The 219,764-nt window shown below is 39.9% G+C and overlaps 11 protein-coding genes across 15 annotated transcripts; 6 read left to right on the top strand and 5 right to left on the bottom strand.

Moving 5' to 3' along the window:
* Positions 1-580: 580 nt before the first annotated feature.
* On the bottom strand, positions 581-12,305 carry LOC148346225 (sterile alpha motif domain-containing protein 12-like). Its single transcript, XM_088325347.1, has 4 exons — positions 12,169-12,305; positions 2,878-3,006; positions 2,652-2,792; positions 581-1,261 (listed from the first exon to the last, which is right to left on the bottom strand). The coding sequence occupies exons 2-4, from the start codon at positions 2,996-2,998 to the stop codon at positions 1,242-1,244; spliced, it is 282 nt and encodes a 93-aa protein (XP_088181473.1). The 5' UTR covers positions 2,999-3,006; positions 12,169-12,305; the 3' UTR covers positions 581-1,241.
* A 2,184-nt stretch (positions 12,306-14,489) lies between these two features.
* Positions 14,490-95,658, top strand: scara5 (scavenger receptor class A, member 5 (putative)). Of its 3 annotated transcripts, none has more exons than XR_015848317.1 (13): positions 14,490-14,696; positions 22,463-22,581; positions 30,188-30,316; positions 58,769-58,968; positions 59,059-59,237; positions 59,314-59,440; positions 62,884-63,052; positions 64,558-64,638; positions 73,394-73,501; positions 78,104-78,160; positions 85,320-85,508; positions 88,715-90,078; positions 95,563-95,658. XR_015848317.1 is itself a non-coding variant. In XM_088325445.1 (12 exons), exons 1-12 carry the CDS (start codon positions 14,692-14,694, stop codon positions 88,846-88,848), a joined length of 1,497 nt encoding a protein of 498 aa, XP_088181571.1. In that variant the 5' UTR covers positions 14,490-14,691; the 3' UTR covers positions 88,849-92,054. The 3 variants fall into 3 exon arrangements, 1 of the variants encoding a protein (XP_088181571.1); XR_015848316.1 differs by having other exon boundaries at positions 95,525-95,643; XM_088325445.1 differs by lacking the exon at positions 95,563-95,658 and having other exon boundaries at positions 88,715-92,054.
* Positions 95,659-98,710: 3,052 nt separating this feature from the next.
* On the top strand, positions 98,711-107,532 carry pbk (PDZ binding kinase). Its single transcript, XM_088325378.1, has 7 exons — positions 98,711-98,929; positions 99,923-100,063; positions 100,121-100,260; positions 102,769-102,938; positions 104,844-104,973; positions 105,045-105,230; positions 107,170-107,532. Exons 2-7 carry the CDS (start codon positions 99,924-99,926, stop codon positions 107,385-107,387), a joined length of 984 nt encoding a protein of 327 aa, XP_088181504.1. The 5' UTR covers positions 98,711-98,929; position 99,923; the 3' UTR covers positions 107,388-107,532.
* Positions 107,533-107,910: 378 nt separating this feature from the next.
* esco2 (establishment of sister chromatid cohesion N-acetyltransferase 2) lies at positions 107,911-121,178 on the bottom strand. The gene is made up of 15 exons (XM_088325377.1): positions 121,032-121,178; positions 118,555-118,623; positions 118,354-118,481; positions 118,019-118,292; positions 116,542-116,791; positions 116,368-116,471; positions 116,154-116,259; positions 115,997-116,069; positions 114,767-114,809; positions 114,133-114,232; positions 113,927-114,058; positions 113,751-113,840; positions 111,117-111,260; positions 109,632-109,816; positions 107,911-108,328 (listed from the first exon to the last, which is right to left on the bottom strand). The coding sequence occupies exons 2-15, from the start codon at positions 118,617-118,619 to the stop codon at positions 108,196-108,198; spliced, it is 1,827 nt and encodes a 608-aa protein (XP_088181503.1). The 5' UTR covers positions 118,620-118,623; positions 121,032-121,178; the 3' UTR covers positions 107,911-108,195.
* A 369-nt stretch (positions 121,179-121,547) lies between these two features.
* Positions 121,548-130,097, top strand: ccdc25 (coiled-coil domain containing 25). The gene is made up of 9 exons (XM_088325452.1): positions 121,548-121,720; positions 121,795-121,842; positions 121,912-121,951; positions 123,284-123,335; positions 123,409-123,484; positions 124,617-124,720; positions 124,807-125,009; positions 129,768-129,813; positions 129,881-130,097. Exons 1-9 carry the CDS (start codon positions 121,696-121,698, stop codon positions 129,908-129,910), a joined length of 624 nt encoding a protein of 207 aa, XP_088181578.1. The 5' UTR covers positions 121,548-121,695; the 3' UTR covers positions 129,911-130,097.
* Positions 130,098-132,530: 2,433 nt separating this feature from the next.
* On the top strand, positions 132,531-146,302 carry LOC148346220 (cholesterol 24-hydroxylase-like). The gene is made up of 15 exons (XM_088324763.1): positions 132,531-132,739; positions 132,846-132,923; positions 132,982-133,063; positions 133,140-133,213; positions 133,285-133,371; positions 134,462-134,600; positions 134,686-134,793; positions 138,540-138,702; positions 138,771-138,836; positions 140,280-140,352; positions 140,422-140,506; positions 142,393-142,503; positions 142,574-142,662; positions 144,352-144,418; positions 145,973-146,302. Exons 1-15 carry the CDS (start codon positions 132,591-132,593, stop codon positions 146,114-146,116), a joined length of 1,515 nt encoding a protein of 504 aa, XP_088180889.1. The 5' UTR covers positions 132,531-132,590; the 3' UTR covers positions 146,117-146,302.
* A 4,043-nt stretch (positions 146,303-150,345) lies between these two features.
* LOC148346219 (cholesterol 24-hydroxylase-like) lies at positions 150,346-162,462 on the top strand. Of its 2 annotated transcripts, none has more exons than XM_088324785.1 (15): positions 150,346-150,521; positions 150,585-150,662; positions 150,737-150,818; positions 151,189-151,262; positions 153,005-153,091; positions 154,925-155,063; positions 155,130-155,219; positions 156,395-156,557; positions 156,617-156,682; positions 158,558-158,630; positions 158,707-158,791; positions 159,848-159,958; positions 160,043-160,131; positions 161,919-161,985; positions 162,057-162,462. In XM_088324785.1, the coding sequence occupies exons 1-15, from the start codon at positions 150,379-150,381 to the stop codon at positions 162,207-162,209; spliced, it is 1,500 nt and encodes a 499-aa protein (XP_088180911.1). In that variant the 5' UTR covers positions 150,346-150,378; the 3' UTR covers positions 162,210-162,462. The 2 variants fall into 2 exon arrangements, with proteins under 2 accessions (XP_088180911.1, XP_088180910.1); XM_088324784.1 differs by having other exon boundaries at positions 155,130-155,240.
* Positions 162,463-169,097: 6,635 nt separating this feature from the next.
* On the top strand, positions 169,098-185,353 carry LOC148346218 (cholesterol 24-hydroxylase-like). The gene is made up of 15 exons (XM_088324639.1): positions 169,098-169,323; positions 169,388-169,465; positions 169,537-169,618; positions 172,641-172,714; positions 172,795-172,881; positions 174,694-174,832; positions 174,904-175,017; positions 177,011-177,173; positions 177,230-177,295; positions 180,743-180,815; positions 180,876-180,960; positions 181,028-181,138; positions 181,219-181,307; positions 182,114-182,180; positions 184,357-185,353. The coding sequence occupies exons 1-15, from the start codon at positions 169,175-169,177 to the stop codon at positions 184,507-184,509; spliced, it is 1,530 nt and encodes a 509-aa protein (XP_088180765.1). The 5' UTR covers positions 169,098-169,174; the 3' UTR covers positions 184,510-185,353.
* Positions 185,354-186,335: 982 nt separating this feature from the next.
* LOC148346217 (gap junction Cx32.2 protein-like) lies at positions 186,336-195,347 on the bottom strand. Its single transcript, XM_088324529.1, has 3 exons — positions 195,245-195,347; positions 192,066-192,215; positions 186,336-189,954 (listed from the first exon to the last, which is right to left on the bottom strand). Exons 2-3 carry the CDS (start codon positions 192,192-192,194, stop codon positions 189,349-189,351), a joined length of 735 nt encoding a protein of 244 aa, XP_088180655.1. The 5' UTR covers positions 192,195-192,215; positions 195,245-195,347; the 3' UTR covers positions 186,336-189,348.
* A 3,005-nt stretch (positions 195,348-198,352) lies between these two features.
* Positions 198,353-203,599, bottom strand: gja13.1 (gap junction protein alpha 13.1). The gene is made up of 2 exons (XM_088324588.1): positions 203,383-203,599; positions 198,353-199,771 (listed from the first exon to the last, which is right to left on the bottom strand). The coding sequence occupies exon 2, from the start codon at positions 199,748-199,750 to the stop codon at positions 198,875-198,877; it is 876 nt and encodes a 291-aa protein (XP_088180714.1). The 5' UTR covers positions 199,751-199,771; positions 203,383-203,599; the 3' UTR covers positions 198,353-198,874.
* Positions 203,600-205,576: 1,977 nt separating this feature from the next.
* gja11 (gap junction protein, alpha 11) lies at positions 205,577-218,071 on the bottom strand. 2 transcript variants are annotated; one of them, XM_088324922.1, is made up of 5 exons: positions 217,924-218,071; positions 216,552-216,713; positions 213,959-214,144; positions 210,934-211,035; positions 205,577-206,145 (listed from the first exon to the last, which is right to left on the bottom strand). In XM_088324922.1, the coding sequence occupies exons 2-5, from the start codon at positions 216,678-216,680 to the stop codon at positions 205,642-205,644; spliced, it is 921 nt and encodes a 306-aa protein (XP_088181048.1). In that variant the 5' UTR covers positions 216,681-216,713; positions 217,924-218,071; the 3' UTR covers positions 205,577-205,641. The 2 variants fall into 2 exon arrangements, with proteins under 2 accessions (XP_088181048.1, XP_088181047.1); XM_088324921.1 differs by having other exon boundaries at positions 216,552-216,708; positions 217,924-217,944.
* Positions 218,072-219,764: the final 1,693 nt, after the last annotated feature.

Here is a 219,764-nt window from a genome sequence, read left to right as displayed (position 1 = left end):
TTTTGTACTTACAGAAGCCGCACCTGTATATAATCCGCATGCGCCCACATTTAAACACGTAACAAAAACACAAAATTAACCCAAACCCGACTTGAAGTCCCGCGATTGAAACTAAATGTCCTTCATTAAAGTACACAGTCCAAAAATCACAGCCGGCAAAATGAACGGAAAATGATACCGGTACTTAAGGTTTGATGCAGACCTGCAGAGTCCGGGTCCCGTTGAAAGTAATCCAAGGAAAAAAGTGTATATTTCCAAAGGTAAGGGTGGGAAAAATATATATATCCACTATTGTCCGCCGCGTCCACAAACAGGTCTCACCTTTACCCCTCTTCCCGTCACCCCGCGTTTGTTCCGCCCCTTCTTTTTCATTCGCCCGTGCAAAACATATCAGAATAAGTGTCTAAAATAAATACAAATAAATACATTACAAAAATATACAGTTGCAAACACATATCATACATGGTTACACATATTTACAAAGAAGGACGGTACACCGAGAGAGTTTTCAAAGCTTTAATAATAATAATGTGACTTTCATCCCAAACAGTGCCTGTGACAGGGCAGTTAATGGTAGCAACACGCTCGCAACACAGTAAACGGGTCTGTTAAAAAAACATACCGTACTTGTAAAAATCACGGTAAACCGTCCTCATCTTCCTCATGTGCTGCGTCATGTGCCTTTCTTTTTGTATTTTGCATGATGAGGGTATGTTTACGCGAATTTAATTTATGCACAAGCCAAGAAGTTGCAGTCTTCCTCGGCGCATATATTTCACCGGTCTAAATCTTACCTTTTGTACTCGAGCGCCGCTGGCGGCCGTTAGAAAAAATTACATAAATTGGCCGCATCACTGAATAAGCCGCAGGGTTGAAAGTTAGGGAAAAAAGTAGCGGCTTATGGTCCGAAATTTACGGTAATTCTCCTATTAAGCCTTTGACATTAAAATATAATCAGGAGTTCAAAATATTAAACATGATATTAAGTATCTCCAAAAAACAAATCTCAGTTTACTCAAAAACGTGACATTGGAAATGTTCGTGACCACTTCCAACAAAGGAAGATATCAAATAATTTTGATAACATCTATCTGCCGGGCTTGTGTTTCAGAGAGGAAATTACATCCCCCCCCTTGTCATTGATTCTTTTTCTCTAGCTAAAATGTCCAGCACACCCCCACCTTGTCAGCTGATGGATGAAAAATGGAAGGATGGGTCTGAACCTCATATAAAAATGAACATCAATTCACCGGGAAGCATTCTGCAAAAGAAAACAGGAAAGAAGGACTTAAACACAATATCATGTTCCGAAGTCCAGGTACGGTGGAACCTCGGTTTTCGAACGCCTCTCGGTTCGAACAAATCGGAGTCCGACCAAAAATTTCGGTTCGTTCTGTTATCGAGTGCGGACGTGCTTCGTTTTGCTTTCGCTTTTAATATAGGTGTATGAAGTGTTTTAGCCCCTAATTATGCCTCCGAAGAAAGTCAGTGCAAGCAGCAAAGTTGCTACAGGTGAAAAAAGAAAAGTAGTGCGTACAACTATTGCATTTAAGAAAGAAATAATAGCAAAATATGAAGGAGGTGTGCGAGTGTCTGATCCTCTCCCCACCGTCCACCTGCGCCTTCTGCTGACCACCACAAAGGTAAGAAATCCTATTCATAATTCTTTTCTTTATCCTTTTTTTTTATTTTTACACGTTCATGTTAGCGTAATCTTTCGTGCGGAAGATTACGATGACGCGAACGTACGATTAGCCAGGGTTAGCTTTATGTTTACGTTGAACATTCAAGGTAAACATTCAGGGTGTTGGAACGGATTAAAACGATTTACATTATTTTTAATGGGAAAAATGATTTCGGTGATTGAACAAATCGGTTTTCGAACAGGGTTCTGGAACGGTTTATGGTCGAGAACCGAGGTTCAACTGTACGAATTTCTGAATTTCAAAAGGGGAGAAGTTCTGCATGTTTTGTAGAAGTTTCCCTTTCTGCACACATGAGATTTTTAGCAAGCTCTCCAGAAACAACAATCTTGTGGATGTGATTCACCTACGTTTTACGAGGAAACCTTAAGATCTCCGGCCCATCAGGGCTGGATTCTATGCACCTACACTGGACTAAAGCCCCACACACATTCGACATCATTAGCATGAAACATTTGGCGATTGACACCAAGGCTGAAGAATCCCCCGCACACTCTAATGCTGTATTCAGCTCTACTCCAAGTTGTCTAGGTCACGTGTTTTCTCATCATGGCGACTTCCACGATGTCAGATGGAAATTACGAACACGAGCATATACCGTAAATTCCGGACTATACGCCGCTACTTTTTTCCTGAATGTTCAGCCCTGCGGCTTATTCAGTGAAGCGGCCAATTTATGGAATTTTTCGGGATTCGAACTCCAATCTCTTGATCCCAAAACAAGCGCTCTACCTCCTGAGCCACTGCCGCCCCTCATGAGTTTTTAATTAAGTTTAAAGCTGGAAATGGGCCTCAGGACCACCAGGAAGACATAAACCCACCCCAATACATGGTATTGGTCTCTTCTCAACCCCCAAAAACATCCCTCACCATCTTTCAAACCTTATTGTTATCGACAGATAGAATCTCATCAAACTCAGTCATATTTAGTGTCAGAGCTGATCTCACCTGAGGAGATATCATCCAGTTCTCCCACCTCCTCTTGTATTCTGAGGAGGAGCAGGTCCTGCAACATCTCCTGCTGCTGCTCCACAGAGTCCACACCGAGCACATGCAGGTGGTGCTCCCGCAACCTTAGCAGAGCGCGACCTACAGTGCATCACGGCAATAACCACGATCATTACGCTGACAATATAAACACGATCCCTCGGATATTCGATTGTCCATCGGTTACCTGAGATAGCATGTTTCATCACGGCTTTTTGGAGTACGCCCAGAAGGTCGGGATAGCATTTTTCGATCCACTCCAGCACATCCTGGACCGACCACGACGACACCCGCTTGGACGCTGCCATCGCCGAAACTATAGCATTTAGTGGGGGAAATGATTTGAACTTGGTAATCTGAAAATCCTTTATTTAGTTTGAGATGTTTATCAATGAAAACAAATGAGATACTCTATTTGCTGACGACACAACAATATTAAACCCGGGTACAAATCTGCAGGAGAAGCAGGCAGAAATGACCAGAACACTCCAAAAAGTAAAATACACAAAATAATGGTTGAATTTAGATGGTGGTGGACTTCAGGAGAACCAGAACTCACCGGGTTCCTGTAACCATCAAGGGAGAATGTGTAGAATTTGTCCAGACCTACAAATACCTGGGTGTGCAGCTGGACAACAAACTGGACTGGACTGCCAACACAGAAGCTCTATGTAGGAAAGGGCAAAGCCGACTTTACTTCCTCAGAAGGCTGGCCTCCTTCAACATCTGCAAAAAGCTCCTGAAAATATTCTATGAGACAGTAGTGGCAAGCGCCCTCTTCTATGCGGCAGCGTGTTGGGGAGGCAGCGTCAAGAAGAAGGATGCCTCTCGTCTCAATAAACTGGCTAGGAAAGCGAGCTCTGTTGTGGGCAAAGAGCCGGACAGCCTAACAACAGTAGCTGAGAGACGCGCACTGAAAAAGCTGCGGTCAATCATGGACAATCCATCGCATCCACTACTCAGCATTATCTCCAGACAGAAGAGCAGTTTCAGCGACAGACTGCTGTCACTGTCTTGTACTACGGACAGACTGAAGAGATCTTTTCTTCCTCATGCCATGAGGCTCTTTAACTCCACCCGGCAGAGTAAAGGCCCACATTAAACCACACCAAGCACTATTTAGTTACTCTATATAACACGCTACAGTGGGCATTTGCACGTCACACTGGGTATTTGTATATTGTATTCTTTTGGCTTTATTATTGTACTGTTCTCAGCTCAGGGATACTGCTGGAAATGTGAATTTCCCTTCGGGGATGAATAAAGTATCTATCTATCTATCTAAAGACATTAAAATACAAATTAAGATGTAAATGTTCCAATAGAAAAAGTTAAAGAGTCTTAAAGTGATGATAGTAGCTGGAGACCAGCGCAAAGAACATTGCAGTAATGGGTAGATAAAGACACATATGGCAAACAAACCCCTACAAATAATGTACAATTCATTAATTTAGCCTTTCTTAGGTGATTGTAGAGCGATTTCGCGAATAAAGAATGGCTTTTTCGGTTACAGAAGAAAGCTATTGGCATTGTGCACAGCTCTGAATATAAAGAACATACAAACTAATAGGTTATGAAATCCAATACTCAATTAAGAAATGATATACAATACATACGCCTAGTAATCATGCTAAAGAGATTCATATCAAAAGTTTCTTTGGGTATTATATGTTATAGGAGCTGCTAGCGGTAAAATTGGTGGTCTGAAAATGTATTTTTTTCATGAATTTTCCCTTTTGTTTGATAGGGTTCCGTTTTCTTGATTGATTTTGAAAATGTCTTGCCTGTAGGGAAAAAAAGAATGGTTTAAAAACTGCTGTTTCAGGCCCACTCCCTACGGTAACATGTTTATTTATCACATTATTATTACTATAACAATGTTTTGCACAGCTGTTTTTGGGGAAATATTTCCTTTGGTCAATACATAGTCATCCTTCTCTGTCATGAACCGGAACAGGATCAGGACCCAATTGCGTGACTTTTTTCACACAAGCCTTTTATTTTACGGGAAATGGGGAGTCATGCATGTTAGGCAGCAGTCTGGCGTGGAATGATAAGAAGCCAGAGGCCGACGAGATAGATACCCATTGCCCGAGCAGATATCGGACAGGTGGGGTCTAAACCGGACAGGACGGGACAGACAAGATTGATATCAAAACAGGATATTGAAAATAAACAGGACAAACTAGATGGGATTGAAACATGAAACCGATATTAAACACCGGGACAGACAGGATATCAAAAATAAACAGAACAAACTAGACGGGAACGAAACTGGGAACCGATATTAAACAGGACAAAATAAACGGGAACAAAACCGGACAGGAAATTACCAACAGGAAACAGGACCGAGTCAAAACCCAGTTCTTGCGGGGCAGTGGTTCGTTGACGGACTGACACAGGAAGAGTGAGAGCACTGAGCCTAAATAGACGGAAAGGCAACGAGCCCCAGCTGGCGCCACGCGGGCGGGGCCAATTGGGCGCCATGGCAACCGTGACATTCTCAAGGTTTCTTATTTTCCTTGCGCTGAGGTTTTGAGTTTTTCCTTGCCCGCATGTTGGTTTAAGATCAGGGGATAGTGTCATTGTAATCCTGTGCAGTCCTTTGAGACATCTTGTGATTAAGGGTGTCACAAATAAATGTGACTTGACTTCTTATGTAAAAAGACGGACTCTAACATACCGTATTTTCACGACTATAAGGCGCACCGGAGTTTCATTTCCTAACCAATGTGTCAATCATCATTTGAATCGGTCACTATTGGCTAAAGTTATTGGGAGGTAAAGGAGGCGGGTCCTTTTTAGCATTTACCGGCTCGCATAGGCTAAAGCGGGGGAAAACAAAGCCTGCGATTGGCCGAAAAACATGTGAATCAAAAGTTAGGTTGCTCTACGGCCTGGAGAAAATATTTTTTACGAGTCTGTATTTGTAAACAGGAATTATGGGGCTAGACAGAGAGCTAGCAACTAGCAACGTCCATTGATGCAGATGCCTCTCTGCAGATTTTTTCTTTTAATCGTCAACATTATTGCGTGGAGTGTAAATATTTGACACGGTTGGATTTACTACACTCATGGATGTAAGAGGACCATGGTTGCATATCATTATTGAGCCTGATGGCTGCGTGGTGATCTACCCAGGCTTTATATTTTCCCAGTATCTTGTTTCAGACTGATCTTGATGTTTCTGTGATGAGTCTATTTTTCAATTCAATTCGAAGTGTTTCTTCCATCTTCGTAACATTGCTAAAATCCGTTCAATACTGTCTCAGTCGGATGCGGAAATTATAATTCATGCGTTTGTTACCTCCCGTCTCGATTACTGTAATGCACTACTCTCTGGTCTCCCGAAGTCTAGAATCAAGTCTCTTCAGCTGCTACAAAATGCCGCAGCGAGGCTTTTAACTAGGACAAAAAAGTACGATCACATAACACCGATTTTGGCTAACCTGCATTGGCTCCCAGTTAGCCTTAGATGTGATTTCAAGGTTCTCTTAGTATTATACAAAATCATACATGGACTTGCTCCCTCTTCCCTCTTATCTTTCAGATCTGATTTGCCCCTATGTCCCGGTCCGAAGCCTACGATCTGAGAGTGCCGGTCTTCTGGTGATCCCAAGAGCAAAGGAGTGTTCTGCTGGTTCGAGAGCATTCTCCATCCGGGCACCGGTGCTGTGGAATGCTCTTACCCCTAAGATCCGATCTGCAACCTCAGTGGAAATGTTTAAATCTAAGCTTAAAACTCACTTCTACTCCATAGCATATGAATAACCTACTCTTCTCGTCGGCTGAAAAATAGTCTGTGTAATATAGTGTAATAATCTGTGAAGCCCTTTGAGACTCTTTGTGATTTATACAAATAAAAATGACTTGACTTGACTTGATTGTCATATGCACAGTAAAGAACCACGTTTCCCTGCAAAACGAAATTCTTACTTTGCTGTCCACACAGTTGACAGCGGAAAAGAAAATAGAAATTAAGGAATGGTTGGCATTTCTTGAATCCCAAGACCTTCCTAATTATATGTGGAATGACGCATTTGAGTGATTGGTTGACATCGTACAGACACAGTGTCGGGACGTGTCTGAGACACGTATTTGCTTCTTTGGGAGCCGTCGGAATGTTAAGGGGTTTGACTGACTGCTTTGTTTACTTTCCCACTGTGGCGCCTTATAGTCCGGTGCGCCTTATGTATGAAAAATATACGACAAAAAATATTTTTGGGGGGGTGCGCCTTATAACCAGGTGCGCCTTATAGTTGTGAAAATACGGTACTCCGTGTTTCTTGAGATGCAATCAAATAAATGAAAAGGGTTGTTTTTTTTTGCAGTTTGGATTTGTAATGCATTTTAAATTTACCAGACACATTTCACAGTGCATCTCCATCAGACCAGCAACTCCATCCCAGGAGATGACCAGAAAGGAAACAAGTGATATTGACTACAGTGGAAATCATTTTAAACATTTACGGCATTTCCAGGCTACTATTATTACTGCGTGTCACAGCAAGACGTGTATCGATTTTGAAGGAGATCCAACTCTGCAATTTGAGGAAGTCGAGGTGAGGGGTCAAGAAGGAATAAAGATAGGAGTACAGCGCACGCTCCTTGTCAGCACTCTATTTTCATCTAGGAAACCGATTGATTTCGAATATATTACACCAGAGCACGTGTGTCCAATTCCCGGCCCGCGGGCCACGTCCGGCCCGCCGAGTAATCATATCCGGCCCGCAAGACCATTTCACACTATTGTTATTAATGGCCCGTCGATATGAACAACGCCGTCTCATCCCTGGATGTCATCTTCGGACGTTTTAGTCACTGCACCTATTCCTTCATATACGACGTATACTATACTATATACCAGGGGTCGGGAACCTATGGCTCGCGAGCCAGATATGGCTCTTTCTATGCAAATTTTCTCCATCTCGTTCAAAACTTGAGCCATTGATCCTGTTCAGATACACTCAAAGCCAAACCAAAGCTAAATTAGCAGTACTTTTCAGAATACATAGGGCACGTTTTCACTACAATTTACAGTCAAGGTGTCACACACAAAAAAATCTCGTTTTGGCTGTACAACGCTAAAGAATCCTTTATATAAAAGCTCACTATATAATCTGTGTTCAGTGTTTTTGATGAATCCACGGAACAAATTGTAAATACACCAAAACACCGGAAGAGAACTTAAAGTTATTTGATTGGGTGAGTGGGAGGGATGGGTGGAGCTATGCAAAAAGTGCAAGAACTCCCTCCCATCTCTCGCCCTACTCCGTCTGCGCCAAAGGTAAGCACATCAGGCTCCCTGTTCTCAGAATGTTGTGAGGTTTTTACAAAATAATTTGTCTAACATTTTTATATTTCTATTTTTGACAGGAGATATATTAAGGAGAGCAAAATCTTTTGGGATATTTAATTTTTTTTAACATAAACATTGACATAGGAGCAAAGGAATTTGAATGTTGTTTTAATGTTAAGTTCTAAGTTGTATAATTTAACAAGATATTTTTATTGACAGCAAAATAATAAATACTGTATAAGTGATTTAAGGTTTGAATGTAATATTCTTGTCTGTTTTTATTCATATTTATGTTCCAAAAACATTCAGTTTAAGTGTGTTCAATAAATGTTTATCCTGGTTGGCCCGCCACCTTAAGTGTGTTTTGAATTTTGGCCCCTTGTGCAAATGAATTTGACATCCCTGCACCAGAGTGTAAAGACCTTTCGTAGACTGGATCAAACCCCAGGATCCGGTTCTTAAAATACCTAAGCAACACTAAAGAGTATAGAAGATATTTCAAAATATTATTTTCATCATCATAATTATTGTAAATATTACTCCTAAAAATGTATCGGACAAACAAAAACCGAGGACCGTAGTTCGCCGATTATCAGCATCTCCATTAATAGTAGCAAACACGACTGCAAAATCTGCCAAAATGGGAAAACGCTGAGAAAAACGAAGTAAAATCCTAAAAAAATAAAGTAGCCTTTGCGATATGAACTCCTCCTGAGGGTGAGGGGAAAAAAACTGGAATTGTTGATGTGACCTTTTCAGTTAAGTTTAAGAATGTTATTTCCTGTGTCAATTAGCGGAGACTCCACAGTAAACTGGGCTCATTGGGATTGAGTGAAAACATATTTAAGGACTTTAAAAGTCAAGATGTTTCTTTTTTCCTTTTTTTTATGCAGGACAATTCAAAGTTTGTCACAAGACTTAAAACCTGCCATGTAAAAAATAAACTGACTTTTTTATTATTTAATTAAAAAAAACGTCACAAATGTTGGGGGGTTGTCCAATATGGCTCTTTCAACATTTTAGATTGCAAGTCCCTACTCTAATCTAAGTCAAGTCAAGTTTATTTGTGACGCCCTTAATCACAAGGAGTCTCAAGGTGCTGCACAGAGCACAGACGATTGCAAACTACAGACTATTATGACACCATCCCCTGATCTAAAACCTACATGAGGGCAAGAAAAAACTCAAAAACCTCAGTCAGGTCAGTTCAAGTCAAGTTTATTTGTGACGCCCTTGATCACAAGGAGTCTCAAAGGGCTGCACAGACCAAAGATGATTGCAAACTGCAGACTATTATGACACCATCCCCTGATCTAAAACCTACATAAGGGCAAGGAAAAACTCAAAAACCTCAGTCAAGTCATGTTTATTTGTGACGCCCTTGATCACAAGGAGTCTCAAAGGGCTGCACAGACCACAGACTATTGCAAACTACCGACTTTTATTACAGCGTCCCCTGATCAAAGACCTACATGAGGGCAAGGAAAAACTCAAAAACCTCAGTAAAGTCATATTCATTTGTGATGCCCTTAATCACAAGTGGTCTCAAAGTGCAGCACAGACCACAGACTATTACAGACTTGGTTGGTTCATTGGTTGGATCCCTTAACCACTAGGGTCGTAGGGAGCACCGTTTCCTGTGGGCAAGTCCAGGCTGGTGGCACCCATCCCTTTCACTGACTATTATGACACCATCCCCTAATCTAAAACCTACATGAGGGCAAGGAAAAGCTCAAACTCAGCGAGAAGAAAAAACAAAGAAACCTTGAGAATGGACCGCACATGAGGTAATCCTCCACAAGAAGTCTCAAAGAGCTGCACAGACCACAGACTATTGCAAACTACAGACTATTATTAAACCATCCCCTGATCTAAAACCTACATGAGGGCAAGGAAAAACTCAAAAACATGAAGAAAATGAAGAAACCTTGAGAAAGTACCACACATGAGGTAATCCCCTTTGGAATTACATTTTTGAAGACCAGAAGTGAACACGTGAAACATTTTGGCAAAAATCAAATAAATGTGTCACTATTTAATTGTTCAATTTCCTGATACGGGTTTTGAAGAAGCAACAAAAATAAAACACATGAATAGAATTAATTTACACTAGACCATTAAATAGATACATGTAGCTATAATTGAATAAATACAAAAACAATTCATGTTATTTGATATTTTATTAATTTGTATTACGTTGATTGGAATGTCACATTTATTTATTTAATTTTCGGTTCTCCACAGGATCAAGCCCATAGGATTTCATAGAATTATTCGTGTTACCATCACATGCATTTCCTTCCCCCCTCTTTCCTCACATGGTTAGCCTGTGCCTCACCATAAAATGTATTTAATCATCATCATTATTATCATTATTATTTGTTTTGTTTTAACCATTGTTTGTCTATGGTACTAAATGTTTCTATAAAACACGTTGGGCTGCAATCCATTGCCTTAAAAGTTCTTTATAAATCAATTTTGATTTGACTACCGATTAATAATACCGATAATTACAGTATTTCCCGATGACAAATAGCATTTATTTACAAACCAATCACGTTTCCTTTGCGTAGTCTTTTTATAATCATACAATGGCGCTCTCTTGTGGTAAAAAAATAACACAGAAACGTTTGCTCATCTAATCGATTTAATATGTGTAATTTTTGTTAATAATATTGATAATAATAACAATAAAAAAATAATAATACATCGCTTTATTTTTTATTTTTTTTCGAAACAGGTACATTTAACGAAACAAAGCACACGTATTTGACAACATTCTGTAAGTGCAGTGGTTCTCAAAGTAGGCACCAATTGTTCGGATTAGATAGATAGATAGATAGATAGATAGATACTTTATTCATCCCCCAAGGGAAATTCACTTTTCCAGCAGCATCCCTAAGCTGAGAACAATCGAAAATAACTGAGAACAATCGAAAATAACACGGGAGCTGCTGGAGTGGCTGCCATTCGTGACGGCGCCGGAGAAACGATTCAATTTGAATCATGTACAAACAAACAAACAATTGAATCATGTACAAGAAACGATTCAATCTGAATCATGTACAAACAAACAAACAATTGAATCATGTACAACAAACAAACAAAATATTTATGTTTCAATAAGTGGAGTGTTAATAAAATGGGGGGAAAATAATTTCTGATACTGATATAACCAGGTAAAACTAATTTTAAGTTACCTGTCCAAATGAATGTTGTGCCATCTCACCTTTCCCACTCTCTCTGCTCGCTCCTGAAACTTTTTCAAATAGTCCAAAATTTTACCTCATCTTCTCCGCTCACCTCGTCGTCCTCTTCTCCTTCCACACAGTTTTTTGTGCTTTGTTTAGAGTTATGTAGCCTCATCTAGGACTCTCAAAGCATTTGAGATTCCATAAACTACACTAAATCAAAACCAGAGTATGTTTCACGGACAGCAACAATACAAGAATTGATTTACTTGACTCAATTATTGAAAGACATGGGCCACAATATTGAGAAAACATCAGGGGGGAATACGTCTTGCAAAAAAAAATCCTGTAATTGGTAAAGAAAATACCATTTGATCTGAGAAAATGTTTTGCAGGAAAAGGTCGTTCGGTGTGTTGTCCAACTGAAAAAAATGATTGCAAACGCATTTATAAAACCTGCTAAAAATAACTGATTATAGAAATGTGGGTGTCATCATCAAGTGGGGCTGTAATAAGTGATGTTGCAAACTTGCCATACACATTAATGTTATGTAAAGTATACAGTACTATTTGTCTGGGCAGAGATTTTATAGACCAAAGACAAAGGCAGTTACTCCCCAGAAAACAGTTGGTGACAGCTTTTCTATAATTCAGAAGAGGTCACCAACAGCACCATTAATAATCAACTCAATAAAGACGATACACTTGCATAACACTAGCCAACTGTCGTCACCTGTATGTTTGTGGTCACTGGGTGACATTTACAACAAGTGAGAAAATATTTGCCATTAAGATCATGTACTTACTTTAATGTCACATTAGAGACTTTTAAAATAATGACACCCGAAATAAGCTCATTTTAAGGAATCCGGTGACAGAATTGACCAACAAAGGATCACACAAGCTGCATGTTACCTACAGCCATAAAGGTAACATTGACTCTTCTCGTCCACTTAATGCTACAAAGACATAAAAAGCTTTTTTTTACCTGTTGATTCAATCAAGTAATGTGTTCTTCTTGTTGTTGTTTTTTTCCAAAATATGTTGTTCGTGAAAAAAAGAATAGCGAAGTTGCTAGAGTTTTGCCTTAACTTGTCAAAGAGGAAGGCAGCCACCTGGTCGTGGCCGCACCTCCATCAGGTATGTTCACGAATACTCGGAATTTCTAAAAACGACTAGCACCGAACAAACACAACCAGAACATTATCCCATCCATTTTCTGCAGCGTACTGCACGTGTGTTTTTTTTTTGGGGAGTTGTATTTTTACAGTATTTATGTTCTCATACTTCAGTAGTGATCCATCTGCATGAATATTTCTCTAGTAGTGTTTTGTATATAATAGTATTAGGTAGTATTTTTGAAGTATTTCCAAATCTGTATTTTCATAGTAGTGTTTTTGTCATGTTTCTTTAATATTTTTGTAATGTTACTGAGTTTGTATTTTCGTAGTATTTCGGGGGTAATATTTCTGTATAGTATTTTAGCAGTATTTCTGGACAGTTTTGTAGTATTTCTAGAGTAGCGTTTTTTTCATGTTTCTTTAGTATTTTTGGAATGTTACTGTGGTTGTATTTTCGTAGTATTTCTGTGGTAATATTTCTGTTGTAGTATTATGTATTATAATATTTCTGTATAGTATTTTAGCAGTATTTTCGGACGGTTTTTGTAGTATTTCCATAAAAGTGTTTTTGTCATGTTTCTTTACTATTTTTGGAATGTTAATGTGGTTGTATTTTCGTAGTATTTCTGTGGTAATATTTCTGTAGTAGTATTATGTATTATAATATTTCTGTGTAGTATTTTAGTAGTATTTCTGTATAGTTTTTGTAGTATTTCCATAGTAGTGTTTTTGTCACATTTCTTTAGTATTTTTGTAATGTTACTGTGTTTGAATTTTCGTAGTATTTCTGGGGTAATATTTCTGTAGTAGTATTATGTATTATAATATTTCTGTATAGTATTTTAGTAGTATTTCTGCAGTTTTTGTAGTATTTCCATAGTAGTGTTTTTGTCATGTTTCTTTAGTATTTTTGTAATGTTACCGTGTTTGTATTTTCACATTATTTCTGAGGTAATATTTCTGTAGTAGTATTATGCATTGTAATATTTCTGTATAGTATTTTAGTAGTATTTCTGTACAGTTTTTGTAGTATTTCCATAGAAGTGTTTTTGTCATGTTTCTTTACTATTTTTGGAATGTTAATGTGGTTGTATTTTCGTAGTATTTCTGTGGTAATATTTCTGTAGTAGTATTATGTATTATTATATTTCTGTATAGTATTTTAGTAGTATTTCTGGACAGTTTTTGAAGTATTTCCATAGAAGTGTTTTTGTCATGTTTCTTTAGCATTTTTTGTAATGTTACTCTGTTTGTATTTTCGTAGTGTTTCTGTGGTAATATTTCTGTAGTAGTATTTTGTATTATAATATTTCTGTAGTTGTATTTTCGTAGTATTTCTGTACAGTTTTTGTAGTATTTCCATAGTAGTGTTTTTGTCATGTTTCTTTAGTATTTTTGGAATGTTACTGTGTTTGCATTTTTTTTAGTATTTCTGGGGTAAATTTTCTGTAGTAGTATTATGTATTATGATAGTTCTGTGTAGTATTTTAGCAGTAGTTTTGCACAGTTTTTGTAGTATTTCCATAGTAGTGTTTTTTCATGTTTCCTATGTATTTTTGTGTTGTTACTGTGTTTGTATTTTCGTAGTATTTCTGTGGTAATATTTCTGTTGTAGTATTTTGCATTATAATATTTATGTAGTTGTATTTTTGTAGTATTTCTATACTATTTTTTCAGAATGGAAGCAAAATAATATATGAGGTCCCTGCTTTTGAATACTGTATTTGATATTTATTTTTGTAGTTATTTTGTGGTAGTTTTGTTTTTCTGTAGAAGTATTTTTGTTGGAGAGTAATCATCACTAACACACGAACAGGGTTACTTTAACTGGATTACTTTCAATTACTTTTGGATTACTCCAATACCAAATATGCTAATAAAAGACAAAAGAAACTAAATGTGAATAAAATGACTCTCAACACGTGGTAATCTTTCTTTCTTAGCTTTGATCTCTTTGATCTCCGGCAAAACGAACATAAAATGCCACAGAAGCAAAATGAAAATCAATCCAAACAGCTTGCCAACATCATTTTTGCCGTTCCATGTATTCCGTTACTCCCTGCACGTAACATTGCCGACCACAAGATGTCGCATGCGCATAGCGCACGATGGAGGCGCTCTCCTCCTCCGATTGAAGAGCTCCAGCTGGACTTTGCTTGACTTTTTGGGATCACATGCTGATGTTTTTGTGGAGCTTGCACATTTTACTCGATTTAGTCCGACTGTCTGTTGTTGTTTTTGAAGACGGAGGAGGAGAGAACGCGCACGGTGCGTCTTTGAGCCGCAGCTGTAGTTTTCGCTTAGTGGCGCAGTACGCGAAAGGATGAGCGTCTTGGACCTGTGCTATCTTTGATTTTTATGGCCATTTGCCGTCTCCCAGTTGACTGCTGATGAGGTGAGTGGATAGAGTTTTCATTTGATGGAATAGGTGAGAACCACCAGGTGAGAACCACCAGGAAAAGTATGTGTGTGTCTGTGTGTGGTGTCAAGCTCTGGAACAATTTACAAGACGAGATCAAACAATGTCCAACTATTCACGTGTTTAAATTTAAATACAAAAAAACATTCCTGGCGGAATGCAAGGGATGAAGAAAATCGGGTATGAGTGATACGAGTGCGTCTAGATCACAGGTGTGAAAGAGGCGGCCCGCGGGCCAGATCAGGCCCGCTAAGGGATTGAATCCGTACCGCGATACCATACTGAGAGAAGCGCAAGAGAAAAACAAGCTGCAGGTTGAAATATGTCAACTTGATGTTGCTAAAGCCAGGTGCCTCGAACAAAGACACTGTACTTGTATTTATTTCTCTCTCTCTCTCTCTCTCGCTTTCTCACTCTCTTGCTCTCTCTTTCCCATGGGGCGGCATTAGCTCAGGAGGGAGAGTGCTCGTCATGCGATCAAGGGATCGCAGTTCGATTCCCGGCTCCTCCGTGTTACATGTCAAAGTGTCCTTGGGTAAGACACTGAACCCCTAATACTCCCAATAAGCAGGTTAGCACCTTACATTGCTGCACGGCTGCTATTGGGAAATGTGAAGCACACTGTAAAGCGCTTTGGGAAGTCTTGACTTGAAAAGCGCTATATAAATGCAGATCATTTCATTTCATTTCATTTCTCTCTCTCTCTCTCTCTCTCTCTCTCTCTCTCTCTCTCTCTCTCTCTCTATTTCTTTTCCACCCCTTTCTCCCACTGTCTCTGTCTTTTTCACTCTCTGTGTCTCTCTTTTTCTCTTCCTTTGTTGCTCTTTCTCCCTCTGTGTCTTTTAACCTCTTTTGCTCTAACTTCCTTTTTTCCTTTTCTCTCTTTTTACCCTTCGCGCTTTCTTTTCTCTTTTCTCTCCTTCTGTCTTTCTATTTCTCTTTTGATTTATTCCTTCCTCTCCTTTTCTTTTCCCCCTCTCTCACGACTTTTTATCTTTTGTTTCCCACACTCTCTCCCTCTCTCTCTTTTTCTTATATCGCATCGCATCGCATCAGCCGTACCGCTTATCCTCATTAGGGTCGCGGGGGGGCTGGAGCCCATCCCAGCCATCTCCGGGCAGTGGGCAGGGGACACCCTGAACTGGTTGCCAGCCAATCGCAGGGCACACATGGACAGACAACTCATTCGCTCATTCACACCTAGGGACAATTTGGACCGGCCAATTCACCTGAAATGCATGTTTTTGGAACGTGGGAGGAAACCGGAGTGCCCGGAGGAAACCCACGCAAGCACGGGGAGAACATACAAACTCCGCACAGGATGTCTGGAGCTGGATTTGAACCCACGACAGGTTCCCATGACATGAACTGTGCCGCACAAGCGCTAACCACTGCGCCGCCGTGCTGCCTTTTCTTATATATATATATATATATATAAATTTTTTTTTTTTTTTTTTTTTTCCTTTTGTGTGGCAACTAAGTCATTATCAAACATGTCCAAAACTTGACATCACGTTACATTTTGCTGAGTTTCCGGCAATGCAATATTCTTTTTCACTTTTGAATGAATTGACTCATGTATTCTTGCAAAGGTTGTATGGCCTACAAACATCATTTGTATTTACAACAATTCTTTCACAAGATTTCCATTTCTTTTTTTTCCTGGTGTCTTTTGTCGCGTACTATTAACATTTTGGGGGGCTTATTTAGTCAGTTGCACGATACACAACTGTATTAATTCACATTTTTAGTGGAAGTAAAATGTTGGCAACAAGATTGACTTGGTGTAATTGGAAATTATTTGAATGCAACACAAACTTTTTCTTCTTTTTCCCTGTTTTTTTCCATTTTTAAAAAATTCCTTTAAAAAAAATCTCATTGTGTTTATTTTTTCCTAGCTGTTACTTTTTTTCTTTTTGTCCCCTATTTACTTTTTTCCTTTGTTTGTTTCTTTTCTTTTTTTCTGGCTTTTTTCTGATTTTTTCTCTTCCTTTTGTTTCTTTTTATCTCAGCTTTTCACTACTTTTTCATTTTGCTTCTAAATGCGGTATTTGGAAGTCAAGGTCGAAGTAGAACGAAGCCAGTAGAGTTTTTCGAGAACCGGCTTCTTCGGCTCGGCTCACTAAAAGGAACCGGCTCTTTCGGGTCCTAAACGGCTCTTCAGGTTGTTTTTGCTTCTTTCATCCCTATGTGGCCAAATATTATGGAAAATTATGCACAAAATGACTTAAAGGAGGGTGAAAGAGGACAAAAAAGAAGAAAAATACCAAACACAATGAGATTATTTTTTTTACAGGAATTTAAAAAAAAGTAGAAAAAACAGAGAAATAGAATTAAAAGTTTGTGTTGCATTCAAATAATTTCCAATTATACCAAGTCAATCTTGTTGCCAACATTTCACTTCCACTAAAAATGTGATTAAATACAGTTGTGTATCATGCAATCGACTAAATAAGCCCCCAAAAATGTTAGTATTATGCGAGAAAAGATACCAGGAAAAAAAAAATGGAAATCTAGTGAAAGAATTGTTGTAAAAACAAATGACGTTTGTAGGCCTTACGACTTTTTCAATAATACATGAGTCAATTCATTCAAAAGTGATTTTTTTTTTGCTTTGCAGGAAACTCAGCAAAATGTACATGATGTCAAGTTTTGGACATGTTTGATAATGACTTAGTTACCACACTTGAGATTGCTGTTGCTCACTGTTCTTTCAAGCGTTGCTCACCGACTTTGTGTGAACGCTCAGACCCGTGGGGAAAATTACAGGGAACATTGGTAGGGAGCCTATTCAGGCATCTTAAGGTAATGGGCAGGAGGCACACAGAGATATGCAACAATCCTGTCTTTGGAATGGAGTGCCCGGCGCAAATTCACGTAAGCATGGGAAGAACATGCAAACTCTGCACAGAGTGGCCAGTCGCTGGATTTGAACTTGGGACCGCTGAACAGTGGGACTGATGTGCTCACCGCACAACCAAAACAATCTTCCTTTTTTGATACAGTTTGGTTTAGGGCAGGGCTGTTCAAACTTTAAGCTCTAGTTTCTTCAGATATTAAAACGAAACCCTTGATTTGTAAATAACTATAACGTGTATTTAACGACGAATCGTTTTTCTCAGTCAAAGGAAACTGCAGTGTTCTATATGGAAGTAAATCTTTGCTTTCCCACCCTCTTTTAACACACACATAGATACACGAGGTATGCAAACACTCATGCAGGAACTATCTGAGAGGGTTTGAGTGTGATGAGAGGCGGAGGGGAGTTGGAATCCCCTAGCAGCCTTAATAGTTTCAGTCCAAATGTCATTCTGTTAGCCTTAATGAGAAAGTCAAGACCGAGTGCTTTGAATGGCTTTGTTGAACTCTTGCTCACCCAGACAAACCCACTGTGGTTTCCTCATGGGAATTTTTGCACTCACCGGCGTTGTTCGAATCATAAAGAAATTGTTTTTTCTACCGAAAATGAAATATGGAAGTGATCCATGTGTATATTAGACATGGCACAGTCAGCTGTACGGATAAATGGACATACATTGTATTCATCATTTGATTGTCAAAAGAGGAAAACAATATCTAAGCTGGGTGAGACATATACAGTGGAACCTGGGTTCTCGACCATAATCCTTTCCAGAACCCTGTTCGATAACCGATTTGTTCAATCACCGAAATCATTTTTCCCATTAAAAATAATGTAAATTGTTTTAATCCGTTCCAACACCCTGAATGTTTACCTTGAATGTTTAACGTAAACAAAGCTAACCCAGGCTAATCGTACGTTCGCGCTATCGTAAACTTCCGTACGAAAGATGACGCTAACATGAACGTGTAAAAATAAAAAAATCAGGTCGTTTACAAGTCATTTAGCACCCGGGTCTCCATAACAAGTGGTGAGCGGTTCATTGGAAAACGGGCTCCGTTCCAACACCCTGAATGTTTACCTTGAATGTTTAACGTAAACACAAAGCTAACCCAGGCTAATCGTACGTTTGCGTTGTCGTAATCTTCCGTACGAAAGATTACGCTAACATGAATGTGTAAAAATAAAATAAAAAGATAAAGAAAAGAATTATGAATGGATTTCTTACCTTTGTGGTGGTCAGCAGAAGGCGCTCGCACACCTCCTTCATATTTTGCTATTATTTCTTTCTTAAATGCAATAGTTGTACGCACTACTTTTCTTTTTTTTCACCTGTAGCAACTTTGCTGCTTGCACTGACTTTCTTCGGAGGCATAATTAGGGGCTAAAACACTTCGTACACTTATATTAAAAGCGAAAGCAAAACGAAGCACGTCCGCACGCGATAACAGTCGGTCACGAAAAGAGCGATCTACACCCGTACGCCGCTCAGCATCGCACCCTAGCGTACGCACTCACGCATTGCCGGCGTTCGAACTCCGATTTTTTGACCGAACAGCGAAGCAAGAATTTCTCGAAATTTTTGCTCGGACTCCGATTTGTTCGAACTGAGAGGCGTTCGAAAACCGAGGTTCCACTGTATGGTTCTTTTCCTGAGTACATTTGGCTCAGCGATAAAATTGTGCTAAATACAAATTTCCTCGACAACATTTCAACAAGTGCAGAGTAGGATCTTATGTCGCAAATACAGCACCATTCGTCTGAAAAGTTCTGTCAATTATATAAAAAGCATACTCCCCACGACAGTTTACTGTCAAAGTGTCACACCAACAGACCCAATTTTGGCTGCACGTCGCTAAGGAATCTATTATATAGAAGCTCATTAAACAATCTATAAGGAAAACCCATATACAAACTTTAAACAGCCAGAAACACCAGCCAAACACAGTGCAATTCGATTGTGTGAGCGGTAGGGATGGGTGTAACAATGCACACAGGGCACTTCTCTGCCCTGCGCCGTCTGCACTGAAGGTAAATACGTCAGTATAATCGTTTTCAGTATTTTGTGACATTTTTACAAAAGAACCCTGCTTGCACCTTGTTTAAAAACACTTATTTATGAGAAAAAATGAAGGTCGAACTTAGCCTCATCGATTTTAAAGTGGTATATTCGTTTGTATGGGAAACAGGCTCTGGCATTATTCTGATTTTATTAATTCTATCAAATAATCTAACGTCACACAGTCAAATAAATAAAGGTGAGTTTAACTTACTTTTGGAAGATGCGCTTCAAAAGGTCCTCCTTGGTGGTAAAAAGTGACTGAAAAATAGCATTCCGACCATTTTCTCAATCAAGCTTTCTTGTTCCACTTTCATTTCAAAAGATATGGCTCGCCTTTTCTTTACACTTTACACCAACTTTATTGAATGGATGCACAAGATAAAAATGTCAAAGTTCTTAGCGCACTGAATAATGGGTCAAAATACCAGCAAGAGTGTGTGAAAGCCTTGTAAAGATAAGAAAATCATTTCACGGCTGCCATTGCCAACAAAGGTGATATAGCAAAGTATCGAGAACTTTAAACTTTAAAGGGACACTGCGTATTATTTGACCACTAGATGTCAGTGTACTGGATAATACAACCGAAATCAAGTACTACCAAACTCAAGGAAGAATACAAACTGCGAAGACTCTATTTTACTTCCATATTTTTGGGCCAAGCCTTTTGCAAGGTTTTTGGGCATACGTAGCAGCACGATGGTGGACAATGATGTCAGCTCTCTAGGTGAGGCTTATGATAAACAAAACCAATGCAAATTTCTCAACCTAGCAGTATTTTTAAAAATGTACGTCCATTTAATAATGTTCACAATTTTTTGCTGATTAATTGAAAAGGTTTGAGAGCTGCTTTTTGTTCCTGATTTGCCTGATTCTAATTGCATTTATAATATAGAAAAGTATGTTATTACTATGTTGTTACAGTGTTATTATTATGTTAATACCAGGTAGTGCAGTGGTTAGCACATTCACCTAACACGATAAAGGTCCCCGATTCGAGACCAGGTGAAAACGGCCTGGACAGGGATGGGCGCCACCAGGCTGTACTTGCCAAAGACACACCCACAGGAAATGGTGCCCCTACGACCGTCGTGGTTAAGGAAGCCAACCAACTAATTATTAGAAGACAGATACTAAAATAAACACAACCACTAAAACATTGTTTTGTAAGATACTCATCAGGTCAATGATTTTTCATACCAGCTAGAAATCAAAATCCCTAGAAAATCACAATGACCCATCACGTGTTATTTTCAGAACCAGGCAGCAAGCTACTGAGGTCAGGCACTACATTGACAACCCATGATTTAAATCAATATCCATCCATCCATTCATTATCTGTACCGCTTATCCTCGGTAGGGTCGCGGGGGTGCTGGAGCCCATCCCAGCTATCTTCGGGCAGTGGGTAGGGGACACCCTGAACTGGTTGCCAGCCAATCGCTGGGCACACAGGGACAGACAGGTCACTCGCTCATTCACACCTAAGGACAGTTTGGACCGACCAATTAACCTGACATGCATGTTTTTGGAATGTGGGAGTGCCCGGAGGAAACCCACACAAGCACGGGGAGAACATGCAAACTCCACACAGGAAGGTCCGATACCATGACCTCAGAACTGTGCCGCGGACGTGCTAACCACCTATCCGCCGTGCTGCCGTAAATCAATATCGTTTCATGTAATGAATGAAGTTTTTTAAATACGAGAAATCGTTATGTAATACACACTGTCCCTTTAATTTTTGTCCAAATAGCTTTCTATCCACCATAACTTTCAAATAAATTCCCTGAAAATCAGACAATGTGATTTTCTGCTTTATTTACTCATTTTGTCTCCACTGTTTGTGTATACATATATTGTGTGCAGGGTTGGGTAGGGTTACTTTAACTGGATTACTTTCAATTACTTTTGGATTACTCCAATACCAGATATGCTAATAAAAGACAAAATAAACTAAATATGAATAAAATGACTCCATTTTGTGCAGGCTTGGGGAGTAGCGGAACACATGGCACGGCAAAAATGATGTTGGCAAGCTGTTTGGATTTATTTTCATTTTGTTTCTGTGGCATTTGATGTTTGTTTTGCCGGAGATCAAAGAGATCAAAGCCAGGAGAGAAAGCTTACCACGTGTTGTGAGTCATCAATTAATTCATATTTAGTTTCTTTTGTCTTTTATTGGCATATTTGGTATTGGAGTCATCCAAAAGTCATTGAAAGTAATCCAGTTTAAGTAACCCTACCCAACCCTGCGCACAATATATGTATACACAAACAGTGGAGACAAAATGAGTAACCACTATCTCCACCGCTTATCCTCAGTAGGGTCGCGGGGGTGCTGGAGCCCATCCCAGCTATCTTCGGGCAGTGGGCAGGGGGACACTGGTTGCCAGCCAATCGCAGGCCACACAAGGACAGACAGGTCACCGACCAATTAACCTGACATGCATGTTTTTGGAATGTGGGAGGAAACCGGAGTGCCCGGGGGAAACCCACGCAAGCACGGGGAGAACATGCAAACTCCACACAGGAGGTTCGATCTCATGACCTCAGAACTGTTCCGCACACGCGCTAACCACTGCGCCGCCGCCATATTGTCTTTTCTCATGAAGTAACCTTCTATATTCAAACATATATTATGCGTTTCTAAATTCCGAGGGATATATTTCTCGAAGACCACCAAACGGAGGCCAGGTTAAGCACACAAATCCGACCCATCTCCGCCTAGACGTCCCGCGTTTTGTTTTGCTTGGACCTTCATCCGAATTCTATGCGACTTTAATCAAAGCGTCATGGTGTGTTTGTGTGCATTTGCATCCCAGCCAGGAGATGGAGAACAAGGCCATGTACTTGAGTACCTACGAAGAGAGGGAGAGCGTGTCCATGTACGAGGACGCCTACGAGGGACATAATTTGTCCAAGCTTAACCTGTGCGATGAAGGTAAGGAAGAAAAAGGAGAAGAACCCTTAGATCAGGGGTGTCAAACTCATTTGAACTCGGGGGCCACGCGATAGAACAAACATTCTGTTGGGGGCCGGACTTGCAGATTAAAGAGAAAGAAAAAGAGAGGTAAAGAAATAAAGAAAGAGGGAGGGAAAAGGAGAGAGGGCGGGACAAAGAGAAAGAGGGAGAGAGTGTGAGAAACAAAAGAGATAAAAACTGAAGTCGTGAGAGAGGGGGAAAGTAAGGGAGAGGAAGAAAGAAATCCAAAGAGTAATAGAGAGACAGAAGGAGAGAAAAGAGAAAAAGCGCGAAGGGTATGAGGAGAGAATGAGAAAAGAGACAAAAGGAAAAAAGGGAGAGAGAGAAAGAGAGAGAGAGAGAGAGAGAGACAAAGAGAGAGAGAGACACAGAGACAAAGGGACAAAGATGAGAGAGAGAGACAAAGATGAGAGAGAGAGACAAAGATGAGAGAGAGAGAGAGAGAGACAGAGAGAGAGAGAGAGAGAGAGAGAGAGAGAGAGAGAGAGAGAGAAATACAAGTACAGTGTCTTTGTTCGAGGCACCTGGCTTTGGCAACATCAAGTGGACAATTTTCAACATGCAGCGTGTTTTTCTCTTGCGCTTCTCTGAGTGTTGTCTCGCCGGCCGGATCCAATCCCTTAGCGGGCCTGATCTGGCCCGCGGGCCGCCTCTTTGACACCTGTGCCTTAGATGATATTTCTGAAAAAGGCCAGAGATAAAGGGGAAGTTTGTAAGCAAATGAACCCTTGCAAAGTGCAGTTTATGCAGAAGTGGCTTCGCTTCTGCTGTGCGTAAACATTTTCTGGGTTAAATGAGGCCGAGACTGCGATACGTAAACCTAACTTTTCATAAATCAAGCAGAGGATGCGGAGATCTCCAATTTTTACCCCAGGCATATAATCATTAAAGGGACAGTGTGTATTGTTTTAGCATATTACCGTATTCGCGCGATGACTTATCAGTCGAAAATATCGTTGACCACAATCGCAAAACATTGGATGAAACGGGAATCGAACTCGGGTCAAGGTGCAGAGAGCGCAGAATCCTAACCACTGAAACCCCGGTTATATAGATAACCTTCGAAAAGGCATGAGCTATGATCTTATTATTACAGGGGACCAGGGTTGTGTAGGGTTACTTTAACTGGATTACTTTCAATTACTTTTGGATTACCCAGATACCAATTATGCTAATAAAAGACAAAAGAAACTAAATATAACTAAAATTATGACTCACAGCACGTGGTAAGCTTTCTCTCCTGGCTTTGATGCATTAGTAGAATACTAGAATTGGAAAAGGTGCATAGAATACAAACTACAGAGACTCAAAATGACCAAATTGCACTTTTTATTATACCTATACTGTCAGGAACCAGAACAGGATCAGGACCCAAACGCGTGACGTTCTCACACAAGCCTTTTATTTTACGGGGAAAGGGGAGTCATGCACGTTAGACAGCGGTCTAGCGTGGTAAGACAGAAAGCCAGAGATCGACGAGATCGATTCCAATTGCCTGAGTTGATATCGGACGGATGGGATCGATACTGGACAGGATGGGACAAACAGACAGGAAAGATAATGAAACAAGATATTGAAAATAAACAGGATAAACAAGACGGGAACGAACACTGGAGAGAATAATAAACAGGACAAAAATAGACGGGAATAAAACTGGAAACCGATATTAAACAGGACAAAAATAAACGGGACTGTAAATACCAACAGGAAAACAGGACCGAGACAGAACCCACGTCTTGCGGGGCAGAGGTTCGTTGAAAGACTGATAAAGTTCTCGTCCTGACAGTGGCTTTCTTATCTTAAAAGCACATCATGTGTTATTTAGCACGACCTAGTGGTAACAACTTCATTTATTTAAAATAAACAATATTGATTTGAATAGTCAAGTCATGTTTATTTGTATAACCCTTTATCACAAGGAGTCTCAAATGACTACAGCATCCCCTGATCTAAAACCTACATGTGTCAGAACCAGAACAGGAGGAAGTCCCAGATGCCTAACGTTTTCACACAAGTTTTGTTTTAAGGGAATGGGGCTGTCATGAGCGTGAACAAAAATGCCAGTGATTCGGCGATCGCTGGGCGGAAGAAGTAAGACAGAAGTCCGGCGTGGAAAAACAGGAAGCCAGAGGCCGACAAGATCGATACTATACTGTATACCGGACAGATGAAGTCGATGCCAGGATCGATACCAGATACACGAGCAGATACCGGACAGACGGGATCGATACCTGGCAGGACCGGACAGACAGGATCAATACCAGACCCTGGAGAATGGAGTCAGATATCAGACAATACCGGATACTGAAGACTGGTGCAGGATAGCGGACAGGATGAGACAGACGGAATCTATCCCGGATACCGGAAACTGTAGCAAGATATCAGACAGGACGAGACAGACGGGATCGATACCGGACAGGATGGGATAGACAGGATCAATACCAGATACTGGAGACTGGATTCAGATATCAGACAGAAAGGGACAGACGGTATCGATACTGGATACTGGAGACTGGCGCAGGATATCGGACAGGATGAGACAGGCAGAATCGATACCGGATACTAGAGACTGTAGCAAGATATCAGACAGGACGAGACAGACGGGATCGATACTGAACAGGACGGGACAGACAGGATCAATACCAGATACTGGAGACTGGAGTCAGATATCAGACAGAATGAGACAGACGGTATGGATACCGGATACTGGAGACTGTAGCAAGATATCAGACAGGACGAGACAGACAGGATCGATACCAAACACTGGAGACTGGGGTCAGGTATCAAACAGGACGAGATAGACGGGATAGATACCCGATACTGGAGACTGGAGACAGGTATCAAACAGGACGAGAAAGACAGGACAGAGACAAAACACACGTCTTGCGGGTGCAGAGGTTTGTTGACGGACTGACAAAGGGTGAGTGAGAGCACTGAGCTTAAACAGGAGGGAAGCCAATCAGGCAACGAGCCGCAGTTGGTAAAATCTCGAAGAGGGCAATGGGCAACCGTGACAACATGAGGGCAAGGAAAAACTCAAAACCTCAACATGAGGTAAATGAAGAAATAGAAATAAAAAATCCGTGAACTTTTATATAAACATGCTTTTTTTAAAACTCTCCCAGGTCGAAAAGTTTCTGTTTATTTTTTATATCAAAGTATTACACAATACAGTGACATCTAGTGGTTATATAATACACACTGTCCCCTTAAAGCTCAAGTAAAATTCTTAGCTCCATAATTAATCAAAGTCAAACGAGTTCTAGTTGTGTAGTGAAAGTCCGTCTCTTTTTAGAGAACCGGCTTTTTCGGCTCAACTCATCAAAGAGAGCCGCTTCTCAAACGGCTCACTTGCTTTGATGCATTATATTACGAATTATTATGTTGTATAAAGAAGTTAAGAAAAAAAGGATGTATAAAAGGAGAAAATGAAAAAAACAGGTCTGAGGTTATCCCTTTAATCAGTATATTACCAAAAATAATTTAATAATAAAAATGAATTCATAATTTGAATAAGAAAATGTATTATTCTACACGTGTGTTGAAGCGAACGATTCGACAAAAGAAAATAAGCAAAAGAGTATAGAATAATAAGGTTATTTCAGCAATATTATTTTGTGTAATAATGTTATAGTGCGGTGGTTCACACAAACGTTGTTGTGAACTAAAAAATCTGAAGTGATAACTGATTTTTATTACCAATAAACTGTGATGATTAAAACTGAATGAAAATATAGATTTATATTATATATTTGTCACCGATTTACGATTTCAACCTCGATAAGACTAAATTTTGGGGACCCATAGATCTCTGTTGGGACCCATAGATTTTTGAGCATGCGACCCGTCACTTTTCACAGGTAAAATGAACACTGAAATCATGTTCTAAATCAGGGGTGTCAAACTCATTTCAACTCGGGGGCCACACAATAGAACAAACATTGTGTCGGGGGCCGGACTAGTAGATTAAAGAGAAAGAAAAAGAGAGATAAAGAAATAAGACAAAGAGGGAGGGAAAAGGAGAGACGGCGGGACAAAGAAAGAAAAAGAGAGAGAGAGGGAGAAACAAAGGAGATAAAAAGTCGTAAGAGAGGGGGAAAAGAAAGGGAGAGGAATAAAGAAAACCAAAGAGAAATAGAAAGACAGGAGGAGAGAAAAAAGAAAAGAAAGCACGAAGGGTAGGAAGAGAGAAAGAGAAAAGGAAAAAAGGAAGTTAGAGCAAAAGAAGTTAAAAAGATACAGAGAGAGAAAGAGACAAAGAGCAACAAAGGAAGAGAAAAAGAGACACAGAGAGTGAAAGACAGAGACAGAGAGTGGGAGAAAAGGGGTGGAAAAGAGAGAGAGAGAGAGAAAGAGAGAGAGAGAGAGAGAGAGAGAGAGAGAGAGAGAGAGAGAGAGAGAGAGAGAGAGAGAGAAAGAAATACAAGTACAGTGTCTTTGTCCGAGGCACCTGGCTTTGGCAACATCAAGTTGACATATTTCAACCTGCCGCTTGTTTTTCTCTTGCGCTTCTCTGAGTGCTGTCTCGCGGGCCGGATTCAATCCCTTGGCGGGCCTGACCTGGCCCGTGGGCCGCCTGTTTGACACCTGTGTTCAAAATCTTAGAAAATGTGTTTTTTAAAGTACTCATTTTACCAAACGGGTTAGTCTATGCTAGCCTCCATTAACCCACAGACAATTTACATTAGGAGGAAGTGAAGCTCTTTTGCCTTAAAAGTGAACTTCCTTTAAATGTTTGCGTGATGCCAAGTTGTCGTGTCATCTTGCCGACTTGCCGAGCTCAGCGTTTTTTGCTACGCTATACGTTCAAGTTTTTGGGACGCATGCACGCAAAAAACCACAGCTGTGTTTGCCTTGCACCACGTGAGCGTATTCTGGGATTTGTGTGTGCGTGGGTTAAAGTTCAAAAGGAATTGAGGCTTTTGGAGGTCATGTTAGATTTTGGGGGGTTTTTGGGTCACGGGAGGGAAATCCTGGAAGTCCGAATTGGACGCCCACAGGGGAAAGTTTGATGTCTCATCTCTCATTAGCTGCACCGTTTATCCTCAGTAGGGTCGCGGGGGTGCTGGAGCCCATCCCAGCCATCTCCGGGCAGTGGGCAGGGGACACCCTGAACTGGTTGCCAGCCAATCGCAGGGCACACAGGGACAGACAACTCGCTCGCTCATTCAGACCTAGGGCCAATTTGGACCGGCCAATCCACCTGAAAATGTGGGAGGAAACCGGAGTGCCCGGAGGAAACCCACGCAAGCACGGGGAGAACATACAAACTCCGCACGGTAAGTCCAGTAGCTGGATTTGAACCCACACAGGAGGTTCCCAAGCCCTTAGAACTGTGCCGCACACGCGCTAACTACTGCGCTGCTCAAAGTTTTATGTATTTTTAATGATTCAATCATGTCACGGTTGTTATCTATGGTGGACCGATCCCGACATCCATCCATCTATTATTTGTACCACTTATCCCCAGTAGGGTCGCGGGGGTGCTGGAGCCCATCCCAGCTATCTTCGGGCAGTGGGCAGGGGACACTCTGAACTGGTTGCCAGCCACTCCCAGGGCACACAGACAACCATCCACTCGCTCATTCACACCTAAAGACAATTTGGACCGTCCATTTAACCTGATATGAATTTTTTTAGAATGTGGGAAACCGGAGTGCCTGGAGGAAACCCACGCAAACATAGGGAGAACATGCAAACTCCACACAGGATGGCTGCTAGCAGGATTTGATGTCAGGAACAGAACGGAAACAGGACCCAATTGCGCTTCTCACAAGTTTTATTAAAGGAAAGAGGAAGGGCTGCGCCCACGGTCTGGCGTTCGCTAGGCACGGGAAGCGAGTCGAACTCAGTTTGTAATCCGAACATGGAAGTGAATCTTCCGTAGCGAGCGATGGTGTCAAGGCCGGAAAACCAGGTCGATGGCCGGGACAGTAAAGCAAAAACGTGGTCAGGGTCAGAAATGGGTTGTAAGCCGGGACGGGAGAGCAGACGTGGTCGGGATCAAAACGGGTCGTAGCCGGAGACGGACTGGAGCAAAACTGGGACAGGTTGGAGTCAGGGTCGAAAAAGGCTTGCCTAGGTATACACTGGTTCGCAGATGGACTGACAACAGGGGACTGACAGGACAGGGTTCAAATAGTGAGTTGGCGCCAAATGAGCAGGCACAGCTGAGTCACATCAGTAATCATGACATTTGATCACATGACCTCAGAACTGTGCCGCGGACGCGCTAACCCTTCATCCACCGTGCCGCCCCAATACCGACATACAGGAGAGTAGACGTGGTCAGGATAAAAAACGAGTCGAAGCCGGGGGACAGACGGGAGCCAAAAGAGGTGGGAGTCAGGGTCGAATTAAGGCTTGCCTAGTGTTAACTGAGGTTCGCAGACGGACTCACAAAAGGGGACGGATAGGAGTGGGTTTAAATAGGGACAGGGAGCCAATCAGAGTCCGAGGCAGTTGGTGCCAATGGAGCGGGCACAAGTGAAGCATTTCGGTAATCATGACATTGACATTAATAATCGGAAGATATTATCTTGCACTCTGTTATTACGTGCGAAACACAATTGATCTCCAGAATGTATATAAAATTACGTGTTTTTTTTAAACCGGAAGTGATAAACTTTTACATAAACAGAAACCCAATGCTATCGTTCGAGCGGTTTATTCACGAACAAAGTGTCACGAGGAGACCGGACCAGAACGGAAGCAGGAGGCAGGAAGGGAGAACTCGTTTGCGTTGACAATCAAAACTTTTATTTAGCAAAATAAAAGGCGTCCAAAACTCAGGCACAAAACAGAACAAAAACAGGCTTTTACTCAAAACGTGAAAACACAGGTTTCCTCCGAATCAAACAAAACAGGACAGAGCAAAACAGAACGGAAAATGCAGACAGAAAATGCAAATGAACCAGCACCCGCAATACCCACAACCCACCCTTAAGTAGCACACACGCAATTAGCTGATCTACTACAGCCGGTGCCCAGGGGGCGGTGCCAGCCGGTCGCCACGGCGACCATGCTCGACACGACACAAAGAGTTTTGAGCTTTAAAATAAAGCACTGGAAGACTTAAATGCTAGTCTCGAGTCAAGTTTTTTGTTGTTTAAATTTGCAAAAGCGGTAGATTATTTGGAAAAATCATTAAAAATTTTTAAGAAGAGAAAAGCGGTAAACCGGCGGCATAGTTGGTGAGTCCAGTATGCATATGACAAGTGTCAACAGTGTGTTAAATTTAGACTTATTTGTTTCTTTTTCCACTTAATGGGACTTGGCCCGATGAGGAAGAAACAGGAAACAAGATTACATTTTTCTTCTATTGAACACATAGATCAAACTCTTTTCAAATTTGTTCCCTGAAGAAACTAATCTCATGTTTTTAATATGCATAGCATTCTTGAGGGCAGACAAAAACAGGCCAACATCCAAAGCAAACTTCTAACGTTCTGCATTTGATCGCCAAACATCTCATTGTATTGGCTGTTAGCTGTTAGCCTGTGGCGCTAAAAATGTATGGATTGACTGTTGTTTTGCTTTTTTGGGGTTGGTGGGACCTGATCAGGTTCTGGAAAGCGACGCAGGAAACAAGATCAGTGTTGCACTCAACTGAATACTTTGGCGGCTATCAAGTACGCCATCGTTTCACTCTATGTGCTGGTGCTGCTCACTATCTTTGGACTTTGCCTGGCAGGTAAGGTGTTTTTTTTTCATTTTTGCTTGCACCACAATGAGAAAAAAACAGACTTTAAAACTGAGTCAATCCAAATCACACTGTTACAACTGTTCAATAGCAGTGTTACAACCGTACCCTGTACTTGGTACGGCTGTAACGTTTTGTATCTCTCTGTTTGAGAGACCGTCACATGAAGCTACTTAGCACTCGAACATTGATGTCTACTTGTGAAAGACAAATAAAGGTACAATGTATAAAAGTTTGAGAGCAATAGATTAGAAAATGAGAAGGAATAAAGGAAAATATGTTAGAACTGTACCCGGTCTCCCCTATATGCAAACTATGTAAATGGTCTGCATTAATATAGCGCTTTTCAAGTCGATGAAGACCTCGCAAAGCACTTTACAATGTGCTTCACACTTACCCATTCACACATACCGATAGCAGCCTCAGCTTATCGGGGACATTAGGGATTCATTTTCTTGCCCAAGGACTCTTCAACATAAAATACAGAGGTGCCGCCCCGGAACTATGTTGGAATTAGACTCATTACCTTAACTGTTCCAGGGCATATTACCAGGGTTGGGTAGGGTTACTTTAACTGGATTACTTTCAATTACTTTTGGATTACTCCAATACCAAATATGCTAATACAAGACTAAAGAAACTAAATATGAATCAAATGATGACTCGCAACACGTGGTAAGCTTTCTCTCCTGGCTTTGATCTCTTTGATCTCCGGCAAAACGAACATCAAATGCAACAGAAACAAAATGAAAATAAATCCAAACAGCTTGCCAACATCATTTTTGCCGTTCCATGTATTCCGTTACTCCCCAAGCCTGCACAAGATTTTGTCATTTTTTGAAATCCTTTTAAAAAAAATCTCATTGTGTTTATTTTTTCCAAACTGTTACTTTTTCTTTTTTGCTCTCTATTAAAATTTTTCCTTTGTTTCTTTCTTTTCTTTTTTTCTGGCTTTTTCTGAATTTTTCCTTCTTTTTTTCTTCCTTTTTTTTTTTCTCAGCTTTACACTACTTTTTCATTTTGGTATTTTTTTTCTCTTTTGTTCTATTCCCCCTTCATTTAAGTCATTTTCTGCATAATTTTACATAGTATTTGGTCATATAGGGATGAAAGAAGCAAAAACAGCCTGAAGAGCCATTTAGGACCCGAAAGAGCCGGTTCCTTTTAGTGAGCCGAGCCAAAGAAGCCGGTTCTCAAAAAACTTTAAAAACTCACACGCGCAGCTTAGAGGGAACATTGCGCTGGATAGATTTTCTTATGCGCTGAGAATGTGCAGGCAGTGCGCAGTTTAGAGGGAACACTGGTTATGACCGAAAAAACCCGATCCCGGATACAAGTGGCTGAAATCAGTTTCCTCCGCAAAAACATTTATTTTGAGAGATGTTAAACATGATGCTACAAAATACATACGAAAGAATGTCCAGGGACATCCATTCTGGTTTTCTGACTTTTCTACAACCTCACATTAGCCTTGGACCCCCAGAAGATTCTTGGATTTCTTTTCTCCCATATGTCTGCGATCAATAAGTTTACACATGGAAATAGTTTCATGTCCATCTCTAGTTTCTGTGAACATGAGATCAGCCCGATCTAGCAACTAAGGACTTCTACACACAAATCGCACGCACATGCAAAAGGTGCACCTGAAAATAGGGGTTCATGGTGGTAAGCTCATTTCCGTGATACTGAACCCGTGTGCTGTGCTATAGCGTGAAGAACACACACATAGAATAAACAAGTCATGTACAGTGTAAAGTGAAATGCTAACAATTTAAAGAAGCCCGTGCTTCAATAGTGGGGCCACACTTTGGAATGTGAAGCCTCTCCACCACCCACATATTTTGTAAGTTCTACATAACACTACATTTTCACATGATGTACAGTCTGTAACATTCTACTTTCATAACGCTCGTTTGGGGTTGAGTTCCTCAGGGAAATGTTTGAGGCCCACTGTAGTTCTCTAAATCCACACATCCTCCCTAATTCCTTAAGTGGGTGTCTCCTCCCTCACCTCTGTTAGCAACCGCTGACTTCTTCCATAGTGAGTGCTCATAATGAACTCGCATTGTATTTTGTGTATTTGTATGTTTTTAATTACAATTTGAATGTGTTTTAGTGATCAGGAAGATGTTTTTTTATAGATACTGTATACAGGGTTAACTAAGACGATTTAGAGCAGGGGTGGCGAACACGCGGCTCTTTGCCTCATCATTTTTTCTATATACTGTGGCTCTTTGCCTCGTTTCCTGTTTAGTTTTTGAAATCAACACAAGAATAATACTTGTTGTATTGTAAGGAGAGGAGTGTGTTATGGGAAATAATTTTGTTTTTAATTGTGTGTGTTTGTGTGTGTCTGTCTGTCATGGCAGGTCAGTGCCTGGTGTGGCTCTTTGACTCTTACAGTTAAAAATTTCGGCTCTTTGTGTCAAACTTGTTCGCCACCCCTAATTTGGAGTGTCCGGGAACAGATTACCGTAAATTCCGGACTATAAGACGCTACTTTTTTCTCAAAAGTTCAACCTTGCGGCTTATTCAGTGATGCGGCCAATTTATGTCATTTTTCTAACAGCCGCCAGCGGCGCTTGAGTACAAAAGGTAAGATTTAGACCGGTGGAATATATGCGCCGAGGAAGACTGCGACTTCTTAGCTTGTGCACAAATTAAATTAGCGTAGACATATCCTCATCATACAAATTGCAAAAGAAAGTCACATGACGCAGCTTTCAGGCTAAACGCAATCGAGCAGTTCGATAAAGAAGGAAACAGAGCTACTGCACGTAAATTTTACTTTGCGTGCGTGAAGCTAGCGTGTTTTTAAATAAAGAAGCGTGGGACGACATCTATATGACAAAGTCTCTTTCCCATACTGAAGGAAGACGACTTTGATGATGTCAAGTATAAGGCGGAAGATGAGGATTATGATTTCTACACGGTATGTTTTTTTTAACAGCCTCGTTTACTGTGTTGCGAGCGTGTTGCTAGTAGCGTTTTGCTACCCTTCACAGGCACGGTTTGGGATGAAAGTTATAATATTATTATTAAAGCTTTGAAAGCTCTCTCGTTGTATCGTCTTTCTTTGTCAATATGTGTAACCATGTATAATATGTATTTGCAACTGTATATTTTTGTAATGTATTTATTTTAGAGACTTACTCTGACATGTTTTCCACGGGCAAATCAAAAACAAGGGACGAAAACAACGGGGGCTGACGGGAAGTAGAGTAAAGGTGAGACGTGTTTGTGGACGCAGCGGACAATAGTGGATATATATTTTTCCCACCCTTACCTTTGGAAATATACATTTTTATTCCTTGGATTATTTTCAACGGGACCCGGACTCTGCACGTCTGCATCAAACCTTAACTACCGGTATCATTTTCAGTTCATTTTGCCGACTGTGGTTTTTGGACTGTGTACTTTATATTCATTTACAATCGCAGGACTCAAAGTCGGGTTTGAATTAGTTTGGTGATTGTGTTACATGTTTTAATGTGGGTGCATGCGGCTTATATACAGGTGTGGCTTGTGTAAGTACAAAAGTGGTTGTCCTCCTAAAATGTGGTGGGTGCGGCTTATGATCAGGTGCGCTCTATAGTTCGGAATTTACGGTAATTCGTTTTCAGTTATTCCTTATGGGGCAGCTTTGTTTGAGATAGAAAAAATCCTAGCCTCGAGCTCAATCTAGGAATTAAATCGATACTTTGTTCATTGGGTGAGCGAGATAAATGAAACCATACTTTAATTAATGTCGAGCTAAATATGGAAACTACGTCTCCTTTATGTAATTGCTTTGCTCGGGCTTGTGAAAAGAATGTTTTTTTTTTTTTTACTGTTCATGTGAACAATTCATTTTGATTGATCCAAGCAGCAAACGTGTAATAGAATGCAGTTCTCCGATTGGTGTGAGTGTACAACGCTCTTAAAGTGACGTCAACATTTTGCAATTTACACAAAAATCCTCAGAGCTATCCATTCATTTTCTGCACCGCTTATCCTCACAAAGGTCACAGGGACCCTGGAGCCCATCCCAGCTATCTGTGGGCAGGGGAGACTCTGAACTGGTTGCCATCCAGCCACATGGCAGACAACCATTCACACACTCACTCATATCTAGTGACAATTTGGACCCCGGCAATCAACCAGCCATTTTTGTTTTTGGTATATAGGAGGATCTTTTTTATCATTTACAGGCTCGCATAGGCTAAAGGGGCGAAACAAAGCCTGCAATTGGCCGAAAAAGATGAATGTGAATCACACGTTGGGTTGCACTACGGCATAGAGAAAACATTTTTTACTAAATATTTTACTCTCCTGGATTTACTACACTCACGGTTGTAAGAAGACCATGGTTACGTATCATTATTGAACGTGATGGCTGCAAGAGAACTTAGGTGAGCTATGCGGCTTTATATTTTCCCAGTATCTTGTTTCAGAACGATCTTGATGTTTCTGTGATGAGTCTATTTTTAAACTCAATTCAATTCAAAGTGTTTATTGTCATATGCACAGTAAAGAACCCCGTTTCCCTGCACAATAAAATTCTTACTTTGCTGTCCACACAGTTGCCAGCAAAAAATAAAATGGAAATTAAGAAATGTTTGGCATTTCTTGAATTCCAAGACTTTAACCTTCCGAATGATATTTGGAACGATGCATTTGAGTGATTGGTGACATGGTACAGACACTGTTTCCGTACATGTCTGAGACACGTATTTGTTTCTTTGCAAGCTTTCGGAATGTTAAAGTGGTAAGAAGTTGGACTGAACTATCTGACTGTTTTGTTGATGTTCCCATTGTAGCGCCTTATAATCCAGTGCGCCTTATGTATGGAAAATATAGGACCAAATACTATTTTTTGGGGGGTGCACCCTATAACCCGGTGCGCCTTATAGTGCGGAAAATACGGTAATAGAAAAAGGACAGAGGCCGCTAAAGTCTTACCACGATCATGGCGAATGAACACTGTATCACATATCCAGGATTTGATCCAAAAAGGATCCAATATTTATTTATTCGGTTGACATAGTTTCCGTGGAGCACCTCAGGCAACCTTTTTCTGGAATTGTCGCAATGTTTTTATCCACTTATGCGATGTATATGAAGTTACATGTTATATTACTCCTGCTGTGTGTACATAAGGATTCTGTGATGTGATTAGGATGGAAAACCCCGGCTTGGTGTCTATACTTCCTCGTAGCCAGATCTTGAATGTATGTGTGTGACTTGATGGCTTTTCACCTTGAGCGAGGGGCCTCCTTGCAAATGTCAAGGGAAGCCAAGACGATGGAGACATTGCGGACAAAGTGTGTGTGCGTTTCCGTCCGTGAGTCTACGTGTGTAGTCCAAAGGTATTTTCTTATTTAGGACTTTTAGATGAGCTGCCTGTAGAACAAACAATCAAAGCAGCTTATTGTGTGCCAAGTGGCTGCAGCACTGCTCCCAGAACCCCCCTACTTCCAAGCCCCCTTGTATGCACACTCATGTAAAAAAATGCCCTTGTCCGTTTGCCAGTTTTCCCCCCCCACGGACTCTTGTTTGCTTTTGGATTGAATTCTCACTTGACTTATCGGGGTGCTGCAGTATACAAGCCCCGAAGCCTGACCCTCCCTGAATTGGCCCCTTCAGGACATGTCTTTTTTAGAATCAAAGTTAAGTGTTGCTTGGAGTGATGCAAAGCAGACATGCCAGATAACAGTGAGGTCTGATCAAGAGTAGCAACCCCAACAAATGTATTTGTCGTAACGTCAAAGGTCAGATTACCAAAGGTGAGGCAGGATCTCCCTGGCCGCTCTTGATTCTGGCTTAAATTTACTGTAGAAACACTAAAATAGATACAAATCCAACCCTACTACCTTGCCATGCTACGTGTCATAATTCTGTTAGAGGAAGAAAAAGAAACCAAAATGTGTTGTCCAAAAAATAAAATAAGACATACCGTAAAATCCGGACTATAGAGCGCACCGATTATAAGCTGCAACCACCACTTTTTAAGTGATTTGCCACTTTTGTACTCACACAAGCCGCACCTCTATACAAGCCGTGTGCGCATGCATTAAAAATTCTCACACAATCACAAGTTTAACCCAAACCGGGCTGTAAGTTCCACAATTGTAACTGAATAAATAGTAGACTATCTCAAAACCACAATCGGCATCATGAATGGAAAATGATACCCGTAATTAACGTATGATGCAGACTTGTAAAGTCCGGGTCCCATTGAAAGTAATCCAGGGAAACAAAATGTATATTTCCAAAGTTAAGGGTGGGAAAATATAAAATATTTATCCACTATTGTCCGCTGCGACAACAGACAGATCTACCGGTTACTCAGCTTTACCCCACTTCCCATCAGCCCGCGTTTGCTCCGCCCCTTCTTTTTTATTCGCTCGTAGAACACATAACAGAATAAATCTCCAAAATAAATACATTACAAAAATATACAGTTGCAAATACATATTACACATATTTATGAAGAAAGACGGTACACCGAGAGAGTTTTCAAAGCTTTAATAATAATAATATAACTTTCATCCCAAACCGTTCCTTTGACACGCTAGTAGGATCACGCTCGCAATGCATCAAACGTGTCTGTCAAAAGAAAGCATCCCGTAATTGTGAAATTCACGGTAGATCGTCCTTAACTTCCTCCTCATAACTATCGCCATCAAGGGCGTCTTCCTCATTATCGGAACGTACCTTTCCTTTACAGACAATGTATGTATGAACTTAGAGGTTGCAGTCTTTCTTGGCGCACATATTCTACTGGTCTTAATCTTACCTTTTAAACTCCAACGCCGCTGTTGGCCGTTTGAAAAATTACATAAATTGGCCGCTTCACTGAATAAGCTGCAGGGTTTAAAGTTTGGGAAAAAAGTAACGGCTTATAGTCCGGAATTTACGGTACTTCGCTGCCAGTTCTAAGATGATCAGATAGACATTTACTAGGCCGCCTTAGCGTATTCCCATATAAGGGGATGTAGGCCACATGAGGCAAAAACAGCTTTTAATGACTTTTAGAGGGATTTTACAAATAGTTTCTCTAGCGGGGTACTTATTTTAAAAATGGTGTAGTCCACAAATTTGCTTGCTTTGAGTTTTTATTTGAAATGAGGACTCCAAAATATAAAAATCAGTAGATGTTTCACAGTAAATTGACATAAAGTCACAAGCATTTAGCACAGTAAGTATCCAGAACAGTGACTGAAGATAACAATGAACAATTCAAACATGCATGGTTCAAGTTCTCCATTTATTTAAAACCATTAATTACTTGTTTAATGTTGGCAGAATCGTAGGTCTCGCTATCACCCTCTGCTGTGTTTTCATAGTCTGTATGATCTGTTTCATCCGTAAACAACCTTCCTCCCTCTAAAGTTGAATATGGTCACGTGACGAGGCTGCAACATTTGATTGGTTAAACATGGAAGAGCCTGGGATAGTTCTGCATCAAAATAAATGTGCCTTAGCGGAGACAGACAAACATGTACTTAGGTAGGGAGGATTTACCCTAAATTCCGGACTATAAGGCGCACCTAATTATAAGCCGCACCCACCGCATTTCGGGAGGAAATCCGACTTAGTATATACACAAGCCTCCAATACCAAATATGCTAATAAAAGACAAAAGAAACTAAATATGAAAAAAATTACTAAATTTTGTGCAGGCTCGGGGAGTAAAGGAATACATGGAACGACAAAAATGATGTTGGCAAGCTGTTTGGATTTATTTGTATTTTGTTTCCGTCGCATTTTATGTTCGTTTTGCCGGAGATCAAAGAGATCAAAGCCAGGAGAGAAAGCTTACCACGTGTTGTGGGTCATCATTTGATTCATATTTAGTTTCTTTCGTCTTTTATTAGCATATTTGCTATTGGAGTCATCCAAAGGTAATTGAAAGTAATCAAGTTAAAGTAACCCTACCCAACCCTGCCTGGAAATAACTGCTTTGGTGATTGACTCTGCAGCAGGACTGAGTAAGGCAATGCGATGTTCGAGATGTCGTGATATAGGTAGATTAGAGATTTTGTTGAATGGTGTAAAGTTGCAGGAGGTAGATGTTTTTAAGTACTTGGGATCGTATTTGGCACCAGGTGGTGGTTCGGAGTAAGAAAAGGGTGGGTGAATGGTGCAAGGCAACGGGTGTGCTGAACCGATTGTTCAAACAAAGACATCTGCGAATGGATGCAAAGCGAGGATTTGTTGAAGGTGTGGTGGTACCCACAATGATGTATGGCACAGAGGCATGGGGTTTGAGAGTAAATGAGCGTAATAGGTTGAATGTCACGAAACGGAGCGGGAAACAGGAAAAAAGGACCCATTCGCGTAGACGTACTCACAATTTATTGGGGGAAGGATGAGGAGGGTGCACACACTCGATCCGGGGATCGATTGTCGCGGAGTGGATTAGAAATCCAAACAAAAGACGAGTTGTCAAAAACAAACAAACGGATCAGACCAAAAACAAAACAGGATCGAATACGGGCAGATTCACAGAACTAGGCATTTAACAGGTTTTAACAGAAGTCTCACGGAGTTTAACCAGGTTACCAGGTTTAACAAACGTTCCAGCAATGCACAGTACAAAGGAGCGCGCTTAAGTACTCCAAGAGCAACCAGTCCAATGCGTCTCAGCCAGTGTCAAGGGGCGGGGCCAGCTGGGCGCCATGACAACCGTGCAGGACATGACAATGCATGTCTTTGAACTATGATGTTTGCGTAGTATGTGTGGAGTGACACGACTGGATAGGTTAGGGAATGAGGAAATAAGGAGATCAACTGGTGGTGAAAGAGCTTGCTGAGAGGGTTGATAAAAATGTTCTAAGATCACTCTCTAGTTCTCATGTTGGGCAGTCAATCGAGACCAGGGTGGGAAAACTACGGCCCAAAGCAAGAATCTCCAAAATTTAATAATAATATGTATAATGGTAAAACAAAAAGTACTTCTAATAAAAATGTGTTGATATCGTGCCACTCTTCTCCCCCGTGTCATGATTACTGATTCGGGGCACCTGCAGCTGCCCCGTTGGCGCCAACAGCCCTGGTCGCTGATTGGCTCCTTGCCACTTTTTAAACCCCCTGGCTCCCAGTTACCAGCGTCAGACCGTCCTGCGAACCTACGCTTTTGCTAGGCAAGCACCGAACCCTCCGACAATCTCCTGCTCTGTTTTCTACTGCCTGTTACCTGTTGCCGACCTGTTTCTGGACCCGTTTCTGCCGTGCTCTTCTGTCCCGGCCATCGACCTGTTTTGCCCTGTTTACTGCCTGATACTTGTTGCCGACCTTGTTTCTGGACGCGATTACCACCATTGGTCCCCTGTCCCGGCTAATGACCAGCTTTCCTGCCACCCACGACTATCCCCGCTCGACACAGAAACGCCACTTCTGCGTTCCTGCCAACAGCTACCCGTGTCCGACGATCATCGGATCATGGAAGCAAGCACTGCTCTCGTTTTCAATAAAACTGAGTTAAACGAACGCTATAGGGTCCTGTCCCCGTTCCTGGCTTGTGTCACCCCGTGTGCCCAAAGTTCAAAAAGCTTGCTTTCTTTTCCTCTACTCGCCATTTTTGTCATGTATTTCTATTAATTATCAATATATTCATCAAATTTTATAAAAAAAATTGCATTTGATCTAGCTGTACTGCATAAAGAGGATTCCAATGCATATTATTCTATTAAGTCCTTAAAAAGGGATATAATTGATTACTTTGCTTTAATTCTAAGTGTTTGAAATATTAGATGGAATAGTCTATTTATAGACAAAACATAAATATAAAATATACATGTTAATGTATGACCGGTTCGGTGGCCTTGGGGGTAGGGCGGCCGCCCCGGGACTGGGAGGTCGTTGGTTCGAAATTTGGCAGACTCATACTTTGGTGCATGTTGCCTTGACACTAGGGGTTAATATTGGGAATTAAGTCACTTAATGGTTCCCAGAGACAGGTATTGCGATACATGGGTTGGCCGATGGGGCTGGGAATCCCCCGCTTTGTATCCCTCCCAGAAAACGGTCAAGAATGCAAAAATACTTCTTAATTTGTGCATGTTATACTATTCATAAATGCATTTCATTGCTGCTATTCGAAAAAGACTTTTCTCCATTTTTTATCATTTTTTATTTTTGTCTGAATGGAATATGCAAAAAATATTTTACAAAATTCCAGAAAAGAAAGAATGGTATACATCATGGGTTTTCCAACATGGAACCTCCGGCACCAGGTAGCCCCAAAAGGACACCTAAGTGCCCTGGAGACAGGTTCTGTAAATACTGTAGCTCAGCTGTCAAAAGCCAGAAACGGAGACAGGACCCAATAGCGTTCGTTAACTCAGTTTTATTGATAAAGAGAGAGAGAGCAGTGCTTGCTTCCACGATCAGATGGTCGACGGACACGGGTAGCAGGTGTCAGGAACGCGGAATTGGCACTTCCGTGTCGAGCGAGGATAATCATAAGCAGCAGAGATACTGGTCGATAGCCGGGACGGGAGAGCAAGAGCGGTATCGATTCCAGAAAAGAGGTCGGCAACAGGTATCAGGCAGAAAACAGGGCAAAACAGGTCGATGGTCGGGATGGAAGAGCAGGGCAGAAACTGGTCCAGAAACAGGTCGGCAACAGGTTTCAGGCAGGAGAAAACAGGGCAGGAAAATGTCGGAAGGTATGGAGCTTGCCTAGCTAGGAGCATATGTTAGCAAACGGTCTGACAGCTTCCTCTTGGAAGCCGGGGGTTTAAAAAGAGTCTTTGAACCAATCAGCGCTCAGGGCTGTGGCAGTCACAGGTGCCCTGAATCCGCAATCATGACATCAGCAGTGATGAGTCATTGTGATTTTCCAGAATTTGATTTCTAAATGACCTGACGTTTTAGTGGTTGACTGAGTCAATTTTAACCCAAACCATCTATTACAACATGGTAATTACATTATAACACTATAGTAATGCATTGAGTGCGTGTGTGGGTCGATTAATTCCCTTAATCACTAGGGTCGTGGGGGCACCATTACCTGTTGTGTGTCTTGGGCAATACAGCCTGGTGACACCCATTCCTCACCAGGCCAACAAATGTTTCCATTCGCTTTCGAACCGGGAACCTTTTGCGTGTTAGGCGAATTAGCTAGTTACTGCATTACTAAAAGTAACTTTCAGTTTCAAAAAGATTAGTCTACACTATCTTTTTCCCTCAAGTATTGCCCAAGTATCTGATTTGAAACTGTATGGGTACATACAAAACAATATTTTTTTCCTTCCCAGCCTCTTCAAGCCAATGTATCCCATGATCCGAAAGGTTTGCCCACCCCTGATCTAGATCCTCCTTATTTTCCCCTTTCTTTTTTTAATATGTAAACACTCACACTCTTAATTGAGGCACTCCAAAGAGTTTACACATGTTTAAACATGGTCCATATTTTGGAGTCAGGTATTTTTTGTAGAAATAATTTACATGTCCTTACACTTTTAGCAATGTAACCATTCCATGCGTGTACTCATAGCCAGGGTTGGGTAGGGCTACTTTAACTGGATTACTTTCAATTACTTTTGGATTACTCCAATACAAAATATGCTAATAAAAGACAAAAGAAACTAAATATGAATAAAATTATGACTCACAACACATGGTAAGCTTTCTCTCCTGGCTTTGCTCTCTTTGATCTCCGGCAAAACGGAGTAAATGTATTCATCTGATATATTTTTCCCACCCTTACCTTTGGAAATATACACTTTTTTCCTCGGATTACTTTCAACGGGACCTGGACTCTGCAGGTCTGCATCATACCTTAAGTACCGGTATCATTTTCCGTTTATTCTGCCGGCTCTGATTTTTGGTCTGTGGACTTTAATGAAGGACATTTAGTTTCAATCGCGGGACTTGAAGTCAGGTTTGGGTTAATTTTGTGTTTAGTTACATGTTTAAATGTGGGCGCATGCGGCTTATATACAGGTGCGGCTTGTGTATGTACAAAAACGGTTTTCCTCTTAAAATGTGGTGGGTGCGGCTTATAATCATGTGCGCTCTATAGTCCGGAATTTACGGTACTTTCAATTACTTCTGGATTACTCCAATACCAAATATGCTAATAAAAGACAAAAGAAACTAAATATGAATCAAATTATGACTCACAACACGTTGTAAGCTTTCTCTCCTGGCTTTGATCTCTTTGATCTCCGGCAAAACGACCATAAAATGCGACAGAAACAAAATGAAAATAAATCCTAACAGCTTGCCAACATCATTTTTGCCGTTCCATGTATTCCGTTACTTCCCAAGCCTGCACAAAATTTAGTCATTTTATTCATTGTCATGAGACCGGACCAGAACGGAGGCAGGGGGCAGGAAGGGAGAACTCATTTGCGTTGACCATCAGAACTTTTATTTAGCAAAATAAAAGTCGTCCAACTCTCAGGGACAAAAAAAAAAAAAAACAGGCTTACAGGCAAACAGGAACTTAGACTAGGAATACTAACAAAACAAGGTTTTACTCAAAACGTGCAAACACAGGTTTCCTCCGACTCAAACAAAACAGGACAGAGCAAAACAGAACAGAAAATGTAATGAGCCAGCACCCGCAATACCCACAACCCACCCTTAAGTAGCACACACGCAAATTAGCTGATCTACTACAGCCGGTGCCCAAGGGGCGGGGCCAGCCGGTCGCCACGGCGACCATGCTGGACACAACATTCGTATTTAGTTTCTTTTGTCTTTTATTAGCATATTTGGTATTGGAGTAATCCAAAAGTAATTGAAAGTAATGAAGTTAAAGTAACTCTACCCAACCCTGCTCATAGCTGACAACTAAGAGCTTTAGCGGTCATGTCAGTCACTTGAAAAAAGATACATTTCCCATGTCTGGCGTGGTCTCTAAGTATAAAACAGAAAAGGTGAAAAAGGGAAAAACAGGTTAGCGCTAACTCTCCACCATTTTAGTAACATGATAATGTGGTTTGAGGTTTTGAGAAATCATTGGAATCAAAACAGCGAAGCTGTAAGTAAGCAGCTGCCAAAAACAAAAGCCTTAAGCAAAGGACGGCCATAGTTAGGAATCCAATTAGTCATTTTAACCTTGATGATTTGTGATTGATGGCCTGAGAGAAGTTTGGCTCGGAGTCGTCCGTATTTTCACAAAATGAGAGTGTGTCTGTGTGTGATTGTGCGTGTGCATCTAAATGTGTTGTGTACCTTCCACTTGTGCAGCACTCCCACTGCAGAACCTTTGGACGTTCTCCAGGACCTTTTGTTGAGCAAAAAACTCGGCAGACATTACTGGAGGTTTTATGTTCTCAGAGTCAATTTAAAAAAAAAGTGTGCACTGCACGTACTTAACATGATGTTTTTTTCCGCCCCAGATTTGTACGTTACAGTGTATGTTTTCCCCAGATAGAGAAAATAAATTTATCATGAACACTCTACTGACTACAATACTGGGCAGCACGGCGGCGCAGTGGTTAGCGCGTGTGCGGCACAGTTCTGAGGTCGTGGGAACCTCCTGCGTGGGTTCAAAACCAGCTCCCGGCCTTGCTGGGCGGAGTTTGTATGTTCTCCCCGTGCTTGCGTGGGTTTCCTCCGGGCACTCCGGTTTCCTCCCACATTCCAAAGACTTGCATTTTAGGTGGATTGGCCGGTCCAAATTGTCCCTAGGTGTGACTGAGGGAGTGAGTTGTCTGTCCCCGTGTGCCCTGCGATTGGCTGGCAACCAGTTCAGCCCGATGATTGCTGGGATGGGCTCCATCACCCCCGCGACCCTACAGAGGATAAGCGGTCAACTATAACACGCACCCTTCACAGTGTTCATTTTACCTCTGAATAGTGATGGGTCCCAGGGACTCGCATGCTCAAAAATCTATGGGTCCCAACAGAAATCTATGGGTCCCCAAAATTTAGTGTTATCGAGGTTGAAATCGTAAATCGGTGAAAAATATATAATATAAATCTATATATCTATTCAGTTTTAATCATCATGGTTTATTGGTAATACCAATCAGTTATCACTTCAAGATTTTTCAGTTCACAACAATATTGTACATTATACAAAATATTATTGCTGAAATAATTATATGAATCTATATTTTCATTCAGTTTTAATCATCACAGTTAATTGGCAATTGTCACGGGACCGGACCAGATCGGAGGCAGGAGGCAGGAAGGGTGAACTCATTTGCGTTAACGATCATCAGTTACTTTTATTAAGGAAATAAAAGTCGTCCAACACTCAGGGACAAAAACAAAAACAGGCTTACAGGCAAACAGGAACTCAGACTAGGAATACTCACAAAACAGGCTTTTACTCAGAACGGGCAAGTACAGGTTTCCTCAAGTCAAACAGAACAGAATAATGCAAAGTAATGCAATGAACCCGCCACCGGCAATCCCCAAAACCCACCCTTAAGAAGCACACACGCAAATTAGAAAATCTGCTACAGCCGGTGACAAGGGGGCGGGGCCAGCCGGTCGCCACGGCGACCATCCTGGACAGCAGTTATCACTTCAGATTTTTCAGTTCACAATATTGTACACTATAAAAAATTATATTGCTGGAATATTTATAGATTCATGCAGTTTTAATCATCACAGTTAATTGGTAATACAAAGCAGTTATCACTTCAAATTTTTCAGTTCATATAGTCTTCGTGGTTTGCTGTCCCACCATAGTTGTAATGCCTTCTCAAGGTCCAATCCATTATCATCCTCCTCATAGCGTCACCAGGAATATAATTTAGTCCATTTTGGCAGAAAAGTCCTTTTCTTGCTAGTATTCTTTTGTTTATTTTCTTTCGTCGAATCGTTCGCTTCAAAACACGTGTTTTCCTTGCCTCCGCGATCTTCTGAAGAATTTCTCCGGCGTTTTTTCGTGCCGGAATTATTGCCATTGTTACCACTTTCTGTATTATGTTTCGACCTATTACCGACACTTTTTTGTTGATTTGCACCTAATACTAACTGTTTTTTCGGAGGCATACTTCTCTTTTACTCGACAACCGCCACAACAATGACGTCATCTCGAAGCGACAAGATCTCGTTTGCCAAAACAACAATGGCGGATCTGCCTAACGAAAAGTTTGGAGTGCGGTTAATCTTTGTTAAAAAAACAAAAAAAAAGTAATCGGGTAATAATGACAATTTGGTGTCAAAAAAGTTGCGTCCCGGGCACGCACGTTGATTTGGCCCAATGCGTCCCCAGCAAAAATGATGCGTCTAGGACGCAGGGACGCGGGCAAACGAGAACACTGGTTTAAGTTTTCATTGAAGGCGCTGTCCGGAATTTGAAAATATTCTACTTTCTGATGCCATCTTCTGGCTTAAATCATAATTGCAGCCTCTGTCAAGCTGCTTGTGTGGCGCCTACAAGTATGTGCATTTTTAAGATGCACTCAACTCCATCCATCCATCCATTATCTGCACCGCTTATCATCACTAGGGTTGCGGGAGCGCTGGAGCCCATCCCAGCTATCTTCGGGCAGTGGGCAGGGGACATAAATTCATCTTTTTTCATTGTTTTGGGGTTTTGGTTGGCGTTTGGACTGAATTTGAAAAAACTGTGAGCACTAGTATGAAATCACTCTCCAACCCACCTCCCTCGCTTCCCCCTTTCTTGCTTCCCAGTCCCGAACAGCTCTGATAAAAGTAAGATAACAGCAGATTGGCACAGTGAGAAAGAAATGAGGCTTTTCAAACTCAGTTGGGCATTGTTAACACATATTTTTTAGATAAAATATTGTGCTTTCAACTTTTTAAGGACACCTCGAACGACGCATCCCACCCTTAAAAATCAGCACAAAATCTTGTTTTACTTTTTCTCGTTTTTGAGCAACAAGAGTATGAGTATGGATGTTAGGAGGGGATTGTATGTGACTGTGATTGTGCCGACTGTGTTGTATAGTGCAGAGACTTGGAGCCTGAACGCAGATTTGAGAAGGAAATTAAATGTTTTTGAGATGAAGTGTTTGAGGAGTATGTTAGGAGTGACAAGATTGGATAGATTGAGAAATGAAATTGTGAGAGGCAGAACTGGAGTAGTAGTGGAAGTGAGCAAGTGTGTGCATAAGAGAGTACTCGGTTGGTTTTGACACATGGAGAGGTTGGATGAGGAGCGAATGTTGAAGAGGATCTACGGAGCAGAAGTACATGGAAAGAGACCAAGAGGAAGTCCGCGATTGACATGGATGGATGTTGTTATTAGTGCACTATAGGAAAGAAGTCTAAATATAGTGGAAGCTAGAGCTCTTGTTGGTGATAAGAATGAGTGGAGAGGTAAACGGATAGTGGGAGAGGTAAATGGATAGTGGGATGTTTAGATATGTTACCTGTATGATACGGCAGGGGTAAACCAGCGAAAGCTGTCGGACCCTGTTGTTGAACAGAAGAGTGTGTTTTGTCACCCTGACCCAAGTGACATGGCCGCTTTCTTGTGTCCCGTTTCATCTGGAGGGACGAAAGCACAACCAACTTGGATGCCGAGGTGCTTAACTAGTTTGGGTGTTTGGGCATTTGGGTTGGCCATGGTCCCCAAAAATGTTAGTTTGTGTGTTTTTTGTTACTTTTTCCCTTTTTTCATTTTCTTTGTTTTTGTGTTTGTGTTTGTCTTGCTGTCGGTCACCTCTCTCGAGGGATATGAACAGGGTAGATGGATAGACTTTTTCTCGGTTCAAACTAGATATTGTAAGTGACAAACGTTGAATACGTGCAGACGTAATCTATGACCACAATACCAACATAAAATTTGCAGTAGCTCAGGAGGTAGAGCACTCGTCTTGGGATCAAGAGATCGCGGTTCGAATCCCGGCTCCTCCGTGTTACATGTCGAAGTGTCCTTGGGTAAGACATTGAACCCCTAATGCCCCTAATAAGCAGGTTGGCGCCTTGCATGGCTGCACGGCCGCTATTGGTGTGTGAGTGTGTGTGAATGGGTAAATGTGAAGTACATTGTAAAGCGCTTTGGGAAGTCCTCATTGACTTGAAAAGCAGTATATAAATGCAGATCATTTCATAAATAGAAAGCCACCTAGCTAAGTTTTTATTTTGGAAACTCTTATCAAACTGCCCTTTGTGCTAACAAAAAGTAGCTCGACCCTTGAAAAAGGTTGGAGACCCCAGGCTGTCCTCAGTATGTCTTCTTCCTTTTGTTTTATAGCACTTTTCGTTGCACTGCACAATACGGCAACATCTAGTGGTCAAATATGAAACAGTGTCCCTTTAAGCCTTGGTGGAGGTGTTCTTTCATAATACAGAGAGAATTGCACTTTTGCCCGGACTGCAGAACATCCACACATGTTGCAATTTGCACGCTGCCTGATGGTGTTGCAGTCATGCCTTAGTGCCCCGCCAACCCGCACCAAGTTTTAATAGAAACAAGCTGCACCGTTCACCGTGCTATCAAAGCCGTGCGTCGCTGTTTGCTCTGTCCATTTGCTTGTGGTTTCATGGTATAAATAGTTTAGAGCCAACATGTGCCACAAGTGCAGTGTAATAATGCAAAACAGCACATGGAAGTAAAGCAAAACACCCTGTTACATGCCTATGAGATTACATTCAGGAACAAAGTGGATGTAAATAAGAAAAAACAGCAATGTGGCTTTATGGCAGTGATTTAAATCATGTGGAGTGTGTGATGCCAGAATGAGTCCTATAAAAACACGTTTTTCCCTATAGGAAATATTGTAAAGTTAATTCCTCATAAAGTCTTTATTAAGAATTCAGTTGTGCTTTGGGCCAACTCGGGGCAGTATAATAAAAGCATCCTTCTAGACACAAAAATTCTGGATGAGTCATTGTAATTGAAGTTGTTCTTCTAGAAGAAAAAGAACATACACCTGTTTTTATCTCTTCATCTTGCTAAAACACGACGTTGTTGCTATTCGTTGAACCATTGAAAGGTGTTAGCATTCAGTTAAATTAACAGAAATGAAGCAAAGCTATGTGATCGCTTTGAGACACAGTATGTAGCAGTGACGTTCAGTCAGGTGAGTCATGGAAATACAGTATACATTAAGAAATGTATTTGATGGTTATATTTTTTCTTATTTAACTTCACAATTTTGGGATTTTCTCTTTTAAAAGTTCCGCATTACATCGTAAAGAATGTCAATTCAATTAGTATGTAATGATTACTGTGCTACTATCACAATCATCCAGATCAGGAACACCTGTGCTCAGGATTTGGCGCCAACAGCCAGGACAGCTGATTGGCGCACCCTGTCCATTTAAATCCTCAGCTTCCGGAAACAAGCTGTCTGATTGTACTATGCTACCTGTTGCCATCTGCTCAGAAAGCCCGTACCTCCGACTTTTTGCCTGCCTCCTGTTTTTCTACTTGATCTCTGTTGCCGACCCATTTCCGAATTTGCCTACGACCTGCCCTGCCCGTCTGATTCCTGATCACATTTCCGAACACTACGACGTCCTTCTTCTCCAGCCCCGAGCAACAACAAGACGATTCCGCCTGTCCGCGACCATTCCCGCCAAGCCTTCGCCCGCTTGTCAAGCTTCATCAATCCGTCAAACAACGATCGAAGAATCACATCTTGTCATTCCTTCCTTCCAATAAAAACCAAGAAACGAGTGCAAGGGATCTCAGTTTTCCTTCTGTCCCGCCTGACAGCTATGTGTCTGCAAGTATGCAATTCTCCTGCCTCATAGCAGAGGGCGATATCATGATCAAGTCAAGTCATGTTTAATTGTATAGCCCTGAATCACAAGAAGTCTCAAAGGGCTGCACAGACCACACACTACTACAGACTACAGACTATTATTACACCATCCCCTGATCTAAAACCTACATGAGGATAGGGAAAAGCTCAAAACCTCAGCAGAAGGGACCGCACAAGATGTCATCCTGCTTCCAGGATGACATGGCTGGGATGGATGTTGTAATCCACAGATATCGTCAACATGAAATACAGGTCATTCATAAGCTGTTGAATAAGCATGGGTTTCCTTTGGGCACTCCGGTCTCCTCCCACATTGCAAAAACATGGATGCCAGGATAATCCATGTTAACTATCATATAGATAGGGTCAACCAATAAAACAATAATTCTTCTAGAAAATCACAATGACCAAAGATTCTGAACTGGTGCACACCTCAGCCCAAAACAAAAGAATGCATGGTAGTATTAGCAAACTAAAAGCAATTCAAGCCATCCAGTATGTTTCTTTTTCTCATTGCATTGACTCTTTTTCATAGTCAAAGATTACCTATCTATTGCTGCTTTTTCGCCCCAAAAGGAGCAGCACATAATTGTTATTTATTGGTTATGATAAGACAAAAAAAGGAAAAGTTTATAATGTGTTTTTGCTCTGCCAATTAAATGATGAATAAAAATACAGGTTTATTTATTTAAAATTCTAACTCTGCTTCACCAGACACAAACCTCACTGCACATCACTGGTACAGACGCTCCTCTACTTGTCTCCTGCTACGACCCGTTTTTTGACCTCGACCACATTCTGATCTCCCGTCCCGACTAACAACCTGTTTTTCCGTCTAGAGACAAACAAGAACAATGACAGGTTGGTTATAAAAAGGGCAGCGAGAGAGAATTAGTCTTGCCAGATAAAGTATGAAAAACGGTTCAGGGGTCTGCACTGAAAAAATCGAAAAAGATATCCTACAAACGTAGGGCCTTATATATCTAGCACGGCACTTTCTGGATGAACTACCTTCCACAATACCTTCACTCTCTAAATGTATTTCAGAATCTCATGTGTTTCGTAAAGACTTATGAACGAGATACGTTCTGGACGATCGTTCGTAAGTTGAATTTGTTCGTAAGTTGCTCCAGTGCTATATTTGATATGGATTTTATGTTTTAGGTTTAAAGAAGTATGTTTCAGGCTTGTATAAGTAACCTGTATTGTTTTAAAACCGAAAAAGTAACATTTAATAAAATAATATGCTCTATAAAGATAATTAAAGTTAAGTTTAACTTACTTTTGCCGACTTCCTCCTCCGTGGTAGAAAGTGGATGTAAAAAAGCGATCCAACCATTTTCTCAACCGCATCAAGCTTTCTTACTCCACTTTCACTTCAAAAGAAACGGCTCACATCTTCTTTACCCTTCACACCAACCATATTGAATGAATGCACGAGATATTAAACAATAAAACTGTTAAAGTTCTTGGCGCGCTGGAGATACAGTATACTATGTTTATTCATGAAACAGTAAGAGGAAGCCGGATTTCTTCTTCTGCTGGGTGAGCTCTCACAGTGCCACATGCTGGTAGCGACGGAAAGAACCACTACAGTTCTGTCCTGTACTCGGAAAAAGAGGCACACAATACAAAATCTAACTTACAACAATGTCCAAGTATTTTTCGACATCCCGGAAAAAATTCTTAGTATCTACCGTTTTTCGTAACCCGAATGGTCGTAAATAGGGGAACGTCTGTATGTAGTTTTTCTGTTGTGATGGCTTTGTCTTCCTTAATAATAATGTAGTTGTCATGGTTGCCGTGGTGATCGGTCTGCCCCGCCCCCTGGGCACCAGCTGAAGCAGATCAGCTAATTGCGTGGCTGCTATTTAAGGTTGGGCTTGTGGGTATTGCGGGTGTTGGCTCATTATACCTTTTCTGTTTTGTTATGCCTTGTCCTGTTTAGTTTAAGTCAGAGGAAACCTGTACCTGACCATTCTGAGTGTAAGAATGTTTTTGTTCTGTTTTGTCCCGGAGTTTTTGGACAACTTTTATTTTGGTAAATAAAAGCTTTGATCGTACGCAATTGAGTTCTCCCTTCCTGCCTTCGTTCTGGTCCGGTCACCCCTTCCACCTCGTGACAGTAGTACCTCAAAACCATCAATTTTATTTGTGCCAATGTCAATACTATGAAATGTCCTTTTTTGCAGAAATACAGTACCAACATCACGTGTAGAGTTATTATTGTCCTTTTACCTTGAGCCAATGTTCTCAAAAAATCTTAACACTTTTGTCATACCTGTAATGTTGGGAAAATACCACAAGATTTATGTATATTGAGTTCACCCCCGGCAGCACGGCGGTGCGGTGGTTAGCGCATGTGCGGCACAGTTCTGAGGTCATGGGTTCAAATCCAGCTATCAACATTCCTGTGCGGAGTTTGCATGTTCTCCCCGTGCTTGCGTGGGTTTCCTCCGGGCACTCCAGTTACCTCCCACATTCCAAAACCGTGCATGTCAGGTTAATTGGCCGGTCCAAATTGTCCCTAGGTGTGAATGAGTGGGCAGGTGTCTGTCCCTGTGTGCCCTGCAACTGGCTGGCAACCAGTTCAGGGTGTCCCCTGCCCACTGCCCGGAGATGGGTGGGATGATCTCCACCACCCCCGCGACCCTACTGAGGATAAGCGGTGCAGATAATGGATGGGATGGATAGATGGATGGAGTTCACCCCCATTCAACTTGAGAACAAGGCATACCCTAAAAAGTCCTTTTTACCTGTTTCTGAATGGCTAAAATTATTTTAAAATGGGTTTTCTTTCATCTCAGGCTGAAGGAATAAAGGATCTCAATGTATGGACATAGAATGAGTTTTTCCAAATAAACCACAAGCCGTGAGGCACTTAAAGTAAGAGCTTAGTAACCATGGTCGCTGATCCAGCAGCTGTTGCTCCAAAGGACATTTGAATGTAACGCGGATGTGGCGAGGCCTTCAGGATCCAACGATCTCTGACTGTTCTTTACATTACGATTCAAACAGAACAAATGATTTCGGGTCAAGTTGTTTCGGTGGATACATATGATCTAAGTCATTTTAAGCGCTGGGAAAGTTTTGAGAGTATCATTTATCAGGGGACATCACGGGAGTTGAGATGACGACAGACTGTGACCGATCCATTCGTTTTTGCGATTTTGCTGTTGAAAAGTGACCTAAGCGGCAACAACATGCACCATTGTCACTCACAATAGGCCCACAGCACAAAAATTACAAACAGGAGCAGCAGCTGTCCTTTTAGTCTCAGAGAGCAACAGGAAATATTTAGTTTTTGTGGGAGATTCCTTAATAATCTGTGACAGAGATTTTTCGAGTATTTACTTGATAAATGCTCGTAAAAAATTGCTAAGAACTGGCAAAGTATGAGATTTACCCTTTGGAAAGGTTGTTGGCATTGCTGCTTAAGACAGCCTAGTTGCGAGCAGATGTAGAGTAAAGGAATGACGGAAGTCGCTTGAGTGTAAATCGTGTATGCCGTATAACAATTTTATGCTGTTATTATTTTTTTTTTCAAGACCGATCTAATTTTGCTCATTTTGGCTCTAATCAATAGTCTCTGTCACTGGTAGCAAGCAACATCATCGTAGATTGCTAATATTGTCGCGATATTCTGCATATTCTGGCTTGCCATGAGTAAATAGGTGCCGCATTGAATGAATACCGAGCAGAAATTGATTCACTTTCCACCTGGTGTCATGAGAGTAATCTGTTATTGAATGTAGGCAAAACTCAGGAGATGAAAATAGATTTCCGGACTAAGCCTCCCCCGCATGTGCCACTGTCTATTAATGGTAGTGAGGTGGAACTGGTCCATTCATTCAAGTGTCTGGGTACTTACTTGTCAGCTGACCTCACATGGACTGTCAATGCTACTAATATTCTAAAGTCAGCCAGACAAAGGCTCTACTTCCTTCGTCAACTCAAATCATTCGGAGTCCGTCAATCCATTCTAGTCAATCTTTTTCTTGCTATCATTGAATCCGTTTTAACTAGGTCAATCAAAGTTTGGTTTGGTCGCATCAATCAGAAAGAATTTTTAAAGATGGAATCAGAAGTGAGGTCGACAGAGGAAATAATAGTTACTGGCCTCCCGTCCCTGCAAAGTATATACATCGATCAAACTAGAAAACGGACACTAAAAATTATAGACGATCCCAGTCACCCTGCTCGTAGGTACTTTGATTACCTGCCGTCAGGTCGCCGTCTTCGCTCCATTACGAGCAAGACTTCACGTCTTAAAGATAGTTTTTACCCTTCCGCTATCCGTATGTTCAACGGGAATTAATTTAGGGTATTATGTGTAGTATTATTATGCCAACAGCGTTCCTCCCACCTATTCTACTCTAGTCTTGTTATTTACATATTCTTTCTTTTTAAACTATTCTATATAATAATCTTGTATTATACACTACGATATCTTATTTACTCTATTCTTTTTATTCTTTTAAATCTATTATTTAATCATTATTGAGTGTTGGCGTGTCAAATGATTTCTTGTATAGATCATGTTTATAGTTTATACTGGCTGAATAAATAAAGACAATACAAGCATTATGTTTGTAAGTTTTACAAACAATTGCAACCATTAATACGGGGGTGTCGGGACCAGAACGGAAACAGAACCCAATATCGTTACGTTTCTCACAAGTTTTATTGAAGGAAAGAGGAAGGGCTGCTCCCACGTTCCGGTGTTCGCTGGACACGGGAAACAAGTCGCTCTCGTACTCGGGTTGTGATCCGAACACGGAAGTGGATCTTCTGTAGCTTGTGATGGTGGTGTCAGGGACTGAAAAACGGGTCAGCAAGGTGTGATTGGGGTCGTAAACAAGTCGTAACCCATAACGGGAGAGAAAACGTGGTCGGGGACAAAAAGAGGTTGTAAGCCGGGACGGGAGAGCAGACGTGGTCAGGATCAAAACAGGTCGTAGCCGGAGACAGACAGGGGCAGAAACGGGACGGGTGAGAGTCAGGGTCACTAAGCCGGGACGGGAGAGCAGACGGGGTCGGAATCAAAAATGGGACGTAAGTCAGGACGGGAGAGCAGACGTGGTCAGAATCAAAACGGGTCGTAGCCGGAGACAGACGGGAGCAAAAACAGGACAGGTTAGAGTCAGGGTCGAAAAAGGCTTGCCTAGTATACTCTGAGGTTTGCAGACAGACTGACAACAGGGGAATGACAGGATTGGGTTGAAATAGTGATGGGGGACCAATCAGAACCAGCGGCGGTTGGCGCCAAATGAACGGGCACAGGTGAGTCACATCAGTAATCATGAAAGGGGAGCAATTGGCTGAAGTTGACTGGTATGAGATCGAGAGACTGTTGATGATACCGCGTGTTGTCAGTCATAATTTTATTCATATTTAGTTTCTTTTGTCTTTTATTAGCATATTTGGTATCGGAGTAATCCAAAAGTAATTGAAAGTAATCCGGTTAAAGTAACCCTACCAAACCCTGCCTCCAAGTATGTGAGTACCTGCCTTATTTTCCGCTACATACGGCGCACTGGATTATAAGGGGAGTCAGATTCGGCATGGGAGTCGAATTTAGGCACAACAGGCTTCCGTCATCCACTTCCAAGAGTCGGCTCATAAAACCTTTTCGTTCTTGAACGACACAAATTTGTTGACAACAGTACTGTTTCAATAGGGCTCACATTTATTTGCGACCAGGGTTGGGTAGTGTTACTTTAACTGGATTACTTTAAATTACTTTTGGATTACTCCATTACCAAATATGCTAATAAAAGACAAAAGAAATGAAATATGAATAAAATGACTACATTTTGTGCAGGCTTGGGGAGTAACAGATTTATTCGGCAAAAATAATGTCGGCAAGCTGTTTGGATTTATTTTCATTTTGTTTCTGTCGCATTTTATGTTAGTTCTGCCGGAGATCAAAGAGATCAAAGCCAGGAGAGAAAGCTTACCACGTGTTGTGAGTCATCATTTTATTCATATTTAGTTTATTTTGTCTTTTATTAGCATATTTGGTGTTGGAGTAATCCAAAAGTAATTGAAAGTAATCAAGTTAAAGTAACCCTACCCAACCCTGGTGTAGTAGCAGGTGTGTTTGTGTTTGTGTGCCTGGCCTAGCACCGGTGGGATGCGGCGTAGACAGACCATCATTTAGCAATTAGCCTCATCGGTCTTGGGTCACTTGGAGTAAAACTAACACGTATAACAAGCTGCAATTTGTTTGTTCTCTTGGGGAGGTCCCCTGCATGTTATTAAACCTCTTTTGGGGATTTGACACCCCCGGGGAACGATCCCCTCCCTGTGTTTTTAATAACTTGTTCTGCGTGGAGTGGAAGATGTCATCCCAACGTCACGCCGTGAAACATCTGCGCAGTAGGAAATAGTTGCTGTGGAACATGCCCACAATATAAGCTTTTCAGCGGCAGCAGCCAAGCACAAGCAGAAAAGGGTAATGGATGCTTGAATTGGGGGTTTTGCAGCTAAATCAATAATCAAAGTTTCTTTTCTCCAGTATTTCTGTTATTCTTTACGGCTGCAGTAACATCAAACCATTACCTCCAGCTGATGATTTTTTTTACCCTGAATGTTTTAAAAGTGGAGCAAAACTCTCGACATGAGAGCACAGTTTCTCGGTGTAAAGAAATAATCCATTATCCATCCATTATCTGCTCCGCTTATCCTCAGTAGGGTTGTGGGGGTGCTGGAGCCCATCACAGCTATCTTCAGGCAGTAGGCAGGGGACACCCTGAACTGGATGCCAACCAGTCGCAGGGCACGGAGAGACAGACAGTTCACATGCTCATTCACACCTAGGGACAAATTGAACAGGCCAATCAACCTGACATGCATGTTTTTGAAATGTGGGAGGAAACCGGAGTGCCCAGAGTAAACCCACGCAAGCACGGGGAGAACATGCAAACTACTCATGGAGAGGTTGCATTAGCTGGACATTAACCCTAAACCTCTTTGCCGTGGGGCTGCACGCTGACCACCCAGCCCCCCCATCAGATTTTGGGTGTACTTTTTTACTTATTTTGCTTCATTTTATTTGTCACCAGCCTGTTGAATAATTGGGTTGTGTTTTATGTCAAGCCTTTAAAAGTATGAATGATTGTTTAGTATAGAGCAGGGGTCGGCAACCTATGACACGCGTGCCAGCACGACAAAATAATAATGATTTTTTTTTTAAATGCGCACTTTTACCTGAAATGTTGACATTTTCAGTTGCGAGCCGTGTTTAGCGCCCTTCCTTTTCTGTTTCGTGTGTGAGTGCGTGACGCACTACTTGTGCGAAAACATCTCGTTCTTTCCAGCCAGCATGGACAGACAAATGAGGCTTGGTGCAAAAAATGACCGTGCTGTTTTGTGCATTATGCCTCGAGAGCGTTGTACCTCGCACAGCAAGTGTTAAACGTCATCACGAGACGAAACATTAACATGAATTCAAGGATGAGTCTGACAAAGCGCAGACATTAAAACGCGCTGTGTCCAAGTACGGCCAACAAACACAGACCTTGAAAACCCTTGTCACTGCTAAAAACACTATCACATTGCTCACTGCGTAGCAAAGCACAGAAAACCATTTACTGATGGCGATTATTTTTATGAAACATGTGTATGCGCGCGTGCCTTCTGCTTTGCTGCTGTTATTTCAAGTTTTGATATTTTCTGCAACAAGATATTATTGATGAATGGTATGGTAGCTGTCCATAGCACTTGTTTTTTGATTGTAGTTCATTGTTAATGAAGAATGGTTAATTCTTGTGGCAAAAAGTTGAAGTCATGCATGGCTACAGGCCTTTCCACTTGTTATTCACATTCATTTTTAGTTGATTGATGAACAAGAATAGTGGAAGATAAATTGGTCAGTTAAACCAGTGTTTTTCAACCAGTGTGCCGGGGCACACTAGTGTGCCGTGAGACCTTGTTTAGTGTGCCGCTGGAATTTGCCCAATTTTATCTTTTAAAAAAATCAGGCCGTTGTTCAGTATTTTTGCAATCTTCAGACGAGGAACTGTAATAGTCATCCATATCAGTAGGTGGTAGTAGATTTTTATATACTTTTTATGTACTAATTATCTGCTCTTGATGTAGAAGAGTACATTTAATGACTTAATTTGTTTAACAAAGCAGTTTAAGATTGCACTGTAAAATTTAAAAAAAAAAACATTCTTTTTTTAGTTGAAGTATTATTTTCTTCTTTTTATATACTAATTATGTGCTTATGAGGTAGTACAGTGATATATTTGACATAACTTCATTCTAGAATCGTTCATGACGTTTTTGACAGCCGGTGTGCCTTTATTTTTATAAATAAAAGTGTACCTTGCTTCAAAAAGGGTTGAAAAACACTGAGTTATGGGATTAAAATGTATATCCATGTTGTATATTTGGACTGGTGTAAAATTACAGCTCTGTTGAATATTAAAAAAAATGTTGTGCAATTCATTAATCTTGGTGTGGCACACTGATTTACAAGGACATTTGAAAGTGGCACTCCACACCAAAATGGTTGCTGACCCCTGGTATAGAGTGTCAAAGTTAGCATATATTACTGTATTTTTATTAACTACGGGATTTTACAAGAAATAGTAATCCAGTAGTCAATCTTGTGAGGAATACTAAGGAATACAATAACTAACTTGATATACTGTAGATTTACAGCATTAGACTGATGTCACTAACCTTAGGGGTGGTGCAGAAACACAGTGCAGTACATAGGTTAGAACAGTAATGGTGGCTTTTTATCCGGTCAGTGTTTGGTACACGGGAGGTCAGGTAACAAGGCAACAATTTTGGTCCAAGAGCCAGGCGAGGGTTTGGTGTTCCAGTAAACCCAAGCAGCGAAGGCAGCAGTGATTCAAAAGGGCAAGCAAACGTTTGGTACACAGGGAAGACAAGCAACTAGCACAGAGCCAAGGGGTAGAGAGTGTTTAAATAGTGACGAGGGAGAGTAGTTGTAGGAGGGAGAGAGAGAGACCGAGAGAGGGAGACAGAGAGAAGGAGAAATAGGCTGAGAGAGACCGAGAGAGACCTGAGTGAAGTAACGTAACAAATACAGTTGTATACCATACGTAAATGGTAAATGGTCTGCATTTATATCGTGCTTTTCAAGTCACTAAAGACCTCCAAAAAGGGCTTTACAATGTGCTTCACACTTACCCATTCACACACACACTGAAGCACCAATAGGGAGTCAGCCATGCAAGGCACCTACCTGTAATACGTAATTATTATGATTTCAATTGAGTTCCATCATCATTTGGAGTATGTCGTATATTATGTTCCAGAAGTCTGGAGCACTCTGGGAAAAGTTTGAGGAATAGGTTTTGGATCTTTGAGTTCTAGGGAATGTAGATAGCCAAAAAAATAGTCTCAGACAATGATACGTGTTTGTACCTAAGGAATTTGTCACAATCCAATAGGAAGATCTTTAAATCAGAACCCATGCAACAGGAACTAAAACTTACAAAAATATACCGTATCTGATGAGATTCCTTTGGTTTGCTTTCGTACTCCCTGGAATGAAATCCTATCCTAGAAAGTTCTGAAGTTCTGAAAGACAATTGTTGGGAGTACCAAGAACTTTCCTTGAGCTTTAGGTGCAAATGCGATCATAAAAATCAGATCACTTTCAATGGAGCGCAACATCTGCTCTCTATTACACACAACTGGGTTATCCCACTTGAGTAATTTATGCTCAGTAACTGACTGATCCCCTTAAATTTGGGGACTTTTTCCTCCGTTGCTGAGAGATGTTCAACAACAACTGCGCCGTGTTTTGTTCCTCCCGCAGTATCTCGCTCCCAAGCATGGTCGCAGCGGCAGCAGGTGCTGATGGAGAACGTCACCCAGATGTCAGAGCGCTCCCGGCTGCTCCAGCAAACGCTGGGCGAGACGCCCGATCGGGACGACTTCCTGGAGAACATCTGGAAGCTGGAGAATCTCTTCCAGAACCATAGTGACAGGCTGCAGAAGCTCGAGATTCTCATCAAGGTGCTTTGATTTTTGGGTGACATTAGTTTTTAATCTTGCTTTTGAAGACAATTTCTCTGGAATGTCATCTTCTCTTTCGGATGCTCCCAGGGTCTCGAGGCCGAGCTCAGGACCATGCAAGCTCACTCCCTGCATTCCGAAGGGTACTTGGTGCAGCTAGATGAACGGCTGTCAACATTCAGCAGTTCTACCGGGAGGAATCTAACCGGGCTGACTGATGAAGTGACGCGTACCTCCACCTGGCTTCACGACCAGACTTTGCTGCTCAGGTTATCCAAGTTAGCTTAGTGCGGCTAACCGTGACGTCTTTAGAATTGCTAATGACCTTTTGTGTTTTTTCTAAAGGGAGGCAACAGTTCAAGTGACCGGGCTAAGAGATAAGCTGGAGGAGGTCAACTGGACTGTGGGAGCTGTCAATCACACCGTCAGCAACGATATAAATATTCACCATTTGAAAATACACGATTTGCAGGTAGAATTTCAAATTTAGGTTTTTCTTACTTATATAATTCCATCCACTCAAGTGTTTTGGTCACCATAAACGTTGTATTTAATCGATACGTTGTGAGTCCTAGCTTGAAATAGGTTGTTTGGAACCCACTTATTTACACTCTGGAAATGTTTTTTGGGACTGCCTGAATAATCCAATAAAACATGGTAGGAGAAGTGTTCATCTCAAAACAGGTCAACAGTGCCCATATTCTCTATTGCGGGGCTCTCCAACCTTTTACAAGCTGAGAGATACTTTTTGTTACTACAGTAATCCCTCGGTTTTTGCGGTTAACGGGGACCAAGACCACCCGCGAAAACTGAAAATCCGCGGTGAGCGAAGCGGCAATGACTCCCCCTCCCCTTCACAATAAGAGTGTCCACACCGTGTCCTCAGTTGACATAAGCTCGCGCTCAATGGCGTAAAGTCAATAAATGCTTTTATCGAGAAGGTAAGGTATATTTTTTAGACCCGCGAAACTCTGAACCCGCAAAAGTGGAACCGCGAACTAGCGAGGTTCCCCTGTAATTAGCGCAAGGGGCACCTAGTTTGATAAGAGTTTCTAAAATAGCAACTTGGCTTGATGGCTTGCTAAATGGCTAAAATAGTAGCTTGTTAGTTGGCTAGAAAGGTAAACAGGTAAAAAACTAAAAGGAAGCTATATAGCTAGGTAAAAGAGTAAAACACCATCCAAATAGTCAAGTCAAGTCATGTTTATTTGTATAGTTCTTCATCACAAGGAGTCTCAAAGGGCTGCACAGACCACAGACTATTGCAAACTACAGACTATTATCACACCATCCCATCTAAAACCTGCATGAGGGCAAGGAAAAACTCCAAAACCTCAGCATGAGGAAAATGAAGAAACCTTGAGAAGGGACTGCACATGGAAAAAAGTAGAAAAGAAACCTGTGCGAGCACAGGGACAGCATGCACACTCAACACAGGAAGGCTGGTAGCTGGATTTGAACCCATGACCTCAGAACTGTGCCGTGGACACGCTAACCACTCAGCTACCATGCCGCCCGCTGAAAATACAATTTCAGTTCATTTAGCGAATCCAACCAGAGAGACATGTCGATGTGCAGGACCCCGCCATTTAATCTAAAAAAGCTAAAAACAAGGCTCGGTAGCTAGCTATGATGGAGGCAAAAATTTAGCTTGATAACTGGCAAAAAAGGAAAAATGATAGCTAGAGATCATACAAAATGTAAAAAGTTAGCTAGATAGCTTGCTAAATAGCTAAAGAGGTAGGATTATAACTACCCTCAAAGCTTGAAAAGGTGGCCAGAGATCTAACTGCACATTTTTTGGACATAAATGTGTTTAATACACGTGTAAATTATCATTGCTCTCTCTTAATTAGTTGCATACATGTTAAGTTTCAGAAATGGGAAATCGGGAGTATTTTTTTTTCAACGCTATTATTATTATTATTTGAAAAGACAACAATAAAATTCGTTTTTCAATCTACCTTATTGTTATTTTATGTTTACATGTGATTCTTACAATGTTTAATTATTCCAAATTTTCTCGTGTTCTTTAACATAGTCATATGTAGCACTCTTATTCGTCTGCTGCTCTCGAAAGAATGAAACGTGGAGTTCGAGATTATGATTGTCGAGTCTCGATCAAAGCTTTTTCCGGTGCAGTACGGCGAAAAAGACGATGATAAAGACTATGGATAATTAGGCTACATTTTAATCGGCAAAACTTTGTTTACCGTATTTCCCGCACTATAGGGCGCACCGGGTTATAGGGCGCACCCCCAATGTTAAATTTCTTGTGCATTCATTCAATATGGTTGGTGTAAAGAGGAGGCGAGCCGTTTCTTTTGAAATGAAAGTGGAATAAGAAAGCTTGATGTGGTTGAGAAAATGGTTATCACTTTTTTTTCGTCCACTCTCGAACATGGAGGAGTACCTCTTGAAGCCCATCTTCCAAAAGTACCGTATTTTCCGCACTATAGGGCGCACCGGGTTATAGGGCGCACCCCCAAAAAATAGTTTTTGGTCCTATATCTTCCATAAATAAGGCGCACCGGATTATAAGGCGCTACAATGGGAACGTCGACAAAACAGTCAGATAGTTCAGTCCAACTTATTACCCCCTTAACATTCCCAAAGCTTGCAAAGAAGCAAATACGTGTCGTAGACACGTGCGGATGCGTTGTCCGTACGATGTCACTCAAATGCATCGTTCCAAATATCATTCGGAAGGTTAAAGTCTTGGGATTCAAGAAATGCCAACCATTCCTTAGTTTTTATTTTCTTTTTCGCTCTCAACTTTACTGTGCATATGACAATAAACACTTGGAATTGAGTTTAATTTAAAAAAAGACCTATCACAGAAACATCGTTATCACTCTGAAAAAAGATACTGGGAAAATATATAGCCAGAGTAGCTCAGCGAAGTCGTTGTGTTCAATAATAATGTGCAACTATGGTCCTCTCAAATCCGTGAGTGTAGTAAATCCAGGAGAATAAAATATTTACAAATACAGAATAGTAAAACATGCTTTCTCTATGCCGTAGACAACCAACCAAACTTGCTATTCACATCTTTTTCGGCCAATTGCAGGCTTTGTTTTGTCCCTTTAGCCTATGCAAGCCCGTAAATGATCAAAAGGATCCGCCCCCTTTACCTCCGAATAACTTTAGCCAATAGTGATCGATTCAACTGATGATTGACACATCTTTTTCGGCCAATTGCAGGGTTTGCTTTGCCCCTTTAGCCTATCCGAGCCTGTAAATGATAAAAAGGATCCGCCCCCTTTACCACCGAATAACTTTAGCCAATAGTGATCGATTCAAATGATGATTGACACATTGGTTAGCCAATAAAACGCCGGTATATAAATCCCATCATACACCGCGGACTACTTCACGTTCGGGGGAAAATCGAGTCGGCGGCTGTTGCATTAGTTGCAAGACTTTGCGACACACCATTGATCCATATATAAGGCGCACTGTATTATAAGGCGCATGGTCAGCTTTTGAAAAAAATTAAGACTTTTAGGTGCGCCTTATAGTGCGGAAAATTTCGGCGACCAAAAAAAAAAAAAGGAAATATTTAGAAATCGGTAGATGTTGCTCTCATATCGGTAGGCAAGAGAATCGTAGCCGAAGACTTAACAAGTGTGTAGTTGCCTAAAAATAGTTATTAGTACTTGATTTTTTTTGTCCATGAAGCCCATTAACTGGAATTCATGTATTTGAATATTTAAAATCCAAACTGTGTTAATACCATGTTATTACCAGGTTTTCCTATTAAGAATGAGGTTAAACAGACTCAATACCAATAATCCAATAAAAAAACAAAAAACTGGTGAGCTATCTTTAGAAACAGTCAGCGAGAAATCTCAACTGTCTTTAGGAGGCACCATGTTGGAGACCCTTGCTCTGTTACATTTTTCTCTCCAATAGATTCAGATCAGCAACATCACAGAAGACACCTCAAGTCTGTGGGTTACCCACGTCCACACAGAGGCACAACTTCGAAACGAGATGGAGATCTTGAACACCATCACAGAGGACCTGCGTCTCAGGGACTGGGAACACTCTTTGGCCCTGAAAAACATCAGCTTCATTGAAGGTCCTCTTCAATTTCTCTGTCTTTTCGGAGTGTTTGCTAAACCTAGCCTTTCCACCCTGCAACAATGAGGCCCTCTAAAGCAATGTTCCCTGTAATTTTCCTTACGGGTCTGAGCGTTCACACAAAGTCGGTGAGCAACGCTTGAAACAACAGTGAGCAACCATAATCCCAAGTGTGGCAAGATAATTAATGATCAAACATGTCCAAAACTTGACATCAAGTTACATTTTGCTGAGTTTCCGGCAATGCAAAATTATTATTCTCTTTTGAATGAATTGACTCATGTACTATTGCAAAGGTTGTACGGTCTACAAACGTCGTTTGTTCTTACAATTCTTTCACAAGATATCCATTTCTTTTTTTTTCCTGGTATATTTTGTCGCATAATATTAACATTATTGGGGGCTTTTTCAGTCGGTTGTAAGATACAGAACTGTTCTTAATCACATTTTTTAGTGGAAGTACAATGTTGGCAACAAGATTCACTTGATATAATTGGAAATTATTTGAATGCAACACAAACTTTTTCTTCTTTTTTCCGTGTTTTTTTTTCCTACTTTTTTTTTTAAATTCCTTTAAAAAAATGTATATGTTTATTTTTTCCGAGCTTTTATTTTTTTCTTTTTGTTCTCTGTTTACTTTTTTCCTAAATTTCTTTCTTTTCTTTTTTTCTGGCTTTTTTCTAAATTTTTCCTTCTTTTTTTCTCTTCCTTTTGTTTCTTTTTTTCTCAGCTTTTTACTACTTTTTCATTTTGGTATTTTTTTCTTTTTTGTTCCTTCCTTTAAGTCATTTTGTGCATAATTTTACATAATATTTGGTCATGTTGGGATTAAAGAAGCAAAAACAACCTGAAGAGCCGTTTAAGACCCAAAAGAGCCGGTTCCTTTTAGTGAGCCGAGCCGAAGAAGCCGGTTCTCGAAAAACTCTATTAACTTTACTCAACTTCGTGCTACTTCGACTCGACTTCAAAATACTGCATTTAGGACACAACGTCAGGGGAACCCGTGTATTTTTACCTTCATGCAATGTAACTTTGACTTAGGTCGCTTCTTAATTAGTAATTTTGAACCCTCATTTTAGTGCGCTGGCTAGATTTTCTTGTGTGCTGAGAATGGGCGAGCAGTGCGCAATTGCGCACGCGCGCAGCTTAGATGGAACACTGCTCTAAAGTAGTCATACTGAATAGTGTTTAATAAATCGCATTTCTGGGTGGAGGAGCTGTCCGGAGCCAAGAGATATTTCCTCAGTGACTCGTGAGCATAATTCTCTTAGCATGCCAATACTTCAGACTTATGTGGACTAAATATTAGGTGATACTCTCTCGGCGCTGGGCAACCAAATGTCTTCCCGGCATGGCGTGAAACGAGCCAAACTCAGGAAAATAATAATTGCAATGTTCCGGTGAAACTAATGAAGTTTCTGGGTCTTGTATATTTGATTGTATTACAAAGATATTGTGTCATTAGCAGGTTACTCATATATATTTGTGGTTTTACGATTGCAGGACCTCCAGGGCCGAAAGGAGAAAAGGGCGACACTGGGCCACTGGGGCACACTGGAGCGCCTGGATTAACCGGTTTAAGAGGTTTGTTTAACGTGAAAAAAAAAATCACACTTTAAATTTTAGACTAGTGTTAAATCGGACATTTGTTACAATACCATGTGGGCTACTTACTGTTCTAGAAATAAACCCCACAAAACACTACACATAAAAATTTTGGAATTTACTGTTTTACATGGCCCGCATTGAGTAAAATTTTGGACTTTCTCCCGCTAAGAAAATATGCGATGTTGCAATCCAACTGCAGATGTGTTGCTATGTCAAAAAATGAAAAATACAACAAAGGATTTTTTCCACCCTAACCCTATCTGAGAATTCCAGGTTTAACCATGCAATGCACCTGAGCTTATCTTTGAAGGACTACATCAACTCAATACAGACGCTGCCCTACTTACGAGCGAGATCTTGATCATAATGGGACTGTTTATCATATACAAAGATTCAACCCAAAAAACAAATTTGTTGACCAAATTTATAAAAGTGGGTTTACATGATTGATATTTTTTGTGGATAAAGAATTTTGTTACAAATGTGATGAAAGGTATTGCTCTTTTTTCTTACCTCTCAGATAGGACGCACTGTTAAATATGGTGAAATGACATCTGAGGCCTTTAGTGGTACCTGTGGTGTTCCGCAGGGTTCAGTACTTGGCCCCCTTCTTTTCAGCATTTACATGCTTCCATTAGGTGATATTATTCGAAAGTATAATATCAGTTTCCATTACAACGCAGATGACACTCAACTATATCTTCCGATGGAGGAATCTGCCACACTAAACTGTGGAAATTTGGAGGCCAGCCTCACGGAGATAAAAGAATGGATGTCACCAACTTTTTGCGCCTTAACTCTGAAAAGACCGAAATGTTAGTTATTGACTTGACTTTTGTATGATACGTCCAAATATGATATGATCTTTGGATAAGGTGGTATTTGTATGTATTTCATGAGTTAATTGGCAAAATTTGGATTTTTATTTATTTGGGTTTTTTTAACTTTATTTTTTAGTTTGTTTTGAAGTTCTGTGCTTTCTCATTCGGCATACTCAAGGGATCTTTTCCAAACACAACACATTTATTGACAAACAATGGAGGAGTGTTAATGTTTGCAATTGAATGTGCTAACTGGTATTTTTGAACAGTTTGTCACAGACCAGAACGGACACAGGACTCAATTGCATGCGTTTCTCAGATTTTATTGAAAGAGAGTGAGAGTAAGGCTTGATTGCTGGATCCGAGGACTGGCGGAGAGCGGGAACGAGCAAGGCGGGAGCGACACTTTCGTGTCGGAAGAAGACAGGCGGGAACGGCAAGTCGTTTGACCAGGGCTGGAGATCAGAGGCGATGTAAAGTTCGTAATAGTGGTCGTAGACAGGCGGCAGGCAAAACCGGCGTAGTCAGTTTGGAAACGGGTCGAAAAACGGGAATCAGGCAGGAAACAGGTTTTAACATGGACAGACGGGAACTCTCACTGAGTGAAACACAACAGCTCGCAACGATCTGACAAAGTTTGAACTGAAGTCGGGGCTTAAGAAGGGTGTGGGCACCAATCAGCTTGTCCGGGCTGTTGGCGCCAATCAAGCTACCACAGGTGTTCCAAATAGGGCAATCATGACACAGTTGAGTAATTGTAGTTTTTACACCTGAACCAACTCGTCACGCTATATAAACTAAACACTGCTCTCTTGGCAGGCTGAGAGAGTATTTTGTTTGCATTCATCTAAAAAAAATCATAACTTTTGATAAAAACGACATAAAGACTCTCTTGTTATTTCGACATACTCGCAAAGTAATAGCAGGCCGGAATAAATCATGCAACATGTCAGATATGCCTTGCCTGTTATAGAGTCTTAAAACACAACACACTGTTGCAGTTTTACCATTGCAACATGCCAGCGTGCTGTAGGGGCACTTGCCAAACCCAGTTTGACCTTGAAGTGTATTCACACCAGAGAATTGCGACTGGAGTGGCATCAAAGTCCCCTTTTGCTCTCTAAACTCAGCACATCTGCTCCACTGGCGTCGTCACGCTGTCTTACGGTAAAGGTGACGCCAGCACACACAATTACACAGTGGAAAAAAGGGATTTGGTTCTTTAGGGTGAGTGTGTGAAGCAACTGGTCATCCTTCTTAAGTTGTTGGAGATAATCCCGAAATGGAAAAAGAAAAAACGTGTGAAAGTTCATTTTCTTGGGAGAGTCACAACTGCCTTTGCAGAAATTTGATGTATATCAGCTAGTACTCATTATAATGCCTCCAGGTGGCTAAAACGTGTATGGCAAGTTATGAATAATTAACTCTCTTTTTGTGATGTGATCACTCTAGGAGTGTCTGAAACAGTGTTCGCGCGTGCGCAATCGCACTGCCTGCACATTCTCAGCACACAAGAAAATCTATCCAGCGCAATGTTCCCTCTAAACTGCGTGTGTATGAGTCTTTAGTTTTTCGAGAACCGGCTTCTTCGGCTCGGCTCACTAGAAGGAACCGGCTCTTTCGGGTCCTAAACGGCTCTTCAGGTTGTTTTTGCTTCTTTCATCCCTATATGACCAAATATTATGTAAAACTATGCACAAAATGACTTAAAGGAAGGGGTAATAGAACAAAAAATGAAAAAGTAGTGAAAAGCTGAGAAAAAAAGAAATAAAAGGAAGAGAAAAAAGAAGGAAAATAACAGAAAAAAACAGAAAAAAAAAGAAAAGATAGGAACAAATGAAAAAAAGGAAATAGAGAACAAAAAGAAAAAAGTAACAGCTAGGAAAAAATAAACACATTGGGATTTTTTTAAAGGGATTAAAAGTCTTTTAGAAAAAACAGGGAAAAAGAAGAAAAAGTTTGTGTAGCATTCAAATAATTTCCAATCGTACCAAGTCAATCTTGTTGCCAACATTGTACTTCCTCTAAAAACTGTGATTAAATACAGTTGTGTATCGTGCAACCGACTGAATAAGCCCCCAAAAATGTTAGTATTATGCAACAAAAGATACCAGGAAAAAAACAAATGGAAATCTTGTGAAAGAATTGTTGTAAAAACAAATGACGTTTGTAAGCCGTACAACCTTTGCAATAATACATTAGTCAATTCATTCAAAAGTGAAAATTTGCATTGCGGGAAACTCAGCAAAATGTAAGGTGATGTCAAGTTTTGGACATATTTGATAATGACTTAGTTGCCACACTTGGGATTGCTGTTGCTCACTGTTGTTTCAAGCGTTGCTCACCGGCTTTGTGTGAACGCTCAGACCCGTGGAAAATTACAGGGAACATAGGTCTGAAAAGCTATGAAAAACCTACATCATATCTTTGCTTTTACAACTTATTATTATGTTATGTCATTATTATATTTTAATACCTCATTCCAGTGTTTTTCAACTAGTGTGCCGGGGAACACAAGTGTCCTGCGAGACCTTATCTGTTGCGCTGCAGAAAATTGCCTAATATTATTTTCAGAAAAAAGCATGCCATTGCTGCTTGATAGCGTTGCTTTCTTTCATTGATCAGCAGAGTAACTGTAACATTCATCCATATCAGTAGGTGGCAGCGGATTACTTTTTTCTTTTTCTTTGTCTATACTGCTCATGAGGTAGCACATTATATTCTACAACTTATTTTGTATAATTAAGCTATGCAACATTGCACTGCAAAAAAATATGATATATAACATATAGTTTGCATCTTGCACATAATTTTGCTGATTTTGATTATTATTTTTACCCCAAAAACGTTATTAAAACAAATTTGTTTGACTGGCAGATATGTTTTGCTCATTTTAAGTGTTCAAGAAAAACGAGAATAAAAACATATGTAGTTAAACTTAAAAAACAGGTTACAAATATTGTAAAATCCAAAATAACAGGAAGAATAAACTAAAATAAATTACCAGTTCAGCCACTGTGGTCACAAATTATTAAATAAAATAACGGTATACTGTCAATTTGGACAACAGAATCACTTAAGATTTTAAAAAATCGCATGAAATTTGTGCTGGGAATTAATTTTGAAACACTATTGATGGATGGTGTGCCTTGAAAATTTTATGATAAAATGTGTTCATTGGATTTAAATAAAGTTGGGAAACACTTGTTCAATATGGATAATTTATTTGTCCATTGAGTTTAACCGTGGCCTGCGATTGGCTGGCAACCAGTCCCGGTTTCCCCTGCCCACTGCCTATAGTCAGGTGGGATGGGCTCCAGCTCCCCCGCAACCCATCTCATCTCATCTCATCTCATTAGCTACACCGCTTATCCTCAGTAGGGTCGCGGGGGTGCTGGAGCCCATCCCAGCAATCATCGGGCAGTGGGCAGGGGACACCCTGAACTGGTTGCCAGCCAATCGCAGGGCTCACAGGGACAGACATTTCGCTTGCTCATTCACACCTAGGGACAATTTGGGCCGGCCAATCCACCTGAAATGCATGTCTTTGGAATGTGGGAGGAAACCGGAGTGCCCGGAGGAAACCCACGCAAGCACGGGGAGAACATACAAACTCCGCACAGGAAGTCTGGTAGCTGGATTTGAACACACAACAGAAGGTTCCCAAGACCTTAGAACTGTGCCGCACACGCGCTAACCACTGCGCCGCCGTGCTGCCCTCCCCCGCAAACCTTAATGAACAATTTCAAAGATTAATGTTAGGACGCAAGAATAAATACGCGCTAGGACGTAAAACTAACAAAAGTTTCACATTAGAAAACCATCTCAGTCAATACGTTTTTGTATGCCGCATCACAATTTTAGTGTTGGGGGGGGGGGAAGACAAAAAAAGTTTTTTTTAAAATGATCTTGTCTTGCCCATTTAAGGTCTAATCCGGATTTTCTCAGTTACTTATAGCAGACGACAACAGTATCGTAGATTGCTAATACAGTATTATCACGGTATTCTACATAGATTGTCCTGGTGTGAGTAAAAATGGGCTGCTGTTCTGTTATGAAAGTATTGACGATGAACCCATGTGGGGGACACAGGCAGATGATCTCAAAAATAGGACGGTATTTATTAAGTAAAATCAGGACCAAAGTACCAACAAACAAGTGGGTACTAAACAACTAACAAAATCTCCAAACAAGAAACTAGAAACAAAAAAACGACTTGACAAAGTTCAAACTAGAAACACCGACCGAAACAGGAAATGGAAAATGCGAGGATCAAAGTAACAAAGAAACCATAAAACAAACAAACTTGGCATGTAAGTGAAAATGACACAAGAAGGATGAAAGGAGAACTCCGAATGACCTGACAGTGTGATGGACAACAATTCCATTTTAGAACGTTGAGGAATTATTGGGCACAAGTGTGCCCAGTTCAAAATGCGATTTGAGGCCCTCTGGTGGTGGGAGGTCTGCCAGACCCCATCAGCCACATTGCGTTTGTAAGCTTCATCAACGTTTAATAAGGGGAATTGCAATCGTTATTAAAGGGAGCAATTGGGTGAGGTTGACAGGTATTAAACGTTTCCATGCTAACCAGAAACATTATATCAATGTCCCTTTTATGTCCCGATGACCTTTGATTTAAATTTTTATTACTGCAGTCTAATTTAACTACAGGTTTTATAGACTTTTCCCAATTTTCCCAATCAGTATCTTACTTTCAAACTGAGCCAACAAACGTACCGTCTCTTGAGTCTATTAGTACAGATAAATGTCTGCGACTTGTTGCTGTGGAGCAGTCACAACATGGGAGCAAACATATGTTCCTCATTAGCGTGTTAGCTCGGAGTAGTTCTCGCGTGCTTATTGTAAACACACATGCACAAATGCATGTGCACGCACATATACTCATTACAGCGGGGTAATAGATTTTATTTCCTAGAGTTAAGGGAGAAGGAATCTTACTGTTTTTCTGCATTTTTTTTGGCCGTGGGAGTAGCTTTGGATCATTTATCCGGCGATGTCGTCCATCAATGATGTCATGGTGTCGCCCAGGGAAAGTTGGGAATGGATCAGTTCAATTTGAGAGAACATGTTGGAAGATTGTGCGCGTCCAGATTTTGTGGGAACAGTTTTAGGGAAGTTCCTTTTTCTTGTTCCCAGAGTGCAATGAACCATCGGTGAAGATTAACTTGGAAGAACACAATGAGCGAGTCAGGACTTTGTTTGTTTGATTTGTAAAAGAATGTCCACGTTACAAGGCATTTGGACAACGATAAGATGATAGAAAACTAGTTTAAACCTGTAAGACAAAAATATCCAGTCAATTTGGAGCTTTTAAACAACATGCCAAACCTATGCTAAAACCTGCTTACTGCTCTGGAACACTGCGAGCATGTCTGAATGTTAACCATACCCTTTTAGAGGTTGGCGAATTTTATTATCAATCAGATCCATGTAATCCAATAATCCAATACAGTGGAACCTCGGTTCTCGACCAAAATCCATTCCAGAACCCTGTTCGAAAAGCGATTTGTTCGAACACCGAAATCGTTTTTCCCATTACAAATTATGTAAATCGTTTTAATCCGTTCCAACACCCTGAATGTTTACCTTTGTTTACCTTTAAGACACAAATAACATAAACATAAATGTAACCCAGGCTAATCGTACGTTCGCGTTATCGTAATCTTCCGTACGAAAGATTACGCTAACATGAACGTGTACAAATTTTTAAAAAGGATAAAGAAAAGAATTATGAATAGGATTTTTTACCTTTGTGGTGGTCAGCAGAAGGCGCAGGTGGACGGTGGAGAGGGATGGAGGAGGAAGGAAAATTATTGTTTGGAAGGAGAGTCCCCTTCCATAAAAACTTCGGGGAGCTCTTCTGTCTAAGGGGTGCTCACACGTTCAAATCTCTTTGCTACGGATGACTTGCTACAGGATGTTCTCTTAAAATATCTATCCAATGACACTTGCTTCTGCCTTCTTTTTAGCACTTTTCGGAAGTGGTTCATAACAGTGTCGTTAAAGTCATTGATGACTCTGGTGGCTGCAGCTTCATCGGGGTGGTGGAGTTCGACGAAATTCTGTAACTCGGCCCATTTGCTACACATTTGTTTGATCTCGGACGTCCCCTAGTGTATTGGAGGGGCAATTGCACCTGAGAAAATTAAAAGGAGTAAAAAAATGTGATGTGAAACATCCACCCCTAGATGGTACCACTGCATTACAGTTAGCCATAGCTGTCGTACCGGCGTTCGAACTTGATTTTTGTTCGAACTACGAAGCAAGAATTTCTCAAATTTTTTGTTCGGACTCCGATTTGTTCGAACTGTGAGTCGTTCGAAAACCGAGGTTCCACTGTAATTGAAGCCTCGCCCGTTGACCTTGTTTATAATTATGATAAACACAGCACGAAAACTGTAAGAACTGAAAATGTTTCCGTTTTTATACATGGCAAAATTTAACAGTACAGACGCTGCCCTACTTACGAACGAGACGATCGTTTGTATGTTAAATTTGTTCGCAAGTTGTATGTTTAAGGTTTATATAAGTATGTGTAAGGATTGCATACGTAACATGTATTGCTTTGTACTAAAAATATAAACATTTTATAAAAAAAATAAGCTCTATAAAGGTAGACAAAGTTTAGTTTAACTTAATTTTGAGGGATGCGCTTCAAGAGGTCCTCTGTGGTAAAGAGTGGCCCAAAAAAAGCATTCCGACCATTTTCTCAACCGCATCAAGCTTCCTTATTCCACTTTAATTTCAAAAGAAACGGCTCGCCTCTTCTTTACACTTTACACCAACCATATTGAATGGATGCATGAGATATTAAACAATAAAAATGTCAAAGTTCTTAGCCATTGGAGATACAGTATAGAATGTTTACTCACAAAGAAGCACTACAGTAATGTCCTGTACTCGGAAAAGGTGCACACAATACAAAATCTAACTCACCGCAATGTCCGGATATTTTTCGACATCCCGAAAAGAATGTTCGTATCTACTGTTTTACGTAAGTCGAATTGTCGTAAGGAGGGGAGGGTCTGTATACAAACTTACTAGAAATGATTCTATTAAAACATTTTAGGAAAAAAGGCAAAAGAGTCAAACCCAATAAGCTTCTATGTAACAAAAAAGAAATACTGTATTACAATGTCAACTAGGGAACTAAATATCTTTCATTGCACAATATTTTGTGACGCAAATAATAAGTCAACTGTCTCTCAGAGGCTTTGTTGTTACACTGACAACAAATTCACAGGTTTATGTTCAGCAACAGTAAAGTATGTTTGCATCTTATAACTCTCTGCAGATATATGTGTTTATTTAATTGTGAGGTGTTGTCGCAGTAACAGACTACTTTACCACAAAAAATAAACCTGGCATTCACCTTCTCTGTAGTTGAAAACAAGTCCACATCAAGCTGCGCTTTCAGTTTGCCTCTGTCGTTTTTAGGTTCGGGTAGGGGTTGGCACGTAGATTTGGCCCTCTATTCTGCCTGGCAGGCTTGATGCAGCAGCAGGCCAGGTAGGCAGGGTTGCTAGACGTATGCATGTCAGTCACTCACTTAAACATAAACTTAGAGAGTAGCCAAGGATGCTGGGTTAGAGAGAGAAGGACTGCGCTATTTACATGTAGAAGCGGCGTTTTGAGGAAGTTAATGGAAGGGACATCGATCCCAGGACAATAGTATTGAACAGATCCAAGAACTTGCTTAGTATCAATAATATCGATATTTGGATCAGTCTTCCTTCCCCTAGCAACAAAACACTAAGAATTAAACCTGTACATACCGGTAAATATCAAACAGCCTTTGCCCAAAGGCTCTTTCGAAGTATTGAATTTCCTGTATTATATGTAGGAATAACTTACACAAGCACCATGTGTGTTTATGCCTTTTTAAGGATTTTCTGGAGAAAAAGGAATCCAGGGACTTCGCGGTATCAAGGGAACCACTGGTGACGATGGCAGTCGAGGAGAAAAAGGAGACATTGGACCCGTCGGGCCAAAAGGTGGGTCCAAAAAACGGGCCAAAAACTGGAGGCTTCAAACAAGGCGATAAAGGGACTCGGTCAATAGAGTTGGTCATCAGAGTAGGGTTTAGTCCAATAGAATAGAATAGAATAGAATAGAATAGTCTTCACTGTCATTGACGTCTTGAACATTGTTTGCCACAAGAATAAACATGGCAATTTAGGACAAACAAGAACCCGTAATAAAGACTTTAAAGAGAAAAACTACATGAAAGGATGTCAGAATAAATAGGCAAAAAAATTGACACGGTACTGCCCCAATTCGTAAGTTGAATTTCTTTTGTAATTATAATGCAAGGAAGAATAGTGAATCCTAACAATAGTGCAATGAAAAGTAGTGCAGAAACAAAATACCAATGTTTCTATGCTAGACTAAATTTTTCAATACTACATATACATTTCTAACAGCTTTGCGCACTTGTTTAGGATGGTGATGGCCCTGAGGAAGAAAGCCTGTTTCAGATCCTGTTAGCCCTTGTTTTAACAGTCCTGTAGCTTCCAACAGAGGGAAACAGGTCAAGAGGTGGTGGCCAGGGTTAGAGGACTCTTTTATAGTGTTGTTGGCTCTTTTGCATTATTGACTAGGCAGAGAGCAGCCGATGATTTTCTTTGATAAGGGGTAGGAGTAGTCCTTGAGTTTTTTGAGGGAACACTAAGGGGTACATGTGATTTCAAAAATTTTCTTTGAGGACTTAGGGCATGGATATACCGTCCGCAGATTTTTTATTTTTTTTAAATTTGGTAAATTTGGCAATTTTAAGGGATTTTTTTTTCAATACTCCTCCAAATTTTACCAAAATAAAACACAATTAATCAAAATAAACATAGGTAAATTCACTAGATGATCAAATAATGTTGCTAAGTATATGATTTTTTTTCTGAATGTTAAGTAATTCTTATAAAATACACAATTTTGTTATGACTTTTCTTTTTTTGATGGAGAAAACAATTACAGATATACTAAAATAAAGAAAAACAATTTATATTTTATTTGCATTTAACTTACTTTTTACCATATGAATAAAAATATTTTCGAATATTTTTTCTTATTTTACTGCATTTTTAAGTATTTTTTTCTAATAGAAAAATCATTAATATACATATAGAATAGAGTTGAATTTACGTTTATTGTCATTCTTTGTAACCATGCACACAGAACGAAATGTGGATACACCTCACCCGTACAGTTAAACTGTAGCAAGCCGATGCAGCCGCAGCCAAACAGGGCGCAGCCATTTTAGACCCAACTGCTGTGTTAGGTGACCAAACCCCCCAATTCCAACCCTTAATGCCGAGCGCCAAGCAGGGGGGCAATGGGTACCAATGATGTAAGTCTTAGGTATGACTCGGCCGAGGCTTGAACCAGCGACCTCCCAGTCTCAGAGCGGGCGCCCTACCATCTAGGCCACAGGTGTCAAACAGGCGGCCCGCGGGCCAAATCAGGCCCGCTAAGGGATTGAATCCGGCCCGCGAGACAACACTCAGAGAAGCGCAAGAGAAAAACAAGCTGCGGGTTGAAATATGTCAACTTGATGTTGCCAAAGCCAGGTGCCTCGAACAAACACTGTACTTGTATATATCACTCTCTCTCTCTCGCCCTCTCTCTCTCTCTCTATATTCCACCCCTTTTCTCCCACTCTGTCTCTTTCACTCTCTGTGTCTCTCATTTTCTCTTCCTTTGTTGCTCTTTGTCTCTTTCTCTCTCTTTGTCTTTTTAACTTCTTTTGCTCTAACTTCCTTTTTTCCTTTTATCTCTTTTTTTCTTTCTCTCTTCCTACCCTTCGCGCTTTATTTTCTCTTTTCTCTCCTTCTGTCTTTCTATTTCTCTTTGGATTTCTTTCTTCCTCTCCCTTTCTTTTCCCCCCTCTCTCACGATTTTTTATCTCTTTTGTTTCTCACGCTCTCTCCCTCTCTCTCTTTCTTCGTCCCACCCTCTCTCCTTTTCCCTCTCTCTTTCTCTTATTTCTTTATCTCTCTTTTTCTTTCTCTTTAATCTACTAGTCCGGCCCCCGACAGAATGTTTGTTCTATCGTGTGGCCCCCGAGTTCAAATGAGTTTGACACCCCTGATCTAGGCTATATATAGTAAACAATGGTAAAAGATAGTACAGCCCTTTGAGACTTCTTGGCAGTGGTTAGCGCTTGTGCGGCACAGTTCATGTCATGGGAACCTGTCGTGGGTTCAAATCCAGCTCCAGACTTCCTGTGCGGAGTTTGTATGTTCTCCCCGTGCTTGCGTGGGTTTCCTCCGGGCACTCCGGTTTCCTCCCACGTTCCAAAAACATGCATTTCAGGTGAATTGCCCGGTCCAAATTGTCCCTAGGTGTGAATGAGCGAATGAGTTGTCTGTCCCAGTGTGCCCTGCGATTGGCTGGCAACCAGTTCAGGGTGTCCCCTGCCTACTGCCCGGAGATGGCTGGGATGGGCTCCAGCCCCCCTGCGACCCTAATGAGGATAAGCGGTACGGCTAATGAGATGAGATGAGATGAGATAGTTAGACGTACAATGAGCAGAGTTAGAGTAGTCGTAAAACTCAAAGTTCATGATTCAGATTGATGTCATCACTGTCAATGGGTTATGTTGACATGATTTGGCGGAACAAATTTGGTAGAGAAATTCTTCCCTGCACGCCACAGAGTTCCGGAACCCAATTCAGTGTTTTTTGTGGTGACTCTGGAAGCCATGACCACATGGTGGATGTGGCAATATTGTCTCCAAGCTAAAAATCAAATGAAAGCCTCCTGTTTGCCAAATAAAAACAAAAAGGACTACCCGCTCTGGTGAAAACAAACAACAAATGGCACCCCGACAGTTTCGAAAGTCGGGCCCTGCGGTTATTGGATCGCACGCTTATCCTTTGAGCGAGCAAAGGAGTTGAACTTAGCTGCAAATAGAGGCTGAAACCACAAATCAGAAGAAATTTCTTTTACAACCGTTTGACACTTTGATTCTATTGAGACAGGATGGTAGATTTATGTTTGACTTACATTGAGGTTTTAATGGCCCGAAAAAAAACTTCAATTCATGTCCTCCGAAACTAGTTAAACAACGAAGGTTGATGAAAATAATGGTCGCAAAGTACCTTATTTTTTGTCATTTTTTGAATTATTATTACAAAAATATTTTCGGTGGGAGTGTGCCTGATGCGACCATTGTTTTCACCAAACCTACATTGTTTAACATGGTTTAAGTTTTGGAGCAAATGTGTTGTTGTATGATGGAAATAGATAGATAGATAGATAGATAGATAGATAGATAGAGAGAGAGAGAGAGAGAGAGAGAGAGAGAGAGAGAGAGAAAGAGAGAGAGATTAATAGACTGATGGATGGATGGACTGATGGATAAATGGATGGATGGACGGATGGATGGATAGATGGATAGATCTCATCTCTCATCTCATCTCATCAGCCATACCGCTTATCCTCATTAGGGTCGCGGGGGGGCTGGAGCCCATCCCAGCTGTCTTTGGGCTGTGGGCAGGGGACACCCTGAGCCGGTTGCCAGCCAGTCGCAAGGCACACAGGGACAGACAAGTCACTCGTTCATTCACAACTAGGGACAATTTGGATCGGCCGGTTAACCTGACATGTATGTTTTTGGAATGTGGGAGGAAACCGGAGTGCCCGAAGGAAAACCACGCAAGCATGGGGAGAACATGCAAACTCCACACAGGAAGGTTCGATCCCATGACCTCACAACTGTGCCGCACGCGGGCTAACCACTGCGCCGCCGTGCTGCCCATATTACAAACAAGAGTTCTTCATTTTGTACATAATCCTACCCTAAATAAAAATGAAGGTAGGTTTTATATTTACGGACAATTTTTGTCTAAACCAACAACAAAATGAGCTTTCGAAAGTTGGCGCCTGAGCTGCCATCGAAGTTCTGTGCCTCTTTGTTTCCTTTTGGCAATTAACATGTTAACCACACGAGGGCATTTGTTTCTCAAAGGCAGAACACTTAGTATGATTTCATTGTAACTATGCATTTCAAATGTATTCACTGTGTTTTCCAATATATCAGGCGCACAGGGTTGGGTAGGGTTACTTTAACTGGATTACTTTCAATTACTTTTGGATTACTCCAATACCAAATATGCTAATCAAAGACAAAAGAAACTAAATATGAATACATTTTGTGCAGGCTTGGGGAGTAACGGAATACATGGCACGGCAAAAATGATGTTGGCAAGCTGTTTGGATGTATTTTCATTCTGTTTCTGTCGCATTTGATGTTAGTTTTGCCGGAGATCAAAGAGATCAAAGCCAGGAGAGAAAGCTTACCACGTGTTGTGAGTTATCATTTGATTCATATTTAGTTTCTTTTGTCTTTTATTAGCATATTTGGCATTGGAGTAATCCAAAAGTAATTGAAAGTAATCCAGTTAAAGTAACCCTACCCAACCCTGCAGGCACACCGGATTATAAGGCACACATTTACATTTCAGGCCAATCTGGGGTTTTTAGGTCTGGCAAATACGCCACAACCAGAATCCAGAATCTGTTCAAATGAAATGAAAAAAGCGACAATAAATAGAAGGGAATTTTGCCATAAACAACGTTGTTTTGTGTTGTGTCTCCAGGGGAGCGAGGAGAACGAGGAATGAAAGGAGATAAAGGTGACACCGGAGTAAAAACAGGTGAGGTTTAGACCTTCATAGGCCTACCAACTTATACAAGGTTGTTTTTGTTCGTTTTGGCCGATGCAATTAATCAGTAGACCAGTTGCCATTTGTCTGACATGAAGGCGAGTCTTTGGAAACCTGTCACTCGCTAACCTGTCGCTTTTTCCTGATCGCTTTCTTACGTAGAGGCCTGGCTTTTCCCTGGCCGGCTGCCATGTAGGCAAAACAAATCCAGATGAGGCTCCAAGGTCCACAGAAGTGCTGATAAAGACTGTCCTGTTTTAGCTCAAAGCTGAGGAGTTGGACTTGCATTTGTTTTACCTAAGCTAAAAAACATGTTTTTGAAAACAAGGTACCAGTGCTAATTTTTAGTCCAGATTTCCAGTGATTAATGGAGTACCTATGGCTCTAACTATTGAAAATATCTCTGTGGCATTAGAAGTCAAGAAATGTCCTCCCAAGTTTGGTATATGCAAAGCCAAAGCAACAATAACCAGATTCCTGGTCCAGTCCAGTATATATAGGGCACTTTCTCAACTACAGTTTACAGTCAGGGTGTCACATCAACATACCCTGTTTTAACAGTAGGTTGCTACGCTCATTAAACTATCCCTGTTGAGATATTGTGTGATGAAAACCCACAGATCAAACTGTGAATTAAAATAAACACCAGAAAACTCATCTCATCTCATCTCATTAGCTGCACCGCTTATCCTCAGTAGGGTCGCGGGGGTGCTGGAGCCCATCCCAGCAATTATCGGGCAGTGGGCAGGGGACACCCTGAAGTGGTTGCCAGCCAATCGCAGGGCACACAGGGACAGACAACTCGCACGCTCATTCTCACCTAGGGACAATTTTGGACCGGCCAATCCACCTGAAATGCATGTCTTTAGAATGTGGGAGGAAACCGGAGTGCCCGGAGGAAACCCACGCAAGCACGGGAGAACATACAAACTCCGCACAGTAAGTCCGGTAGCTGGATTTGAACCCACACAGGAGGTTCCCGAGACCTTAGAACTTTGCCACACGCGCTAACCACTGCGCCGCCGTGCTGCCCCACCAGAAAACTACTCAAAGCAATTTGATTGGGTGATCGGTAGATGTGGGCGGATTTCTGAACACAGCGTAAGGCACGCCCTTCCCTCTCTCGTCCAGCGCAGTCTGAGACGAAGGTAAAAACAACAATATCCTCGTTTGCAGTATTTTTGTGACGTTTTTACAGAAGAACTTTGCTTTCACCTTGTTCTGAGACCATAATTTCGGACAAAAATGACAATCAAAATGAGCCTCAAAACTTTTATAAAATGTGAATTTCCCTGTGGGGATGAATAAAGTATCTATCTATCTATCTATCTATCTATCTATCTATCTATCTATCTATCTATCTATCTATCTATCTATCTATCTATCCATCAGTCCATCCATCTATCTATCTATCTATCTATCTATCTATCTATCTATCTATCTATCTATCTATCTATCTATCTATCTATCTATCTATCTATCTATCTATCTATCTATCTATCTATCTATCTATCTATCTATCAGTCCATCCATCCATTCATCTATTCATCAGTCCATTAATATATTGGTCCATCTGTATTTCTATCTATGTATCTATCTATGTATCTATCTATCTATCTATCTATCTATCTATCTATCTATCTATCTATCTATCTATCTATCTATCTATCTATCTATCTATCTATCTATCTATCTATCTATCTATCTATCTATCTATCTATCTATCTATCTATCTATCTATCTATCTATCTATCTATTTTATCTATCTATCTATCTATCTATCTATTTTATCTATCTATCTATCTATCTATCTATCTATCTATCTATCTATCTATCTATCTATTTATCTATCCATCCATCCATCTATCCATCAGTCCATCCATCCATTTATCTATCAGTCCATCCTTCCATTTATCTATCAGTCCATCCATCCATCCATCTATTCATCAGTCCATTAATATATTGGTCCATCTGTATTTCTATCTATCTATCTATCTATCTATCTATCTATCTATCTATCTATCTATCTATCTATCTATCTATCTATCTATCTATCTATCTATCTATCTATCTATCTATCTATCTATCTATCTATCCATCTATCTATCTATCTATCTATCTATCTATCTATCTATCTATCTATCTATCTATCTATCTATCTATCTATCTATCTATCTATCTATCTATCTTTTAAGTTAGGAGGGCAGGAGACAAATTTTAAGTGGTTTATTTATATTGATATAGGACATGGATTTGAAGTGAAAAAAGATATGAAGAATTACCTTTTGTCTGGCGAGTGGCTTTGGCGGTTTTGTTGAATTTTGTCTTTAGATGTATCTCTTAAAAAATTGTTTAAATATTTTTGCTTTAACAGCTCTTTGTGGTCAAAAAAGTTCCCGAACTTCTGCTTTAATGAGATCATCAAGGGCTGTTTGAATAATGGACTGCAATTTGGTGACATTGCAGTCCAAAACATTGACAGTGACAAAGTTTTTGATTAGTTTTAGTCTTTTGAAGATCAACTGCTCTATGTTGCCTCTGTTTTTTTTAACTTCAAAGTCTAGATTTTGATTCATATACATTACTGTGGAAGGAAGTAATGGCACACATGTGTCTCTTTTTTATAAATATGAAGCGCAGCTGGACGTTTGTGTTGCAGGCTTCCTGTTTGACTCATGTTAGGCATCTTTAGCATTTTGCTACCTAGCATTTTGAAAGTAAAGCTACCTTAACCTTTTTTAAAAAGTTAAACTTTATCTTGGTGTAACCGCGGTGTATCTGTCCCACCAAAGATCCACATTCACGCTGGACCGGATGATGAGGTTTTTATTATAGTTGCGGCAAATGAATGAGTCACACACAACACGTGGTTAGCTTCTCTGCTGGCTTTGATCTCCTTGGCAGCACGCTGTTAGACTGCCCAAAACATATCAAAGAGCTTTTTTTTCAGTTTACATAAAATATATTTTAGAATATCAACCATCACAATACATTTTTACATCCATTTTAACAAGATACTTTTAACAAGAGATCGTATAGTGTTTTTTTAACGTTTACAATTAATTCAACATATTTTTCTTTAAACTGAATTTTAACCAACATCATCCTTTTTTTATATATAAGAAAATAGAAATAATAACAATAACGAGTATAAAGAACGAGTACAATTTACCTGCAAATGAATGAGTCACAACACAACACGTGGTAAGCTTCTCTGCTGGCTTTGATCTCTATAAGGGGAATTAACATTTTAGCACAACATGCAACGTCCGGCAAAACTGTCGTAAAACGAAAATAAATCCAAACAGTTTGACAACATCAATCACATTACTGTGAATGTTGAGAGATTTGTCAGCTGTGGTTTTAATGTTTAAAATTAACTTTTTGCGGAGCACCAAAAGATCGTGGCTTACCGTTGACAGTGCGTTGTTAGACTGCCAACAAACCCCGCCTTCCAGTCACGAGTCAAAAGCCAAACCAAACCTTACCCCATACAAGCAGGTGGCACTGTTGGACTCATCATTGCAGGACACTTACAAAAAAACTATACAACATATTTCAGCAGAAATTTCAATAAAACAAAAGTTATTATTACACCCGTTACATTGGCAAAATCGATTTACAGTTTCCATGTTTGTCTTTGATATAAATAAGAAGCACAGATGGTTTGTTATGCGGGCTTCCTGTTTGTCTCGTGTTAGGCATCTTTAGCATTTTGCTACCTATCATGTAGAAAGTAAGCCTAACTTAACTTAATAAAAATGTAAAGCTTTATTTTGGCCAAATCTATTTTCAGTTTCCATGTTTCTCTTTCATATAGATAAAAAGCGCAGATGGACGTTTGTGTTGCGGGCTTCCTGTTTGCCTCGTGTTAGGCATCTTTAGCATTTAGCCACCTAGCATGTTGAAAATAAAGCTAACTTAACCTGTTTAAAAAGTAAAACCTTATCTTGGCGAAATCGATTTCACATTTCCATGTTTCTCTTTCATCTAAATAAGATGCGCGGATGGACGCTTGCGTTCCAAGCTTCCTGTTTGCCTCGTGTTAGGCATCTTTAGCAATTTGCTACCTAGCATGTTGAAAATAAAGCTAACTTAACCTATTTAAAAAAGTAAAACTTCATCTTAGCAAAATTGATTTCTTGTAGTCTTGTTTAAGTAGTACTTTAAAGGGAAGCTGTGTAATATTTACTCCTAAAAGTTATTGTAATATGTAGTGCAACCGAAAAACTACAAGTGCTACATAGCACAAGGAAGATTAGTCAAGTCAAGTCATGTTTTTTTGTATAGCCCTTAATCACAAAAAGTCTCATATGGCTGTATTTTTGCTGTAGTATTTCCACAGTAGTTGCATTTATGTAGTATTTTTGTAGTATTCAATTTGTTTGTATAAACTAGACACCAAAAGTGACCATTTCGCACCTATTTTCGGTTTTCTAACTGGCACAAGAAATCATTAACATGACGATAATGATCCATTTTTACTAAATATTTATTGTCATAATCCGTCTGTCAATGATTTAATATCTACACGAAGTCCTTTTTAGGAAAGACGCTTTTGCAGTTAAATAAGCCTGTTTAACCCCGTTCCTAATATTTACAAGTTAATAATAATATTGTAAGAACATAATAATAACAAGGTATCTCATAGATACACATCAAACTGGTATCTCTTTGCATATATCAGTAACCAAGTGGTATCTCTCAAGTTTAAAGGGGCACTGTAATATTTGACCACTAGATAAAAAAAATTGCATCGTGTAGTGAAACCAAAAACAAGTGCTAAACCGCACAAGGAAAAATAAAAACTACGGAGACTCATAGTGACAAACCCTACCAATTACCTTTTTTTTTGTCCAACCTTTCACAAGTTTTTAGGCTTTTGTGGCTACCAGTAGCAGCAAAATGACAGACAATCACGTCAGCTCCTCCTTTGTTTTCGACCTATGAGTATTCAAAAATTGTATGTTTGTTATAGTGTTCTTTTTTGTGTTTATTATTCAAATTAATATTGTTTTATTTTTAATATATGACGTTTTTACCGTGAGGAGGCGCTAATAACCCTTTAAACCCCATCTTAATAGCTTTCTGCTTTTGTTGGATATGGCGGCACCATGTGGACTACACTTTTCACGAGGACCTCGACTTAAGTCAGCTTGGGTTTGTAACAAATTGAGAAAGCGGCAGGGTTGGGTAGGGTTACTTTAACTGGATTACTTTCAATTACTTTTGGATTACTCCAATACCAAATATGCTAATAAAAGACAAAAGAAACTAAATATGAATAAAATGACTAAATTTTGTGCAGGCTTGGGGAGTAACGGAATACATGGAACGGCAAAAATGATGTTGGCAAGCTGTTTGGATTTATTTTCATTTCGTTTCTGTCGCATTTTATGTTCGTTTTGCCGGAGATCAAAGCCAGGAGAGAAAGCTTACCACGTGTTGTGAGTCATAATTGTATTCATATTGAGTTTATTTTGTCTTTTATTAGCATATTTGGTATTGGAGTAATCCAAAAGTACCGTATTTTCCGCACTATAAGGCGCACCTAAAAGCCTTTATTTTTTTCAAAAGCTGACCATGCGCCTTATAATACAGTGCGCCTTATTTATGGATCAATATTAAGTCGCAAAGTCTTGCAACTAATGCAGCAGCCACCGACTAGATTTTCCCCCGAACGCCAAGTAGTCCGCGGTGTATGCTGGGATTTATTTACCGGCGTTTCATTGGCTAACCAATGTGTCAATCATCATTTGAATCGATCACTATTGGCTAAAGTTATTCGGAGGTAAAGGGGGCGGATCCTTTTTATCATTTACAGGCTGGCATAGGCTAAAGCGGCAAAACAAAGCCTGCAATTGGCCGAAAAAGATGTGTCAACCATCAGTTGATTCGATCACTATTGGCTAAAGTTATTCGGAGGTAAAGGGGGCGGATCCTTTTTATCATTTACAGGCTAGCATAGGCTAAAGCGGCAAAACAAAGCCTGCAATTGGCCGAAAAAGATGAATGTGAATCACACGTTGGGTTGACGGCATAGAGAAAGCATTTTTTACTATTCTGTATTTGTAAATATTTTATTCTCCTGGATTTACTACACTCATATAAGAGGACCATGGTTGCACATTATTATTGAACACAACGACTTCGGTGAGCTACTCCGGCTATATATTTTCCCTGTATCTTGTTTCAGACTGAACTCGATGTTTCTGTGATAAGCGGTGCAGATAATGGATGGAATGGAGTGTCTATTTTTAAATTAAACCCAATTCCAAGTGTTTATTGTCATATGCACAGTAAAGTTGCGACCGAAAAAGAAAATAGAAACTAAGGAATGGTTGGAATTTTTTGAATCCCAAGACTTTAACCTTCCGAATGATATTTGGAATGATGCATTTGAGTGACATCGTACGGACACCGCATCCGCACGTGTCTACGACACGTATTTGCTTCTTTGCAGGCTTTCGGAATCTTAAGGGGGTAATAAGTTGGACTGAACTATCTGATTGTTTTGTCGACATTCCCATTGTAGCGCCTTATAATCCGGTGCGTCTTATGTATGTCAAATATAGGACCAAAAACTATTTTTTGGGGGTGCGCCCTATAACCCGCCTTATAGTGCGGAAAATACGGTAATTGAAAGTAATCAAGTAAAATTAACCCTACCCAACCCTGGCCGTAAACCACTCTTTACATTTCTGTTTTTAGAGCAGAAGTAATTTTTTGTGCCAATAAAAATGATAAAAACCTTTTCTTGCAATGGCAAAGACACCAAAAATAGTTGTAAGCCGATTTTTCAGTTTTCACTCATAAAAACATGAATTGAAGGTGTTGGTTCTAAGCTAACATGTTCATTCTCATTTGTCTGTTTTTAATATTCTCCTTCACTGCCAATCCTCAGACTTGTGAGTGAATATTTACAGATGCAGGAAAGCGAATGTTTTGAGTTTAGCTGTCAGGTCCTCCAAATTAATACCAGACTCCGGTGGATTATATTTATTTTTACATCAAAGTCTTTTTGGAAGCCTGACAAAAAAACTGTTGTTTGATGTGTAAGGTTGAAAACGGAGCCACGTTTCATGAAACAAACGTCCCACACGTGGGGGAATTCCTAAGTCCTGAAAAATGTCATCCTTTATGTTTGCAGTGGAAGACACCCTCGTGCGACTGGTGAACGGGTCGGGCCCCCATGAGGGCCGCGTGGAGGTCTTCCACGAGCAGCGATGGGGGACAGTTTGTGACGATGTGTGGGACAAAAAGGACGGCGACGTGGTGTGCAGAATGCTGGGATACGCCGGGGCGGCCGAAGTCCATAAGACGGGACGCTTCGGTCAAGGTATAACATGAAAACATCTCAGAAGTGGTTGTTAGCATTGGCAAATAGGGCTGACTAGATAGATAGATAGATAGATAGATAGATAGATAGATAGATAGATAGATAGATAGATAGATAGATAGATAGATAGATAGATAGATAGATAGATAGATAGATAGATAGATAGATAGATAGATAGATAGATAGATAGATAGATAGATAGATAGATAGATAGATAGATAGATAGATAGATAGATAGATAGATAGATAGATAGATAGATAGATAGATAGATAGATAGATAGATAGATAGATAGATAGATAGATAGATAGTTAGATAGATAGATAGATAGATAGATAGGTCTATCTATCTATCTATCTATCTAACTACTATTTTAATAGTGTACTACTCACCTACGATTGAAACGATTAGTCGAATAACCGTATAATTATTAGTCAGGTCACAGGTGTCAAACAGGCGGCCCGCGGGCCGGATCAGGTCCGCTAAGGGATTGAATCCGGCCAGCGACACAACACTCAGAGAAGCACAAGAGAAAAACAAGCTGCAGGTTGAAATATGTCCACTTGATGTTGCCAAAGCCAGGTGCCTCGAACAAAGACACTGTACTTATGTATTTATCTCTCTCTCTCTCTCTCTCTCTCTCTCTCTCTCTCTCTCTCTCTCTCTCTCTCTCTCTCTCTCTCTCTCTCTCTCTCTCGCTCTCTCTCCCACACCTTGTCTCCCACTCTCTGTCTCTTTCACTCTCTGTGTCTCTTTTTCTCTTCCTTTGTTGCTCTTTGTCTCTTTCTCTCTCTGTGTCTTTTTAACTTCTTTTGCTCTAACTTCCTTTTTTCCTTTTCTCTCTTTTCTCTTTCTCTCTTCCTATCCTTCACGCTTTCTTTTCTCTTTTTTCTCCTCCTGTCTCTCTGTTTCTTTTTGGATTTCTTTCTTCCTCTCCCTCTCTTTCCCCCCTCTCTCACGACTTTTTATGTCTTTTGTTTCTCACGCTCTCTCCCTCTCTCTTTTTCTTTATTTGTCCCGCCCTCTCTCCTTTTCCCTCCCTCTTTCTCTTATTTCTTTATCTCTCTTTTTCTTTCTCTTTAATCTACTAGTCCGGCCCCCGACAGAATGTTTGTTCTATCGTGTGGCCCCCGAGTTAAAATTACTTTGACACCCCTAAGTTAGGTGGTCCCAAATTCTTAAACATGCAAATTTTTGGGAACTAGTATATACAAGCCTTTTGCATAAAATCTATTAACCCTTTGCATACACGTGACCTAACCACCATGACATACGGCAATAAACTATAGTAAACAGTGTGTGAGGCCAGGAAACAGTAGACAACAACAACAAAAACGGTTGTACTATTCAACACGATTGGCAATGACTGCTCGAACAAATATTGTGAAGCTGTCAAATGAGGTGCCTCACCTTGTCAGAAAGCACAAAGAGAAACGTGGGATAGCATTAGCAGGGATAGCTACTGACCTGTACAGTTAAGTCAAGTCATGTTTATTTGTGACGCCCTTAATCACAAAGAGTCTCAAAGGGCTGCACAGATCAAAGACTATTGCAAACTACAGACTATTATGACATTATCCCCTCATCTAAAACCTACATGAGGGCAAATAATACACATTATCAACATAAAATATAGGTTATTCATATGCTATAGAGTAGAAGTGTGTTTAAAGCTTATAGTCTTCTTCCTGACATAATCACACATATAAAGAAATCGGCTGGTATGGCCGACTTCAGTTCAGACCACTATATTGTAATACACCGATGCTTATAACCTTATAAAAGTCTAGATGCTTACCAGTTCTTCGTAGCTGGTTGGTAACCGGTACACGTTACTCACTGACGCGGGGAGGGACCTCATTATTGCAAAGGTAAGACACTAACGTTAACCGTGTATGCTAATGTGTTTTATCCAGGGTGCAATCAAATCTAAAATTGACTGTAACCGAAAGCTGCTTGAATTTTTTATCATTTTTATTTTACCTACAGTAGCTACATTGAGTATAGTGATAGTGAAAAAGACGCATATACAATGCAAGATGCATGTCGTCAAAACCATATTGGCTTGAATGTAAATTACTATAATCTCTCAGAGGCGAGTCAGACTCCGTTTCGTTAGACTGTCCGACATAGTTCCTTTTTAATTGTTAGTGCATCACCAAGGTACTGCCATGATACGCGAAGTCTGCTTTGCAAACTTTGCAAGAAGTCTTTTCATCCACCCTATCAAGGCTAAAATGCCCCAGGAGCTTTTGGTATGTGTACATAATGTTGATGCCATCAGTTTTGTTACTGCGTGAGACTGAGATATACTGTAAATTCCGGACTATAAGCGGCTACTTTTTCCCTAACTTTCAACCCTGCAGGTTATTCAGTGGTGCGGCCAATTTATGGAACTTTTCTAACGGCCGCCAGCGGCGCTCGAGTGTTGCTACCATTAACTGCCCTGTCAAAGCTATATTATTATTATTAAAGCTTTGAAAACTCTCTCGGTGTACCGTCTTTCTTTGTAAATATGTGTAACCCATGTATAATATGTATTTGCAACTGTATATTTTTGTAATGTATTTATTTTAGACACTTATTCTGATATGTTTTGCATGGATGAACGAAAAGTGAGGGGCGGAACAAACGCGGGGTGCCGAGTTTAAGTGGGGACCGCTAAAGGTGAGGGACAGACAAGGAAAGAAGAGGGGGTAAAAAGTTAGTTAAAGAAAAAGGAGTTGCGTGAGTAAATGTGTTCATCTGATATATTTTTCCCACCCTTACCTTTGGAAATATACACTTTTTTCCTTGGATTACTTTCAACGGGACCCAGACTCTGCAGGTCTGCATCGAACCTTAAGCACCGGTATCATTTTCCGTTCATTTTGCCGGCTGTGATTTTTGGACTGTGGTCTGGGGTCAATTTTGTGTTTGTGTTACATGTTTAAATGTGGGCGCATGCGGCTTATATACAGGTGCGGCTTGTGTATGTACAAAATCGGTTTTCCTCTCAAAATGTGGTGGGTGCGGTTTATAATCAGGTGCGCTCTATAGTCCGGAATTTACGGTAATTCCCAACAGAGATTATAATCCAAGATGCCTCACTCTGTTGGAAAAACATGTCGACAATAGTTTTAATTGTCGACCATTTCTATCGCTGCAGTCCTATTAGTAATTATCTCCTATTCCAATTTCAATGTTGCGTTGTTTTTCTTTTCTTAGGTAGTGGTCTGATCTGGATGGACGATGTAGCATGTTTGGGCTCTGAGGTTTCCATCCATGAGTGCAAGTTCTCCGGTTGGGGCAAAACCAACTGCGGCCACGTGGAAGATGCTGGTGTCACATGCCTGGTCTAATGGAACTTTTACTCTTTCCCACGCTGTTCGTGGACAAGTCTTCAGAGTTTGTGCTTTTGAAGATGTTAAGTGTTGACAAGAGTGCCATAGAAACTCGAAGGAGACACCTGATCTTGGAAAGGCTAGCGGTCTTCCAATCGTCACCATTTTGTGCCTTACTATCATGACAGAATCAACGCTGCATTCGATAAATTTAAAGAGCTCATCATTAAGGAGTCTACACAGCAAAAAAATGGCCGAAAGTGGCCATTCTGTTTGCTGTAGTTGTTTTAATACTAAAAGCAACTCTTACCATAAATTCCAGACTACAAGCCGCGGCTTATTCTTTTTTTTTGTTTTTGTTTTTTTTGTCGTGGTGGCATAGAGAAAAACGGCAAGCTGCTCTTTTCTACAATGCATGCAGTCTAAATTACAAACACTGCGGTGACATTTAGAAAAGTGTATGACCCCGTTTGAAAAAAATGAGTTTTTGCCAATATTATTATAACATACATATAACATACAACAGGAGCAATACGGGAGTTTTAACAATACTTTACAACGTACTCACGATATTTTTACTTTTTTACACACAAATCAAGTCCTTAATTCATACATCTAAATTTGCGGTAGTGTAAATTAGCTATCAAAAAAAGCGCTTCTTTTTTCGTGTCAGGTCGCTAACGTTTCTTTTAATCCTCGAGGAACGATAACAAGCAAATGAAATTTGGTCAAATACCACGACATCCCCCCATGACAGCAACACAAAGAGATGACAAAAATAAGATGAATTTTCACGTCTGTGTTGCAATCTGGCACTATCCTCCACTGTACAGTTGCCCTGGCACTGCTGTCTCAAAAAATAAGGCTCTCATTTTACTTGACGCATCCCTCATTTGTGTTTCCTTCCGGCACAGTAGTAAATATGTGCCCTGCATTATAATTGTCGTCTTTTGAGCATGCGGCTTTTAATCAGGTGCTCTCTGTAGTCCTGAATTTACAGTAAATCTCTTGTACGAAAAGTGGCGCTTGCTGTTAGCATCGCACATGTTCACAGTGTTTTTCTCATCAGAACTCACTGTTTTGTTTAAATGCGTCACATTCTGACGGAACGAAAGTGTCGCCAATGCTAACACCCGGCTTCCATTTTGTTTATTTTCCCTGTCCCACTTTGTCATCACAACGTGTCTGGCGGCTACAGGGACGCAAACAGGATATCCTCCGCTCCTCTCTGAATATATACACAGCACGGTGAGATAATTTGTTCTTGGCCGGTTAGCCGCTAACAGAGCGCTAACATGCAAAACAAGACATGTTTTTCATGTAATAAGACAATTTTGGGCAGATTGTTGGACAGATATACAGTGTCTAGACATGTTTCTAATTAACTGAGGATTCAACCATTGAAGAAAAAGGACCATTTTGTTGCTCGGTTGAATTTGTGGGGCACAATTGTTTTTAAACATAGGCTCGATGAGATAATATGGTTGTCACCAGTGTTCCCTCTAAGCTGCACTCCTCGCACATTCTCAGCGCACAAGAAAATCTAGCCAGCGCACAAAAATGAGGGATCAAAATTACTAATTAAGAAGCGACTTAAGTCAAAGTTAAAATGCATGAAGGTAAAAATTCACGGGCTTCTCTGACGTTGTGTCCTAAATGTGGTATTTTGAAGTTGAGTCGAAGGAGAACGAAGTTGAGTAAAGTTAGTAGGGTTTGTCGGGGAACCGGCTTCTTCGGCTCGGCTCACTAAAAGGAACCGAGTCCTCTTTCGGGTCCTAAACGGCTCTTTGGGTTGTTTTTGCTTCTTTAATCCCAACATGACCAAATATTATGTAAAATTATGCACAAAATGACTTAAAGGAAGGGGGGAATAGAACAAAAAAGAAAATAATACCAAAATAAAAAAAGTAGTGAGAAGCTGAGAAAAAAGAAACAAAAGGAAGAGAAAAAAGAAGGAAAAATTTAGAAAAAAGACAAAAAAAAATAAAAAGGAAGAAATGTAGGGAAAAAGTAAATAAAGAACAAAAAGAAAAAAGTAACAGCTCGGAAAAAATAAACACAATGAGATTTTTTTTAAAGGAATTTAAAAAAAGGTGGAAAAAAAAACATGGAAAAAAAGAAAAAGTTTGTGTTGCATTCAAATAATTTCCAATTATATCAAGTGAATCTTGTTGCTAACATTGAACTTCCACTAAAAAATGTGATTAAGTACAGGTCTGTATCTTACAACCGACTAAATAAGCCCCCAAAAATGTTAATATTATGCGACAAAATATATCAGGAAATTAAAAAAAATGGATATCTTGTGAAAGAATTGTAAGAACAAACGACGTTTGTAGACCGTACAACCTTCGCAATCGAACATGAGTCAATTCATTCAAAAGAGAAAAATAATTTTGCATTGCCGAAAACTCAGCAAAATGTAACTTGATGTCAAGTTTCTGACATGTTTGATAATTAATTATCTTGCCACACTTGGGATTATGGTTGCTCACTGTTGTTTCAAGCGCCGCTCACCGACTTTGTGTGAACGCTCAGACCCGTAAGGAAAATCAGAGGAAACATTGGTTATCACTTTCCAAAATCAACACTTAAAACCATCAGATGAGTCTAAAATTTAAAGTACAGAAACACAGAAACAAACCTCTTGACCAAAGTAAATAAGTTCCTTTCGTAAACATACCTTTAATTAATTTCGGAATTCAATTTACAAAGAAGGGCAACTCAAAAGTTTTTTTTCCAAAATTGGGACAATGTATTGTGTTTCCCAAAAGGTCATTGCCCCCTCATAAAACCAAAGATTTACTGTTGGAACTGCTGGGGCACTGTGCCATTTGGCAGTAACAATAAACACAAATCCAAAAATTCAGTTATTGGGCGAAACGACTGATGTTTTCCCACGGGATATAAAGTGGTGATATGATCCCCATAGAGTTCATACGTTAGCCTTTCGTTTTAAATACTTTCACATTGTACTTTTCTAAAATAAGAAGTGTTCATAACCACGTGAAACTGTTTTTTTTTCTTCTCATTTTACTTTGCATGTTATACATGTGTTTTTTATCATTCAGCGCCCGTTGCTCAACATTTACTGGAACGGCTATGACTATTTAACTACACTCAACTTATTTGATAGTATGTTGCTAAATTTGTACTTGTACTACTAAATTCTGCATATGCACTGCACTGCCAACGTAATAAATGTGTTTAAACAGGTGAGCTCACTTCTTTCTGGCAAAGTCTCTTGATCGGCAGCTCAAAGGTTCAATTTCATTCAATTTCACATTTGAACGCTCCCACATGTGATGCACACATGGTTACACGGGACGCTGTCAAAATGGATAAAAATCGCTCACGTTTTCTTTTTTTTTCTGTGGAATTTGAGTGTAACCTAACTGATTCAAAAGTGAACAAAAATATGAAACAATGAGGAAAGAAGAAAATCTAAAAATTGAATAATTTTACAGTACTGATCTGCATTTATATAGCCCTTTTCAAGTCAAGACTTCCCAAAGCGCTTTACAGTGTGCTTCACATTTCCCAATAGCGGCCGTGCAGCCATGTAAGGGGCTAACCTGCTTATTGGGGGTATTAGGGGTTCAGTGTCTTACCCAAGGACACTTCCACATGTAACACGGAGGAGCCGGGAATCGAACCTGCGATCTCTTGATCCCAAGACGAGCTCTCTACCTCCTGAGCCATTATCCGAATTTTCAATTTAACGTCAAAAATGTCTCTACAGATCTGTCTTATAGCATATGGGGAAATGAACATACCCAAAAAAGTGTCAAAAAAAACTATAAGAACAATTATTGTCATGATTACCAAAGTGAATCACCTATGCCCACTCGTTTGGCGCTAACTGCCTCGGACTCTGATTGGCTCCCTGTCCATATTTAAACCCATTCCTATCTGTCCCCTTTTGTCAGCCCGTATGCGAACCTCAGTTAACACTAGGCAAGCCTTTTTTAGACCCTGACTCCCACCTGTTTTTTGCTCCCGTCTGTCCCTCGGCTTTGACCTGTTTTTGATCCTGACCAAGTCTACTCTCCCGTCCCGGCTTTCGACCTTTTTTGTCCCCGACCACGTCTGTTCTAGTTTCCTGGCTTACGACCACGTTTTTGCTCTCCTGTCCCGGCTACTGACCCATTTTTCCGTTCCCGACACTAACATCCCTCACCACTGAAGATCCACTTCCGCGTTCAGAGCGACCTGCTTCCCGCGTCCAGCAATCACCGGATCGTGGGCGCATCCCTTTCTCTTTCTTCCAATAAAACTTGAGAAGAAAGAGAAACGCAACGCAAGTGGGTCCTTTCTCCGTTCTGGTCCTGACAATTATAATAAATGAAGATTTTGTTAAACTCATTTTATGTAAGGAGAAGTAATCACTTTCAAGTGACCCCAACCACAGAATCGAAAATGTCAGAGTCTACTTAGCCAAGTACCACAGGCTAATGTTTTGCCAATGGTACATCTTGAGTCTTAATTTTGTTTTAACAAGTGAAGTGGGTATATACTTAAATATACATTGAAATCGTATTTTTTGTTGTTGTGGGCTCGGTTTTAAATAACATTTATATAGCGCATTTAACTGCGCTGGTTCAAGGTCAGGGGGCGCAACTTGTAACTTGTGGATTGCTCCTGGTTTTTGGGTGTATGTTCTATTTTCCCCATGCATATAGGCGTTGGCGGTTTCTGCGTAAATTTGGAAGTCCGGCAAAAGAGGCCCTAGGTCCAAGTGGCGAGGTTCACTACTCTACACATAAATAGTTTTATTGGAATTTATGGGTCATGCTACAATGAGTTCCAAGCTCCCATATGGCAACTACTGTACAGACGCCACCCTGCTTAGAACGAGTTAGGTTCCGGTCGATTGTTCGTAAGTTGCTTCAGTGCTATATTTTGTATGTTTAAGGTTTACATAAGTAACCTGTCTTGTTTTGTACTAAAGTAATAAAAAAATCATAAAATAATATGGTCTATAAAGATAAATTGTCACGAAGCGGAGCGGAAAACAGGAAAAAAGGACCCATTCGCGTAGACGTACTCACAATTTATTGGGGGAAGGATGAGGAGGGTGCGCACACTCGATCCAGGGATCGATGGTCGCAGAGTGGATTAGAAATCCATACAAAAGACAAGTTGTCAAAAACAAACGGATCAGACAAGTCAAGTCAAGTCAAGTCATCTTTATTTGTATAGCCCTAAATCACGAAGAGTCTCAAAGGGCTTCACAGATTATTACACTATATTACACAGACTATTTTTCAGCCGACGAGAAGAGTAGGTTATTCATATGCTATGGAGTAGAAGTGAGTTTTAAGTTTAGATTTAAACATTTCCACTGAGGTTGCAGATCGGATCTCAGGGGGAAGAGCATTCCACAGCACCGGTGCCCGGATGGAGAATGCTCTCGAACCAGCAGAACACTTCTTTGCTCTTGGGATCACCAGAAGACCGACACTCTCAGATCGTAGGCTTCGGACCGGGACATAGGGGCAAATCAGATCTGAAAGATAAGAAGGAGCAAGTCCATGTATGATTTTGTACAATACTAAGAGAACCTTGAAGTCACATCTATGGCTAACTGGGAGCCAATGCAGGTTAGCCAAAATATAGCACTGATCAGACCAAAAACAAAAACAAAACAGGATCAGATACGGGCAGATTCACAGAACTAGGCATATAACAGGTTTTAACAGAAGTCTCAAGGAGTTTAACCAGGTTTAACAAACGTTCCAGCAACACACAGTACAAAGGAGCGCGCTTAAGTACTCCAAGAGCAATCAGTCCAATGCGTCTCAGCCGGTATCAAGGGGGCGGCGCCAGCTGGGCGTCATGACAACCGTGCAGGACATGACATAAATAAAGTGAAGTTTAACTTACTTGTGAAAAATGGGCTTCAAGAGTTAAGGGACTTCCTCCTCCGTGGTAGAAAGTGGATGAAAAAAAAGCAATCCAACCATTTTCTCAACCGCATCAATCTCTCTTATTCCACTTTCATTTCAAAAGAAATGGCTCACCTCTTCTTTACACTTTACACCAACCATAATGAACGGATGCACGATGTATTAAACAATAAAAACGACAAAGTTCTCAGCGCGCTAGAGAAACAGTACAGTAGTATGTTTACACACGAACTAGGAAGAGGAAGCCAGATTTCTTCTTCGGAGTGGATGCTGGGTGACCTCTCACAGTGCCACACGCCGGTAGCGGCGGAAAGAAGCACTACAGTAATGTCCTGTACTAGGAAAAAGGTGCACACATTACAAAATCTAACGTACAGCAATGTCAGGATATTTTTCGACATCCCGAAAGAAATGTTCCTATCTACCGTATTTCTTAAGTCAAATGGTCATAAGTAGGGGAGCATCTGTGTATGTCGCACACCCTAATGAATTGAGTGAGCATATTGGCTAATCTTTTGGGATTTTCAATAAAGGAAGACTAGGAACCCGTAACAAGTACCTTTCCATCCTTTTTGCAGACATAGATGAAATTTTGAGGCCAGAATCGTAACTGACCTGGACATGTTGGGCGGCAAGGGCCAAGAGAGAAAAAGTGTGCTTTTGCATACATAGATTTTCAGAATAAATACTAAATGTATAAAATTGATAAACAGTTTTAATATACATACACACATTTTTAGAGGTGCATGTTTTCTTTCATTAGTGAAGTTCTTTTAAATTAACAGGGCAACTTTTTCTCTGGGTTTACTGCCTGGGTCGTCAGGGCCCCACGAAGGACGCAACTCTGGACAGCTTTCTCCAATGCTGACGGTTTCTGGCCTGAGTTTGGGTCATCTTCCTACCAGGGGCGGCAGTGGCTCAGGAGGTAGAGCACTTGCCTTGGGATCAAGAGATCGCAAATCGCAAATTGTCTCTCGGCGTGAAAGAGCGAGGGAGTTGTCTGTCTCTGTGTTCCCTGCGACAGGCTGGCAACCACTTCAGAGTGTCCCTTGCCCACTACCTGAGGACAGCTGAGATGGGCTCCAGCACCCCCGCGACAATCCTGAGGATAAGCGGTGCAGATAACGGTGGGATGGATGGACGAAAACACACGCAATCGTTTTGCAAAAATTATGGATTTTTCCTTTATTATGACCATTGGAAGAAGCTGGCATTGTGAATCACAAAATCGGGCTGATGTTTTCTCAAGATGAATGTTGCAAGTGTGTACGTCAGTTTGTCCGACCCCCCCTCCTGCCACAATGTTTTACAGTGAAATTCATCTCTCTGTCTTATAAAGACCACCACAACATGTGCCAATGTACCACAACATGAGTTCATGTTCCCTTTCGGGGATATAAAAATGGAGTGGCGATGAAAGCTTACTATCACATTCCTGCTGTCTGGAATCAAAGAAGAAGTTTTGCATGGGTCAAAGGTGAGTGGACTGGGGACAAGCAGTACAGTGTAAAAAAGAAGGAAAATGCTATTCCCTGACATTCAAAGGACACAAGTATTTAGGAAAAAAAACACAATGTGCTGATTGTGTTGATAAGTTAGAATCTGCAGGGATTGATGCATAAAATCCAGCGTTGTTCTCCAGGGCATCTCAAAAAGAACATGATATTCCAACAAAAGAAGATGAGTCCAGTATATGAATCCTGCCAAATGTTCAAAATACACTAAACTTCAGTGGACATAATAATGATAACATAACAGTCAGAAGCACCTAATCTGCGCGTGTGTGCAATTGCGCACTGCTCGCACATTCTCAGCGCACAAGAAAATCTAGCCAGCGCACAAAAATGAGGGCTCAAAATTACTAATTAAGAAGCGACTCAGAGTGTCCCCTGCCCACTATCTGAAGGTAAAAATTCACGGGTTCCCCTGACATTGTGTCCTAAATGTGGTATTTTGAAGTCGAGTCGAAGGAGAACGAAGTTGAGTAAAGTTAGTAGAGTTTTAGACCGGTGGCTCGGCTCACTAAAAGAAACAGGCTCTTTCGGGTCCTAAACGGCTCTTCTTTGCTTCTTTAATCCCAACATGACCAAATATTGTGTAAAATTATGCACAAAATGACTTAAAGGAAGGAGGGAATAGAACAAAAAAGAAAAAAATACCAATATGAAAAAGTAGTGAGAAGCTGAGAAAAAAAGAAACAAAAGGAAGAGAAAAAAGAAGGAAACATTTAGAAAAAAGCAGAAAAAAAGAAAAGAAAGAAATGTAGGAATAAAGTAAATAGAGAACAAAAAGAAAAAAGTAACAGCTCGGAAAAAATAAAAACAATGAGATTTTTTTTAAAGCAATTTAAAAAAAGGTAAAAAAACACGGAAAAAAGAAGAAAAAGTTTGTGTTGCATTCAAATAATTTCCTATTATATCAAGTGAATCTTGTTGCCAGCATTGTACTTCCACTAAAAAATGTGATTAAGTACAGTTCTGTATCGTACAACCGACTAAATAAGCCCGCAAAAATGTTAATATTATGCGACAAAATATATCAGGAAATAAAAAGAAATGGATATCTTCTGAAAGAATTGTAAGAACAAACAACGTTTGTAGGCCATACAACCTTTGCAATAGTACATGAGTCAATTCATTCAAAAGGGAAAAATAATTTTGCATTGCCAGAAACTCAGCAAAATGTAACTTGATGTCAAGTTTTGGACATGTTTGATAAGTAATTATCTTGCCACACTTAGGATTATGGTTGCTCACTGTTGTTTCAAGCGCTGCTCACCGACTTTGTGTGAACGCTCGGACCCGTAAGGAAAATTACAGGGATCATTGGTCAGAAGCAAATGGCTGCTGTGATTGATTTTATGTTGTTTACTAAATTAAATTGTCTGTTCTCCAGTAAAGGGGTCATTTTGAAAACTACAAAAGTGTTTTGGAATGTGCGTGTGTTTTTCTCTCGGCGTTTGTCATTTAGAAAAAAAAAAACAGTACATTGTGGAAAAACAACACTGACATCTAGCGGGAAAGAGGTAGTACACGGGGGTTGCAGATAAAATAACTCCAAACTGATAGCATTCAAATTATTTCAACTTTTGTAAAGATCCCTTTGAATCAGACGTAGAAATTCATACAAAGCACCTACCTGTAAATTCTCAGTCAATTGCTCCCCTTATTAATGAGTGCAATTCCCCTTAGTAAGCCATAGTAAACCTTACCAACAAATCACGGTGCCTATTTACTCACAACTCGGCAGACTGTTGAGAAAAACAAAACAAAAACAAAGATGAGTAAACAAGCAATTTTATTTAACAAATAACACTAACAATTATTCCAGCATTTTCTGCAAGACGAGATCTCTCTAAAGAGAAAACGAGTTTGTTTATTTTCATCCTCGTGAAAACATTTTTTTTTACAACTTTTTATTTCTCACACAAATTTTGACAGAGGTTTGATTCCACCATCATACATCAACACAAACACTAAACATATACACTTGACACACTCATAAATAACAGAAGGAACAACAGAAATAAAAGTTAATACAATACAGTCAATAAATAAAAAAAATTAAAAAAGGGGGAGTGTTTAGACATCAAGTAAAATTTGTGTGATAGGCTTCCATCTTTTCTCGAATTAATCGAGTTTCAGTTGAAGTCTTGCAGTGATTTTTTTCCATAATTTAGTTTAATTTAATTTGTCTCTCCATTGTTTTATGTCAGGAGGTTATGGTTTCAGCCAGGACACTGTGATCATTTTCTTTGCTACCAGAATCATAACCTTTAGTATATATTTCTGTTGACAAGACAGTAATTCTTCTGGCAAAATTCCTAATACATAGGCCATTGGATCCAACTGCAATTCCCAGCCAATAATTAATTTTATTTCTGTCTGGATATTTCTCCAAAAAATTATTATTACAGGGCAATTCCAGAAAAAATGCGTAAAGTCTCACAGTTACGCCAAAATAGATTTGAGGTATTTTTTACACGAGGCACACAATTTTAGATGATTAACAAATTATCTAATATGCATAAATTTGAAATTTAAGGGAGCTTTAAAAAACTAGCAAGCGAAATTTCAATATTTTGTCCTCTCAGGGCTTCCGTCAATATCCGTCATTACGTCCCATTTTGAAAGTTCAGCGCGGTTATTTTTCCACATCTTGGCGACATTGTGCCCAATAACTTTAATAAGGTAACAATATAATTTCAAACATTTTCCATCTTCGACAGCCTTTGTATAAACTGTGACTTAAACATGTTATTTTGGTTTTGCGGTGGAATATTAGCTTTGGAATCGTTGCTGTTAGCATTAGCTACTATAACGTCTGCGACGTTTAGTTGATGCTATTGTCAGGGTTGGGTAGGGTTACTTTAACTGGATTACTTTCAATGACTTTTGGATTACTCTAATACCAAATATGCTAATGAAAGACTAAATATGAATAAAATGACTAAATTTTGTGCAGGCTTGGGGAGTAACGGATTTATATTCATTTGGTTTCTGTCGCATTTTATATTAGTTTTGCTGGAGATCAAAGCCAGGAGAGAAAGCTTACCACGTGTTGTGAGTCATAATTTTATTCATATTTAGTTTATTTGTCTTTTATTAGCATATTTGGTATTGGAGTATTCCGAAAGTAATCAAGTTAAAGTAACCCTACCCAACCCTGGCTATTGTTACATAAATTCGAAATTAAAGATCATTTCCGAGTTATGCTAATTAGAATGTAGTCTTAGGACCACGATACAAATATAATACATATTTACAGGGTTGGGTAGGGTTACTTTAACTTGATTACTTTCAATTACTTTTGGATTACTCCAATACCAAATATGCTAATAAAAGACAAAATAAACTAAATATGAATAAAATTATGACTCACAACACGTGGTAATCTTTCTCTCCTGGCTTTGATCTCCGGCAAAACTAACATAAAATGTGACAGAAACAAAATGAAAATAAATCTAAACAGCTTGCCAACATAATTTTTGCTGTTTCATGTATTCCGTTACTCCCCAAGCCTGCACAAAATTTAGTAATTGTATTCATATTTAGTTTCTTTTGTCTTTTATTAGCATATTTGGTATAGGAGTAGTCAAAAAGGATTGAAAGTAATCAAGTTAAAGTAACCCTACCCAACCCTGCATATTTATTATCTAAGTGTTGTCTGTCAAAAATTGACAGAATGGCAGAGTTCGCAACTCCCCAAATGTCAAGAATCAGGAGCACCAGAAACGTTGGAGGAAGTCCCATCAACATCCCAGCTTCTCCGTTCATGAAGAAGCTCGGATGTGGGACTGGAGTCAGCGTCTATCTGATGGACAGGTGAGAGGTCATTTTTGTGTAATTGTCTCATCTCCTAACCCCACAATTTGATTGCAGACAGGGGAAAACCAACGCATCACCCTGGGCCATCAAGAAGATCAACAGCAGATGTGCCAGCAAACAGGCTGAGGTCTACCAGAAGCGTATAAATGAAGAGGCAAAAGTACTCAAGGGAATTGACCATCCTAACATTGTTGGTGAGGATCAGAAGTCACAACACTTAGAAAAGGGTTTTGTCAGTTGATTATATTGCTGTATATAGAGATCCCTCGGATTTCGCCGTTAATGGGTACAAGAACTACCCGCGAGAAGTGAAAATCCGCAAAGTAGCATGGCACATTTATTAAAATTAACTTAACTTGAGATGACGTCATTTCCGACTCAAAAGTATATGACTGTACCTAACTATAGATCTACAAAAATAACACATTACACAATTGCAGGTGAATGATTATATTGTGATTACCGTAAATTCCGGACTATTGAGCGCACCTGATTATAAGCAGGGATCAGAATTTTCCGCGGATCCGCGGATTTTCGCTGTTTTTGAACCCCAAAGGCATTCCGACTTTTTCACTTTTTCTCTTGCGTAGCAAACAAATTCAAAATCCGACTGTCTCACTCTTTCCTTTATTGCTCTGGCGCACCCTGGCGGCCGTTAGAAAAATTGGCCGCATTGTCGCACAAGCTGCAGGGACTGAACTGCATTTGAACTTATCTTGCAGTATTTACAAAAAAATCAGTTATGTGGGCAAATTATTTTAATCTTCTAAAAATGTTACTTAAATGATAAATATAAGCATGGTTTTGGACAAGTAAATTGCCTAAAACCCAGGTTGTTTTTTTTTTTTTTTTTGGGGGGGGGGGGGGGGGGGGGGTCTCCGCCCTGGTTTATTTCTGGACGCTGGCTATTTCAGCTGAAAATGAAAATCTCCATTCTGATCCCTGTATAAGCCGCACCCACCACATTTTAAGAGGATAACCGCTTTTGTACTTACACAAGCCGCACCTGTATATAAGCCACATGCACCCACGCTAAAACATGTGACACAATCACAAAATTAACCCAAACCCGACTTTGTGTCCCGCGATTGTAATCGAATATAAAGTTCACAGTTCAAAAACCACAGCCGGCAAAGTGAACGGAAAATGATACCGTACTTGAGGTTTGATGCAGAGTCCGAGTCCGGTTGAAAATAATCCAAGGAAAAAAAGTGTATATTTCCAAAGGTAAGGGTGGGAAAAATATATATCCACTATTGTCCGCCGCGTCCACAAACATGTCTCACCTTTACTCCACTTCCCGTCAGCCCGCGTTTGCTCCGCTCCCTTCTTTCTCATTCGCCTGTGGAAAACATCAGAATAAGTCTCTAAAATAAATACATTACAAAAATATACAGCTGCAAATACGTATTATACATGGTTACACATATTTACAAAGAAAGACGGTACACCGAGAGTTTTCAAAGCTTTAATAATAATAATAATATGATAACTTTCATCCCAAACCGTGCCTGAGAAGGGTAGCAAAACGCTACTAGCAACACGCTCGCAACACAGTAAGTGGGTCTGTTAAGTAAACATACCGTACTTGTAGAAATCACTTTACACCGTCCTCATCATCCTCTTATGACGACGTCTTCAAAGTTGTCTTCCCCAGTGGGGGAAAGAGACTTTGTCATATAGACGTCGTCCCACGCTCCCTTAATAGAATCTCGCAAGCACCACGCTCGCAAAGTAAAATTTACGTACAGTAGCACTGTTACCCTCTTTAACGGACTGCTCGATTGCTTTTAGCTTGAAAGCTACGTCATGTGCCTTTCTTTTTGCAAGATGCATGATGTGGGTGTGTTGTTGCAGTCTTCCTCGGCGCATATATTCCACCGGTCTAAATCTTACCTTTTGTACTCGAGCGCCGCTGGCGGCCGTTAGAAAAATTACATAAATTGGCCGCATCACTGAATAAGCCGCAGGGTTGAACGTTTGGGAAAAAAGTAGCGGCTTATAGTCCGGAATTTACGGTAAACAAAATTGGGGGGCTTCTCCTTTCAATGAAAGAAAGCAATTTAGAGAGTATCTGGCTTGCTGCGCGCAAGCATTGTGTGCCCTCAAATTGAGCCCAGTCTCCGCGATGATTGAAATACAAACGTAATGTAGCGGTTTCCCACGAGTAGTAATTTCAGGTCATCTGTTTCATGTGTAATGGACCTGGCATTGCTGAGATACAGGCTCCGCGGGGGTAGCTTGTAAGGGGTGTTAGCTTAGCCGTAGCAGTCGGGCATCGGCACTTTTATTTCCTTCTACCCGACGCCGACTCAGTCGCTTTACCAACCTGTTAATAATACACGGAGCACCCTCTGATGATCAGCATTTATTTGCGTTTTTCTGACTTTTCTCAGAGTGCGATTTAATCGATTAATTTATTTTCTATGTAACGAGCTGCTGAAAGCTCACATTCTCTATGCTTCCAGTTCCCCACTGATTTTTATGGGATAATTCTCAATTCGGCTTACCTGCTAACATATCAAATAATTCTCCCCGGCTACCGCGCATTCCTCATCGGTATCTTTTTCATTTCATGCAAATACTTGTTATTCAAAAAAGAGATCTGGCTAACTGGCACCCTTTGGAAAAATATTTTTGGGTTGTCAAACATTCCAATTTTTGTACCTAATCATACCAGAAATCTCAATGTGACCCTGCAGGTTTTCGAGCATTGGCCACAGCCAAAGACGGCTCCAAGTGTCTGGCCATGGAGTTCGGAGGCGAACAGTCGCTTAACGACCTCATCGAGAAACGCAGAGAAGACGGTCTACAGCCTTTTCCCGCTGCCTATGTTGAAAAAGTGGCGCTTCATGTGGCCCATGGACTGCAGGTAAGAACTTTCTCTTTTAATTATTACTTCAGCCTTTTTTTTTGCAAACTGAAACCAATATATTTTGATTTGTAAAGATTTTTTTTAATACCCAACACCATCAACCAAAGTGCTGTACACAATTTGAGAAGAGGAGCAAACCAGTACAAGTTTTTAAATTCTGAGTGGTCACTGATACCACGAAGCCTACTACTGTAATTTGTACAATTAATGCTTAAAATTGACGTGAAAAACCCATAATGAGATTGAGCACTCTGATGAGTAGCGTTACTTTGAAATGAGGCCTGGTTTCACCCCACAACTAATATTTGGTACAGACACTCCCCTATTTACGCCAATATGACTTACGGAAAACGGTCGATACAAACATTTTTTTCGGGATGTCGAAAAATATCATTGCTGTTAGAGTTTGTATTGTGTGCACCGTTTTCCGAGTAGAGGACAGTACTGTAGTGTTTCTTTCCGCCGCTACCAGCTTGTGGCGCTGGGAGAGATCACCCAGCATCCACCCCAAAGAAGAAATCAGACTTCCTCGTTCGTGTGTTAACATACTGTACTGTAACTCCAGCGCGCTAAGAACTTTTATTCTTTAATTTCTTGTGCATTCATTCAATATGGTTGGTGTAAAGAGGAGGCGAGCCGTTTCTTTTGAAATGAAAGTGGAATAAGAAAGCTTGATGTGGTTGAGAAAATGGTTGGATCACTTTTTTTTCGTCCACTCTCGAACATGGAGGAGGACCTCTTGAAGCCCATCTTCCAAAAGTAAGTTAAAGGTTACTTTATAGAGCATATTATTTTCTGAAATGTTTTTTTTTTGTACAAAATAATACTGATTACTTTTACAAGCCTTAAACATACTTCTATAAACATACAAAATATAGCACTGAAGCAATTTACAAACAAATTCAATTTACAAACGATCGTCCGGAATCTCGTTTGTAAGTCGGTCAGCGTCTGTATCACTACAAGCCTGTGCCCAATATATTGAAATTTTAAATCATTCATATGATTCCAAATGATTAGATTTTACGATCTACAGAAAAGCAATTTTTACCAAAGGATAATGTTATCAGAAATGGTAATTTTGTTCTTGTTTTTTTTATATCGCTATTATTATGTCTCAGAATTACTCAATTTAGGTCACATGTGGAGCAACCCACTACCTGTGTTAATCTGACTCAATTTCTGATGAGTCATTTTATCTTAAACAACCCTCCCAATTAGATTTAAAAATGTAATAAGATGTAGTTAAGTTGTATTGTCCAATCAATCCTCCATCCACACCCCTTACTACTCCACCCAAAAACTTGGTCATTTTTAATTTTTATATAAGGTTATTTTTTACAGAAATACACCCAAATTTTGTCATTTTATTCAAAACGTAATTTTGTATTTTCACCGCTGAAAGGAGCTAAATAAATGTTTAAATTAACCCTAAACTTTGGGTCTGTTTGAGAAACAACCCTAAAACTACCCTTAATGTTGGATCATTCTGGCTAAGACAAAAAAAAGCTATGCAGTTAAATTAAATTATTCCAAGTCCAATCCACTTTTGAACCAATAAGCAATGTTTTTTATGAAAAACTCATGCGGGGCCCTTCAAGGTGTTATTTATTTTCCTCACCCTGAGTCTTAAGTTTTTCTTTGCCCTCATGTAGATTTTCAGATCAGGGGGATCTTGTAATGGTGGTCTGTGCAGTCCTTGGATAGTTTTTGTGATTAAGGGCTAGAAAAATAAATATGACTGTTTGTAGTCTATGGAATTACCCTTCAAAAAAAATGGAAAGTTGCTTTTCAAACAAAGTTATAGATTATAAAAACAATTTTGCATGGATGAGGATTGTTTTTCTCAAGGTGTGCGTGATTTTTCTTCATAAAGAAATGCAACTCCCACTCTGTGTGCAGTATCTCCACAATGAAAAAAAACTGCTGCATGGGGACATGAAGTCCGGCAACGTGGTCATCAAAGGCGATTTCGACACAATTAAGATCTGCGATGTGGGCGTGTCCCTTAAACTGGACGAGAACATGACAGGTGGAACTATGCTCTCACACAAGGCCCGCTTTCAGGTGACACAAAAACAATGGTGTATGTGCCCCAAGCAGTTTTGGACTGGGAGGGGGACTACATCGGCACAGAGCCCTGGAGCCCCAAAGAGGCCTTGGAGGGTGGCCTCATCACAGACAAGGCTGACATATTTGCCTACGGCCTCACCCTGTGGGAGATGATGACCCTGGCCATGCCTCACATAGATTTGATCAAACAAGATGAGGATGATGAGCAAGATGAAGGTAAAATTCTTTGGGAGAAATTATGGAATATTTCGCACTCCACAAGCTGCAGACCGGAATCAAGCTGCTGATAAGAGATTTTAAAGTCAGTACCTTGGTAGAAAAGTGTGTCTGTGATAAGGGACAAGGGGGAAAAAGTAGTTAACTTGTTTTAGGAAAGCAGGTTCAGGTGGAGTCTGATTTATTAGCTCTTATCATAACATTAGTTTGTCAATGAATCGTGTGTGTTTGATTGCGAGTGAGCATACAAAGTACGCGTAAGTGGAAGGCTGAGTGATTAGTTGTTAACATTAGTTCATCAATCCAGCTCTAAAACAAGAGTGCCCACACTTCAATTCACCAGCTCAGTAGAACCGTCTATGTACTTTTTGTTTTAAGTGAATTGAAGTCATGTTAGTTGTATTGCCATTTTTATTTATTGTAAAAAATAAAAATCTGGGAGCTATTTAAGTTTTAATGTAACTTTTACAAGAGCTACTGTTAAGCCCAATTTAATTTGTGAACTGTTAGTTTTTGGTTTAAGTGAAGGATTAGTCATGTTAGTTGTGATGAAATTCTAATTTACTGTAAAACGTTTATGTAAATTTAAGCTTTTACCGCAATGAATTTTAGCTCCAAATATCGGTTATCGGCCGCCCCTCAATACTTATCAGCACATATCTGTCGATTCGCAGTTTGTATGGCATAGTCTTATGAAGCGTCGTAGCACCCTAAATAACAGGTGCATGCTACACCTAAACAGGGCACCATAAAAACAAGTATTAGTTCAAGGATTACGACTCAATTATGGGCCATGCAAAATATTAAAGTTGCATTTCCCAGTGATAAATTGGAATAACTTCCTGCAACTAAAAATGTAACCCAACTCCTATATAGGGAGATTTGGCTCAAAAATATTTACAATGTTCAAATTCACAAATGTATTGTAGATTTACTCAGGATTCAAACATGTTTTGATAAATTCAAATGCAAGATAAAAAATTGCATATAGAAATTGCAGCCACGTTGGTTTTTCTTGAAAATACATGATTCATACTAGATTTCTTAACTGTACTGGAGGCATTGGAAAATTGGGCTTAAGTCCTTGAAAAGTGTGTGAATTTGGCCAAGAACACAGTCCTTTATTGTCTTTGGCACTGTGCACGATTCCCTCTGTTGAAAAAATTACTGTAAAAAGGTTGACATACAGTTTTGCATTTCTAATATTTAATGTCTTTGGGACTCTGTGTTCATTTTACCTCTGAAAAGTGATGAGTCCCGGGGACTCGCATGCTCAAAAATCTATGGGTCCCAACAGAAATCTATGGGTACCCAAAATTTTGTGTTATCGAGGTTGAAATTGTAAATCGGTGACAAATATATAATAAAAATCTATATATTCGTTCAGTTTTAATAATCAAATTATTAATTCATTTTCTGCATCCAATTATTGTTGGTAATATACCGATTAAAGGGATAACCACAAACCTGTCTTTTTTTCATGTTCTCCTTTTATACTTCCTTTTTTCCTTAACTTCTTTATACAACCTAATCATTCGTAATATAATGCATCAAAGCAAGTGAGCCTTTTGAGAGCTCTCTTGAATGAGTTGAGCCGAAAAAGCCGGTTCTCTAAAAAGAGCTGGACTTTTCACCACACAACTTGAGATCGGCGTGCAGACGAAAACTCAAACCATGAGACCAAAACAACATCTGCCTGACGAAAAGTTGAGTGCGGTACATCTTTGTTCAAAAAAAATGTAATCGGGTAATAATGACAATATTGTGTCAAAAAAGTTGCGTCACGTTGATTTGAGACTATGCGTCCCCAGCAATAATCATGCGTCTAGGACGCAGGCAAACAAGAACACTGGGGGGACTGAAAAAAAAAAAACTTGGCTATGAGCCACCTACTGCTTCTCCACAGCGTTGTACATTAATAAAACATTTCCACTTACAGACGAGTCAATGGAGGAGAGCTTCAACGAGGACGCTTACTACGCCCGTCTGGGCACGCGGCCGCCTCTGGATGCCGAAGCATTGGGCGAATCTTACAAGAAAATGTTGGAGCTCTTCTACGTGTGCACTGAGGAAGACCCCAAGAGTAGACCCTCGGCTGCTCAGATTGTCAAAGCGCTGGAGGGCAATGACACATTTGAGCAAAACAAGAGTAACTAGTGAGGTCCGAGTTTTGTATATGTTTAAATGTGTTTTATCCTTGTTTGACACGTTTTTTTCCCCCTATACAGCGTGCTTCAAAAATCTTTTGTAAATAACTCCAAATACATTATGGCAAATGAAATTAAAAAGTAATCATATTGAAGATCAGAAGATTTATTCTTCAAATTCTGATTGAGAAATTTGAAACCATGTGGATTATGAACCATTTCACAAATGTTCAATATGTGCACCGCGTAATATGTTTAATTGGTAATCAAACTCCTGCCTAACAAGCTGATGCAGATATTATTATTAGGTTCTCTTTTTCGATCGTCTCATGAAATAATGCAGGGATATGCATATATTTACTATAATATTTAAAGGATCAAATTTTTTGAAAGACCATGTATTTTACCTCTGTTTAGATGTATACTGTATATACCGTTACCTGAGGGAAACTTTTTTTTACTGTACCTATTTTCTTGTGGGTGACTTTTTCACCATTTACCGGGAAGAAAAAACATCTTTGGCAAGAAGTCAATAGGATTAAAACATTTATTAAACGTCTTTACATGAAAACCTCATACCTTTTTCCCTTTCAAAGGTAAAAAAGGAAAACACACACCGTCTGGAATAGATCAACTTTCAAATAGAAACTGCAACAGGATCTTAATTCCTTACAGTACAAGCATATGCAAAAAGCAAATATCCAAACAGTCCCGAGCTAAAAAAAATCTGACTGCACATGCTCATCAAACTGACTATATCACAACCAAGAACCACATATTTATTAACAGTCCAACAATTGCTCGTTCGTGCTATCATTTCAAGCGATGAAGTTATAAACGAGGAACGTGGGTGTACCACAGTACGCCGTTGCAAACTGTTTGCCGTCAGGTGTCGGGTCGGAGAAGGCGATTTCTTCCTTTGTCAGGTGACTTCCGTATATAAAGGTGCTCCTTAAACGGGAGAGAAGTCGTCAATATTGGACCATTTTTCTAAAGGTACCATAATTTCCAGAATAAGACACACCCAAAAACCTCAAATTGGTCAAAATTTGAAAGTAAGGTGCTCTTCATAAGCGTATGATATGTCCAATGCATTACCCTAATTGTGTAAATATTGATCAGTCAATATTTGATTGCTAACCACAACTGCATAACAATGGAGGTGACTGGGATCAAACCGAGAGCAACGGTAAGAGCATGATTTCTAGGGACAATGAATGCAACAGGGATCAGACCCAGGTTGCAATGGGGAAAGTTATTTTGGTTTGAACAATTTTAGTGACACTAGTAACATCAAATAAACAATGTGAGGTTTGAACAATTTTTCTCGACAATCTTAACAGCAATTAAGCATGTTCACAATTTCATTATATCTGACAATATGATGTTTTAACAATTTTTTTAACACAATTTCATTATATCATATCCCAACAATATGAGTTTTTAATCGACACTTAACAGCAATTAAATACTACTTGGTTTGTTTTTAGCAAATAAACAATGTGAGGTTTGAACAATTGGGGAAAGTGACAGATCCTATCCACTGGAAAACCTGGGATACAGTTGACACATCAAAGCCATTAGGTGTTCTCATATAAATCACACTCTTTTTAAGTCACAGAACCAAACATGTTAGTATAAAAATAATTCTGTTTTTTTCCTCAGCTCAAACTAAGCTTTGTAAGTGATAAACATTTTGACCAAGGGCAGTCATGTGTTGACATTTTTCAGGGAGACCAAATGACTTCCCACAATGCTATTCCCTTCATTCAGTTCAAGTTCACCGTATTACTTCCCACAATACTGTTCTTTTACTTCAAATCAGATTGAAAGAAGATAATGGCATTGTGGGAAGTAATTCAATCAGTTCAGATTCTCATGTGCATTAACGACTTTGCGAGTCGGTTATAACAAGGACTGGTTTAAGAACATTCTCACTACTTGACCCAATGAAAACATCAACATTTTGTAACGTGACTAAAAAAAATGATGAGGAAAAACCTTAATGCCTTACCATGTGTCATCTGTATCCAGACTAGTCTAGTGGACCATCAGCGACACATTCTGACTGATCAATCAATGAGCAAATATGGCAGTTTATTTGTGCAACACTAGCCCTGACAGTAGTTTGAATTCCATGCACCCTATTGTGTCTTGTAAATGAAAAAAAAATTCACTGAAGACCATTTTTGGGGGTGTGTGACTTATAGTGTGGTAATTAAGCAATTACTAAAACTCCAACACAGTCACCTACCTTACAGTATCCAGCATTCGGCGCGCGATTCCTTGCCGTCGGGCCAGGCCCAAGACCCAAATGCGACTAACGCCGCACAGCGCCTTCTCTGGTTCGTTGGAGCAGCACCAAGCCCGGTGCCGGTCCATGAAATCGTCTTTGGTTGTATCCTTGTGCTGATCCGGTCGATCTAGCACTCGGAATGCCTACAAAGAATGAATTGATCAATCTCGTTTAAGATGTACTCCGTTATGACTTCAAATGATTACAGCGGTACCTCTTCATAAGAGTTTAATCCGTTTCAGGACCGTGCTCATAACTCGTGTAACGAGCAAATATTCCCAATATGAAATCATTTAAAATTATTTCCTGTGCATCCATGCTAACCCTAAATAGCTAAAGGAAAGATCTTTCTGATCACTAAAAACACATTTGAACTGTAACATACAGTATTAAGATAAATAATAAGGTGTGAATGAGCAAGCGAGTTGTCCGTCCCTGTGTGCCCTGCGATTGGCAGGCAACCAGTTCAGGGTGTCCCCTGTCCACTGCCCGGAGATGGCTGGGATGGGCTCTACCCCACCCCCACCCCGCGACCCTAATAAGCGGTACGGCTAATGAGATGAGATAATTACATAAAATGCACTTACCACAAAGGGAGTCCAAGGTGTGAGCAGGGGTGCACGAATTATGATACGTATGCACTTACTGTACACTTAAAATTAAAGTTCCGTAACTTTATATCAACACTCAATCAGCTGAAATTATTGATTGATTTCTTTTGCCCTTTTAACTTAACTCGTCACAAAATCTAAGGAAGTTACAGAAATTCATAAGGCAAGTGTCCTCAAAGAGCCTTGGCATGACCAGTTGCACACTTTCTGGATGTTTGTTTTTTTAATGTAATCGGAAGCAGCAATTACCTTCCATTTAGCAAGCACATCTATAATTTCCTGTGTAGATGCCTACTTCTCTGGTTCTAGCTCCTTCAGTTTTTTGCAACGGGTATAAAACCTCCCTCTTCAATCATTCTCCCGAGGCTTTGTGATTGGCACTCACTGCTGCCGATTGTATTTCTTGGCTTGGTCACTCACACTGTGCCTGCGTTTCTATTACTTGCTCCATTTCAATTGTCTTCATTCCCATTTTTTCCTCAGACACTTTACAGTTTCCTTTTCAGTAACTCATGGCTAAGGTCACAAAAACTGTAAAATGTGATTAAAAGGATGCGATCAAAACAAACTTGCTGCGAAATACAGATACTCTACAGGTATGACCAAGTGCTCGGAATCAGGCGTCTGTTGGCATACGCAAACTAGACCAAGCCGATGGCGGTCTCTGGTGTTAGCCTCAGGGACTACATGTGAACTGGGTTTTCCTTTGTATAGCCAGCAAGATTATTTTTTTTCTCCCCAAAAACAATTAAATCGAAATTCTCGTTTAGCGGTGCTCGTATAAAAAAGGTACCACTGTATCGGCTTGATTGTCCAAACAATAATCAATTACCTCCTTTATAGATTCAGCCACCAGGCAGCCCACCACCATCCGATTGGTGTTAACAAACAAATAAGTCTTGGCCTGCGAGGGTCTGCTCAGAGTCACTTGCTGAAAGCCCAACTCGTTGTCTGCCACGCGGCGCACCTCCTCTGCCTGAAAATGTGCACACATAATTACTTACCATATTACATTCACTTTTGAAAAAAACTCAACCAGGTTTGAGTCCAGGGAACTGATCCATTAGTCATTTGGGATTGAATTGAACGAAAGAAACATTTTTTTTGGATGCATTCATGAAATTCAGTTATTTATTTAACCTCTTGAAAATGGAGGCAAAAAATGAATTGCTTTCCAAATATTGATCATTGTTTAGTACAGAGGTGTCAAACTTATTTCAGCTCAAGGGCCACATGGTAGAAAAGACACACTCACAATGGCCGGCTCAACAAATAAAAGTGTGCCTTAGCCGTAGGGCTTGGAGTCTTTTTAGGGGTTCACATTTAAGTTAGGATTCAGGTGTAAAATATTATAAAATGATAGTGAAGGAGAAACAGTCTTGAGGCAAAAAAGACTTAAGTACTACAAGAAATACAAACCTACCAACCGTGCAAAATACATAAATGTCATTTTGAAAACAGTTTAATTTTATGCAAACTGGAAAGTAAATTGCACACAAAACACTATGTGCAAATGGTTGACATGATTTAAAAGTCTGCTTTTTAATAATTCTTCAAACTACATTTTGTACCTAAACTTCATCTGATAGAAAATACATTTTTCAGGGATCAGAATTTTCCGCGGATCCGCGGATTTCCGCTGTTTTTGAACCCCAAAGGCATTCCGACTTTTTCACTTTTTCTCTTGCGTAGCAAACAAATTCAAAATCCGACTGTCTCACTCTTTCCTTTATTGCTCTGGCGCACCCTGGCGGCCGTTAGAAAAATTGGCCGCATTGTCGCACAAGCTGCAGGGACTGAACTGCATTTGAACTTATCTTGCAGTATTTACAAAAAAATCAGTTATGTGGGCAAATTATTTTAATCTTCTAAAAATGTTACTTAAATGATAAATATAAGCATGGTTTTGGACAAGTAAATTGCCTAAAACACAGGTTTTTTTTTTTTTGTTTGTTTTTTTTTTGAGGGGGGGGGGCTCCGCCCTGGTTTATTCCTGGACGCTGGCTATTTCAGCTGAAAATGAAAATCTCCATTCTGATCCCTGATTTTTTGAAAAGTACTGCAAAGACACCCAGCAGGTGCCATTTTTAAAATTTTGTATGGCCTTAAAACTGCAGCTCATTCTTCTCGTGTGCTTCTCAGCATTAGTGCTAGCGAACGAAAAGGCGTTCATCACCATTCACGAGCCAACTGAAACACTTTCACTTTTTTTGCGATTGAAGACGTACGTTATTAGTCAATATGTGTGGTGTCCATAGGGGACAAAGGAAACCTAATAAGAAACGAGTCATATCAGGATAATGAGTCCATTTCCGACTTATTTAAATGATAATTACACATTTCAATTTCTGCAGGATTTTTTTAGGAGTTTAGTCTAAATTGGTTAACATTTGAAATTTAAATATTTCCTTTATTCTAAAGCACTGGAGAGTTAAGTATTTGAACTTTTAACATTACCTAGAACATAAGGTGCTTATCTACAATTGTTAAATTAACACTGGTTATTTTACTGTATATACAGTGCTCATTTTACCTGTGAAAAGTGATGGGTCCCGGGGACTCGCATGCTCAAAAATCTATGGGTCCCAACAGAGTTCAATGGGTCCCCAAAATTTAGTGTTATCGAGGTTGAAATTGTAAATCGGTGACAAATATAGAATAAAAATCTATATTTATTCAGTTTTAATCATCAAATTATGAATTCATTTTCTGCATCAAATTATTGTTGGTAATATACCGATTAAAGGGATAACCACAATCCTGTCTTTTTTTCATTTTCTCCTTTTATACTTCCTTTTTTTCTTAACTTCTTTATACAACATCATAATTCGTAATATAATGCATCAAAGCAAGTGAGCCGTTTGAGAGCCGGCTCTCTTTAATGAGTTGAGCCGAAAAAGCCGGTTCTCTAAAAAGAGACTGACTTTTCACTACACAACTCGAGATCGGCGTGCAGAAGAAAACTCGAACCGCGAGACCAAAACAACATCTGCTGGATCTGCCTGACGAAAAGTTTGGAGTGCGGGAAATCTTTGTTTGAAAAAAAAAATGTAATTGGGTAATAATGACAATTTTGTGTCAAAAATGTTGCGTCCCAGGGACGCATGTTAATTTGAGACTATGCGTCCCCAGCATAAATGATGCGTCAAGGACACAGGGATGCGGGCGAACGAGAACACTGTATACATAAAATGTATCAAGCAAAATGAATGAGCCATGGTGACTGGAATTCCCATCACTACTCAGCATTGCCTCACAGGCAGGATTAATATCAGTTGGTGGGCCCGATATGGCCCTTGGGTTGTATGTTTGACACCACTGGTTTCGAAAAACCCACTAAATCAGTCATTGGTAGATACCAATGTACCACATAACAGGCAACATCAAATACTAATCAAATCAAATGGTGTTTAAACATGTATTACTCCCTAGTTCTGAATGGTGGCAGCTTCAATCGGGAACATACCTTTCTCAGAGCGTATTTGGGATCATCTGGCATGACCATAATGATTTTCCCATCCCAGAACTCGGCCACTACCCTTTCCTTTTTCCAACCCTGGATTTGGGGGGGGATAACCATACAAAACAGTCATCACGAGTCCCCTTACTAATCAAATACTTTGCTCTCCTTGACTTCATTACCACAAACTTGATGGAATCCAGAAGGTGATTGTGGAACTGCTCGTGTTGAAAGTGGTCCTCCGGATTGTCGGCACTGTAGACCATCCCGCACGAGGCGCAGGTGGCAGCGCCGAACTGCTTCTGGCCTGCATCCTGTTTAGGCGAGCGTACGGAAAAGTCAAGAGATGAAGCATCGACGTGATTGTCAATAAAGGAAGGCAACCTACAATGATGAGCTGGTCGTCATCCTGCTTGTCCTTCCTCCTGGGGACGGGCCTCTCTTTGGTGGAAGACGGCGGAATCGTGCCAACCAGGAGACTCTTGGAGCTTGTAAGGTTTGGCAAAAACAAAAACAGTATTTATTCATGTATAACGCAACTTTTTTTTTTAAACCCAAAAATATAACTCAGTTTGGGTGCATGTTGTATTCAGTTTTACGGAGGTATATGACTGTGATTGATCAGTCAATAAATATCGCTGATCATAATTGCAAAAACATCTGATGCGACGGGAATCGAACCCGGGTCATTGCAGCAAGCGCGCCAAATCGTAACTACTCGACCCCCTCTGATATGGATGACATGTGCAAAGTTCGTACAAACCATTTGAGGCCACGCAATGTAGCCATGAAAGTAAATCGGTGAAATTATTACTTAATTCAAACAAATAGGAATCTTATCAGTGTGTTCACATTTTTAAAGCTTTTGAAAATCGGATTTAAGACATTTTAATGCCAATTAAGGCCTTGTTTTTAGAATAATTAATAATCCTTTCAAGACTTCTTAAGGATCCGTGAAAAAACCCCGATATATATTTTTAAAGGGATTAAAACAGTCGCCATTTCTAGGAAAATGGTCTCACCGTTTAGAAGCAGATCCAAAGATGGGATACACAGCCGCAGATTCTGGATAAGAGAAGCATATAATTTGAGACTGCTGTGCAAAGAAGCGTATCAACATTAGCCTTTTCATATTGCCAGGGTTGGGTAGGGTTACTTTAACTTGATTACTTTCAATTACTTTTGGATTACTCCAATACCAAATATGCTAATAAAAACGACAAAAGAAACTAAATATGAATCAAATGACTAAATTTTGTGCAGGCTTGGGGAGTAACGGAACACATGGAACGGCAAAAATGATGTTGGCAAGCTGTTTGGATTCATTTTCATTTTGTTTCTGTCGCATTTTATGTTCGTTTTGCCGGAGATCAAAGAGATCAAAGCCAGAAGAGAAAGCTTACCACGTGCTGTGAGTCATCATATTTAGTTTCTTTTGTCTTTTATTAGCATATTTGGTATTGGAGTAATCCAAAAGTAATTGAAAGTAATCAAGTTAAAGTAACCCTACCCAACCCTGCATATTGCGATGCTGACCGCAAAAGAACCTCACGTCAATTCCAACGAACACAGCAGCAAAATGGCTAATAACACGATAGTGATCACTGATGGGGAAAAAACTGCTACCAAGATGGCTGATAGCAGGATATTAATCAACCGATGAAAAACAACCCACAACCGGTTTTAACTTGAACATAGCTGGCTGCTCTCGCTTGCAACCACACCACCACAGCAGCCGCTAACGGCCTAGTTAGCATAACTGGTTCATCTTGCTGTAAGCCAACGCCACTACAGCTATCCACTAATGCAGGGTCTCCTACGTGGTGCCCTCCAAGACCACCTGAGTAGCCTACGAAAATGTTCTGAAAATAGCTCATCAGTGAATGGGTCATTGTCATTTTCCAGGAAATTTGATTTCCAATTGGCATGATGATTTAGTGACAAAATAGCAATTGCATGAGAAGTTTTAATTTTAGAAAAGCATATCAAAATGATCCGTAACAAAATGTAGCTCTCCGCTTCAAAAAATTTAGATGACCCTCGCATTAATGCTAGTGGTCAAGTCAGCTGGTGGTCACCGGCAACTGCCTTAAACTCTGGACATTTTTCCCCGTAGGCGTTTTCATGCAGCGCGAAATAAATTCAAATAAACATAAGCTAATAAGGGTACAGGTAGAAGAGGGAAAAAAAAAATCATCCATGCTAAGGGAATTTTAATTAAATCTTTAAATATGTATACTAGAAAGGCCGACCTTTAAGTGGTGTGCAGTCAGGACTGCTTGGCCTCCCATTTTTAAGATCACAAACAGGGGTGGAGTTGCCATCCTGGTTTAAAACAAGAAAACTGTTTAGTCGTGAAAAATTAATACAAATAGCCATTTGGAGATATTTAATGCTATGCTAAGTTACCTGACAAGCGAGGGACAGGACTCTGGGAGTCTGAATGGGAACCCTTTGTAGGACAATTCTTAGTTCTTTTGTGAATTGATACTTCTCACCCAGGGCTTTACAGGAACTGAAGGAGAAAATAGCACGTGAAAAGTGTTTACAATCTGGTTACCATAGTGAGCTATACAAGACAAACACATCTAAGATAGGTTGACCAAGTTTTCCTGTGAAGCACCTCATTTGGTTCTGTGGCAAGTCACTCTCACTGTCAAACAGACCTGCCGGGTTAAACTTTGTCAAGGGTGCCTCCGATTTCTTCTCCCCAGCGCGGATTTCGATCTGTAACCCCAAAAGGTCATGTTATATAAAAACACAACCTGTTAGCAAGCAAACTTGTGTCTGCCGTTACCGTGGGATTTTTTATCCTTTTCTCCGTCTCGTGTTGGATGGTCGCCACCTGACTCTTGGACTTCTTGTCTCTTTTGCTAACAGCTTTGCCTTTGGACTTGGCAGCAGACGCCTTTTTGTACATGGAGGACGGCTTCCTGGCAGTGCTGAAGAAGGCAGCACCCACAAATATTTTGGCCTTGGGCTTTTTCTTATCACTGAAGGTGATGGTGATGGCTTTTTGAGGCTCAGAAAACCTTTCGCTGGCATTGCTATAGAAAGAAAAAAAGGAAAGAAAATTACACTTTAAGTAGTACAATGTGTTGGAACTTAATTAGACTATGGACCGAAACAACGGAGTATGAGCTATTGGATAAAATTGTTTTTCGTTCTGAAACAGAGCAAGATCAATAAGCCATGAGTTTTTTTTGTCCATTTGTTGGCTGAATGTTTGGTCTGTATTGGTTACTGGCCCGGATTCATAGCATACAGTGGAACCTCGGTTTTTGAACGCCTCTCAGTTCGGACAAATCGGCGTTCGACCAAAAATTTTGAGAAATTCTTGCTTCGCTGTTCGGTCAAAAAAATCGGAGTTTGAACGCCGGTACGCTAGGGTGCGATGCCGAGCGGCGTACGGGTGTTTTAGCCCCTAATTATGCCTCCGAAGACTGTCGGTGCGAGCAGGACAGGTGAAAAAAAGACAAGTTGTTCGTAAAACTTGCCTTTAAGAAAGACACAATAGCCAAATATGAAAGGGGTGTAGGAATTTCCGATCTTGCTAGTGAATACAGCATGGCTAAATCAACTATCAATACGATAGTAAAGAATAAGGAGGCTGTGAAATTGAGTGATGCGGCTAAGGAAGTTAGCGCTATAAGCAAGCAACTGCCGCAAGTTTTGGAAGAGGTTGAAAAACTTGATGATTTTTCTCTCTCCACTGTCCACCACAAAGGTAAGAAATCCTATTCATAATCCTTTTTTATTTTTATACGTTCATGTTAGCGTAATCTTTCGTACGGAAGATTACGCTAACGTACGATTAGCTTCATGTTTACGTTCATGGTAAACATTCAGGGTGTTGGAACGGATTAAAACGATTTTACATTACTTTTAATGGCAAAAACGATTTCGGTGATTGAACAAACCGGTTTTCGAACAGGGTTCTGGAACGGATTATGGTCGAGAACCGAGGTTCCACTGTATTAGTTCTGACGTGGCTGGAGGCCTCTTTGGCGACCAGCTTCTCCAATAGAGCCAATATGGAAGGAATAGTGACAAAAACACAGGAGAGAACTGATGATTGCCTCACATTAGCAGTGACAATCACAAGATTATTTGTTCGCACCCATTTAACTGTTGATCAAATCGGCAAAATTCAAAAAAAGTTTGATCCTAAAATGTGCTGCATCCCTATGCGCAATCATCCTGTGTTATCGCCATAACCGGTTCTGGATACTTGTGAAGCAGCAGTTATGGTAGTTCAATTGTGTCCCACAAACCTGCTCAAATTTATTTTTGAAAACCTAAAGGTTTCAGTCGTGGCATTGATGTAGCTTTTGATGCTTGAGCCCTCTGCCGCCTTGGCTTGCTTGCCCCTCTCAGTCTCGACTTTGCCTCTCGCCACCGCTTTATTTCTCTTTAATATTTCAACCTGGTCCGTTGGTAAAACAGGGGGTGGAGGCAGTGATTGTTTCACTGCCTTCCTCTCCAAAGGAGTGAGATAGAAGCTCTTTTTCAGTCCGTAGAATGAACTCGTCGTAATTGTCGGAGAGCCTAGTGAGAAGCACACAAGTTAAATTAACCAATTCTTCAAAGTTCTCTATCCCATCGATACCTGATGCCTTGCGAGGAGATTTCCTCGGTGAAGGGCAGTTTTCCTTATTCAAAAACACATTCAGATTTTTCCTCGGAGATCTCCTCTTGACAGGAGTTTCCTGCTTCTTGATTTTCTCAGCCAGGGGTCTGCAGAGACAAACAAGTGCATTAGATCTAAGAAAATTGTGTGGTCTGTCCTCAATCTGTTCAAAACACATACCCGTCCTGGTCCACAGAGGACAGCTTTCTCTTATGAGAGCTCACGGGCATCATTTTCTCAATCATTCACCTGAATATAGAAAAAATACATTGAAGGGAAACAATGCCAGTGAAGTTACTTCTTGGTTAACTTTAACAGCAACTTGGCACCATCATTCCATTCATTACAGCTTCTCTACCCATTCCACTGATCAAATTCTATCAAAAAGCCTCAGACTCCTGAACAATTCTAAAATAATCTTTTGCTGAGGCCTATTATTCAAATCCAACAATCCTGTCAGTGACATGTCCTTTATTCCTTCTTCTACTAACCCCTTTTGAGTATCTCTGTCTTTCTCTCCATCTTTCTATCCTGCTTTTTCTCACTCCTTTTCTGTTGCTCTATGGCTCTGACTCCTTTTCTCTGGTTCTCCCTATTTCTCTCTCTCACTCTCTTTGTCTCCCTATCTCTCCATTTGTCTCTCTCACTCTCTCCATTTCTCTCTTTCTCTGTGTATTTTCTCTCTCTTTGCCATACTCTACATGCCGTACCTTTTACATTCCATTATTACAAGCTCCACCGATTCTTCCTTCTGACACTCTTAGCACGGTGTTGTTTCCGCATCAGTTTTATCGGTTTGTTCAAAGCACTGTATCCAATCCTTAGTCTCATCAATAATCTCCACCACTGTTCTCTTCAATAACCCTTGCTGTCCTGACATTTTGTTGAATTGTATACAAGCCCTCTGCTTTCTCCGTCCCACATGCTCCATCATGTAAATGGTCTGTATTTATAATCGCGCTTTTCAAGTCAATGAAGACCTCCCAAAGCGCATTACAGTGTGCTTCACACTTACCCATTCACACACACCAATAAGGAATCAGCCATGCAAGGCGTCTACCAGTTTATTGGGGGCATTAGGGATTCAGTGTCTTGCCCAATTCTTCCCTTAATTACATCATGTAGTTTCTGCCTCATTTACAAATGCTTGCATTTCAACCCTATTAACTCTGAGAGCCCTTTTTTGCCCTCCCGTTCCCTTGCACCCATTACATATGTTATTGCCGAACAAAATGTGACCTACTCTCCCTTCCTGTCCATCCTTGTGACTGGTCAGAACCTATTTAGAATGCCCTACCCACTATTGGAATGAAATGACAATACTTTTAAAAACTGATGCAGAATCAGAGAATATCATACCACTCTCTGTATGACTTCTAAACATAAAAAAATAGTTGGCGGCTCCAGTCTTCCAAATAACGTACATTTTTCATAACTTTGAAAATACAAGCCAACTGCTGCACAGTTTTCTCACTCTGCCAGTCACAGTGGCTCAAGCAGAGGAGCTCTTCAGAAATACAAGTTGATAAAGTCGAACCAGAGGTCAACCAGGTCTCAGGAATGGCTCACTGGCCTTGCAATTATTAGCATAAATCACTGATTGCTGAGGACATTTTTATCAATGATTTTGCATCAGGGAGAGCCGGGAAGGTCAGGTTTTAGTTTGTGTTTTCTTTTTGGTATACAACTACATTTTCTTTAGTGTGTAATTGGCTTTATAAAAATATAAGTGTTTTATTATTTTATAATATTGTTTGCTTCATATTTTCAGATAAATATTTGCTATTTTTATGTAGGTAGTGTATTTGTATTTACTATTTAAGTTTTTTTTTATACGTATTTGCAATTTAAGAGTATGGTGTGTTTGTATTTATTATTATAGCATGGAAGGGATCTCGCCCAAAGAGTAATTTAGTGTAGAACCGCCACTGCCTATAGTCAAGCGTTGTTTATTTGTATAGCCCTTAATCACAAGGAGTCTCAAATGGCTGTACAGGCTATTATTCCAAAATCCCCTGATCTAAATCCTACATGAGGGCAAGGGAAAAACTCAAAAACCTCAGCATGAGGAAAATGAAGAAACCTTGGAAAAAGACCGCACAAGAGGATGACCAGGCAGCAATGCTTGATGCATTAAGAAATGATACACAGATATTGTCAACATGAAATATAGGTCATACATTAGCTATAGAATATTAGTGTTTTAAGCCTAGATTTCAAAAGTTCCACATAGGTTGAAGGTCGAATCTCAGAGGGCAGAGCGTTCCACAGCAAACACTCATTTCCCTGGCACTGTCACACAAAATCCTGTTGCACCAGTCAATTTAGATAATGACAGTACAGTATAATGAAGAAAATCCAAAACACGAAATAAGTGTGATCATTTTGCCTGATTTTCTATCACTGCATTGTGGACTACGAAAACGGAATGAAACCTTATACTAAATTAGGACGAAATGTCAAAGGTTTTAACGATTGGGCTGTGAAATGACGTCGAATGCAAAAAACACGTGTTAACAGTAAATACGGTTTCAATCAAATAAGTTAAGAAATTAGAACTCGCGTTCGCCATTTCGAGCTAGTCAATCCTTCAAAATGAGCTTTTTTTCTTAAAAATCGCGGACTCGGATAAGGCAATAAACATGTTAATAAATTACCTAATCCGTCTGATGGATTGTAGATGACGTATTGTAATCTCAAATGAAGATAATTTAGTGTAATACACTAAAAAAAAGCCGGCAGACTGGTGCTTCTATTTCCCCGCGTTTCCTCGATCTGTTTTGAATGGCGCGCTCCGATTCAGACGAAACAGGAAGCTCTATTTAGCGGGAAATACCACAATAAAAAGGCCGTGTCAGTTGTTTGAGAAGCTAAAACTTATCTTAAAATTATGTTTTTGATCACTTTTGGAGACATTTATAACATTTGGTGAAATATAGAAAACACAAAAAACACTAAATATGTGCTAAGATTGATTGATCATTTCCGGGTTTTCCGTCTTATAAAATGGTCCACGTCGTTTTTTATTCGAAATAAAATACGCAAATAACCTTGGTTATAATTATGAATGTTGAAAATGTGAATAAGTGTGTTTTAAAAGGTGCGCAATTTTGTTACTCAACCCAATTTTATTGTTAAAGGGATCCAGAGTTCACTTCCGCGGGCATGCCGGATATCAACTTCCGGGTGCTGGTCTCCATGCGCTTTGACAGCAAAGGCAATAATGAAATAAGTTAACTTTTAAACGGATGCATTTTTTTGCTCAGTATAAATTTCCTTATTTTTTTCATTTTTGAGTCACTTGTTAAGAATCCCTCCAAAATGGTGTTTTACTTTACAAGTTCAGGTGAGTTTGTAGCAGTGTTAGCCTGGTTAGCTCTCGTGTTTGTGCTCATTTTGCCGTCTCTGTTCTCCTCTCAGTGGTGGAGCCGCACTATACAATTTACATGGGAAAAGACAAGTACGAAAGTAAGCTAACACGGGAAAACATTTATTTATGGTTCAGATGTTTCAATAACTTAACTATCTTATACCCAGACGAAGATCTCATCAAGTACGGTTGGCCTGAAGACATTTGGTGAGTTAAGCCACAAGCACTATAATTAGAATAATGTCAAATGGACCAAAAGCCGGCATTAAACATGTTGGTACTTTTTCTAAAACAATTATAACATGATTAATAATGACTAATATAATATTAAAACAAGAATGGACGTAAATCCGAGTCATGTCACATTTAGATAGATAGATAGATACTTTATTCATCCCCAAAGGGAAATTCAAATTTCTAGCAGCATCCCTGAGCTGAGAACAATACAATAGTAAAACAAGAAGAATACAATAAAAAAATACCCAGTGTGACGTGCAAATGCCCACTGTAGCGTGTTATATAGAATAACTAAATAGTGCTACACAGAATACATATTGCAATAAGATTCGGTAATATGCAATGTATTTCTATAGCTCATAATCATAAAAGTCTCAAGGGCTGCAGAACAACATTACAATAACCCCTGTTCTAAAACCACGAGAAAAAATAAGAAACCTTTAGAAGGGGTCGCACATGAAGTAAGCCCCCCTTCTGAGGAGCCTGCAATGTGTGTTGTGAGGGCATTAATAGACAATACACAGTCCGTGATGCGTGAGCAACTTCTGTAGATTGCATAAACTCTTCTGTTGGGTCAGGATTTGGCCTCTACCTAAAGCTACCTTTCTTTCTTCATTTTAATGCTATATTTAAAAATAGTAATATAAAAAAAGCATTTCGGTCTATTGTTTTATTTCAAAATATTCTTTTTTTTTGTGCTTTATTTTTCCATCCGACCAAATTTTCAATATTTGAATAGCGAATAGGAAATGAAACATGTGTTGTTTTTTTTAATCCGATTCATCGATTAATCAAAATTATAATCGACCAATTAAAATAATCATTAGTTGCAGCCCTAGACCCATAGTACATTTTCAGAACCAGTCCGCAGGCTATTCAGGTGGTCCTTGGGGGTTACCTCGTGCCTGTGGGCACCAAATTGGAGACTACTGCTATAGACCAGCGGTGGCGAACAAGTTAGACATAAAGAGCCGAAATTTTTAACTGTGAGAGCCAAAGAGCCACACCACGCACTAAACTGCCATGACAGACACACACACACAATTAAAAACACATTATTTCACATAACACACTCCTCACTTTACAACAAGTATTGTTCTTGTTTTGATTCCAAGGAAAGTGTCCACCCTCAATACACACAAAAAAACTAAACATGAAACAAGGCAAAGAGCCACAGTATATAGAAAATATAATGAGACAAAGAGCTGCTTTCTTATTGGCCAAGAGCCACGTGCGGCTCCAGAGCCGCATGTTCGCCACCCCTGCTATAGACATATGACTTCTAATGTGTTTTTCTGACAGGTTTCACGTAGACAAACTGTCTTCTGCACATGTTTATCTCCGCTTACCTAAGGTGAACAAATTTGAATGTTATGTCATTGATGGTTTTGCATAATAATCCATGTATCCTTATTTGCCTGATTTAGGGTGTGACTATCAACGATATTCCCCCAGAGGTGTTGATTGACTGTGCACAGCTGGTAAAAAACAACAGCATCCAAGGTCTCATTGTCATACAATTATACAAAATGTAAATGTTGATGATGAAGTGTCTTATGAGCAATGTTCCCTCTAAGCTGCTCGTTCACTGCCCGCACATTCTCAGCGCACAAGAAAATCTAGCCAGCGCACAAAAATCAGGGCTTGAAATTCCTAATTAAGAAGCGACTTAAGTCAAAGTTACAGTGCATGAAGGTAAAATACACTGGTTCCCCTGATGCTGTTTTCTAATTGCGGTATTTTGAAGTCAATCTCGAAGTCGAACGAAGTTGAGTAAAGTCTGTAGAGTTTTTAGAGAACCGGCTTCTTCGGCTCGGCTCACAAAAGAGAACCGGCTCTTTTGGGTCCCAAACGGCTCTTCAGGTTGTTTTTGCTTCTTTAATCCCTACATGACCAAATATTATGTAAAATTGTGCAAAAAATGACTTAAAGGAAGGGGGGGGATAGAACAAAAAAGAAAAAAATATCAAAATGAAAAAGTAGTGAAAAGCCGAGAAAAAAGAAACAAAAGGAAGAGAAAAAAGAAGGAAAAAATCAGAAAAAGCCAGAAAAAAAGAAAAGAAACAAAGTAAAAAAGTAAATAGAGAACAAAAAGAATAAAGTAACAGCTAGGAAAAAATAAACACAATGAGATTTTTTTCAAGGAATTAAAAAAACAGGGAAAAAGAAGTTTGTGTTGCATTCAAATAATTTCCAATTATACCAAGTCAATCTTGTTGGCAACATTGTATTTCCACTAAAAAATGTGATTAAATACAGTTCTGTATCTTGCAACCGACTAAAGAAGCCCCCAAAATGTTAGTATTAAGCGACAAAAGATACCAGGAAAAAAAAAAATTAAAATCTTGTGAAAGAATTGTAAAAACAAATGACGTTTGTAGGCCGTACAACCTTTGCAATAGTACATTAGTCAATTCATTCTAAAGGGAAAAATAATTTTGCATTGTCGGAAACTCCGCAAAATGTAAGGTGATGTCAAGTTTTGGACATGTTTGATAATGACTTAGTTGCCACACTTGGGATTGCTGTTGCTCACTGTTGTTTCAAGCGTTGCTCACCGACTTTGTGTGAACGCTCAGACCCGTGGAAAATTACAGGTAACATTGCTTATGAGTGTGGATTTGTGTGTGTACAGGCTGTAAAATGAACAACATTAATGTGGTTTACACACCGTGGGCCAACCTGAAGAAGACCGGAGACATGGACGTGGGACAGATCGGCTTTCATCGACAAAAAGAGGTCGAAGAATCGAGGAAATTTGTCTCCGTGGTTTGGATTTGTAAGTGACGACTCTTCTTTGTTTTTGGGGTGTTTCGTCATGTTAGGTGAAAACGGTGGCCGTGGAGAAGAAAGTCAACGAGATAGTAAACCGGTTGGAGAGGACTAAAGACGAGCGCTACCCTGACCTAGCGGCCGAGAAGGAGTCGAGGGACCGCGAGGAACGCAACGAGAAAAAAGCTCAGCTGCAGGAGCAGAAAAAGCGTGAGAAAGATGAACAGAAGAAGAGGAAGGAGATTGAAGAGCTCAAGTCAGTCATTTTTCATGCATCTTCTCCTTAAACAAGAACCGTAAATTCCGGACTACAGAGCGCAACTGATTTAAAGCCGCATGCTTAAATTTAAGGAAGAACATCAATTTGGTCATAAAAATGAACTAATTCACATCCTTTTTTTACATAAAAACAAAAAAGAAAATCAGCGGGGAAATGTCTAGTACAGAAAAGTATCATTAGCATATGCAGCAGTGCGACAAAAACATTCTCAAAACAAAACTCAATGTACTGTTCTGACTAAAATTCCGAAGCCTGTACAATCACAATTGCCCGTACATTTGCTGTGCGTTGCGACTGATCTTAAGCTCTCCCATCCTTGCACACATGTCAAAGCGATTGAGAAGAGACCAAGTATTGCTACTACAACATAAAAAAAAATCATAATGCATGTCGACACTTAGGAGGGGTACACGATAATTATTGGGCTGACAGTTATCCAACTGATAAACACCCTAATACAGGGGTCGGGAACCTATGGCTCGCGAGCCATATATGGCTCTTTCTATGAGTATCTGTGGCTCAGAGACAAATTTGATTGCATGCAAAATTTCTCCATCTTGTTCAAAACTTGAAAGGTCTATCCTATTCAGGTACACGCAAAGCCAAACCTAAGCTAGATAACATCGAATTACTTCGCAGTTTATATAGGGCACGTTTTTCACTACAATTTACAGTCAAGGTGTCACACAAAAAAAGGGGGGAAAAAAACTCGTTTTGGCTGTGCAACGCTAAAGAATCCTTTATATAAAAGTTCACTATATAATCTGTGTTCAGTGTTCAGATACCTTATGATGAATCCACAGAACTGTAAATACGCCAAAACACCGGAAGATAACTTAGTCATTTGATTGGGTGAGTGGGAGGGATGGGTGGAGCTATGCAAAAAGTGCAAGCACTCCCTCCCGTCTCTCGCCCTACTCCGTCTGCGCCAAAGGTAAGCACATCAGGCTCCCTGTTCTCAAAATGTTGTGACGTTTTTACAAAATAAATGCTTGCATCTGGTTTTGAAAGCAATATGTAGGAAAAAAGGGTCAAAATGAGTTTAACCGATCTTGAGTAATTGCAAGAAAGAGACAAGTTTAAAGTGGTATGTTTGTTGATTTTGGGACAGGGGCTCCGGCATTATTCTCTTTTCATGATTTTTTATCAAATCATCAAAAATAAATGTGCTGAAGACTAAGCTTTTGTCTGGGGCGCAGGTTTAGCAATTTAGTAAATTTGTCTCATAATATATGGTGTGGCTCTTTCCCAAAATAAAATTATATTTTCCGCACTATAAGGCGCACCTAAGAGTCTTAATTTTTTTTCAAAAGCTGACCATGCGCCTTATAATACAGTGCGCCTTATATATGGCTCAACATTAAATCACAAGGTCTTGCAACTTGCGCAACAGCCGCCAATTTGACGGGGAAATGCGAAGACGATCGGTGCCGTCTCTGCGGTGAGGACGAAGAATCGGCCGAGCATCTCTGGCTGCGGTGCCCTGCACTCCAGTCTGCCCGATACCGCCGCCAGCTGGGATTCTCCTTCGGAGAACTACGGAGCCTCCCACAAGCGAGTCTAGCGCTACTGAGGATTATCCTTAGGCGCCTTGAGTGACTTAACAACAGCAACAGCCGCCGACTCGATTTTACCCCGAACGTAGAGTAGTCCGCGCTGTATGCTGGGATTTATATACTGGCGTTTCATTGGCTAACCAATGTGTCAATCATCATTTGAATCGATCACTATTGGCTAAAGTTATTCGGAGCCTCGGATAGGCTAGAGGGCCGAAACAAACACTGCAATTGTCCGAAAAAGATGTGTCAATCATCCATTAAATCGATCACTATTGGCTGAAGTTATTCGGAGCCTCGGATTGGCTAGAGCGCCAAAACAAACCCTGCAATTGGCCAAAAAAGATGTGTCAATCATCCGTTAAATCGATCGCTATTGGCTGAAGTTATTCGGAGCCTCGGATTGGCTAGAGGGCGGAAACAAACCCTGCAATTGGCCAAAAAAATGTGTCAATCATCAGTTTAATCGATCGCTATTGGCTGAAGTTATTCGGAGCCTCGGATTGGCTAGATGGTCACAACAAACCCTGCAATTGGCCGAGTTTAGCAATGGCGTAGCAAGCTTGCTAAAGTACATCATAAAGAAACGTGTTTTATTAGTCTGTATTTGCAAATAATTTACTCTCCTGGATTTACTTCACTCACGGTTGTAAGAAGACCATGATTGCGTATCATTATTGAACGTGAGAACTTAGGTGAGTTATGCGGCTTTATATTTTCCCGGTATCTTGTTTTAGAACGATCTTGATGTTGCTGTGATGAGTTGAGTGAATTAAACTCAATTCCAAGTGTTTATTGTCATATGCACAGTAAAGTTACGAGCGAAAACGAAAATGGAAACTAAGGAATGGTTGGCATTTCTTGAATCCCAAGACTTGAACCTGCCGAATGATATTTGAAACGATGCATTTGAGTGACATCGTACGGACACCGCATCCGCACGTGTCTACGACACGTATTTGCTTCTTTGCAAGATTTGGGAATGTTAAGGGGGTAATCGGTTGGACTGAATCATCTGACTGTTTTGTCGACGTTCCCATTGTAGCGCCTTATAATCCGGTGCGCCTTATCTATGGAAGATATAGGACCAAAAACTATTTTTTGGGGGTGCGCCCTATAATCCGGTGCGCCCTATAGTGCGGAAAATACGGTAATATTTTATGGCTCTTTGAGTCAAAAAGGTTCCCGACCCCTGCCCTAATATGATGCCACAGTTTTCGGCCTGATAGAATAAATATACCCGCTAATTCCAAGCATTTTTGTATAATGATTTTTTTTATGAAGTAGTAGTGATACTTGGTCTCCTCTACACTTTATCATGTGCGCAAGGGTTAAGAAAGCTTAAGACCAGTCGCATGGCTCGGCATGTGTACAGCCGTCGTTATTGTACGCGCTCCTGTATTTTAGTCAGTGCAGTGCATTTTATTTTGAGAATGTTTTTATCGCACTCCTGCGTATATGTTAATGCATTTTTGATTTATATTGACAGTCCGCAAACAAGTGTTTTAATCGGTGGCAGAATCAGTTCCCCACTGATTCTTTCAAGGCTGTGTTTTCACAAGACAGTGCATCACAAATTAGATGATGAGCAATTGGCTACTTAAGGAGTCAAAGTTACTCCATCCATTTTCTCATGCTTCATTGAATGTCTTCATTTTGACATTCAGAGCGCTGGGCAGAAATCCCATTGTGTATTACCCCCTAAGGGACCTCGCGATGCTTTGTTTTGACTTCAACCCTCAACCTCTGCACCGTGGGGCTGCGCGCTAACCACCCAGCCGCCGTGCCGCCCTATGGTTTTATTAGAAATACGCAAATAAATAAATAATAGATAAATACCGTAAATTCCGGACTATAGAGCGCACCTGATTATAAGCCGCACCCACCACATTTCGGGAGGAAAACCGATTTTGTACATACACAAGCCGCACCTGTATATTAGCCGCATGCGCCCACATTGAAAAAACCTAATACAAACACGAAATTAACCCATACCGGATACAGCCCAGAAGACACAGCCGGCAAATTGAACGGAAAATGATACCAGTACTTAAAATATAATGCAAACCTGCTGAGTCCGGGTGCCCGTTGAAAGCAATCCAAGGAAAAAAGTGTATATTTCCAAAGGTAAGGGTGGGAAAAATATATATCCACTATTGTCGGCTGCGTCCACAAACACGTCTCACCTTTACTCCACTTCCCATCAGCCCGCGTTTGCCCCGCCCCTTCTTTCTCATTTGCTCGTACAAAACACATCAGAATAAGTCTCTAAAATAAATACATTACAAAGATATACAGTTGCAAATACATATTATACATGGTTACACATATTTACAAAGAAAGACGGTACACCGAGAGAGTTTTCAAAGCTTCAATAATAATATTATAACTTTCATCCCAAACCGTGCCTGTGAAGGGTAGCAAAACGCTACTAGCAACACGCTCTCAACACAATAAACAGCTCTGTTAAGAAAACATACCGTACTTGTAGTAAGCACGGTGAACTGTCCTCATCTTCCTCCATATAATTGACGTCCTCAAAGTCGTCCTCCTTCAGTATGGGAAGGGGACTTTTGTCATATAGACGTCGTCCCACGCTCCCTTATTCAAGAACACGCTAGATTCACGCACGCAAAGTAACATTTACGTGCGGTAGCTCTGTTTCCTTCTGTATCGGACAGCTCGATTGCGTTTAGCTTGAAAGATGCGTCATGTGCCTTTCTTTTTGCAATTTGCATGATGAGAATATGTCTACGCTAAATTAATTTGTGCACAAACTAAAAAGTTGCAGTCTAAATCTTACCTTTTGTACTAGAGAGCCGCTGGCGGCCGTTAGGAAAATGACATAAATATGCCGCATCACTGAATAAGCCGCAGGATTGAAAGTTTGGGAAAAAAGTAGCGGCTTATAGTCCGGAATTTACGGTAAATAAAAGTGTGAACTATGCAGGTTTTGACTAATCGGATTGCAACCCCTACGAAAAAGCTAGAGATTACTTAATGAGAAATATAAAAGTTATTTTCAATAACTTCACATGCATCTTATGTTTTAAATTATTATATATTTTTGATAATATACGCTTGAGAGCCTGGCGGGACCAATTAAACGATAGCAGCCCGCCAGAATCTTCCTATGTAATGGAAACACTGATGGTCAATTTGAATTTCTCTCGTGTAGGTGCTACACTTCACTGATGAAGAACGAAAACATGCAGACCAACGAGGTGAGCATGCACGCAAACTAGCTACTTTAAAGCAAGCCTCATGTATAAATAACTTGTTTCTCTGCAGGGAGGCTACGATTCCGACGACTTCATGTGAGGAGGATTTTCACAACAAAACGAGATTCTGAAATGGAAAGCGAAAAGGACAAACGGAGCAACGACGAAGCTGGCCCAAACTAACATGGCCGCCGATTCTTGGAACATGGACACTCCCAAAGCTACACGAGACAAGCTAAAGACAGTTTAAGGGGGACATAAAACTGATCGCGCCATTTTTTAATCAATTGCTCTTTCTTCTTTTATTTTTGCATATCAAATGTTTACTGTCCGGGCCGTTTTCTTGCAGATTTTAAATGAATCCAAATGCATTTTCACAGCTGACCCGACACGAACGATGCAGGGTTCATACGGGTGCTTGATATCCTTGAAAAGGCTTGAATTTTAATGTTTTCGAGGTTTGAAAAGTACAGTGGAACCTCGGTTCTCGACCATAATCCGTTCCAGAACCCTGTTCGAAAACCGATTTGGTCGATCACGGAAAATCGTTTTTTCCATTAAAAGTAATGTAAAATCGTTTTAATCCGTTCCAACACCCTGAATGTTTACCACGAACGGAAACATGAAACTAACCCAGGTTAATCGTACGTTCGCGTTAGCGTAATCTTCCGTACGAAAGATTACGCTAACATGAACGTGTAAAAATAAAAAAATCAGGTCGTTTACACATCATTTAGCATCCGGGTCTCCACAACAAGTGGCTAGCACTTCATTGGAAATGGGGCTCCGTTCCAACACCCTGAATGTTTTACGTAAACAAAGCTAACCCAGGCTAATCGTACGTTCGCGTTCTTAATCATATGAAAGATTACGCTAACATGAACGTGTAAAAATAAACAAAGGGTAAAAAAAGAATTATGAATAGGATTTCTTACCTTTGTGGTGCTCAGCAGAAGCCATGCTGTATGTATAGCAAGATCGGAAATTCGCACACTTTCATATTTTGCTATTATTTCTTTCTTAAATGCAATAGTTGTACCACTACTCTTCTTTTTTCACCTGTAGCAACATTGCTGCTTGCACCGACTTTCTTCGGAGGCATAATTAGGGGCTAAAACACATGGTACACCTATATCAAAAGCGAAAGCAAAACGAAACACGTCCGCACATGATAACAGTTCTTCACGAGGGGTGGGAGCAATCTACACGATCTACACCCGTGCGCCGCTCAGCATCGCACCCTAGCGTACCGGCGTTCAAACTCCGATTATTTGACCGAACAGCGAAGCAAGAATTTCTCTGAATTTTGGGTCGAGAACCGATTTGTTCGAACTGAGAGGCGTTCGAAAACCGAGGTTCCACTGTATTTGAATTTTGGGTGAAGCGTTTGTAGATGTTTGAAATTAAGGCCATGTTCATCAACGAGAGTGCCCAGAAATGAAATGAAATGATCTGCATTTATATAGCGCTTTTCAAGTCAATGACTTCCCAAAGCGCTTTACAATGTGCTCCACATTTCCCAATAGCAGCCTTGTATTGCAGCCATGTAAGACGCTAACCTGCTTATTGGGGGTATTATGGGTTCAGTGTCTTACCCAAGGACACTTCGACATGTAACACGGACAAGCCGGGATTCGAACTGGGATCCCTTAATCCTAAAACGATCGCTCTACCTACTGCCGCCCCTAATGACACCCGCATTGCTCTCTGGAAGCTTCGATATGCCATTGCATTTCTTCTTCCCTTGTGTGTAACGGCAGCTCGCATTTGTTTGTATGCCATTGTTCTATCAAGTGTCAATGCCCAAAAAAGGCTATGTGTCCCAAGAGCACAGGTGCAGGCGACATTTGAACAGGACACTATGAATTGCGTAATAGAGCAAGAATTATGAAATAAATAATGAACATTTGTTATGGGCCATGCGAAAAATTATAACGGGAAGAACCTCCTGCAACTGAAAATGTAAGCTGTACGTTACTTTCATTTGAGATTTGTCTCAAAAACAAATATATTTGTGATTTATTTGAGATCTAACAGCGGTATGTCTTGATAAATGTACACGCATGTTTAAGTCTTATATGTAAATCGTAGATATATTTGTGGCACTCAAATACATGATTCACATAGGATTCCTTCAAATGACATTTTAGAAATGTGATCATCAGTTTTGGAAATCCTCAAAAAGTGCTTGAATCGGGCTGTTAAAGAGGGTATATGAAGTCTGAAGATGTATTATGAAAAAGTAATCATTGTATGTATTGGTTTAATTAAAGCCATAAATATTTTCTATTAAATATGTGTACACAGTGGTTTTTGTGTAAGTGGAAATTAGCAGGACATCATGGAGGCAACAGTGAAGGTACCTACAACACCATTCCAATGTTTTACATTTACAGAGAACATCTAAAAATTGATGAATCAACATTTTTATGCAAAGAACTGCATTTAAAGTGTACAACAGGGGTGAGCATTATTGATCCGATATACAGTAGTGAATAACAATTGTCGCTAGATGTCAGTGTTGGACTCGTAATGTATTCTTGATAAGACTTGTTTGGGTGAAAATGTTTTAAAAACATTTTACCTCAAAAATCATTTCAAACACCATCACGATTCCATTAAATGTATGGATTTAGTGCTAAATTAAATTTAAAAAAAACAAGTCAAATAATAAAAAGTTGCCGTGAGAGGCCATTGTTGTGACGTCACGCGCATTTCCCTGGCCCCTCCCCCTTACAGTAACAACGGAGAAATTCACACAACTTCTCATTTCTTCAAAAATGGCTCTTTTAAAATATATTTTTACGCTTACTACTCACGTATTTGGGTTACTTTTGTGTGTGTTATTTGTAGCCTTCCTCGGTTACTGCGCCTACCTCAAGTATATTCATCTGAAGTATGACCACATACCTGGACCGCCGAGGGAAAGGTAAGGAACGCATAAACAAATTAAAAATAATCATATTTCATAAAAAATAATACAGAAATATATGTATCTATCATCTGCTCACTCCATTTAACGTCTTGTTTTCAAGTTTCCTGTTAGGACATACCCCAATGTTGTTGAGAGCCATGAAAAACGAAGAGCTATTGCACGACACCTTTCTGAAATGGTAAACGTAATTTTATTATTGTCGTTGTCATTTTTCATTGACATGCTATTGTGTAAAGGGCAGAGGATTATGGATCTGTGTACAAACTCAATTCGCTTCACCACGTCCTTGTGTTTATTATCTCCCCAGAGACTGTTAAGGTAAAGGCAAAATATGACACATTTATGAATATACAACACATGAATGAGGGCAGTAATGTCTATTTCGTGTACTCAGGAAATGTTGATGTCCTCCAAGTATCCCAAAGACTTGTTCCTCCACAAGCGACTCTTCAGCCTGTTTGGGCAAAGGTGAACTATAATGCCACACTTGTAGGCAGAAAAAAATATACTATATTTGTATTAATGCGTGCAACCTGCAGGTTTTTAGGAAACGGTCTGGTAACAGCTAGGAACCACGATCAATGGTATAAACAACGACGAATCATGGACCCAGCTTTCAGCAGCCTGTAAGTTCCTTTGCCCCCCCAACAAAAAAAAAAAATCAGTGTACCAACAGTCAATCAGTAACCATTGTGCGTGGGTTTTTAGTTACAGTATATAAAATAGGGTGTGGCATACACAGCTTGTGTGGTAGTAAAAAACAAAACGCCACATAATAATCTAGTCTAACAGGTCCAAGTTTTTTGTCCACACTAAAGTTTATCATTAGTGTCCTTGGGCAAGACACTGAATCCCCAATGCCCCCAATAAGCAGGTAGGCGCCTTGCATGGCTGACTCCCTATTGGTGTGTGAGTGGGTGTGTGAATGGGTAAATGTGAAGCACACTGTAAAGCGCTCTGGGAGGTCTTCATTGACTTGTAAAGTGAGTATTGTATAGAGAAAACTATCTGAAGTATTTATACATATATATATATATATATATATATATACATCCATTATCTGCACCGCTTATCATCAGTAGGGTCACGGGGTGCTGTAGCCCGTCCCAGTTATCCTCGGGCAGTGGGCAGGGGACACCCTGAACCGGTTGCCAGCCAGTCGCAGGGCACACAGAGACAGACAAGTCACTCGCTCGTTCACACCTAGGGACAATTTGGATCGGCCAATTAACCTGACATGCATGTTTTTGGAAAAGCACGGGGAGAACATGCAAACTCCACACAGGAGGTTCAATCTCATGACCTCAGAACTGTGCCGCCCACGTGCTAACCACTGAGCCGCTGTGCTGCCCATGTATATATTTATATATATATATATATATATATATATATATATATATTTATATATAATGTGTTCTCTTATATTAGGGTTGGGCTCCCTCCCCCCTGTTTTCCTTGTAAGTCCAAAACCAATTGATGTCTTCTCTCCTTATTTCGAGTGTCAACTAAACTATAAAGGTCTCAGTTAGTTTTGAGAAATGTACATGGTTGCAATAATTATCTGTTATCATTATAGTTGGCTGTCTTAGATCGGCATCGCCTGACTGTGTACTGTGTATTGTTTTTGTGAATTGCTTTTGAATTCATTGTGGAAAAGGAGAAGGCGCACATCTAAATGTATTATTTCCTAAATAAAATCATTTGGCGATTACGCAGGTACTTAAGGAGTCTGACAGGCACGTTCAATGAGCGAGCTGAGAAACTAATGACGAAACTGGCCAACATCGCAGACGAAAAATCGGAGGCCGGCATGCTGGATCTGGTCAACCGTGTCACCTTGGACGTGATCATCAAGGTCGGTGTCATCATTCAGGAAAAAACATAAGAAAAATCCATAAATGAGTTCTCGTAACAGGGATTAGGTTTGTTCCCTTTCTAAGGTGGCGTTCGGCATGGACATAGAGCGGCTGGAGGACTCTCCTTTCCCCAAAGCCATCGAGACATGCTTGCAGGGGATGCTCTACAATGTACGCAACGTTCTCTTTCAGGTAATGCAAAATCGTAAGCTTCGGAATAATAAATCCAAATGCATTTTTTACATTGATAAAATCCTGTTCAATCAACTTTATGAGTTTTAAAAAATGGCATCCGGCAATACAATTGACCCAGCATGAGACTTTATTATTTTATTATTTTTATACATTTTAAGTGTATTTATTATCTCATGGTCTAATTAAGGTTTTTGGTTTTATATGGCTTTATATCTAAAGTTGAGGTGAGAAAGTTGAGTCCAAAAGAGAAACCTGAATGGAAAAACATGTTTTATTTAACAATGAATAGATATTAGTAAATAAATATGAAACAACCATACAGACCAGTAACATATTTGTAAAAATAGTTGTGCAATAATAAATTTTCAAATGTTATAATAACTAATCCATAGATGGATTAAAAAAAACAGGAAAATGTAATGATTCTCTTTCAGGTACTGCAAAACTGAATTATGAATAGTACATAATTAAATGCAAAACAGTGGAACAGTGTGGCAGGTAAGTCAGTTGTTGTTTGCAGATGACACAGCGCTTGTGGCTGATTCTGAGGAAACATTGAGAAGGTTGGTAACGGAGTTTGGAAGAGTATGTGATAGGCGTAAGTTATGTGTCAATGTTGGGAAGAGTAAGGTGATGAAGTGTTCACGTGATGGAGTGGGCATGACGTTAAGAAGTTGAAAGCTTTAGGTACTTGGGTTGAGATGTGGCTGCAGTTGGTGGAATGGAGAGTGAGGTGTTGCACAGAGTGAATCAAGGAAGCAAGGTTTTGGGTGCTCTGAGGAGAGTGATGAACAACAAGAGTACGAGTATGGATGTTAAGAGGGGACTGTATGAGAGTGTGATTGTGCCGACTGTGTTGTATGGTGCAGAGACTTGGAGCCTGAACGCAGATTTAAGAAGGAAGTTGAATGTTTTTGAGATGAAGTGTTTGAGGACTATGTTAGGAGTGACAAGATTGGATAGACTGAGAAATGAAATTGTGAGAGACAGAACTGGAGTAGTCTTGGAACTGAGCAAGCGTGTTGATAAGAGAGTACTCGGTTGGTTTGGACACATGGAGAGGATGGATGAGGAGCGAATGTTGAAGAGGATCTACAGAGCAGAAGTCAATGGAAGGAGACCAAGAGGAAGGCCGCAATAGACGTGGATGGATGGTGTTATGAGTGCACTGCAGGAAAGAGGTCTAAATATAATGGAAGCTAGAGCTCTTGTTGGTGATAGAAAGGAGTGGAGAGGTGTTGTGAAAGGATAGTGGGATTGTGGACGCGTTCTTAAGGATGGGCTGGGCACCCGTATGATGCGGCAGGGGTAAACCAGTGAAAGCTGTCGGGCCCTGCTGTTGAACAAAAGAGTGTGTTGTGTCACCCTGACCCGAGTGACATGGCCGCTTTCTGGTGTCCCGTTTCATCTGGAGGGACGAAAGCATGACCGACTTAGGTGCCGAGGTGCTTAACCTGTTTGGGTGTTTGGGGAATTGGGTTGGCCATGGTCCAAAAAATTTTGTGTGGTTTTTGTTGTTGTTATTTATTTCCCTTTTATTTTCTTTGTTATTGTATGTGTGTGTCTTGCTGTCGGTCACCCCTCTTGAGGGATATGACCAAGGTAGATAGATAGATTGATAGATAGATAGACATAATTCAATGCAGTTTTATTTTATCAGTCAATAAATAGGAAACAACCATCCAGAAGAGCAGTAATATATATATATTTTTAAATGAATGAATTTTTTTTTAAAAAGAGTTGTACAATAATACATTTTCAGATTGTATGATAATGAATCCATATATATGTTTTGAAATAAATGAATAGAAGAAATTGCTCTATTTCAGGTACTGCAAAACTAAATAATCATCTTCAGTATGAGGAGGGTACATAATTTAATGCAATTTTATTTCTTTTTAAGTTTCTTGAATAATTACCAGTTAATTTTTTGAGTAAATTCATAATTTCAAAAAATCTCCCCAAAAAATATAAGAAAGGAGAAACATCAAGAGTAATATACATTTAATGTAAAAGCAAGTAAACATCAGTAGATAAATAAATATGTAGCAATTGCATTTAATATCATGAGCAAAGGGCAGCACGGTGACGCAGTGGTTAGCGTGTGTGCGGCACAGTTCTAAGGTCTTGGGAACCTCCTGTGTGGGTTCAAATCCAGCTTCCGGACTTCCTGTGCGAAATTTGCATGTTCTCCCCGTGCTTGCGTGGGTTTCCTCCGGGCACTCCGGTTTCCTCCCACATTCCAAAGACATGCATTTCAGGTGGATTGGCCGGTCCAAATTGTCCCTAGGTGTGAATGAGCAAGCGAGTTGTCTGTCCCTGTGTGCCCTGCGATTGGCTGGCAACCGGTTCAAGGTGTCCCCTGCCCACTGCCCGATGATTGCTGGGATGGGCTCCAGCACCCCCGCGACCCTACTGAGGATAAGCGGTGCAGCTAATGAGATGAGATGAGATCATGAGCATACTGTATATTGTAATTAATAATTGTAAATGTATTAAGATGAAATAATGTTTTCATTTTTTTAAATTCTATGTATAAAAAAGCTGAATAATTTACAAACATAAACAGATGAAATTTGATTAATTTAAAAAAGCAGAAAACATTTTGAATAGTTCAAGCAGATGTTTCCAAACTTTTTTACTATGTGGGGATTTTTTTGGATGTTATTATTGTAATTTGCCAAGAATCAACAACATGTGAGACACAATTGTGATGTGGAATCAAATTATTTCCACATTTTATATAATATTTGCAATAAAAAAATTGAACAGAAGTGTTGCAAAAATATTGTCCCCGGGTTGTGGCTGTGATCACAGCTAAAGGAGGTTGAACAAAGTATTACTTAAAGGGGGACAACCTTTTCGCAACACCAACTTTTCAATTTTTATTTGTAAGCACAATATAAAATGTTGAATACATTTGGTTTCTTTTCACAATTGTGTCTCAACAGTGATGATTCTTTGGAACCATTTTGAGTTTTCGATCTGTAAGTTTAAGGCCTAAATATGGCAATATGTCGAAAAAATCTTGAGGGGACCGACACTTTTGCAAGGCTCTGTATCAGTACAAAGTTGTTGCATTATTTTGGAGGGAAAAAATAACTGGTCATATCAAGTCATGTTGATTTGTATAGCCCTTAATCACAAGGAGTCTCAAGAGGGCTGCACAGACCACAAATTATTGCAAACTACAGACTATTATTACACCAGCCCCCGATGTAAAACCTACATGAGGGCAAGGAAAATCTCAGTCAAGTCAAGGCAGATCATGTTTATTAGTATAGCCCTTAATCACAAGGATCCTCAAAGGGCTGCACAGACCACAGATTATTGCAAACCAAAGACTATTATGACACCATTCCCTGATCTAAAACCTACATCAGGGCAAGGAAAATCTCAAAAACCTCAGTCAAGTCAAGTCATATTTATTTGTATAGCCCTTAATTACAAGGAGCCTCAAAAGGCTGCACAGACCACAGACAGTTGCAAACTACAGACTATTATGACACCATCCCCTGATCTAAAACCTACATGAGTGCAAGGAAAAACTCGAAAAACCTCAACATGAGGAAAATGAAAAAGAAAGCACTAGCACATCTAATCGTCACAAGATCACACTAGGACATTACATATATTTTTAACAATAATTAATAGATTATTGTGTACCATTTGAAATTGTTTGGATGTACAACCAACAAGTCATTTCCTACAGCTCAAGACAAAAAAGCAAATTTTTCTTCCAGTTCTATCCCAAAAACTGGCCCGTCGTGAATGACGTGCGCGCCGCATGCCAGCTCCTGCGTTCCACAGGAGCCGAGTGGATCCACAACAGGAAAATGGCCTTACAGAGCGGCGATGATCTCCCCAAAGACATCCTAACACAAATCATCAAATCGGCCGGAAAAGGTCCGCTAATACAAACGCCAAGCTCTAAACAAATTTGAAATGAAATGAATCGATTTCTGGGATTTCAGAGGAAAGCATGACCAAAGAAGACGAAGAATTCATGCTGGATAATTTTGTGACTTTCTTCATCGCCGGTGAGATTTTAATCGGATTAAGGTCATGGGGGCTTTTATTGTTTTCACGGTGATGTGATTTAATGACGTTCCCTGATTATTTTCCAAGTCAGTGACATCAAAGGAAAAGATTAAAAACAGATCTCCGTAAGCGCTAGCAAAGATGGATAGATACCCTAAATTCCGGACTATAAAGCGCACCTGATTATAAGCCGCACCCACCACATTTTAAGAGGATAACCGCTTTTGTACTTACGCAATGCGCCCACATTAAAACATGTAACACAATCCCAAATTTAACCCAAACCCGACTTTGAGTCCCGCGATTGTAACTGAATATAAAGTACACAGTCCAAAAACCACAGCCGGCAAAATTAACGGAAAATTATACCGATACTTAAGGTTTGATACAGACCTGCGGAGTCCGGGTCCTGTTGAAACTAATCCAAGGAAAAATAAATTATATTTCCAAAAGTAAGGGTGGGAAAAATATACATCCACTATTGTCCGCTGCGTCCACAAACACGTCTCACCTTTAGTCCACTTCCCGTCAGCCCCCGTTGTTTTCGCCCCTTCTTTTTGATTCGCCCGTGGAAAACATATCAGAATATGTCTCTAAAATACATACATTACAAAAATATACAGTTGCAAATACATATTATACATGGTTACACATATTTACAGAGAAAGACGCTACAGCGAAAGAGTTTTCAAAGCTTTAATAAAAATATTATAACTTTCATCCCAAACCGTGCCTGTGAAGGGTAGCAAAACGCTACTCGCAACACAGTAAACGGCTGTCAGATATAACGAAATTGTGAATATGCTTAATTGCTGTTAAGATTGTCGAGAAAAATTGTTCAAACCTCACATTGTTTATTTGCTGTTAATAGTGTCAATAAAATTGTTCAAACCAAACAATCACGGTAAACCGTCCTCATCTTCCTCCTTATAACTGACGTAATCAAATTCGTCTTCCCCAGTATGGGAAAGAGACTATGTCATATAGACGTCGTCCCACGCTCCCTTATTCAAAAACACGCTAGCAACACGCTCGCAAAGTAAAGTTTACATGCAGTAGCTCTGTTTCCTTCTTTATCGGACTGCTCTATCTATTTAGCTTGAAAGCTGCGTCATGTGCCTTTCTGTTTGCAATTTGCATGGTGAGGATATTTCTACGCTAATTTAATTTGTACACAAGCTAAGAAGTTACAGTCTTCCTCGGCGCATATATTCCACCGGTCTAAATCTTACCTTTTGTACTCGAGCGCCGCTGGTGGCTGTTAGAAAAGTGACATAAATTGGCCGCATCACTGAATAAGCCGCAGGGTTGAACGTTTGGGAAAAAAGTAGCGGCACCACCTCCGACTAGGGGGATATGGCTCCGGTACATATATATGTTAAACTATATCATACAATATTTTGACATTACCTTGTTCAGTAAATGCTTCTTTGCTTTTCTAGGACAGGAGACCACGGCTAACCAGTTGGCGTTTTGCATCATGGAACTGGGCAGGCATCCTGCCATTCTGGAAAAGTGAGAAAAAAATGTAAACAAAACTACTGACCTTGTTGTTTTTTTTTTAAATTTCGTTTTATTTTGTAGAGCTCAGAAAGAGGTGGACGACGTCATCGGGGTAAAACAAGAAATTAGCTACGACGATCTTGGGAAGCTTGTTTACCTTTCACAGGTATGTTGGTTTCTCTCAAAGCAGGTGAGGGGGGAACTTTTTTATTTCTTAAAAAATATTTTCAGGAGTAAGCAAAAAACTATTGATTTCAAACTCGAATCTGGAATCTCGGCAATTCACGAGGAAAAAAAGATAATGGGGCAGCACGGCGGCGCAGTGGTTAGCGCTTGTGCGGCACAGTTCATGTCGTGGGAACCTGTCGTGGGTTCAAATCCAGCTCCAGACTTTCTGTGCGGAGTTTGTATGTTCTCCCCGTGCTTGCGTGGGTTTCCTCCGGGCACTCCGGTTTCCTCCCACATTCCAAAGACATGCATTTCAGGTGAATTGGCCGGTCCAAATTGTCCCTAGGTGTGAATGAGCGAATGAGTTGTCTGTCCCTGTGTGCCCTGCGATTGGCTGGCAACCAGTTCAGGGTGTCCCCTGCCCACTGCCCGATGATTGCTGGGATGGGCTCCAGCCCCCCGCGACCCTACTGAGGATAAGCGGTACGGCTAATGAGATGAGATGGGAAAAAGATAATGCAAGCCTATGAAGTTGTTTTACACACGTTTATGAATACATGCAGATATCTCAAAGCATACGTTCTATTCTATTTTATATTTGTTTTTGGACAATTTCATCGAATTGTTTTCGAAACCTATGAATTTTAGCTAAGTAATATCATGAAAATTAAAAACTTACTGTAGAATAAATAACATTATTAAAGTTCCCATCAATCCTCCGAAGGCTTAGTTTATCCTGAAGCCGCTCGCATGCCTTTATCCATCTCAAACATTTCTCCAAATTAGTTTTTGGCTGAGAAAAAGGGAAAAACCTCACCCCCTGCGAAGCTCTGGATACTTCTGATCTACATTACAAGTGCCCCAGACTCATCGTCCAACCATTTTGATACAACACAATGTACAAGCGTGTGGATCACATGTGCATTGTATGCCAAAATCGGCAGCCACGGCCTGTCGTCTGCCTTGCGTTCTGATTGGCTAAAATGAAAACTGTGGAATCTTATGAACAATGACTATGTATTGTCATGATGATTGATTTGGATCACCTGTGCCCTCTCGTTTGGCGTCAGCCGCCACGGGCTACCTGATTGGTTCCCTGTCCTTTTTAAGCCCAGTCCTTTGACTCGCCTGTTGTCAGTCCGTCAGCGAACCTCTGTTTCTACAAGGCAAGCATTTTGATGTTGACTCCCGTTGGTCCCACTTTTTGCACCTGTCTGTTCCTGATCTCCCTGTTTGTTTCTGGGTACGACCTGTTTTTGACCCTGACCACGTTTGCTCTCCCGTCCCGGCTTACGACTCGTTTTTGATCCTGACCACGTTTTTGCTCTCCTGTCCTGGCTATCGACCTGTTTTTTCTGTCCTTGACACTGCCATCTCCCGCTCCGGAAGATCCACTTCCGTATTCTGATCAAAATCCGATTGTGTGAGCGGCTTGCTTCCCGCGTCCTCTTCTTGCCCTTCCTCTTTCCATCAATAAACCTGTGGTAAACGCTACGCATTTGGGTCCTGATTCCGTTCTGGTCATGATATACAGATAAACACTAAATTGCTATCAAACACGTCTTCCTGATCACCATAAACACATTCAAGTAGTAATTAAACATAAAAATACATTTATGAGATAAATAAGATGATACTAACGAAATAAAATGTGAGTTTATCATGAGCACTTACTGAAAAAAGGCGGTTGGTGGTGGAGGAGTGCGGCAGCTAGAGACCATGATAAAAACCCAACACGAGAGCCCTCTAGTGGTAGTTTCTGGAAATTCTTGTAACTTAAATTTTCTTTCGTATGTCTGGCAAGATTTTTGGATGAAAAACCTCTCGTATCACAAATATCTCGTAACTAGAGTTGCTAGAATTATGTTTTTGTTCTTTTTAAAGGTTCTGAAAGAAACTTTAAGGTTGTACCCGACAGCTCCAGGGACGTCCCGTGATCTGGTCGATGATTTAATCAGCGATGGCATTCACATTCCAGCCGGAGCCACTTGTATCGTAAGACACGCAAGTAACACTAGAAGAGAGATGAAGGTGATTATTTCTTTTTCTTTTTTTCGTAATTCAGTTCAGCTCGTACGTGTCCAGCAGAATGGAAAGATTCTTTAAGAATCCGCTTGAGTTTGACCCAGATCGCTTCCATCCGGACGCTCCCAAGTAAGGAAAAAAATATCGTACTTGTGTTTCCTTATTCCATCTTGACTGGAATTTTACCATTTGCATGACATACCTGTCAACCTCAGCCAATTACCGTAAATTCCGGACTATAAGCTGCTACTTTTTTCCCAAATGTTCAGCCCTGCGGCTTATTCAGTGACGCGGCCAATTTATGTAATTTTTCTAATGGCTACCAGCGGTGCTGGAGTATAAAAGGTAAGATTAAGACCAGCAGAATATGTGCGCCGAGAAAGACTGCAACCTCGAAGTTTATGCATACATTGCCTGTAAAATAAAGGTACTTTCCGATAACGAGGAAGACAGTTACGTGGAGGAAGTTGAGGACGATCTACCGTCAATTTCACAATTACGGGATGCTTTTTTTTTCCACGCACGTTTGATGCATTGCGAGCGTGATCCTACTAGCGTGGTGGTACCTTTCACAGGCATGGTTTGGGATAAAAGTTATATTATTATTATTAAAGCTTTGAAAACTCTCTCGGTGTACCGTCTTTCTTCGTAAATATGTGTAACTATGTATAATATGTTTTTGCAACTGTATATTTTTGTAATGTATTTATTTTAGAGACTTATTCTGTTATGTGTTCTACGGGCGAATCAAAAAGAAGGGGCGGAGCAAACACGGGCTGATGGGAAGTGGGGTAAAGCTGAGTTACCGGTAGATCTGTTTGTTGTCGCAGCGGACAATAGTGGATATATATTTTTCCCACCCTTAACGTTGGAAATATACATTTTTTTTCCTTGGATTACTTTCAATGGGAACCGGACTTTACAAGTCTGCATCATACGTTAATTACAGGTATCATTTCCCATTCACGACGCCGACTGTGGTTTTAGAATTGTGTACTATCTACTGAGTTACATTTGCGGAACCTACAGCCTGGTCTGGATTAAGCCTGTGACAGTATCATATGTTATAATACGGGCGCACGCGGCTTATATACAGGTGCGGCTTGTGTAAGTACAAAAGTGGCAATTCACCTAAAAAGTGGTGGGTGCGGCTTATAATCAGGTGCGCTCTATAAACCTGATTTTACGGCACTCCCCATATTCATGATCACAATTCCCCTTATTAAAGGATAATTAACCTTCCCAACACAACGCGGCACCTGTTAACTCACGGCGAGACAGACTACGTAGAAAAAAAAAATCAACGATGATTAGATAGATGGATAGATAGATACTTTATTCATCCCCGCAGGGCAATTCCAACTTCCAGCAGCATCCCTGCGCTGGAGAACAAAACAATAATAAAGCAAAAAGAATACGAGACCCAATGTAGCGTGTTATATAGAGTATCTAGATAGTGCTACACAGAATACACACTGCAATAAAAATACGGTAATATGCAATGTGGGGGGTGTGGTTTAATGTGGGCCTTTACTCCGCCGGGTGGAGTTAAAGAGCCTCATGGCATGAGGAAGAAAAGATCTCAGTCTGTCCGTGGTACAAGACTGTGACAGATTAGTGTAAACAAATGTGTTTTATTTACCAAATAAATAATACAAAAAGTTCTTCGAGCATCTTTACACGTAGCAGTATGTTTAAAAAAAAAGAAAAAATCCTTTACAAAAATTGTTATCTGACGCACACAATTTAAAGTGATCCAAAAACAAAGATAATAGGGGAAGCATTTATAAGGAATAATGAAAAGTTTTGTGTTTTCAGGCCATATTACTGCTACTACCCTTTTTCTCTCGGCCCGCGTTCCTGCCTGGGACAGAACTTTGCTCAGGTAATTTACTGTAAAACAAACAAACAAACACACAATACAGCAATAACAAGAAACACATTTTATGCAGTTCCCATCACATGAAACACAGTGTTATTTAAACATACATAGAACATTATGTTGAATACTACTACTAGTAATAATAATAATACTACTAAAACTAGTACTACTTATCATAATAAATAATAATAATACTACTACTAGTAATACTACTACTAGTAATAATACGACTATTAATAGTACTAGAACTACTACTACTACTTGTAAAACTACTATTAGTAATACTACTAGTAATACAACTAGTACTAGTAATACTAGTACTATTAATAATACGAGTGCTAGTACTAGCGCTAATACTACTAGTATTAGTACTACTACTACTACCAGTAATACTACTACTATTACTACTAGTAATAAGACTACTACTACTAGTAGTAGTAGTGAGACTACTACTCGTAATAATACTACTGCGAGTAATATTACTACTAGTAGTAATACTACTAATAAGATTAGTAGTAATAATACTACTACTAGTACTAGTATTACTTGTACTAGTAGTACTACTAGTAGTACTACTAGTACTAATAACACTACTACTAGTAATAATACAAGTGCTAGTAATAATAATACTGGTATTAATAATATTACTACGACCAGTAATACTTCTACTATTACTATTAGCAATAAGACTCCTACTACTATGAGTAATACCACTACTAGTAATACTACTACTAGTAATACTACTACTACTAGTAATAATACTACTACTACTATTAGTATTAATACTACTACTACCCCTAGTAATAAGACTAGTACAACTAGTAGTAATAAGAGTACTACTAGTAGTAGTAATACTACTACTATCGTTCTTAGGTTAAATTTGTTCATAGGTTTCTTCAGTGCTATATTTTGTATGTTTAAGGTTGTTATAAGTGTGTTTAAGGTTAGTATAAGTAACCTGTATTGTTTGGTACTAAAAAAAAATTCATAAAATAATATGCTCTATAAAGATAAATAAAGTTAAGTTTAACTTAGTTTTGGAAGATGAGCTTCAAGAGTTAGGCGATTTCCTCCTCCGTGGTAGAAAGAGGCTGAAAAAAGCGATCGAACTATTTTCTCAACCGCCTCAAGCTTTCTTATTCCACTTTCATTTCAAAAGCAACGGCTCGCCTCTTTTTACCACTTTACACCAACCATATTGAGTAGATGCACGAGATATTAAACAATAAATATGTCAAAGTTCTTAGTGCGCTGGAGATGCAGTAGAATGTTTACACCTGAACTAGGAAGAGGAGGCGGATTTATTTTTGGGGTGAATGCTGGGTGAGCTCTCACAGCGCCACGTGGCGGAAAGAAGCACTACAGTAATGTCCTGTACTCGGTGCACACAATACAAAATCTAACTTACAGCAATGTCCGGAAATTCTTCGACATCCCGAAAAAATGTTCGTATCCACCGTTTTTCGTAAGTCGAATGGTTGTAAGTAGGGGAGCGTCTGTATTCAGCAGAGAGAAAAATGTTAACCAATAAACCCCATTGCACAATTTCATCTCCAGATGGAAGCCAAAGTGGTGATGGCCAAGTTTCTACAGAGGTTTGACTTCAACTTGACGCCGGGCCAGAGCTTCGAAATCCGGGACCTAGGAACCCTCCGGCCTAAGGGAGGCGTGCTTTGCAACATCACGCACAGAAAGCACTAAATCCTGTGAACGCACCAAAACATTAGAGAAATCACTTTTCATTCCTTGCTTGTATGCAGCTTGTTATTTACGTTATTGTTTTTCGTTATTTTGTTAGAAATGCACTGCTAACCTTATGATCAACCGAGTCAAATTCATTAAATTATAAAAATTATAATTAAACTCCGCAACAACTTGCGCAAGGTTTTTACTTTATTTGATGTTTTTAAAAAGTTGTTTTCAGTGTTATCTTAGCCACTTTCATCAAACAATATATTAAATACACTATACTACCGTATGAGGATATAACTATCCATCTATTATCTGCACAGCTTATCCTCAATAGGGTCGCGGGGGTGCTGGAGCCCGTCCCAGCTATCTTCGGACAGTGGGCAGGGGACACCCTGAACTGGTTGCAGGGTATACAGAGACAGACAACTCACTCTCTCATTCACACCTAGGGACAATTTGGATCGGCCAATTAACCTGACATGCGTGTTTTTGGAATGTGCGAGGAAACCGGAGTGCCCGGAGGACACCCACACAAGCACGGGGAGAACATGCAAACTCCACACAGGAGGTTTGATCTCATGACCTCAGAACTGTGCCTCACACGCGCTAACCACTGCTGCCTCTATGATATAACTAGGATAGAAACCTATTAAAACAGAAAAATGATAATCTGCTGCCACCTGCTGGTACTGATGAACTTCTGTTACTCGGCTGATCACCAAACGAAAGTAAATGGTAAATGTTCTGCATTCGTATAGTGCTTTTCAAGTCACTGACGACCTCCTAAAGGGCTTTACAATATGCTTTACACCTACCTATTCACGCACACACACTCACACACCGATGGCCAGAAAGCAATTCCTATTGAATAAAAACATGCTTCCTGTGGTGTGTCTGGGGCAAGTACAACCTGGCGGCACCCATCTCTCTCCAGGCCGTTTTATTCAGGATACGGGTAGCTGGGAACGGGGAACGGACCTTGGATCGGGGATCGATACAAGAAACAGGATACGGGTAGCTGGGACAGGAGAACGGAGCTTGGATCAAGGATCGATACAGGAAGCAGAATCAGGATACGGGTAGCTGGGACAGGAGAACGGAGCTTGGATCAAGGATCGATACAGGAAGCAGAATCAGGTTACGGGTAGCCGGGACAAGAGAACGCAGCTTGGATCGGGGATCGAAACAGGAAACAGATTCAGGATACAGGTAGCCGGGACAGGAGAACCAAGCTTGGATCGGGGATTGAAACAGGATACAGGACAGGTCGGGAACAGAACAGGAGCCAGAGTCAAAAACGCTTGCCTTGCAAACGCGGAGTTTCGTTGACAGACTGACCAGGAGTGAATGAGAGAACTGAGTTTGAATAGGAGGGAAACCAATCAGGAAACGAGCAGCAGCTGGAGCCAAACAAGCAGGCGCAGGTGAGGGCATTGGGCAAATCATGACAGATTGGGGTTTGCTCCCCCGCATGAAACGGATACAACTAGTTTCCATGGTTACCAGTTGCAGAAGAAGCCTCCTGACCCTACCCAGGTATGTAAATACATATCCAATAGTCTAATAGATACTTCTCAAAAATTTAAAATCCTATCTATTTTCTAAACGTACATACCTGTCAACTTATATGATTAGGGTGTATTTAATACCACTGTTTTCCAAAATGTAAGATCTTCAACACACGATTTTTTGGCCTACTGTGCAGATTCCCTTGCGCTTAAACATGCTGTACCTTTAAGAAACAATTCAAATAGTTCACTGTTGTTCCTATATATATCAGAACAGTTACTGATATCTGTATTGGACAGTACTGATACTTAAAATAAGGCTGAAATCTGGACCCATAACACCTGGTATTGGTAAGGGTGAGGACAGATACCTTAAAAAGGCAAGTATCAGCACTAGTATGATACCTGGTATGGGAAAATACATGGTTCACAGATCCTTTAACTGCCAGGGTCATTGGCGCACCACTTCCTGTGGTGTGTCTCGGGCAGGTACAGCCTGACGGTGACCAACCTCCCTCTACAATATTTTTATAGATAGAAGTTTGCAAGTTTGTTTTTTTCTGACTGTACTGGATACGCTGAGTCTATAGCTGTAGCCTCATATGTTGGCCTGGAGATGGTAGGCACCGCCAGGCTATACTCAGGGTTGGGTTGGGTTACTTTATCTGGATTACTTTCAATTACTTTTGGATTACTCCAATACCAAATATGCTAATAAAAGACAAAAGAAACTAAATATCAATAAAATTACTAAATTTTGTGCAGGCTTGGGGAGCTGTTTGGATTGATTTTCATTTTGTTTCTGTCGCATTTTATGTTAGTTTTGCCGGAGATCAAAGAGATCAAAGCCAGGAGAGAAAGCTTACCACGTTTTGTGAGTCATCATTTTATTCATATTTAGTTTCCTTTGTCTTTTATTAGCATATTTGGTATTGGAGTAATCCAAAAGTAATTGAAAGTAATCAAGTAACCGTACCCAAACCTGACTATACTTGCCCAAGACACACCACGGAAAATGGTGGCCCTACGATTTCTGTGGTTGAGAGATCTGACCCACCATATATAAATATAAATGGTAAATGGTCTGCATTTATTTAGCGCTTTTCAAGTCAATGAAGACCTTCCAAAGCGCTTTATAATGTGCTTCACACTTACCCATTCACACACACACTCACACACCAATAAGGAGTCAGCAATGCAAGGCGCCTACCTGCTTATTGGGGGTATTAGGGATTCAGTGTCTTGCCCAAGGGCACTTCGACATACAACACGGGGGAGCCTGGAATCGAACCCGCAAAATCTTGATCCCAAGACGAGCGCTCTACCTTCTTGTATTTCTTATCCACAGTGGAATTCCCACTTAGGTCTCTGCCATGTTTGTTCAGTCCCAAGCTGCCACGCAGTGCACTGTGACACAGCCCCTCGCTTACACCTGGCAACACAGTGCCATCTAGTGGTCTGATATTACACAATGTGGCTTTAAAAGATGTTCGAGTTAAACATCAACAAAAGAAAAATGATATGCTCAGCCTCAGTCACACCTACCCGGATCAACGATTCTATTGTTTTTGCCCATAAACGTTTTACATGGCTGTTCTGTTTCCGGATGTCCCACCCAGTGTTCCCTCTAAGCTGCGCGCGTGCGCAATTGTGGACTGCTCGCACGTTCTCAGCGCACAAGAAAATCTAGCCAGCGCACAAAAATGAGGGCTCAAAATTACTAATTAAGAAGCGACTTAAGTCAAATTTACATTGCATGAAGGTAAAAATACACGGGTTCCCCGATGTTGTGTCCTAAATGCGGTATTTTGAAGTCGAGTCGAAGTAGAACGAAGTTGAGTAAAATTAGTAGAGTTTGTTGAAAACCGGCTTCTTCGGCTCGGCTCACTAAAAGGAACCGGCTCTTTCGGGTCCTAAACGGCTCTTCAGGTTGTTTTTGCTTCTTTAATCCCAACATGACCAAATATTATGTAAAATTATGAACAAAATGACTTAAAGGAAGGGGGGAATAGAACAAAAAGAAAAAAATACCAAAATGAAAAAGTAGTGAAAAGCTGAGAAAAAAAGAAACAAAAGGAAGAGAAAAAAGATGGAAAACTTCAGAAAAAAGCCAGGAAAAAAAGAAAAGAAAGAAACAAGGGAAAAAAATTAAATAGAGAAAAAAAGTAAAAAGTAACAACTAGGAAAAAATAAACACAATGAGATTTTTTTAAAGGATTTTTTAAAAAAAAGGAAAAAAACAGGGGAAAAGAAAAAGTTTGTGTTGCATTCAAATAGTTTCCAATTATACCAAGTCAACCTTGTTGCCAACATTGTACTTCCACTAAAAAATGTGGCTAAATACAGTTCTGTATCGTGCAACCGACTAAATAAGCCCCCAAAATGTTAGTATAAAGCGACAAAAGATACTAGAAAGAAAAAAGAAATGGAAATCATGTGAAAGAATTGTAAAAGCAAATGACGTTTGTAGGCCCTGCAACCTTTGGAATTGTACATGAGTCAATTCATTCAAAAGAGAAAAATAATTTTGCATTGCCGGAAACACAGCAAAATGTAACTTGATGTCGAGTTTCGGACATGTTTGATAATGATTCAGATGCCACACTTGGGATTGCCGCTGCTCACTGCTGTTTCAAGCGTTGCTCACCGACTTTGGGTGAACGCTCAGACCCCTGCAAAATTACAGGGAACATTGGTCCACCCCTATTGTGGCACCTCACCCGCTGTGACGTCACCAGCGTCAACTCTGGAGAACTTTGGAAAATGGCTCTTGTTTTGGTTGGGCTTCTCGCTAACGCTTTTGCTTTAGTCTTGTGTGTGTTGTTTGTAGCTTTTATCGGCTACGCTGCATACGTCAAATATATCCACCTGAAGTTCGACCACATACCTGGACCACCGAGGGAAAGGTAAGGAACAACAACAACAACAAAAAATGACAGCCGCTCACCTCAGTATTATTCTCCTCCAAGTATCCTTTTAGGACATTCCCCGATTTTGTTGAGAGCCATGAAAAACGAAGAGCTCTTGCACGAGACATTTCTTCAATGGTAAACGTTTTATGGTTATTGTTTTGTTTTGGTAATTGTTATCGAAGGTGTAATTCGTGTTATTGTTTTAAAAGGGCTGAGCGTTATGGACCCGTTTACAAAATCAACTTGCTGCACCACGTCCTTGTATTCATAACATGTCCTGAAACGGTTAAGGTAATTAGTCTAATGACACATATTTTCACAGTTTCCATATAGGGGAGACCGGGTACAGTTGTAACTAATGCTCCCTTTGATCTCCGGCAAAACGAACATCAAATGCGACAGAAACAAAATGAAAATAAATCCATAAATCATTTTTTTGCCGTTCCATGTATCCCGTTACTCCCCAAGCCTGCACAAAATGTACTCATTTGATTCCTATTTAATTCATTTTGTCTTTTATTAGCATATTTGGTATTGGAGTCATCCAAAAGTAATTGAAAGTACTGTAATCCAGTTAAAGTAACCCTACCCAACCCTGGTGCTGGGTAATCTTGACAGTGTTTCCCTCTTTTTAATTATGCCTGTTGTTTGATGTGTTCAGGAAATGTTGATGTTCTCCAAATATCCCAAAGATTTGTATCTTCACACGCGACTCTTCAGCATGTTTGGGCAAAGGTGAACCATGAAGATAAAACTATGATTATGATCAATAACCTTAAAAAATAAAGTAATATCGCTAACACTGTACAATGGATATGTCAAAGTCAAGGCCCGTAAAAAGGTTTTCTACAGCCCCTTAGATGACCGTGATTGTTTATTTTTATCATTTACTAGGAATCGTGTGTTTTTTTTTTATTGTACATTGGATTGTTGTGCTCCATATGATTGTATTTCAATCCAATTGTATTTAGAAATATATTTCAGTTTAGTTAATGATAGAATATTGCTGTTATTATTTTTTCCTTTGAAGTCAATTTAGCCCACTAAATTAAAGGCTACTGTTAGTTGCCTGAATAGTACCAGCTTCTTTCATTTAACAGTCATGTAATTAAGATTTTTATACCAAGTCTTCGGTTGAATATTCAAGATTTCTGATGGAGCCACAAGAAAGTATTGATTTATATGACGAAATTTGAATATTTTAGCTTTACAGTTTGCACCATTTAAAAAATGTTCAACATTCGATCAGTCCGGCTTTCGGCTTGTAGCTAAATGTTTTATTTCGCTCTCTGTCCATTTGACTTTGGCATTCCTTCTGTACAACGTTGGGCGTCACTTATTTTGGAGAGGACGTCGTTGGGCGTCGCTCTAAAATATACGCAGAGAGGACATATGGCAAAGAGGGAACGCTCTTTATTGTATTCGTTCAGCAACGTTCGTCGTTTTTCTTTTCACGTTGGCATTTATATGTGTTCAAAGCAAACTGTTTTTACTAGCTGGCTCGCTCAGCATAACAGCTTGTGACTTCCTGCAATAACATCCTTCCATGACTTCCTGCACACAATAGGCTATTGTCAACTCCAAGGCTGCTGTTCAGTTAATCCACAACAACAGTGTATAGGGTGATCAATGGCTCTTATTTTCAGCCCTGTATTGGTACAATACTTAGCTATTGAGTAGTGATCGATACCAGGTTACGATGCCAATACCTTTATACCTCCTGCAAAATAAATATGGGCTGGTATTTTTACAGTACAGCACTTGCCTTACAGATTAATATTTTATTTGCTATCGCAATTAATTCTCAGATTTACGGCATATGCCTGCACATAAGCCAAATTTAGAACTATAAAATCCAGTACTGAAATTAGGGGGTCAGTTTAAATCAGCACTAAACAAAATTAACACATGGAGGCGTGACAAAGGCCAAACCACGCGATAGTTAAATGTCCTCATCTATTCTTACTGTTCAAGCAATCAGCGGCATCCCAATTTTGTTCCAGAGGGACTACATCTCATTCCGGTGTGATACAGTGTGTTTTGTTGCCCTTTTTCCCAATAATAATTGGTCCAAAAAACTTGGAAAAAAAGTGAAGAACAGTAACAGCACGTATCCAGTCAAAATTACTCAGAAATATAAAAAGCCCTGAAATTGTTTTATTTTTATGTTCATTATGTGTATATTATCCATTACTATTTCCACATTTATTTAATTATCATTGTTGAGGTACATGCTTTATTAATATTTTGGGTTTATATTTCGTTTAGCATGTGGCTGTTTTGAAGCAGTTTTTAGGCTTTTATGCCATGTAGGCTTATATGCGAATATATATGTTACATTTTCCGATTGTTAATCCACTACAAGATGGCACCAAATACTGGTACCCTTAGCTCTAAAAATACTGTTTTTAGCATTGATACTTAGTATCAATATTTTCCCATACCTAAGTATTTGTGTTGTTGTTTGTGACGTGCAGATTTTTAGGAAATGGCCTGGTAACATCAAGGAACCACGAACAGTGGTATAAACAGCGGCGAATCATGGACCCAGCTTTCAGCAGCCTGTAAGTTTTTTTTTTCCCCCCATCGTATGATTACTCAGTAACCAATAATGTGTGTGCTTGTTATAATTGAATTAGATTAGTTTTGTGATGGTTAAGTAGAGAAAAAAAAAACAAGAATCCAGTCAAACAGGTTCCTTCTCACCCTCTACTTTTAACGTACAAAAACTTGTGCTAGCATGTAAATATATTCCTGGGCATTGTGTGGAAACACATTTATCAGAATTGCAAACACTCAATTGGAAAAAAACTTTCCCGATTAAAATCAAATGCCGGCATAAACTAACCACCAGAGGGTGCTTGAATGACAGAAATTGTATACTCATGTAAATTCTTGTGTTATTGTCACAACAACGATGTACATGTAACATCCGAGTTACAACTTGCTTGACTTATGTCCAACTACACGTACGACCACGGCCAGCAGATGTTAATTTTTTGCAGCAAATGCTCATCTTGACTTGAAAAGCGCTATATATAAATGCAGATCATCTTTTTGTAAATACCGTAAATTCCAGACTATAGAGCACACCTGATTATAAGCTGCACCCACCACATTTTAAGAGGAAAACCGATTTTGTACTTACACAAGCCGCACCTGCATATAAGCCGCATGCGCCCACATTAAAGCATGTAACACAATCACAAAATTAGCCCAAACCCGGCTTTGAGTCCTGCAATTGTAACTGAATATAAAGTACACAGTTCAAAAACCGCAGCCGGCAAAATGAACAGTAAATGAGAGCGGTTCTTAAGGTTTGATGCAGACCTGCAGAGTCCGGGTACCCGTTGAAACTAATCCAAGGAAAAAAAGTTTATATTTCCAAAGGTAAGGGTGGGAAAAATATATATCCACTATTGTCCGCCGCAACAACAGGTCTCACTCACCTTTACCCCACTTCCCGTCAGCCCGCGTTTGCTCCGTCCCTCTTTTTTTTAATTCGCAAAACATATCAGAATAAGTGTCTCAAATAAATACATTACAAAAATATGCAGTTGCAAATACATATTATGCATGGTTACACATATTTACAAAGAAAGACGGTACACCGAGAGAGTTTTCAAAGCTTTAATTATAATATTATAACTTTCATCCCAAACCCTGCCTGTGAAGGGTAGCAAAACGCTACTAGCAACACGCTCGCAACACAGTAAACGGCTCTGTTAAAAAAAACATACCGTACTTGTAAAAACCATGGTAAACCGTCCTCATCTTCCTCCTTATAACTGACGTCATCAAAGTCGTCTTCCCCAGTATGGGAAAGAGACTTTGTCATATAGACATCGTCCCACGCTTCCTTATTCAAAAACACGCTAGCAACACGCTCGCAAAGTGAAGATTACATGCAGCAGCTCTGTTTCCTTCTTTATCGGACCGCTCGTTTGCTTTTAGCTTGAAAGCTACGTCATGTGCCTTTCTTTTTACAATTGGCATGATGAGGATATGTCTACCCTAATTTAATTTGTGCACAAGCGAAGAAGTTGTAGTCTTCCTCGGCGCGTATATTCCACCGGTCTAAATCTTACCTTTTGTACTCGAACGCGCTGGCGGCTGTCAGAAAAATTACATAAATTGGCCGCATCACTGAATAAGCCGCAGGGTTGAAGGTTTGGGAAAAAAGTAGCGGCTTATAGTTTGGAATTTACGGTAGATGTTCGACACAGCTGCACGTAGCAGCCAGGCAACACATACGATAGTTTTTGTCAGCCAGCCGGCACAGGAGTCTTCCATTACAACCAGTTTAGTTATTAATTTCAAATATCGCTGTACTGTGATTGTATTTTAAGCGGTAAATCACTGTTTTCCACCCTGAATACCTGTCCACTCAAGCACAGGTACTTGAAGAGTCTAATGGGTACGTTTAATGAACAAGCTGAGAAGCTGATGACGAAACTGGCCGACATTGCTGACAAAAAGTCAGAGGCTGGCATGCTGGAGCTGGTCAACCGGGTTACTATGGACGTTATCCTCAAGGTCAGCAACATCTTTTTAACAAAAAAATAGATATTTATTAAAGTTGTGGGTTTTTTTTTCCTTTAGGTGGCATTCAACATGGATTTAGAGCTGCTGGAGAACACGTCACCTTTCCCCAAAGCCATTGAGACGTGCCTCAAAGGGATGGTCCACAATGTACGCAACTTTTTCTTTCAGGTACAGCAACATTTAGTGTTCAAGTATCTACTATCATGGTGCAGTAAAGACATGCAAAGAAATATGGATAAAATAAAGGTTGGAATGGGCGCCCCCATGCTGTACTTGCCCAAGACACACCACAGGAAATGGTTCCCCTAAGACCCTAGCGGTTTGTTTATATGGATTTAGATTTGCTACCAAATACTTCACATTTTCCATAGTTTCACCATGCCAGTTTATAGCAGATTAAAAAAATACCCATTTTCTATGAAAACTGTGAAACTGGGACAAAAGAGAATAAATCATTGTTCATTTTTGTATCGACAATGTTGATGGTTCCTTGTTTTTTATGTTGCATTAGTGCCATCTGTTGGGCACTTGCTATAACAGCGGGTTTTATATGCCGTTTAACTTTTTCTAATAAACACTTTCGACTTAAAAATGGGGGCAGCACGGCGGCGCAGTGGTTAGCGCTTGTTCATGTCATGGGAACCTCCTGCGTGGGTTCAAATCCAGCTCCAGTGCGGAGTTTGTATGTTCTCCCCGTGTTTGCGTCGGTTTCCTCCGGGCACTCCGGTTTCCTCCCACATTCCAAAAACATGCATTTCAGGTGAATTGGCCGGTCCAAATTGTCCCTAGGTGTGAATGAGCGAGTGAGTTGTCTGTCCCCGTGTGCCCTGCGATTGGCTGGCAACCAGTTCAGGGTGTCCCCTGCCCACTGCCTGATGATTGCTGGGATGGGCTCCAGCACACTCGCGACCCTACTGAGGATAAGCGGTGCAGCTGATGAGATGAGATGAGACTTAAAAATGGTGCTTTTAAATGTTTAAGTGATTATCTTAAAATCCACTCACCAATAAAGTTGAAGAAAAAAGAGTACAAACTCACCAGGAAAAGGGAATAGGTAATAGAAAATTTAAAGAATTCCAAGTGTAGAAAATACATTTGGAGGAAAAAAATGTTTATGACACCATCCCCTGATCTAAAACCTACATGAGGGCAAGGAAAAACTGAAAAACCTGAAGTCAAGTCAACCCATGTTTATTTGTGACGCTCTTAATCAAAAGGAGTCTGGAAATCCGGTAATCAATAAAAATGTAAATCGCGAAACCATTCGAATGGTATCGCTTCGTGCAAATGCATGACGATTCTATCGCTGGACTTTCTTCCAGTACCATCCCAAAAACTGGAACTTTGTGAAGGAAGTGCGCACCGCTTGCAAGCTGCTGCGCTCCACCGGTGCAGAGTGGATCCAAAACCGGAAGATGGCCGTCCAGAGCGGCTCCGATGTGCCCAAAGACATCCTCACACAAATCATCAAGTCGGCCGGAAAAGGTTTGCTAGTGTCACCTAAATGATTTCACAATTTGTTAATAGAAATGACGAATTTTCAGAGGAAAGCACAACCGAAGACGACGATGAGTTCATGGTGGACAATTTTGTGACATTCTTCATCGCTGGTGAGACTTTAAACCGATTAAGGTCATGAGGTCTGTCGCCATGGCGATGCGTTTAAAGGACATTCCCTTAAGAGCAATGTTCCCTCTAAATTAAGGCAACGCACAAAATGAGGGCTCAAAATTGCTAATTAAGAAGAGAATTAAGTCAGTTACAGTGCATGAAGGTAAAAATACACGGGTTCCCCTGACGTTGTGTTCTAAATGCGGTATTTTGAAGTCAAAGTCGAAGTAAACCATAGTTGAGTAAAGTCAGTAGCGTTTTTCGAGAACCGGCTTCTTCGGCTCAGCTCACTAAAAGGAACCGGCTCTTTCGGGTCTCAAACGGCTCTTCAGGTGGTTTTTGCTTCTTTCATCCCTACAGGACCAAATATTATCTAAAATTGTGCACAAAATGACTTAAAAGAAGGGGGGAATAGAACAAAACAGAAAAAAATACCAAAATGAAAAAGTAGTGAAAAGCTGAGGAAAAAAAGAAACAAAAGGAAGAGAAAAAAGAAAAAAAGTAACAGCTAGGAAAAAATAAACACAATGAGATTTTTTTAAAGGAATTTAAAAAGAAACACGGAAAAAGAAGAAAAAGTTTGTGTTGCATTCAAATAATTTCCAATGATATCAAGTGAATCTTGTTGCCAAGATTGTACTTCCACAAAAAAATGTGATTAAGTACTGTTCTGTATCGTGCTACCGACGAAATAAGCCCCCAAAAATGTTAGTATTATGCGACAAAATATATCAGGAAAAAAAATAAATGGATATCTTGTGAAAGATATGTAAAAACAAATGACGTTTGTAGGCCGTACAACCTTTGCAATAGTACATGAGTCAATTCATTCAATGGAGAAAAATAATTTTGCATTGCCGGAAACTCCGCAAAATGTAACGTGATGTCAAGTTTTCGACATGTATGATAGTGATTTAGCTGCCACACTTGGGATTGCTGTTGCTCACTTTTGTTTCAAGCGTTGCTCACCGACTTTGTGTGAATGCTCAGACCCGTAGAAAATTACAGGGAACATTGCTTACGAGTAGGTTGAGTTAGTAAAATGATGAGAAAAATCTTATTCCCTATGGTAGGTAGCAAGTTGCTTTCGTGGATAATTCTCAATTCTATTATTTGTTCTTTTAATGACTGACCATTGGCATATAGATAGTATCGATAACCATATTGCATAACTGTAAAATTATCACTATTTTAATCCTTTTCCATTGATTATTATATGGATTATAATATTTTTTTTATATCCATCCATTATCTGCATGTCAGAACCAGAAAAGATGATAGACCCAAATGTGCAAGGTTTCACAATAAACTTTATCGCGGAAGCTGAGAAGTCAGGTACGGGAAAGCAAGCGCCAGCAATCCGGCGATCGCTGGGCAGGAGGAGCAGGGAGCTCACGGGATCGGAGCGTGGTCGGAAGGTGGAAACGAGTTGAGTAGCCGGGACGGGCGATGGGAGCATGGTCGATGGGCAGAAATGAGTTGAGTAGCTGGGACGGGCGATCAGAGCGTGGTCGGTGGGCAAAAACGGGTCGAGTAGCCGGGGCGGGAGATCGGAGCGTGGTCGGTGGGCAAAAACAGGTCGAGTAGCCGGGGCGGGAGATCGAAACGTGGTCGGTGGGCAACTAGTTTAACTTACTTTTGGACATCTTCCAAAAGTAAGATAAACTGAACGTTATTTACCTTTATAGAGCATACTATTTCATGACATGTTTGTTTTTTAGTACAAAACAATACAGGTTACTTATACAAGCCTTAATAATGCTTCTATAAACCTTAAACATACAAAATAAAGCACTAAAGCATCTTACGAACAAATCCAACTCGTTCGAAAGCAAGGCAGCGTCTGTGTAGATAAATATGTTCTGCCTTCATAGGACAGGAAACCACAGCTAACCAGCTCGCGTTTTGCATCATGGAGCTGGCCAGACATCCCGACATCTTGGAAAAGTGAGCAGGAATAGGGAAAAAAAAAATCACCCAACAAATTAATTGACTAGTTAGTTTTATTCGGTTTCTTTTGTAGAGCTCAGAAAGAGGTGGATGATGTAATTGGGATGAAACAAGAGATAAGCTACGACGATCTTGGGAAGCTCGTTTACCTTTCTCAGGTGCGTAGCCCAAAGTCATTTATTTATTTATATTTATTGCTTTATTCGAAATGTTTTAGGTTTTAATTCAAAATCCCCCCCCCGCGTTATTTTTAAAGTAATAACAGTGTCATTAACAGACATTACAGTATAACATTTTGACTCTTATTATTATTATATATTCTTTATCCTCTACAAAAAACAACGGACATGATTGCCTGTTTATTGAACAAATTGTAGTGAGTATGTGTCTCTGATTAATTAGTTTGCTTATACTTGAAAAAGTAAGAAAATTCCAAAGTTAGATTTTGTACTGTGCACCTTTTTCCGAATCCAGGACAGTACTGTAGTGCCTCTTTCCGCCGCTAACGCCGGGTGGCGCTGTGAGAGGTCATCCAGCATCCACCCCGAAGAGGAAATCCGGCTTCCTCTTCCTAGTTTGTGCGTAAACATTCCATACTGTAACTACAGCGCGCTAAGAACTTTGACATATTTATTATTTAATTTCTCGTGCATCCATTCAATATGCTTGGTGTAAAGTGTAAAAAAGAGGTGGGCCATTTTCTTTTGAAATGAAAGTGGAATAAGAAAGCTTGATGCGGTTGAGAAAATGGTTAGATTGCTTCTTTTCAGCCTCTTTCGACCACGGAGGAGAAAGTCGCCTAAATCTTGAAGCTCATCTTTCAAAACTAAGTTAAACTTAACTTTATTTATCTTTATAGAGCATATTATGTTCTGAAATGTTGATTTTTTTTTTTTTTAGTACAAAACAATATAGGTTACTTATACAAGCCTTAAACATACTTAAATAAACCTTAAACCTACAAAATATAGCACTGAAGCAACTTATGAACAAATTCAACTTACGAACGATCGTCCGGAACCTCTCGTTCGTAAGTAGGGAAGCGTGCAATGAGTCGTCGGGTCGACTTTAGTTTATGGTATCTTGTCTTGATTTTATTTTTCTTTCTTTCTCTCTCTCTCCCCCTCTCCCCCTCCCTCCCATGTTTGATCAAAAACTATAAACATTGGATTTGTGACAATAATAATTGCTTTTTTTTCTTTTCTTTCTGGAAGATTCTGAAAGAAACCTTAAAGTTGTACCCGACAATCCCAGGAACCTCCCGTGATCTCATCAATGACCTCGTCATCGATGGCATCCACGTGCCAGCCGGAGCCACCTGCATTGTGAGACAGTCACATTTACAAGTTGAGTTTTGTCCTCAAAATAACTGGAGAATGTTTTTCTCTCTCAATTTTTTTTCAATTCAGTTCAGCTCATACGTATCCGGCAGAATGGAAAAGTTCTTCAAGAATCCGCTGGAATTCGACCCGGATCGCTTTCATCCGGATGCTCCCAAGTAAGATCAGAGGGATATTGCAGAAAACCTAGATAGAGGATTAAGCCTGGATATGTTTTTTTATTTTGGCTAAATTTTGTCTTCAAGTCGGTTGCATGAGAGCAGGTTAAATTAAGCTCCTCTTAGTTACTATGGTGATTTATCCTTTACAGCGAGCGTGCTCCTCACCAGGCTAACAACCAGGCTAAAATTCTGCCCAGAGATACATCTGGCACTTCTATTGTCAATCGTGTGAAAACTTGATGGGTTTTATAGCCTTTCAATGGACTTGATATGTCACATTATTTTAGCTATCCTGCATTGAAATTGTACTTATGTGCAACCTTTTCATTTTATTAATGATTGATTGTATAATTGCAACAATCGTTTTGTGGTCAAGTCACCTTATACACTATAGTCATTCATGCAGTTCATTGCTGTCAGGCCGTGTTTTTCTGCTATGCCAATTAAGAATGCTTGTCGAATTTCCATCAGAGCATTGATGATTATGTATGTTATTGTTGTTTTTGAGATTTTAAAAAGTGACAAAATTTCTAGGTCATGGGATCGAATTCTCCTGTGCGGAGTTTGCATGTTCTCCCCGTGCTTGTGTGGGTTTCCTCCAGGCACTCCGGTTTCCTCCCACGTTCTAAAAACATGCATCTCAGGTTAACTGGCCGGTCCAATTTGTCCCTAAGTGTGAATGAGCGAGTGAATTGTCTGTGCCCTGCAGCTGGCTGCCAACCAGTTAAGTTTGGCCGCTGTCCACTGCCCGAAGACAGCAGGGATGGGCTCAAGCACCCCTGAGGATAAGCGGTGCAGATATTGGATGGATGGATGGACCAGAACATGGAGAGCTGGCTCTCTTTGAGATGCGCTCTCTCTCTCTCTGTCATGATGACTGATTTGGATAACCTGTGCCCGCTCGTTTGGCGCCACCTGCTCTGGTTCTCTGTCCTTTTTTAAGCCCAGTCCTTTCACTCGCCTATGGTTGGTCCGTCAGCGAACCTCTGTTGTGACAAGGCAAGCATTTTGACCCTGACTCCCGCCTGTCCCGTTTTTGCACCCATCCTTTCGTGATCTCCCCATTCTGTCTCCGGTTCCGACCTGTTTTTGATCCCGACTGCGTTTGCTCTCCCGTCCCGGCTTACGACTCGTTTTTGACCCCGACCACGTTTTGCTCTCCTGTCCCGTCTAGCAACCTGTTTTTTCCGTCTTCGACACCAAGATCTCCCGCTCCGGAGGTCACTTCCGCATTCGAAACACGCTCCGATCCCGTGAGCGGCCTGCTTCCTGCGTCCAGCGAGCACCGGATCGCTGGCGCTGCCGTTCCTCTATATCTCAATAAAGAGAAATGCTACTCAATTGGTTCTACCCTTTGTTCTTGACATGACACTCTCCGTCCCTCTCTCTCTCTCTCTCTCGAATGTTATAATTTCGGTGTCTTCCTGCTTTGTTTGCTAAACAAAGTGGGAAATGGCAGAAGCCTGGGGTTAAATACGGAGGACAGAAAAAGGAAGTACTGTATGTAAGAACATAAAAGATTTAAAGCAGAAAAACGAGCCAAATTTTGACTCTTTTTAATAATATGAATTGTTCCAAAGCAAAGTGCATTGTCTTTCAGTGGCAGAAGAAGCCGAATCAGTCCCTTAAAGCTGAGATGCCAATCTTTAGTAAAAGACTGCTGATCTTTTTATTTTTCAGAGGTTTTGTGTCCGAATTTGTTCAAATTGAATCATAGGTTTTTTTTAGTAATGTATGATTTTTTATAAATGTAATTAACATGTTTTTTTTTGTTTTTTTTTAAGGCCTTACTACTGCTACTATCCCTTTTCTCTCGGCCCTCGTTCCTGCTTGGGAAAAAACTTTGCGCAGGTGAGTGCAAAAAGACACACACACACACAGATACAAACCAGCCACCAACTGGGAACATGTTCTGTCAACAGATCGAAGCCAAAGTGGTGATGGCCAAGTTGCTGCAAAGGTTCGAGTTCACATTGACGCCGGGCCAGACGTTCGAAATCCTCGACCTAGGCGCGCTCCGGCCAAAAGGTGGCGTGCTTTGCAACATCACGCACAGAAAGCACTGTGGCCAGTGAATGCACCGAAACATGAGGAAAATCATTTCTTACTCGCACTTATGCAGCTTTTCCTTTTCTTATATGTTACTAATAGCTGCCATCCAATTAGAAATCCTGTTTGCAAACTTAAACAACAAATGAACAGTATATTGCACACCAAATGGCAAAACTTCAAAACACTTTAGCAGAAGTTATTCTTCATTGCCCGCAAGTATTAAGATATATTAAAGGTATTCCGAAATTCTTAACCATGTAAAATATGAGGAAAGGTACGTTTTTTTGCATAAAAACCATGTACATTTCATGGGTATATTCCAATTATTTTCCGAGATAATGCATTTTGAAGACCGTATGTCTTGTCCTTATTATCCTGAACTGTGACATCATCGGAGGAACACCAGAACCATGGCAAGCAAGCCGACGTATTGTTTTATGTGGTAATAAGTTATAGAGGCTGCGAGTGTTTTCGGCTAAAATTATGTCGTTTTTGTGGGTAACGCTTAGGAGTTGTGTTGCAGGCTGATGCAGTAATGGTACAACAATGGGCGAGCGGCCAAAAATGGGCTAACTGGCAAAAATAATACATGGAAAGCCGCCAACTGGGGGCAAACCGTGACCGATCAACGAAAGGTGTCCGCAGCCTTGGCGGAAAAACGCGAGGGTGGTCGATTAAAAACACACCATAACTGTATTTAGTTTATTTCTAGATAAATTATGGCGGATTTAATTTTGTATGCTACATCGTGCGCGAAGGAGGAACAGTTAGCGATTAGGTGACATTGTAATTCATGATCTGTGTTCAACAAATAGCGGAGTAACGCAGCGTGTTGTTACGACAGTTGTGTGACAAAATGTTATTATTAAGGTGTTAAAACCCACACAAAGATTTTGGGACCTTGGCCAACCCAAATGCCCAAACACCCAAACAAGTTAAGCACCTCTGCACCCAAGTCGGTCATGCTTTCGTCCCTCCAGATAAAAGGGGCCACAAGAAAGCAGCCATGTCACTCGAGTCAGGGTGACACGACACACTCTTCTGTTTAACAGCAGGGCCCAACAGCTCTCACTGGTTTACCCCTGCCGTATCATACGGGTGCCCTGCCCATCCCTTAGAACACATCCAAACATCCCACTATTTTTTGCAAACATCTCTCCACTCATTCCTATCACCAACAAGAGCTCTAGCTTCCACTAAATTTAGACCTCTTTCCTGCAGTGCACTCATAACAACATCTATCTATGTCAGTCGAGCCTTCCTCTTGGTCTCCATCCATTTGCTTCTGCTCTGTTACAATAATGGACGGCCTAAATCAGCAGCCACCGGCTTTCGTCATCCTCACTGAGAACATGCGCTGCCGGATCTATTAATTGCGTTCCAGGAATGCTTTACTTTGTAACGTGTTATTCCCAATTGTGTTTGTTACAGTAATAATCCCCACGTTAGTGTATAAATGGTATAGTTTATTTTTTGTTTTCCTTGTTATCAAAAAATTTAAAAACGCGCAAATATTTTGTCTGCAGTGTAAATATTTTATTAATAGCATTAGATATGCTTATTAATTTTCAATATATAAAGTTTAATAGAGAGAACTCTGCAAAACCTTAAGTAAAAAAAATGGCAAAAAATACAATAAAACAAAGTAACATATAATCTTACAAAATACAATTTTCTCTTTCTGTCTGCAGATAGTTTTGCTCAAATATGTTGTCATTTTTTAATACTTTTTTTCTAATCTATATATTATATTGTTTGTGTATTATGTCTTACCTGCTTCTTTAAAAATGAAACCACTTTTCAAAATGTTGATTTGAAGTTGAATTGGAAAGATGCATTTGCAAATGAATTTGCAATTCATTTGTTTGCTTCTACGCACACTCACTGCTAAATTCCTTCTGCTCTATACTCCCTATAGAGCCTGTTCTGGCGTTGTCCGCCATATTTCCGAAATGCAGAATTAAATTAATGAATTCTGAACTTTCAAGTATGTGTGGGTGTGGAACTCCTCCTATTCATAAATTTGTCACTGTCTTAATGTTCATCACCATTTACTTTGTCAGGACCAGAACAGAAACAGGACCCAATTGCGTAGCGTTTACCACAAGTTTTGTTGAAGGAAAGAGGAATGACTGCGCCCACGATCCGGTGTTCGCTGGACGCGGGAGGCAAGTCGCTCTCTGATTCGGACTGTGAGCCGAACACGGAAGTGGATCTTCCATAGTGAGCGATGGCGGTGTCAGGGACGAAAAAAAAACTGGTTGGTAGCCGGGACAGGAGAGCAAAAACTCGGTTGGGTTCAGAAACGGCTCGTAAGCGGGACGGGAGAGCAGACGTGGTCAGGATCAAAACGGGTCGTAGCCAGAGACCCACGGGAGTAAAAACGGGACAGGTGGGAGTCAGGGTCGAAAAAGGCTTCCCTTGTATACACTGAGGTTCACAGACGGACTGACAACAGGGGACTGACAGGACAGGGTTCAAATAGTGACAGGGAGCCAATCAGTACCCGAGGCGGTTGGCGCCAAATTAGCGGGCACAGGTGATTCTCATCGGTAATCATGACAATTTTACACCGAATACAATTTTACCTCTTGAATATAGAAGCCTGAGAGTGCTATAAATGATTTTAATAAAATAGAAAAGAATAGAATAGAATATACCTTTATTGTCATTGTTACAAAATGGGTTAACATATTGTGACAACGAAATTGGGCATGACACTCCAGTTTCACACATTCACAGTGAGGTAAAAAGCCAAGAAGATAAAGGAACAGAGAAGATAAGGTTTATAAAACAAGGAGGATAAGGCTATAGTAATAATTTACATGGACACTCAATTAATAAAAAATGTTATTTTGAAAATACAAAAACATTTACCTAATTAACACCCAATTGTGTAATATGGCTGTTCATTAATGAACTTAGTGTGACATTTTTATGTATTATGTACTTCATATTCTTTAAAATATTTCAAATAAAATGTTATCATAATTGAATTCTTCCTGGTTTTTAAATTTTAGAACTATGGCAACCCAAGAATGACTACTTTATAGATTTTCCCATGGGCATACCCAGCCCATGCTCTAGCACCCTGCAAAAATTATATATTTTTATTAAACTCTTTTCTTAATAAAGGACAGTAGAGGCTGAAATATGATGAAAAACGCTAGATTAAAAAAAAAAGGAAAACAAAACAAAATTGTGTGTAGTGCATTCAACGTTGGGTCAGAGTTCTGTTTTGCAATGTCATAGAAAATTATGAGACAATGTCAGATCATGTGAACTCAATACTATGCGTTATCTGATAACACCAGGGCGGGAGATTTTTTTATCCTGTGTACATCTGTGAAACAAAGGAACAGGCTGGTCGGAGGGGTGGGAGGCCCCTGACCCCCAGGAGGCCGGAGACGTGAGCCAGGACGCCTAAGAAACTGCAACTCCGTTTGAAAGAAGCCAGCGAGCTGACAAGAGGTCAAAGCAACCAGAGAACCGTTCTTGGCCATTTCCCAAGCCTGACCCGGGGAGGACACAGCCAACGGAGAAGCCTCAAGCCACCAACAGCTCACGCTGCATCTCGTGGTCCTATTCCCGACCGGGTCTCTAGCTGTCTTGATTCCTCACCGCTGGACCACAGGACATAAAGACAGCGTCGTCACTTTCATCGAACCCGAACCACAGTCTATCATGGTGCTAGGTATTGTTATTGGTTTGAGGTTAAGGGGGACTTCTATCAAGTTACAATTGTATGTTTTGATTAAATTTTATCGAACTTTCAAAAACAGTAAAAGATAATTCACTTAAAGTTGTGTGTAGCCACCCTTCTGAATAACTAAAACGGTTTTTCATCTGGTTTTCTGGATATAATTAACTAAAAATGTATGTGGTCCTCCAATAAGGCTAGAACATTTTGAAAAGAATAAACTGGACTCTTAAATTTAATTGTTCACTAAATATTTTGTTAAAATTATGTATCTTCCACCCATTGCAGGGTCGAAAATACTCATAGTATACCTGCACTAGTATTTTTGTAATGTTTTTATCACAGGATTTTTGCAATATATCTCTAGTGTTACTGTAGTTAAATTTTTGTAGTATTGCTATAGTCATAGCTTTAGGGTATTACTGTAGTTTTGTTTTCGTAGTATTATTTGTAGCTTTTTTTTTAAATGTAGTTTTGTGGTATTTCCATAGTAGAATCTTATATGTGTACTATTTTTGTAGTATGACCTTTGTTGTATTTTGTGGTATTTTTGTAGTCTCATCTCATCTCATTAGCCGTACCGCTTATCCTCATTAGGGTCGCGGGGGGGCTGGAGCCCATCTCAGCCATCACCGGGCAGTGGGCAGGGGACACCCTGAACTGGTTGCCAGCCAATCGCAGGGCACACGGGGACAGACAACTCACTCGCTCATTCACACCTAGGGACAATTTGGACCGGCCAATTCACCTGAAATGCATGTTTTTGGAATGTGGGAGGAAACCGGAGTGCCCGGAGGAAACCCACGCAAGCACGGGGAGAACATTCAAACTCCGCACAGGAAGTCTCGAGCTGGATTTGAACCCACGCAGGATGTTGATTTTTTGTAAAATTTATGTACAAGATTTTTGTAATATTTCTATTGCAGTATTTTTGTAATATACAGTGGCTTGCGAAACTATTTGGCCCCCTTGAACTTTATGACCTTTTGCTACATTTGAGACTTCAAACATAAAAATCAAAAACTGTAATTTCTTGTAAAGAATCAACAATAAGTGGAACACATTCATGAAGTGAAACACTTTATGAGATATTTTAAACTTTTTTTTAACAAATAAAAGAAAAAGTGGGTTTGCAAAATTATTCAGCCCCATTGAGTGATTACAGCTGCAAGTCGCTTGGGGTATGTCTCTGTTTTACACATCGAAAAAATGATATTTTTGCCCATTCCTGCTTGCAAAACAGCTCAAGCTCAGTGAGGTAGGATGGAAAGCGTTTGTAAAAAGCAGTTTTCAGTTCTTTCCATAGATTCTCAATTGGACTGAGGTCTGGACTTTGACTCGGCCATTCTAACACCTTGATATGTTTTTTGGGTGAACCATTCCATTGCAGCTTTTGCTTTATGTTTTGGATCATTGTCTTATTGGAAGACAAATCTCCATCCCTGTCTCAGGTCTTTTGCGGACTCCATCAGGTTTTCTTCCAGAATGGTCCTGTTTTTGGCTCCATCCATCTTCCCATCAATTTTAACCATCTTCCCTGTCCCTGCTTAGGAAAAGCCGGCCCAAACCATGATGCTGCCACCACCATGTTTGACTGTGGGGATGGTGTGTTGAGGGTGATGAGCTGTGCTGCTTTTACGCCAAACATAACGTCTTGCATTGTTGCCAAAAAGTTTGATTTTGGTCTCATTTGACCAGAGCACCTTCTTCCACATGTTTGGTGTGTCTCCCAGGTGGCTTGTGGCAGACTTTAAACGACACTTTTTATGGACATCTTTAAGAAATGGCTACCACTCCTCCATAAAGGCCAGATTTGTGCAGTATACGACTGATTGTTGTCCTATGCACAGATTCTCCCACTTCAGCTGTAGACCTCTGCAGTTCATCCAGAGTGATCATGGGCCTCTTGGCTGCATCTTTGATTAGTTTTCTCCTTGTATGAGCTGAAAGTTTAAGGGGACGGCTCGAACGTGGTAGATTTGCAGTGGTTTGATACTCCTTCCATTTCAATATTATTGCTTGCACAGTGCTCCTTGAGATGTTTAAAGATTGTGAAATCTTTTGCATCCAAATCCAGCTTTAAACTTCTCCACAACAGTATCTCAGACCTGCCTGGTATGTTCCTCGTTCATGATGATGCTCTCTGCGCTGCAAACAGACCGCTGGGACTATCACAGTGCAGGTGCATTCATACAAAGAATTGATTACACACAGGTGGATTCCATTTATCATCATTAGTCATTTAGATCAACATTGAATCATTCAGAGATCCTCACTGAACTTCTGGACAGAGTTTGCTGCACTGAAAGTAAAGGGGCTTAATAATTTTGCACACCCACTTTTTCGTTTTTTATTTGTTAAAAAAGTTTAAAATATCTCATAAAGTGTGTTTCACTTCATGATTGTGTCCCACTTATTGATGATTCTTTACAAGAAATTACAGTTTTATATATTTTTTTTTAATTCTGAAATGTGGCAAAAGCTCACCAAGTTCAAGGGGGCCAAATCGTTTCTCAAGCCACTGTATCTCTAGTATTCCTGTGGTTGAATAGTTGTAGTATTGCTATAGTTATAGTTTTAGGGTATTACTCTAGTTTTATTTTTGTAGTATTATGCGTAGTATTTTTTTAAATGTATTTTTGTGGTACTTCCATCGTAGAATCTAATGTTTTTTGGTGAACCATTCCATTGTAGCTTTTGCTTTATGTTTTGGATCATTGTCTTGTTGGAAGACAAATCTCCGTCCTAGTCTTAGATTTTCTTCCAGAATGGTCCTACTACGAAGTCCAACTTGGTCCTAACATAGTAATTACAAAGTAACAACATAGTAATACTGTGATGTAATTACAAAGTAACAACACAGTAATACTGTGATAAGTTTTTTTTCACACCCATATCCAATTGGTAGGCTTTTGCGCCTATCAATAACAGAAAAGAATGTATCAGCTTCAAAAAAGTTGTTGTGATTTTAGTTTTTTGTTGTTTTATCACTTCATGCAACTCCCAAAATGCAACAGGTGATGTTAGTGTTTGATTAACAAAATTAAATATATTGACTTTTTTTTTGCTAAAGTTTGAGTTTATAGATATTTTGTGAATATACATATGGGAATTATTTTAAAATAGTTTGCCTATTAAATATATTAAAAATGAATAAATTGATAAAATAATCACAGCACGGAGACAAACAAATTGTGGTAACGCATGCTGATGACGTCACTGAGTGACATTTTCCTGGCCTCGCCTCCGTTCAAACGGAAACTTTTGCGGACGAATTCTGTCGATAAAATGTCTCCTTTTTCGCTCCTTTCCGCTATGACAACTAGCTGGCTCGGCTATATGTTTTTATCGTTGTTTGTAGCTTTCCTCGCTTACTGTGCGTACATAAAGTATGTTCACTTGAAGTACGACCACATCCCGGGGCCACCAAGGGAAAGGTAAGAAGGGGGGCGGCGGGGGAAGGCAACCATTTACCTCACTTGACCTTTCATATCTTCTAAGTTTCTTTTTAGGACATTCATCAATTCTGTCCAATGCGATGAAAAACGACCGTCTGTTGCTCGACGTGCTCCTAAATTGGTAAACTTGTCATCATTACTTCATTATTATTACTGCCATTGACATTATTAATAATGTTATTGCGGTGATAGGAGTGAGCTTTACGGACCAGTGTACAAAGTCTTCTTCATGCACCACGTCTTTGTCTTTGTTACTTGTCCAGAAGCGGTCAAGGTATAGTTAAGTTCTCAATTTTGCAAATATAAGGCATGTTCAACACATTTTCCCAGACGGTACTATCTATCTATACATCTATCTATACATCTGTACATCTATCTATACATCTGTATATCTATCTATATATGCATCTGTACATCTATCTATCTAGACATCTATCTATCTATCTATCTATCTATCTATCTATCTATCTATCTATCTATCTATCTATCTATCTATCTATCTATCTATCTATCTATCTATCTATCTATCTATCTATCTATCTATCTATCTATCTATCTATCTATCTATCTATCTATCTATCTATCTATCTATCTATCTATCTATCTATCTATGCATCTGTACATCTATCTATACATCTGTACATATAGCTATCTCTCCCTACCTACCTACCTACCTACCTAACTAATTCGAATGGTCGTAAGTAGAGGAGCGTCCGTACTGATGGAGTGGAACCAGGAAATGAAGGAGAAGATGATCACACTCTCAATGACAGAGTAGTAGAAGGTGGTGAGGATGTTACTACTGACCCTGCAAGATTTCAGTTTCCTGAGCATATACAGTCTTTTTTGGCAATTCTTGAGGATCTCTACAATATTTGAAGAGAACCTCAGCACATTGTCAAATGTAGTGCCCAGGTATTCGTACGTATCCACAATCTCCACTACTTTCCCTTGGATGTTGGTGGTGACTCCCTCAGCCAGCTCTTCTTGGGGGAGAAGGTTATTCTCATCTCCTTGGTTTTGTCAACATACAGCTCGAGAGAGGACATACAAATACAATAAACAATGTACTGTACTCAATATTAATAAAACATATACTGTTTTTTCTAACATTAAATAAACTACATGTGAAAATATACTTCAAGAACAAAATAATTTTTCCCCATTGATATAGGATCTAGTATCAGTAAAGTCACATGTTGCTGCCCATCAAAACCGAGGTCAGGCTCATCTCTGAAGGCAAGATGACTCGAAAAGGTTGAGTTTTTCCTTGCCCTCTTGTAGGTTTTAGATCAGGGGATGGTGTCATAATAGTCTGAAGTTTGCAATAATCTGCGGTCTGTGCAGCCCTTAATAAGAAGTAGTTTATTTACTCTTAAATATATTGTCATGAAATCTTCATTTTCTTTCGCCGGGCTGGATTTAAAAGCCTGTCCACCTCTGCATTCATTTTCATATTTAGAATAGAATAGAATTTACTTTTATTGTCATTCTTTGTAACCATGCACACAGAACGAAATGTTGATACACCTGACCCGTACAGTTAAACTGTAGCGAGCCGATGCAGCCGCAGCCAAACAGGGCGCCGCCATTTTAGACCCAACTGCTGCCTTGGGAGTCATTAGGTGACCAAACCCCCCAATTCCAACCCTTAATGCCGAGCGCCAAGCAGGGAGGCAATGAGTACCAATGTTGTAAGTCTTAGGTATGACTCGGCCGAGGCTTGAACCAGCGACCTCCCAGTCTCTCTGGGACAAAACAATTAAACCAAAACTAGACAAATTTTTTCTTCCCTTCAGTACTTGTGAAAGCTCTTGAGGCCATTTGATGATTAGCAATTGTTAATTGAAAATGTAAGGGACAATGTAACATTTAGCCCCTCCTGGTGGTGAAAAAGAATACTTTTTGATTGCTTGAGAAAGCCGTTGTGGCTATTTCATGATGAAGAATTGTTAATTGGAAATTAAAGGGACAGTGTGTAATATTTAGCCTCTCGTAGTGGTGACAAAAACTGAATTAATTAAAAAATAATATTGGTTTAAAAAATAAGCAAAAATACATGAACTTTCATAAACATGCTGATTGTATGTAATACACGTAGATTGAGAAATTTGCATGTGTTTTCACGTAACATTAGCTTCACCTTGAGGAAACTGACATAATTGTCCAACATGTTGTTGGCAAGAATACCCCAAAAAATTAAAACCTTGGGAAAGGCTTGGCAAAATAAAAAAATAAAAATGATGCATTTGATCACTTTGAGTCGCTGCCGTTTGTATTTCTCCATGGGGCGGCAGTGGCTCACGAGGTAGAGAGCTCGTCTTGGGATCAAAAGATCGCAGGTTCGATTCCCGGCTCCTCCGTGTTACATGTCGAAGTGTCCTTGGGTAAGACACTGAACCCCTAATACCCCTAATGAGCAGGTTAGCACCTTACATGGCTGCACGGCAGCTATTAGGAAATGTGAAGCACACTGTAAAGCACTTTAGGTAGTCTAGACTTGAAAAGCGCTATATAAATGCAGATCATTTCATTTTTCATTTTATTAATTTCCATGTGCTTCTTAGCTCTTATTCCTGGTTGCATTACGCATTAGAGACATCTAGTGGCCAAATAACATACACCATCCCTTTAAAAAGAGCTCGCATTGGTACAGATACTGATCCCTGGTATACCAGCTCTTGTAAATACAGTATGATCAAGTCTAGTCAAGTGATGTTGATTTATACAGCCCTTAATCACAAGGAGTCTCAAAGGGCTGCACAGACCACAGCTTGTTGCAAACCACAGACTATTATTACACCATCTCCTGATCTAAAACCTACATGAGGGCAAGGAAAAACCTCAACATGAGAAAAATGAAGCAACCTTGAGAAGGTACCCCACATGAGGTAATCTGCCACAAGAAGTCTCAAAGAGCTGCACAGACCATTGCAAACTACAGACTTATTACACCATCCCCTGATCTAAAACCGACATGAGGGAAAGAAAAAACACAAAATTCTCAGAATGAGGAAAATGAAGAAAACTTGAGAAGGAACCGCACATGAGGTAATCCCCCTTCCAGAAGGACCAGGCTGCAATGGATGTTCCAATAACAAATAATACACAGATATTGTCAGCATCAAATATAGGTTATTCATATGCTATAGAATAAAAGTGTGTTTTAAGCTTCACTAATAATGTTCTTATTTCCCACACACGTACAATTATTTTATTTCATTACACAGGCACTCAAAGACACACTTCGGTTATTTAAACAAATAAACATAAACTTTGTTCTTTAATGCTTTCAGGAAATCTTAATGTCCTCCAAGTATCCCAAAGATGTGTTCGCCCACCAGCGACTCTTCAGATTGTTTGGTGAAAGGTGAATTTTGAAGCCATATGAAAATAAATAAAAGAGGCTCTATTCAGCTTTTATGTCTGGATATTGTTTGTGACCTGCAGGTTTTTGGGCAACGGCCTGATCTCGGCAAGGGATCACGCTCAGTGGTATAAACAACGGCGGATAATGGACCCGGCCTTCAGTAGCCTGTGAGTTCTTTGGCACCGTATCTAGCAGATGGTCAATCAGTAACCATTACTATGTTTATTTTGATAATCGTATAAAATAGTGTGTAGGGCATTCACATAGCCTGTTTTATAGGAAATCACACAAAAAACTAGGGGTATTATGTATAGAATGAACCCTTTCTATGACAAGGTTCAATTTTCATGGCTTTACTATTATACTTATTTACATCATGCATTGTGCTCTGCAAGCAGTTCCTCTGCTTATTATTTGGCAGTTCAGTAATTCTCTGTAAAAATAGTTTTAACAATACTTTTGTGCCTGTTTAAAGGGATTGTTTCGATGTATAAGAGTACGGTATGAGTATTTCATGATATATTAATAGTTGCCATCTAGCAACTGGCTCCTGGGCAGTTCCAAAAGCTATTGATGAAGATTGCATTCTGCATACATACATGCATTGATGGGAATGGTAGCTGATGCATTGGACATAACATACCTAACTAAAATGAATTGCACACAAAAAAACTAGCCACCAGAGGGTGCTCAAACCCCACAAGTGATATACAGACGCTGCCCTACTTACGATCAAGATCGTTCGTAAGTTAAAGTTTCTTCAGTGTTATATTTTGTATGTTTAAGGTTCATATAAGTATGTTTAAAGCTTGTATAAGTAACCTGTACTGGTTTGTACTAAAAAATAAACATTTCATAAAATAATATGCTCTATAAAGATAAAGTTAAGTTTAACTTACTTTTGAAAGATGGGCTTCAAGAGTGAGGCGACTTCCACCTCCATGGTAAAAAAGTGGCCGAAAAAAAGCGATCCAACCATTTTCTCAACCGCATCAATCTTTCTTATTCTACTTTCATTTTAAAAAAAATGTCTTGCCTCTTTACACTTTGAACCAGCCATATTGAATAGATGCACAAGATATTAAGCAATAAAAATGTCAAGGTTCTTAGCGCACTGGAGATACAGTATAGAATGTTTACACACGAACTCGGAAGAGGAAGCAGATTTCTTTGGGGTGGATCCTGGGTGACCTTTCACAGCGCCACACGCCGGTAGCGGCGGAAAGAAACACTACAGTACTGTCCTGTACTCGGAAAAAGGGGCACACGATACAAAATCTAACTTACAGTATTCTCCAAGTATTTTTCGACATCCCGAAAAACATTTTTGTATCTACCGTTTTTTTTTTGCAAGTCGAATGGTCGTAAGTAGGGGAGCGTCTGTAATATATACATCCACAACTAGTTGTACACACGTAGGCGATAACTTGCTATTGTGGCCTTATTGAAATGAATGCTTATAGAGTGCTAAGTAATTTTTGTCACTTCTTTTATTGTGCAATGACAACAATGATATACAGGTAAAACCCAACTTACAATCTGATTCACTAACTTAAGGCCCCAACCGGTAAATGTAAATTTTTTTTAGCACGCGCATTTAAAAAAAAAAAAAATTCTGGTAGTGCGTAGCAGCCCGGCAACCCTTATGAAAATTTTGGAAGCCGACCGGCACAGCAATTTACCTCTACACACAGTATAGTAATTACATACCGCCTCGGCAGCAGATAGCGCCATTGTAATAGATTTGTGATTGTGAACCGGTTGTAAGTCAAACATTACCAGTATAGGGGTCCCTCTACATACGAGAGGAATTCATTTCTGGATTGAGCTTGTATCTAGAATTTCTCGTATCGTGAATTCATTTGCCTCATGAGAAATAAGTGAAAACCGATTTTTCCGCTCCCGCCTACCCAAAATCATCGTGTTTTTATCGTTAAATTGCTATTTTCCACCTCAAAGGCCTGTCAACTCACACTTAGGTACTTGAGGGGTCTGACGGGCACCTTCAACGAGCAAGCTGAGAAGCTAATGACTAAACTGTCTGACATCGCCGACAAAAAGTTGGAGGCCCGCATGCTGGAGCTATTCAACCGGGTCACGTTAGATGTGATCATAAAGGTGAGCCATATCGCACCTCAACTCAAAATCTTTAAGTGCTCTGTCTTAAAAGGTAATTTTTCTTTGTTCAGGTAGCATTCGGCATGGATTTAGATCTGCTTGAGGACAACTCGTCACCTTTTCCCAAAGCCATCGAGATGTGTCTCCAAGGTTTGGTGTATCACCTGCGCGACCTCTTTTTTCAGGTAAAACAAAGCTACTTTTGTCTTTTTTGTATCCGGGGATGCAGAGTTGTGAATTTGATACCTCAGCAATCTGATACTAGATCGTAAATTAATTGGGAAATTCAGAAAATTTTGAGTATCACGTTGTACAATACTTACCACATCACTTGTGGCTTTCATATTTTTGTTGAACCTAGTGGTGATGTGGTCACGCCCTTTGCTTTTTGGCTCAAAGAACGAATACCGTAAATTCCGGACTATAAGGGGCTACTTTTTTCCCAAATGTTCAGCCCTGCGGCTTATTCAGTGAAGCGGCCAATTTATGAAATTTGAAACGGTAAGATTTAGACCGGTGCAATAAGTGCGCCGAGGTAGACTGCATCCTCATGGTTTACGTTCGAATTGTACGCATGACAAAGGTTCTTTCTAATGAGGAAGACGCCCTTGATGGCGACAGTTATAAGGAGAAAGATGAGGACGGTTTACCATGAATTTCGCAATTGCGGTACGGCTTTTTCTAACAGCTACGCTTCATGTGTAACGAGCGTGTTAGGAGTAGCGTGGTGGTACCTTTCACAGGCACGGTTTGGGATGAAAGTTCATCTCATCTCATCTTATCAGCTGCACCGCTTATCCTCAGTAGGGTTGCGGGGGTGCTAGAGCCCATCCCAGCAATCATCAGGCAGTGGGCAGGGGACACCCTGAACTGGTTGCCAGACAATCACAGGGCACACAGGGACAGACAACTCGCTCGCTCATTCACACCTAGGGACAATTTGGACCGGCCAATCCACCTGAAATGCCTGTCTTTTAAAACGAATAAAAAAGAAAGGGCGGAGCAAACGCGGGCTGACGAGAAGTGGGATAAGGCTGAGTTAAATTTGTTTGTTGTTGCAGCGGACAATAGTGGATATTTATTTTTCCCACCCTTAACTTTGGAAATATACATTTTTTTCATTGGATTACTTTTAACGGGACCCGGACTTTAAAGGTCTGCATTAAATTGTAACTACCGGTATCATTTTCCGTTAATGTTGCCGACTGCGGCGATTGCATTGTGTACTATATCTGTAGTTACGATCGCGGCTCCAACAGTCAGATTCGGGATAAACTTGTGACTGTGTTGCATGTTTCAATGTGGGCTCATGCGGCTTATATAGAGGTGCGGCTTGTGTAAGGACAAAACCAGTAAAGCCCGTATAATGTGGTGCGCGCGGCTTATAATCAGGTGCGCTCTATAGTCGGGATTTTACGGTAATTACAGACAAATGTGTAAGAATAACAATGCTTTTATTTAGAGTTTAGAAGAAATGTAAATGGTCTGCATTTATGTAGTGAAGACCTTGCAAAGCATTTTACAATGTGCACACATTCACACACACACTCACATACGGATAGCAGCGTCAGCCATGCAAGGCAACTCTTGCCCAAGGACACTTCAACATATCACCACGAGGGACCGGGAATCGAACCTGTGGCCTTCTGTTTCCAAGACGAGCGCTTTACCTCCTGAGCTACTATTTTGGAGTATTATTGATGAATAGAAACTTGAATTGCATCCTAATTTTCCAATTACTGTACTTTCGAAGATACTAAATATGATACTTCTATATTTCATTGTCAAACCATTGGGGCATTAAATAGACTAAATGATCATAAATAGTGGTTAGCATAATATATAATTGGGATCATTACAAGTGAAATGAAATGAAATGATCTGCATTTATATAGCGCTTTTCAAGTCAATGACTTCCCAAAGCGCTTTACAATGTGCTACACATTTCCCAAAAGCGGCCTTGCAGCCACGTAAGGCGCTAACCTGCTTATTGGAGGTATTAGGGATTCAGTGTCTTACCCAAGGACACTTCGACATGTAACGCGGACGAGCCGGGATTCGAACTGGGATCCCTTGATCCCAAGACGAGCGCTCTACTTCCTGAGCTACTGCCGCCCCTAGTCAGGTTCTAAGACCTCATTCAGATGAATGAAAAGTAATATCCTGATTTCCTTCCAGTTCAATCCCAAAAACTGGCGCTACGTAAAGGAAGTGCGCGCCGCTTGCAGGCTTTTGCGCTCAACCGGCGCCGAATGGATCCAAAGCAGGAAAATGGCCGTTCAGAGCGGTGCCGATGTGCCCAAAGACATCCTCACGCAAATAATCAAGTCGGCTGGAAAAGGTTCGCTACTGTTTCCTTAATCGTTCTAATTTTCATTTAACCAAATGTTATTTCAGAGGAAAGCATGACCAAGGAAGACGAAGAATTCATGCTGGACAATTTTGTGACCTTCTTCATTGCTGGTAAGATTTTAATCCCGTTTAGGTCATGTGGGCTGTCATTCTTCGCAAGGTGATGTGATTATAATTGCATTCGCTCCTGAAGAGTCAAGTGAGTGACATCAGAAGTGCAGAAAATAAATTTGTTTATTTCTTAATGGGGGACAATTGTCTTGAGTCAAGTCAAGTCACATTTATTTGTATAACCCTGAATCACAAGATGTCTCAAAGGACCATCCCCTGATCTTTAACCAACATGCAGGCAGGGAAAAACTCAAAACCTCAGCACGAGGAAAATACATAACCTTGAGAAGGGGCCTCACAAGTGGTAATCCCCCTTCCAGGATGACCAGGGTGCTTCCAATCTCTGCCGACTGGTTGATGGTTGCTGGTGCACAGTTCCGAAATTACAATTTTTAACTTCAATTACAGCTCGGTGGCCTTGGGGGTAGGGCGCCCCCCGGAGACTGGGAGGTTGCTGGTTCTGGCCTCGGCTCGGACTTCCAACATTGGTACCCTATCCTCCCTGCTTGGCATTAGGGGTTGGAATTCGGCGGGTTGGTCACCTAATGTCTCCCAACGAGATGTTGCAACACATCAGTTGGGTTGAGCGAGGGGGCTGGGAATCCCCTCCTCTGTATTCATCTCTCAGAAAGAGTCACGAATGTGAATGTGTTCTTGACTCCAGTCACCTAGGGGGGTGTAGCTCTGGTGTGTGTATATATATATATATATAAAACTTCAATTTCCATTCACTTGGGGGCGGCAGTAGCTCAGGAGGTAGAGCGCTCGTCTTGGGATCAAGGGATCCCAGTTCGAATCCAGGCTCTTCTGTGTTACATGTCGAAGTGTCCTTGGGTAAGACACTGAACCCCTAATACCCCCAATAAGCAGGTTAGCGCCTTACATGGCTGCAAGGCCGCTATTGGGAAATGTGGAGCACATTGTAAAGCGCTTTGAGAAGTCATTGACTTGAAAAGCGCTATATAAAATGCAGATCATTTCATTTCATTTCACTTTATTCCATTGTTTGTGGATCTCTTTGAATTCTTGTGATTGGCTAATGTTAAAGGGTCTCAATGTTGGAAAGTAACGATTCGTGTCATTGACCAAAAGAGAGCAGGAAGTGATAAATTGTGTTTTCTTCAAAAAAGACCGTCATTGAAGAAAAGTTGTCTATACATTAGCACTGGGGTCTCCTACATTTTTAAAGCCAAGAGCTAATTTTTGTTACTAATTAGCGCAAAAAACTCCCAATTTTATATGAATTTCTAAAATAACAACTGATTATATCATTACAACGATGTTACTATTTTATTCTTGTTTTACCGATCCCTTGATCACCTTGGCTGTCGGGGCACCACTACCTGTGGTGTGTCTTGGGCTAGTACAGCCTGGCGGCACCCATTCATCTTCAGGCCATTTTCTTTTAATCAATTTACTTTTCTTTTTCCTGATCTGAATCAGATACAGCACCTTATTCATCTGGTTGCTGTTGTTTTGCTCAACATCAGCATTGACAGGAAGCGGCGTGTGACAATACTGATATTGTGGAAAAGCAATTTTTTTTCCCGAAATAATGAGTAACACACTTAATGAAAATTATTATTTTTTTAAAACCAAGCTCTAATTCTTTGGAAAATTTACAAAGGAAACCATTTATGTATTAACAGCAGATTAACATTTGTTTTGGCAAGTTCTTTTTTTAAAACTGTAAATAACAACGATTTGCATACAAAAGCTTTTGATAGAGATACCAACAAGTAAGATAAAAAAAACTACCACAAAAAGGAAATTTAGTTATTCAATATATTATTACCCGGGTAATTAGATCAATAGATTCAATCAATCACTAAAACATCACAATGCGAAGAACTGGTGAGTTATTTTTAGCTATCCGTGGGCACCTCAGCTGTCCTGGGGTGGCACCCAGGTGCCCACGGGCACCAAGTTAGCGAACCCCGGCTTTAGCATCTCCTAGTGGTGAAAGAACGCAATTCATCAAGAAAAACAATATCTATTTGAACATTAAGCGAAAATACACGAATTATCATAAAAACAAGCATTTTCTCAAATAATCATAGGTCAAGAAATTTGTGTTTATTTTACATATTGAGGCTCACTGAGACGGAGCTGACATTATTGTCCTCCATATTGCTGCTAAGGAAGTTGCAATTAAAAACAAAAAACCTTGTACATTGGCTCGGGGAAATATTAAAAGCAAAATAATGGGGTTTGGTCAATTCGAGTCTAGTTTACAATCTTACTTGTGCTTTGTGGCAAGTGAACTACACAATACAGCAACATCTAGTGGCCAAATACTGTATTACATTGTGTCCTTTTAAATCAACATTATTGCTCCTAATGTCTTTTTTTGTGATTTTATTTTCTTCTCTCGAGGCTTTTAACTAAGACAATAAGGTTAGATCACATTACCCCGATTTTAGCTAACCTGCATTGGCATTAGCTTAAGATGTGATTTTGAGGTTCTGTTGGTATTATACAAAATCATGCATGGACTTGCAGATTTGATTTCCCCCTATGTTCCTGTCCGGAGCCTTCCCTCTGAAAATGCTGGTTTACTAGTGATCCCAGGAGCCAAGAAGAAATCCGCGGGTTCAAGAGCCTTCTCCATTCGGGCCCCGATGCTGTGAAATGCTCTGCCCTCTGAGATTCGATCTGCCACCTCAGTGGAACTGTTTAAATCTAGGCTTAAAACACACTTCTATTCTATAGCTTATAAATGACCTATTTTTCCTGTTTAACATATCTGTGTATTATTTGTTATTGCAACATCCGTTGCAGCCTGATCAGCTGGAAGGGGGATTCCCTGATGTGCGGCTTTTCAAGGTTTCTTCATTTTCCTCATGTTGAGGATTTTGTGTGTTTCCTTGCCCTCATGTCGGTTTTAGATCAGGGGATGGTGTAATAATTGTAGTTTGCAATAATCTGTGGTCTGTGCAGCCCTTTGAGACTCCTTGTGATTAAGGGCGTCACAAATAAACATGACTTGACTTACAGAGGTTTTTGAGTTTTTCCTTGTCCTCATGTAGGTTTTAGATCAGGGGATGGTGTAATAATAGTCTGTAGTTGCAATAATCTGTGGTCTGTGCAGCCCTTTGAGACTCCTTGTGATTAAGGGCGTCACGAATAAACTTGATTGAGGTTTTTGAGTTTTTCCTTGCCCTCATGTAGGTTTTAGATCAGGGGATGGTGTATTAATAGTATGTAGTTGCAATAATCCGTGGTCTGTGCAGCTCTTTGGGACTCCTTGTGATTAAGAACATCACAAATAAACATGACTTGACTTGCAGAGGATTTCGAGTTTTTCCTTGCCCTCGTGTAGGTTTTAGATCAGGGGATGGTGTAATAATAGTCTGTAGTTTGCAATAATCTGTGGTTTGTGCAGCCCTTTGAGACTCTTTGTGATTAAGGGCGTCACAAATAAACATGACTTGATTTCTATCCCAGGACAGGAAACTACAGCTAACCAGCTGGCATTTTCCGTCATGGAGCTGGCCAGACATCCCGACATCCTGGAAAAGTGAGAAACAATGTACCAAAATAAAAACAATACAATTTCCTCGATTTGATTTTCTTATAGGGTTCAGAAAGAGGTCGATGACGTCATCGGGATGAAACAAGAAATTAACCATGAAGATCTCGGGAAACTCTGTTACCTTTCACAGGTATGCAAAGACTGGTTAGTAAATTAAAAATATGATCTTATTTCAATTGTGATTTATTTTATGTGAGGTTTTAAAGGAAACTTTAAGGTTGTACCCAACGGCTCCCGGAGCGTCCCGTGAACTCGTCAACGATATCGTCATCGATGGGGTCCAGATACCAGCGGGGCTCACCTGTTTCGTAAGGCAGATTACCTCTAAAATCGAACTAAATTAAAAAATAAGACTTGTGAAGGTTTCTTCTCTGTCTATGAAATTCAGTTTAGCTCGTACGTGTCGAGCAGAATGGAAAAATTCTTCAAGAATCCGCTGGTATTTGACCCAGATCGCTTTCATCCGGATGCTCCCAAGTAAGATTTTTTTATTGCTTCTTCCTGTGGTATTCCCTTCAATATAATATAATATAATATGACATGACGATGTAAAACAAACAAGAGAAAATTGGGAAACTAATGACGAAAATAATAAAGAAAAAATTGGGAAAATAGTACAGAAAATAGTAAAGAAAATATTAAAGAAATAATTGGGGAAAAAAATAAAGAAAATAATAAAGAAAATAAATGAAGGAAAGAAAGAAAGAAGAAAAAAGGATAATAAATAATAACAAAAAACGAGTAAGGAAAAAAGAGAAAAGAGGAAAAAGCAAAAGAAAGAGAAGAAAGAAAAGACAAAAGTAAACAAAAAAAGAAAAGAAGTGAACACAGATAAAAAGAGAATGGTTAAAAGGGGAAAATGAAAAAGAATGAAAAGAGAAACTAACGAAAATAAATGGAAACAAGGAAAGAAAAAGGACCAAATGCAAGGAAAAAAAATATATAAAGAATGAAAAAAAAGGAAAAAGAAACGTTATTTTTTTAGGGTACCCGTAGTAGCAAGAAGGAAAATCATGTCAGCTCCATTTCATTTTTTTTTCAACCTTGGAGTTCTACCAAAATGGTTGTTTATTTAAGAGTTCGTGTATTTTTGCTTATTACTTAGACCAATAATTATTTTTCTAACGTATGATTTTTTTTTACCACCAGGAGGCGCCAAAGTACACATTATCCTTTTTTTAACAAAACGACTTAAATGAATGTTATTATTTCCCCGTATTTTTTGTGAGTAAAAATACAGTGTTTCCTAAATTCCAAATTTTGTTGTCGTCTTTTCCTTCAAGGCCATACTACTGCTACTACCCTTTTTCTCTGGGTCCACGTTCGTGCCTGGGACAGAACTTTGCTCAGGTGAAGCAAAACAAACGCACCCATACACACCAACACACACACATTCTTGTACTTTTGACATTGTGAGCACTTCCATTGACATCATTCCTCATCCTTTACACCATGTGAGTCAAACTCATGGCTTGCGAGCCTAAATGTGTCCGGCTACATCATTTTATGGGTCAGGTGTATCGACATTTCGTTCTTACAAAGAATGACAATACAAAGGAAATTATTATCTCATCTCATCTCATCTCATTAGCCGTACCGCTTATCCTCATTAGGGTCGCGGGGGGGGCTGGAGCCCATCCCAGCCATCTTCGGGCAGTGGGCAGGGGACACCCTGAACTGGTTGCCAGCCAATCGCAGGGCACACGGGGACAGACAACTCATTCGCTCATTCACACCTAGGGACAATTTGGACCGGCCAATTCACCTGAAATGCATGTTTTTGGAATGTGGGAGGAAACCGGAGTGCCCGGAGGAAACCCACGCAAGCACGGGGAGAACATACAAACTCCGCACAGAAAGTCTGGAGCTGGATTTGAACCCACGACAGGTTCCCATGACATGAACTGTGCCGCACAAGCGCTAACCACTGCGCCGCCGTGCTGCCCGGAAATTATTATTATTATTATTATTTATGTGGCCCGTGAGACAATGCTGAGAAGCACAAGAGAACAATAAGTGTCAAACAATTACTTACAGTTTTGATTATGTCCACTGGATGTCATCAAAGCCGAGGAGGTGGGCTGAATAAAAAACAAGGAGTAGATTGGTCCATATTCAACCCTAATTGTTTTTTTGTTTACTGTTTTTATATTTTACCATAACTATCACATCCGAATGCCTTACCCTAACACAAAGGTGAGCAAACTATGGCCCGCAGGCCACATGTGGCTCATTTGGCTTTACAATCCGGCCCGCCTTTGTCCTTATTGTCCCTTTCTTTGTGTGTCCACTACAAAATTATTACAAAACTAAATATCAAATTGAGTGCCTAAAAACAGGTGCGTAGTATATAATTTTGCTCTAATTCTGAAAAGAAAAAAACAAACCCCTAAATACTACAAAAATACTAATACAAAAAATCCTACAAAAATAATATAAATGACTACAAACTAACCCAGGCCTAATATCTTATTTTGCTTTAAATCTGAAAATAAGAAATAAATCCTTCAGAAATACTACTATAGCAATACTTTAAAACAGAAATACTTATATAGAAACACTACTACAGAAATACTACAAAAATACAACTACAGTGATGCAAGAATACTTCAGAAATGCTCTCACAGAAAGATAAGAAAACACTACTACAGTAATACTACTCATGATGCAGAAATTCTACAAAAATACTACAAAAATACTGCAGAACTAAATATGTTAGTGCTTACAACAGGGACCTAAGGTAATATATATTTTTGGCTTGAATTACACCAATTTGATGAAATGAATCAATTTAAAACCAAATATAAAAATAAATAGCACCGTTTATGTCTGCAAATGAGAAATATTGGATATTCCTGCAGTCCCTTGACAATATTCAGGGTTGGGTAGGGTTACTTTAACTTGATTACTTTCAATTACTTTTGGATTACTCCAATACCAAATATGCTAATAAAAGACAAAATAAACTAAATATGAATCAAATGACTAAATTTTGTGCAGGCTTGGGGAGTAACGGAATACATGGAATGGCAAAAATGATGTTGGCAAGCTGTTTGGATTTATTTTCATTTTGTTTCTGTCGCATTTTATGTTAGTTTTGCCGTAGATCAAAGAGATCAAAGCCAGGAGAGAAAGCTTACCACGTGTTGTGAGTCATCATTTTTTTCATATTTAGTTTTCTTTTGTCTTTTATTAGCATATTTGGTATTGGAGTAATCTAAAAGTAATTGAAAGTAATCAAGTTAAAGTAACCCTACCCAACCCTGACAATATTTTAGAACCCAATACAGCCCACCACTTTGCCAACTCCTGCCCTAAGATTTACCAAAACCCAATTCAAACCTGAACTCCAAGTGAGAACCCTCAAAAAACAGGTCTGGGTATTGAATTGTTAGGAAAACCTTGTCACTTGTCATTGAAATCCCAATTGTCTTGGTTCAAAAACCACTTATCTCAAAATAAATTCACTCACAGACTAGCTGTCAACAAGCGATGCCGCAGATATATTTCCTGACTCTCTTTCCAGATGGAAGCCAAAGTAGTGATGGCCAAGCTGCTGCAGAGGTTTGACTTTACGTTGACGCCGGACCAGAGTTTCGACATCCTGGACTTGAACACGCTGCGGCCCAAAGGCGGAGTGCTGTGCACCGTTACGCACAGGAAGCAAGGTGGCCCGTGAACAGCGGATCATCTGACTAAAGCAAGGGGTTCGTATGGGTGCTTGAAATCCTTGTAAATGCTTGATTTTTAATGTTGCGTTTACAAGGTTTGAAAAGTGCTTAGATTTTAGGTTAAGTGCTTGTGAATGTTTGAAATTGTTAGGTTTCTTAGGTTATGAGCTAGGGTTTGGGCTTCAAATAAGGGTTTTAAACTTGTTCCAAAATAGGATTGGGTTAGAAACGAAGATTTCGGCTCCATATTAGGGTATTAAACTGAATTTAACGTTCTGAAATAGAGTTTGGGCTAGGGTTGCACTTAAAGTTAGGAAGTAGGGTTTGAACTCCATGATAAGGTTCCTATTTTAATGTAGGGTTCCAAAATGGGTTTAGAGCTAGAGTTACGGTTTGAAACAGGGTTAAGGCTAGCGTTACAGCTAGGGTTAGGTGTAGGGCTCGGGCTTGGGTTTGGGCTTAAATTGATTTTTAAGAGTTCCGGTTTTGAAAGTAAGGTTTAGGCTTTTTTTTCTTTTGATTAGCGCTGATTTTGTCTTTAAATTCTACTACAAAATTGGAAATTCAGCTTTGAAAGTCCTTTTAAAAGTGCTGGAATTTGGCCATGGAAAAAGCTCCACGAACCCTGAAAGCACCTTTGTCAATTATTCTTCACAATATGTGTCATTATTTTAATTCATATTCCAGTATACAGACGCTGCCCTGAATTTGCTTAAGTTGCTAAGTTGCTTCTGTGCTATATTTTGTATGTTTAATGGCTGTATAAGTAACCTCTATTGTTTTGTACTAAATCACAAACATTTCTTAAAAATAAATGCTCTATAAAGATAAATAAAGTGAAGTTTAACTTACTTTTGGAAGGTGAGATTCAAGAGGTTCTCCTCCGTGTTAGAGAGTGGCCGAAAAAAATCGATCCAACCATCTTCTCAACCGCATCGATCTTTCTTATTGTACTTTCATTTAAAAAGAAACTGCTCGACTCTTCTTTACACTTTACACCAACCGTATTGAATGAATGCAGGAGATATTAAACGATGAATATGTCAAAGTTTTTAGCGCGCTGGAGATACAGTAAGGAATGTATACACACGAACTAGGAAGAGGAAGCAGATTTTTTTTCTTCGTGCCAACACTTCACCCTTTAACGATCTCATGGTGCCCTCTACTGCGTCCCCCTTACATCGACCACATGGAGTGCCCCCTCTTATCTTGTTGGAGACATTGTTTACTACGTTGTTATGAAGTCAAGTCACATTTATTTATATAGCCCTTCATCACAAAAATGTCTCAAAAGACCGCACAGGATTACAATTAAACCATTACCTGATCTTAAACCAACATGCGGGCAAGGAAAAACTCAAAACCTCAGCGTGAGGAAAAAGAGAAACCTTGAGAAAGGACCTCACAAGTGGTAATTCCCTTTTCCAGGATGACCAGGGCGGAATAGATTTAGCACTGAGTTGCAGTACACAAACAATAGTAAACATCAATAAAAGAAAACATTAGGTAACATGTTGAAATTTGTCCGTAAAGTGTATGACAGCAACGACGCCCCCAGCCTGTAAACTAGTCCAGAAAGTCCATGACGACAATGACGCAGCTTCCCATATCTGCCAGCTGGTCAATGCAGGCGTTGCATCAGTCACAATTAAGCCAATTTGAACTGTTTTATCTAGATTTTTATCAATTAATTTGTCAATTTACCATTGAATAGCAAAGAGTATTGTAAAAGAGAGACTATAATATTAAAAAAGATTGGATAATGTGCCTAACAGGTCTTTTAGATGCTGCGTCTTGAGTAAAAAAGGGGAAAAAAGAGCCAAGCAGTCGCCAATGCACTTTTTAGGCATTTATTTTTTGTCAGTTGCTTATTTATTTACACTTTATTCCATTTTCGGTAAAAAATCCACAATATAGTGTCATTTACAAAAAATATATACATGTACACTATTCTGGCATTGCATGCATTTGATTTCAGTAGGTAGAATTGATTCAAAGCCAAATTTTGAGTGTCTATAAAAGATAATTGCTGGTCTCAGTTTATCATGCCATTGTATCTATCTATCTACCTTGGTCATATCCCTCGAGAGGGGTGACCGGCAGCAAAACAAACACATACAAAAACAAAAATTATAAAAAAAAAAAAGGGGGGGGGGGAGTAGCAAAAAACACACACAAAAGTTTTTGGACCATGGCCAAAGTCCTGTGGTGAGGGGCCCTCTCTCCCTGGGAGGTGTGAGAATTCTCCCACCGCGGTCCGCTGCGTGTCGTAAAAGGCGACTAAAGTGGAGAGAGCGATGGGACTGGGGATACTCTCCTCTCTTTCTTTACTCTCTAAGAGACAGCAAGGCAAAGAAAGTGGGGCGGGAGACAGAAAGGTCTCGCAAACCTGAGTCATAGGGTCACGAAATGTGAGAGGATGTGGAAGTAAAGCGACTGAGTGGAAGAAAGAGGAGACCGGAAGGATGATAATGAAAAGGAAGGTGGATGTGTTAGCATTGAGTGTTTGTCATTCTAAAATCTTTTTTTTCTTATATTTGGTATTGTGTGCATTATTTAGCAACACCTTGTGGTTAAAAAAAAAAACATCCATCACAATAAACAATATTGATTTATATAATAAGCAAAAATACAGAAATTATCATGGAAACATGCATTTTTTAAAAAAAAAAGACCCTTAGTTGGAGAAATTTGCATTTATTCTACTGAAAATGATCTTATATAATTGGTCACTTTGAGTCTCCGTAGTTTGTATTCTTCCTCGTGCTTATCAGCGCTCGTTTTCGGGTTGTACTACAGCATACAGCGACATCTAGTGGTCTTATAATATAATCTGTCCATTTAAGAACATTCAAACAGCGAACTAAATCTGTTCACACGTGATTATAGTTTGTTTTGCGTTTTGTAGTTTGTGTTAATAATAAATAATTGTATGACTGACAAAAGAGCTTTTTGATTCCACTTGATTTATATTTTGTTGATTGGTTGCATACAATAAAGTTTTTTGGAGAACTATTTTTAGTCAGATATTTTAAACATCTGCAGCCAGTAATTTTATTAATTGTTTAACAGCTAGTTAATTTGATACATGTATATATTATTTATATATCTGTGACATGCAGTCAGTGGAGGCCTGTCATGTAAATATAAAAATGCAAATATATTTGGTTATTAAATGGTATGAATATGTTTAGTATAATTACTATGTATCTAATCAGTTTACTGGGCGTCTGCAGATGCAGAGTGAGGCACGCAATTCTCTTGCCTCATGGCAGAGGGCGATAATGAGACTAAGGATTCTGATTTTCCGCTAACCCCAGCCCCAAACAATATGAATAGTGCTAGTATTAGCAAGCTAAAGCAAGTCAAGCTATCCATTCATTTATTTTCTTGTTGCATGGACTTTTTTTCATAATGGGGGGTTACCTGTATATTATGGCTTTCAAAAGGTTATACAGTTCAGGTAAGTCAATAAAACGTTTTTTTTATTGCTCCGGGTAATATTTTGCTTTTTTCTTGTGACAAATCAATAAGATTTAGGTTCATGTATTTGTTCCCTGACTATGCCTCCCCAGACACACGCCTCCTGGCACAGCATTGAATTATATGCATTGTGTATTTTATAGTACAGTACTGCATATTAAATACTCTCACTAACAGGAGAATCCTATGATGTCCATTGCAGCTACATTAGCATTGACATAATAGCGCTCACATTACAACTAACTTAGAAAAGTTCAATATTCTCGGAACAAATTAAATCTGTCAGAATCAACAATCTATACTGGTAAATATATACCGTATTTTCTGCACTATAAGTGTAACTAACTCATCTTGTGATATGTTTTCTTATATAAGGCACACCGGACTATAAGGCGCAGGGAATTAAAACTACTGTAAGGGTTTGAGTTGCTCTGTTTTTTAAAAAGTGCCGCATTGGCATCAGTCGGTATATATCACAGATCACAATTGCATAACATTAAATGCAATGCTGAACTGAAGACCGATCGTTGAGTGTTGTTATTGAGCCGGGCAGCGAGAATATTGTGAGATATTAAACTGATCCGTGGTACAGCTGACCTGCAAAGTCTATACGAAGCACACTGGATTCTGAACCGAATGACAAGAAAGGCATAGTGGGAAGTAATTTGGTAGTTCTGGACTGAATGAAAAGAACGGCATTGTGGGAAGTAATTTGGTTGTCCTGAAAGATATAAACGAACGGCTGCACGTTTCCCAAACGTTCGGCATTTACAATACTTAGTTCGAGCTGAGAAAAAGTGAACTAACATTCCCTCTACTGGTAATCTGGTATTGACAAAAATGGTGAGATAACACGATAAGACCTAATGGGTTGTCAGTATCCCAAGAGGTCACGTGGAAATGAATCAGTCGGCACTCCCCGTGCCGCAATCCGGGTTCGATTACCATTGCATTCAGTGTTATGCAATTGGGAACAACCATGCATGTCGATAGCAGCCTGGTAGTTAGGATTCAGTGGTTTTACCATTGCTAACCAGTTTGATCCCTGTTGCCGCCGTAATTATGCAATTGTGGTCAGCGATCGACTGATTAATAATTGCAAAAATATGGTGACTCTTTTTCAATTTTGTCCGCGTATAAGGCGCATGTTTTGGGGGTTTTTGGGCGCGGCTTATAGTCCGGAAAATTCCGGTGTGTGCCCGATGATTGCTGGGATGGGCTCCAGCACCCCCGCGACCCTACTGAGGATAAGCGGTGCAGCTAATAAGATGAGATTAGACGAGATATATATAACATTAGGAAAAGTGCAAAACATGGGACTGAGGTCACCCTCTTCAAAGTTTTTACGGCATTCATTCTCTTGCTCAGGCTTTGCCGTACCCGCCGTTGATGGGGCTCAGCTGACCCCTGGCCGCCATTTTCGCCCTTCTCCTGGCGTTTTGCGAGCACGCCAGGTAGAAGACCTCCACCACGTTGAGCAACACGGAAACACAAGACACGGCCAGCATAAAGATGATGAAGATGGTCTTCTCGGTAGGCCGAGACATGTAGCATTCCACAGTGAAGGGGCAGGGCGCTCTTGAGCAAACGATCCGGGGATCCATAACAAAGCCATACAAGTAGTACTGTCCAACGATGAACGCCACCTCCAAAATGATGCGGAAGATGATGGAGGTCATGTAGTTCCCTAACAAATCTCCCTTGATCTTCACCTGGCCTTTTTCATCCGAGTACTTGGGAAGTTTGAGCGTGAAGGAGTTGCTTTGGCTTTGTTTCTCCCGTAGTTTTCTCTCCTTGTGGATGACGTGCATGACGTGTCCCAGGTAGATTAGCGTAGGCGTGGACACGAAGATGATCTGCAGGGTCCAGAAGCGAATGTGCGAGATGGGGAAGGCGTGGTCGTAGCAAACGTTCTTACAGCCCGGTTGCTTGGTGTTGCAGATCATCTTGGACTGCTCGTCGCCCCAAACCTGCAACCCGCAAATGTCACAAAAGTCAAGGTTAACTAAAGGTGTCTAAATACTTTTTACATTTCATTTTCAATTTATAGGGATTTTTATACCGAATAAGTGTATCTTCTTTGCATTTTTTAAAGTAGCAACTTAGCTTAATGGCTTGCTAAATAGCTAAAAATATAGCTTGATAGTTGGCTAGAAAGGTAAACAGGTAAAATACTAAAAGGGAGCCAGATAACTAGCTTAAAGAGTACAAATCCAACTAGATAACCAGATAGAAAGGTTAAAAAAAACTAGATTGCTACCAAGAAGGCCAAAATTTAGTTTGATGACTAGAAAAAAAAAAGTTAAAATGTTAGCTAGAAAGCATGCAAAAAATGTAAAACGCTAGATAGATAGCTTGCTAAATAGCTTAAAATGTAGCTTGATAGTTGGCTAGAAAGGTAAATGGGTAAAAAGCTAAAAGGGAGCTAAATAACTAGCTTAAAGAGTACAGAGCCAACTAAATAGCTAGATAGAAAGTTTAAAAAAGCAAGATTGCTAGCAAGAAGGCCTAAATTTAGCTTGATAATTTGAAAAGATGTCAAATATTAGCTAAATGGCATGCAAAAAAATGTAAAACGGTAGATAGCTTGCTAAATAGCTAAAAATGTTGCTTGATAGTTGGCTAGAGAGGTAAACGGGAAAAAATCTAAAAGGGAGCTAATTAACTAGCTTTAAGAGTGCAAAGCCAACTAAATAGCCGGATAGTAAGTTTAAAAGAGCTAGCTTGCTAGCAACAAGGCCAACATTAAGCTTGATAATTTGAAAAAATGTCAAATATTAGCTAAATAGCATGCAAAAAATGTAAAACACTAGATAGATAGCTTGCTAAATATCTAAAATGTAGCTTGATAGTTGGCTAGAATAAACAGGTAAAAAGCTAAAAGGGAACTAAATAACTAGCTTAAAGAGTACAGAGCTAACTAAATAGCCAGATAGAAAGTTTAAAAAAGCGAGATTGCTAGCAAAAAAGGCCAAAATTTAGCTTGATAATTTGAAAAAATGTCAAATATTAGCTAAATGGCATGCAAAAAATGTAAAACGCTAGACGGATATCTTGCTATATAGCTAAAAATATAGCTTGATAGATGACTAGAAAGGTAAACAGACAAAAAGCTAAAAGGGAGCTGAATAACTACCTTAAAGAGTGCAAAGCCAACTAAATAGCCAGACAGAAAGTTTAAAAGAGCTAGCTTGCTAGCGACAAGGCCAACATTAAGCTTGATAACTAGAAAAAAAGGTCAAATGTTAGCTAGATAGCATGCAAAAAAATGTAAAACGCTAGATAGATAGCTTGATAAATAGCTAAAAATGTTGCTTGATAGTTGGCTAGAAAGATAAACAGGTAAAAAGCTAAAAGGGAACTAAATAACTATCTTACAGAGTACAGAGCTAACTAAATAGCCAGATAGAAAGTTTAAAAAAGCGAGATTGCTAGTAAAAAGGCCAAAATTTAGCTTGATAATTTGAAAAAATGTCACTTGTTAGCTAGATAGCATGCAGAAAATGTAAAGCGGTGGATAGACAGCTCGCTAAATAGCTAAAATGTAGCTTGATAGTTGGCTAAAAAGGTAAATGGGTAAAAAGCTAAAACGGAGCTTGATAACTAGCTTAAAGAGAAAACTAAATAGACAGAAAGTAAGTTTAAAAGAGCTATCTTGCTAGCAAGAAGGCCAAAATTTAGTTTGATAATTAGAAAAAAGGCCAAATGTTAGATAGCATGCAAAAAATATAAAAGCTTGATAGATAGCTGGCTAAATAGCTAAAAATATAGCTTGATAGTCGGCTAGAAAGGCAAAAAGCTAATAGGGAGCTAGATAACTAGCTCCAAGAGTACAAAGCCAACTAAAGAGCCAGATAGAAAGAAAAAAAATAATTTTTCTAGAAAATCTCAATGACATAGCACTGGTGAACTATTTTTAGAACCGGTCTGCTGGGACCTCAACGATCCTTAGGAAACACCATGTGAGAGACCGATAGTCTAGAAAATATGGTACACTTTATGGCTGTGTTTTGTCGACTATTTTATTGTTGCCAAAGTTGGCGCCTTCTGCTGGATGGAGGTAGAAGTGCAAAATGAGTACCTTTTCAGCCCCGGCTCCCAGAACCATGATCCTGAAGATGAAAAGTACACTGAGCCAGACTTTTCCGATGACGGTGGAATGCGACTGCACTTTGTCCAGCAGCTTCGCCAAAAAGCCCCACTCGCCCATCTTCAGTCTTATTTAAGAAACCTTAAACACAGAAAAAGCAACTCAATATATTAACGAAAACGTCCCATTTTTGCGAGCAGATGTCTCTACATACGAAAGGTCCAGGTTGCTAAATACCTGAACAGGAATATATTGTCTCTAGTTACAAAGGCGTTTCAGGATACAAAGTCAAAAATACAGTACGGTACGCGCTGCCATTTGCCACTCCCAGAGTTTTACCTGGCAACCCAGTGTGTATGGGTAAATCCCGGCATGCTCTTCGTGTCCCCTTCCCCCTCTGTAAACATTCTACTGTATGGCACCGCTACGAAGAGCTATCATTCACAACGGCTTTCGCGAGAGATGAGAAAAACTACTAAAGCAATACTAAGACACAAAAAAATACTACAGAAATAATACAGATATACTTCACCAGTATTACTTTAAAATACTACTACAGAAATACTATTACGAAAATACTACAAAACAGATAAAAAAATATTGTTAAGAGCAAATACTACAAAATAATACTACAGAAATACTACAAACATGTTACAAAATGGTTATAAAACTAAATATCATATTTTATGCCTATACACAGGGGCCTAATAAATAATTTTGCTTCAAATCAGAAAAAACATCAAAAAAATAATAAGAAATAGTAGTTCAGTCATACTAGAGAAAACACTAATAGAGACATTCTACAAAACTACTATAGAATACTAGGAGAATAGTACTACAGCGAAAAACTAGTTAGAAATACTAGTACAGTAATACTAAAGAAATACGACTACATAAACACTAATAAAGATATTCTACTAAACTACTATAGAAATACTAGGAAAATAGTACTACAGCATAAAACTAGTTGGAAATACTGGTACAGTAATACTCCAGAAATATGACTACATAAACACTAATAGAGACATTCTACAAAACAACTATTGTATTAATGCAGAAATACTAGGAAAATAATACTACAGCAAAAAACTAATAAGAAATACTATGAAAATAGTCCAACAGCAAAAAAACAATTAAAAATATTAGGAAAATAGTACTACATCAAAAAACTAATAAGAGATACTAGGAAAATAGTACTACAGAAAAAAACTAATTAGAAATACTAGGAAAATAGTACTAAAGGAAAAAACCCATAAGAAATAGTAGTACAGTAATACTACAGAATATGACTAAATGAACACTAATAGAGACATTCTACAAAACTGCTAAAGAATACTAGGAGAATAGTACTACAGCAAAAAAACTCGTTAGAAATACTAGTACAGTAATACTAAAGAAGTATGACTACATAAACCCTAATAAAGATATTCTACTAAACTACTATAGAAATAATGCAGAAATACTATGAAAATAGTTCTACAGCAAAAAAACAATTAAAAATACTAGGAAAATAGAATTACATCAAAAAACTAATAAGAAATACTAGGAAAATAGTACGTCAGAAAAAACTAATTAGAAATAGTAGGAAGATAGTACTACAGCAAAAAACTAAATAGTAGCACAGTAATACTACAGAATATGACTAAACACTAATAGAGACATTCTACAAAACTACTATAAAATACTAGGAGAATAATACTACAGCGAAAAACTAGTTAGAAATACTAGTACAGTAATACTAAAGAAATACGACTACATAAACACTAATAAAGATATACTACTAAACTACTATAGAAATACTAGGAAAATAGTGCTTCAGAGAAAAAAAATAGAAATACTAGGAAAATAGTACTACAGCAAAAAAAATATAAGAAATAGTAGTACAGTAATACTACAGAAATATGACTACATAAACACTAATAAAGATATTCTACTAAACCACTACAGAAATACTAGGAAAATAGTACTACAGCAAAAAACTAGTTAGAAATACTAGTACAGTAATACTAAAGAAATACGACTACATAAATACTAATAGATATTCTACTAAACTACTATAGAAATACTAGGAAAATAGTACTACAGCAAAAAACGAATTAGAAATACTAGTACAGTAATACCACAGAAATACGGCTACATAAACATTAATAAAGACATTCTACAAAACTACAATAGAAAAAATGCAGAAATGCTATGAAAATAATACTACAGCAAAAAATTAATAAGAAATACTAGGAAAATAGTACTTCAGAAAAACTAGAAATACTAGGAAAATAGTGCTTCAGAGAAAAAAAATAGAAATACTAGGAAGATAGTACTACAGCAAAAAACGAATTAGAAATACTAGTACAGTAATACTCCAGAAATACGACTACATAAACACTAATAGATATTCTACTAAACTACTATAGAAATACTAGGAAAATAGTACTACAGCAAAAAACGAATTAGAAATACTAGTACAGTAATACCACAGAAATACGGCTACATAAACATTAATAAAGACATTCTACAAAACTACAATAGAAAAAATGCAGAAATGCTATGAAAATAATACTACAGCAAAAAATTAATAAGAAATACTATGAAAATAGTCCTACAGCAAAAAAAACTATTAAAAATACTAGGAAAATAGTACTACATCCAAAAACTAATAAGAAATACTAGGAAAATAGTACTTCAGAAAAACTAGAAATACTAGGAAAATAGTGCTTCAGAGAAAAAAAATAGAAATACTAGGAAGATAGTACTACAGCAAAAAACGAATTAGAAATACTAGTACAGTAATACTCCAGAAATACGACTACATAAACACTAATAACACTACAAAACTACTATAGAAATAATGAAACAACAAAAATACTACTGCAGAAATACTAAACAGTCCGTAAGAGGGTAGGTTAAAAAAATATATAAATACATGTTTACAGGTACAATATCGAGTACTTTTATTCGTTAAACAGATACTTGGGCCTGTAATATGGGTTTATCCCTTGTATATAATTGTAAAATAATCTTTATAATAATAAAGGTGTTTTCTTCACAAATATGGCTTATCACTGGTTCTTCCCCCGCGATAAACAAAGGTTAAGTTTTCTTTTTTGAATTCTTCTGATTTAATAAGATAGTTCAGAAACAATGACATTTATAAATAAAAGGAAACTTCTTACCTTTTAGGATCGGACCAAGAAATCTCACCGCTCTCCAGCCGTGCTCCGCATCCAATAACACGAAACGGAGGGGGGGGAGAAACGAAGCAAAGGTGAGTGGGTCTGTTTTCTACTTTGAACTTGGACTCAGGTCTCAATCGTGTATTTCGCTTGCCCGCGTGTGCAGGGTCACGTTGCCATGTTGCAAAAAAAAAAGATAAATAAAACAGAGTTTTAACTTGGCAAAAGACAAGATTATGTTGGTTAATAATTGCTTTTGGGGGGTGGGGGGGTATTTAAAGTCCAAACTTCTCCCTGCTGTTGATGTTTTCCCCTTGATGGTCACATGTTGTTCATTTTTTATGGTTCGAAACGTTCCCGATCGGGATGACGCAACTCCCGATAGACGATCAGCAATTCGGAACCCGCCCGGAATTTACCACCGTCCGCTATCTTATATTGATAGGTTTGGAAGCCCTGTGTTTGTTCGTTCACTCGGAATTGCGCAAAAGTTTGTCGTAGCGCCCTTTAAACCAGGGCGAGCGAGGGGGAGACAACATTGAGAGAAGCACAAGAGAAAATTGACTTGCAGTTTTGAAAAATGGCCACTGGATGTCACATAGTGACTGTAGCTGTATTTATTTATTTCTCTCACGCTGGTGCTCTTTCTCTCTTTTTCTTCTCTCTTCCGTTCCTGTCTTCATCCTTCTCAGTATTCTCTATTTTGTGAGAGCCAGAACGGGAGTTTTAGGATGGTTCAGATACTACCTATCAGATAGGACGCACTGTGTTAAATATGGCGAAAGGACATCTGAGCTCTTTAGTGTTACCTGTGGTGTTCCGCAGGGTTCAGTGCTTGGTCCCCTTCTCTTCAGCATTTACATGCTTCCATTAGGTGATATTATTCGAAAGTATAATATCAGTTTCCACTGCTACGCAGATGACACTCAACTATATCATCCGTTGAAGGAATCTGCCACACTAAATTGTGGAAATTTGTAGGCCTGCCTCACTGAGATAAAAGAGTGGATGTCACTCAATTTCTTGCGTCTTAACTCTGATAAGACCGAAATGTTAGTTATTGGTCCATCTAAATGCCGCGACTTATTCTCAAAAACTGCTGTGAACATTGACAAATGTCACATCACACCGAGTGACTCAGTTAAAAGAAATAGTCTGTGTAATAACCTGTGAAGCCCTTTGAGACTCTTTGTGATTAAGGGCTATACAAATAAAAATGACTTGACTTGACTTGTAGTGGAACTGAGCAAGTGTGTGGATAAGAGAGTACTCGGTTGGTTTGGACACATGGAGAGGATGGATGAGGAGCGAATGTTGAAGAGGATCTACAGAGCAGAAGTCAATGGAAGGAGACCAAGAGGAAGGCCGCGATTGACGTGGATGGGTGGTGTTATAAGTGCACTGCAGGAAAGAGGTCTAAACATCTAGAGCTCTTGTTGTTGATAGGAATGAGTGAAGTGGTGCTGTGAAAGGATAGTGGGATGTTCAGACGTGTTCTAAGGGATTGTCAGGGCACCTGTATGATGCCGTAGGGGTAAACCAGTGAAAGCTGTCGGGCCCTGCTGTTGAACAGAAGAGTGTGTTGTGTCACTCTGACCCGCGTGACACGGCCGCTTTCTTGTGTCCTGTTTCATCTGGAGGGACTAAAGCATGACCAACTTGGGTGCCGAGTTGCTTAACTTGTTTGGGTTTATGGGCATTTGGGTTGGCCATGGTCCAAAGATTTTGTGTGTGTGTGTTTTTTGCTACTTTTTCCCTTTTTTTTTCTTTTTTTTTGTATGCGTTTGTCATAATGATTCTAAGATAGGTGAGGAATCAGCCCGGAACTACCGACAGAAGTTGGTCAATGACCCGAAAAGAGCTGGGACCACTGTTTCCAAGGTTACTGTAGGTAATACACTAAGACGTCATGATTTGAAATCATGCATGGCATGAAAGGTTCCCCTGCTTAAATCAGGAGATGTCAAGGCCCTTCTTAAGTTTGCATATACCATTTGGATGATAGTTTTGTCGTCAGATGAGACCAAAATATAACTTTTTGGTCATAATTCCACTAAGTGTGTTTGGAGGAAGAAGAATGAAGAGTACAATCTGAAGAACACCATTCTTATTGTGAAGCATAGGGGTGGTAGCATCATGTTTTTGTGTTTTTCTGCACATGGGAGAGAATGAATGCACTGCATTAAAGAGAGGATGACTAGGGCCGTGTATTGTGAGATTTTGGGGAAAAACCGTCCTCCCTCAGTCAGAGCATTGAAGATGGGTCCTCGCTTGGTCTTCCAACCTGACAACGACCCGAAGCACACAGCCAGGAAAACCAAGGAGTGGTTTTGTAAGAAGCATATCAAGGTTCTAGCATGGCTCAGCCAGTTTCCAGACCTAAACCCAATCGAAAAATCTGTTTTAATGTCATGACCAAAAAAACACTAGTATTTTCCCCAAAACGTTGGTTTTTTTTTTTGGTTGTGTGTTTTTGCACAAAGCAACGATACATCTCATATTGCCGTAAATTCTGGACTATAAGCCACTACTTTTCCCCAAACTAACTCGGGCTTATTCAGTGATGCGGCCAATTTATGTAATTTCTATAACGGCCGCCAGCAGCGCTCGAGTACAAAGGGTAAGATTTAGACCGGGGGAATATATGCGCCGAGGAAGACTGCAACTTCTTTGTTAGTACTGGTATCATTTTGCCGTCTGTGATTTTTGGACTCTGTACTTTAATGAAGGACATTTAGTTTCATTTGCGGGACTTAAAGTTGGGTTTGGGTTAATTTTGTGTTTATGTGGGCGCATGCGGCTTATATACAGGTGCGGCTTGTGTAAGTACAAAATCGGTTTTCCTCTTTAAATGTGGTGGGTGTGACTTATAATCGGGTGCGCTCTATAGTCCGGAATTTACGGTAACAGATTTAGAAAAACTATCACTCTTTAAATAACTATTAACCACGGAGTGATGATCCACACAACGAAAAAAACAAAACATATTTCTGAGGGTCGTTTTTCACAACAGTGATGAATAATACTAACTACGAACTTAGTAGTCGTGATTTTCTTGAATAAGAGTCCAACAAATTCTTATGATACTACCAATAAATTCAGCATACAGTTTTTGTATCAAACTTTATTCATTTTGTTCAAAATATGCATTCACAACAACGTCCATCACAGAGAAACAATCTGTTTTCACTTATAAACAATAACTTATGCACCATTTCGATTAAAAATCAAAAGCTATAGTTAAAAATGAAAATAAATACATTTGATTTTTGATTTTTTTTTATAATGAATTTTTTTTACATACACTGGATCATGACTTATGAGAAAAACATCACCATGTTTTATTAATTAGGCAGCAAAATTGATAAAAAAACAATTGTACATACAGTATTCAAACCCCTTACCGAAAAAGTGCAATGTATAAAATCTTTCAGTCACGCTCCGTTTCTCAGAACATGCTAGCAGCTGCTCAAGTGAGATCTCATTCTTGTATTTCAATTTCCTCGCACAAAAAACTTCACTCTCAAAAACCCTTATCAATAAACCTGAAGAATAACTATCTTTATGTTTTGAAATTGAAAAGAAAAAAACCGATGGCCTCATGGGAAGACTCGCTAACATGCTAACACTCTAAGCTTTATATTGGTCTCCTAGCAGCTTCTTCTCCTCCTTGGCTCCATCTAAACTCCCTCCCAGACTCTGGCTGGCCTCCATCTCCATGGCCATGTTTTGCTTGTTCTGCTTCATGACGTCATCGTTGGTGGGCCACCTGAGCTCAGGAACCCCTGCCGGACTCTTGACCGGACTGATATTTAACCGGCCCCTTGATCTGGACTTGCATCGGGTACACAACAAGTAGAAGACCTCCACCACGTTGAGTGCCAATGAAACGCAAGCCACCACCAGCATGAAGATGATGAAGATGGTCTTCTCGGTGGGCCGCGACATGTAGCACTCAACGGTGAACGGGCACGGTTTTTTGGAGCACGGGAACATGGGTACCATGATGAAACCGTACAAGTAGTACTGACCCACGATAAAGCCGGCTTCGATGAGGATCTTAAAAACCAACTGGGTGAGGTAGCTCCCCAGGAGGTTCCCCTTGATGGTGACGTTTCCCTTTTCGTCGGTGTACCTGGGTGATTTGACACGGTGAGGTCCACCAGGGCTGGCTAGCTTCACCCGTAGTTTGTTCTCCCTGTGGATGACGTGCACGGCGTGACCCAGGTAGATTAGGGTAGGCGTGGACACAAAAATGATCTGGAGGACCCAGAATCGGATGTGCGAGATGGGGAAGGTCCAATCGTAGCAGACGTTCTCGCAACCGGGCTGCTGCGTATTGCAGATGAAGTCGCTCTGCTCGTCGCCCCAAACGCTCTCCGCACCGGCGCCCAGAACCATGATCCGAAAGAGGAACAGAACCGTCATCCAGATCTTCCCGATGACGGTGGAGTGCGACTGGACCTTGTCCAGGAGGGACGACAAAAAACCCCACGAGTCTCCCATTGTTGACGGTTAGCTGGTGATCTGGAATCCAAACACAAACGTGGAGTTCAGTGACGGGCAGTCAGGGGATGCAAGAGAAGCCTGTGCCTCACTAGTCATCATGAAAAAATAAAATTCAAAATATTAAATGGTTATATTTATTCAGTGTTAAAGGGACAGTGTGTATTACTTAACAACTACATGTTACAAGTGTAGGGGCTTTCCAACCTTTATGAAGCTGACAGCTACTCTAATTAGCACAGTTTCATATGGTTGGTTGTATCCCTTAACCACTAGGGTGGTAGGGGCACCATTTCATTTGGTGTGTCTTGGGCAAGTACACTCTGGTGGCACCCATCCCTCTCCATTGTCATGTCCAGCATGGTCGCCGTGGCGACTGGCTGGCCCCGCCCCCTGGGCAACAGCGGTAGCAGATCGCCTAATTTGCGTGTGTGCTTCTTAAGGGGGGGTTTGGGTATTGCCGGTTGCTGGTTCATTGCGTTTTCTGTTCTGCATTAATCTGTTCTGTTTGACTTGAGGAAACCTGTGTTTGCCCGTTCTGAGTAAAAGCCTGTTTTGTGAGTATTCCTAGTCTGAGTTCCTGTTTGCCTGTAAGCCTGTTTTTGTTTTGTTTTGTCCCTGAGTGTTGGACAACTTTTATTTTGCTAAATAAAAGTAACTGGTCGTTACGCGATTGAGTTCATCCTTCCTGCCTCCGATCTGGTCCGGTCCCTTGACATCCATGCCATCATATGTGTCATGTTCGGGCTACATTGTTTCTATGTTATTACCATGTTAAATATTGGAAGAAGCATTAAATAAACTCGGGCAACCACAAAAAATAATTTTCCAGGAAATCACTATTACTTAGCACTGGTGAGCTATTTTAAGAACCATTCAAAGGGCTACTTGTGGAAACTTAGGGGGCTACCTGGTACCCGCGGACACCACGTTGGAGACCCATTATGTAGTGCACTGGTGTCAAACAGGCGGCCCGCGGGCCAGATCAGGCCCGCTAAGGGATTGAATCCGGCTCGCGAGGCAACACTCAGAGAAGCGCAAGAGAAAAACGAGCTGTAGGTTGAAATATGTCAACTTGATGTTGCCAAAGCCAGGTGCCTCTCACAAAGACACTGTACCTGTATTTATTTCCCTCTCTCTCTCTCGCTCTCTCTTTCTTTTCCACCCCTTTTCTCTCACTCTGTCTCTGTCTCTTTCACTTTCTGTCTCTCTTTTTCTCTTTTTTTGTTGCTCTTTGTCTCTTTCTCTCTCTGTGTCTTTTAACCGCTTTTGCTCTAACTTCCTTTTGTCCTTTTCTCTCTTTTCTCTTTCTCTCTTCATACCCTTCGTGCTTTATTTTCTCTTTTGTCTCCTTCTGTCTTTCTATTTCTTTTTGGATTTCGTTCTTCCTCTCCCTTTCTTTTCACCCTCTCTCACAAATCTTTTGTTTCACACGTTCTCTCCCTCTCTCTCTCTCTCTCTCTCTCTCTTTTTCTTTCTTTGGCCCTCTCTCCCTTTCCCTCCCTCTTTCTCTTAATCTTATTCTTTCTCTTTAATCTACTAGTCCGGCCCCCGACAGAATGTTTGTTCTATCGTGTGGCCCCCCGAGTTAAAATGAGTTTGACACTCCTGATGTAGTGCAACCGGAAAAGAGAAAGTATACAAACTATGGAAACTCAAAGTGACCAAAAACGGACGTATTTTACTTCTCAATTTTTTGTCTGGCCTTTTTGAGGTTTTTGGGTACTTGTAGCAGCAAGACGGCAATTATGTTATGTGAACTACATGCACATTTCTCAACCCACAGGTATTTTAAAGAAATGCACATTTTATATGTTAGTTAATGTACTTTTGCTCATTATTTCAATGAAAATTGTTTATTAATGAATGATTTGGACCACTAGGAGGCGCTAAACAATACACACTGTCTCTTTAATAAGTCATTTTTGGGGTGGGATTATTTGTACTACTGATATCAGTAGCAGTCTGGAAATAGTGATATCGTGCTTCCCCTAGTACAGTTATTTTCAATTATTTTCTGTCATGTCCCCCCTCGGAAGTAAAAATCCTCTCGCACCCCCTCCCTCATCTTTTTTTTTAATTGATCACATATTATTGATAGAAATATTGTTGGTAACGCCTCACCTCCGTCCATGCCAAATCTAAACCTTTTGGTACATTTTCGCTGAAAAAAAAACTCAAGCATCTTATCAGCAAGATTAGGAATTTGGCTTTGTGCTGTCCGCTGCCAACTTTTTGAAACATAGAAACATAGAGTCTTTTTCACTTCCTACTCTATGCCTATCATACTCTGTGCTTAATGCGCTGCGTGGAGGCTAAATGTAAACATTACACTCAAAGCGCCACTGCGTCCTAGTGTAGTGGAGGTTCAATTACACTTTATTCTGGGAAAGTTAAAAAAAAAAAAAGTCGTAGCCTCGTGCTCCCCCAGGGGATACTAGATAAATACTGCCCAAATACGTTGTACATTCTCTAATTTTGTCATTATAAATATACATATTCAGCTAATATGGGGTAGGCAAACTTTTCCTGTCAGGGGCCACATTTGGTCAAAAATTTGTCGGATGGGCCAGGAGTAAAAGACTTATTGTTATTATTGTTTTACTAGTATCTGCCTATTCGTAGTCTCAAATCCAATACCTCTGCAATACAAAGGGTCAAAACGAAGGGACACCGGGGACAAAAACGAAACCAATTACAGTAATAGTACTTTATTCACTTGCTTATGTTTTGTCATAATATTACTACCATATTCGTTTGGCAGGCTGGATTAGTAAGGCCGGCGGGCGGCACGTCATTGTAAAAAGTAATCGAACAATTAATTGAAGTATTTCACATTTTGATTTCACCCCAAAATGTTAAGATAGTGTTCACTGAAAACACATTGACAATAAGTATTAAACATGAGGAAATAATTTACAATTTTGTTAACTTATTAAAGACCAAACTGGTCACAAAATCATCCATCCCTTTATTATTTGCACCGCTTATCCTCAGTAGGGTCACGGGAGTGATGGAGCCCCTCGGACACCCTGAACTGGTTAGCAGCCGGTCGCACACAAAGACAGACAACTCACTCGCTCATTCACACCTAGGGACAATTTGAACCGGCCAATTCACCTGACACGCATGTTTTTGGCAGGCATGGGGAGAAAATGCAAACTCCGACTGTCATAAAATCATAATTACAGAATTTTTGTTTTCCTACACATTTCAGTTCACATAATGTGAAAAAAGACATTTGTGATTTTAATCAACATTCCATTCACTTTTAACAGTACACATTATTTCTTATTTAGGAAAGATACAAATCAATAACGCAATTTCGAATGTTTCTGAAACACGATATCAGTATCAATAAGGAAATCGATATGTTCAATATTTTAGAGTATAAATTAATTAAGATACATTTAAAAATGAGCATTGGCGTGGAAATTGTATTTGAATATTTACTCTCTATTCGAACATGTTTGCCCAGCTCAGGGAACAAGAACAGCTGTGCCAAGTTGACAAAATCCAAGAGAAAACACAAAAAAAAGACGCTAAAAACTCAATTTAAAAGTGACAAACCACGTGAAATTTAAAAACAAACTACAAAATCTGATCGGGAGCATCGATGTTTTTTGTCTTACCTGTAGCGCTTGTCCGGGTGGACTGTCTTCAGCCTAGGACGGGTGCTGACTGAGGTGAACCTTAGAGTGGGGTAGAGGGTAAAGTACCACTGTACTTTGATACTCGAGTATTTTTGGAGCAAGTTATACTCGTTGTTGTTATATTTCTGTGATTTTACTCTACTTCTTTGAGTGGCTATACTTATTCCTCGTACTTACCTCAAGAGTTGAGTGTGTACTTATACTGTTTTTGTGTTGTTGTTTTTTTTTTATCATACCATGTGTATTTAAGTACTTCTACTTGGATACAGAGTATTTTCACCACCACCGGTGTTTGAAAATGATTGGTCCTGCCATGCGAAACAAATCCCGCCTTGCTCTTTCTGGCACTTTGGACCTCCAGTGAAATCAGTGGCGGGTGGATCCTACAGTCATTGATTGACAGACACAACAAGGTAACATTTTTGTAGTATTTTGGATTTTTTTCTTTTTGCCATTTTCCTGTAACGGTGTTTTTTGGTAGTATTCATTTTCAGAAAGGAAGCAAAATAATATATTAGGCACCTGTTTTTAAGCACTGAATTTGATATTTGGCTTCGTAGTCGGGTTGTAAAAATCTTGTAGGATTTATTTGTGTTGTAGTATTGTTGTAGTGGACACACAAAGGGACAATGGGGACAAAACTATCCATCTATCTATATATCTATACTTCTATCTATACATTTTTACATCTATCTACCTCCATCCATCCCGCTCTCTATATCTATCTAGCCCTCTCTCTCTCTATCTGTCTATCTATCTATCTATACATCAATCTATACATCTATTTCTATTTATCTATCTATTTATATATCTACACATCTATCCATACATCTATACATCCATCTATCTATACATCGATTTATCTAAACATTCATCTGTCTGTCTGTCTGTCTGTCTGTCTGTCTCTCTATCGATACATGAATCTATGCATCTATTTCTATTTATCTATCTATCTATACATCTATACATCGATTTATCTATACATCCGTCTGTCTGTCTCTCTCTCTCTCTATCTATATATCAATCTATCCATACATCTATCTATCTATACATCAATCTATACATCTATTTCTATTTATCTATCTATACATCTATACATCGATTTATCTATACATCCATCCGTCTGTCTGTCTGTCTATCTATCTATACATCTATTTATCTATCTATCTATACATCTATACATCTATTTATATATCTACACATCTATCCATACATCTATACATCCATCTATCTATACATCGATTTATCTATACATCCATCTGTCTGCCTGTCTCTCTGTCTGTCTCTCTGTCTCTGTCCGTCCCTCCATCCAAACGGATGGATAATCTGTCTAATCAAAATTGCTTTATAAATGTCCACTTGTGTGTGTTTGTATGTGTTTTATGGGCTCCGAAACGGGTGAACCAATTTTCATGAAAATTGACACAGTTCTACCTTAGGATTCTGCGAGTGTCTTTAATTTGGTTTTGTGTCAAGACACCTCCAATAAATACCAACAACATCGATTAACATCTGCTTTCATGGGGTACACTTTCTTGGGGTCTCTCACTCCCACTGGCGTCCAAATTGGGTACTGCAGCTCCCGACCACTGACCACTCAAAAAAAAACGAATACAACCTTCTATCGGCCATTTTCCTCGTTTTGTAAATAAAGTAAACTTGTTCAAACAAATTATTTTTGTTCTTATTATACGTAGTCTGTCTTGAGTAGTCTGTGAGTAAACTGGTGCCATGTTGTTTACATTTGCCTAACTCATTTAGTGCCTAAACGTATAAATACGTTTTCAGAAGCATAGTTCCTAAAACAAAATATAAAAAAAAATACTCTCGAGGCTTTGGCGCTGCTGATCAGTAAGTATCAAACCTCTGAGAATGATTTTAATATGATGAATCACCACTAGATGGCAAGAATGGCATTGATCAGATCTCTGTCCACACATCGAGGAGCCCCCACTTCCTAGTGTTACTTTGTTTCTTCTACCCAGCGATTGAGTGTGTGTGGGTGTCCCGTGACCGAAATTGAGTGTTCGTGTCACCAAATCCGTTCTGAAAATTTCTAGCCACGTTCATGCACAAGTTCAGTGTTCTTGCAATCCATGTTTTGGCGGGAAAATGTGTCTATGGTACAGAATGAGTCAATAAGGGAAATTGCAATCATTGATTAGGGGGACTGAGGTTGAAGTATAAAAAATTGAATTTATATTTCCATTAAACAAAAGGCACTTCTCCAAGATGAGCTCAAATATGGACCTCCCCCGTGTTCCCTATCAACCCGTTTCCCGCAATCTCGGTCACCCCATTGATCCCAAACCTGCGCCCCTGCTTTTCCAGCTCCGCGTTAAATCCGTTCTGCACGACCGTGTCGTCTCTCTGCTGCCGTGCCTTTTTCTGGGCGGCGGTTGGCGCCCGGCTGATCGGCGTGACGGGTGTCACTGTGTAGTCTCGCCTCCGGGTGGCGCACTCCTTGATGGACCTGAAGCACAAATAGAGCAGCTCGGCCACGCAGAGTGCCAAGGAAAGCGAGGCGGCCCCCAGCATGAACCAGATGATCATGGTCTTCTCGGTGGGCCGGGACAGGAAGCAGTCCACTTTGTGGGGACAGGGCGAGCGCGAGCAAACGTAGCGGGCGTCTAGTGTCAGACCGTACAGGAAGTACTGGCCCACTACGAACAAAATCTCCATGGAGATCTTGGCCAACAGGTGGAGGACGTAGGCACGAAGGAGGCGTCCGCGGATGCTCACCTTGAAAAAACGGATGGATAGTAAAAATGTTTTAGAAACGCAGATTCCGCATTTTTTGATACATCTAAATATCACTATTTTTGTTACCGAGTGAATACTTGGAATGGGTCAATACTTTTGTCTTGGGACCAATGTTCCCTGTAATTGTCCACAGGTCTGAGAGTTCACGCAAACGTTTGAAACAACAGTGAACAATGGCAATCCCAAGTGTGGCTACTAAGTCATTATCAAACATGTCCAAACCTTGACATCACGTTACATTTTGCTGAGTTTCCGGAAATGCAAATGTATTTTTCATTTTTGAATTAATTGACTCATGTATTATTGCAAAGGTTGTACGGCCTACAAACGTCATTTGTTTTTACAACAATTCTTTCACAAGATTTCCATTTCTTTTTTTTCCTTGTATCTGTTGTCGCATAATACTCACATTTTTGGGGGCTTATTTAGTCGGTGTAAGATACAGAGTTGTACTTAATCACATTTTTTAGTGGAAGTACAATGTTGGCAACAAGATTGACTTGGTATAATTGGAAATTGTTTGAATGCAACACAAACTCTTTCTTCTTTTTCCCTGTTTTTTTTTTCTCGTTGTGTTTATTTTTTTCCTAGCTGTTACTTTTTTCTTTTTGTTCTCTATTTACTTTTTTCCTTTGTTTGTTTATTTTCTTTATTTTCTGGCTTTTCTCTGAATTTGTCCTTCTTTTTCTCTTCCTTTCGTTTCTTTTTATCTCAGCTTCTTTATTTATTTTTTCCCTTGTTTTGTTTATTTTCTTTTTTTCTGGCTTTTTTCTGAATTTGTCCTTCATTTTCTCTTCCTTTCGTTCCTTTTTTTCTCAGCTATTTATTACTTTTTCATTTTGGTATTTTTTTCTTTTTGATCTATTCCCTCTTCCTTTAAGTCATTTTGTGCATAATTTTACATAATATTTGGTCATATAGGGATGAAAGAAGCAAACACAACCTAAAGAGCCGTTTAGGACCCGGTTCCTTTTAGTGAGCCGAGCTAAAGAAGCCGGTTCTCGAAAAACTCTACTGACATTACTCAACTTCGTTCTACTTCGACCTTGACTTCCGAATACCGCATTTAGAACACAACGTCAGGGGAACCCGTGTATTTTTACCTTCATGCACTGTAACTTTGATCTAATTCGCTTCTTAATTAGCAATTTCGAGCCCTGATTTTTGTGAGCTGGCTAGATTTTCTTGTGCGTGGAAAAGTTCTGGGTAGTGCGCAAGCAGCTTAGAGGGAACATTGCTTGGGACAGATACCTTCTTCAGTATTTGTCCCTTACTGATATATGTGTTTTTTGCATATTTATCACTCGCAAAGGTTTTAGATGATCAAACCAATTTTAATATCACACATGGGCACCCCAAAGTAATACGAAGTCATCTAAGACCCCCCAAAAAAATCAAAACCTATCTGGCCCTAAGTGAAAAATTAATTGCCCCTGAACCCAATAACGAGTTGGGCCACCTTCGGCAGCACTACAGAAATCAACCATTCATTGGTAATGTGTCTTTCACAATGCCATAGAGGAATTTGGCCCACTCTTCTTTGCTAAGTTATTTCAAATCTGCCATATTGGAAGGTTTTCTAGCATGCCTGTTTAAGGTCACACCACTTTATCTCAATTGGATATAGATCTGGACTTTGACTTGGCCACTTCAGAACCTTCCTTTTTTTGAGCCGTTCGGAGTTGGACTTTCTGGTGTGTTTCGGATCGTTGTCCTGCTGCATGACCAGAGACCGCTTCAGTTTGAGGGCATGAACTGATGGCCGGACGTTCTCCTTCAGGATCTTCTGGTAAACACCAGTATTCATTATTCCCTCAACCACGGCAAGTTGTCCTGGTTCTGAGGGAGCAAAGCAGCCCCAGATCACACTGCCACCACCATGCTTTACATGTTCTTTTTGTCAAATGCTGTGCCGTTTTTACGCCAGATAGAAGGGGCTGCACACCTTCCAAAGAGTTTTTTATTCATCAGTCCAGACTGTTTCTCCAAAAGGTCTTGAGCATAATCCAGATGCCTGTAGCAAATGTGAGACGATTCTTTGTTATTTTGTGACAGCAGTGGTTTTCACCTGGGAATTCTCCCATGGATGACATTTTTGGCAAGCGTCTTTGCAAGGCCTGCAGTTCCTTGGAAGTTTTTAGTTTTTTTTTTTCTTTTTAAACCTCCTGGACGAACCGCTGTTGCACTCTTCAGGTTTGCCACTGTTACCAGTTTTCTCCATCAGTAGGTAATGGATTTGACAGTGGTTTGCTGGAGCAGTACAGCCTTGTAAGTGGCTTTTTTTTTAAATAGGGCCGGATAGGCCTAGATTTATTTTTTTGTACATTTCAAAACTGCATTTAGTATTTCCTTGGGTTATCTCTGTGTGATATCAAATTGGTCTGATGATCTGAAACCTTAAATATGCAAATAACAAAGAATTCAGGAAGGGAATAAATGCATTTTCACTGCACAGTACATTACGATTTACGAATTTAATCCGATTGTGTTTATTTGCACGACGGACTTTGTTTTCAAAATATTGTGCAATGGAATTGCTATACAGCATTTGTATTGCTGCGTTTTGGATTTGAGTCTTTTGACTTTGGTTCTGAAACTGCTGTTTTAGTAGACCTATTCTTCATACTGCTTAATGTTTTTACCTTGTATTTTTTACACTATTTGCCCTTTGACTTCATTTTCGAAATACCGTGCAATGGAAGGTGTCGTTAGGATGCTGACTTTGTTTAGATTTTTTGTTACATTGTTGCTTTTTTTTAGTTCACCCTCTTGAGTTTTTGTTCTGAAGCAGTTGTTATAGAAATATTAGTATTTATTTTCATACTGTTAAAGTTAGCATTTTAGTGATCTAATTACAAAAATAGAATATTTTTGGTGCTGTGTTTATCATAATTACGAACTAACTGGGGTGAAGGCAGTGTTCTCGTTTGCCCGTGTCCCTGCGTCCTAGACGCATTATTTTTTGCTGGGGACGCATCGTGTCAAATCAACGTGCGTCCCCGGGACGCAACTTTTTTGACCCGAAATTGTCATTATCTTTTTTTAACAAAGATTTACCGCACTCCAAACTTTTCGTGAGGCAGATCGGCCATTGTTGTTTTGGTCTCGCGGTTCGAGTTTTCGTCTGCACGCCGATCTCCAGTTCGAGTTGTGTAGTGAAAGTCCGTCTCTTTTTAGAGAACTGGCTTTTTGGGCTCAACTCATTAAAGAGAGCCGGCTCTCAAACGGCTCACTTGCTTTGATGCATTATATTACGAATGATTATGTTGTATAAAGAAATTGAGAAGTCTAAAAGGAGAAAATGAAAAAAGACAGGTTTGTGGTGATCCCTTTAATCAGTATATTACCAACAATAATTTAATGCAGAAAATGAATTAATAATTTGAATAAGAAAACGTATTATTCTACTTAATTATATTTGCATGTATTTTTTCCTTCAACAGTGAACATCCAAGCAACTTCATTTTTTAACTTTTTTATAATAAGCCTCATTCATGTCGAGCAACTCAAAATGTTCATTAATAATATATATGATACAGTGGAACCTCGGTTTTCGAACGCCTCTCAGTTCGAACGAATCGGTTCTTGACCAAAAATTTCAAGAAATTATTTTCGTTCAAAAAATCGGAGTTCGAACGCCGGTACGCTAGGGGCGATGCTGAGCGGCGTACGGGTGTAGATTGCCCCCACCCCACGTGAAGAACTGTTGTCACGTGAGCGCGCACTTCTTTTTTCTTTCGTTTTTAATATCAGTGAACGGAGTGTTTTAACCCCTAATTATGCCTCGGAAGAAGGTCGGTGCAAGCAGCAAAGTTGCTACATGTGAAAAAAGAAGAGCAGTGCGTACAACTATTGTATTTAAGAAAGAAATAATAGCAAAATATGAAGAAGATGTGCGAGTTTCCCTTCTATGGTAAGGCGCCCGCTTTGAGACTGGGAGGTCGGTGGTTCGCGCCCCGGCCGAGTCATTCCTAAGACTTAAAAAGTGGTCGGCGGCGCCCTCTGTTGGCTGCGGCTGCATCGGCTCGCTACAACGGGTCAGGTGCAATCGACATTTCGTTCTGTGTACATTGTTACACAGAATGACAATACAAGGAAATTATTATTATTATTATTATTATTATTATTATTATTATTTCGAGGGAATAGAGCATGGCTTCTGCAGACCACCACAAAAGTAAGAAATCCTATTTATAAATCTTTTCTTTATCCTTTAACCGCTCACCACTTGTTGTGGAGACCCGGGTGCTAAATGACGTGTAAACGACCTGATTTTTTTATTTTTACACGTTCATGTTAGCGTAATCTTTCGTGCGGAAGATTACGCTAACGTGAACATACGATTAGCCTGGGTTAGCTTCATGTTTACGTTCGTGTTAAACATTCAGGGTGTTGGAACGGATTAAAACGATTTTACATTACTTTTAATGGGAAAAAACGATTTTCCGTGATCGACCAAATCGGTTTTCGAACAGGGTTCTGGAACAGATTATGGTCGAGAACCGAGGTTCCACTGTAAATCCGATTCAAGAGCAGTACATTTTACTATGGAACCGTTTTCTAAGACATTGCAAATTAATACTAATACCAACAAAAGCACATCTAAAATCAGATATATTTTCGTCTGGTTAAACCAAAACAGGTTTTATAATTCAAATGGTTTTCAGTTACAGTGATCCCTCGCTATAACGGGGTTTACTCTTCACGTTTTCGCTACTATATATCGTTTAAATGTCGAAGGCTTGCTAATTCTTAGCGTCAATGTACCTTTCCGCTGCTTTTGATGTATTTTGGCATCTTGAAGCTCCGTTGAAGAAACAGCAAGGCCTCATCGTCGAACTCCACGTGTCTCCGAATGCGCTCCTTTAACTTCATGCATGGATAAAAATAGTAAAACACATAATAATAATAATATAAACTCCCAAAAAAACCTATGTACACCCAAGAGACAAACATCCATGGTAGAAACAAGATAATGCAAATGGCTACCACAAACCGTAATCTGCTTATTTATTCGACTGGGAATTTTGGTATCTGACTATCATAGGCAAACTATAGCCGATGGGTCACTTAAAACCCGTTGAGTTAAATAATCAAGCCTGCCAAATGCAAATGGTGTAAATCAAATTATAAGATGAATGCCTTTTTAAAAATTATTAATCAAAGTACTTTTTTTTTTTAAAAACTGCCCCTTTATGGAAAAAGTATTTGCCCCCTGAAGATTATAGCGAGTTGGAACACCTTTGGCAGAGATAACAGAAATCCAACGTTTACAATAATGGGTAATGAGTCTTTCACAACGCTGTGGAGGAATTTGCCCCACTCTTCTTTGCAAAATTGTTTCAAATCTGCCATATTGGAGGGTTTTCTAGCATGAACTGCCCGTTTAAGGTCACACCACTGCATCTCAATTGGATTTAAATCTGGACTTTGACTTGGCCACTCCAGAATCTTCTCTTTTTTTCAGCCATTCAGAGGTGGACTTGTTGGTGTGTTTCCGATCGTTGTCCTTTTGCGCTTGAGTTTGAGGGCACAAACTGATGGCTGAACAGCCCTCTTCAGGATCTTCTGGTAAACACCAGAATTCATTATTCAGTCAACCACAAGTTGCCCTGGTCCTGAGGCAGCAAAGCAGCCCCAGACACTGCCACCCCCATGCTTCACATATTCTGTCAAATGCTATGCCATTTTAACATCAGATGTAAAAGGCTGCACACTTTCCCTTAAGTTCAATTTTTGGACTCATCAGTCCACAGAATATTTCTCCAAAAGCATTGAGCATAATCAAGATTATATATATATATATATATATATATATATATATATATATATATATATATATATATATATACTGGAGCCGTATCCCTGTCACGAACCAGGACATGAAGCAGGAATGTGAACCCAATTGCGTAACATTACTCACAGTTTATTGCGGAGAGGAGGAATGAGCGCCCACTCGATCCGGGGATCGATGGTCGCGGAAGTGGATTGAAATCAGAACTAAGGAGTGGTCAAAATCAAACAGATCGGGACGAAAATAAAACAGGATCAAAACACTGGCAAAATGGAGATTCACAGTACTTGGCATATCACACAGAGTCTAGCAGGAGTTTCGCAGACGCTCTGACACCAGGCGACTCACAAGACCGGGTTTAAATAGTCCGGCAGCAATCTGTCAACGCGTTTCAGCTGGTGTCAATGGGCGGGGCCAATTGGGGGCCGTGGCAACCGTGACAGAACCTGGCACCACACGGCAGGGACCAATTGGGCGCCATGGCAACCATGACAATCCCCCTAGTGGGAGGTGGCTGGAGTCATGAACACATTCCTGACTATTTCTGGGAGATTGATACACAGGAGGGGATTACCAGCCCCCTCGGTCAACCCAACTGATGTGTTGGGAGTCATTAGGTGACCAAACCCCCCAATTCCAACCCCTAATGCCGAGCGCCAAGCAGGGAGGCGACGGGTACCAATGTTGTAAGTCTTGGGTATGACCCGGCCGAGGCTTGAATCAGCAACCTCCCAGTCTCGGGATGGGCGCCAAACCCCCAAGGCCACCGAGGTTTTTGGAAACTGTGAGAAGACTATGTTCTTTTATGACAGCAGTGGGGAACTCTCCTATGGATGTCACTTTTGGCCTGTGTCTTTCTTACAGTAGAGTCATGAACACTGACATTAACTGAAACCAGCGAGGCCTGCAGTTCCTTGGATGTGTTTTGAGTTTCTTTTGTAACTTCTTGAAAGATCCGCCATGTCACTTTTGTAGTAATCTTAGTTGGTGACCACTCCTGGGAAGGATTACGACTGTTCCTAGTTTTCTCCATTTGTGGATAATGGCTCTGACAAGTGGCCGCTTTTTTCTCATTTCTTCTGGAATTTCTTTGGACCGTGGCATGTCAATTGGGTTCTTTAGATTTTGTAGCCAACTTCACTTTGTCTAAGAGGTTTTATTCAAGTGGTTTATTGATTCAGCATATATGGTGGCAATTAATTGATGGGGTGGCCTGTATAAATTGAAATCAGTCACAGTTACTTTGTGATTTAACAAGCGTGGAGGGGAGGTTTTCACATAAATCCAGAAAGGTTTTTATTTTTTTTTGTTGCCTTAATAATTGGAATTAACATTTCAAATCTGCATTTTGTATTTCTGTGGATTGTCTTAGAATGTTGTTAAATTGGTTTGATGATCTGACACCTTTGTGAGTGATACACAGGGTTGGGTAGGGTTACTTTAACTGGATTACTTTCAATTACTTTTGGATTACTCCGATACCAAATATGCTAATAAAAGACAAAAGAAACTAAATATGAATAAAATGACATGGAATGGCAAAAATGATGTTGGCAAGCTGTTTGGATTTATTTTCATTTTTCTTTCTGTCGCATTTTATGTTCGTTTTGCCGGAGATCAAAGAGATCAAAGCCAGGAGAGAAAGCTTACCACGTGTTGTGAGTCATATTTAGTTTTTTTTGTCTTTTATTAGCATATTTGGTATTGGAGTAATACAAAAGTAATTGAAAGTAATCAAGTTAAAGTAACCCTACCCAACCCTGGTGATACATATGCAAAAAAAACACGAAATTAGGAAGGTGGCAAATACTTTTTCATGGCAGTGTATGGATTTATATATGCATACGAGAACATTTTAATATGCCTTCCTTGTTCAGTTGATAGAAATAATCAAAATCAATCATTTTTTTATTCCAGGCCAATACACATTTTTGAAAACAATGCAGCCCACCAGTGATGTAGGTGAAAATAAACACTGAACTTGTATTTTTTTTTTACCTTTTTTTCAACGTGAATAATGTGTAGCACATAACCCAAGTAGAGAAGCTTGGGTGTCGCCACGGCGATGATTTGCAGGGCCCAAAAGCGCACGTGGGAAATGGGGAAGGCGTGGTCGTAGCACACGTTCTCACAGCCCGGCTGTTGCGTGTTGCACACAAAGTCGGACTGCTCGTCGCCCCAAACCTGCTCACCGAGAAACTCGCGTCAGCCGTTTTGTTTCTCAGAACAAAACTCAATGTACTCACTAAAATTCAGAAGGCTGTAGACGGGATTTTTGTAATATTAGCAATACAGTGGTACCCCGACTTACAAATGTATTTACATACCAACGTTTCAGGTTACAAACTACCTGAACATTACAAAGGCGTTTCAGGATACAAAGTAAAAAAATGCAGTACAGTGTGTGCCACCATTCACCACTCCCAGTTCTACCTAGCAACCGATGCATAGGTGTGAATCCCGCCATGCTCTTCGTGTCCCCTTACGGCTCCCTAAACACTCTAGATAGATAGATAGATAGATACTTTATTCATCCCCGCAGGGAAATTCACATTTCCAGCAGCATCCCTTCGCTGAGAACAATACAATAATAAAGCAAAAGGAATACAATATACAAATACCCAATGTGACGTGCTAATACTCACTGTAGCGTGTTGTATATAGTATCTAAATAGTGCTACATAAAATACACACTGCAATAAAAGTACGGTAATATGCAATGTAGGGGGTGTGGTTTAATGTGGGCCTTTACTCCGCCGGGTGGAGTTAAAGAGCCTCATGGCACGAGGAAGAAAAGATCTCTTCAGTCTGTCCGTGGTACAAGACAGTGACAGCAGTCTGTCGCTGAAGCTGCTCTTCTGTCTGGATATAATCTCTACTATATATTACCGCTACGAAAAGCTATCATTCACATGGACCCTTTGAAAGACGTGCAAAAAAGTGGACTAGGAGAAAAGATGAGGAAAATACTTTTTTTCTGCCCATTGAAACAAAGCAAGAGAAAATAGAAAGGTATGAAAACACACACCGCTGGGCAGTAGGAGTTCAGAGTGCAGCCTTTAGATAGATAGATAGATAGATAGATAGATAGATACTTTATTCATCCCCGAAGGGAAATTCACATTTCCAGCAGCATCCCTGAGCTGAGAACAGTACAATAATAAAGCCAAAAGAATACAATATACAAATACCCAGTGTGACGTGCAAATGCCGACTGTAGCGTGTTATATGGAGTAACTAAATAGTGCTTCACAGAATACATATTGCAGTAAGATTCGGTAATATCCAATGTAGGTGGTGTGGTTTAATGTGGGCCTTTACTCTGCCGGGTGGAGTTAAAGAGCCTCATGGCATGAGGAAGAAAAGATCTTCAGTCTGTCCGTAGTACAGACATTTTGCCAAGTTTCTTTTGTCTTTTATTAGCATATTTGGTATTGGAGTAATCCAAAAGTAATTGAAAGTAATCCAGTTAAAGTAACCCTACCCAACCCTGGTATACAGTAATGACAGCTTGACAGCTACGGACACAGTCCATAAACAAATGTCTTAATAGCGCCACAATGTGATGTTTTGTTTTAACAAAACAGTCCTGTTCCCTGGTCCGCACCAGTTCTAGTCCAGCTGCAGCGTTTGAAATGCAGTAAAAAAGAATTTATTGTATTTGAATGGTAAATATAAATTCAGTCATCTGTTAAAAAGAAAATCCACAAATATGAACGTTAACACTGAATAAATATAACTATCCATCCATTATCTGCACTGCTTATCCTCAGTAGGGTCGCGGGGGTGCTGGAGCCCATCCCAGCTATCTTCGGGCAGTGGGCAGGGGACACCCTGAACTGGTTGCCAGCCAGTCGCAGGGTATAAATATAACTATTTAATATATTTTGATTTGATATTTCCATGATAGGTGAGGCACAGCCTCCCCTGCCTCCCCCAAACTGCACGTCACTGATATAGAGTATCTTTAACACCAGATATTCATGATAGCAGTAAGATGTAGCTTGAATTAATACATAAATTCACAGTCCAACATGCTTTATAACCAGGGTTGGGTAGGGTTACTTTAACTGGATTACTTTCAATTACTTTTGGATTACTCCAATACCAAATATGCTAATAAAAGACAAAGGAAACTAAATATGAATAAAATGACTCCATTTTGTGCAGGCTTGGGGAGTAACGGAATACACGGAACGGCAAAAATGATGTTGGCAAGCTGTTTGGATTTATTTTCATTTTGTTTCTGTCACATTTTATGTTAGTTTTGCCGGAGATCAAAGAGATCAAAGCCAGGAGAGAAAGCTTACCACGTGTTGTGAGTCATATTTACGGTAGTTTATTTTGACTTTTATTAGCATATTTGGTATTGGAGTAATCCAAAAGTAATTGAAAGTAATCCAGTCAAAGTAACCCTACCCAACCCTGTTTATAACGCTTGTTACTACTCTTATATTTTTTCACTCAGTGCCTTTGCAACAGTAGACATTTTCTAACAATTTTCCTTTTTTTTTTTTTTTTACTAATAACGTGGAGTTTAAGTAAACGAAACCAACCTTTTAAATGTCAAAATCCAATCTGTTGAACTTACCCTGTCGGCACCGGTGGTCAGGACCAAAATGCGGAAGACAAAAAGAACAGTGAGCCAGATTTTCCCAATAACCGTAGTGTGAGACTGCACTTTATCCAGCAGGCGTCCCAGGAGATCCCATTCGCCCATTTCGGCGCACTCTTTGATTCCACGCTTCCTAAACTTGGAAACAACATGGCAGGCTATGTTAGTTTAACACTTTTAGTTTTGACACTTGGTGTGATAAATTGGCTAAATTACCGTATTTTCAGACTATAAGCTGCACCTAAAAACCCCAAAATTGGCCAGAAATTTGAAATTGCGCCTCATAATCCCGTGCGCCTTACTTACCGGAAAATATGGTGGATAAAATTGGAAATGCTTAGTTGGAATTAAATGATACTGCATACGTTAACTGCTCTGCCTTTGAGAAACATATAAAATGGTCTTCGAGAGCCCTCTTGTGGTTAACATGTGAATTGTACAAACATGCTTGTTAGAGTTCACAATCATAGGGCGACACAATGACTGCGTGGTTAGCTTGCAGCCACACAGTGCAGAGGTTCAGGGTTCAAGTCCAGCGACCACAATCTTCCTGTGTGAAGTTTGCTGGGATGGGCTCCAGCACTGCTGCGACCCTACTGAGGATAACCAGTGCAGATGGATGGTTCACAAATATTTGTGCCGGTGTAAGGTCACTGTTCTGCCTTTGATAAACATATAGACTTGTGATTAAGGTCGTCACAAAAAACATGACTGAGGTTTTTGAGTTTTTCTTTGCCCTCGTGTAGGTTTTAGATCAGGGGATGGTGTCTTAATAGTCTGTAATTTGCAATAGTCTGTGGTCTGTGCAGCCCTTTGAGACTCTTTGTGATTAAGGCCGTCACAAATCAACATGACTCGACTTGACCTTGTTTGCATTTTGCAGCAATGCTAGAAAGAGTACCACAGGTCCCGGAAGGTCACAGAAACAAAAGCTTGTGTGATTGGAGTACAGCTGGCGAGTAGGTGCAATTGAAAAAAGCCCACGTTTTATCAGCGAGTCAGCAAAAGCTCAACCTTGGATGATAGCGAGTGATGAACGCACACACAAAAGAGTAAAAAAAAACATTTAAAAGACAAGATTAACTATGAAACAAGTATCACATTTTTTAACTACCAGTTCCTTAATCTGTAAAATCTGTACCACACATGGTTGTCATTTGCACTTTAAAACCTAATCGAATATTTCTTTTATTTTTCATCAATCATTGAGTCAATAAATATCTAAAAACATTAATCAGATTAAACTCAATACAAAAGAAGGTGTAATGGAAGATCTTTTCACTTTAGCAATTGCAGCTATTTATATGAATTAATTAATAGTAATAATAATCTGCGCAGAGGTACATACCCACAACGATGAAGAGCGTCAGTGTCTTGGTGGGGGTAAAAGTGAGCGCCTTGTCGTTTTGTTGCCGTGTTATCTGGAAGGTTCCATCCTACGCATCGCAACAAAACCCGGAAAAGTTCTGGAGGAAAGGCCTGCAACGTCTTGTTTGGTCTTCCTCAAATGGACGTAAAGCAACCAAACTAACATGATTACCTCTGACCATGTGTTTATAAGCTCATTTTAAGTCAAAGCATTGCAGGTTTTTGGATTATTTTGACGTGAATGCTAAACTATGTACCCTAGTCTATGGCATTTTACATTTGAAACTAGTAGCAGTCTAGAAAAATTGATATTTGTTTGCCTGATTGTGGCTTTTAGCTGTTCCCAAGAGCCAAGAAGAAAACCATTCGGACCCTGATGATGTAGAATGCTCTGCCCTCTGAGATTCGATCTGCAACCTCAGTGGAACTGTTTAAATCTAGGCTTAAAACACACTTCTATTCTATAGCTTATGAATGGCCTATATTTCATGTTGACAATATCTCCATATTTGTCATTGCAACATCCGTTGCAGCCTGGTCATCCTGGGAGGGGGATGACATCATGTGTGGTCCCTTCGCAAGGTTTCTTCATTTTCCTCATGTTGAGGTTTTTGAGTTTTTCCTTGCCCTAATGTGGGTTTTGGATCAGGGGATGGTGTAATAAGTCTGTAGTTTGGAATAATCTGTGTTCTGTGCAGCCCCTTGAAACTCCTTGTGATTAAGGCTGTCACGAATAAACATGACTTGACTTGACTAAGGTTTTTTAGTTTTTCCTTGCCCTTATGTAGGTTTTAGATCAGGGGATGGTGTAATAATGGTCTGGAGTTTGCAATAGTCTGTGCAGCTCTTTAGGACTTCTTGTGGGGGATTACCTCATGTGCGGCCCCTTCTCAAGGTTTCTTCATTTTTCTCATGTTGAAGTTTTTGAGTTTTTCCTTGCCCTCATGTGTGTTTTAGATCAGGAGATGGTGTAATAAGTCTGTAGTTTGGAATAATCTGTGTTCTGTGCAGCCCCTTGAGACTCCTTGTGATTAAGAGTGTCACAAATAAACATGACTTGACATGACTAAGGTTTTTGAGTTTTTTCTTGCCCTCGTGTCGGTTTTAGGTCAGGAGATGGTGTAATAATAGTCAGTAGTTTGCAGTAGTCTGTGGTCCGTGCAGCCCTTTGAGACTGCTTATGGGCGATTACCTCATGTGTGGTCCCTTTTCAAGGTCTTTTCCTTTTCCTCATAGTCTGTAGTTTGCAATAATCTGTGCAGCCCTTTGAGAGTCCTTGTGATTAAGGGCTATATAAAAACATGACTTAACAAACACTGCGAAAAACCTATGGGTGTTGCAGCATGGACTACAAATGCAATACCTACTTTCTAATCCATTGTAAAACAGTGGTGTGAAATTTAAAAGAAAAGAAAAAATGAAGTATACAACTAGTAAAAGTTAAATCTCATTCACATGGCATATGTATTATCTTATATATCATAAGGATATGTGCAAATGCAACATTTCTTAAAAATTTACTGAGCCACTGGCCACAATACCGAGAACTGGTATCGGCATTTGCCCCATCTCAATAAAAAATAAAAACATGGTGTCAAAAATTATGATTCGAAAAAATGTTTGTTTTTCTTTTTAACGTTTATTCCTTTTACGCATTCTTTGTTTTGACACCAAGTCACGTTTGAATCTGAGACAGTGTCAATAGAGGGTGGACAAATTCCAGATGATAAGTCAGCTTGTGCAAATGATTCACCAAAAAAATCACAGGGAGCCAAAAACCTGTATATGATTTTATAAGACACATAAGAGTTGGACATTTAT

Source organism: Urocampus carinirostris, chromosome 20 (genome assembly GCF_059441175.1).
Source record: "Urocampus carinirostris isolate Australia breed hairy pipefish chromosome 20, RoL_Ucar_1.0, whole genome shotgun sequence".
Lineage (NCBI taxonomy): Eukaryota > Metazoa > Chordata > Actinopteri > Syngnathiformes > Syngnathidae > Urocampus > Urocampus carinirostris.
This window is presented reverse-complemented; position numbering and strand designations above follow the sequence as displayed.

What these genes read in the sequence shown, in the direction of transcription:
- LOC148346225 (XM_088325347.1), bottom strand. Translation starts at nt 2,998, where the DNA reads ATGGCAGCGTCCAAGCGGGTGTCGTCGTGGTCGGTCCAGGATGTGCTG. An exon ending in GATGAAACATGCTATCTCAG is followed by an intron (nt 2,793 to 2,877) that starts GTAACCGATGGA and finishes GATGCACTGTAG; the next exon opens with GTCGCGCTCTGCTAAGGTTG. An exon ending in ACTGGATGATATCTCCTCAG is followed by an intron (nt 1,262 to 2,651) that starts GTGAGATCAGCT and finishes TTTCTTTTGCAG; the next exon opens with AATGCTTCCCGGTGAATTGA.
- scara5 (XM_088325445.1), top strand. An exon ending in AGCTCGAGATTCTCATCAAG is followed by an intron (nt 58,969 to 59,058) that starts GTGCTTTGATTT and finishes GGATGCTCCCAG; the next exon opens with GGTCTCGAGGCCGAGCTCAG. An exon ending in TGGATTAACCGGTTTAAGAG is followed by an intron (nt 64,639 to 73,393) that starts GTTTGTTTAACG and finishes TGCCTTTTTAAG; the next exon opens with GATTTTCTGGAGAAAAAGGA.
- pbk (XM_088325378.1), top strand. Translation starts at nt 99,924, where the DNA reads ATGGCAGAGTTCGCAACTCCCCAAATGTCAAGAATCAGGAGCACCAGA. An exon ending in TGACCATCCTAACATTGTTG is followed by an intron (nt 100,261 to 102,768) that starts GTGAGGATCAGA and finishes GTGACCCTGCAG; the next exon opens with GTTTTCGAGCATTGGCCACA. An exon ending in GGATGATGAGCAAGATGAAG is followed by an intron (nt 105,231 to 107,169) that starts GTAAAATTCTTT and finishes TTCCACTTACAG; the next exon opens with ACGAGTCAATGGAGGAGAGC.
- esco2 (XM_088325377.1), bottom strand. Translation starts at nt 118,619, where the DNA reads ATGATTGAGAAAATGATGCCCGTGAGCTCTCATAAGAGAAAGCTGTCC. An exon ending in AAAGGATAAAAAATCCCACG is followed by an intron (nt 116,472 to 116,541) that starts GTAACGGCAGAC and finishes TTGGGGTTACAG; the next exon opens with ATCGAAATCCGCGCTGGGGA. An exon ending in TCCTGTCCCTCGCTTGTCAG is followed by an intron (nt 116,070 to 116,153) that starts GTAACTTAGCAT and finishes GTTTTAAACCAG; the next exon opens with GATGGCAACTCCACCCCTGT.
- ccdc25 (XM_088325452.1), top strand. Translation starts at nt 121,696, where the DNA reads ATGGTGTTTTACTTTACAAGTTCAG. An exon ending in GTTTTACTTTACAAGTTCAG is followed by an intron (nt 121,721 to 121,794) that starts GTGAGTTTGTAG and finishes TTCTCCTCTCAG; the next exon opens with TGGTGGAGCCGCACTATACA. An exon ending in GCTTTCATCGACAAAAAGAG is followed by an intron (nt 124,721 to 124,806) that starts GTCGAAGAATCG and finishes TCGTCATGTTAG; the next exon opens with GTGAAAACGGTGGCCGTGGA.
- LOC148346220 (XM_088324763.1), top strand. Translation starts at nt 132,591, where the DNA reads ATGGCTCTTTTAAAATATATTTTTACGCTTACTACTCACGTATTTGGG. An exon ending in CCTGGACCGCCGAGGGAAAG is followed by an intron (nt 132,740 to 132,845) that starts GTAAGGAACGCA and finishes CTTGTTTTCAAG; the next exon opens with TTTCCTGTTAGGACATACCC. An exon ending in CATCCTGCCATTCTGGAAAA is followed by an intron (nt 140,353 to 140,421) that starts GTGAGAAAAAAA and finishes TTTATTTTGTAG; the next exon opens with AGCTCAGAAAGAGGTGGACG.
- LOC148346219 (XM_088324784.1), top strand. Translation starts at nt 150,379, where the DNA reads ATGGCTCTTGTTTTGGTTGGGCTTCTCGCTAACGCTTTTGCTTTAGTC. An exon ending in CATCCCGACATCTTGGAAAA is followed by an intron (nt 158,631 to 158,706) that starts GTGAGCAGGAAT and finishes TTTCTTTTGTAG; the next exon opens with AGCTCAGAAAGAGGTGGATG. An exon ending in CAGCCGGAGCCACCTGCATT is followed by an intron (nt 159,959 to 160,042) that starts GTGAGACAGTCA and finishes TTTTCAATTCAG; the next exon opens with TTCAGCTCATACGTATCCGG.
- LOC148346218 (XM_088324639.1), top strand. Translation starts at nt 169,175, where the DNA reads ATGTCTCCTTTTTCGCTCCTTTCCGCTATGACAACTAGCTGGCTCGGC. An exon ending in TGTGACCTTCTTCATTGCTG is followed by an intron (nt 177,296 to 180,742) that starts GTAAGATTTTAA and finishes TTTCTATCCCAG; the next exon opens with GACAGGAAACTACAGCTAAC. An exon ending in TGGGACAGAACTTTGCTCAG is followed by an intron (nt 182,181 to 184,356) that starts GTGAAGCAAAAC and finishes CTCTCTTTCCAG; the next exon opens with ATGGAAGCCAAAGTAGTGAT.
- LOC148346217 (XM_088324529.1), bottom strand. Translation starts at nt 192,194, where the DNA reads ATGGGCGAGTGGGGCTTTTTGGCGAAGCTGCTGGACAAAGTGCAGTCG. An exon ending in TGGGAGCCGGGGCTGAAAAG is followed by an intron (nt 189,955 to 192,065) that starts GTACTCATTTTG and finishes TGCGGGTTGCAG; the next exon opens with GTTTGGGGCGACGAGCAGTC.
- gja13.1 (XM_088324588.1), bottom strand. Translation starts at nt 199,750, where the DNA reads ATGGGAGACTCGTGGGGTTTTTTGTCGTCCCTCCTGGACAAGGTCCAG.
- gja11 (XM_088324922.1), bottom strand. Translation starts at nt 216,680, where the DNA reads ATGGGCGAATGGGATCTCCTGGGACGCCTGCTGGATAAAGTGCAGTCT. An exon ending in TGACCACCGGTGCCGACAGG is followed by an intron (nt 214,145 to 216,551) that starts GTAAGTTCAACA and finishes CTCGGTGAGCAG; the next exon opens with GTTTGGGGCGACGAGCAGTC. An exon ending in ACATCAAAAGCAGCGGAAAG is followed by an intron (nt 206,146 to 210,933) that starts GTACATTGACGC and finishes CGTTTTTTCAAG; the next exon opens with GTGAGCATCCGCGGACGCCT.